Genomic DNA, 243,793 nt, shown 5'->3' with positions numbered 1-243,793 from the left:
CCCTGTATATATTAGGGTTTTGTATTGATCAGTCAGTGGTCGGAAGTAGCACGCTACTTGTAGCGACGCTACTGTAGCTAGCTCCAAAATTTATAGCTGTAACTGTAGGGGCGCTACATTTTAAAAATTGTAGTTGTGCCTGTAGTGAAGATACAAAATTCCTGTAGTTGTAGCGAAAATTTCGCTACAGCTACATTTCTTCTGGGAGTTTTGAGGTAAATTCTCTATGCGGCAACAGTGTCAAAAAAAAATCGACAATAACACTCACTTGTGTCTGAGGTTTAACAAGATCACGTCTATTACAAGATAATGTCAATACGGATAATCTAGGTGATAAATGTCCTGATATTGCAGATTATAGATATCCACGTAATTTATTTCATAGGTATATGAATAATTTTGATATCCAGAGAACCAAAATGACATATATCAATATAATCTGGCCAAATGCTATTTATCTTCAAGATAAATATGTTGATATAATAACATAAATGAATATATGTTTATTGAAAAATATGTCAAATTATGAGTAACACCCTAATTGCAATACTTGGATAGCAAATTTGTACTAATTTGCCACTTATATACGTGCACATCATACTCAAACTCTGTAGTAAAAATAGTTACTGCAGTAACACTGCTATCAAAATGATAGAATGATGGGTATCATGATAATAAATAGTGGAATCTATTTTCTAGTAAGTACAACTGCTAGGGGCTTATTTTGAATAGCCTTATTCTTTTTTTAAATGAAAAAGTAGCGAGTAGCAAATATAAGTAGCGTAGCAAACTATTTTCCGAAAAATGTAATTGTAGCTGTAGCGAAGCTACTTTTAGAATGTAGTGTTCTGATCATTGATTATTGTTATAAATAAATTTTATGTTACTGTTTCATGGATACGCCAAGGTTCCAGGTTCAAATCCTAGCCTTGATATGGGTGTACTTTGTGAATGTCCTTCATCAATTTTGATCATACCATCACTTTTCCTCATGTTCACGATTAGCGAAAAGTGCCAGAAAAGTGATGCTAAATAAGAATCAAATCAAATATTCCATAGGTCAGGTTGTCAAGATAAGAATATAGGACACATGACACATATGGGACATATCATAGCATATTGAGAAGAGTTCTTTCTTGCCAGAAAACTTCTAAAGAATGCGAGATTCATTCCTTGATTGATTGACTGATTAATTTGCTTTAATTTACTTCCCTGTGTCCCTTCATCAATTTCACTATATCTTCATTCATCCTCATCATGAAAATTAGCCAAAGTAGCAGAAAAGTGATGCTGAAGAACAAAAATCAAAGTGGTATTTGCTCAGTTGTAGGCTAAATCCAAGCTATCAGAGAAAAACATTATATGCATTCGTACATTCCCATATCATTTTGAAAATAGCAATCAAAATTTAAAATCTCTATTACAAGTTCCAGCAGGTAGATTCAAGCAAGATTTTTGAAAGAAAGTAAACAAATGTAAAGTCAAAACTTTTTTTTTATCCCTGGTTAGTACATGTACAAAGTAATCAAATTTTTTACATTGATTTTTCACTTGACCATTTCTTTGTACCTTGTAAATATTTTTATAATTATTTTAGTCTGATGATTTGTGCTAGTTTCAGATCATTCTGTTTCAGTGCTTACATCAATAAACATAAAAACAAATAATTAGAAAAAATACATGTAGTAATATATATAAGCACAGTACAAATTTATTTTACACTTGAGTCTTCCTTCCTCATTTTTTGCTCAATCTCTTTGTCACTAATATATATAGTGCAGCAGTAAAAATAAGGATTTGAGAATAATAGTGTTGCATTTTGATCTTTAAGGCTCATTCTTGATTTTTATTGCCAACTTTTTTCTTCTTCCTAAAACACAATGTTCTAGGCTTTCTGTAATAGGAAAATAATATAATTTAGGTGAAAATGAAGTTTACTTTAGAATGTTGGTCTGTACAAAAGTGCTTGGAAGAATGTAATGAAAGTATCCTGTGACCCACACTTTACATTAATAGTGTAAAGGTAGTAGAAGACGCTTTACCCTTTTTTTAACTTTATGTAATAATACTGATTTCATTAGAATTGTTCATTATGAACTCTTCTCAGTGAGATTGTTATTGTAAATGGTTGAAGCAATTGAGTCATGCAAATCCCAATACTAGCGGTTAAAAAAGTCTTGCATAGAGCCACATATTTGTGGTAAATAAAAGATCGAGTTTTCGGTACAAAAAACTGGACACATTTCAGGATCAAAAGTGGTATATAAAATGGTGAATGTAACCTTAATTTTGATTTAAAAACTACACTTATTGCACAAAATCAAGATTTCCCCTTTTAATAACTTATTTACATTCTTATCAGAGTAGTATATTTAGTCCTGTGAAAAGAAGTCAATTTTAGCTTCTCAAATATTTACCGTAGAATTAATCAATTGTCCGTGAATTGCATAACTGGCAGGATAAGTGCCACATCGATAAATAAAATCTAACTTTCGTATTTAAGAATTTATTTTGCATCATTTCGTGACAAAATGGTAGGAAAATGCACCTCATACCTTTCAGAAACATGGAAAATTAACATTACAGCATGTTGTTTGACATTTCATGTTTCTGCCCCTAGTCTCGCATAATTAACCTAGAATAACAACAAATGTTCACAGTAAACCTTAAGATCAAAATACAACAGTGTCTTGCACAAAACTGCTCTTACTTTCTCCAACTTTCTTTACCATAATAGAAAATGCAAGTCACTTCTGTATGCAGTCACAGCACATGTGGAATTACATGTAATATAACAACATATATTAATACATACACTGGGCATTCTGAAACCAAAGCTGAAACACTTAATACAGTAATATACAATCATATCAGCAGGACCAGCCTGGCTGAAATAAACTACTATAAACACAATTTGACAACATTAAATACAACAGTATAAACGATATAGCAGTACAACATTAATACCATTTTGAAACAACAGTCTTCATGAAAGATTAGATTAAATGGTATTACAAGAAAAAAAAATATAGTTAATTCTTACGATGACTAGGTAAAAAAAAATACAAGGAATTTACTATTCTGTTTTCAATCCACATGAAAATATGTAAAACAATTACATATTGCTGGAGAGTTCTTGACATATTCATGTACACATAATTATCACTATCTCTCGTGCTTATGAATGCTGACAATGATTCTAGAAATATATCTGAGTAGCACTACACATCTGCAGCGAATCATCTAAGTTTATGTTTCCATCATGTAAAGATCAAGAATTCCTAGTATGTTGCACAGTTTAACCATCGGATCTGCAGCACAAGTTTCTGTTTACATTTTGCCTTAACTATTTATAGGGTTTCTCGAGTTTTTACGACATGCCATAACACATGGTTGCTTGCTGGATGTTAACGATTGTGATTCAATTATCAGTTATCCCTTCATACCTATTTGAAAAGCATTTGAGTATGATCTTGCAATAATTTGATCATTTCCGAGTATATTATAAATATAACTAATTTACACAGTCTCAAAAATTACCCATATTTTGGTTTGAGGCAAATGCTTACATCCTGACATAACTTCCTCCCATATATTTTGGACACATGTTCATAGAAAATATACCAATACTCAGTGTTTTAGTGCTTTGTTGTAATGAAAAAAATATGTTCATGTTGACAGTACTTCACATATTATTTGCCACATGGATATAAGACTTTTTATTATCTTTTAGCACATGCACATATTTAAAAAATAATTTGTCAGAATAGTCATAACTTATTTCAAAGTATTTTTAACAACTGTTTGAATCAACATAATTTGGAAATGTGTATGAAATATACATTCTATTTTACAAATCGTGCTCTTATCTTATAATGTATTACTGTTGTGTTATTGAATCCTCAATGGTCTTAAATCATTTTTCAATCATAGCGCAAAAAATCGTGAACAAAGCAAAGCAAATCAATTTTTTGCAGGTGGAGGGTGGCACATTTTCTCTTAAATAGAAATTTGTCCCCTCGAAAAACTCAATGAAGTTACCATGTTTCCTCTGAGTCATTGCATGTCAATTCGCCCAATAAATAATTCACCCCCCCAATTCAATTTGAGTTTTTGGCAATAAGAAACATGCTTTGCTTATGTAAAATAATTTTTTGCAACAGTGGGAGAAACACATAATATTTGGGGCATTTTTTATTTGAATCTGCACACTTTGATTGCCTTACAGAAAAAAAAATCATTGAGTTACGAAGGTTGCATGCTGAAATATAAATATTTTATTGGTGTATTACACTCCTGCAACGAAGAGTCAGGAGTGACATATGTAAGCAAATCCTGAAAACTTTGACCCCCTGTAACTGTAAAAGTACAAGGCCAGAGAAGAAAAAAATTGATATTACCTAGGTCAAAGCCACAAGTACATAAAATTTTATCGAAATCTGTTTCATTGGTTGACTGATCAATGAGACATGGAATGACCCTTCTAATAACATAAATTACTGTGACTTACATGAAATTATATGTATGAAATATATATATATATATATATATATATATTACCTCCTCCCCTTTTTGGATGTCCTTGCAAATAAACAAATGTATTATTTTACTGACACCTTCTTTTTTCATAAATATAGATTCAATAATTACATCTTTACAATTTGGATTGAAATATGATGGTCTGAATCAATTTAGATGTTAAAATGTGTATCCACGAATGGATCTCGCATAATAAAAGCTGTTTGAAAAAAATGTATTATTTACTCTTTAATTTATAAACAATGAATTGATTGTTTCTGTAACAGGTAATGTTTCACAAATGTAATTGGATTGTTTTAAAAACAATTAATGTTCATATATTTAATTGTAAATAAGATATTTTTTTCAAACAGCATGAGACAGTTTCTTGTACATTAGAAAAGCAACATATATTTACTCCTAATGTAATAAACGGTACTCACTTTGGCATGTGCGAGTACCTTTTATTATATTATGATATTGGCATTTGGCATGAACCAAGCTTTAAATAAAATAGTTTTACTCCATTAACAATTTTTAGATAATTTCAAAATATGTCGCTAGAGTATCACAGTCCAGTTAACATGTGTTTACGTACTGTAGAAAGGTAAAGAATATTGGCTTGTGTGCGTTTATAAGTTTTTACCCAAAGGTAACAACTTCTAGATTATTACAAACTATGAAACAACTATGCTGTGTCCACCAATACTCTTTTGGTTTAATTATACTGTAATTGTAGATTTTCAGTTGATATCAATGAAAAATATTTTAGTACAGGAATTCACAAAGAATTACCAGGAACATCTGTGCTCTGTATTTAACTTCACTCTTCATCCCAAAGAAACCTGTCACTTCCCCTTCATATATGTGAAATTCTCAGCCTTTCCTGTCATTTTTACCTCTGAAACTAACATCACTACCCCAAGGTCTTGAGTTCCACAGCTCAAAGCCAAGATTTTACTGATAGCCATAACAGACTAACTTCTAAATATGGATCATCCGTTGCATCAATCCACAGATGCCTCATCAGAGAACACCGGGAGAAGGATACATGACTGTCATCAATGCAACATTTCAACACACTCAAGGGCATAGAAACTAATATAGTTAAGCTTGAGAAACTAATATAGTTAAGCTTGAGTCAGCTCAACGTTGACTGCATACTTAATTTAAAAGAGGTTTCCACTGCATTTTTGTCACACAACTTTTTCATAAATTTTACTCACCTGATAATTTTTTTTCATGTATGCAAATCCATAGAAAATTTTCAAATTCAGTGATTCAAAAATCGTTTCAAAGTGTTGACAGTTGGTATTTTACATTTCTTTTTAGCAAGATTCGTATTACAACTTCAAGCATAGATGCTGAAAGAAAATACACTGCCAGAACCAATTGTAAGACCAAGCAAGGGATAGGTATACCACCCCTAGAACTCTCTCAGGAGATTTCAAACCCAAGTGACAAATGACACATGCCACATGTCACTTGACACAATCGAATGCAGACTTGTGCTGCATGTCATGCCACTACAGTGTGAAATGTTGCTGTTGATTGGTTCATTCCAAAGTCAGGTTTCCCACACAACTCGAAAACCTGGAAATCTCAGGGAAAATTATCTAATTGATTAACGAGTTCCAATGAACATGTGAAAAATTACAATATGCTCCTGCCTGCTGATTATAACTAATCAGTACTAAAAATTATAACTTCAGCAACGTTCTTTATGCAAGCTACTTTGAAAAAATAAGCTTTAGATATATGTTCATTTTGCATTACAGATTAACTTGTGTGTGCCAAAAGTGTTTGTTCTATATTTGCATGTATTTGAAATTTTATTTTGTTTTGAAATGTTTTAAATTCCACAAAAACTTGTAACTTTAGACCTTACATATATGCACAGACATGTTATTTTATTCTGGAATTAGTTTTGTTGTTGTTATGAGAAAGTTAACCGATATGGAATTGTTGCCAATGCCAATAAACTACTGATGTAAAATTTACTGATACCGGTTACAGTGGAACCCCAAATATATGTTCCCGGGTTTTAGATTTTCCCACATTATACATTCAATTCTGATGGTCCCAACATAGCAAAATGTTATAAAATTTTCCTTGATTTTACATTTTCCTGCATTTTAAGTTTTTTCACCTTGGTCCCCTGAAAAACGTAAAATCGAAGTTCCACTGTACCAATATTATACTCATCCAATAAAAAATTGCAAATGTTCCTTGAGAACATGGGTAGATCATTCACCTCCATAATTTATGCATGTTATCAGGTATCTACAGTGCATTTTGGCTTTGAAAAAAGAAATGTGTATTTTATGTGTTTACTTCATAAAATCAGGATATATGAATTATATGCATTTATTCACAAAAATAATGAAATGGCAGATTACAGTTTTTTTTTTTTAAATTCATTTTTCAGATCGGTAAACTTATAGGTAATATTTCTGGTAAAACAAATTCACCATTATGCTTGTATTAGCCAATACTAGAACTTAGGATGTTATGGGTATGAGGGGAAATGAAGGACACCAGTGTAAAATAACTTTAAAATAGTACTGTACTATGTACTGGATACTCTGGAAAAAAAAATGAGGATGCTGGAAATGTCAGGGAAAGTACTTTTGGAGTTTATGTGGGAGTTCCGCAAATGGCATGTGTCGTATGTTGCTTGTCACTTTGGTGTGAAATCTCCATTAAATTAAAGACATAATCAATCATATAGAATTGAAAATTCATCAATATTTAATCTGCTCTTAACTGAATTGCACCCTCCTCCACAAAGTGGACTTTCTCTCCATATACTTCAGAAGCTGCTGCTAAACACACATGCGCAAGGAAAAAAGCATTTTGAAACACAAAGACTAGGCATTTTCTCTTTTCACTTACCACAAGACACAGATGGCAATATTTTGAGACATTACACATTTCTGAATAATTCCTTTTTTTTGTAACTATTTTAAAATGTTTATTTCATCGATAAACAAATATATATATTTATATTTCATGTTGGCTACAGTAGTAATGTTCAAATACCGGAATCACTATGGGAGGTTGGACATCCACAATTTTCTTGTGCTGGAGAAGTTCCATTCCATATTCAGGGACACAGGACAAAGGAGTTAAGGAAAGAAAAACTACAGATCTTCCTACATGAGACTGCATAAGGAGACTCCATCAGTTAATATACCTTGCATGAACGTTTGTGTTTCTAGTGTAAACAGCATTTCATTTCCACTGTTGTCATCATAATATCCATAACGTGCCTGTAAGACATGAAAAAATTACAAACATTTACAAAAGTTAACACAGGATACAAAACTCTTTCGTAAAATCCACTTTGCCAAGCACTAAATTTAAACACATTTGTTCTAAGGATGGTAAAATATAATTAATTTCAAGTATCAATACAGTAACCCTCGACTTACGTAAATTCGCAGTTATGTAATAACTGTACGTAGCTGTCACAAGACATTTTTTTATTTGAAAAGGATATTTTTAATACTTTTATAGTTTATATCTGAGTAAATACTGCTGCATGATGTTTCATTTATAAAATAATACTGTGTAAATAATATACATACAGGGTTTGTCCGGAAAGTAACGAGCCTCATTTTTTTAACACAATTTATTGATCGTACACATACAAAAACTTAATATTCCTCAAAGTACATTCCTTGTGCATCAATACACTTTTGCCAGTGCGATGTCCATGCTCTATAGGCCTTTTGAAACTCCTCGGGGGGGATGTCCTTGAGATGAGCCGTCGTGGTTGCTTGGACGTTCTCCACAGTGCCCAGATGATGTCCTTTAAGCACCCGTTTCAATCGAGGGAACAAAAAGAAGTCAGCCGGGGCTAGGCCGGGACTGTAGGGTCAGTGGGGAACCGTTGGTATGCCGATCCAGGTCAGGTAGGACGTCACAACAAAGGCGGTGTGAGAGGGCGCATTGTCATGATGCAGTTTCCATGACCCTTGAAACTCCTTTCGGACTCGGGAGACCCTAGCGTTCAGTCTTTGAAGCACTCCCTTGTAATACTGAGCATTGACAGTCTGGCCAGCGGGGACGAACTCGTGGTGCATCAAAGAAAACAATGACCATGGATTTGACTCGGGATTTGCACATGCGAACTTTCTTCTGGCGCTGCGATGATGTTGTGTGCCACTCGGAACTCTGCCTCTTGGATTCCGGATCGTATTAAAAAAATCCATGATTCATCACCAGTGATAATGTTGTCCAGGAAACTGGGATCATCCTCACAAAGTTGTTTCAGTTCCTGACATGTTTCCCCGCGATTCACTTTTTGCGCGTCGGTCAACACTTTTAGCACAAATTTTACACATGCCCAATTTTTCCGATACAATCTCATGGAGAATGGTTTTCGGCAGGTTTAACTGTTCAGCCATCATACAAACACTCATTTGACGATCTGTGTTGAGCAATTCGCGCACACGGCTGACATGTTCCTCCGTTAGCGATGTTGATGGGCGTCCGGAACGGGTCTCGTCGTTGACGTCTTCCCGAACTTCTCGGAATGCTTTGTGCCACTTCTTTGCCTGCGAATAGGACATGCAGTCATCCCCAAAGGCTTCCTTCAGCATGTCATACGATTCCTTTGGCGTCTTGTTCAGCCTGACACAAAATTTCAACGCGTAACGTTGCTCTAACGTTTTCTCCATCATAAGTATGACGAGGTCACTGCACAGAGGTTCACACCGCAGCACGTCCTGACTCGCCGAGAAACCTGAGGTGACTAACCCCGGTACCGCTTGAAAGCCTCAGGTCCCTCCCACTCGTTTTCACCGGTACACTGCTTGGTGCTGTACAGTCGCTTCACGGACAAATGGGGCTAGTTTCTTTCCAGACAAACCCTGTATATACATACATAAAGGGTGTTTTTTAAGAGTGATAGAACTTTCAATAGGGAAAGCTGTCATTTGTTTTGTTTTGATGACATGTTGTTTTGTCATTTCATATCAGTGAGCATTGGCAAATGATCATGGAAAGACTGACGCCGCAACAACGTTTACAAGTGGAAATATATTTCCAAAATCAATGTACTGTTCGCCAAACGTATAGAGCACTTCAGAAATATTGGTGCTGTCAGTGAATTGGCCTCACAAGATCATGGGACCTAACGCCACTGGATTATTTTCTTTGGGATATCTAAAGTCTCTGGTTTATGCTGATAAACCAGCAACATTTGACGCTTTGGAAGCCAACATAACTCGTGTCATTAATGACATACGTCCCCAATTACTTGAAAAAGTGGTTCAAAATTGGACTCCCATATATACATACATACATACATACATACATACATATATAAAAATCAAAGAAGGTAAAAGGAAACACTCACCGGACAGTAGAAAAATTCAAAATTTTTGCTAACTTTGTAGCATCATCCGTCTCTTTCTCCTCACACCGATGATGCTACGGAGTTAGCATCATCCGTCTCTTTCTCCTCACACCGATGATGCTACGGAGTTAGCGAAAATTTTGAATTTTTCTATTGTCCGGTGAGTGTCTCCTTTTACCTTCTTTGATTTTTACTTAGCCCTTTTGGCCCTCCTTGCTTTTATCCATTATATATATATATCAATGGATAAAAGCATCTTTCGTCTCACACCGATGATACTACTAAGTTAGCGAAAATTTTGAATTTTTCCACTGTCCGGTGAGTGTTTCCTTTGTCCTTCTTTGATTTTTATATACACATACATACATACATATAATAATAATAAATATTGCAGTTTCTTACACTTAAGCAATTTACAAATTTGACTTGCGTAAAATTCAAGTTACGTAAAGGTTTACCGGATGCATTACTTACGTAACTCTGAGGGTTACTGTATACCAGAAGTTTAGATTAATGAAAATTTCACGTTTTACATAATTTTCATGGGTGCAACTGTGCGACCCTTTTCAAAGACACCCAAATAACAACATTCCTTCCATGTAGGACTGAATTTTAATTATTAGCAAGGCTCTGTCAGTATAACCCTCTGTGCAGCTCTTGAATGCTGCCCTTGTGTGTTTGTGATTGTATTTTCATTGAAGTCATCATATCACTATTCATTGCGATTAGCCACACCACAAGTGACAGAAAAGCAAAGCAAAATCAATCAATAAAAGAAACACAATTTTCAGAAGTTTTGGTTTGTGAAACTGTGGATTGGTATTTTTTGTAGTTAACAGGAGACCTTGACTCCAAAAACGTATTAGCAATTAATTATCAGCAATTTTTTTTAAATCAGCACTTTTAAGTATTGCATATGATCTTGACAGTTCAATGAAAAGTGTTTAGAAAGCATAAAAATCAAATTGGAAGACCAGTATTATGTTGGCATGTTTATACTATATGTTTTAAGTAAATAATCTCTGCTACTGCTAATCACTCTCTTGTTAATTGTTGACTGGGTTGTAGTTTTTACAGAATGAAATACAATTCAAGGCTCCAGACAAGCCCTTAGAATAAATTATTCATGAAACTCTTAAGTAATATGTTCTGAGGAGATTTCTGCCCATTCATTAGGTTGCTGATGGAAACAAATGACAGATTTGTTACTGTCCAACACTAGCATTGGATTCAGGAAACCATGGTGTGCAAATGCAGACAACTCGTATGCAATTCGTTTAGATACATATCCTTGTAATATATATATATATTAATTTCTGGGGTATAGGAACAATATAAAACTTTCCTTACTTGTAAAAATTAGAAAGTAATTTTCCTGATCCTTGAAATTTTCTATGCATCCCACTTTTCAAAGTGAGCTAGTCAGTAGGGCATCTGACTGCCACGTGGGAGACCCGTGTTCAATTCCCAGGGTGGGTGATCTAAAGTCGGAAATTTTCCATCCTTGTTCCCCGATAAAGCAGCTCTGGTGTTAACCCATCCTCAAATCCCTGGGGGATAAAGGAGGCCAGAGCGTAGTCCTGATCACATCATCTCCAAAATGCCTGAGATAGCAAATTTGTGGGACCCCCACTCCTACATCCCCCACGATTCTATTTGCATGGGGAGCTTTACCTTTTACCTACCACTTTACAGAGAGTCGGGAAAATGTAATGTACACTTCTCCAAATGTTACTTGACCGCCCTGAAATCGTTAATTTGACAACATAGCTCTTGAGAACCAGCAGAGAGTAGCCAACGTTACTTCAGGACCCTCTACTAGGTGAGAAACCCTGTGGTGAAAGATTTACATTCTTTTTAATAATATGAGGTCAGAAACTATAATTGCTCAACATATTAATAAGGAATAAAAAGGAAAACTTCATCAACTTCCAAGCCCTAGTCAGCACATTCCTTGTTTGGCCAAATACTACCTGTTGGAATACGACAACAATTTAGGTATTTTTCGATGCAAATTTATTAATGTTAGTGCCAGAAAGAATAAACAAATACATTGAGCTGCTGCAAATATTCGTCGATTTCAATACCGAATTATTTTTTGCGAACATTCTGAAAGAAAATCGTTCAACTTAATGCTCAATGTATCTGATGTCTTACTAAAATTGAAACGTATTGATGATTGTTCAAGCTACCACTTTTCTATGCGATGAACAGATTTTTGCTGCAAATTGCGATATTCTTTAATTTTCGCTCATTGCACAGCACTTTGCAAGGTGTTGTTATATTTTATTTGCATAAACTATTCGTAATTGTCCTTTTGTGTTCAAATTTGACAGCGATTTCCTCCAGGTCTACCACGAGTGAATGCAGTGTTTATCTGATTCCAATTTTAACATGCCAAATCGCAAGTATTCTCTTAAATTATTCCTCATACTTGAGTTTTTCATTTTGTTCTCTATTAATATGTTGAGCAATTATAGTTCCTGACTTCATATTATTAAAAATAATGTAAATCTTTCACCACAGGGTTTCTCACCTAGTAGAGGGACCTGCAGTAAAGTTTGCTACTCTGCTCGTTCTCAACAGCTATATTGCCAAATTAACGATTTCTGGACTTAGAAAACTTTCAGGGCGGTCAAGTAACTTTTGGAGAAGTGTACAAGATAGGGGGAAAATTTTAGGAAGTTGAGAACTGGTCAACAGCTAACAAGAATAACATAGCTATGGAACAGCTGTGCCTTTGTAAAGCTTCTCATCTTAAGAAATGTAAAAGAAACTTCATTGCTGAAATTATTCAGTTCTGATAGGGTTCTTGGTCCATTTTTTTTCTATTCATATTTTTGAGAGCTTATTTGATATTGGATAAATTATGCCATTATGATAGTAATAATGTGCGTTCATTTTGATCTTCAGCCGAGAAATCGGGAGAAACGTGCCGGGCGGCGCTGACGGAGATGCCGACATTTGCTGCCTGTAATGCCCGCTTATTTTTATGGACATATGCAGACATTTATATAAATATTGCAAAACGAGCACTAACCTGTGTTATAAGAGTACAGTTTTAATTTAGTAGCTAAGTGGCTGTATGTGCTGATGATTTTGACATGCCCATCTCCAGTGAAACACGGCGTAGAGGTTTTTTTTGGAGAACGTTCTAACGCTGCACCAATTTCATCGAGTTTTGCTTCGGTTAGAATCCATCGTTTTTGCTTAGGTGTTTTAAAATTTAACGATCCAGTTTCTCGTAATTTAAGGACAAGATGTCTAACCGTATCTCTATGTGGAGGTGAACGCTTGGGAATTTCTGAGCAAATTGCCTACACACGTCTTGACAAGAGTCTGTTTTCATTTAAGTGTCATACATAAAAATTCTTTGTTCTAACGTGAACCTTGCGGCTGGCATTCCAATCATCTCACTGACACAACACACATACACACTGCAATAACACAAACAAGTAACGGCAAGTAACCAAGAATAACTTGTGCACAGTACGAAATTAACACGCTCTTGGTTTACATCTGCTCACCACTATATTCACAGCTCTGTCTTCATCTAGTCGCGAAGGAACAAAAAACTCGAGCTCGGAGATTTCGGATTGCAAGGAAGCTCACGAAAACCATTGACTTTTTAACGGTTTCGTCTGCAGCGTAATCTTGATACCGTGTTGCACATTCGAAACCTCCAAACGATCCCCATCGACACAAAACTCTTTCAAGGATATAAACTTAAGCAGGACGTTACTGGTCAAAACTATGATTAAAATGTTTTATTATCTGTGGCTCTTAACATAGTTTCTAAAGCGTATTTATTTGTGTATAGAAGGGCAGAACTTGGATGAATTACAGAAGAAGTTTTGCATGTTATAACACAGGTTAGTGCTCGTTTTGCAATATTTATATAAATGTCTGCATATGTCCATAAAAATAAGCGGGCATTACAGGCTGCAAATGTCTGCATCTCCGTCAGCGCCGCCCGCCACGCTTCTCCCGATCTCTCGGCTGAAGATCGAAATGAACGTATATGATCGTAAACTATACCTGCAGGGTATCAAGTAAGCTGTATTTCTATCAGCTTTTCCAAATGAATTTCTCTCTTGATTTAAGATAAAGATCAAGGTGGAAACTTGAATAGTGTTTTCTGCAGAAATTCAAGTGCTCGTAACATGTTATCCTTGCCAAAAATGGCCATTCACAAACAAAATAAGTAACTTGAATAAATTGTGGCTGTTTGCATCGGAATATTTACTTGTAGTTCTGAAGCTTCTTTCACAATCACATGTATTATACTTTATCTTGAGCGGAGTATGTAACTGGTGTCACCGCAGGTAACAGCAAAATGTGAAGAATTATAAAGTTGTTTCAGTAAAATAACAACATTGTTAAATACATTGACCAACAACATTGTCGCCAAGTATATATTGCAGAGGACATTCTTTCTGCAGCTGACAGAAGCAAAGAGGGAGGCTGTTTCCGCTACCCTGAAGAGGTAACAAGAGGAGGGGAAGAGCGGGGGAAGATTTTAGGACAGTACGCTAAGGGGTTATTCATGTGCCTATTAAGAGCTCTGTTATCGTTCAGGCCTGCTGGAAACAAGCTAGTGTTGTCAAGTTGGATTGGCAGAAAAGAGCCAAATCCGACTAAAACTATTTCTCTGAAGCAACTAGAGCTAGACTGCAAAGCCAAGGCTGGATTTTAATAGAACAGAGACTGGTTTCCTTGGTACGTTTCGTGATTTGGACAAACCTTGTTCCAAAAAAGTAAGTTGCCAACAGTAGTTCCACAATTTGACTTGCTGGACAAACGGAATTCTGTCGTCTGCTCACTGCACAAACGTCAAACTGACCCGAGAAATGTGTGTTGGTTCTCTCCCTTTCCACCTCAATTGCAAGGAAACAGAGATGACTAACCAACAAGGCTCGACAACTATTCATTGGATTTTCTCGGTAACTTTCTCATGAGTGATAGTGTAGTTCTTTCTGAGAGTGTTTGTGGCTAAATCACTGAACAGATTTTTAAAAAAGAACGAAATGGAACAAAAATGTAGATGAAGGCTTTTTTTTTTTTGGGAGGGGGCTGGTGGTGGAGATGATAAAGTCTAGCAGGCATAATTGTCATACTGATGGCCGATAACACTTTTGAAAAAGTCAAGCCACACCACTGGTCTTGAGCTAACTGACATTGCTTACTTGGCCTTCATCATAAATACAAATCCATTTCGATTTACAAATAAACAATACACAGAGTTCAGATCTTGTGATTTCTTAGAAAGTGTGTCATCCAGTGGTTTTACATTTGAATAACTCACAGTACTGACCTATTTCTTTATTTTCCAGATACTGGTTATGGTTCCTGGTTCCCATGGTTATGGACAGCACTGAACAATGAGGGAAAATCACCCAATATTATTTCAGATATTACCAAATATTATTAGTCTCGCCAATTCATTGTGCTAATGTGACGTGCCTATTACATACATTTCCATGGTAGAAATGTCCACCCTGTATGTGACGTGAAAGATCGATGACTCTCATTCATTGTACAGTGGAATCTGTAATAGGGGTGTGCAGGACAGACATTTATTTTTTGTTTGGATGTGATCAAGGTTTGATTTTTTTTTTTTAATCCCAATGTTCGGAATGTGAAAAAAACCCCAATTAAGTGGAAATTTTTGGAAATTTGAAATGTTCTAAATTTTGAATTTCCTGACTGTTCAGCATTCCAAAAAGTTGGGAAGTCATTTCCTAAAGTTAGGATTGAGACAGGAATTTTTTTTTCCGATCCTGGTACCGACTTCTCGGGATCCCGCACACCCCTAGTCCTTAACCACGGTGAATTTCCCTACTCTGCTATCTGGAAAATGAAGTAAAAATTAGTTAATTAATAGAAGTTATTCATATATGAAACAACTGGGTGACTTTATCTTACTCATCAACCTATGATAATATTTTTCCATGTGTATATACATGATTTTTCTGTTAATTATGTTACATTGTAATTATGAGATATACATATTTTGTGTGCCTTGTTGTAAAGTTAACTCTACTGTGTTTACATGGAATCAAAGTTATAAAAGTAAGAAAAACACCAAAAAATTACAAAACAGCAAAAAGAACAGTGATTTTGAAGAGTTGAAATCGCATCCATGTACCTACTTACTTTCACTTCAACCATCTAGGTTACAATGCTACAGGTACAACGCTAAATAATTTTAAAGGTAAATTATTTTCTCACAAGCCATGCCCCTTCTTCCTGTGTTAAAACTACTACAAGCCTTCCCTACCCTAAAAGCAAAACGTCGAGTGAGAAGAATACACAACGGAAACTACCCATGCAGAAACGTGAGATTTTTTTTGTTACAAACAAAACTAAATGTATTTATTGTAAAATGTACACCGTATACAGTTATGGTTTTTCATGCGGTTTTCTTTCTGTTATCGGGGATTAGAGCAATCAATGCAGGTCAGGATATTTTGAAGGTATTTCAAAACTACACACCAACATGCCCTAATATCCTACCTTGCATTTGGAACAGGTGCAAAGCTTAGAAAAGCTCGGCCTCATTCGAACTGACATGGGAGATGATGGTGAAGAAAAAGAAGTGGTTGGGGGACCTGGTATTTCTGGAGGAAGTGCTACTCTGAGATTCCGGAGGTGATTGTCTATTCCTTGTGTTGTTTCTGCAGGTGGTAACTGTACCCTTAGTCCCTTCGGAACATGCCTGTCTTCTGCCTGAAAACCACATAGGTTATTCCTTCTTCAGTAGCCACAGAAGGGGAGGGCTTTAGAGATTGTACAGTGTCTTTGCAATATTAATTTTTAATGCCAAGACGGATAGAATTGGAATGCTGCTCATATTCCATTTTCTGACAAATGTAATCTGATAGTGCAAGGCATATCTTCATGCTGCAATTTGATGTCGGTGCTTCAAATCTTCTTTCACGTCATTTATTATTATTATTCTTTTTTGTAATTACATAACCTAACCACCGATATAGCAACATCAAGTAATTATAATTGTAATTACAAGAAGAATGTAGTAATTTGGGTTTATTGTGTTCGTTATTAAAGACACCTGTATCCGTTTTCATATATATATATATATATATTTTATAATGGTATTAAAATGTTAAATAATCATGTTTCAAGAAGAGGTGAATAACATTTTGTGTAAGATTAAAACTGTATGGTGAAAACCTTCCCTTTTTAATTTTGGCATTTACACATCACTATACCCATTTGTTTTGTGTCATGTGTTTTTACTGCATAACATTATATCTACCTCTTCCAATGAATTGCCATTCGGGTTCATTTCGTGGCAGAGTGGCCAATGTTATGCACTATGAAGTGAGAGTTCCCCGATTCAAACCCTGGGTGAGGCCTGGACATATCTTTGTGTTTGTCCCATCACATATTTTTTCAGTGCATCATTCATCCTCATCATCACAATTGATTGATTGATTTGCTTTATTTTACTTTGCCTTTTGTGCCACTTTTGACTAATTTGCAAAGATGGGGATGAGTGATGACATGATGAAATTGATTAAAGAACACTCACAAACAGGTTGGGATTCGAACCCAGGACCTCTGGTGTCGTAGCACATCATCACAATTTGATCATCAAATAACCGAAATAGAAAAGCATTGACAATGGAATTCAATTGTTTTAGTAATATAGGTAAACATGTAATTTGTTATCATATTCACCCCCATAAATCGTTTAAATTTATTCAGTAATACACTCAGCTATAAAAGAATGCATTTCTAGTCAGATCTTTTGGTCTAGGATGCTCGATAACAACTGTCATGACTTGATGTACTGATCATCCAATGAGAAGCCATTTTGAGGGCCTCACAAGCCTATTGGCTCCACAAAGATTACTTTAGTTACTGTGAAACCAATCATGCAACCATCATAGATTCTGGATACAAGTCCTGATATGAGTGTACATTTGCTTCTGTGTTTCATCTCAGGATAATTAATTTGCATTTCTTATGTACTTCTGATTGTCTATAAAATTTAATAACTAGCTTTGGATGCAAGGTTTATACCATTAATACATTTTTAGTCTTTTCCTGTATATCAAATGCACAGTTGATTGAATGATAACTATGGAAAGTGAACTATTATTTAATTAGCGATGGATGACATTCAACAATGAAAGGTAAGGATAATATACATTAGTTTCAGTTTCTTTAATTGTATACAGGGACGGCAACAGGGGTGGGCACGAGTGGGCAATTGCCCACCCAAAAATTGCTGTGCCCACCCGATTGCCCACCCAATCAAATTTAATAAATATATACCCTTGAGAAAATGCGAATGGTTCAATAAATAAGTTTATTATGGTGTTCACTCCATGTATGTTTTACTTGTAGATATTATCTATATTACAGACAAGTTCACATATCTTCATTAAATGAAAAGCTTTGTTGTCCTTTACTGAAACACTGATTTAGTGAATAGGTTTACGAAAGTCAGCGTAAATAATAAGTTGAATGGAATTAATTTAAGCTCTTCTTCAATTTCCTTAACTTTATCATTGGAAAGCGAAAGGAATTTCCAAAGCGTTTGAAACAAAAACTGTGATCCAATGCCCACTTGTATGCTTAAGCAGTTAGTAGGCTTAGGAGGATTTATGTATGAGAGGCGCAAATTGTGCAGAATATGATCAAGATTAGAACAGGATTATTGGCCTGAGGGCTGCAGCTCCTGGCCTTCACAGGTACGATGCATCAAATTGTTTTGAAAATGTGCCACATAATGAAAAGAAATAGATAATTGAAATGTGGCAAAAATAGAAATATAATTAATTATCTGTCTGCCATAACTTGGCCAAAACGTTATAACTGAAAATGAGTGCAGTTGGGGTGGAGTGGAGTTGCTTGATGTCAACTCTGGGCTTCCAGCCTGGGTATGATTAAGGTAATCTGTTAAACAAATAAAAACCTCTTCTTCGCGTTGTTTCCTCCAGCAACACACAAAGTTGTTTAGTTAGGTCTATATTGAAATATTAAGGAGAGGTAATTTGATATGTCCCTTTCATCATCACGATTTTATATACCTGTCATCTAATTTCGATATAGTATCCAAAATGTTTTAAAAAAATATATATTCGTTCTACTAATAAGAAGCAATCACAAAAATAGATTTTGATAAAACAGCTCTGCAGGTTTGAAAAATAGCTGCAGAATTATTGACTTGATAATGAGTTAGCAACCGTGTTTAGAAACCTTCTTACATGAGTTGTTGTTTTAAGTCAACTTTATGCACAGATAGGCTAATCGGGACTGGACCTACAGTTTAAACTGGGATCCGAACCACTATGTGCCTCCACCGGTTATTGAACCTGGGACCCCTTGATCACAAGGCGACGACTCTACCACTATGTCATCAGGGTGGCAAAAAATCTTCTTACAGATACATTTTCCCTATCAGTTATGTAATCATGTGATTTTTCTTGTGATTAACTAACATAGAATAGGGACGAGATTTTAGAACTTTGTACTTCATAACATAATACATACAATGTTATTTATTTATTTATTTCTTTTTGGTGATATTTTGCCAAAATGCCCTTCATTAGCCTAAGTAAATATTATGCGGAATGAACTAAGAATTTGATTTATACCCGGGATCTTACTTTTTTTTAAATTTTGCTAATAAGACATTATCCATATTTATGTCAAACCCTGAGCTGTATTGGGCGCTCGGAATGCACACGTGATGTAGTGACACCTTTATCCAGGTTGGATTGATTTCAGTTATTGTGTATTAGTTTTAATGTGCGAATTAATTAATGTTTAAATGATGTTTTTTATTTTATTGCAAGAGCTTTTACTATTCATCCTTTTCAGTAAGGGGTTTACCCTTGTATTATTTTAGGGACTCGATTAGCCATTTAGAAGTAAATAAATAACAGTCTGCGTGTGAAACAACCTGGCAAACACACTATGATTGCATTCCTCAGTTCGTCGATTTCATCAACATGTCGTACGTGAAACTCGCGATTCACGATTATTGGTACTGCGCGACCCTCGAAACACGATGGGGACATTTTAGAATGAAGAATCTTGAATTTGAGTCCGCATTTGTTGGAAATTCTTTGTCTTGGCAAGTTTGTAAATGCTGTAAATACTTCTTACAGCCATAGGTGTGCGCACGGGGTTGCCAAAGATACCTGGCTACCTCAAACGTCTTCTCAGAAAATAAATAAATATGTTGAACTACCACTAAAATAATGAAAATTATATGAGTGGTGAAAAAGTAAGGAATTTCGTTTCATTTGAGATGATCAGCTCGCTCTCTCCCTCTCCACAAAACAATGTGATATTCCTTTACTATAGTAATCAGTAAACACGTAGTAAAGAAATATTTTTTTTTCCCTTTATAAGTCGCAGAGCCCCTTCACATATCGGCCGGTAGTTTTTTTCCCCCGAGGACCGACATGTTTGTTAATGCAACCTTCCAACATTTCCAATAAGACTTTCATGTTCAAAGACTTTCATGAAGGCTCTCTTTCAATGACAAGCGCATCAATTTTCAGATTTTTCTTGCATCTGAATTCTACGGTTTAAAATAATTATATATAACACATGGCATTCTATCGAGTGACCAGGCACAGCAATAAAACAGCATTATAAAACATGGTGAAACTGAACCTACAGATGTATTTCGTGATAGTGATTCAGCTGATAGTAGCTTTGTATTTATCATTTTCAATTGTTTACTTTCATTATTTAAAATATCGACACAGTGATAGTAAAACCTGAGCTAAAGTGATAACAAATGTTCATTCTATAATGTTAAAATTTCATGTTCAGATATCTAATAGTTTCTGTGAAAAGGAACATGAAGTTACGACTATTAGGCTAGCCTTGCCCAGATAGGTAACTGAAACTTCCCTTAAGGCACCCCAAAATAAATTAGTCTGCGCACACCTCTGCTTACAACATCGCAAGTGTGTAATTATTCTTTTGTATTTTGCCAGATAAGACTCCCAAGTTGTTGTTTTAAATTCAAGTGGCAACCTTGCTCCCTGGAAGTTACGTCAGATCGATCGTTTGGTGAGTTGGGTTGCATATACATACAGGTCAGATTTTCAGCGCTCATAGATCAGAAACTAAGCACTTTCGAGGTTATGTGTATGAGGAAAAGTTCCTTGGGTTTTTTATATCTACCAGCATCCAAACGTTGTTGAAGTTGTTTTAGGACACCCTGTATATGTTGGATGAGGGGGGCATGAGTGCATGTAAAAGTCATATAAGGTCTTACATTTATACTGCCCACCCTAATTTATGAATATACATCTTCTGCCCACCCGGTCGAAAATTTCTGGCGCCGTCCCTGATTGTATATGAGTGAAATGTACCACCAAAGACTTTATACATGAAATGAGGATGTGACGTGTCCCCTCCTTATACATGTACTTTGCTTGCAAAGCATTGAGGAAAGTGGAATTACAATGCAATGATTGGCAACCCTGTCTTGTAGGGTGTTTTTTACCAATGAGAGTCATCTGCTGGTAGTGTCCGTGAACTAAAAGTTCAAGCACTTGAATTTGCAGTAAGCTCGTTTCCTTTTATCTATGTTTCATACTTATAAAGAAATTACTCATGCACAATATTGTCACCATGTAGTATACTGGTTTTTGAAAATATTGTTTTTATCTAGAACTATTGTTGCTCATATCACACATAAGCATCACACACACACACTCCTTCTTGTACACAAATATATGCATGGCACATCCTTCTTAAAATGCATGTTGCAATTCATTCAACATTCTCCTAAAAACCTGTCTCAACATATAATATTGTGCAAATTAAACATTCATGAAGGAACATAATACAAGAACATATAAAGTTTCATTGAATAACTGACAAAAATATTTCACTGGGTTATATCCTTCAAACGTGGAAAATCTGTGTGAATGATACAGTTAAATTACTATATAAACAAGTGTTTTCACAAGGTAAAATATTAGAAAATATTTCACATTGTCTTTAATATGTTTCCATTTATACACATGCTACTATTGCCTTCAGTGGCAGCTGGGTAATATGGTTTAATATGCTATAGCATGCAAATAATATTTGAAACAAAAATTATTTAAACAAGGTAAATTGAAATTTAATGTCCAGTCGATTTTCTGTCCATAGTTAGATTCTTCACTTTTTAAGCAAATATGGGATTTTCCTAGTGCTTTTGCAGTTACCCCCCTAACAATATGCTACCGACAGAATAGCATGGTCCTGTCCATGGACATCCACAGGATTTTTTTCCAGGGAGGGGCAAGGAAGGTATTTTTCCAGGGGGGAGGCAAACAAGGCACATTTTCCCAAATGATAGTGTTGTTCCCTCAAAAAACATTGCTTAAATTTGAATTTATCATGTTAGTGCAATAATGAACACATATTGTTGTGGCTGAAATGAAATTATATGTGTGAAATATATAATTTTTGGTTGACTTTCATTTTCCAGGGGGCACCCCCCTCCCACCTTTCTGAACGCCCATGGTCCTGTCACCCTACAGAGGGATATTTGATGCTTGCTGGGAAAGCAGCTCAGTAGCATAGGACATTTATCTTGCACCATACTACCCAAACCTCTTGCACGTTTAGTTGCCAACCCATGGTTAGAAAAAGGTTTCAAAAATTATAGCATGTTTCCTTGAAAATTCACATGCCATTGCCTACTATTATTTGTCTTTTTCTTTTTCTGTTCTTCAAAATATTAACGTGTTTCATAAATGTGTAACTGGAAAGCAAGGTACTGCATTTGCATGTAATTTGAACCTAGATCTCTTCAAGAGAAGTATGTTCATAATTTTTTTCACCTCTTTTAGTCATGTGTAAAAGGGGAGATTTGCCCCTCCAGTACCCACCCTGGATGCATCACTGATTGAATACAAGATGAATAGCCACCAGGCCCGTACCCAAGATTATTTTGAGGGAGGGGCCAGATCCGAAAATGTGTTCTATCCCCCCCCCCTCTCCCTCTCTCATATATATACACAGGGTGGATCAAAAGTTGCAATACATAGAAGAATAAAATTTTGTTTTCAAGTTTCCTTATTTATTTATTAACGTGTTCTTTTCTAATGCGTGTTCATCAAGAGTGGGAGAAATGTATTGCAAACCAATGGTAACCACGTAGAGCATATTATATGAATACATTGTTTCTTATCACAACATATTTATTTTTCCTGTGTATTGCAACTTTTGGTCCACCCTATATATATTCAACTCAGTTGCGGCGATTAGGTACCAAAACTGGAGGGGGGGTGCAAGGAAAATTGACTCTCTTTTAGTGGACAAGACCGCACAGTGCAGGGGCAAATGTGGAAAGAAAGTGACAAGGACAACTGAACCCCAACACCCCCCTAATCACCGGCACTGCTGGCAGCCTTGCATCAATGATTGTAGAACTAAAACTACACAATATTGCAGACTGCAGACTTCTGGATCCTGCCTCTGTACACAACAAAAACATTCATTTATGCAAGAACAAAATTGGAATTTTTACAAATTTGAAAAATCGTCGATGTTATTTTGGTAGCTTTTAATAAGTTCACATTTAAATATTTCATAGTTCAAGGGGGGCCGTGGCCCCCGTGGCCCCTCCCCTGGGTACAGGCCTGATAGACACTGTGTTTCTCAAATTCGTTACACATATCTTACATACACCTTGCATATACATACTGACTTCATTTTATGATCTCGCTATTGAAGGTTCTATGTTCAATTCCAAGCCTTGGCATGTGTGTTCCCTTTTTGTCAATTTCATCATGTCATCATTCATCCTCAACGTTGTGATAAACTGAAAGTGGCTGAAAGGCTTTGTATAATAAGAATACCGCACTGTGACTTGATTTTTTTTGTAATGTCATTTGATACTTTTCCTCCAAAAAATATTTAAAATTTATGGTTTATGAAGATGAAAAATTTCAAATATTTGTCATTTTTAAATATGAAGAATAGACAAACCCCATTTTCAACATGCATTTTTGAATCACATTAAATGAAATAAAAAATGATGGGTACATCTATATGTACTACTTAATATCATAACTGTTCTTGAAAAAAAATTAATGCCTAACTCACCTTGCACTTGGAGCAAGAACAGCATTGGGTTTGACTTGGGGAGAAGGAACTTCCATTCCTGTAGTACTGCCTTGTGTTCAGAGGTGGAGACTCTGCAGAACTCTGGGACCATGGTGGTGGTGGTGAACCTCTTGAGAGTGGTGCCATTATTCTCATAGCTTGCATTTTTTGAGCTAATGATTGCTCGTAAGTTGGTGGCAAATCATTCTATAAAATAATATATATTGATTAAAATATAACCCTTTCTCAGCATGTACTTCCAGAAACACGCTTCTTATTTTGCTACTTATACTGGTTAATAACACACTTGTGGTAGTATATACGAGGGTCTGTCAATGCTTTCTTCATCACATTAAAGAATTTAGTTGCAAAATGGGATCTTTCATGGTATCTTGTGTTCTTGTGTGTCAATTTTTGTTCAAGTTTGAAGTGTTCATGAATTAGACTTGGCAGGATGACAGAAAGTGGCGGTTTATTATAACGTGAATGGTAGTAAGAAAGAAACCCCCATTTTGAAGTTAAATGGGTCGCAGAGCTCCATTAGGAAATTAAAAGTGTTGACGGTTTATTTTTAAACAATATAAAAACCCAGAAAAAAACTGTGGATGCACAGATCTGGAAAATGAATCCAGAATGGAGACCTTGGTCTGTAGTTGATGCTGACATGACGTAGAAATTCGAATGTCTAACACCCATTCCATTGTAGAGGGTCTCCCCAATGGCATAGTGGTAAGTAACATCGTCACCTTGTAATCAACGAGACCCGAGGTCATACCTGGTGGAGGCACATGGTTGTGTAGATCCCACTTTAAACTGTACGTCCAATCCTGATTAGCCTATCTGTGCATAAAGTGGACTTCAAAAACAAACTCCAACCAACTCGTAGACAAAGTGTCATCATATGATATACATGTACAATATATTAGACAGTGCCGGATCTACAAGCCGCAAAACCCCGCAGTGCAGGTGGCCCGGAGACAAGTAAGCCTTTAGGGGTCCCTCAGCCATTGGTATAGTAGAGGGTATGTGAAAAATAAACGTAGTTACTTAGGGGTACAGAAAAAGTTAAAGTTTCCTAAAACCATGCCATGAAGTCATATCTAGGATATGTGGGGTAGGCCCCACATATTTTCTATGTTGGTCGTCTTTGAGATGATGTGATCAGCACCACGCTGTGGCCGCCATTTGATTTGAGGCTTGGTAGGCCCTAGAGCCGCTTTATGTGAGAACAAAGCTGGAAAAATTCCGACCTTAGATCGCCCACCCGGGTTTTCCACGTGGCAGTCAGACTAAAAATTCACGAGAAATGCAGTGGTGAAGGTTTCTTCAACCTATCTTTAATCAGGAAAAAGTTATGACTTCATGATTGTAACAAATGTATCTTTTCCAGGTGTGAGAAAACATTGTCATATACGTATATATGAATATCACATCACTCCCTTCCCATTAAAAAAATTGAGTTGAATTCAATATGGCAGACGTCCGCTTGGAACACACCAATGTGGTTTCCCCTAAGCCTGACCTGTTTCTATATATATATATATATATATATATATATATATATATACAAGGGCTGTCGCAGAGAAGGTGAGACTAATTCCTGTATAGGAAAACAGCGACCTCCATTGGCTTGCAAATGTACTAGGGTGAAAATTTGGTTCATTAGCTGCTGATTGAGACCAAAATGACCGCAATAGGTCAAAACGTCGTGACTGCGTAGCAGTTAAAAGACAAGCATATACATGGACCCCTCGAAGAATCATTAAAATGAAATAAAAAAAATTACAAACAACAAAATTTTTATTCAGAATCAGCCATATCGAGTACACGTTCATCTTTTTCAAAATAGGCACCATTGACAGCTAAGCAAGCGTCCATACGCTCCTGCCACTTTGTGAATGTCTTTGAAAATTCGTCGTCAGGTAGCGAACTGAAGAAAACTTTCGCTGCGGTGATCACTTCTTTGTTCGTCATTCGTAAAGCGGCCTTTAAAAGTGGAAATAGCCAAAAGTCGCAGTGTGCAAGGTCTGGGCTGTATGCTGTATGCAGGAAAATTTCTATTTTTCTCTTAGTCACGTAATCCTGAAAAGCCAGCGCGGTATGCGGGCGTGCGTTATCGTGGTGCAATATGAAGGAGTTCTTCAAATGCGGCCTCTCTTTTGCTACGTGCTAGCGCCGAGTCTGAATGACTCCTTGGTAATAATGTGGCTCTACTCAGTCTGTCTTGATCGGCATATGCCTGTTGAAACATTGCATATGTTTCCGCAGCACTTTTCCCTAAACGCCAACAAAATGTTATGGCATGTCGCTGTTCATCTTGAATACTCATTGCGAAAAGCAATGTTATACACAAAAACCTAAGGGGGGGGGGGGGTAAACGAAACACGTTTCACGTAAATCAACACAGCTGCTCACTAACGTGGTTTCCCAACATGTGACAACTTGCTACGGAAACAGAATGAGTCATCCTACAATACGCGACTAGTGCCGAAACGATAGGCAGTGTTGCCAAGCCAGGAAAAAATCTGTCTCACCTTGACTGCGACAGCCTTTGTGTGTGTGTGTGTGTGTGTGTGTGTGTGTGTGTGTGTGTGTGTGTGTGTGTGTGTGTGTGTGTGTGTGTGTGTATATATATATATATATATATATATATATATATAGGGTGTGTGTGTGTGTAAGTAATATTTTGTGGTGGGAGGGGCAAGATTCGTAGATTTGGCACTGATATTAGATTACCACTTTCAACTATTTGTTTAAGGCCTCAAATTTATGGGTATCCCCATTGCTCACATCTTTTCAGAATCAACAATGGATCGATTTTGCTTCCACTATGTTGCCATGTGTCAGTCTAATAAACAAGGCCGTCCACAGGATATTTTCTCATGGGGGAAGGGGGCCAGTGTGGGGTGATGCTTTCCCCTCCCCAGTTTAGAAAATTCTCATCTCATGAAGTATCATATATCAGAGACCACTTAATCTGCTGTCTTTCATGGCACCCCTCATCCTCATCCATGTTTACATGCTACAATTTCACCATTATATGAACTCTTTACAGATATATGTCATGGAGGCACTCCCCCCTCCTGGCCCCCTCTACGGGTGCTTGTTAATAAATATGAATTCTTTGATTGTCTGGTGTGTATGTTGGGTGCATATAACACTTGGGTCAAGAGTACAAAACTATGAGTAAAGAATAGTGGATGCACATCATCTCACCCCCCTTAATGACTCATAGTCTCTCTTAGGGAGTTTTACTGCTGCTATCATCACCAGTGGATGTTGACCTGCAGTCATAGCTTGGGCATATTACAGGAGCCTGGACAGCCTTATTCACTCACTTAGCCTTCTGAGTTCCCACAAATGAGTCATTGCATGGCTTGACATTTCCGTTCTGTTGAGGAAGAAACCACATCAGCTGGGGAATAATGGTTTGCAAGTCATTAAACAGATAGGCTACAAAAGCTACTTGGTGAAAAGGACCAACATACTCAATACGATTCGTAATATCGACCTGAATACCTTCAAGTGAAAGCAAAAACTTATTGACACGCCCTCGTATAATCGCACCAAATCGTCACAAAAGTTTCGGATTTGAGCCCCGGCCTACCATGTAGATATTTTCGTTGTGAGTGAACATCAATTTCATAATTCATCCCGATAATCACAGTTAGCCTGAAGTGTCAGAGAAGTAACACTAAATAACTAAACAATCTTACTTCCACTTACTTCTCGTTATTTTTTTTACACGCAAATATTTCATTTTAATAGTCGAGTGTATGTATTTATTTTAAATAAGGATAGTAGGAATAACTTTATTTGATTGCGGGTAAATTTATTAGAAAAAAAACATATTTTCTGAAATTTGCTGAATAAGGTAGGCGAGTGGTTAAGATTTTTCAGTGTTTTTGGTTCTGACCAAGATTGTACAGTAGGATGCATAAGTATTACCAGCAAATTGTCCATCACCGTGTTTATTCTTTGTTTTATGCAATGCAATGAGAGCTTAACAAATTGAAACAAAGCGCCAAACAAGCACCTGCATCTGCATATATATATTTATATATATATAATATGATGTACAGAAAACAAAACTGTATTTTCAGATGTTGACCGACAAGGTTACATAAAATCCACAAGGTTTCAGAGTGGATTTTATGTAACCTTGAAGTAAATATATAGATAAGTAAATTAACACTTAATTGCTTTTACCCTTTGCTTTGACAGTTTAAACCACTAAACAACAGATTTTATCAAATTATTCAGCTAGTGAAAAATCAAGACTTCATTTTAACGGTGAAAATTAATTTTGTCATTTTTTAAAATTTTTAGGGCACGTAGGATGAGAGAGAATAATTAATGAAAATAATCATCGACAATTTGCCGAGCAATATATTTGCATGGCACTGTACTATGAGAAAGGCCGCCGTCATTTTTCTGTTCCGTTCCTAATATACCCTTTATTTTCGTTTTTCGCCCTTTCATCGTCATCGCCACGTCTAAACTAATGGTGCAATTGGGTGAAATTCAATTTTTATTATTTTACGTCGCCTTTGTACCTTTTACAGCACATTAAAGCTTATCCAAGATGCTCCAGCAAACTCGCGAACTAAATGCACAGTCATTTGTTTTCTCCTCTATCTTCCCCTCCTCTCTTGTCTGTGCTGTGAGCCCTGAGGGTCTCACTTATCGCACAACACTTGAGCAACCTTGCGTTCCGACGTCACGGGAGAGAGCTTTTTAATTTCAGTCTGGATGCCTACGTTGTCAGGTTAGGCTAGCTAGGTATAGGTCTCTTAGCCTAAATAATAATTTTCCATTGCATTTATGCTAATGGAACCTAACCTAACTTCGTAGGCAACGCTCGTCTGACGTCAGAACACAAGGTAACAAGACTGTTGTGCGGAGAGGAAGATCCGTGATCACTGCGACTACAGCGCCACAGGCACATTCTTATCTTGGTCAAGCTGTAAGTAATCGACTCGCCCATCTCAAAGTTCCGAGTTCGAGTCCTTGTCTGAGCAGTGGTGCCCACCCCCTCTAAGGCCCATGACGCACTCCCCCCAAAAGGTAAAACATCCCCCCTCCGTTTATGCCGAATTAATTACTCAAATTATTTTTGTCAGACAAAATTTGCGGAAAAATATAATACCAGAGGTGCAACCACGAACTTTTTTTGTCTGGGGGTGAGGCAAGTACCAGGATAAACGTACCAATAATAATAATAAAATTAATAATATTATTATAATTATTACTACTACTACTAGTATCAAAGACGTTATTATCCTCATAAATTAAGCAGAAAATGGGTAGAAGTCTGTGCTAAAGCAGTTGTTTGGAACAAACGATTTGAAATATTTTTATAACTGTCAATTTTACATTAGCTAATAATGGAAATCAAGCACAGGAACTGTATTTTTGAATGGCAGAAAATGAATGTTGAATGCATTCCGAAGATACATGTGTAACTTTCATGTACAACATATGTTTTACACATATGCAACATGGAGTGACATAAAATAAGAAAATACATAGGGCTATGCAACAAGCTAACACTAAATTGTGTACGTATTCAAAGCTTATTCAATACAAATATACAACCCACATTATTTAAATACGTCACATTAAAGAAAACAAAGAGAATGCGAGCGAAGCGATCAAGAAAATTTTTAGATCCAATTTTTCCAATTGAAAACAATATTGATTTAATCTGGCGCAAATAATTTCACTGGACGCCATGGCATTCTCTCTTTTACAACTTTTTTAGATCATTCGACACCCATGGCCGACTCCCGCCGCCCCTAGCTACAGCTCTGAAGTAGACGAAAACGAGGAAAGCAGATAATGTAAGCGAAGCAAGCAAGAACGTTTTACAAAATGTATTTTTATTTGCATAAAATTTGAAATCGAAGGGGGTGGCCTAGGCCGTCAAAGTTTGCTCCCCCCTATTTTCTCCTAATAAGGCGCAAATAATATTATGGGGAGCCAAGGCATTCTCTCTTTCACAAGTTTTTTTTTCATTTAGATCATGGTCGACTCCCGCCACCCCTAGCTACAGCTCTGAACATGACGAAAACGAGAAAAGCAGATATTGCGAGCGAAGCAAGCAAGAAAATTTTACAAAATGTATTTTTATTTGCATAAAATTTGAAATCGAAGGGGGTAATTGCTCCTCTGTAACCCCCATGCAGGGGTCCTTGGCCGTCAATGTTTGTCGTTTGTCCCCCCTTGCTACCCTAGAATTGACTTCCGTCGAAGGTTGGTGGGGCAATGACCCTCTGCCCCTTGTGGTTGTGTCACTGTATAATACAGACATATTTAAGCAATATATGTTTACTTTAGATACTTCAGGCTCACTGCCATTGTTAGTCAACCTTATTCTGCACAGTTTGTCTGCTCGACTAACCTTGTTTTAATGCGAATACCACAACCCCCCCTTCTATCCAAACCGATTCTAAATGTTTTATTTCAACCCTATCGCCGCGATCACCCACAAATAGGTAGAAAAACTACACATAATAACCAAAACTAGAAATCAATAACAAGTCAACTAACGATACGACCCCCCCCCCATTTTTGTGTGAAGATATATAGAATTGGTATAAAATTTTGTCCCCCCACCGAAAATTTCCATGACGCAAGCGCGTCATGAAACCCACTGTGGGCACCCCTGTATCTTTTGTGTCCCTTCATTAATTACCAGGCAGAAAAGCTGTAAGGTAAGAAAGATACATTGCATACAAATCGCGATGAACGAACTGATGAAATAAGTAAGGGAACAGCTACAACGAAACGTCTATCTGTTACTCTGATTCGAACTTGGGGTCTTTGGCTTCATAGTTTCACCATGCTAACAAGTGCTCTGCGAGAGTGACGTCAAATAAGCCCGGAACACCAATAGTTGAGATAAGATAAGAAAAATAACATTGAATCAAATTTCCTTGTGTATAAAAGTGTTTAACACTTTAAGTGTTCGATTTCGCTTCCTATTGTCCTGAATACGCCAAGAGTATTTCATTATGTTTGTACTATCTATATTTAATCGAACACATCATCATTTACCCTCATCGTGGACGTTAAAGATCCTGCCCTTTTTTATTTTTAAATACTGTGCGGTGAATGAACTGGCAACACTGTGCTGGCGCTGTGCTGCTTGAAGTTGAATATCGGTCAGTATAAATAATACCTTTGTTTGTGACATGCGTTATCTTTGTTCTGAGTGAGTTTCAACGTTTTGTGCTGCTTACAGTACCAGCAGCGGATATCAAATACACTGCCCTTGTGTAAACATTGTTCTAGAATGGATTAAATGAACTTGACAGTGCAAAAATCTTGAATTTACATGTAGGTGGGGACTGTTATCAATCAATGTGCATCAAAGAACAGTTGGACTCCGTCCAGGATTGGGAGAAACCTGTTGATAAGAGCAGGTATGTAAATTGAAGCGAAATGTACAAATGTAACTAGACAATTGGTCCTTAACTATTTTCGGTACAGAATTATCATCTGTTCCATTGGCGTTTGCTTCCAATCAGGAACCGACTATAGGACGGTAGAGTTTCATTAGTTGGGCGAGTTGTAGCATTCGATTGGCGAATTCCTTTTTATTAGGAGTGCTAGTGGATTTTTGCTTATTTGTCCTTTTTAGTTCTTTGTAGTAAAACATAGCTTTATGTTTTATATCCAATTCATAACGTTTCGAGCGGAATAAGTCATTTTTATAATGCCTGTAAATGCCCAGTGCGTTTTTTCATAATTCTGCCTAAAAATGCCATAAAGCTTAAAGGCTAACTTTGCGTATATTTCTAATTTACATACCTTGCCAATTGCTGCCTCATATGGAGGGGGCGGTGATGTTGCACCCGGTATCAAGTGTTCATAGTTCAAAGGTACATCTGCAGTTGCACTGGTGTGCATCAACTCCCCAGGTGACGGAGATGATATTCGTGACTGGTAATCTGAAGATCTTTGTGCTGTAAGAATAAAATATTAATTCGTTACTATTTCATTGGATATGAGTCAATTTAGTTCTGTCTGATTATTTCCTCTTAAACGTCCTGCGGTAACATTCAGGGATATTGCTTTGTGTTCCTTTATGAAATCCATAATTATTTCTCATCCTCGCTAATAGTCAACGTGACAGAAAAGCGGAGCATAAGAAGAAACAGAAACATTGAAATATAGTTCCGTAGAATTATCATTGTATGCTGTAACAATTTTAATCAATATACCGCATTGTTAATGTAAAATGAATATGATATTTACTGTGGATGTCTTACAGGACCTGGGAGTAATTGCGTACGAATATTAAAAATGCCAGTTAAGATAACATACTCGTAATTTGTTCCAAGCAGGAAGGAGGAGAGAGTTTATTGCTCAGGGGTGTCCAAAGTAAGGGTTCTCAGCTAGTGATTAATGCCTTCGCCTCTGGTGCGAGTGGTTCCAGGTTCGATTTTAGATGGGATCTTCCAGATGGAACTCGATGCGCTAGTCACACGTGACCCATGAAAAAAAAGGGCTTGGCAGGCCCTGGCCCTTATAGGGCTGTTGCGACATGGAGTTTAGATTAGTTTAACTCGAGGTATCATTCATCCTCTTCATCTGAGCACTCTCTCTTCATGGTAAGCCTAATGGTAATGAGCAAAAGGTACAAATATCTACACACTTGAATGGCAAACACAACACTTGAGTTTCAACCCCTACAGACTGGATCAGCATGGCTAAGAATAATGGTATACCTGTCTCTACGCTGAAGTCGAAGTTCTGTGAAGTTTGATTCTGATGGCCACTGTACAAGAGTCTGACTTGCGACTCGCTACTTAATACGTCCTTCCTTGAACCGTACTTCTCCCCTGCTTTATTTCAGGCTCGTTACTAACTGCCTGACGCTCCGTACTCAAATCGACTGCCTCACCGTTTAGAATTGCTCGTTTGGAACTTACCACTGACCTCTCTCCTCCCAGACATTTATTCCAACTGAATTTACTCAATATCGCCGACTCAGTTATCTGACGACTCTTCCTTGATCGCGGTTGTTTGCACCTCTTTGCAAGAATCGCGATCTAGGAAGCTCGGCAATGTCTGACAAGACATTCCTTAAATGTTTCGAGCTATTTCCTGACTAGAAAGGTGACGGCTAAATGTCTGCGGTTCGGAGGTCTTTGTGCTTTACATATCAACAATTCTACAGACTGTTACGATACTCGAGTTTGGACGCCAATTAAAAATTTACTAGTAAAGCTACATAAGAACGAGTTACATCAGAATTTAGCTTGTTCAATTCTGCGTTAATCTATGTTAACCATGTTTTTCGGTTTTTTTTCGAGTAAGCCTTATATTTTTTTACCATCGTGAGGTGAAATTTTAGTAACTCCCGGAGTTTCTTGTGCTTACACAATTTTTAATTTTCAGACTTTTAAAATTTTTCAAAAATCCATGTTCTCAATTTTGCGGAACAACTTTTTTTTAGTATTGGGTAGTCCTACAAATACAATATTGGTCTTGTTTTGAAGCTCTTTGCAGCTGTTTTTGTGTCTATGACGTTGCACAGCTGCGGCTGTGTTCATCTTCGATTGAAAAGGAAGGTGATTGGTAAATGAATGTAAGATGAAAGTATATATGAGGGATCTACATTGGGAAATTAGTATTTATGTAAAACCGAGACTTGTAAGAGACGACAAGATGGCTGAGAATATGAAAATACCGTGCGTTCATTTCGATCTGCAGCCGAGAGATCGGGAGAAGCGTGGCAGGCGGCGCTGACGGAGATGCCGACATTTGCGGCCTGTAATGCCCGCTTATTTTTATATACATATTATATAAATATTGCAAAACGAGCACTAACCTGTGTTATAACACGCAAAAGTTCTTCTGTAATTCATCCAAGTTCTGCTCTTATATACACAAAAAAATACGCTTTAGAAACGATGTTAAGAGCCACAGATAATAAAACATTTTAATCATAGTTTTGACCAGTAACGTCCTGCTTAAGTTTATATCCTTGAAAGAGTTTTGTGCCGATGGGGATCGCTTGGAGGTTTTGAATGTGCAACACTGTATCAAGATTACGCTGTAGAAGAAACCGTTAGAAGTCAATAGTGTTCGTGAGCTTCCTTGCAATCCGAAATCTCCGAGCTCGAGTTTTTTGTTCCTTCGCGACTAGATGAAGACAGAGTTGTAAATATAGTGGCGAGCAATGTAAACCAAGAGCGTGTTAATTTCGTACTGTGCGCAAGAGTGTTATTCTTGGTTACTTGCAGTTACTTGTTTGTGTTATTGTAGTGTGTATGTGTGACGTGTCAGTGAGACGATTGGAATGCCAGCCGCAAGATTCACGTTAGAACAAAGATTTTTTTTATGTATGACACGTACCTACGTGAAAACAAACTCGTGTCGAGACGTGTGTAGGTAATTTGTACAGAAATTCCCATGCGTTTCAACTCCACACAGAGATACGGTTAGACATCTTGTCCTTAAATTACGAGAAACTGTATCGTTAAATTTTAAAACACCTAAGCAAAAACGACGGATTCTAACCGAAGCAAAACTCGATGATATTGGTGCAGCGTTAGAACGTTCTCCAAACAAACCTCTACGCCGTGTTTCACAAGAGGTGGGCGTGTCAAAATCATCGGCACATACAGTCACTAAGCTACTAAAATTAAAACCATACTCTTATAACACAGGTTAGTGCTCGTTTTGCAATATTTATATAAATGTCTGCATATGTCCATAAAAATAAGCGGGCATTTCAGGCCGCAAATGTCGGCATCTCCGTCAGTGCCGCCCGCCACGCTTCTCCCGATCTCTCGGCTGCAGATCGAAATGGACGCACGGTATCAATACATCGAAATGGACAAATGTGTTGAGTGTGTTCTTTCGAAATACAGAAGCTCAGTCGATCTTCGAGGATGCCTTCGAGCATTTGCATACCTACAAGAATTCAAATAACTTTTGTACTGTTCTTGTGCAAGTGTATCGAAATATTGTGTTTATATATACGTAGCTATTACTTATATAATGTTTGCCAAAAATAACATAACAAGTGTACATTTACGTAGAACTTTTAGAATGCTTGCAATATTTTAACAATACTGTATTTACAATGTATTTTTCACGATTAACGATAAATGATTAATATGCTGATTTATGTATTTTGTGTTGTGGAATAAAATTGATACAAGTAATCATGCGTAACGTTTTTTGAAACAAGTAAAGAAAAGTCATATTTGACTCTGGATAGGTTTAACATTTCAGCGTAAACACAACTGTGCAACGTCATAAACACACGTTTGATTTTATGTTTTAAGTCCACTTTATGCACAATGCACCATGTGCCCATAAACACACGTGCGTGCGGCAGTGATGACACTCTGGATTGTGGGAAAACCAGCCTCGGTGCAAATGACTCGGCGCAAGCGACACGAAGGTTTAGCATTGTCATCAAAACCCGGAATAAAAGACGAGTTGTCATCTACTTCCTAGCCCTAATCCTCAGTATTGTACCATAAATGGCATTTTTTGGCAGAAGTTACATGATTTCATTCATATAGTTAATGGAAACATGGCCTCCACTCCAGTGGCGTAGTGGGATTGATACAAAAAATGTATTAAATAGAAGTGAGGGGGAGAAAGATGGAAAAGGCTAATTTTTGTAGGCAGTAATATTAAAACATTCTGTTTTTATCTGGCTTTAAATTCTAGTTAAACGTTATAATACGTCAAATCAGAGGCGTAATATACAGGCGGGCGTAAGTCTAAGGGGGTCCGGAAAAAGTAAAAATTATTGTCATATTTCTCATGTGAAACATTTACGCAAATATTCACAATAACTTGCGTGGGCATTTTTACCCATTTAGTCTTTTATCGAATAAAAAGCAATTTGTCTTGTTTTTTCTTCTTTCTCTCGACCTTGCACTCCCGATATTAATATGTTAACAATGAAGCACCTCCAACTGCCACGAAGCAAGTGCGAGGCATTTAAATGCTTGGATTGTTTAACTCAAGAAGGCAATGCGTATATAAGCAGTTCTTACTTTCTTCGTACAGCTTCATATTTCAGGGGGATCTAAAGCCATGTCAAAGCCTGATCGACCAACCTGTATGTACTTATCTTGATTATGCGCTTAGATCTGGCAGCATGGCACTCGGTTGCCATGCCAACGTTGCTGCCATCTGTTATCAAAAAATACCGTAAAATCAGCTTTAGTACGGCCTTAAATAAGTAGTTTGAATACAGTTGGCAACATGGAATCTCTAGAGCGAGGAGAACGAAGGCAAGTCTGCGCAAGTGGTGACTCGAAAGTATTTGCGGATTTAGCAGGAGGGGCACGGAGGCACGTGCCCCTCCGAAAATATATGGCTAAGTATTACCAAAAAATATTGATAGCATATGCAATTAAAAAGAACAAGAAATGCTTGAACAATCCTTTTCCTGATAGTAAATGAAAGCAACTTTAGCGCAACTACATAAATAGGGAGTAGATTTAACAGACACAAATCGACACCGGTAATCGAATTAGGAACTTATTGGTTACAAGACAATAAAGTTAACTGATAGACGCACAACGAGAGCATTCTACATCAAATATTGCCCAGGTTCAGAGCCGGACTGGGATCTTCGAGAGGGCGGTGGCAATTATCCTCAACAGGGCACCGATTGTGAGAGGTTGGGGGGAGGGGGGGAGGCGCCGAATGTGTATTTTCGGAAAGCCACTGAGAGGGCGGTCCGAGATTTTGCCCGGTGTTCCGGTCAGAAGTGGTCACCCTCCGGAGGGCGACCCTCATGAGGGCAGACCTCACCCTGCGAAGACGTGTGAGGGCGAAAGACGAGTTGTGAGGGTGAGGGAGAAGACTATCCGTCAGGGTGAGGGTGTGTGAGGGCGAAAATCGAGACGTGAGGATGAGGATGTGTGAGGGCGAGGGCGAAAGTAGAGTCGTGAGGATGAGGGTGTGTGAGGGTGAGGGTGAGGGCGAATGTAGAGTAGTGAGGGTGAGGGTGTGCGAAGGTGAGAGCGACGTCGAGTCGTAAGGGTGAGGGTGAAAGTAGAGTCGTGAGGGTGAGGGCGAAAGTAGAGTCGTGAGGATGAGGGTGTGTGAGGGTGAGGGCGAATGTAGAGTCATGAGGGTGAGGGCGAATGTAGAGTCGTGAGGGTGAGGGCGAATATAGAGTTGTGAGGGTGAGGGTGTGTGAGGGTGATGGTGTGGGAGGGTGAGGGCGAAAGTATAGTCGTGAGGGTGAGGGTGTGTGATGGTGAGGGCGAGGTCGAGTCGTGAGGGTGAGGGCGAAAGTAGAGTCGTGAAGGTGAGGGTGAGGGTGAGGGAGGTTGAATGAAAATTACCACCTCTGGCTCCCGGTGGGCCAGTTCGGCACTGCCCAGGTTTGTCGCAATTTCGACGGAGGAAATGTTCTGACATGCTAATCGCATTCTGTACTCATTATTAACACAAGGAACTTAGAACCGCTTCTGTTTCACAAGAAATACTAATGCTTTCACCTTATAATCAGACGGTTCTGGGTTCGTTTCCCGGTTAAGGTGCAGTGGTCCGGATTCCGCTTTGAATATCCAATCTCGATTAGTTTATCTGACCACAAATTACACCAACACGAATCATTGAGCCTTGTGCATATATAAAGGCTCTTTTTAGTTTGTCGAAAAATGTGTGCATTATATTTTGAGTGTTACGTCTTATCATAAGCTTACAGCTTATTCTGTGCCCTTCTCAAAAATAAGTTCTATATCCGTCTATGCTCAAGAGGACTTGGCCAATAAACGTGCGAGAGAACGGGATTGCGTGCAGGGGGAAAAGCGACTGCACCGACTCGTACTGTTTCGCTGTGCCCACTCGCTTTCTCCCCTTCTCTACTGTTATGCGCAGTCTTGCTCCACAGATTCCCAGGATAGAATATAAGTTGCAATTACAGTAAAACCTCGTTAATCCGAACTAATGGGGGGATAAGTTGACCGGTTTAACGAAAGTCCGGATTAACTGAAATAACCTAAAAGAACAGTAGAAAGTGCATTAAAACTCCGTTTACAGCAACAAAACACGTTCATTATGAAGTATTTAAAGCACATAGGCCTAAATACACTATACAGTACAATAAAATTTAAATAAAATAGACAATGCAGTGCTTCTAGCCACATTTAAAACCTTGAATTCTGCTTTTATTTTTGGCATTTTGCCTGTCCGGATTAACGAGGATTTACTGTATTGAGTTTCAAATTTTTGTCGTCAGGCGTGCTTCAGTCAAAACTCTTTGAGTATATAGTGAAGCCTGTCGTTTACTTAGTGCATTTCGATTAACGCTACTTGCAAGCAGAGGTTTCCGATTTTGATTATAGATGGGGACACAGTGCAGTTGTTCGGACTGCAGGTTCATTCAATCTCTGTAAGCCTATCGTATTCATACATAAAGTGGATTTAAAACAAGCCTTGCCAAATTCTTGTCGCTAACTTGAAAATTTATTTAGCTATTTTCTGTTACAAGTAGTAGGGACGTAGCTAGGTTGATCAGTTCGGGGGGGGGGGGCCCAAAACTTAAGATTTTTTTCTATCAAACCATTAAAAACTAACAAACTATTAATATACCATATAGTCCTACATAAGTATATGTAGTACAGTATGTGTATATATATATATATATATAAATATAAATAAATTTACAGATATAGACTCGCGAAATCCACGGCCATTATTCGGGAATCTAAATGCAGAATGAACTTATTAACTTAATGGCATCTAGACAGTCTTTAAAAATCCATGTATTTTCTCTTATGTCAGATTTTTGAGAAACCAAGAACAATGTCATTAGTTCTTACTCCTTAGATTTGTAAATTTGCTCGAAGAAAATTCAGAAGTAGAGAAAACCCTCTTCCGTCAGTTTAGGTATAAAAAGTGCTGGAATCAGGTGCACAAGTATGACAACGGTGCGAAAATGAAATGTTTGTGTAATGAGTTCAAGATAGGCATCCCATGTATATTGTTTATACCAGAATCGAATCCGGCGGCCTTTAGTGCAAGGCGACATCCTTAACCACAATTCTATGGGACATGCACGAGTCTTTTGTGGCGTCGTACTGTACACATTGGAGAATGATGTCTATATATATATGAAACTTTATGCACACATCTAATTTCTTAAAAGTAATCCTCTTTGCGCGTGTAAAACTGAATATATGATGGGAATAGAAACAACAAAATTCCCGCGCGCTCAAATTATTGCGCTCTAGTCTTTCAAGGTTCGATCTCTGGTAGGAACTCCAAACTTTCTGTGATGGCCAAACATCGTGAGGACAATTGGGAAGCTACTTGAAATCAATATGTGAGCGAATTCCACTCTCAAAGCTAGATGGGGCTCGATGTGATGACCAAGCGTCACCGAATGGAAAAACACTTCGGAGGCTCTGTCCTTCAAAATTAATTTTACTGAATAACTGTAGTTTCCTTTAGAGGACCTAAACATGGCTTTTTTGCACAGTACAATGTTGTTTTCTTTCACCCTACTTTTATAGTTTTTCATTCAAAGGATTCCACTCCCGAAGCATGATCATGACGCACTACTAAACCAGAGGTCCAAGGTTCGGACCTTGGACAGGTGTGGTTGCATCATGTCTCGCATCGCTATTCCTTCAGATCATCATTCAATCTCATCGTCGCATTTAACCCAAGAGGTTGAAAAGCGGCGTAAAATAACGAAATAGAAATTATTGATTGACTTGGTTCATTTTATGTCACTTTTCTGACACGTTTTGGCTTATCGTGAAGATGAAAATGAGTTAACTTTCTTAATTAAGATTAACTTGGTGAAAGGACCATCACAAAGAAGACACGTTCTCAGGCCGGAATTCGAACACGGGACATTCTGCTTCGTAGCGTAACCTGCTAACCACTCCACCACGGAGTTGTCGGCCCAAATAGAAATGAAAATTAGAAAATGCCGTCTTGAATTTGCAGGAACCGAGTTCACCAGCAAGGGCAAAAGATTTTCGCTTCCACTAGGATAGGCAAATAACAGAAAATGCTTGGAAAGTAATTTGGCTCTCCATATTTCATGATATTATTATGGAAGTAACTATTATTCGCTATATAACTTTGGATTATTTTTATTTGTATGTGTAGTGAACTTTCCCGCCTAAGCAGCAGCCACACCGTCTGCATTTGCAGGTGGAGGCCAGAGTTGTTACAGGTCCAGGAATTTTAAATAAATTCAATTCCCATCCAGGAAAGAAAATCAGCAAGCATAAATGGGTTCTGGACCGTAAGGAACCTCTTCATTTGTAACGTTTTCAATTCGGTCCATGATTTTTTTTCCAGATGAATTTAATTTCGGTCCAGGAATCTTATTTCCTGAAGAATTTAAATACGGTGAACGAACATTTTTTTTTCCGAATCAGCTTAAATAGGGTCAAAGTTCCGCATTGAAATGAAACAATTCGCAACTTGGTACGAATTTAGATTGTGCGAGAGAATAGGTTCCGGTCCTATAACGTAATCCTATAGAAAAAATTAGGATGTATGCGTTCCCTAATCTTTAACAATCCCAGAGTTGTTAATGGTCCAGGTATTGTAAATAAATTGGTGTTTGGTGTTTCTGAGTGTCCATTGATCAATTTAATCATATCATCACTCATCCCCATCTTCGCAATTAGCCAAATATGGCAGAAGAGCAAAGTAAAATGAACCAAATCAATCGAAATTTCACTCGCAATGCATGAAAATGAGATCTCAAGCAACCGGAATCTCACGTTTACAGAAGCTAACTATAAAACCACTTCTCGGATCAAACTCTTCTTCGAACTAGCTGACAGTCATCAATTGTCGACCAATCAACACAGTAGGGAAAAAAGAAGCAGAAGGATATAAAGTTGGTACATTACAAAGGCTTATTATGGCCTTTCCCTTCATTGCAGGTTATGAGCACAAGGGTTGAGTGTGGGAACCTGAAGGAACCGCGACATCTTTGTCATTCATCTCTCGCCAGAAAAGGGACAAACAGTAGAATTTTGTCTCTTGCAATTTGAAAAGCCTATGTCCATGCTGAACCATAAAGTAATTAACCCAGAAAGTCCTAGCTACCTGCAGTGCGTTTCGGCGCGGCCGATAACCAGAGCCAGATGAAGAGAAGATTTTGGGGAAAGCGGGTGACCTGGCTTAGGCCCCCTGGTGTGCATGAAGAGAAAGTGTGTTTTCAAAAGGTCCCCGAGTTCCCAGAAAGGGACGGCCCATAAAATCTCTGCATTTCCTACCAATGCATCCGTTTGTGTTCAGCCAAAGTGTATGTCACCGTAGGATCCGAGCGCTTCGAGTTCTGTCGGTTGCGGGACTTCTTGAGTCTTTTGTCAACATGGTGCCAATCAGAGTTTATTTCTGTCAAGGTCGTTGCACCTATGAATCGGCTCTTCAGCTTGAGTGGCAAAAGACATGTTGTACGGAGGAAAGTTGCACCGGAAAAATTACCTTCATAAATACGATGAAACCTGTAAAACATCCACAGATATTTATTCGGGGGTGGTCCCTTTGACAAAACATCAATATTCTAAAAATTCTTCGAACGAACTGTGTAAAACATTGCAATACTCCAAAAACTGAACCTACTCTGCAACACAAGGAAAATGCATCATTTAGCAATCAATGTGCCTTTGTTAAGTTGGTAAGTTCAGTATGGCACTACATTTTAAATAATGCTGATGGAATAAATCAATAAAGTTTGTTAAATGACAACGACCCCTTACCACAAGAATATAATTATTCTTTACGGATATCCCCTATAACGGTTGGGGGTTCGACGTGCTGACCCCACGTCACCCCATTACTGGTTACAGATCTCCACACCTCTAGGTAGGATTGTGGGAGGGACTGGCAGTCGGGAGATAGACCAAGGCTCTTCCGGGGCTGTCGAACCGCGGGTTATTATTTATTTATAGATGCTTAAATATATGTGCAACCTCACATGTCTTTCCAGTGACTTATTGCAAGGGTTTGTTAATGTACTTGATTCAACAAAATAACCTTACTGTGTGAGGCTGATTCATACGAACCAAAAATACCCAAAATAATAACAATAATAATAATAAGTTACTTCAAAATTACAAAAATGTATTTATTTGTTCTTGTTTAAATTTTCGATTCTTCGAAAAGTTTGTTAACGAGTTGAGTTGGTGATTTTAAGTCCACTTTATGCACATTAAGGCAAATCGGGACTGGACCTACAGTTTAAAGTAAGATCCGGACCACTGTGTACCTCCACTCATGTATCGAACCCGGGACCCCTCGATTACAAGGCAACAACGCTATCACTGCGCAATCGGGGAGGCATCGTTTGTTAAGGAGGATTCTCAAAATCGGTCTTCACGATATCGAGAAAAATATGCGACTCGAGAAATCGTACAGTTTGTGAAGATAATTACTTTTAACACGTTGCGTGTTTTAGACTGTTTCAATAGTAGAATAGATATTTGGTGCGAATAATACTACTTACCTGGAGATATGAGACATCCTGCCACCATTGTACTTATTTAGCGTGTATTGTGCTCTGATTCGGGACCAGTTGTAACTGTTTGCATATATGTCGTTTACCGCTGCACAAGCGGTCGTTCTTTAATCTACTCAAGCTCAAAACATTGTTTGGACGCAACGGCAACACTCAACGCCCAACCCTGTCTGTTGTTGGCCTGCGACTGCTAGGGGTGGAAAGACAGCTCCCTCAAAATTCCGAGAAACAACGAAGTTCTAGGTTCCTACACTGACATCCACTATAGCTAGAACCACGAAAACGAGAAAGAAATGTGGTTTTGGGTTCGTGCCACTCAAGTTAAGAACAGTGTTTCTAACTGAAAGAAAAAAATACTGAAAAACTATTTTGCAATATTTGTCATGAAAATAAAATTTTCAGCAAATGTAGAACAGTTTACCGGGGCCACGTGAACGTTTCGGGGGGCCAGTTCCCCCCCGCCCCCCCGCCCCCCCTAACGACGTCCCTGACAAGTAGTGTATTTAAGTCTCTGTAGATGAAAAATCAGACATATTGATCTGTGTCAAGTAGATTTTTATCTTGCCACACGGAAATATTCATTTGTCGTTTCACACATAGCTTTTCCATAAAATCTTTTCCGCTTCATGTCCAAACCCACTCCACTTTTTTCTTTAATTTTCACTCCCAATCTCATCAAGGAGACAGGGTGACAAGAATTAAATTTCTCAGTTTCTTACTTTGCCTCCTCCATTCCACGTCTCGTAATTTCATACTTTCCCCCCTTCAGGCTAATCTCGCTCTTGTATCCAATGCTACCGCCCCCTCTAGATAAGTAGGCACAAGAGCGGTAAGAGAGGGGAAGAGGGGAGGTGAGGAATGGCTGCCTGGTTTCACGCCGCGAACTAATTTTCTGTTTCTCATGCGGCTTGGAAATTCTAATGACAACTCCGCATTTAGTGGGGACTGCGATTGTTATGCAGAAGGAAACGAAATGGGAATTCGCGACGGGAGACCAAAGATAAAGTTGCAGGGCGAAAACAAATATAAAAATGATTTAGGAACTCGTTAATTTCTTTCTCTGGTTTGTTATTACAAATGCATGTGAACGTAGCATGGACGTGCTTAAGTTATTTAAGCATGAGATGGAAATGACAGAGAAAGGACGCAAAATAGGATAAATACGAGAAAAGTTATTTTTCGACCACGAGCAATAGCGACGATTGAGAACCGAAACTCCGGGTGGCGGCAAGGACAGTTTACTTTTCCTTGGTAGACAAGTCTTAGCATTAAGAGGCCATAGTTCGGCGGCAAGAAGTGGCAAGAACTTCCAACCCTAATGTTTGCCAATGGTCATGAGTAGGGGCCGGATTTTTGCATATTTGCATAAGGAAAATTCATATGCTCTCAACGAATTTATCCATTTCACTTGATGCGGATTAAGCCCCTATCACACGGAACTGGATTTCTAGTTGGAATGCCCTAGTTGGCGATGAACTGACTTTCTAGGTAGAAATTATGGCCGCCTGGCTGACTACTTGACTGGTTTTGAGGAATAGGACATGTTCTAATTGCTACTAACTTCTTCGACTAGATTCTGTGGAACAGCCAATCAGAGCAAAGTTTGGTCATGTGAAGATAATCTGTGAGTTTGCAAAATAGCCTTTTTTGTCTGTGGTTTCCGAGTGCATACAGCACGAAAGGCATGTTTACAATTGAAAAAGCTAAAATATTCTTCCATACTTGTATAGTAAAAGTTGTAAAGTATGTATTTTATCAGCGCCATTCTTCTCTACCTAAAACCATTTAATACGAAGCGATATTCCTCTCGGTTGAATAGTTATCGTATTTTAAAAGTGTGAAGTGGTACGTTGTTTATATCTCGCGCGGCCGCCATTATGGGAACGAAAGACTATCGAGAAGTACCGTGTAACAAGTACCGTGTGAGGCGAAAACTAGCAAATGGGTAGCCAGTCCAGCGTCAACTAGAGCGTTCCTACTAGAAATCCAGTTCCGTGTGATAGGGGCTTTACTCTGGTAAAGTTTTATAGTGCATATAAATGCATATTTGGGACGTTAGTGAATATTTTAGCTTAAAGTGCATACAATTTGCATATATTGGGTGTAATTTTCATGTAATTGTTCGTTTCAAGTTTATCTGCTTCATTTTTCTCCTTCTTTGTGTCAGCATTAAAATTCTACTTCTGTCTGGTCATGGGCGAGAGGCGTCTCCTGAACGCATGCTGTGCATGCTGCGCATGCGTCAATTGTGGGAAAAAGGACAGCGTGCTCTGCGACGACATTCATGAGTATTTCTACATTCTAATTTCTTCATATAGGAGAAGTATTTATTTTACACGAGAGCGCTCAACTAAAATTATATTACATTTCTTGGATCTGAAGTGACGCATGCGTCAATTGTGGGAAAATAATTATTACTTTCTTTCACTTCAGATCCAAAAAATGTAATATAAGCTTAGTTGAGCGCTCTCGTGTAAAATAAATACTTCTCCTATATGAAGAAATTAGAATGTAGAAATGCTCATGAATGTCGTCGCAGAGCAAGCTGTCCTTTTCCCCACAATTGACGCATGCGCAGCATGCACCGCATGCTTTCAGGAGACGCCTCTGTAGACGGGACTAGAGAGAACCCACCCTTTCCTCAACCAATGACCTTTTAGAGATGTGAGACACATTTCCAAATTCCAACGAAAACACTGGGGTCGCGTTGTTTGTGGATTATCTGTTATCTTGTTTAATCTGTGAGTGTGTGTGTGTGTGCTGCAGAAGTGACAATAAATGCCGAAGGGGAGAAGAAGTAACAACATATTGCTCCAACAGTGGGTAGAAGGCAACGATGCGTTTACCACTACCGGCAGAGTTATTTATTGTCAACATGTAATACATTTCGGGTATTTAGAGTAGTTTTCGGCAGCTTAAATGGAAAGTTGCCTAAATGCAAATTTATCATGCACAAACAGAATTTTAATATTTGATAACATAAATCATTTGATGCCTGCGTAGGCCTGGACACTGTGATTTTTATAAACTTATGTTAATTTTTGCTGACAATACTGTATAACCTAGTGAAGGATCATTCTGTTATTTGAGCGCAAATAAAGAAAAGACAGTAGAAACTAAGGAATGATGGTCAGATGATGAAGATATGCCCTATGAGCGTATTTTATTCTTAAATTATACATGATAAAAATACAATAACTTTTTGCGATTATGTCTGTCGATGGATTGCAGCTAAATATTTAAACAACATACTGCTGAGGATTAAACATAATTTTTGGGCGATTTTCTTCATGAAAGTAGCAGTGATTTGAAGTGCTTTTTACTATTAAAGTAATTGGAAGGCGCAAGATGCCAGTCCTATAGAAACTGAGATAGATTTAATGCCGTTTTATGGGCGTATAACACGGTTTCTGGTTTTGATAAGGAATTTTGTCACAATTATATCTCGTATATAACCGGGAGAACAATTTATGTTTAAAAAATTATGAGTTTCTTATTCTTTGGTCTAAAGCTGTTGTTATGCGGACAAAGACGGAATATTGTTGTACATTATTTTCCATTAAATCTCAGCCGACAAATAGAGTTTGTTCGATTCCCATGTGCGAACCACAGATTCATAGTGCAGACGGTTTGCTGCCTGAGTTCAATATCTGTTTGTAATACATTTGTCTGTGTGCGAATTCTATCGCCACCAGAACAGCACGTTAAATGTAGCAATCCAGCATTGCTTCCTTTGAATTGACGGTTAAGGTGATGGATTCACATTCGTAGTGTTTGCAGGTTGAATCCCCGCACTAGGCCATCCAGACGTTTGCGGTATCTCTGTTGTTGTACCATGCGCAATTTATGATTGTGTCGTTAATTTGAATCAAAATGCAGTTAATCTGAATCTCAAATGAAATATTAAAAATATTGTAAAATTTCGCTGATAGTTTTGAATGGACAAAAATTAGATATTTTTCATCCTTTGTCCATTCAATCTCTTTTGGATATTGCTCAAAAGAAAATAGTAGCTACCAGGAGAAGTTGAGAAAGCTGAATTGGAGAAGCAGTTAGCAATAGCTTTCAGAAACCCAGGTTTGCAGTTCCTGCGACGGGTGAATTCGGTGTTGCAGGGGGAATCTCTCCAGCATTTGCTTGTGAATTCCACAACTGAAATTTATTTATTTATATATTTGAAAATTCTGAATACAGAAAACTCCATTTTACATCAGGATATCAACATAAGAAATGAAACTAGCAAATACTGTCCAATGGGATCTTGTGAAATGGAAAGATCATTTTCAAAATACTAAGACTTAGATACTTTCTGACAATCGCAAGAGTCTGCTACTTGAAAACATCAATAAATATCGTCTAGTGTATTGAAATGCTAATGTAAAAGAATAAGATATTGATTAATGCAACGAAAGGAGCATAGTATTTCCAACAAGATGCCTATATTATTATAACTGCAATATTGCAGGTTTTGGAGCGAGCCTCCAGACAAAGGAATGCGTGTAATATAATCATTTTGTTACATGAAACTAAAAAAAAATTGTAAATTAGTTTTTTTTGGTGATCCTAAATAGCACAAACTATCACACTTTCATTTCTATAATTGTTTTCAGTGAGTTACTGATACATACTTTGCATGTAAGGCCTACAGAACTGTAAAATAGGTTATTTTGAAAGAAAAGAAATAGTGCATGTTTTGGCCTTTTTTAGTGCATATTTTGGTTTTTCTTTAGTGCATATAAATCCGCCCCCTAGTCATGAATGTTTCCTCAAGAAATATTTTTATGGTCAAAAATGCTTTTTATTCTTTTACTTGTTTTCCAAATTAATTTCTATAATCATTTCTGGCAGCATTTGATTACATATTTCTGTTTGAACTCGAAAGTAAGAAGAAAAGAAAACAGCCATTGAGATAGCTGAGAGTGTCACACATTTTATGATTCATGATTGGACTACACTGACAGGCAACACACAAGCACGGGTAATAAAAGTCACTTTCCCTGAAGTTCGTTTTGTTTTTATTATAACTTCATCAAACGAACGAGTTCCCATGATGTTGGCAACTTGGGAACTTCCATCGTTGTTATTTGTGTTGCGATGTCGGATTGTCATTGATGATTTTGTTTTGTTTTGTTATCAGTAACTACACGCGCTCCTTGCAATCACTTTGTAAAATGACTTAACATGCAACATCACACCATGTCCATTAGTGCTCACAAACCACGTGATCTGAATCACTTGCAACAGTATAGGAACGTTGGATATAAATCGTTTCTTATGTGCTGCCACCTATGTAACGGCGTCCGAACTATGTTACGTATCGAAAATATAAGAAGACTCGCGTACCTTCGACGTGGCCTTTGGCCACGTCTTGTACGCTCGCATGCGTGACCTTCGGCCACGTTGTGGGCGCAATCATGTTATAGATGGGGTTCTTCATAGATCTTAATGACTTTGAGAATGTCTGCATGTTGTATTGGATGATGGGGAACATATGTTTAAGTTTGAAAAGTTTAGAAAGTAACTTTATATGTGTATGGGCTCTAATAAGGTATAAATATTCAAACTATTATTGTCTATTTTCTTAATAACGAACTGAGTAAGTAATAACCGTTTCAAGATAAGTAGTTGGATGTTTTGCTTAAACGAATTGAAAAGCGACTAAATTGAAAATGCAATATTTACGTATTTTGTTGTTTTCACATTTTTGAACGTAATTGGATAATAACTGTTTTCCGTCATTCCCCTCAAATTCTTACCTTGCCTCTGTAATAAATTCTGATGCTCGTATTTTGAAATTCAAAAAGTCTAGCATAATTCCCTTACACTAGTTTTCGGTATGAAAATAAACTTTCTTTAAGTTCCCTAGCAACGTCCGTTTCCATGGACAACAACAGGTACGACAAACTCTCTAAGGAATTGCATGTCATTATACCCCCTAAACATTTAGTTAAAACAAGCACGATGTAGATATTTTCGTATTGAGTTTACCAATATATACGTAAGTAATTGTGTCTGGGCTGAAACTCCTTATGTAGATGTCACCCTTGTTTGAGGCACCTTTTTGAACCAGGAGTTGATTCATCTGTGTGATCTGTGAGAAATATAATGTATTTAGCTACACAATTCAGAATTGAAGGAAACAATGTGTGCTGCAAAAAATACCCCTGGCAACGGTTGCTAAGGACGTGAAAAAAGGGCATTTTCACCCTTAAGGAAAGGCGGATTGAGCGATTTTTTAATTTTCTCGGACTTTTGGGACGATTTCATGGGGGCTCGTAATCGGGCATTTTTCGCCTCAGGGGCTTCCTTCATGGAGAACATTTATGTCAGTGAGTCAGTGAGTCAGTGGTGGGATTGGGGCTATATACAGGGTGTCATTTTAATGGCGCCCACGGACCACAGATTCGTATAGAGGACATCAAAACAAACAACTTTTCTCAGTAACATTTTTCTCGTTGGTGCATCATTTCGGCGCTACAGCCGTTCAAAAAGGACCGTTTTGCCGCCTGGATGCTGGCAACCCAACACAACATTTGATCGTATCTGTAACGTCATATCCTGCGGCGAAACAGCGCACGGCAGGGTTGCAAAGAACACACAAATTTTGTGAAAATTTACAAACTAGCAATGACGTGATTAACTGTAAAACGAAGTGAGAAACGCGTTCAGTAGACCGAACATCATAGCCTACCAGCCAGAAGGTCAGCGTCACTCAGGGAAGTGAATCAACGATATGAGAAATGGTAAAAACGTATTCAAAATGAAGTGTCAATTTCGGATTTTGTCTCAGCCTACATGTCAAATATCAACAACAATGCATTTTATTGGACTTACAGCTTACATGTGGCTGTTTGCGCCCAGTAACATGTCAAATATTTGCAAATCTCGTTGCAAGGTTGGTATCTACAGGTTTGTGTCCAGATGCCTTGTGGTACTTTTGTGCCGATAACGGAAGTATCCGAGGTTCACGTTGTTACATTACGGCTAAAACACGTACAACCACAGTAACAATCTAATTATGAATCAGTAGCGAATATACTGTCCTGTTCATATTTGCAAACTATTAAATTACATGTATATCCGGTGCATAGATAAACACAGTCGTCGGAGAGCTTGGAGCTTGTATTACTACTACTTATATCCCTGTTTTTTCAACCATTTTTGTCACTTGCCTCATAATGCACTAAATATACATTATATTATGTGTTGCTTACCTTTGGAATTTTGAGTTCTTTCATTTCTAGTATTTTGTCATCTGTTCAGTGTGTCATAGAAAACTAGTATCAGAAGGACGAAGTGGATAGACTAAATTGTAGATGCCAACTTGGTAACTAGATTTGTAAATATTTGACATGAAAGCTGAGACAAAATTCGATATGACCACTTCCACTTGAATTCTGTTTTCTTTCTACCAGTTTTCGTGTCGTTTTTTACTTCCTGTTAGGTTAAAGAACATGTTTTCTCGTTTTCTTTTACGGTACATATTGTGGCTGATTGTAGCTATGTGATTTTTCACAGAATATGAGTGTTCCTGGCAACCCTGGAACGCATCGCTTCAGGACGGGATATGACGTCACAAATGCAATCAAATGTTGTGTGTGGTTGCCAGCATTCAGGCGGTAAAACGCGCTTTTTTGAACGACTGTAGCGCCTAAATGATGCACCAACGAGAAAAATGTTACTGAGAAATATTGTTTGTTTTGATGTCCTCTATACGTTTCCGTGGTCCGTGGGCGCCATTAAAATGACACCCTGTATATATATTGGACTCGCATACTTTCGACGTGGCCTTTGGCCACGTCTTGTACGCTCACATGCGTGACTTTCGGCCACGTTGTGGGCGTAATCATATTATAGATGTGGTAAAATGTCTGCATGTTGTATTGGATGAAGGGGAACAAGTGTATAACTTCGCTGATTTGAAAAGTTTCGAAAGTTCCTTTATGTGTGTATGGGCTCTAATAAGGTACAAATATTCAAAAGAATATTGTCTCATTCCTTAAGAATAAACTGAGTAAGTAATAACCGTCTCAATATAATTACTTGTAGTTGGATGTTTTTGCATAAACGAATCCTATAGCGACACTAAATTGAAAATGCAATATTTACGTCTTTTGTCATTTTCACATTTTTAAACGTAATTGGAAAATTATTGTTTTCCTTTATTTCCCTCAAATTTCTACCTTGCCTCTGTAATAAATTCTGACGCTTGAATTTTGAAATACGAAAAGGCTAGCATAATTCACTTACAGTAGTTTTCAGGGTGAAAATAAACTTTCTTTAAGTTCCCTAGCAACATCCGTTTCCATGGGGAACAACAAGCACGGCAAACTTTAAATAATTGTTTGTTATTATACCTCTAAACATTTAGTTAAAACAAGAACGATGTATATATTTACGCATTGAGTATAAAAATATATACGTAATTTTATCTGGGCTGAAACTCCTTATTATGTAGATGTCGCCCTTGTTTGGGTCACCTTTTCAAAACCAGGAGTTGATTCATCTGTGTGTTGTAGATCTGTGAGAAATGTAATGTATCTCGACAATTAAGAATTGAAGGAAACAATGTGTGCTGCAAAAAATTTCCGTGGCAACGGTTGCTAAGGACGTGAGAAAAGGGCATTTTTACCCTTAAGGAAGGGCCAATTGAATAATTTTTGAATTTTCTCGGTCTTTTGGGACGATTTCATGAGAGGTCGTAATCGGGCATTTTTCGCCTCAGGGGCTTCCTTCATGGAGAACATTTATGTCAGTGAGTCAGTGAGTCAGTGGTGGGATTGGGGCTTTATATATATTGGACTCGCGCACTTTCGACGTGGCCTTTGGCCACGTCTCATGCGCTCGTCGACGTGGTTCTCTGATTTGGAAAGTTTGAACGTAAATTTATGTGTGTTTGCGCTGTAATATGTACAAATAATCAAAATATTATTGTTTTTTCTTAATAATAAGCTGGGGAAGTAATAACAGTTTCAAGATAGTTAGTTAGATGTTTTATGTAAACGAATTCAATAGGACACTCAATTCGAAAAGTAACATTTTACTTCTGTAGTCAGTTTTACATTTTTAAACATAATTGAAATAAAGAAATGTTTTCCTTCATTCTTCGCAAATTTCTATCTCTCCTCTGCAATGAATTCTGATGCTCACATTTTAAAATTCGAAAACTCTAATACTGTGCACAAAGTGGACTTAAAACACCAAATCAATCAATCAATCGAAAACTCTAGCATAATTCCCTTACAGTAGCATTCGGGGGTGATAATAAACTTTCTTTAAGTTCCCTAGCAACGTCCGTTTCCATGGTGAACAACAAGCACGGCAAGCTCTAAGGAATTGCATGTCATTATACCCCCTAAACATTTAGTTGAAACAAGCTCGATGCAGATATTTACGCATTGAGTATAACAATATATACGTAATTGTATCTGGGCTGAAACTCCTTATTATGTAGATGTCACCCTTGTTTCAGGCACCTTTTCAAAGTCATGAGTTGATTCATCTGTGTGTTACTTATCTGTGAGAAATATAATGTAGCTGGACAATTATGAATTGAAGGAAACAATGTGTGCAAAAGAAATGCCCGTGGCAACGGTTGCTAAGGACGTGAGAAAAGGGCATTTTCATCCTTAAGGAAGGGCCGATTGAGAGAGTTTTGTATTTTCTCGGCCTTTTGGGACGATTTCATGGAAGGTCGTAATCGGGCGTTTTTCGCCTCCGGGGCTTCCTTCACGGAGAACATTTATGTCAGTGAGTCAGTGAGTCAGTGGGATTGGGGCTATATATATATTGGATAAGGAAACTATTGTTCTTTGTTAACATTTTTGAGGAAAGCGGTTTTTGTTTCCATGAGGAGAGTCATAACCTTTTTGCAACTAGACAGTTTAACGGAGAGAGAGGTTCACTAATTTCTTATCCATGTATTTGTGCTTTTTCCGCAATCATAAATAGGTTCCAGACTATCCTTTTTTGTAACTTTAACTTCCCTTAATATGTACAGTACTTAAATAAGTGGCAAGATGATTCAATATGAGACTTCCAGAAAGTTTTTTGTAAATTCTCACTCGCGTTCGATTTATTTCTCCAAAACAAATTGCACTTACCATACGCTGAGTGAATACAATTAAATAGCGATTAAAATATTTTATATTTAAGAAATATTCACGACTTTTTTGACAACGAAATGACATTGCAATGCTTTTTATATTCTTGTATGAACATCAGGAATTTAGAGACAGCTTTTGTGACTAATTGCTAAGGGTTTGTAATAAACTATATATAACCTAATATGAGGATCAGGCAACACACGAAAAGGCCGCTAGTTGGCGCTGGCAGCACTCTGTTAGTAAAACCAGTCGTAGAACTTTCTAGACACATCTCGACTTACCGTGGATCCTGAGTCCCTCGTACCGCTCCGCGCTGCGTGCTCTCCGACGCGTAGGGGGTGCGTAACAACTTGCGTCTGACGCCCCCGAGCACTCTATATCCAGGGAACGTTGGCTCATCAGAAATTTAGGCTTTGTGCGGCAGATTTTGCATTTGCTCTTCCTGGATGAACTTTCTGAGCTGACGGTCCCGCAGAGGCAGGTTTTGATTTCCGGCGTCGAAGACATCTTTGGTTTCAAAACACGGGAGTATCTGCAATAATAATACAACAATTATTACTATTATTTTACTGGTGAAACATGGCATCGAAACAAGTATCTGTCTCAACTTGAAATTTGAGACGAGAAAGTGTAGGACTGTTTAAAAATTCCCGTAAAAATCATAATATTGTACCCTTTAAAATTCAACAGTCTGTCTGTTAATTTACAAAAACCCAACGCAACCGTTTTTTTTAAATTTATATTTGAATATTTTATCATACAGAAATAAAGATAATGATTATAATTTAAAGTTGCATGCACCATAAATATGTTTTGAAAAACTGAATCTGTAAAATAACTTGAAATAGGGTAGCAATGTAATGGTTGTTAATATTTAAAAACGGTCACGGTCATATTTTTTACGGAAGTTGGATGGCAGCGGAAATTGACGGTCATAATCCGTCATTTTTACCGTTAACTTTATTTTTTTGTAGGCACAAAACACCAAACCTGCGCATGGACTCGCATTATACACAAGAAAACTTGAATTTCTATCTCAGAATTAGCATTTTCAAAACTCTTGCGGTAAAAAAAATTGTAGTAATTACGAAACGTAAATACTGTTATATCAGGATATAGGTTTCTGTGCCCGATTTTCGAGTTTTCGCTTTGTGCTCTTCCTAATATGTGGATGTGAATTTTCGAGGCACAATCCCACTTTACGTCATCAGATCGTATGCATTTTCGGCAAACGCGCAGACAACGCAACGTTACATAATTCTAATATCCTTGATCCAAACAACAATCTCTTATAAGTGGACGGAACGAAATTTGATCGGTGAAGGTTACGCCACCTATGTACAGTGTTGCCAATAAGAAACAACTTCTACTTTTCCGAAAAAAAATGGTAGAGAATAGTGTCTAACGTAAATAACATGGCAATGCATTTTAAAATTTGAAATACTTGCCTATTGCGAATGTATAAAATCATGTTTAGCTGTGTCAATTGATGCATTAAAAGTGAAATTTTGTTATATTTGAAATGATCTTGTTTGATCTTCCCAATTAATGCATTTTTAATACATCACACGGAACACTAGCTGACAAAAGTGCCCTTTTATGCATTTCTGTGTGTATTTTGACACTCCAAAAAGTACATAATTTGCAGTTTATGCATATTAATGTACAGGGTGGCCCCCAAAAAGTTAACCGAACACATAACGGTATACATTTCTATTACCTTGTTTTGGGCCACCCTGTATTATTGGAGTCAACATAGTGTCAATTGACACGTTTTGGGTTCTATGTGTATTTGTGAAAAACCTAACAAGTTATGTCTGTCACAGTAATTTATGAATATATACTCACTCGCTCTAAATGTCATCCTAGTTGAGTTGTTAACACACGAGCTACAGTGTTAGGAACGCATGGTGCATATCCAATCAATACAAAGCACTTTTTTAAAAAAAGAGAGGAAAAAAAATCCCGACCACAGCTAGAGATGGGATCGTTCCGCATCAGAGCATCTCTCTCGTGCGATTGCGAGGCGATTCATCCGTGCCGTCACTCACCCGCAGATCTCTCTGGGGATTTTTTTTTCGCACGACAATGCCTCGCCTCATCACTTTACCCGCGCAGGTAGCTTCGGTCCTCCGGGAGGCTGGTTCCATCTCGAGTCTTTCCTCCCCTCAGGGGGCGTGTTAGCATCTTCTCCCCCCCTTCTCTCTATCCGGTGGCTTTATTGCGACAGTGGTCGGGTGACCAGAAAATCAGGTGAGGCGAGTTCTCTGGAACTTGTCTCTATTCGGGAGTAAAGCACAGCTGCAAATTGATTTTGTGTTGGGTTGCTTCTTTTTTCATCTCCCATCGTTCTCATTGTCCTGACATCTAGGTGTAAATCCACCGTGGCGCTATGTTTCAGGACAGTTTACGATCACTTTATGCAGATAGGCTAATCGATAGTGGGCCCATACAATGCTCAACGTTGGGGGAGAGGGAACGCTATCCCTTCTGATAGGAAAATATTTATGAAGCATTCCCCAGATAGGATAATTTGCATAAGCATCCCCACCTACCATATTGCCACCATGTTGATCCACACAATCATCCTGCTAGCTAGGAATTTCCACTTCGAGTACTGCCCCTATGTGATGGTCGTGTATGATAAATGTCAAAGTTAATTTATTACTTTATTTAAGTTTGAATTATATTCACATTGCATTATATAGTAAATTTCAAATTTCAGTCCAGATTCTTTTTTCTAAAGGTGGCGAACGTAGTATGTTGGCCAAATATCCAACGTTGACAGGTATGAGAAAGCGAAGGAGTCACTAAGGGTTGGAATGTGGAGATGTGGTAGGAGGGATTCAATATTGGGAGAGAGAACTACGAGAGGGAGAAATGGAAAGTGTATTGTTTTACCCTTTGGTTCCGACGGTTGACGCCCCGAGGCTATGTATCTCTCCCTACACTTAGCGCCATTTGTGGTTGTGTTAATGAAAGGTGTCAACGAGAATTACATGTTGATGTCAATTCCAGAAATGAATTTCTTCCCTTAAAGCCACAGAAGGCTACGAATTATAGTCATGTTAACGCGAGTTATAAGAATTTCGCGAAGAACGTGACACGCACCTTCTGCCTTTAGGGCTTTATGTTAGTCGGTTACAGCCCTTTATCGGACTTCTAAGGGTTAGTAGGACCAAGCCCTTGCGAGGTCTGTGGTATAGGATTTATTTTAATTATCACCTATGTAGGTTTGAAATGAAAGATCATTAAGATCTTTTACTCGAAGAATGATTTATACTTCCGATGATATACAAAACACTTTTCAAACAGACAATTCACCCGATACAACTTGTAGGCCTAAACCTATTAGTTGTACCGAAGGTTTGTGGAATATCTGCCAAATGGAACACAAGTACACCAGCCAATCCGAAGATTGAAGCAAGATATTACCCATCGTCCCCTGAACCATCAGCCTTTCGGCAACCAGGAGAATGTCCCGTACGCTTACAAAAGTCTAGCTCTTTTATATCATAATTTTGTTTACAATTTACCATGGTTACTACATAGTTGTTTTATATTTCCATAGTTTCAGCAATTTTTTCCTGATCTAAGTTAAACAATTAATTACCTATTGTAACATTAACAATAACACATTTTTAAAGAAAAGATTCCAACATAGATTAATACAATACAGATTGACCAGTTTTGTGCCTGAAAAAGCATTTGTTGACAGGGGCGACACAACGAAAATTTAAACACACTGGTTTCTTTCTCGTCTCGGTCTCGGCACCATCCTTACGGTTACCCGAATGTACTCGCAACAAACGAGTTAGGTTCAGCTGTGAAGTCGGTGATAGCCTATACCTTTTGTAGAAGTGATACCCGTTTACACCAAAGTTGCACAAACTCGCGAGTTCGAAAATCAACGGGTAAGAGTAACTCTCGAGTTAGGATCACCTTCCATTGCACCAATCCGAAAGGTATGGCAGGCCTGCAAATCAAGAAACCCGGATCTTACTCGAGGATAGTAACTGGCCTCGATGCGAGCACCTAAACGTCATACAAAAAGATGTACGCGATAGCTTAGCTTTTCGTGAAAGCGTGGTTCTACTCGTGGTGTGGCTAAATTATAGAAAAAAGAGAAACTATGACTGTGTCCGAAATGTCCATAAAGCAGACCTGAAATACGGTCTTGTAGGAAATGACGTCACCTAGTGCAGTTCGAAAGCGCCAATTAAACGAGCATTCGATTACGCAGCACGCAGGACCCGACAATGCAGACTTGTTCATTTCACTCGTACTCTTGTTTGAAATAATGGAAGTCCAAAGTCGGCCAGTTGTTGATTGTGGGTTTCCTATTCTGTGGAAATGTAAATATAATAACTTTTTAAAATGCTACGTGATTTCTATGGTGAAAAATAAGTGTTTATAACGCGGGAAGAATAATGTTTTCTTAGTTTTATGTACTGACCGTATCACGCACTGCAGCCGAAATTTAATTCGAAAGATTTTCGCTTTCAGTGCAAGGCTTCAAGACTCAACTCCGAGGCCATTGTCGAAGGATGTTCGCACCTTTCGGATACGGCCTATGTTCTTTGGAAGATTAAATGGAAAGTACAAGTGTTTTACAGAAAAGAGAAGGGACATTGCTATCCGTGAGTGCTGACAATCAACTGGCATGAAACGTTTTATGTACGCAGTAAAGATGCAAAGAAAACAAACAACGATATTTAAATTTTTATATATTCTTGCAGATTGCAATCATTATACAGCCACCTCCACGTACACTGGCGTACGCAGAGGGGGGCGGGGCTGATGGGGTTACAACCCTTTCCAAAATCTTGAGATTATCAACATTCTCAAATAAAATTAGTGAAGAATTCGGGAAAATAAGAGTGGTCAATGCAACCCCACTTAAAATGATCGTCAATTGCTATTTTATGGCAATGAATGTGTAAAGTCAGTACTGTATGATGTTAGGCTGTTCATTCTCACAATTAAAACCCCTGCCGAGGAGCTCTCACCGTGTGTGACATAGAAAATCTTGAGAATTGAGAGTTCCTCGGCAGGGGTTTTCATTGTGAGAATGAACAGCCCAACATCATACAGTACTGACTTTACACATTCATTGCCATAAAAAGCCTTCATCCTCTGATGAATGTCAATTGGGGGACACATTTTCTGCAGTTAGAAACTCTGTCACCACACTCAGTTTCAGGTGCACTGACATAGAATGGTTACATGCTTCCATTTTCCTCGCTCTAGTTCAGCAATTCCTGGTGATAGAAGTTTGAAACTTGTAATGGAGAAAGAAAAGGAAAAATCTGAAGAGTACAATGCATAGTTACTCAAAATCAAAAATGTCTTCACACCGTCACACAAAAATAGCAGGCATTACTTTTCAGCCCACCCTCATACTATTCCACCTTCTCTCAAAACAAATCCTGCGTACGCCAGTCTCCACATAGCATTCACGATTATTGTATAGTATAACTAATATCTACATCGATAAATATTTTGATATTATTTTCATTTTTATTAATTTGTTCTACTGAAAAATTGATGTTATTCGCCGATCCTGGAGGGGAAAGTTGATCCTTGTTTTAATCCGAGGTATCTGTTTGTGCAGCAGATATTCGATCGATTCGTGGGTTAATTGCGAGTTTCCTGTTACTCGCGAGTTAGCGCAACTCGATTCTGCTCATCAAGGGTTGCATTGCCAGGCAACTGTTGTTAATAACATAGCTGTTAATTGCAATGCAGCATTTCGAAAAGGCAACGCATTGGTACTCGCGCACCCCCATATTAACCAATTACAACACGGGGCACTCTTACTCGTATCGAGAAAACAGGATTTCACAGTACACCGCCACTCAAAGAGACCACAATGCAAGATACCTGTCAAAATGAGGCCCGAGAAGCTCTTTGGGCTTAATTTACCGTGAATTTGCAATTCAAATTTTGATTCCCCTCCCGCTTCTTGCGTGACAAAACGGATCTCCATGTATAACGAGAACCAAACAAAATGTCAGGAGATCTGCCCCCGCGGAGAGCCCAGATGAAATTCAATTCGTTCCTATTGATGTGTGGAAGATAACCGAGTTATGGTTCCTCGGAAGGGTTCGAAAATGGGATTGGAACAACCGTTTATAACATTCAGTGACTCCCAGTCTGTAATAGGAAATCTGTAAATTAAGTACTTCCTGTAGGGATTGCGAAACCACAGTTCTAAAATCGCAAGGAGATCGAGACGGCTGTGAAATCGAGACGAGACCAGTCAGCAAGTGTTCAGTCTCGTTCGAAACTTTGGAACATAGAAAATAAAAGTTTGGTTGGAGGGACCAAAAAAATTGTTTCTGATAACCAAATATTTGTTTAAATAGGCGCGCAAGAAATGACTGTTCACCAGTGTCTATTATTTTAGAAATCGTGAACATTTGCTTATAGTTACCAAATTCCTTTATTAATCGTGACCATTTGTTTAGAGTTACCAAATTCCTTTATTGTCCTCCTCCGTAGTCGAGCGGGTTAAGGCGTTCACTCGTCTTTAGATCGTTCGCTGCGGGACGGCGTAGGTTCGAATCCGGCTCTGGTCGGAATTTATTCGGCCTACGTATAGGGCCGGTGGCAACCCACCATCGTGAGGTCATTGGGGAGCTCCGAGTGAGTGAGCGTAATCCGGTCGAGAAGACCTACTATAACGGCTGGGGATACGTCGGGCTGACCCCCCGACTATTCCAATACTGGTTGAAGATCTCCACGCTTAGAGGTGACGAGAGAAAGTGTGGGAGGGAGACCGGCAGTCGGTAGGTATGCCCAGGCCCTTCATGGGCTGTTGCGCAAAGGATATTTATTAAATTCCTTTATTAATCGTCACCATTTGTTTAGAGTTACCAAGTTCCTTTATTAATAGTGACCATTTGTTTAGAGTTACCAAATTCTAATAATCATTCGCATTTGTTCAGTTACCAAATTCTTGTAATAATCGTGCACATTTGCACATGCCCCTACCGGGTATCGAACCCGGAATCCCTTGATTACAAGGCAACGACGTAACCACCACGCCATCGGGGAGGTCTAAGTATGTGCGCGCGCGGGTGTGTGTGTGTGTGTGTGTCATAAACAAGTCAATAGAGCGTCTTACTGACACTTAAGAGACCAGTTACCAAATTCCTTTATTAATCTGCACATTTGTTTACAGTTACAAAATTATTTTAGTAATCGTGCGCATTTCTTGATTCTTAACAAATTAATTTAGTAATCATCGTGCACGTTTGTTTAGACTTACAAAATATTAGATTATCCAGAAAGTTCTCAGCGTTTTCACCCTAGAAAAGAAAACAAAGATTATGATATTGCGAAACAAATCCGCAAAATATTGTTTGCCTTTCACGATGACTTTAGTCTATTGTTCTGCCAACTTCAAAATACCCTCTGTATAGCTGGCTTAGGGGCGAAAGTGAAGAAGTTATCGATGTGCTGTTTGACTGCGTTGTAGTCACAGAATGAATGTGTTCTGAAAACACCGGAACAAGTGAAAGTCGGATGGCGCAAGGCGCATGCGGTCTCGCGTTTTCTTGATGGAACACAACGCCCTTCCTATTCACCAGCTCTGGTCTCTTCTGCTAGATGTTAGGATGCAATTTCTCCAACTGGCTATAGAACACGTTTGAAATGATTGTTTGAGAAGCTCATAGTACAGAATGTCCTTGAAATCTCACCAGTCACAGGGCATGATCTTCTGTGAATTAATGTTGCGGTTTGGCGTTTGTTTTAGAGGATCGTCGGCTTGGTCCCATGACTCGGTTTTCGCAAAACATTGTCATACACGATCCACTTTTCGTTACTAATCACTATTTGTTTAATAAAAGGTCAATTTGTTCAGTTTCAGAAGCATATCACAGATGGAATAAAGATCAATGTAGATTTCTGAGATTTCGTGTGCGACACCAATGTCGTATCGAGAGCTGTATTCAATTATCACCAAATGTTCGTAAACAGTGCTTTTAAGTTTGTTTAGCACCTCTGCTAATAGTCTGACGATCTTGTGTTAGACTCAATTTGTGTCTTAATTTGGTAGTCAGCCACCACCCCAACTTTTAAGCACTATGGACGTTTAGGTATTAGATTATTTCGCACCAATTCTACATCGAACTTTGAACAATTTCTGAAGTTACCCAAAACGATTCTCAGTAAATTTTATAAACACTTCAAACATTTTCTGGTCACCAGAATCAATATTTAATAGCGTGCACAAGGGATTCCACGTGATATACACACATTGCACATTTAATATATACAGCAAATCTACTAATAGCATTATTCAGTATAGTGTATCAGTATTAAATGAGTACATTTTGTTATTTCTTCACGTGAAAACTTAATCTCCGACCGTGGATGGCGAGAGTCAGTGTAAAATACAGAAACCATTTTATATTTTTTATTTTTTTACCATTTAAGCAAATCATAAATTATTCTACAGATTTCAAAATTGAAAAAAAAATAGTTACACAACATAAACACTATATGACTAAAATTTCACATTAACTTTTAAAATATTTTTCTTGAAAGGGATTTGTGTAAAAATTAATAACAAAATATAATAACTATGCATTTCAGCACACTAACTGTATTTGGAAAAAACATTAAAAAAAACAGTAGTGCTGGATATTCACTCATCTGGAGAATCAGTTGAAAAGTTTCCGTTAAGAATAAAACAACATTAATAATGATAATAAAAACATTATTATAGAATAAAGTTGGTTTACTATTACTATTTTTACTATTCAAGTCTTATCAATGGGCTTAGCCCCTACAAAAATTTCTGGCGACGCTCAAGAATACAGTATATTCTGGCTTATCTGAAATGACAGCTGTACTTTTACCGTACAAATGCTGTCATTTTATGGGGAGAAATAACGAACCTTATGGCACCCTTGCCGCCCCTTTTACGATTGTCACATTTTCTCCAACATAACCAACGTTCTTTTTTTTTTTTTAAAAAAAAAAAAGAGAAGATTCAACAGTGGGGCATATGGCTCCCGCCACTCCCCCACGGGTATCTTTCCCAGCGGATGCTGAGCGACTGAGCGAATCACATGTCCCGTGAAGGAAGAAGAGATGCGAGTGAACAATGGCCCTGAAACAGTCGGACAGACCTCTCGAATTATCTGAAGCGGAAGCTGAGTATTAAACCCGATCGGCAATTTCAGGGGAACGGCTCGATATCCTTCGGGAGTAGCCGGAAGGTTCTCCTAATCAATGACGTAATCGCGACCGAAACGCCGAGTTGATCTGGTCAGCTGTCCCGTGGCATTTCGGAAGTCGGCAAGAGTCCCGGAACCGGAACTGTGACTGGAGAACTGGAACGGTGATAATGGAACGGGTGGTTCTGCATTTTTCTGTTACCACATGGAAATTATTGATTTTTCTCAGTGCACATCGATTAAAACGCGCAGAAATGTGTTGATGTTGGCATTAAGCTGCTTAACGTTGGTTTTCCACCTTCTTCCGTGATGACTATATGTGATACTGGTGTAATACGGACAGGATTCAAACCGAGAGCCTTCGTAGGTGGAATACTGACCAAACTCTCACTACTCTCAGTCATCTAGGCCAGGTGCATGGCGTTCCTCGTCCCGTCCCTTCCGTTGAGAAGTTCTTCTCACTCGCCTGCGCATTGGACACAGCCGTCTCACTCTTGGTCACTTGCTCCAAGGGATGGATCCTCCAGTAATGTCGTTTTAAGCGCTCGGCATATTCTTCTTGAATGTGCCTATTTTGCCTTCCTCAGGCAGACTTTTCTTCTTGCCAACTGTTAATCATCCCTGTTGGCAGATGGCGACAGTGTTTGAATAAATTCCTTTAGCTTTTTACGAAGCTTCCACTGTCTGTGAGGAAGTGTTTAGTTTATTTTACTTAATGTGTTGTGTTTGTCTTGTGCAGGTCCCTTTACAACCTAGCACTTTAACCTCTCTCAAGGGACTTCTTACACCCCTTGTTTTAACATTTTTAGTAAGAAGTTTAGATTAGGGGATATTTAGAAGGGTGCAAAGTACAAGGCCCGCCCATAGAAAACAGAACTGTGAAAAAAGAGAACTAAACCAAATAAAAAGGTACCGTATTCTGGCAACACTGCAAAGAGCTACAGTATGTAACATTGTTATTCGTACACATAGAATTTCCGAGGAAAAAAATGTCATCTACTAGTAAATATAATCATTTTCATATGTACCTGGAAATTAATGTTAATGAAGGTTTCACCAACAAATGTCAATAAAAATGTATGTTCAAAGTGTATAAACAGAGCATATAATTTGTGTGAAAAGAGAAAAACACGCTGTTTCATACAACATTGTTATTCGTACAGGCAAGAGTTTCAATCTTCCTCTCATACAGCGCCACCGCTGTTCGGGCGATTTCGTGCAGTTTGCAGCTTCGTAACAGGTTTGAACATGCAGGCGCGCTCCCCGTCAAGCGGAATGCTGGCGTAGGTATCGTTGTAGGCCTATCGTCTATCTATCAGCGTGTTCGAAATGGGAAAAGGTGAAGGAACTTAGTTCCGATCTGAAGGATGTTATTATAAATGTGGCCCTTAGAGGTTATTCGTTAAGAAAAATTGGGCAAACAGTCAATAAATCACACTCCACAGTTCAATACATAGTAAACAAATTTAGAGAGGAAGGTTCAACACAGAATGTGCCGAGAAAACCAAAAGAGAGACGGTTGAATAAACGTGATGAACGCTTTATTTTAAAAAGAGTGCGAGAAATACCCCGACTAAGTGTTCCTCAGTTACGACCGTTAGTAGAAAATGTTGCTGGCAAGATGATGTCCGATCAAACTGTCCGACGTGCCTTGTGGAAGCATGGATATCATGGCAGAATACCACGAAAGAGGCCGTATGTAAATAAGGTGAATCGCAGGAATAGACTTTTATTCGCGAAAGAGCACATCCACAAGGACCAGGAATTTTGGGATAGTGTCATATGGTGAGACGAGTCCAACATTAATATTATACGGGTCAGATGGGATAAATAGGGTCTGGAGAAAATCAAATAAAGACAATGATCACATTAACACAATTCCAACAGTTAAACACGGTGGTGGGTCATTAATGATTTGGGGCTATATGTCGTCCAAAGGTATTGGTACCATCCAGTTTATTGATGGTATCATGGATGCATATGTCTATTTGGACATATTGAAGAACAATGTAAAGCAGAATGCCCAAAAAATGGACATGCCGCCTATATACAGATTCCAACAAGACAATGACAGTAAGCATAATGCGCGAGTTAACATGAATTGGCTAATATGGAATGTGCCCAAACTACTACAAACACCAGCTCAAAGTCCAGACTTCAATCCCATTGAGCATTTATGGGCAATTTTGAAGAGGCTAGTCCATAAAGCAGGCGTCAAGTCCAAACAAGAGTTGAAGACTGTTGTGCAAGCCGAGTGGAATAAAATAAGCTCTGAAACATGTCAGAAACGGGTTAATTCTATGAAGAACAGGTGTGAAGCAGTAATTAAAGCCAAAGGATACGCATCAAAGTATTAGAACTGTCACGTCAATTTGCTCTGAATATACTTTTTTCTTTTATATTATTAAGTGTACGAATAGAAAAGTTGCACAAAAAATGGCATGTTTCTCTTTCAGTTCCATGTAATTTATTATTGTCATTGGTTATACAGAATTTGGGTAAGATTTTATGTTCCTAATGATATTAGTTATTGAATTGTAAAGAAGCAATTTCAAAAAGAGTGTATTTCCTTTCAGATATTAAAGCATTTGCTTTGAAAATCCGTGTGTACGAATAAGAATGTTACATACTGTATATCTAAACTTCCCGTCAGTGCATGTTTCAACCTGTTAACAGGCAGTCGGTATCGGGAAAAGTGCGCGTCAGATGCAGGTCGTGTGCAGGCGGCGTACAAAATACGCGCACAAAGATGGAACAACGCTACAGCATAAAGTTTTGTTACAAATTGGGTAAATCGTTTACCGAAACGTTACAGATGATACGGGCAGTGTATGGTGAGATGAAACCTGGTGTTTACAATATGACTCCGAAACAAAGAGACAGAGTGCGCAGTGGAAAGGACAGTTCTCGCCCGTAAAGAAAAAAACACGGATGACAAAATTGAAGACAAAGGTTCTGCTCATCGCATTTTTTGATTCCCAAGGACTGATCCATCATGAATTTGTCCCTGAAAACCAAACAATCAATCAGTGGTATTACAAGGAAGTGCTTGGTCGACTCAGAAACAGGATGAAGCGGGTTAGGAAGGACCTCTGTGATTCTGGCCAATGGTTTCTGTTACACGATAATTGTCGGCCTCATATCACATTGTCTGTACAACAATACCTTGCTAAGCATTCAGTGACAGTGATCAATCACCCTCCATATTCTCCGGACTTATCGCCTATTGATTTTTTCTTTTTCCCAAGCTTAAGATGGCTATGAAAGGGCGAAGATTTGACGACGTGGCGGACATTAAATTAAATATTACGCGTATTTTGCGAACACTTACTGTCAATGACTATCAACAGTGTTTCCAAGACCTGTACAAATGCTGGTCAAAGTGTATTGCCTCCTCTGGTGATTATTTTGAAGGTGATGACATTTGAAGGCAATTACTTGCTTTCTTTCCTAAAAAAAAACGTTCGGTTTTTTTATGGTCGAACCTTGTAGCCATTTGTGTCGATTTATCCAACAACCTGTATGACACGGCGGCTCAGTAAAGGCTTCTTTTTAAACTCGATGTCCCCATTCCAACAACTTTACTCAAAAAAATCTTTATAATTTTTTTAACTTTATAAGTATATTAATTAATTGGCACCCTTAAAATTACATAGTACATATAAATTATGACATAATTGTAAAGAGAAATACGTAGTTCCATTTTGTCTAAGCTTAGGTTTAAATTAGTTAATAAGCACTGGATTTAATGACATCGTGTAGTTTCATCAGGCCAATATCATTAATTAAATTTGGTTAAGTGCTGAATTTCATTAACGTGTTGCATATTGAACATGGAAATATTCCAATTACATGCGAAATCCATGACTATATTAACATGCTCGGAAAACATAACTATGAGGTTAATTTAATTTTAATGAAGTTGGTTGGAAGAAAACTGTTGCTGGGGAACCGGTATTGGGCCGCGGCCAGGCTATTGATAAACGCTGATGTAGGCTCTGTAAATCAGACACGGTATACTATAAGTATTGCAGAGTGTTTGCATTTTCCCATGAAATAGTATTGTCGTTGATTTTTACAAGTAGCAGAACATGCCATGGCCTCCCATGTGCCGTATCGGTAATCAATTTGTTCTAGGTTCGAATCTTGTTGGAGATATGTTGCGCATGGTTTTGATCCTATGTTAAGCGTGAGGTGTAAGGGGTGACTTTCCCGCAAGCATCCAAGTATCAACCTGGTCGATTGATTTGCTTTATTTTACTTCGCTTCTTGTGCCACTTTTGGCTAATTTGCGAAGATGGAGATGAGTGATGATATGATGAAAATGATGAATGGACACTCGCAAACAGCAATGCCCAGGCCGGGATTCGAACCCGGGACCACTGGCATTATTAACCTGGTAAATAACACAATCTGGACTGCATTCTTGCAGACCAACGAGGATCTGGCGTTTGAACTTCTCCGTATGTCTTGTGTTATGTCCTGTCCATGTGTGTTTATGATTATCTTTTCGTTATTTTCTTTCTTTTTTTTGTTATTTAGCGTCGCTACTTTTGGCTAATCACGACGGTGAAGATGATGGGCGTCTACGCGTAAACAACGATTGTCTACATTCTACGTGTAGACAATGTAGACTATGTAATCTACGTAATAAACGTAGACAACATGGCGCTCTGCGTTCTCCGTGCAAGGCACGCGCATCGTTCTAGAAGCAGCAACCAGCATCAGCAGATGATCATAGAGAGCGTTGAGTATTCCACTGTCCAGAAATAAGGGTTTTAAGTATTTACTGCAAAATAAACTTGTCGCGTTATACCCATTAAAATATGACGCCCTTAGAATGACAAGATTTGTTTAACTTCTTTCTATTTCCACCATTTCACACGTGGAGAAATCTGTTTTAAAGACACATGCACTTTCCTATGCAGTAATAAGACACAAAAATAATTGTATCCTTCCCTTTTGTCAGTGTAAAAAAATAATGTCAGTTTTCACTATGGCTGTCATTTGTTTCTCTTCCAGTAATCCCTTTTCCCCTCGTTAGTGAATATTCGATAACTTTGATTACGTCGGATGGTCTTAAGTTGGTTATAGGTCCAGATTATCGACATGGTTAAAGAAAAAAATACTTTCTCTTTCAAAGACCACTCGGATTTTTTTCTTCCCTGTTGTTTGTATTGTCTACGGTAGACTATGTAAACTATAAGCCAATGTAATCTTCGTGTAGATTACGCGTAGACAACGCATGTAGACGTAAACTTATAGTCTACGGCACATCACTGAGTGATGATATGATGAAATTTATGAAGGACAGACAGTTATAAAGAACTCAGGAACCCTGACGTCACTGTGCTAATTACTCCGCCACAGAACCGACATCTTCCACATCTTCGTGATTAGCCAAAGAGTGGCAGAAAGCGAAGGAATATTAAACAATCCAATCAAACAAACTGTGTTAAACCCAGGAAATGTTCTTGAAAATACAGAACTTCCCTTACAAATGGAATAAAAGTTAAGATGGGGCCTCCTCGATGGCGCAGTGGTAGCGTCGTCGCCTCATAACCAAAGGGTCCCGGGTTCGATACCCGGTAGAGGCACATAGTGGTTCGGATCCCACTTAAAACTGTAGGTCCAGTCCCGATTAGTCTTTCTGTGCATAAAGTGGACTTAACACACCAAGTCAATCCATAAAAGTGGAGATGGTTTATTGCGTTGGTGAAACTCTCCTGCATTAAAGTAAGCAATCAGAAAGTGCTAGAGTTTGTTGCTAGTGTTAATTTGCATTGTTGTTAACAAAATTAGAAATATGAATAAATTGCACTTGTCTAGTCTTACTGCGGGCGGCTTTCATGCTGGTAAGAGAAGTGTGGAGCGGGGAAGACAACAGCGGTGGCGCCGAGAGTTACGACGTCGCGGGAGGAGGTGCTTCCCGCACCTCGTACTACAGGCTGCTGTGTTCCTTATCACCCTGGATTGTAGCCCAGTCAATAAAGGTTTCATGTCGGGAATAATTCCGTAAAAACTGAATTTTGGTCAGTTGTTAGAACACTACTAGTAGTGGAAAATCCCAAAAGTCCCCGCCCCTCCTCGCTGTGCTTTCCCCCCAGCGCCCCCCAAACATCAATTTCGCAGACTCTCCGTTATTGACCTTCTATATCCGTAACCAATGGTCGTACGCAGTTGATCTTTTATAGTCTTAATCGTCATTAGATGGGCTACAAAAAAGATTCTCTTTAAGATTGCGATATTGTTGGTGATTTTGTCATAATTAAAAAAAATAATTAAAAAGTGAATTTTTTCTAGTACTTTTTGAAGTTTTTCCATTGTAACTTTTGAACAAATTAAATGAAAAGAAATTGTTTCCGACAAAAGTTGTAGCCTATTATATAAGCTTTAAAACGATATAAGTTTTTATGTATTTTCATTAAAGATACACCATAAAAAGTGTCTCCAAATGGAGGATACTACCAAAAAGGCGTGTCTTTATCACAGATCGGCGGGTAAGTTCGGAATCATTGACTTTTTGATAAAAGCAAGACCCTTGGTAGAATTAATTGTTATACTACTTAAGATGTGCTCAGTCGTGTAGCCAACCGCCATCTTGAAAAGAGTCCGCCATATTGAATATTTTTGACTTGATGTATCTCGGGAATGGTGGCACCTATCAACTTCCGTTTTTTCAGAAATCTTTAAAATACTGTAAACTTTCATAATATATCAATAAATCAATTTTTGAAAAATAAAAATAGCAGTTTTGTAGAAAAATCACTATTTATATTTTACGTGAATAACTGCGAGTTTAAAAGTCTTAATAATTCTCGAACCAAATAATAGTATTATATTTTGTAAGGTTACGAAATGTTTGTTAGAAGACGTGAGACGAAATAAACTCTTAAAATATTATTTTTATATATATTTATAAATTTACCTTAAAAGCATTTCAAGAAAAGTGCTGATAAAATGCCTTCATTCAATGCTCTCTTTTCCTGCGACTTCTGTATATAATGCGCGCGGACCGCATAGAGAACTGTGGTTCGTACAATTTATATACAACTAAATTAGATTTCTGAATATAGGATTGAAGGAATAACACATATTCATTGTAATTGGTGATACGAAAATAGTGAAAATTATTTAGAAAATATTTTGTTATGAGTTTTTCATGAGATCGTCTCTCTTCTTTGATCACATCTCAAAATCGTATCCTTCACATTCGCATAATGTTGTGGAGGCAAGATTTTCCATTCGTTCAGTGAACTGTTTACTTTCGGCGTATTTTATGATTTCTCTATAGTTATCACCAGAAAGTACATAATATTTTCAGCCATTGACGTATCCAAGGACCACTGTCGCCCTGTACTTCTCCAGTAGAAATCACCAGAGCTTGGTTGACAGCAAGGACACTTACAACAAAGATAACAACCCTCTATTGCTATAAGGTTGGAAGTTCTATCATGATGAAAAAATGTATTATTGTAACATCCTCATATTGACCAAAGTGGATCAAAATAGCCCATTCTAACCATATCAAAACAACAAGTAGAAACTATTGGAGTGTTTCTCAATAACTATACATTTCCGGAAGACCTTAAGCTCACAACACATTTCTCTTTATAAACTTGTATCCTCTCGTTCAATATCTAAGACACTAAAAGTTAAAATACACAAAACAGTAATTTTGCATGTAGTATTGTATGGATGTGGAACTTGGTCCATTAAATTAAAAACAGGAACATAAATTAATAGCATTTGAAAATAAAATCTTCAGAAAAATATTTGAATCTAAAAGGGAAGAGGAGACAGGTGAGTGGAGAAGGTTACATAATTTAGAACTTCATAATATGCATTCATGTCCATTAGAATAATTAAATCAAGGGGACTTAGATGGACAGCGCATGTGGTACGAATGGGAGAGGAAAGAAGAGTTTACAGGATTCTTGTTGGGAAACCTGATGGTCATAGACCTGTAGGAAGGCCAAGACGAAGATGGAGGGGTAACGTTGAGATGGAGCTAAAGGAAATCGTCAAGGATGAAAAACATTGGAATGATCTTGCCCAGGATAGGGACAGATGGAAGGCTTGTGTTGCTGTAGCCATAAACTTTCGGGTTTTAGAATGCTAGAGAGTGAGTGAGTGACTTAAGCTCAGAACCTTTCAGCCTTTAAGATCGGATGAGTTAAGAACTTGCAAGCAAAGATACAGACTGGTGTTGCCATCTTATTAACTGTATTAGCTCAGATGAGTTGATACAATCACGCTGTGCAACATAGTTTGGATACCACTTCAAACTTCAACTCATCCACGTGATGTAACAGCACTTCAGCTTCTATTTATAGATGACTAAATAAGTCGCAATGATGTGACATGGGTTTGACTTCACTTAAAAAAAAAAACATTAATCTTTTGAAACCATGCCAGTTCCATGCATGCGACCAACCAATATTACCAAATTTGGTAATTTTGACTAAATTTCTTTGTAGCTCTAAGCAAAAGTGCAAGATTACTAAAATAATTTGGTTCCGGTGAATAATCATTTTCTTGTCACCTGTTTAAACAACTATTTGGCTACGAGAATACTTTTTTGCTTATTCGTTTTTCTACTTTGGGCTTCTGGCGTCTTCATCGCTGCGATTAACCCAAAAAGTAAAAAACCTATAAAGAATAATTGAAAAGGAAAAAAAACAGGACTGAGCCGATACCGATCCTTGAAAATTGTAACAATTAAGTTGTTCAAAATATTGCTTAATAATAGTGGGTAGGTTTTCCACTCCAATCATAAGCATCAATTTACCACAGTTTTGTTTCAATATATTCAAGAATTATATTAAAATAAAATAATAAATAAAATATGATACTTCTTCCCAATACCCATACTTCTTTCCAATACCCATACTTCTTCCCAATACCCATACTTCTTCCCAATACCGATACTTCTTTCCAATACCGATACTTCTTTCCAATACCGATACTACTTCCCAATACCGATAATTCTTCCCAATACCGATACTTCTTTCCAATACCGATACTACTTCCCAATATCGATACTACTTCCCAATACCGATACTTCTTTCCAATACCGATACTTCTTCCCAATATCGATACTACTTCACAATACCGATACTTCTTCCCAATACCGATACTTCTTTCCAATACCGATACTTCTTCCCAATACCGATACTTCTTTCCAATACCGATACTTCTTTCCAATACCGATACTACTTCCCAATACCGATAATTCTTTCCAATACCGATACTTCTTCCCAATATCGATACTACTTCCCAATACCGATAATTCTTACCAATACCGATACTTCTTTCCAATACCGATACTACTTCCCAATATCGATACTACTTCCCAATACCGATACTACTTCCCAATATCGATACTACTTCCCAATACCGATACTTCTTCCCAATACCGATACTTCTTCCCAATACCGATACTTCTTCCCAATACCGATACTTATTCCCAATACCGATACCTCTTCCCAATACCGATACTTCTTCCCAATACCAATACCTCTTCCCAATACCGATACTTCTTCCCAATACCAATACCTCTTCCCAATACCAATACCTCTTCCCAATACCGATACTTCTTCCCAATACCGATACCTCTTCCCAATACCGATACTTCTTCCCAATGCCGATACTTCTTTCCAATACCGATACCTCTTCCCAATACCGATACCTCTTCCCAATACCGATACCTCTTCCCAATACCGATAATTCTTTCCAATACCAATACCTCTTCCCAATACCGATACCTCTTCCCAATACCGATACTTCTTCCCAATACCGATACCTCTTCCCAATACCGATACTTCTTTCCAATACCAATACCTCTTCCCAATACCAATACCTCTTCCCAATACCGATACTTCTTTCCAATACCGATACTTCTTCCCAATACCGATACTTCTTCCCAATGCCGATACTTCTTTCCAATACCGATACCTCTTCCCAATACCGATACCTCTTCCCAATACCGATACTTCTTCCCAATACCGATACCTCTTCCCAATACCAATACCTCTTCCCAATACCGATACCTCTTCCCAATACCGATACCTCTTCCCAATACCGATACTTCTTTCCAATACCGATACCTCTTCCCAATACCAATACCTCTTCCCAATACCGATACTTCTTCCCAATACCAATACCTCTTCCCAATACCAATACCTCTTCCCAATACCGATACTTCTTCCCAATACCGATACTTCTTCCCAATACCGATACTTCTTCCCAATGCCGATACTTCTTTCCAAAACCGATACCTCTTCCCAATACCAATACCTCTTCCCAATACCTATACCTCTTCCCAATACCTATACTTCTTCCCAATACCGATACTTCTTCCCAAAACCGATACTTCTTCCCAATGCCGATACTTCTTTCCAATACCGATACCTCTTCCCAATACCGATACCTCTTCCCAATACCGATACCTCTTCCCAATACCGATACCTCTTCCCAATACCGATACTTCTTTCCAATACCAATACCTCTTCCCAATACCGATAACAATACATCGGCATCGGTATCAGCTCAGCCCTAAAAAAAATAGTAGTTACTAAAAGAACGCTATAAGTAACTATTAGTTATAGCGTTGCTATTTATAGAACTTTTAGGATGAACGTAAGAAGCTCAGACCGTTCTGTCCAGCAACCTCGAGGCCGATGGATGAAAGATCATCCATCTGAAGTGTTGATCATCCAATGGATATAACTGATAGCCGAAGAACCACTCGCTTATCAGGGGGGTCTCTCTAATAGATTCCTACAAGAGTCGCTCTAAGGACCAGACAAATGGATGACAACGAGAGAAGATCGGGGCCGGCTTGCTATATCGATCTGCAGTGTCCTTGGCCAAATGCCAAAATCACGTGGGAGGGAAAGGGCTGGGTGAAGAGGGGGGGAAGCTTTGTGTGGGTGTGGAAATCTTCGGGCGATATCGTTGAGATGAGCGACAAAGAAATCCCGTCTACTCCTTCACGTTCGCGCTGCCTTTCTTTATCCCTCTGTTGTGATGTGATGTGCGTGCTATCTTTTCTAAAGGTTTAAGGATTTAATCATTTAACTGAAAGTACTCGGAGCTAATATAAAGAAAAGCATCTCTCAAGAGGACTCGAACACATTTAGTCAGCCTTCGGGAAGTCACTATTTTTAAAGTAGCTTTGTTATTTCGTTGAAGGAGTTGGGTTATCACAGTTATATCGTTGAAGATGTTGGGTTAGTACAGTTATGTCGTTGAAGAAGTTGGGTTAGCGCAGTTATATCGTTGAAGAAGTTGGGTTAGCACAATTATATCGTTGAAGAAGTTGGGTTACCGCAGTTTTATCATTGAAGAAGTTCGGTTACAACAGTTACATCGTTGAAGAAGTAGGGTTAGCACAGATATATCATTGAAGATGTTCGGTTAGCATAGATATATCGTTGAAGAAGTAGTTAGTTTACAGTTACTTGTAGAAAAAGTAATATATTTGCAGTTACTCATTTACAAAAGTAACCCAGCTGTTGTTATTCCGTTGCAAAATTAATCTAATCTCTGTTATTCCTTTGCAAAATTAACTTACTTGCTGTTACTCCGTTGCAAAATTATCCTACTTGCTGTTACTCCGTTGCAAAGTTAACCTAGACACTGTTATTCCGTTGCAAAATTAACCTACTTGCTGTTACTCCGTTGCAAAAATTAACCTAGATGCTGTTATTCCGTTGCAACATTATCCTAGATGCTGTTACTCCGTTGCAAAGTTAACCTAGATACTGTTATTCCGCTGCAAAAATTAACCTAGATGCTGTTATTCCGTTGCAACATTAACCTAGATGCTGTTACTCCGTTGCAAAATTATCCTACTTGCTGTTACTCCGTTGCAAAGTTAACCTAGATACTGTTATTCCGTTGCAAAATTATCCTACTTGCTGTTACTCCGTTGCAAAGTTAACCTAGATACTGTTATTCCGTTGCAAAATTAACCTACTTGCTGTTACTCCGTTGCAAAGTTAACCTAGATACTGTTATTCCGCTGCAAAATTAACCTACTTGCTGTTACTCCGTTGCAAAGTTAACCTAGATACTGTTACTCCGCTGCAAAAATTAACCTAGATGCTGTTATTCCGTTGCAAAATTAACCTAGATGCTGTTATTCCGTTGCAAAAGGAACCTGGTTGAGTTACTTAAGCTACTTGCAGTTACTTAGTTACAAAAGTAAGCTATTTGCAGTTACTTTGATGTTCTGTAACGCAGTTACAGTTACTTCGCTGTTAAAGTAACATGAGTGCAGCTACAGTCCAGCAGAATTAACTTGAGATAAATGGCCGCTCTGTGAGTGACGGAACTGAGCTCGAATTGGCTAGAGCGGGGGATTTCCCGCTGCAACGGACCAACGGAGTAGAGTTTGTAGAGTTTCCGTTGGTCCGTTGCAGCGGGAAATCCCCCGCTCTAGCCAATTCGAGCTCAGTTCCGTCACTCACAGAGCGGCCATTTATCTCAAGTTAATTCTGCTGGACTGTAGTATTCTGTTTCCTTATTAAAATTAATACGGGTGCGCCAACATCGCAGGCTATTTTCTCCCTCCTCAAGAGGGGAAAGTCTCCTTAACTAAATGGGTGCAGTGTCTTGTTTATAAATGTAACATTGCTCCAATTACTTCACTGTAAAAAGTAGTACTGTTGGAGTCATTGCCATGTAAAAATTACAGTATTGTAATTACTTCACTATAAAAGTAAAAAGTATTCAGTTCAGGGGTGCGGGTACTTTCTTATAAAGAAAACATGCTGAAGTTACTTTATTGAAAAAGTAAGGCAATCCTACTTCACTGTAAAAAAGCAACTGGCAGTGAGTCAAAGCTATTTATTTTAAAACATTTTGAAAATCAACTCTGGCACACAACCATAACTTAAACGGCGATGGTTCTTTAATCACATAAAATAATTCACAGGGAACTGTATTGAACCATGTCCAAATCGAGGACAGGAAATTACCATTTCTTCCTAATGTTTCGGTACCTCCAATACGTTACACAAGAACACACAGACTAACCTGTATGCACCTGCCCTGGATATCGCAGTATGTCGCGTTAACACTATTTGAAAGAGATCTGCAGAGAAATACGTCCAGTGGGGAACGGGAAGAAAATAGCCTTCAAAATACTTCACTTTGTTTAAAACGCATGTAGTCTTGAACAGTCGCCAGAATACTAGATTGACGTCATTGATTGGCTAAAAGATGTTTGAGGAACATCCTGTCTTGGAGCTTGCCAAGAAAAACTAAATGAGTAATGCCAGAGAACAAGAATCAGATTTTACACATGGTGAATATGTCCAAAAAGCATTCATTATTTGTTCTTCTTATCTTCTTCTTTTCGCTTCTTTCTACTTCTCTCTAGATGAAACAACCTACGTAAGAATGGATGATGAACTCGGTAAATGATGGAATAAACACAATAAAGCAAAAGTGCCTTACTCAGTACATGAAACGATTGATTGATTGATTTAGTTTATTTTACTTCGCGTTTTGTGCCTCTTGGCTAATTTGCGAAGATGGGGATGAGTGATGAAATGATGAAATTGATGAATGGACATTCACAAACAACCAGCCCGATCGGGATTCGAACCCGGGACCCTTGGCGTCGCAGCGCGATGTGCTAACCACTCGGCCACAGGGTCGGGCAGTACATGAAACAAGGACTCCGGGTTACATATCGCACCTATCAGCCATGGAGACAACATCCTCACTTGAATAGATTTTAAAACATGTATGTACGAGGTGAGTTCAAAAAGTTGTTTCTTCACGACGTCCTAGTAACTTCTTGCTCGGAATTTAAGACAAATCTTACTACATGGAATAATAATAAGAGTTTTTTAAAAGCACCAACTATTGTCATTTTGTCGTAAATGGAGTAATTTTGAGGGCATTAAAAGATTATATTTTACGCGTCGTAACTAGAATCTAGATGGCACGTTTCCAGTATTCTAAAACGCTCTACTACTTACGTAAAACTTGCGAAATCATTCAACATTCGGAACCGTGACTTTCAGACGAACCTCGTATATCCTTTTTTTTTTCAAAAGTTTGAGGTGCTTTCAGTGCAAACAATCTCCGCATTTAAGAAAATACCTCTTTTTCCACAAGCTAAACCGTCGACTTTTCCGATTTTCTTGACAACAGAGGGGTCTGTTTGCTCAAGCACGAAATTTACTCTTTTTCCTTCATGCTCTTTTCATAAAGAGAAAATGTCCTTTGAGATCAATCTCCTAAAGAACAAACAATCGGCATTTTCAAAGCAATTCTTGGTAGCGGTAGAAGGTTATCATCGATTGAATAAAGATATATTTCAATTCTCAAGGAAGAAAAAGAAAGAACTTGCGAGATATAAATTGGGAAATAGTTTCTTTTTTAAAGATTTGGGTATGTCATTAGCAAATCCCTCTGTTACCTTTCTCTACGTAGTACTTTCATCTCGGTACTGTAATAACACGGAAATACGCAGTTTCTTTTGGAGAGTTAGATTTAAATTTGGAGATGGGACCTACAGTTTTAAAATGAAAACCCAATGTAGCATACCTTGAAAGCACGCACTGAAATACAGAGGATTCTCTATACAATTCTTCTTAATTGCAGTAATCTTCCTTATTTTTGATGTAGAAATTGTATTACTTCTGTACTAATGTTTCAAATCTTTCACTTCGAGATATCAAAACGTTATTGAAGACAAGTAGAAATAAATAACAGCGTGTCCCAAAATGATTATCTAGGTTTCAAGTAGTTGGTATATATTGTAACAGACGAAGGTGAATGTTTATATCGTACATGCCCGATAAGAACGGCTGTGGAAATTTGCTACCCTCAGCGCATATAATTTGTTTCCCTTCAACTACAGCGGCGTAGGTGCTTTAAAAGACGGCGACTCCCTTGCAGAAGAACAATATTTTGACGCGCAAAATTGGTGGATTTTAACTGAAATTTTGATAACAACTGGGCGCCTCAGAGTACGAAATCAGTCAGAAGTCTCATGTACTAACCCTGGATATAAAGCATTGGTATATTACTGTGTTTGTCCCATCATAGAAGTTTAAGTCTATTTTATGCTCAGTTGAGCTAATCGGGACTGGGCCTACAGTTTAGAGTTGGATCCGAACAACTGGACAAAGTTGGATGGAACCGGAGACCCTTTGATTACAAGCCCTATAGGCTTCAGCCCCCCCCCCCCAGCCCATCCCTCGTTACGGGCCTGCTTGAGAAGTTTCAATGTTGCGTACTAATAGCCTACCGTAACATAACTGACGGTAAATACACGTGGTACAGTTGATGTGCGGAGAGATATTTTCTCTTGTATTTAACCACTACATTTAAAAATTCTGTTCAACATTTTGCCTTTCACAGTCTATAAAAAAAAAAAAAACATCGTGGGCTTGATGCCGTACGCTTTCAGAGGCAGAAAATATTCCCACGTTAACAAATAACCTCTGCTGTTAAAAGCAAAGTTGTTTATCTGAGATTATTCAGTTGCTCAGCACCTAAAGGACTGTCATGGCGTCCGCGTTTACTGTTTCCGCAACCTGACACCGGAGCGCCTGAAAATGGCGGTCTCTGCCAGGGATAGGAATGCAGATAAATTGCTTTCGGTGAACATAAAAGCGGGCATAAAAGTGCAACCGGGTGCGCGAGGAAGTCTATAAAGTTCAAAGGTGATCGTTCTTTAGAAGCAACGACTCTCCTAATCTGATTTTGCGTGGTTTTTATTTTTCCGAATGAAATGATTCCATTTTATCTTTTGGCGTACAGATGGCGCTGGCAACGGTTATTCAATTCCTATTGCGAAAAAATGTGTTATTATGTCTTAGTTTAGGTACATAAACAGGAGAAGAACTGGAAACTCTGTTATTACGTCATTGCAAAGTCATATTTTCTTGCATTGCGGTTTCAATTTTAAAAAAAGAACCTGATAAACAACATATTTCGATTATAAAGTTTTAAAAGAAATAATGAAAATACACTGTAGTCAAAGAACAAGCTGAAGTGTAACGTGTTTCAGTTTATAATAAAATGATAGAAATGAGGAGAGAACCTCAGGAAAGAGGACATTTGAAAGTGGCGTACTAATATTAAACTGAAATGAAATTAGTTTTGTTTAGTTCACTTACTTTCATTGCGTTTTCGAACGAGAACTTTTGTTCTCACATATTGTTTTCGTTCACGAATCAAAATTGTTTTGCTCACTTAATTTCAATTCGAGATCAAGAATGACATTTCTTCTATTTGCTTTTTTTTTTGTTTCGTTTCTTACTGAAACTTATTTTCCTTGTTTGTCTGTGATCGAAAATAACATTGGATTGTATTGTAATTTCGTTTATACTTCGTCCAGTTATTTTTGTTTGTTTTTCAACTGCCTGCAAAATAATCATGTAAAAAGCAGTGGCGGAGAAGCAGAGGGAAGTGTAGGAATATTATCGATGGAGGAGGGGGGAGCAGCATACATTTTTTTATGAAAACTCCGACGACTTGGAGGATGTAACTGGCTAAGAATACTCGCCATTAAACGCCAGACATTTCCTTTTATGGTGATCATTATATTACCATAACCTTGCCTACCCCTGGAAGAAGACCCCCTCACTTACCTTCATTTCAAGTTCCTCTTCTCTATTGTCACTAACGTCATCAGTAGTAACGGATTTTAAGGTGAAAAATTCTGCGACTTCTATATATAATGCGCGCGGACCGCAGAGAGAACTATGGTTGCGCGCGGACCGCAGAGAGAGCTGTGGTTCTGCCGAATACGTTTTGTTGAAGTTTGTATTTTCTCTCGCGGGTTCTGCTACATTATCTTGGGAACTATTGGAGCTGCAATTATTATATTATACCATTTTATAGCTCTCGTCCTGCTCTACAAAGTGAAACTATAGGATTTTATGTAGCTGCTCAGGAAGAGTGAAAATAATTTATTTATTTTTCTGTCCAATTTTTTTAACAAAAAGGAAGAAAAAAAGTGCTGAAGCATCAAAGAAGGGGTAAAAAGAGGATTAATGTGCTAATCTCACGAAAAGATGCAACAAATTGTGTTCATTTTACTTGATTTCATGTCCTAAAATACATATCTCAAACGATCAGTATGACAACAGCTATATTTTTGGAAGGGTGCTGCACCTTAAAATCCCTTCCCTAGTCATCAGTCTCCTCGCACCACCTTCACACTTCACTTCTCTAAACCTTCTCCCCCGTCAGCCAGGACTTCCTCCCGCCCTTTCCACCCATGACTTAGCGCTGGCATTGTCCGATTGGAAGCAACACTTGAATTCCTATTCCTTCAAGATATCCTTCTCTATCCACAACAATCAGAACTGAAACTGTGTCAGTTGACAAGAAAATGCATACATGTTCTAGCTGCAATGACACATTTAAAGTACTGGTGATGCACTTAGATGCATCAAATAATTCACCACAATGCGTCATACTGAAATATACGCCTACATGCATCATATGTTGTATGCATCTAAATGTGTTGCTGAAATACAAAAAAATGTATTCGCTTTAAGTGAGTGAAATAACACATTTAAAAGTATGTATGTTTTTTGCTGCTTATGGCGGTTGCATAAGGGAAATTAGTCAAAGTTTTGAGCAAAGAACAGAAAACACAGTTTCATAGTTCGCATGCAACCATTGATCTGCAAACATGTGCTTCACACAGTAACTTTTCAATTTTCTTACCAGTCTTTTTGAGCCACGTAATCCCTAAGTAGCATGCAAAAATGTTATATTTAGGCCACAAGAAGATTTTTTATCCAGTTTTTCATATTTGCTGCGGTTGATAATGGGGAAGGTGGTATCGAAAACATTGAGTGGCATCCACCTGCCACTTCCCCACCCTCCGCGGGGCCGTCACTGTACTGGAGAGAAGTGAGAATATTGCATTTCTCTGAAAGGAATGGCGTTCTACTATCCTCTTTAACTGTCTTGAACAACGGCGACTGAAGTCTGAAGCCTAAGGAGAACATTTTCAAATTCCTGCTTGTTTAATTACCTCTAACCAAATTAACATTAATGAAACAGTCAAATCACCTTGGATGTACGAATAGGATGTAGCAACTGATTCTGAGAATGAACTCTGTTCTGCTAATTTGGTTAATTCAGAATTATACCCTGTTTTCTTAAAATCCGCGATCCGATGTTATTTTTCTGCATTTCGGATGCATTTTCATAAATTATATATTCAAAGTCCATTCAGCTTGTTTCTTCACGCTATTTGGTCAAGTGTGACGTCAGACATCTGGCAAGATCATGACGTCATGGAGATAACTTTGAGTGTCATTTCTAGCACAGGCACGACGAAAAATAAACACTTGTAGCACCCAAACTGATCTGATTTAATCAGGCCTTCGTGAGTAGGTTAGGTTTGGTGTGACGTCCAGCACTTGAATTGGAGTTTGCAAGCTGGGGGGACGGTTTATCGAGTCTTGGTGCTAGGGGGACGCTCCTATGGTTTAACATGGCAACGTTGAGGCAGCTGGGAGGATGCTACTTGCTAGCTTGGGGATACCATCCCCCCGAATCTTCCTTCATTTAGAGCACTGGTGACGTGACATCAGAATTGTGTGCAGCCAATGAGAGAGCGAATTGCCTCCCCATGATTTTGTGGAAATGTAATGTTGTTAATGGCATGGCAGGAATTGCCACCACGGAGTATTATAGTATCAGTAAAATCTCTGAATCGAAAGGAATACTGTGTTTTAACAGCTATAGTGGCACGTGATATTTGATTTTTCCTACACCTTTTCACAGTTTCAATGCACACCATGCCAGTATTTCAAAGAACAGGCAATAAGACATATAGATACAAATTTTGTAGTCAAACAGTGGATGATTTGACACATATCATACTTATTCCGTAAGGGTTTTTCGGATCTATAGATAAATTATAGACCAAGATGCTATCTATGTCATGTTATGATGTCAAGAATTCCCTCGTTCACCTGTCGCTCCGTGACACTACTTCCCAAAGATACTCAGACGAATCAATATCAAGACACGCGAGCGTCTGAAAAATGAATCTTGTATCCTTTGAAATACGTCGCCCCTTCTTTAATGCATGTTTTGCGGTTGGTTCTATCGACAGGATACTTGTAAACGTAAACGTGAGAGGAAAATCTCTAGCGAAGGAAGCCAATATGAAACGTGAGAAAAGTGCTTGTAAATTGGCAGTCGTAACGAGATTAGACTTACCAATAGTCAAATGAGAGTTAACGTTCGTTGTTTCTCTTCTGAATATCGTGGTAAATGTTAGAAGAATAAGGACACATCACAAACGCATAGGGGCGACTTAAGCCTCACAGAGGATTATACTCGCCGTGGGACCAGGCGACAGAGCCTTATTGGCATGCAAAACCAGGGTCTAGCTACCACGTGGAAGTAAGGTTGACTTTTCGGTACCTTACGAAAAGGTCACCCTTTACCACAGATCATATGTCCCCCTAGCCCTTTGCACTCTAATCTCTTTACGGACTTAGCTTACTCATGCACTCGTTCTTATTGATATTTTAGTGAGCTTTTGAACCGAGAGGCTTCGCTTTCTTAAATGCCTTACTTTTTAAATTTAAAAATAAAATCTTAATCGGGCTCTTTGACGATGTAATATACTCTTATATCAAATATGACTATGGCGTTTGTAAATCTCCCAGCAAAACCCGTGGACTCTTGATTTAAATATGAATATAGATAAAGCGAGACATCTGTGCGAGCTCTTTGGGTACGAACGTGTGCTTCAAAGTTGCATGCTACATGTCCCAGTGGAAATACAATTCCAATTTTACAATGTTTAAAGTAAACTGTCGTTTGATGAACTGTCATATAAAATTGAGATGAGTAGAAGATAATAATAGCCTATTTATATTTTTTGAGAGCTTGTTACATTAAGATTTACCTGAAGATAATGTTTTCAAATTGTTCAAAAGATGTCGCCAAAACCCTTTTAAACTGTATCAATTTTGTATGGTTAGCATGATTGATAAGGGGGAAAGAGCTTCATACATTTACTTTGTAAATAAATTATATTTTTCAAGCTGATGACATCAAAAATGAAGCCTCTAAGATGCAATGACAAAAAATAATCATACAAGGAGAAAACATTACATTAAAGCAAGTGGATTATTAAAATTAAGGAAAGTGAGGATGATCTCATAGAAAGAATGAGATTGATAAGTAAGTAGCGGTTTCGATAGAGAGTAACTAGTGGCGTATGCTGAGTTTAAGATGTCTGCTATCTCACTATACTGTAGTGTGCACGAAGTTGTTTTGGGATTAAATATTGAAAACATCAATTATTATCCCATACTCATAAAGATGAAAAGGTCAATCAAAGGACTAAAATATACAGTATGTTTAATAGTTTAATAGAATGAGTTAATAAGCAGGCAATATAAAAGTGGATTAATGATATGAAATTGTCCACCTAGCAAAAATAATACGCAATACGAACATTTCCATGGTAATATTTAAAGTTATGTTTTAACTATCTGTGTTTTTACAATAATTATAATAGTTCCAACTTGTCAAGGGAAATTGACATTTTAACTTACGGTTAATTTTGTGCGCATATTCGAAGAAAGATCAGTGCTGATAATTTTTAAAAATTGAATCTAAAATATGAGCTCATACATTTGTTGTTCCACCTCCACTTAAAAATCTCTGGGCTTTGCAGAGAGTCTAGCTAGCCTAGAATATACGCCCCTGACCCTTGTGAACATATCTCATTCTCACTGTAAGTAAAAATATCATCTCATCCTCTTTAAGACTTACTTATAGAGTGGTGATAATTTCAGAGAAAACACCCAAATGTCAACATCTCTTCCAGGTCGTACACCCTGTACTGCATTTTTCAGACTAACGAGGCTCTGGCTCCTGAACATGCTGCTGTGTAGGAATTATGTCGTGTCGTCAAAATGTGTTTGTAATTGTCCATTCTTCCATCTCATCATATCACAATATCGTCGCGATTAGGCAAAAGTAGAAGAAAAGAAAAGTAAAATATCCTAATTCAGTCAATAGACTCACTTACCGCTGGCCTCCATGGCGTATTGGCTGACGTAACGCACTGCGAAACCATAGTTCGCAAGTTCGAACCCTGGATGGACTGGATATAACATTGTGTTTGTCCTATGATGCATGCTTTCAGTTCATGTTCATCGTCGCGACTAACCCAAAAGATAGATAAGCGACGCAAAATAATACAAATAGGATATAAAATTTACCTATTTCCCTAGGATTTTTTAAAAAAGTGTTTAAATCATTTTTTTAATGCAGCATTATTACATATACATATTTCAATCAGTGCGGCGTACATACATCCTCTATGTAATTGATATTTCTGTCACTGTTTACAGGATTCTTGTTGGGAAACCTGATGCTAAGAGATCTATCGGAAGGCCAAGATGAAGATGGAAGGATAACGTTGAGATGGACCGAAAGGAAATCGAATTGAATTGATCTTGCCCAAGGATAAGGACAGATAGAAGGCTTGTGCTGTTGCAGTCATAAACCTTCGGGTTTAAGAATGTTAGAGAGTTAGAGTCACTATTTATCATATGTACTGATAACATTTTCCTGGTGCCGTATCCTCATATACACCTTGTATTTCGGTTAAAAAAACGCATCTAAACCACTTTTCTGTTTAGTTTTCGATAATCGAGCACTAAACGAAAAGCTCGACGAGGTTACATAAATTTCCTCCGTCACTTAACCAATCCTTGTACGGAAGCCGATTTTTTTTGGCAGGTTATTGGAGGCAAGAGAAAACGAGGATCGATCAAAGTCCCACACCTAATAGAGTCCCCGGGGGGTCGAGGGGAAGGTCGTAATTGGGGGTCTGCGAAGCTCTTGGGCCCATTTCCTTCTAGGTCGTATTAATTACGTAAAGAGTAGTGGAGGAGCCTTGAACGTTCCTAAGACGTGGAAGTTCTGGAAGTTTTCCCATCCCAGCGGGATCCGTTTTTTCTATCCTTGGCAAGTATGCAAGTTGTGTGTCTTACACGTGAAGCAGGTCACGGAATTTCAGGATAGAAGACGCAGTTTCTTTCCACTGGTACTGTTACTCTCTTGGCACGTATCGTGAACTGAAGTGGGTTTAACAGATTTTTTACAGGTTTATCTTGAGATACGACGCTCTTTTAAGTAACTCACTGGCGTACGCGGGGGGAGCTAATGGGGCTACAGCTCTTTCAGAAATTTTGAGAAAATCACAATTTTTAAATTAAGCAGTAAATAGTGTGGTGCCTCTTTGATGGATTAGTGTTAATATCGTTGGCTTATAATCAAGGGGTTCCGCGTTAGATTCCAGGTCGAGGCGCATTGTGGTTCAGATCCCACTTTATACTGTGAGTCCAGTCTAAATTAGCCTTTATGTTGATAATGTTACTAACTCTCTAGCATTCTTAAACCGGAAAGTTTATGGCTCCAGTGAAACAAGCCTTCCATCTGTCCCTATCCTGGGCAAGATCAATCCAATCTTAACCAATTTTCTTTAGGCTAATCTCAACGTTATCCCTCGATCTTCGTCTTGGCCTTCCTAAGTGTCTCTTACCATCATAATGTGGGTTTAAAATTAACTAAAACAAACAAATAGCCACGCTTATGCAATCAGAAGTAAGGTGTTGACACTAATTAAGGGGGATGCCCTGTCTTGGCATAAACAATATTTATATATGCTAAATATATAAATATTTTCCCCTTTACGTGAATTTTGTGGTGCAGAAAGTGCCCTCCCCCCCCCCCCCCCGAAGTCGGCGCCTGCCAATACATTCTCACGGTACATTTTTGGGCATTTTGATTGTGATTATATTGTACTCAAAACATCATCTATTGTTAACGACATAACCTGTACAAGGCAGTCTGCTATGAGGAGTGTTTTGTCTCTGCCTGTATTTAATGCCGCTGTGTGGCGCTACTCGTTGTTTTCTCCCGCCATCCGTCCTTGCCAGCTGACTCCAACAAGCGAAATAGCTTTGTCTTCCTAGTTCCAGAAAAAAGTGGATCCATAATTTAAAGAGGAGCCCTTTTGGAGGCTCCATGCCAGCAAGTGGACTGGGTCAAGAACAAGAGGGACTATTAGAAAAATGAAGAACAAAGGCCAGACCTCGATTCTTGCAAAATTTCCATCAATTTAACGCGAAACTCGATCTGCTGTAAAGCACACTAGATGCCGTTATATTCTATGCCTAGCAGAACTGGCACCAGTAAATTTATTGCATACAGTCACAATACAGTAATACATACATTCGATGCACAAAATGAGGTGTCTTATACATTCAAGGCAGAAGTCAATCTACATTCTATAATGTAGAACAAAATTGAAACCAGTGATTCTTATTCATAGTCGAAGATCGAGGAAATTTATTTTATATGTAGTCAATGCACAATAAAGTTAAAACCAGTTATTTCATTGATATTCGGTCTGTTTAACCATCGTTCTTAACGCATTACTAATATCTTAGCAGCCTGTTAAACATTTAATGTTCGTTCAAGCGATTTTATACGCCCGTTAACTAATGACATGTTAGAGGCGTTTTGCTTTGATTCCTTGCTATTCTCATACTTTGATACGAGAAATGCAACGTTTTGATTGGTTGCACCGTGGACAGTAGACACTGCGTAAGCGCGTTCTTCCGAAACATTTGTTTTGTGCTTTTTTGTATGAAATCCCCAGGAACAACAATAAATAAAGTAATGTGTAACACACAAATATATGTTTAAGAAATGAATGTTAGGTATTTACGTCCGCACACCGAAAATGTTATGAATTAGTATTAACAGTTACATTGTAGTAATTTCGTAAGTTAGATTTAAATGAGTGCCTACGGACTGCCAATACAAGATCATAAATATATAAATAAAAACTACTGTTCTAGGTTAGGGTAATCTGTTTAAAGTTTGATAAATTTAATTATATTAAAATGGCATTGAAAAAGAGGCCTAAAGGTGGAAATGAACGTGTGTTTGCTATAACAATTTTCCTCAAAAAAAGAGAACATTACACGAAATGTACACTATGCATAACTTAACTTGCTGTGCCTTGGCAATTAAATAATATGTAAACATTTTGCAAGTAACTTATTTTGGTATTGATGTGAATGTGACACTGCAAACAAGAAATCTACTGTTTGTAAATAATCACTGACAAAAAAAAGGCACGTACTATAATGTTTACCAGTATGCTTACCGTTCATGCATATGTACAAACAACGGCAAAGGTAACATTAGACCTCATGGCGAAGTGGGTTAGAAACCCTGCGTGCTTCAGGGCAGCTTTGATAAGGCACCTGAATTGTCTTGAGCTGAACCAGGAAGTGGCGATCTTTAATCCTCAAGGCTATTCTGCAAAACGAATGCCAGAAGAGGTTTGTGTGTGGATTTGCTGGGTGATGATAAGTGTATATGTTCTTTTCTGTTTTCGTTATTTTACGTTGCTTTGCTACCTCTGGAATTTGAATGACGAATGGAGCGATTTGATGAACTGAATACAAACCCTGTGGCAAATTGGTTAGCGTAATGCGCTTCAAAGTCGAATAGCTGGGTTTAGAACCTGGTGTTCATCACACCTCCACTTAGCACATCTTTAATCTTTATCATCGCAATTAACGGAGACTGGTAGAACAATGGCGTGAAATAACAAAACTCTAACCTTCGGTGTCGGCTTCTGAGCTTGTAGCATTGTTGTGTCATCAATCAATAGCAACGATAGACCGTGAGAGTGAAATGAAATAATTCTTATTTTCTAATGAATAGTAACAAGATAAGAGCGATAGGCATTCCTCGTATTTTCGCAAAAACTAATTTCCAGTCTATGGTGATAATAAACTCTATTTAGTGTCCGAAATATGTTTAAAATGAATTTATGTTAATCGATGCAGATGTAACCCATTACGGAGGGCCTTCACGATGACGTAGCGATAACGTCAAGCCTTGCTATCAAGGGGCCCTGGGTTCTATATCCGGTGGAGACATATGAAGGCTTGTATCCCACTTTATACTGTAGGCCCAGTTCCGATTAACCTATCTGTGCATAAAATGGACTTGAAAGAAAAACCCAAACTAATTAAGAACTTACTGTAAAATACTGCCTTTATCAAGAATGGTAACAACGAAAATGATTTCGAAAAGCAACAATATGCAAAGCACCTCAAATCCCCACTAGCTTACAACATGATACTATTCGTCACATAAGAATTGTTATTCTAGAGTTTAAACTCTGACATTTGAAGAAATTTGCAGCCTTGAAATTCATTGTTTCTCTCAATGATTAAGTGCTTTCTTTGCTTTGCATTGCTCTGGCTCGCTCAGTCGCTATCTTTGTGTGAGCTTAGATTAAATGCGTATCGTCAATCCTTCACACAACTTCGCTATATGCTACAGGTTTGACATCTTAACAGATCTGCTATCGAACATCGCTCATGAAATATATCTTACTATCAGCTCTTAATTCACCTTTTAATTTTCACATATATTTTTATTTTTGTTATTTAGCGTCGCTTTTCTGCCACTTTTAGGCAATCGCGACGATGAAGATGAGTGAACATATGATAAATAGAACATTCAAAAATAACACCAATGACCAGGCCGGTATTCGAACCTGGGACCCCTGACGTAAAAGCGTCTAGTGCTACCACTCAGTCAATTTTCACATAGAAACTTACACTTACACACCTCTTCCTTACATATGTATTGGGTTGGTGCGAATGAAATGTCCGGCCCAGGTGTGTCATTGCCAAAGGCCAAAAAAATCAAAACTACAATACCTGGTTAATCAAAATAGTCGCCGTCTGCAGCCACACACTTTTGTCATCGCTCAGCCAACAATTGGATTCCATGGCGAAAGAAGTCTGGAGTCTGCGACGCAAAGATCTCCTCAACGGCATGTTGTACCGACCGATCATCAGCGAAGGTCTTCCATGTCAGGAAGTGATCGAGATGCTGGAAGTGATGGTAGTCAATGGAAGAGAGGTCGGGAGAATATGCTGGATGAGGAAGTTGTTTCAAATTGCAACTCATAGAGAGCCTGCACCGTCCTTTGTGCGACATGTGGGCGAGCATTGTCGTGCAACACGAGGAATCCATGTCTGTGGACCATTGCTGGATGCTTGTGGAGAAGTTTGTGGTGCATCTCATGGAGTTCAGCACTGTAACAATTTGCATTGATGGTTTCACCTCGCCTGAGAAAGACATGATGGATCACACCCACCATAGACCACCATACCTGCAACAACACCTTCCGTGGGTGGAGAGGTGGTTCCGGAAACCGCCCTGGACGTTAATCACGATCCAATCATTGTCCTGATCGTTTATGATTGTCATAGCAGATCCATTTTTCATCTGAAGTGACAATCCAATGCAGGAAACCATCCTGGCTGTTCCTTACGCTCAGAGAACTGCACATCTCCAGACGGCGAGTCTTGTTGGCCGGTGTCAAATCATGTGGTATCCATGAGTCCAACTTTTTCACTTTACCGATCGCACGAAGCCACCGAACGACAGTAGTATGGTGTATGCCTAACTCGTCTGCAATGGCACGAACACTTTTCTGAGGGTCCGCTTCCACGGGGTTCCTGAGGAGCTCATCCGAACATGATGTTGGTCGATGGCCACTGGGTTCATTTTGCAATGCTGTGTCACCGGAACGAAATTTGACAAACCAGCGGCGAATGGTGCGTTCATTTACCATTCCTGGCCCAAATGCATTGTTAGTGTTTTTGGCGGCTTGCTGAGCAGAATGTCCCAGTTTGAATTCGTAAAGACAAATCACTTGCAATTGGGTGTTCTCCATGGTGCACTTTCAGACGACCCTGTCCAGCAACACACAGCCTCCTGACTGTCTGGGTGCTCCAGCCTGTTTGCTGGACGTATACAGAGTTTATGACATTAGACCTGTGACCTCAGTCAATCCCTGTGCTGTGCTGTTGAGATGAGTTTCCCACCAGACGTCAAAGCGGACATTTCATTCGCACCAACCCAATATTTCGTTTTACCTACTGCACTTCTCTTATGCTGAATCCTAATCCCTCATTTCAGGTTTATCTCATTTTTGTAGCTATTGCTTTGTAGTGAATGATACTTAATCCTATTAAGCCCTCGTGAATCTTATTCCGAAGAAAACCCTGTTAGAGGATTACGTGTGTAGTGTTATTTATAATACTCCCTCTGTCCCATAATTATAGTCCGGTATGCCAAAATGGTAGTACAGGAATGACAGACGAAGAGGCAGATGGAAAGAACAATTTGTACTGATCCTTGAGTAGTAAAGTTGTATGACTCATTCCCTTGTTTCATGTTCTTCTTCTGTATACACCAATGTCACATTTTGAATATCGGACAATTATTATGACACAACAAACAAAAATGTACCGGACAATAATTATGCGACAGAGGGAGTATATAATAAAGTCTGCTTTGGTCAGCATTTTTAGTGTATTTAATGAAAATTGCATTTTCATTTCGTGTTGAGGCACATTTTCGTCGCCCAGATTTTGCATTTAAAAAATGTAGGTCAAGTATATATTAGTCATTGTGAATTCGAGTCAATTGAAACATTTTGCGTTGTTGCGAGATTATCTATTAGGATAAAATTTGGACCTAATGAATGTAAGTAGAGAAAATGCAACTTGTATATCAAAATTGCCACGTCCAAATGATCTCCGAAAGTAGTGTTTAGCACGTGCCGGCCGAGTGGTTAGCACATCGCACTACTACGCCAGGGGTCCCGGGTTCGAATCCTGGCCTGGGCATGAATGTTTGTGAGTGTCCATTCATCAATTTCATCATATCATCACTCATTCATCCTCATCTTATCAAATTAGCCAAAAGTGGCACAAGGAGCGAAGTAAAATAAAGCAAATCAATCAATCAATTCAAGTATAGGCCATGATTGAATCTGGTATATGAACGAGATGTGCCCCTCCTCTCAAACAATACGTGGCTTGTCCCCACCGAACGAAGTGTGGATTAATGTCACTTATAAATTAATTGTCCGAAAGCAGGTATTAGGCATGAACCGAACAAAAAATACTCCTGAGGAATTACAAATGCTATAAGCCAGTTCATGGCCGGGAGTTATTGACTGTCTTCCCCAACCTATCCGCTCTAGATTCCGGGTTCGAGTCCTGGTCTGGCAATTTCTTTTTTAAGTGTCCCTTCATCAATTTAATCCGATTATCATCAATCTTCATAGTTGCGATTAATTATAAAAGTAACATAAAAGCAAAGCAAAATAAGATCAAATAAAAATAATTGCAAAATGACTACAATATCAGAACTACATTTGAAAAATAAAATGCTAGCAGAAGATTCATCTTCAAACAGGCGTTTGGGGAGAACTGTGTAGACAGACAGCACGCTCCCGAAAGTTGCCAATCCACGTGTAGCATTACCTTCGATACTGGAGTTGTGCTTTTCAGGAAAATTGCTCAACGCTCCTCAAGCGTCTTATCAAGAATGGCTCGGTGTTCGCAGCATTGCCAACTTATTTTCCGTCTGCAAAATCTTTTTTCTCCTATTTAATTTGCCGTTGGCAAGGGACATTTCTGAATGGTTGTGTGTTTTGTTTTGTACAAATACTTTCTAAAGAAAAAATGTATATGCAATACGATATTTTATATTTGATTTATCATAAATGTTAAAAAGAAGGACAAGTACACTGATAGACAGTATCCTTACCACTTGTACGAAGGTACCGTACAAGGAATAATTTCCGAATGGGTGGTAGTGTGTTTTACAAACAAATATGCATACTTTTGCAATGTCCATGCACGAAACTACAATACCTGAAACTGCTTAGGATTAAGCTTTTCTCTTAACGAAACATACATGTGTAGTACGGTACTTTACATTATGTTTGTTTATTCATTATGTGATGAAATGGTAGTTATTCAGAAAATGTACCTTGTGCATGGAACGGTTGATTAATATGATATTTTACATTTGATTTATCATAACTGGTAAAAAAGAAACAAGTGCACTGTTAGACAGTACCATTACCACTTGTACGTATGTACAAGGAATAATTTCCGAATGGATGGTAGTGTGTTTTACAAACAAATATGTACACTTTTACAATGTCCATGCACGAAACGACAACACCTGAAACTGCTTAGGACCTGAAGCTTTTTTCCTTAATGAAACATACATCTGTAGTACGGTTCCTTACAATATGTTTGGTTATTCATTATGTGAGAAATGGTAGTCATGTACATTGTACGTGGAATAGTTGATTAAATGATTTATCATAACTGGTGAAAAAAAACAAGTGCACTCTTAGACAATATCATTACCACTTGTACGTATGTACAAGGAATAATTTCCGAATGGATGGATGGTAGTGTGTTTTATGTCACTGCACAATGTCAAAATGTTACAATGTCCATGCACGAAACTTTATACCTGAAACTGCTTAGGACCTCAAGCTTTTTTTCTTAATGAAACAACATATGTAATCTATATTACGTGATGAGATGGTAGTCGTTCGTAAATGTACCTTGTACATGTAACGGTTGATTATTTTTTCAATTTTTAAGTTCTCTTTCAGTTTGTTACGAATACGATTTAATTTCCATTTGCACGGTTATAAGTCAGCCCACTTTCAGTATGCTGCATAATAGCCTAATTGTTTTGATTTTGTGATTGTATTAAGACTCACGTTATAATATTGCACAGTACTTACGTACAGCTACGAGATAAATAAGTAAATTTGTTAGGCAGGTTTTCTTTATTTCTGTACTTGGTTAGGTTAGGCAGGTCAGGTTTGGTGCTTTTAGCATTTATCTCCAGGTTGCTACAGCTGTCGCTAGACGCTTGTGGTTGCACACACTGTGATTCAGAATATAAATGATGAACATTTGTGTCGAGCATTCCCTTCACTGCAAAATCCAATTTTTCCATTATGTTAATTGGAGTAGGTGGATAATAATTTGAAAAGTTCGAAAGAACAATTCCCTACTATTTTGAAAGATTGCAAGCTACATTGTGTAATGTGACAGATCTATTTTACATTAAATTAGAGTACAGAACGTATATTGCCTATTTCTAGGACAGTTGCTTCATTTTAATTTTATCTCTTACGTTTTCTGACATTTTTCAGTTTAAAAAACAACATAAAATTGGAATGGTAATTATAAGCAGACATAAGCAAAAACATAAGAAACCACGACTTTCTCCAGTTTCTATGTGATCCACTGGAAAACGGCGTGGACGACGACACCGAATATTTTGGTGAATAACTTTACCTTATACAAATTGAAATATGTAAAAGGAGGTTACAATATTTTAAAAAGTCATGCGATATTTTGTGTTTATGGTTACAGTGCATTGAAGATGGAAGCCCAATATGCATTTTAAAAAAATCGAGTTCGTATAATTAACTATAAGCATATATTTTTGGCTCGACAGGCAAAATTAATAAAATTTGAATAATGTGTGATGATGACGATGCCATTATTGACAAAACTTTAAAAAGTACATTGATACAATATTTCTCATTTAACTTACATGTGATTTCTGATTTGCAGTACGAATTTATAATATGAAATACGAAATGGGAAAATTATTTTTACTGTAGAAAGAAATCGAACTAGTGTACGTTTTGCGATGGTATGCAAATAATGTGTTCAAATCGGTTAGGTATAACCTTTCAACACAACAGCTGGCATACGCAATTTTGCCATCTTATTTCCGACACAACACAACGCGCTGTTAAGCATTTTAATGAAGCAAAAGAGTGCCTTTAGATTTAACGACGACATTAGAGGTCTGTTAGCCTTAACGAAGGTTGGAGAAATGCTTCGATGTGCTAATGAGCGTTAACTTGATTTAACGCTTCTTTAAAATTTAACACGCGTTGAGCGAACCGGGCATGACAGTAATGCAAGCAAAATAATGCATAAAGCAGTGGTGGTACGCGATCGATCAGCGAGTTGGTGTTTTAAGTCCACTTTATGCACGTAAGGCTAACCGGGACTAGACCCACAGTTTGAAGTAGGATCCGAACCACTATGTGGCTCCACCGGGTATCGACTCGGGACCACTTGATTACAAGGCGACGACGCAACCACTGCGCCATTGGGGAGGCCCTGGCACGCGATCAGCTCGGAAGAGAAATGTCGAGAATGCCCAGATGCCAAAATTTTTGCTGCAGGTGTGTAGAGCAGACTTCATTGTTTCAGACATCATAGCTTTCACTCAAGGGAAAAAGGCTGATATTGTCACTAACACTCTTATCTTTGTTTCATATGTTTCGAAATAAAATACTCGTTCATAAGCTCTACCTATTTCATCCTCCAACTCAAAAACACACGAACATTTGTTAACATGAGCGTCCGGAAGGGGGGGGGGGCGTTCCCCCCTGGAAAATGAAAGTCAACCAAATATTATGTATTTCACATATATAATTTCATTTTAGCCACAATAATATGTGTTTATTATTGCATGAACACCATAAATTCAAATTTAAGCAATGTTTTTTTTTAGGGGACAACACTATTTTTGGGAAAATGTGCCTTGTTTGCCCCCCTGGAAAAGAATGCTTTCCTTGCCCCTCCCTGGAAAAAATCCTGCCGACGTCCATGTTTGTTAAAGTGTAAAAACGTCACGAGTAGGACTGGGTATATTGTTAGTGAAGTTTAGTATCAAAATAAACTAAATTTAAAGCTTTATGTTTTTTTATAATATACTTTACTTTTTTTCAAAAACTCGGGAAAAATGTATGAAAATTATAGTTTTTTATATACTTCTTAGCACACATGTGTTTCACATTTTTATTTTTGTTACTAATCATAAAGATTGTAAACGTATAATAGTAAACGTAGGATTCTTTTTATTTGTTTACCATCATTCTACATACAGCCCGGATGCCATTTTGCTACATTGCTGATACACACCTCCAACATGTCAAAAACGCCCACCAATCAAGCAGCCAAAAAAACAACTCCAAAAGCCACTATTCCGAGAAAACATATGGTGGGGCTACATTAGACGTTTAGTTACGACGAAAGGGTACAGTGAGAAAAGAATTGAGAACCGCTGGCATAAAGTATTTAGCTAAGACCAAATGTTTAAATGCATCATCGAGAAAGAAGGAAGTAAGTGCATAAGAAACGCATGCATTAAAGTACAGATCGACAAAGGTAAAAAAATTCATTCGCATAATACGATGCACTTTGGCGTTACCTTTACAAATCATATATAATAATGCATCCGATGTGTTTCTGCTGCTTTAAATCTATCTTCTATATATATAAAAATGGATGTATGTGTGTGCGTGTGTGTGTGTATATTTGTTTGTTCCGGCATAACTCTCGAACGCCTGGAACAATTTCAACCACACTTGGTACACGTATCACTTGCAATCTGGAAATAATGTTTTGGGGTAAGACACCCCTGGCATCCATAGGGGTGGGGTGGGAAGGAGTGAAGTAAAAATAATCGAGAACCACCGATATTAAATTCCGCACAAACAGACATCCGTGACCATGCAATCCGCACAACGATAGTGTTTCTCGGGTTGTCTAACATTCAGGCTGTGTTGCGAATGGAATCCATAGTTTACGTGACACTCCCATTGTGGTTCAACTCCAAGTTTATCACCTATCGGCATGGTGGTCAGAGGGTGTGAAAAATAAAATGCCACAAATGACCTAGATTAGTGTCGAATCCATAGTTTTCGGTGTCGCTAAGCTAATTGGTGACATTCACGATCACATTTAAAATTAGTTACATTTTACGATATAGTTAGAATTCATTATTTTCCTGTCAAATACAAGATTGGGATAAATATATACCCGGGTAACGTCGGGTAATCAGATAGTAGATATACCGGGTGTCCAAGAAGTCATTCCCTGATTACAAACTTTATTCATATCCGCTATATGCAATGTAGAGATGTGAAAGTGGTGCCAAAATGTTGGAAAACGAACCAAGTTTATTTGTTGCAGGTTTGAGTAACGTGGCTGTAGTGTAGCAGTGTCAGTGTCCAGAAAACCGGAAATGTTCACAAATCAGGAAAAATCTCAGTGTGTCACGAGACCTGGTCACAAAATAATAGTGCAGAGGAACTTTCAAACAACGTATGGAAAGATGCCGCCCGATGTCGAGAGCATTAAGTCGTGGTATGACAAGTTCAAGACCACAGAATCTGTTGCTGACTTACCGAGAAGTGGCCGAACATCAACCTCAGCGATTTCAAACAACGTAAAATATCAGCAAAAAAGTTATCTTTATGATATCTTACAAAAATGTTTATTTTTTCCTGCATACAAAGTGCAAATTGTACAGGCTTTGTTGCCTAATGATACCAGGGGACACACTGAGCTTTTTCCTGATTTGTTAACATTTCCGGTTTCCTGGGCACTGACGCTGCTACACTACAGCAACGTTGCTAAAACCTGGAACAAAGAAACTTGGTTAGATTTCCAACATTTTGGCACCACTCTCACATCTCTACCTTACATATAGCGGATATGAATAAAGTTTGTAATCAGGGAAATACTTCTGGGACACCCGGGATAATGTGTGTATACACATATTCAAAGTGTTACTAAATTTACAGGTAGCCAATGCACAATAAAATTAGCACCAATGATTCTACAGACAGTAAATATATATTTGCTTGTTCATTTGATTTAGCTAGTTGTTAAGTCTTCTTTAATCACAGAAAAGCTAACAGGGACTGGGCCTACATTTTTGAAGTGGGATCCGAACCGTAATGTGCTTGCACCGGGTATTGAACCCGGGACGCCTGGACTACAATGCAACGATGTTACCGCTACACTACCGGGGAGTAAATTTGAACTCACTCATCTCGGAATAAAATTGGAACAGTGATTGTACGCGTGTGTATCCCATGAAGGAATGAATTCAATTCACCTTAAACCATGGAAAACCACAATTATTGTACCTATCACGAACAGGAAAGTTATGTTATGAATATCGTCTTTCATTAACCCGTGACCATTAAAATTAGAAATAGCAGTCAAGGTGGCAACAGACTTGAAAAACCGGGAAACGTCAGGGAATTTCAGAGACCAGAAAAAATCAGGGAAATGTCATTTGCCTTGATTAACAAATATTTATTTGTGAAACTGTATAGATGCGATGCAATGGATTTAACCTGCCAGACATTTGACTCTAAGAAGGTTATAATTAAGTACTTCACTTTCGCGGAAAATTTTCCAGCCAGCCCTTGGAGTCAACCTCTATGATGATGACACAACCACGGTGCCAGAAACATGTGGTGGTGGTGGTTGGGGAGGAGGAACTTTCCAGAAGGGCATACACATGGTACCTCTAAGTATCACAAGTAAAATGTATTGACTTATATTTTCTTGCCTGTATGGAAGCTACCTGTATAAGGGGCAGAGCTGTTGACCAGATGGAGGGGAGGGGGTGCACCCACTCTGGCACCATCCGACAGAAATGTGCGACACCGTAGTATGGTATTGCGCCGGAGATTTCTGAAGGAAGATGGAAGCGAAGCACAAGTGGTCCAGATCACACTTTAAACTGTAGGTCCAGTTCCGATTCGCCTTCCTGTGCATAAAGTGGACTTAAAACAATCAATCAATCAATAAGTCAATAAAAAAGTCATGAAAACGTCAAGAATGTTTTTTTTGGTAGACACCCTGTTGTAAGATAATATACAGGTAGATGCTTAAACCAATCCATACTTGGAATCTGCATGAGTTCATTATTTCCATGTATAAATACGTGGATTTAGTTTAAAATTGTGAGGGAAGAAATGCAAAATTTGTCCTGGAAAAGTCAGGAAATTTCATTTCTGCTTGTCTGTAGCCACTCTGAGCATTGCGCTATGTGCTGTAAAATGTTCGTCAAATTTGATCTAGTGGTAAATACAACTTCGTGCCGTAATAGTAGCTCTAACTTGTTGATCACGGTTCATGTGGACGGAGAAGAGATGTAAAAAGCTTACTTTTTTTAGTCTAGAGAGTCTGCGAATGCTCAACTAGCCAATGTCTATCCACGGCATTTACAGGATTTACAGGTGTGATTTAAAGTGGGATTACAGGCTATGCAACTGATCTGCGTGTATCTACTCCGGTTCCTGCAAACCCTACAGGGAAACCGATTGATCGCATTTTCCGCTTAATAGAAACTCCCAGTGGTGAAGCGCGACAACGGAAGCACCGTGAAATTGAACAACAGCAGGAGCTACAAGAGGAACAAACCTGAAGCGATAACAGCGAAGGGAATAAAGGTGAAATAGCACAGGAACAAACGCGAATATAATAACAATAAATTGGAATATTTTAATCAAATACCGGGTTATTCACGACAGTTTGAGATAAACTAAAATGAAATGGTAAGTGTAAAAATAACCTAATTATCAAAATTCCCAAAAATATCCCAAAATCTACGGGTGACATTCATTGTTCCAGTCACGACTTTGCAACTAATGTCTACATATCTCAGCCTCTACTGTCGTTCAAACTGCACTACTCCTAAAGTTCTACTACAACTAAATATATTTTACTGCATAAACTAACCTACAACAGAATCTCTACCACTGCGCAACAGGTTCTACTGCAAAGCATCTACTACCTCGCTGTAAGGACTACTGCAAAGTGTAGGCCTACGAGGGGAAGCTGATAAGTATTGAGCCTTACCCAGAAAGAAATGAGCTAGAAGGCTGAAATTTGCAGAGTGTACTGGTCAATTCTTCGATATGTTATGGTGCAAAAATCGACTCTGTATGATTTTAACTTCCATTTGTTTTTCAGGTCCAAAGTGAAAATGGCAGCACCTCCATAAAAGTTGGGGAAACTCTCCAAAGGCATCATCCTGTTGCATGACAATGCCTCGCCACACACTGAAGGTGAAACAATGGCGACACTGACCTCCTTAGGCTTTTAAGTGCTGCCCCATCCACCCTATCCGCCTGACCTGGCTCCATCTGAATATCATCTGTTCCCTCATCTGAAAAACACATAAAGGGACAACGATTTTGAATGTTCAGGAGGCAACTAATGCTGCAAATGAGTGATTACATTTCTGCCTGAAAAACAAAGGGCGGTTAAAATCATACAAAGTCGATTTTTGCACCATTACATATAGAAACCCTGCAAATTTCAGCGTCCTAGCTAATTTTTTTCTGGGTAAAGCTCAATACTTATCAGCCTCCCCTCGAATACTGCCGTTCAAACTCTGGTGACTCAAACTCTACTGCCGCAATAAAACCTACTCACCTCTGAACCCTACTGCTGCTTAAAGCCAGTATTTTCTGACTACTAACGTACAATTTCAACAACCTCTCAAACTGCAATTAAGTAGCCTACTACGTACTATCCAATGTTGCCATATGAAGAGAATTTTCCCTTTTATAGGGAAATTCGGGCCGAATTTTAAGACAAAAGGGAAATTGCATGAAAAAAACAAAAATTTGGGGAAATTTGAAGACATCAGACCCAGTATTTGCACAGATTATATTTCATTTCTTGCTTCATATTTCCATTATTTTGAGGACAGGCCTATTCATCTATTTTGTTTATTTTACGTCGCTTTTCTGCACCTTCGCTTAATCACGACGATGAGGACGACCAGGATTCGAACCTTGGATATCTGGTCTAATAGCGAGGAAGCTATAAATATGTATCTGATTAATTTTTTTTAAATATGTTTTCATACATACGATAATAGACCAACAAAACCACAACTATCACGTAATACTGGTATAATTACTTAATTTCTTTAGATTAAGGAAAAAAATTGTCGAAAAAGGGAAATTTTGCCCCTTGCAATGTAAATTGTACTCTGACATTGTGGAAACACTGCAAGTACTACTCAGAAAACGCTACCACCACTCAGAAAGCTCTACTACAACACAAAAGACTTTACTAGCACTCAGGAGACGCTACTATAACTCAGAAGACTCTACTACCACTCAGAAGACCCTACTATACCTCAGAAGACTCTACTACACCTCAGAAGACTCTACCACCACTCAGAAGATCCTACTATCACTCAGAAGACTCTAATGCCACTCAGAAGACTCTACTACACCTCAGAAGACTCTACTACCACTCAGAAGACTACTTTCTACAATTCAGAAGACTACTTTCTACAATTCAGAAGACTATTACCACTCAGAAGACCCTACTGCACCTCAGAAGACTACTTTCTACAATTCAGAAGACTATTACCACTCAGAAGACTCTACTACCACTCAGAAGACTCTACTACACCTCAGAAGACTGTACTACAACTCAGAAGACTACTTTATACAATTCAGAAGACTATTACCACTCAGAAGACTATTACCACTCAGAAGACTCAACTACACCTCAGAAGACTCTACTACCACTCAGAAGACTACTACCACTCAGAAGATTCAACTACACCTCAGAAGACTCTACTACCACTCAGAAGACTACTTTCTACAACTCAGAAGATTACTTTCTACAACTCAGAAGACTATTACTACTCAGAAGACTACTACCACTCAGAAGACTCAACTACACCTCAGAAGACTCTACTACCACTCAGAAGACTACTTTCTACAACTCAGAAGACTACTATCACTCAGAAGGCTCTACTACGCATCAGAAGAGTCTACTACCACTCAGAAGACTACTTTCTACAATTCAGAAGACAACTACCACTCAGAAGACTCTACTACATCTCAGAAGACTCTACTACCACTCAGAAGACTACTTTCTACAATTCAGAAGACTCAACTACACCTCAGAAGACTCTACTACCACTCAGAAGACTACTTTCTACAACTCAGAAGACTACTTTCTACAACTCAGATGGCTCTACTACGCCTCAGAAGACTCTACTACCACTCAGAAGACTCAACTACACCTCAGAAGACTCTACTATCACTCAGAAGACTACTTTCTACAACTCAGAAGACTACTACCACTCAGAAGACTCAACTACACCTCAGAAGACTAATACCACTCAGAAGACTCAACTACAACTCAGAAAAGACTACTACAACTCAGAAGACTCTACTACCACTATAAAGACTTTGCTACCGGCCAGAAGCATCCACTGCCGCTCAGAATACTCTGCAACGACTCATAAGACTCTAGCACTTATTAAATTCCACTGTTACTGTTCATACTATTTTATTGCTCAAACATCAGCGGTAAAGGGCCACTCAAATTATACTATCGATTAAACTCCAATAGCTTTGAAACTATTACTACCAAACAATATTCCTTGTACCTATTTGTTTGAGGTGCAACGTATCCATACACCTGTCCGCTCTCAAAATATCGATTCGCCATATTTGCATGCTCTAGACACTTATCACCCTCAATGAGGAATCAGGTACGACGTTTGTCAATTTTCATTAGTCCTACTTCCACAGCCTCCCGGTAGATGTCATTGACTAATTTCCACCCTTCGCACATCTTCGGATAAACACGAAACGCAAATAGAAGGAGATTAGCTCGAGAGTTGAAGACTTCCCCCCCCCTGCGCTCCCCTGGTACGCCCCTGAACAAAACGCAATATTTACCTTGCTTAAAGCGGATAAACGCTAATTAAGATCCGGATTGGAATAGTGATAAATCTCCAAAGGCCTTGCGGAGAACAAGATGAGGGGTTATCACTGGAGAGAATCTTTTACTGGAGATGGAGAAACAGCTTTCGTTTCATCTGGAGACTGGAGAAAAGGGGGGGAGTGATTGATGAAGAACACCATCCATTCCTTCTTTTTGCTTCCAGTGGCGCGGGGGTGGGGCTAGTCCTGGCCAGTGTTGCCACACATGAAGGGAAATTTCCCTTTTTGCAGGAACCAAAAGGAAAAAGGGATTTTCTATTAAAAATGCCACAATTTCAGGGTAATTTTAAGACATCTGACTCTACAATATTACTACGGAAAGGGTTTTAAGGTGCAAAAGGAAAGGAAAGGAAGAATAAGGTTCTGAAAATATTTTCAAAAAGGTTCTGATAGAATGCCTTTATTCAATGCTCTCTTTTTCTGCGCCTTCTGTATATAATGCGCGGACCGCAGAGAGAACTGTGTATATAATGAGCGCGGACCGCGTAGAGAACTGTGGTTGTGCCGAATAGCTTTTGTTGAAGATTGTGTTTTCTCTCGCGGGTTTTGCTACAATATCTTGGGAACTATTGGGGCTGCAATGCTTATATTATACTATTTCATAGCTCTTGTTCTGCTCTTCAAAATGAGAGTATAGGATTGTATGTAGCTGCTCAAGAAGAGTGAAAATTGAAAAATCATTTATTTTTCTGTCCAATTTTTAAACACATGAATCAAAAAAATTAAGGGAAAAGATGCTGAAGCATCAAAGAGGGGATAAAAAGAGGATTACCACGAAAAGGCGCAACAAAGTGTGTTTATGTGAGTTAGTTTCATGTTCTAAAATACGTATCTGAAATTATCGATATGAAAACAGGCAAATGTTTGGAAAAGTGCTACACTTTAAAATCCATTCCCTAATTATTACGGTTTGTGTTAAGTTTCAGTTTCATATCCATATTTTTTTCTGTTCCTTCTTATTTCTGCTCCTTTGAATATAACCCTTTATCAATTTATATTTGTGTTAAGTTTATATTGTACACATCTCCGGATAATAGTAACAATGAGGATTAACTATGAAATTGATTCCTCACGAGGATTCAAACCTGGGATATCTGGCCAGGAAGCGTTGAAGCTGACATATATGTGAAAAATTTGTTTAACATTAGTTATTCATACATGAACCAATGAAGATACTCTGCTACTACTATACCAGCACCAACACTAACAAGGACGCCGGTAGGAATTTTTCTCAGGGGGGCTGTGATAGAAACTTTTATTATTATTATTGCTGTTATTACAGCTATTATTATTATTATTATTACTACTACTACTACTACTAGTACTTTTATTATTATGTATTTTTTAAAATTAAATGGTGTGACTCAGTTGTTAGCATATGCAGATGATGTAGACTTACTGGGGGATGATGTGAATACAATTAAGAATAATGCTAAAATATTTTTGAAAACTGCTAAAGAGATAGGTTTGGAAGTTAACAAAGAGAAAACTAAATATATGCTTACAGGCCGAAACCAAGTGTTAGGTAATAATCAAAATCTAATTATTGATAACAACTCGTTTGAACCAGTTTCCAAATTCAAATACTTAGGAGTAATATTAACAAATGAAAATGATATTAAAGAGGAAATAAAAAGTAGGCTTAATTCAGGAAATGCATGTTACTTCTCTCTTCATAAACTTTTGTCTTCTCGTTTAATATCTAAGAAACTAAAAGTTAAAATATACAAAACAGTAATTTTGCCTGTAGTATTATATGGATGCGAAACTTGGTCCCTTACATTGAAAGGGGAACATAAATTGAGAGTATTTGAAAATAAGATCCTTAGGAAAATATTTGGACCTAAAAGGGATGAGGAGACAGGTGAGTGGGGAAGGTTACATAATTTAGAACTACATAATTTGTACTCATGTCCAGATATTATTAGAATAATTAAATCAAGAAGACTTAGGTGGGCAGGCCATGTAGCACGAATGGGAGAGGAAAGAGGAGTTTACAGGATTCTTGTTGGGAAACCTGATGGTAAGAGACCTGTAGGAAGGCCAAGACGAAGATTGAGGGACAACGTTGAGATGGACCTAAGGGATATCGGTAGGGATGGAAAAGAGTATATAGATATTGCTCAAGATAGGGAAAGATGGAAGGCCTGTGTTGCTGCAGCCATGAACCATCGGGTTTAAGAAGGCTAGAGAATTAGTTAGTTAGTTTTTTTTTTAAAATTACATACATTTGTAATTTCCGTATTCTGTATATCTATATACAATTTGCATAATTTTGTACTTTACATACTAATTCATGTAGGACAATCAGTGTAAAATAGACTGTAAGCTTAAATGTAACCCTACTTCAAACAATAATAATAATAATAATAATAATAATAATAATAATAATAATAATAAATTCAATTTAATTGTTGTTTTAAGTCCATTTTATGTGCATAAAGGCTAATCGGGACTTGGACCTACAGTTTAAAGTGGAATCCGAACCACTGTGATATGTACCTCCACCGGGTATCGAACCCGGGACCCCAATAATATTAATAGTTGGTGTAACTTACGGTCTGTAAGTCACAGAAAACAATATGTTTTGTTAAAACATATCGCTACAATTTCACTATTCAAATTACATTAGCTCTTTCCAGAAATCTCAGGGGGGCAAGTGCAATCCCTGCCCCCCTGCGGGCGCCCTTGATCGCAAATAATAATAATAATAATAACTGCTGCTGCTACTACTACTACTAATTATTTATTTTTATTTATTTTTATTTGATTTGAATTATTTTACTTCGCTTCTTGTGCCACTTTTGACTAATGTGCGAACATGGGGATGAGTGATGAAATTGATGAATAGACATCACAAACGTCGATGCCGTAGGCAGCATTCGAACCCAGGACCCCTGGCGTCGCAGCGCGATTGTGCTATTCACTCCGCCACGAGGGCCGGCTTATTATTATCATTAGTATTATATGATTTGTTTAGGTGCATGCAGGGAAAAATTGGTCCAAGAAGGGAAATTTTGCTCATATTGTGGCAACACTGATCCTGGGTTGAGAGAGTGTGGAGAAGGAAAATTGGACAGAGGTACTCGAACGCGTCTCCAGCCAAGAGAGAGAGTCCTAAGAGATGAGTTTCTCAAGGAGAGAATGCGAGATATAAAGAAAAAGAAAGACAAAAGCTGGAATAAATGGAGCAAGGAAAAAGAGATGAAGACTGGTAGGCAGGTGAGAATTGGTTGTGCGAAATGACAAGAGAGAACACCAAAGCAATACGAAGAAGCCATACAAGAGAAAGGGAAAAAATATCGAGACAGATTGTGTGAAGCCGGAAGTTAATCAAACCTGTAGGATGTCTTGATCAGTTACCGGGAGAGGAAACCGAGAGAGGAAATTGAACGAAACAAAACGCTACGTGGAATTGAAATCGAGAAGTGGTGAAACGTTTCCCAATAGCCCAAAGTAGTACGGTATATTCGACATCATGCACACTACCTAACACTACTATTTTCCATGTTCTGTTAACGAATAAGATATAGCTGTTTAAACAAGGAAAGCAATGTCTACACTCTTGACTGAGTGGTTAGCACAGCGTGGGTTCAAGGTTCAAATCCCGGCCTGGACACGGTTGATTTGGTTTTTTAAGTCCACTTTATGTACAGTAAGGCTAATCGGGACTGGACCTACAGTTTAAAGTGATATCCGAACCACTTTGTGCCTCCACTGGGTATCGAACCCGTGACTCCTTGATTACAAGGCAACGACACTACCACTGCGTCATCGGGGAGGCCGGCCTTGACATGGGTGTTCGTTGTGTGCCTCGCATCATTAAATTCTCCAATCCGTCATGTATGTAATATTATTTTAAGTGTTCGCATATTCTTACCGAATGTACCGGTTTTACTTTCCTCAGACTAATTTTAAACCTTCCCATCTGCTTATCATCCATGTTCGGAGATTTTAACAATGTTTTAGCTTTGTGAGAAAAGTGGGCCTTCAGACGAGCCCAATCCTATCAAATAATTTAATATGTTTAGTTTATATGTATCTTGTTATTCTTGAAAGACTGTGTTGTAATATGAAACGCAATTATGGGCTGAAACTGCCAATTGAGCATTATGTACATTTTCTTCTTCTTTTATTTCTTTATAATTCTTCTTGACTTAACAAATGAAGTTTAATATGTGTAACATTGTATAAAAGTGTAACCATGAAGCTTAAAAAAGTGTTTTAAGTTTCTAGAAGAATCATTGGAGCGAATTTACAATACCGGAAGGATCTCCAATTTTTTCATATTCGTTATACTAAGTAATGTTGGTCTCGTAATCACGAATCTGAAGTTAAATTGTGGGGGTCACGTCTGGAAATTGGAAAATAGGCCGAATGAAGTGGTTTTCAGTTATTTTTGTTTTAGCTATATGTGCATTGTTTTACGAACTAAATTTTAACTCTGCTTACCACCTAACCTTACCGAAAATGTTTACTAGGGATATCAAAGAATGGTTTGCGGGCAAATTGCGAGCACATACATTAATGAAATGTTAGTTTTGTAGCACTAGAGCGGCAAGCAATGTTTTCTCCCTCACGAAGGACGCAATTTTCCTCAAATGAACGCTCGTGACTGTCACTTGTTCATATCATCGAACATGGTTCCCATGTTTGCGTATGGAGAATGATCGCGGTAATTAAGAACGTTATTTTACAACTTGTACACGTGCATGTACAATTTCTACACGTCACCCCAAATCTTAACTGCAGATATGTCATCAGGACTCGATATTTAGTAAGTATAAGAAGTAGGAAAGAAATTGGAGATCCTTCCGGTATTGTAAATTCTTACTGAATTATTTTATTTAACTAGAAGATTATAATACTGGGCTAAGTGTTGATTATAGGGCTGAATCTTCTGATCAGTTAAATATTTGAATATTAATCCTAGTATTCTGCGTTAAGAGTGGAAACGTTTGTGTTACTGGGATAGACATTGCTACCATAATTTGTTCATTTTTATATTGCTTAGTTCAGTGACTTTAGAAATCCTAATTATAAATCTCTTGATGATATTTTAATATTAGTTATGTCTCATCTTTTTGGCGACCCATAAACAAGATAAAATATCTTATGAAATGACTGATAGAAAATCTGGAAGAAGTGGAAAGAAGATCATGTCATTTTCTACTTTCTATAGATCTAATTATTAACAAGGTAACATAGAGTTATCATCCGTTGAAGAAATGGATAGTTGTAAACATCCAAATAAAGATTCAAGGTGTGTTGCATGTGATCGCTGTGATAAATGGTATCACATTGGACAATATTTAAAACTACAAACCAAGACTATGTTTGTAGACAGTGTGATCCATCCTTTGATCCATTTAAGATTAAAGGATACACAGATGTGGTAAGATCAAACTTTGATACTTTAGCAAAGGTCGTCTTAGAGAGGATGGGTGAATTAAATATTTACATTGAAAACAAGATCGAATAAAGTCATGAAAACATTGAAAACAAGATTGAACAAAGTCATGAAGTCATGGAAAAGAAGATTGAACACAAGATTGAACAAAGTCCTAAGCATATAAAGAAGGAATTAAGGGAAAATCTGAAACCCAAAAAGATTCTCTAAATCAATCTTTGAGTAAATTGCAGGAGCATCTTCAAAGGAAAATAAGTCAAGTTTCTTAAGCATGCAAAACAGCAAGAAATAACCTTCGGCAGGAGTGTCAGGCTGAACTAACAAATATTAGAACGGAAGTTGTAAACTTGAATGATTCACAACGAAGAAAGATTATTAACTTAACTTCAAAAGTGGAGATGCAGGAAACTGTTGTTTCAGAACTTAATTCTTGTGTTGAGCAACAACATAATTCCATTAAGCAAATTGAAGCTGAACTAATATATTGTAGTATTAGTAACACAGCTAATTACAGAAGAATTTCAGCTACTGAAGCCACTGCAAAGAAGTTAAGGGGAGAATTTAACCACTTAAAGCTGTAGGTGAAAGATACATGTAGTAAAAGAACATCCACTGTGTCTAGTTGACATGTCCTTCCCGGACGTATGAACAGTCTGCTGAAGTACATCATCCCGCCTGATAGATATGAATCTTGGATGGAAGTTACGAGATTAATGGAAGTGCATGACAGAAAGATTGTACTGTTACTGTGATTTTTATTTGTGAGTTCGTTATGATGTACAACTTTGGTTCTTTTTAAATTGCATAATCAAGATAAATAGATTCTGAATTCATATGTTAAAACGTAAGTTCTGTGTTTTTCTGTCTATTTGCTGCAAATCTTAATGTTTTCCCGTGCCCTGGGAGGTATCACGCGTATACCGATATACAGTCTCATGTTACTCATTCTCAATTTGTATTGAGATAAATCTATTCTTATGGTTATTAATATCCTATAGTTGAACCTGGCACGACCGTGTCAATAATTTGGCGCACAGAACGTGGGGCTACGTTAATCTTTGGTAAAGTGTTTCAGATTTGCAGTTGACTCCGAAATTTTGATGCGCAACAATGGAAAAGAAAATATTAAGAAGTGGAAGCAAAGCTTCATATGTTGATGAAAGCACGGTTCATGTGTTTTGCTGTGAGACTAGATCAAGGCTTGATGATACGTTTGTTTGCACTGAGTGTCACAATACTTTTCATTTGAATTGTGCAAAGCTAAATTCACCAAAGAAAAGTTATTCTCCTGGTGAATTAACATGTCTCGCATGCAAAGAAAAACTTGCAGTTCCTGTTCTTCCTGTTACTGCTGATTTGCTCGCGTCATTGCAGCGAATGTTGGAGGTAAATTCCAGCAACCTAGAAACTAGAATCCAGGAAAGGATTACCGAAAATTCTAGTAATCTAGAACTTAGAATCCAGGAAAGGATTACGGAAAATGCTAATAATCTAGAATCTAGAATGCGGGAACATTCTGATAGCTTGGAGGCTAAGTTACACGAGAACTCTAGAAGGTTAGAGGATAAACTCCAGGAAAATATGAATATATTGGAGCACAGTTAACAACTAAAACTAGAAGAAAGTAGTAGAACTCTTGAGTGCCGGCTAGAAGCAAGGATGGAGGAAAAACTGTCCCATAGTTGTTCACAACTCGCTGCGTCCAATTCAGAGATGGGACGGAGGATCGAACAACTGACTCTGCAAATGTCTGAGGGACAGCAGAAATTGAACGAAAGCCTTGAAATTGAGATGATGAGCTTACGTCAAGCGTGTCAGTCAAATTCTCAGCAGCTGGAATCTAAACTCCATGAAACAGTTGTTCTGTTGAGGGAAGAAGCTGAGCAGACCAAGGAGGACTTCCGAAAGGAAATCACTGAAACGCAGAGCGGCTTCAGGGAAGAAATGTCCACAGAGTTGGACAACCAGGTGACCAGTATGGCATATCAGCTGAAAGAAAACCTAAATTTGCGAGTTGTAGAGACGGTGGCAGAAAACCTTAAAAGCAGCACGGAGGGTCCTAGAGAGAATGCTGAAGAGTGGAAAATGATATGGAATCCAAACAAGGGAAGCTTTCTTCAGACATGCGTCACCTTTGTAACGAAGTGGCTCAGATTTCAACCACTTTAAGAAAGTTGCCACTCTCCGGTGAACCAGAGTTACCGCGGATGGACCAGCTGGGCGCGCCTTTTCTTTTCGAAGGTTGCGGTCTCCTAGTCGTTCTGAGGTCTCTTTGGGGCAACGAAACCGTACACATGTAAAGAAAAGACGCCACAGAGAGATCGTTTCCAGTTCTTCAAGCAGCGAGTCGACTTTATCGGAAAAGAGAAAAGAAAGAAAATCTCGAACCAATGCTACGCGTGGTGGGATGACTCCCCGGATGGCTGACCTGAATTCCATGCGGAAATTCGACGGAAATATTATAGCCACTTCGGCTGAGATTTATCTCAAAGAATTAGATACCAACCTTGAGATCCTTCAGATCGCGCATAGATACAGGCTGGAGATTATTCCTCGTTTGCTAACAGGCATGGCTTATCATTGGTTCTACTCTCATAAGAATGATTTCCACACATATTCAGATTTCCGTAGGGCGTTTAAGAGGCGTTTTGCGTCTTCAGAGGCAAAAGAAAGGGAGTTGACATCTGTTAGAGCCAAACGGTACAACAAAAACAATGACAATAGTTTGGAAGAATATGTTTGGTCTGCATACTCTGCTTACAGAAACCTGAGTAGCCACTACACAGAGCATGAGGTGGTAAACCTCATAATCGGCCAATTGCCTTATAGAGTGAAGCAATTGTGTATGGCCCACGCACCCGTAACTGTTGATTTGCTTGCAGATTTTGTTAAGAGATACGAGCAAGCGGAAGAACAGGATGCTTGGCGAACTGCGTGGAGGAAGGAGAATCCTACTCACCAGAACAACCGAGATATTCCAGGCAAGTCGGCAAACAGAAACCCGAGGGTTCGTATGGTCCAGAGGCAGAATAATTACCGTGAAAATCGCTCTGCAGGTCCATATAGAAACGGCAATCGTTATCGTCAACAAAGCCAAAATAGGCAGAGACGTGAATATGCTGCTCCCAGATACGAACCTTGTGAGAGACCACGAAGTGAGAACCGTTTATCTTCACCGGAGCACAGTGAACCTTTGAGGGAAGGTCGCAGCTCTCCACGATTGCAAGCGGCGAGCAGTGGTTTACAAACAGATGCTGCAGTGTCGTACCCTAGTAACGAGCAGCAACAGAGCGTCGAGCTGACCAGAAATTTTTGCTGGGAGAATGGAGCAAATCTCGACCAGGTGCGGGATTTTACCCCACGCCTGGCATAGAAACGTCCCCTTCTGATGTCGGGCGGTCTCGGATAGAACTGGGGCCTGCAGAAAATATTTCCCAGTCTGTAAATAATGAACTGAAGCTTGTGTTTGTTATCAATCATGAAGAGAGTGAGTTTCTTTACAATTTGTGTCAGGCTAGTCAGTCTAAAAACTTTGGAAGAGCGCCTGAGTTCAAAGCACGTGTAGCAAATGTTGATATAACTTGTATAGTGGACACTGCAGCTGAAATATCTGTTCTGAGTCTAGAGATTTGGAAGAAAATAAAGCAAAATTTTCCAGGGGCGATGTTACAAGCTACTCCAGAGGTGCGACTTATTGATTTCGCTGGAAAAAGTCGAACTTGAGTTGTGGGAAAGCGCAGAATCATGCTGGAAATTGCTGAGAGCACCATACCTTTAGAAATTTTTGTTGTGAAGGATTTGCCTTCAGACTTATTATTGGGTTATTCGTTCCTGCAGAAATATGAAGCAGAGATCAGTCTCAAGCATAAAAAGTTGTATCTAATGGTGGATGGAGTGCCAATTGAGCACAAGCTAGATGATGATGATTCCGTTGATAAGCTGATGAGCGTCCGGAGGATTGAAGCTAGCTACGATAAATGGGCTACACCGCTAGAGGATATAAGGGAGAAGATTGACTCCAGTGAATTATTGGATAAGGAACAAAGAGCCGAATTGTTCGAGATATTTATTGCACATAGTAAGGTGTTTTCAGAAAGGCCTGGCACGGAAAATGGCTTAGTTTGTGACATTCAACTGTCCAGTGACGTTCCAGTGAGTCAAAGATTTTATCCAGTTGAGTTGCAGAAATTCTTACGTTTTCTTCACGTGTATTGCCAGTGTGTCTCCCAGATATTGTTCAAAATGCTCTTCAATATTGCCTCATTGGTTGATAACAATTGCAAATTATTTTTATACGTGCAGTTCTATCCAAGATTGTACTAAATTTCCAGCCCGAATCCGAAGATGGTGAAAAAGACTGGCAGAGTAAGGTTGTTCAAGTGCAGTTAAGGGAACGATATGGTGTGCAGAGGCGGAAACTGAAGCAGAAGTGCCATGCTTTGCAGTTGAAGGAGGATGACCTGATGCTGCTAAGAAGTCATCGTCCAAGTTCAGCTGTTAACCGAACCATTTCCAAGTTGTTTTATTTGTGGACAGGACCGTTCATAGCTACCCAAGTGAAATTCAACACGGCCGTGTTATTGGACACAAAAACTCGTAAGGAAGTTTGCAAGGTGAATTTCGACAATCTGAAGATTTTTAATTGTTCTCCAGACATGAGGAAGGTTCTTTTAGAAGGTTGAATCCAAAATCTCCTAGACTGTGAGTGCTTCCACGAGTCGTCGTCGATTTTGTTTCTCAATGGAGTGGACGATTGACGTGTCCTTCCCGGACGTATGAACAGTCTGCTGAAGTACATCATCCCGCCTGATAGATATGAATCTTGGATGGAAGTTACGAGATTAATGGAAGTGCATGACAGAAAGATTGTACTGTTACTGTGATTTTTATTTGTGAGTTCGTTATGATGTACAACTTTGGTTCTTTTTAAATTGCATAATCAAGATAAATAGATTCTGAATTCATATGTTAAAATATAAGTTCTGTGTTTTTCTGTCTATTTGCTGCAAATCTTAATGTTTTCCCGTGCCCTGGGAGGTCTCACGCGTATACCGATATACAGTCTCATGTTACTCATTCTCAATTTGTATTGAGATAAATCTATTCTTATGGTTATTAATATCCTATAGTTGAACCTAGCACGACCGTGTCATAGTATAGCATCTTCTTCACCTAGTGTTTCACCTTGTAATGTTACTCATCCAATGCTACTGAATTCAGTGCATAATCATAAAAGTATGAATGGTATCAAACATAAGCAGAGAAAGATTGGTTTTGAGAATTCAAATAACAGTAACTCAAGTGTTGGTGACACCGATGAAGATACTACAACTGATAGCTCTAACACTACAAAGCCTAAGAAATTCTTTAGAAGCAAAAGAGCCAAATTTAATCCAAAAGACATAAAAAATCCCAGGAGTCTTCAGGATTGACACCAACTTATTCACTTAAAACTGTTAGTTGTTCTACCAAGTGTGAGAATGATGGTCAAGCTAAGGAATGCAGCAGGAACTAGTGAAAATTGCGGAACTATGTATTTTGGAAATCAATTAAATCAGAATGTAATACCTACTACCAATGAGACTATTCAGGTTCAGTTTCCAACCTCAAATGAAGGTTTCAGTGAACATCCTGTGAAAAATATTTCTCCTGACTACATAAGTGGAAGAACAGTACGTACCGTGGAATGTTCCATCCAATAAATGAAACTTACACAATGATCGTGAGATCACATCGCTATCGACGATTCCCTTGAATCCTATGTCGTCCCGAATACAACCATCCAATGGTGGGATTAACTTTCCTGGACGCATATTGAAGGCCAATGAGATAAATCAGTTACCTAAATTTGGAGGGAATTTGGAGAAGCAAAGTGCAAGGGATTTTATTCGGCAATTATTATCCACTTTTGACTTGATGGGAATCCCTGGGGAATTTCGATTGATTTGGATGTAGGATAAATGCTTTCATGGTAATGCTTTATTCTATTACAATTCTCATAAAAGGCAATTTGTTTCATTTCAAGATTTTTATTAATAGGTTCTTGAATAACTACGCTTCTACTCAAGTTGTTTAAGCGCAATTGGCTGCTTTGAGATCAAGGAAATATGATCCCTCTGTAGATGAGAATCTAGAGACTTTAGCTCTCAAACATTATTCATCATATTGTAATTTAAAAGAAGATACTTCAGATATGATACAGCTAATTCTAAGACAAATACCCAATCATGTGTCACAGTACCTAGGTAGCTTATGTGCCATGTTATGACATACAAGGTATGGATTACTTAATTGCTATTCTAGGCAGAGTAGATTTAGTGAATTCAGGTAAAAGTAAGAATATTCGTTTGCCTGAGGATAAAGAAGTGAATGGAAAGACCAACAGAAATTTTAGGAAGCCAGATGGCAATGTTAAACAATCACTTAATGTTAGACAGGTTAACATTAAAAAAGCAGAGTCTATGCAAGTTGCGGAACCTATCAACCATAGAAGTAACTTTAATTTGAGTACAGGCATTAATAGACAGCAGGATACTTCTCATGAATCTAGCTTAAACAATTTTCAGCAGAGAAGTAACTCAGGTGGTACAAACAACAATTAACGTACCTTTTATAACCAAAGTTCACATAGAGTTAGAAGGAATTATCAGTCTAAGTACTCAACTAAAGATAACAGGCATGCTCAAACTGAAGCAATGCAAAGTAATTCTAATATTACCAGTGTGCCAAACCCTGCTTGGAATATTTATGGTTCATTATTACCAACAAGTTCAAGTGCTTTAATACCCCAATTTATTCCCAGTAATTCTACTTATGTGCCTGTTAATCAGCCTCAATCAATGATGTGGCCTAATTGGTCAACACAACTATTCAATTACATGGTTGGTAATCCCATGTATTATCAATATGGCACTCAGTTTCATCCGGTGGTGACCTCGAATAGTGTTACATCTAATACTTTACCATGTGATATGTCTAATGTGCAGAGGTTTCCTACAGCTGCAAATATCCTTACATCTTTGACGACAGCACCAGTTCAGCAGTCAAACATCTGAGACAGACAAACGGGCTCCAGTTTATCTGTCCCATAAAATGTAGGGAGCACAGTGATTGGTATTATCCAACAAAACATGAAGAAACGTTTAATCCATAAACAATTTAGTGTATGCCAGCTGCTAATGTGTCAAATGCAAATAGTGGTATGATGCAGAACCTGAATGGATCGTGAATGAAGAAGGTGATTGTGGAAGCCAGGTGAATTTAATGCGTTATAATACTTGACTTAAAATTAAGTCATTGATACCTAGTGCTAGATATAGTTGATGTTAAACTACTTCCATTTGCAGGAGATCAAAAGTTCGGCATAACTGGTAGTAAACACATTAATATAATAATTTGTTCTCAATTTTTTAATGTTGAGATATTTGTTATTACTACATGCTGATGTTCTTTTGGGACTGCCTTTCTTATGGAAGTTTGGCACAACGTTAAGATTTTAAAATAAAGAGTATTACATTCTCTGATTTGAATGGAAATATCATGGAATGGTCATTGAAAGGTACCAAACCATTAATTCAAGACAACGGTTCAGTTTCAATGCATTGTGATAGAATTGCTGTTACTAACACGGACAATAGTAGCATTAAGGAAAACTATTTAGCGAAAGAAGATGATTTGAAAGCTGCATTGCTGAATAATAAGTTACTAATGAATTCTGATTTAGCACATAGTTTTCTTAAGTTACTAATAATATACCGTGAACTTTTCTTTCGGATAAACCAAGACCTTCAAGAGTCAAACCGTATGATATTCAACTAGATACAATGGAATCTATTGTAGTCCCTGTTTATACCTTACCTATAGCAAGAAGATTCTATTATTGGAAAATAATGAGAAAAACTATTAGAGAGTATCTAAGGGATTGCATTGTATGTGCACAAATGAAACAAAATACTTGTAAATTAAGAAAAGAGGAATTGCATGTTTATTCTACTAAAACACACCAGTTACTTTCTATAGACTTAATTGGTCCTCTGCCTTAATCCCAAGGATATAATTATATTCTTGTTGTAGTGGATACCATGAGTAAATTTACAATGGCTTATTGTCTACGATGTGCAACAGCTAGGCAAATTATAAATATACTTTGTCTGGAATATTTTCTACATTATCCGAAAGCACAAGTGATATTGTCTGAGATTATGGTTCTCAATTTAAGTAAAGTGAATGGAAAAGGTTTTTTGAAGATATGAAGATCAAACATGTCCTTACATCGCCTTATGCACCTTTTGCAAACCCAGTGGAACGTTGTAATGAGGAAGTGGTTAGACTTCTACGATTTTTTTGCAACGAAAATAATAAATTATTATTTTATTATATGATTATATTACTGAATAATTCTCGTTCGGATGTTACCGGATTTACACCAGCAGAATTATTTTTGCACAGTGATTATTATGATGAAATCCTTGATAAAATAGATTGGCCACATTCAAGAACTTACAAGTCTACGATGGAGGAAGAAGTGTTTGTTAGCAGAAGCTAATATAAGGAAAAGATATAACGTTAAAGGAAAAACAATTAATAAAGAATACAGCATAAAAGTTAAAGACTTGGTGCTGGTGAAAACTCATAATAAAAGTAGTACATTAAGCAGTCAAGTCCGTAAGTTCTTCAATTTGTATGTTGGACCTTACAGTATTATGGAAGTTAAGAATAACCAGGTGCTACTCTCAACTGTTAGTTCTCCAATAGAAATGCAGAAACAAAACATGCACACTTTAATATTGTTCAAGTGCACCGAAGAAGAAAGGAATGAACTATTTAAAACCTGTCCTTGAATGTGTACAAAATGTACCTAAATTTTATTTTATGAATTGGTACTTAATGTTAACGTTCTTGATCTATGTAATTTTTTTTCTATTTGTCTAAACTCAAGAAGAGTTGTAAGACTAATTCGAAACTTTCTCTGAAAAGGGGGAACGTTGAGACGAGCCCAATCCTATCAAATAATTTTATGTTTAGTTTATATGTATCTTGTTATTCTATTGAAAGACTGTGTTGTAATATGAAAGGCAATTATGGGCTGAAACTGCCAATTGAGCAGTAGTATGTACATTTTCTTCTTCTTTTATTTCTTTATAATTATTCTTGACTTAACAAATGAAGTTTAATATGTGTAACCAGCCCTGGCCCATATCCATGGTAACGGTTGAAGTTTTTGCGTGCGATGACGTATAACCGACCAAGTGAACGTATCACTTCAATGTGAAGTCACGTGAAGTGACTGAACGACAGTGTTGCAGTATGCAAATATTAAACACCAGAACAAGAACAATGTCTAGATGAGGATGTGTACTATAGGCTATGGAAAAGGAGATGCGATAACCACTAACGCCGTCAAACGGTTGGGCGGGAACTTTAAGTCACATACCATGACACAAATTTCTCTCAAAATATAACATATCAGAAATCACAACAAGCATATATAGGGTGTTTTTTTAGAGTGATAGAACTTTGAATTGAAATAAAACACATAAAAAAATAAGTTTGAAGCCAATTGGGTTTCTATTTGAAAGATAACTTTCTGACATTTACTTTTTGAAAATAATTTCCGGCATATGTCCACCACAACTAGCTGTGATGAACCGGATTCGATCAGTCCAATTTTGAACCACTTTTTCAAGTAATTGGGGACGTATGTCGTTAATAACACGAGTTATGTTGGCTTCCAAAGCGTCATTTTTTGCTGGTTTATCAGCATAAACCAGAGACTTTAGATATCCCAAAGAAAATAATCCAGTGGCGTTAGGTCCCATGATCTTGTGAGGCCAATTTACTGACAGCACCGATATTTCCGAAGTGCTCTATACGTTTGGCGAACAGAACATTGATTTTGGAAATATATTTCCACAATTTGTAAACGTTGTTGCGGCGTCAGTCTTTCCATGATCATTTGCCAATGCTCACTGATATGAAATGACAAAACAACATGTCATCAAAACAAAACAAATGACAGCTATCCCTATCGAAAGTTCTATCACTCTTAAAAAAACACCCTTTATTATGGTCTTATATACCCGTACATTGAGTATGGTTATATAACACTGGGAATTGTGGAGGAGTACCATAGAATCGAATTTGTAGTAGTAGTTGTGGTCGTATAGATATCGCAATACTATACTGCACTTCACTGAACTGTAACACTGATCACAAACTTGCATATACAAACAAATTTCAAAATTGAATACCACTCTGGCGGGCAAAACTATATAATATCCACATTGTACGAGGCGAGGGATAGGATGAAAGGGAATGGTATCTTGGCTCTGTGTAGTCTGTTAAAAAGGGCGTGTCTATGTTAGTTCCTTAACGGGCAATGGAAGAATAGATAATTTGGGGTTTGTTTGATTACTCTGCAATCACAGGCAGGAGATTCATAACGTGATGTTCTTTTGATTATATGAAAAAAATACTGGTGATATTTTTAAGGATTCTATAGAGCAGAATTTTAAAATTTATTATACAAATTAGTAATAGTATTTTAAATATTTGTGGCAACGTATTCAATTCACTGAACTATTCTTAAAAATATATACTACTATGTAAGACCATTACAGACACAGTAATATTTATTTCATAGAACGTATAAGCGATATTAAAAAATACGATACTTCTGCAACTGAATTCTACCTTATGGCCAAGTTAAAAAGCAAAAATTAAACCATTAAGCTAAACTACTACAGCTGATCAAAATCTAATTACGGCTTTGAACAAAACTTCGTGTATATTTTGTGCTTATAAAATACCGACACGAAAGTTGTCGTATTAATCATTTTACACATCGGTAAGAAGCCACACTTGGTTTCTACTGCAGAAATTAAAGACTACACATCGAAAGGTGTTAAGAATGTGCCCTTGCATGTTAACTGTGACTGCAGTGGCGTGCCCAGAATTTTCGAAAGGGAGGGGTTACGTACACTATTTTGGGTAGTCATCCCTCATTTTGCCATCTTTTCCTACATTTGACATTTTTTTTAGGAATACTGGACAAAAGGGGGGGGTTTATAACCCCCACCAACCCCCTCCTCCTTGGGCACGCCACTGCCTGAGAGAATGAAATATTACTTCATGCCAAGTTTACGTGAAAGCAAAGTTGACAGTATTACATTTCATGTTAGGCAGACTTAAATTCGCGGAAGCATGTTGTGCACTGAAGAAAAAAATACAAGTGCATAGCCTAGTGTAAATATAGCGGACATAAATACTCATTTGAACTTTTATTTTCTGGTAAGTACAGTATATTATGTTCAACGTACTTAGAAGATGTATCTTGTGCTGAACTAAAATAAATAATAATAACAAGTGGTGTGCGGTATCTCGAAAAGTCGGGACCGGGATCGGAAAGAAAAATCCCGTACCGATCCCGACTTCAGCAAATGACTTCCCTACTTTTCTGGTTTTGATTGATTTAGTTTATTTTACTTCGCGTTTTGTGCCTCTTGGCTAATTTGCGAAGATGAGGATGAGTGATGAAAGGATGAAATTGATGAATGGACATTCACAAACAACCAAGCCCGACCGGGATTCGAACCCGGGACCCTTGGCGTCGCAGCGCGATGTGCTAACCGCTCGGCCACAGGGTCGGGCCCTACTTTTCTGGATCCCGAGCAGTCGAGAAATGGTCATTTTAAAACGGTATTAATTCTTGACGTTTTCTACATTGCAAGTGTCTGGAACTTGTTAGTTTTCATTCCAGAAATGCACTTAAGGTGAAAATAACGTGTAGAATTCGAGATTTCCAGAGCCTCAGGAAATTTCGGAAATTTCCCGTCCCGCAAATTTCCCGGCTAGTCGAGAAATTGCGAATATTTCCCGTCCCAAATGTTGGGATTTAAAAAAATTCCCGTTCCGATCAATAATATTCTGTCCCGCATAACAATAAGTACCTATCGACATTTTCAATTTGTCTGAAGCCACAAAGTGTAAATGGGTGGAAATGCTCATTTGTGTACTCGATTTCGTGTGTTCAGTTTTCTGGCATGGTTTCCTATCTGCATAGTGCAACACTAGCGCATAGATTTGGAATTCATTTCATGGATAAATTCACCTCTTACCGTTGTTTACTCGTGATGACGAAACGACGGTAAGAAGTGAATTTATCAATGAAATGAATTCCAAATCTATGCGCTAGTGTTGCACTATGCAGATAGGAAACCATGCCAGAAACTGAACACACGAAATCGAGTACACAAATGAGCATTTCCACCCATTTACATTTTGTGGCTTCAGACAAATTGAAAATAAATATCGATAGGTACTTATTATTATGCGGGACAGAATATTATTGATCGGAACGGGATTTTTTTTAAAATCCCGTCATTCGGGACGGGAAATATTCGCAATTTCTCGACTAGTCGGAAATTTTCGGGACGGGAAATTTCCGAAATTTTCCGACGCTCTGGAAATTTCAAATTCTACACGTCATTTTCACCTTAAGTGATTGATTGTCTTTGTATTTCTGGAATGAAAACTAACAATTTCCGATAAGTTCCAGGCACTTGCAATGTAGAAAAGAAAAGAATTAATACAGTTTTGAAATGACCATTCGGTATTTCCCGACTGCTCGGGATCCAGAAAAGTAGGGAAGTCATTTGCTGAAGTCGGGATCGGGTCAGAATTTTTCTTTCCGATCCCGGTCCCGACTTTTCTAGATACCGCACACCACTTGTTAGTATTATTTATTACAAGATACATCTTCCAAGTACGTTGAACATAATGTACTGTGTGTACCAGAAAAGAAAAGTTCAAATGAGCATTTATGTACGCTATATTTACACTAGGCTATGCACTTGTATTTTTCTCTTCAGTGCACAACATATTTCCGCGAATATATCAAAGTCTGCCTAACATGAAATGTAATATTGTACAACTTTGCTTTCACGCAAACTTGGCATAAAGTAATATTTCATTCTCACAGGCAGTGGCGTGCCCAAGGGTAAGTTGTTGGGGATATAACCCTTCCCGTTGGCCCAGTATCCCTAAAAAGAAAGAACGTCAAATGTAGGAAAAGATGGCAAAATGAGGGATGACTACCAAAATAGTGTACGTAACCCCTCCCTTTCGAAAATCCTGGGCATCCACTGCAGTCTCAGGTCAACATGCAAGGGCAGATTTTTTCCACCTTTCGATGTGTAGTCTTTCATTTCTGCAGTGGAAACCAAGTGTGGCTTCTTACCGATGTGTAAAATGATTAATACAACTTTCGTGTCGGTATTTTATAAGCACAACATATACACGAAGTTTTGTTCAAAGCTAAGTTGCGTTACTGCGAAGCCGTAATTAGATTTTGATCAGCTGTAGGAGTTTAGCTTAATGGTTTAATTTTTGCTTTGTAACTTGGCCATAAAGCAGAATTGACTTGCAGAAGTATTGTATTTTTTAATATCGCTTACACGTTCTATGAAATAAATGTTAATGTGTCTGTAAGGGTCTTACATAGTAGTATACATTTTTAAGAATACTTCAGTGAATTGAACACGTTGCCACAAATATTTAAAATACTATTACTAATTTGTATAATACATTTGAAACTTGTGCTCTATAGAATCCTTCAAAATGTCACCAGTATTTTTTTCATACAATCAAAAGAACATCACGTTATGAATCTCCTGCATGTGATTGCAGAGTAATCAAACGAACGCCAAATTATCTATTCTTCCATTGCACGTTAAGGAATAAACACAGACACGCCCTTTTTTAACAGACTACACAGAGCCAAGATACCATTTCCTGTATCATACACTCCCTGTTATCGTCTCCCCACCCCCTCGTACAATGTGGATACTATATAGTTTTGCCCGCCAGATTGGTATTTAATTTTAAAATGTGTGTGTATATGCAAGTTTGTGATCAGTGTTACAGGTCAGTGAAGTGAAGTATAGTATTGCGATATCTATATGACCACAGCTACTAATACGAATTCAATTCTATGGTACTCCTCCACAATTCACCTTCTTGACCAAGACTGCCACATATCCGGCGGTGAGGGTCACGAAGGAGAAGAATTACAAACGCTGTCTTGACTTTTTTATATTTTTTAATCAGCACTATATGCCTTAACTTTGTTGAGATGTCAAATGGGAGAGGTCTATGATGCGCTCCTTCAAATAATTGGCGACAATAAAACTGTCCAAATGGTCGCACATGAGGCTCGGTGTATTGCAAACTAGTTGTGTGGCTTTACATTTTTTTGCTCACTAGTTATATGGTACGTATGACTTCTTATTCCACGTAATGTAATGAGCAAATGCCTTCAAAATATTAATGTAAATTGATGAGATTTAGTAAATCATTTAATGAAGTGACTAATCGCAAAGGACATAATCAGCTCAGATCCTATTACTTCTTCATGGTATGTGACGTAAAGTTCCCGCCCAACCGTTTGACGGCGTTAGTGGTTATCGCATCTCCTTTTCCACAGCCTGTAGTACACATCCTCATCTAGACATTGTTCTTGTTCTGGTGTTTAATATCTGCATACTGCAACACTGTCGTTTTTCATTTCACGTGACTTCACATTGAAGTGATGCATTCACTTGGCCGGTCACACGTCATCGCAAGCAAAAACTTCAACCGTTGCCATGGTTTTGGGCCAGGGCTGCTTCTAATATCCTTGATGTGTAACATTGTTTAAAAGTGTAACCATGAAGCTTAAAAAGGTGTTTTACAGTTTCTAGAATAATTATTTTATTTAACTAGAAGATTATAATACTGAGCTAAGTGTTGATTATAGGGCTGAATCTTCTGATCAGTTAGATATTTGAATATTAATCCTAGTATTCTGCGTTAGGAGTGGAAAAGTTTGTGTTACTGGGATAGACATTGATACCATATTTTGTTCATTCTTATATGGCTTAGTTCAGTGACTAGAAATCTTAACTGTAAATCACTTGATGAGATTTTAATATTAGTTGTGTGTCTTCTTGTGGACATCCTTGTACAACGTTGAACTTTTTACCTTCATAATGGAGCTTTTTATCCGTTTTTAACTTCCGGCCAAGAATATTAGATAGGATTTTTCTTCTTATAGGTTGAAGGGTGCAAAATGCCCATAATGTGCCAACGTACCCAAGAATTTTAACTCATTCATTATTTTATCAATTACATCATGTTATCACTAATCCTCATCGACGCGATTAGCCAAAAGCGGCAGAAAAATAGCAACAAAACGAATACAAACAGGAAGTAATGTCCTATAAACTGTATAGATTATGATTAAGTTACAGTTAGGACTCAATGGAAGATAGCTTGTGAAGAAAGCTTAGCGTAAGATACCAGATAAGTTTACAAGATAATAAATCTATAGCAAAAGATGAACAAAGAGAACTGTGAGAAAACAGGTGCAGAGAAAATTATCGAAACATACAGAGACGAGAGAAACATCTGGAAAATAAATTGAAGATGAGACCACGGTAGTCTAGTCGGCAGGATTCGATTCCGACTGTTCCCGCACAAAAGTGGCCATGGCGATCACCCAGCCTCTAAAAAATTGGCACCTGGGGGCAACCTTGTGAGGTAAAGGCGGTGCTGACCACATCATCTTCAAAATTTGCCGAGATCGTGAATGTGTGGCTTGGTGAATTACAGGAAAGCTTAAAAAAGGAAATTTGAAGGTCAGGGAGGTAAGAAATTAAATTAGCTATAACGAGAATGAAGGAAATCAATGATGGACTTGTATTTCGCATTACTATCGTATTTTTCATAGCTTGCTAATCGCGACGATGAAAAGGAATGATGAGATTTTAAGTCCACTCTATGTAGTACAGTCGTGTAAGACTACTGGTATTAACGCTTCATGGGGAAAGTTCTTTTTCCCATGACTGTACATATAGGCTAATCGGGACTGGACCTTCAGTATAAAGTGAGATCTTAACCACTATGTGGCTATAGCGGTAATTGAACCAGGGACTTTTTAATTAGAAGCCGGTGATATTACCACTAGGCCATCGGTGAGGCAACTTGGTAGAATGATGATTGGGAAGAAGTTGATGAAGGGCACTTACAAACGTGCACACAGACGCAGATCGGAACCCAAACCCGAATCCTTCAGTGACCAGACCAAAGTGATCTTCCACCAACGCGGTAAAATTAATTTAACGATCAAGAAAAGGTGCATGTGATGGACAATATAGAAAATTAACGAAAAATACATAATATAGTAGCAGCCAGCGTTTCTGTGCTATTCTTTGAATTCCATCCCCAAGTACGGATTAATTCGATTCAAAATACGGATATTCCCGATGGCGTAGTGGTAACGTCTTCGCCTTGTAATCAAGAGGCCTCAGGTTCGATACCCGTTGGAGGCACACAGTGCTTCGGATATCACTTTAAACAGTAAACATAATGTGCGCCTTACGTCCACTATGGCTGCGCATAAAGTGGACTTAAGACCGAAACTCACAACTCGATCAAAAATACAGCGTGTCGGGGAAAGAAGTACAGTTAAATCTCGTTAATCCGGACCCCGATAAGACGGACTTCGCTTAATCCGGACAGGCAAAAAAAAAGCAGAATGCAAGGTTTTAAATGTGGCTTGAAGTCAACAAGAGAACTTCCCAAAGAAAAGGCAGTCAACCACTGATGAAATTCTGTTTCCTTCAGACTTTGTACTATAGTGTATTTAGGCCTATGCCCTTTACGTACACAATAATAAACGAGTCATTCCATGCGAAATCAACACAGCCTTTGACCTGACCATCTCCGATTTTCATGAAATTTGGGGAGTTGAAACTATGCATGGAACTAAGTAACTATGAACATTTTTAGTTTCGTGCGTCTTGTAATTGTTAAATTATTCAAGGTCAAAGTTAGCATAAATTGCCCTTTTTGAGCCCGCTTAGCTATACTAAATGTGCTGTAACTCCGTCACTATTTTGCCTAGGAAGCTCAAATAAAGCTTATTGTACAGGGAATTGAATAAGCTTTCCAGTGATATATAACAAGCCTACCTTTGGATAAAAATATAATTTTGTCACGTGACCTTGACTTTTGACCTTGAATATCTCAAAACATGTCATCACCAAAAATCGTGAAAAAAATATATTTGGTCCCTCATATCATACTCTAAAACATACAAAAATCATTCTGGGACTGCAATGGGATCAGAAGATACAAAATAATATGTGTAACTATGTGACTGATAAAAGCCCCATTACGTGAACTATGAAGAGTCAAATGTCCCTTAACACCCCCCTACAAAATGTGAAGGAGTTATCCTGGTCATGAAAGAAATAGGTTAGGCACAGGGAGATCCCTAGCTGTGTGTGTCAAGCGCAAGTCTGGCACATTGTTGACCGCCATATTGAATTCAACGCAAAAATTTCAAAGGAAAGGGGGTGATGTGTGATATCAAATGAGGCTAGAATTTCACGAGAAATGAAGTGACGAAGGATTTTCCAACGTATCTTACGCCAGCAAAAAGTTATACACATATCTTTCACTTACGATATATGCACATTATAATGTTGTCAATGTTCCTGTGAGCACACTCGTTGACGTCTCTCACACTCGCATAGAACATTTAGTAATGTAGCATGTGCAAAAACATCGCAAGCAGCAACCATGCCTTCTCTCAGATGGTCAATATCAGGGACTTTTAGTGCATGCACCATTCTCTTCAAATGTTTCTGAAGGTAAAAGACCTCCTAAGATGTTAGATCTGGGGAATGTGCAGGCCTTTTAATAGATCCCCGTGTGCCCATCAATCTACCTAGAAAATTACCATGAAGAAATTGCGAAAATGTCCACATAGTGTGGTCACACTGTCCTGTTTCAAAACTCTCGAAAAGTGCCATATCCCGTAAGCAAGGGTGAAAAAACCTGTTCACTTAACAAATCCAAGAAGCCCTCACCATTTAAGGTTCCGTTGTTGAATATGGACCAACCATTTCCGTTCGCCATACATTATACCACATAATTAGCTTACCAGCAACAACCATTCGACTGAGCAAATCACAGGTATTGCATATTATTTTTATTAACTTCACCGTGAACATAAAAATTTGCCTCGTCACTGAAGAATTTTTCATTCCAAAGGAAGTCTCACGTAATTGTTTGAGATACTTTTCCCAATATTCTTCACTATTCAACTATTTGGTGAATGTAGCTGATTAAAATCATATGCAATGGTGCGTATACTTCTTTCTCTCCCAAGATGTCAGCGTGATCTCGATGAGTTCCTAACACGTTAGGAGCATTCCAATGCTTTGTTTTTAACACCTCGAAAAGGAGAAAATGGTTACAAGCATGCAGTAATAAATTTTTGCTGGGTTAAATATATGTAGGATAAACCTTCCTCAGTTCATTTCTCGTGAAATTCTAGCCTCATTTGATATATCACATCACCCCCTTTCCTTTGAATTTTTTGCGTTGAATTCAATATGGCGGTCAACAATGTGCCAGACTTGCGCTTGACACACACAGCTAGGGATCTCCCTGTGCCTAACCTATTTCTTTCATGACCAGGATAACTCCTTCACATTTTGTAGGGGGGTGTTAAGGGACATTTGACTCTTCATAGTTCACGTAATGGGGCTTTTATCAGTCACATAGTTACACATATTATTTTGTATCTTCTGATCCCATTGCAGTCCCAGAATGATTTTTGTATGTTTTAGAGTATGATATGAGGGACCAAATATATTTTTTTCACGATTTTTGGTGATGACATGTTTTGAGATATTCAAGGTCAAAAGTCAAGGTCACGTGACAAAATTATATTTTTATCCAAAGGTAGGCTTGTTATATATCACTGGAAAGCTTATTCAATTCCCTGTACAATAAGCTTTATTTGAGCTTCCTAGGCAAAATAGTGACGGAGTTACAGCACATTTAGTATAGCTAAGCGGGCTCAAAAAAGTCAATTTCTGCAATCTTTGACCTTGAATAATTTAACAATTACAAGACGCACGAGACTAAAAATGTTCATAGTTACTAAGTTCTATGTATAGTTTCAACTCCCCAAATTTCATGAAAATCGGAGATGGTCAGGTTAAAAATTGCACATATCTGTGTTGATTTGGCATGGAATGACTCAAACATGTGTTTTTACTATAAACGGAGTTTTAATGCACTTTCTACTGTTCTTTTAGGTTATTTCAGTTAATCCTGACTTTCGTAAAACCGGTCAACTTATCCCCCCCATTAGTCCGGATTAACCAAGTTTTACTGTAATAAAAGAGAAAATATCATACATCAGATACTACTGCAGTTATAATCTCGAACTTTACACGGAAAGAAAACATCAAGACGGTCTTATTACCAGTTCCTGCAAAGGAAGTCTCAATCCAATCGGTATTTTACAGGGGAAGGTTGTTTACGCCTTTCCTCTTTGTGATTCAACACTGCCTGTTCTTCCGTCCCCCGTTCGATCCACAATGGAAGCACATTACACAGTGATTCACCTAAATTGTAGGTCCAGTCCAGAATCCAGATTAACTTTGTAACGACCCTGCGAGGTCGCCACATTTAACAGCCCTGCGAAGTCGCAGTATTGTGTTTGTTGGGAAGGTATGGATGAATAATGCATGCTAAATGTTTAAAATGTGTTAACGGATCCACCTCTACGGTTATTACTTTCGCTTATTTTTATTTGACCCTACGTGGTCGCTGTATTCTGTGAATGTTAACGGGTCCACCTCTACGTGGAGGAACTTGGCTCATGGTTAGACCTTGCGTGGTCGTGGTTTTTGGTAAATGTTATCAAATATTGTGACAGGAGAATTAAAGGTTAAAAACCTGAAAAGTGGAATGTGAAATGAAAAAAAAATTGTAAATTAGCTCAGCGAGAAGCACTCTTTGAAATCAGTAAGTACTAGGCAGAAAGGCCTGGAGTTCAAATTCTGAGTACAGTGTGAAGGTTTATGACATGAGATTGTTAGCCATTTTTATTGTCATTTATACTGTTCAATTTGTTGATGCAAGTGAGTGGTAAGGGTAAAGTTAAAGACACTTGAGTAAGTGTGCTAAAGGATATCTTTGTGATACGATTATAATAAACTGTTGCATATATATGTATAAACCTGGTTTAGTCTTTCTTTGCACCTAGCAAGCCCTGCGATATTTCTGAGTCCTTGTACTACGACTGAATCAGTTAGCACATATGGGTAACTTTTGCCGACCCTCCAACTGCAGTGTTTAGCGTGTTGAACGCAGCCAGTACCAGTACTCCTGCGCCTTGGTGCTGAGCACTGCGTGGGTGGACGTTGCATAAAGTTTTGGCGTCTTAACGTGGGGCCCGAGAGATTGTAAAGACTGAAACCAGCAAGCCAGTGGGAGCCTTTTAGCTACAAGGACTAGAAAGGGCTCATAAGTGTCAGTGTTGGTGTTCTTCCAAAGAATTCACGAAGGTGAAGATATAGTGTCGGTAGTGGAAGAAACCATAGACGGTGTGCCAAAATGGAAAGGGATGCGTCAAGTATGAGCTTAAGAAGCAGAGGGAGGAAAACCGTAGATGAAGAAACTGGGTTCGGATGCTGTGAGGATACCGGAGGAGAGAGGGAGTCTTTCCAGTGTTGCCAATGTCTACAGAAGTTTCATTGGAAATGTGAGGGGCAAGAAGAGACCTCAGTCTCCACTGCAGAGTCCAGATGCAAGACTTGCTCATCGGTACCCTTGATGGTTTTAGGACAAGAACCAAGTGCTCCTAGTACGACCCCATCAGACCATTGGTTATTAGAATGGCTGATGAGAGATAAAGAAGAGAGAAAGAAAGAAAAAGCGGAGGAGGAGAAGCAGAGAAAGAAAGATATGGCTCAATTAGAGAAAGCTAGAAAGAAAGAGAAAGCAGAAGAAGAAGCTAAAAGAAAACTAGAGACACAAGAATTTAGGTCGCTAATAGAGTCTCTAGAAGAGAAGAGAGAAATGGAAAAACGAGAAGCAGAAGAGAAGAGAGAAAGAGAATTAGAGACTCTCCATGCCTTAGTTCAAGGTCAAGAAGAGAGGAGACAGCAAGAAGCTGAAAGAAGCAGAACAGAGATGCGAACACTGTTCTCCCAACATAAGACAGACCAGTTAGAAAGTCTTAGGGAGGAATTAGATAAAATTAGGATTTCTTGTCAGCTGGAAGTAGTGAAAGTAGTGGAAGAACAATTAGAACCTTTAGCTGTCTGGCGTGGTGAAATGGAGCAAGAGCAGGAACAAATGAAGAAAAATTTAGAGGTCTGTCTGCAATTGGTAGCTCAGTCTACGACGGAAAATGGAAGTGAAGAACCAGAGAGAGTTAAGCAGATAGAAGCATCTATAGAAACCATAAGTTCAGCAGTAAAGACTCTGAGTGAGCAGACTGTAGTTATGGAGAAGGCTGTCCAAGAACAGAAAGTAGCTGCAGAAACGATGGCTAAAGCAACCGGCGAAAAGGTGAACTCTCTTCGCGGAGAGACACAGAAATTGGAGGTATCTCTTCGGCAAGAAATACAGGAGCAGACTGGGTCTATGGTCAGAAGAGTAGGCGAACTGCAAGATAAAATTGAACGGTTGCAGCTACAACCGGGAGTGCCTTCTGATGTTCTCCCAGATTCCATTGAACGAAATAGAAGTCTAAATCCTGAAGCAGCCTCTTATGAACCTCCTAGAGTGGTGCAGAATCCTTTCTATATGGGAACCATTCAATCGGATAAGCGTAAGCGGCCTAGAGAAGCAGATAGTTCCGACGGGACATCTCCTCGGCGAAGAACCGAATTTAAGATGCCTAGAATGTCTGACATCGCACACATCCCCAAGTTCAAGGGTGATATCGAAGCTCAGTCAGCTGAGAAATATCTTCGTGAGCTCAATGTAAGCTTCGAGCTCATGCAAGTGCCTGACAATTACAGACTCGAATTGCTACCTAGAGTATTCACAGGTAAAGCTGAACATTGGCTGGCAGGTAACATAGACAGTTTTGTTAGCTATGCTGATTTCTGCATAAAGTTTAAAGAAGAGTTTGCCTCCGAGAAGGCTAAGCAGAGACAATTAACAGCAGTAAGAAATAGAAGATATTCCCGTCCAGTACATGAAAATATGGAGAGCTTCGCTTGGAGCATTTACGCCGCCTATAGGAATCTAAGTGACAACTTCAGCGAGAGCGAGGTGCTGAATTTAATCATAGGTCAGTTACCTTATAGAACTCGAAATCTCTGCCTTGCGCACTCTCCCAGAACAGTTGACGAATTGACCAGTTTCCTCAAGGACTTTGAAATATATGATGATCCCGACTACTGGAGAAATAAAGGGGACTTCAAAGGTAAAGAACTTCCCCATAAGAATTTCAAAGTGCGAAGCATTGAGACCAAGGGTGACACTAAACCTGAAAACTCTTGGAGCACTCGGAATTTTAATAGATTTGGAGGTAACAGAGGACTGAACCGTAACCAGAATGGTCGATGGGAACCTTTTCGACCAAATCGAGGGCCAGATCGCAGATTTCCCGATTGGAGGAGGAACAATCAGGGACGCAGTAGTCCCAATTCTCCTAGGCGATCCTCACCTAGAGAATCGGGACCAAGGGGAAGACAGTCACCCTCCAGAGAAGTTATGACCTCTGAGCAGGAGGGAGCCCTAGAAACAACCCGGGACTTCTTGCATAATCAAAGGTCTCAATCCTGCCAAACAAACTAGATCCTTGTCTAGGTGCTTCGTTCCCATTTAGGCAAGGGGCCTCGGAGGAGCGACCTGATACAACTATCCAAGAACTAAAGGTTAACTTTCAACTAACTGAAACAGAAGAAGTAAAATTACAGAGTGAACTGAAATCCGCAAGGGAATCGAGGATTAGATATAAATCACCAGCAGTGGCTGCAAAGTTAATAGATATACCAGTGACTTGTGTAATAGATACTGGGAGCGAATGCTCTATTTTAAGTTATGAAGTTTGGACTAAGTTAAAGGAACAAATTCCAGGTATTCAAGTGCAGAAGGTTCCAGAGATAAGATTGGTGGATTTTTCTGGGAGCCATAGGAAGCGTGTCTTTGGCAGCAGACGTGTGGAACTGGAGATTGAAGGTATGGTTTTCAGTACTGAAGTTTTTATATTGAGAGGTTTTGGTACAGATCTTCTTTTGGGCATGCCATTCTTGAAGCAGGAGGAGGCCGAGATAAATTTCAGAAGAAACTCGGTAAAATTGTATTTTGGAAAAACTCCGGATCAAGATGTAGGGAATCCACTGGATGTTGAAATTGTGCGGTACATCAAAAAGGTCCAAGAAAGAGACGAAGAGTGGATGTATAAACCGACAGACCTCAAGGAGAAGGTCGAAACTATAGACATTCTGAATGATTCCCAGAAACAGGAGTTGCTGCAAGTGCTGAATCAATATATAGCAGTGTTCTCAGAGAAGCCCGGTACCATGGAAAGTGCAGAATGTGAGATCCTTTTAAAAAGTAACGAACCAGTTCATCGCCCGCCATATCCAGTGCCGCTCTCGAAAAGGGACGCTCTAGAAAAAGAACTCAGCTTGTGGAAAAGCTGGAACATTATTCAACCATCGGTATCACCATATCTAAATCCATTACTAGTGGTGGATAAGCCCGATGGTAGTGTAAGACCGTGCCTGGATTTTCGACTATTAAATGCTATTATGATTGTTCCTAAAAGCTCAGTGCCACCTATTGATGAGTCATTGCAGAGATTTAAACAAGCCCAGTATTTTTCGAGTTTAGATCTAGCTTCAGGCTATTTACAGATTCCTTTGAAACCAGAATGCCGAAAATACACTGCTTTTTCGTACAAAGGTCGCCAGTACGAATTCTTGAAGATGCCTTACGGCTTATCTAATGCTGTGTCTACCTTTGTGTCAGTTATGCATACAGTTTTTGGACCTGAAACTGAAAGTTATCTGACAGTGTACATAGACGATATTCTGATTTTTGATGTGGATTTCGATAGCCATATCCAACATATAGAAGAGGTGCTCCATACCGACGACCAAGAACCCAGTCGACAGAGTCAACTTCGACAACCTTCGCCTTTACAGATGTTCTCAGGAGCGAAGAAGAGAAGTAGTAGGGGAAGAAGAGGACCAAGTGACTTTAGTGTAGAAGAGACAGAGACTCTTACCTGGTTGATCTTTAATATTTCCAGTAAAAAATTTTTCAGAAATTGTAAGTTTTAAATTTCTACCAAAATTTTTGCCCGAGGAAGGGGCGTATGTAACGACCCTGCGAGGTCGCCACATTTAACAGCCCTGCGAAGTCGCAGTATTGTGTTTGTTGGGAAGGTATGGATGAATAATGCATGCTAAATGTTTAAAATGTGTTAACGGATCCACCTCTACGGTTATTACTTTCGCTTATTTTTATTTGACCCTACGTGGTCGCTGTATTCTGTGAATGTTAACGGGTCCACCTCTACGTGGAGGAACTTGGCTCATGGTTAGACCTTGCGTGGTCGTGGTTTTTGGTAAATGTTATCAAATATTGTGACAGGAGAATTAAAGGTTAAAAACCTGAAAAGTGGAATGTGAAATGAAAAAAAAATTGTAAATTAGCTCAGCGAGAAGCACTCTTTGAAATCAGTAAGTACTAGGTAGAAAGGCCTGGAGTTCAAATTCTGAGTACAGTGTGAAGGTTTATGACATGAGATTGTTAGCCATTTTTATTGTCATTTATACTGTTCAATTTGTTGATGCAAGTGAGTGGTAAGGGTAAAGTTAAAGACACTTGAGTAAGTGTGCTAAAGGATATCTTTGTGATACGATTATAATAAACTGTTGCATATATATGTATAAACCTGGTTTAGTCTTTCTTTGCACCTAGCAAGCCCTGCGATATTTCTGAGTCCTTGTACTACGACTGAATCAGTTAGCACATATGGGTAACTTTTGCCGACCCTCCAACTGCAGTGTTTAGCGTGTTGAACGCAGCCAGTACCAGTACTCCTGCGCCTTGGTGCTGAGCACTGCGTGGGTGGACGTTGCAACTTGTCTGATCACAAATTGGACTTGCAATGAACTTTTTTACCGAACTTCGATTGATTTGGTTAATTTTACTTCGCTTTTCTGCCACTTTTGGCTAATCGCGAAGATGAGGATGAGTGATGAAATGATCAAAGTGATGAAAGGACAGTCACAAGCAACAGCCATGCTCAGGCTGGGATTCGAACCCGGGACCCCTGCCACGGAGGTCCGATTTTTACCTAACTGTCAGTTTCCTGAAAGTGTAATATGTTCTCACGGATGGTGATAATGCACTCGCTTTACCGACTTTTTTCAGCCACAAAACGTACCATGTCTCCTCCTGTGAGATACACACTCTCTCTCTCTCTCTTGAGGTAGGAATTCACATTTTTGTTCCTACCTCTTGCCACGAGCATGTGCGTTCTCCAGGTTTGCATCAAACGTAATCGTTCTGAATTTAACTAACTAACTAACTCTCTAGCCTTCTTAAACACGAAGGTTCATGGCTGCAGCAACACAGGCCTTCCATCTGTCCCTATATTGAGCAAGATCTATATAATCTTTTCCATCCCTACCAATTTCCTTTAGATCCATCTCAACGTTGTCCCTCCATCTTCGTATTGGCTTTACTACAGGTCTGTTACCATCAGGTTTCCCAACAAGAATCCTGTAAACTCTTTTTTCCTCTCCCATTCGTACTACATGGCCTGCCCACCTAAGTCTTCTTGATTTAATCATTCTAATAATATCTGGACATGAATACAAGTTATGTAGTTCTAAATGATGTAACCTTCTCCACTCACCTGTCTCCTCATCCCCTTTTAGGTCCAAATATTTTTCCGAGGATTCTATTTTTAAATACTCTTAATTTATGTTCCTCTTTCAATGTAAGAGACCAAGTTTCACATTCATATAATACTAAAGGCAAAATTACTGTTTTGTATATTTTAACCTTTAGTTTCTTAGATATTAAACGAGAAGACAAAAGTTTATGAAGAGAGAAGTAACATGCATTTCCTGAATTAAGCCTACATTTTATTTCCTCTTTAAAATAATTTTCATTTGTTAAAATTACTCCTAAGTATTTGAATTTGGAAACTGGTTCAAACGAGTTGTTATCAATAATTAGATTTTGATTATTACCTAACACTTGGTTTCGGCCTGTAAGCATATATTTAGTTTTCTCTTTGTTAACTTCCAAACCTATCTCTTTAGCAGTTTTGAAAAATATTTTAGCATTATTCTTAATTGTATTCACATCATCCCCCAGTAAGTCTACATCATCTGCATATGCTAACAACTGAGTCACACCATTTAATTTTAGTCCTTCTTTAGTTTCTTTTACCTTCCTAACAGCATATTCTAAGGCAAAATTAAAGAGCAATGGAAATAATGCATCTCCTTGTTTTAACCCATCATGAATTGTACATTTGTCAGACATATTAATACCCACACGAATTTTACTTTCTGTTTCACTGGTGCATACTTTTATCATACTAACAAGCTTCATAGGTATTCCAAACTCTACTAATATATTATACAATTTATCTCTTTTGACTGAATCATATGCTTTTCTGAAATCAATGAATAGCTGATGGTCATTTTGATTATATTCCCACTTTTTTCAAGTGTCTGTCTGATGTGAAAAATTTGATCTGTAGTTGATCTGTTACGTTTAAATCCACATTGATAATCACCTATAATTTCATTATCATATGGGGTTAGTCTTGTTAAAAGAATGTTAGACAATATTTTGTATGTTGTTGAGAGTAGAGAAATTCCACGGTAATTATTGCAGTTCATTTTATCACCTTTTTTAAACACAGGAACAATTATGGATTCTTTCCACTGTTGAGGGATTTCTTCTTTATTCCATATTAAACAAATTAATTTATGAATTTGACATATTAATTAATTTCCATCATATTTAATTAACTCAGCTGGTATTAAATCAATGCCAGGTGCTTTGCTATTCTTTAGCCTTTTAATAGCATCTTTAACTTCAGTCAAGTTAGGTTCTGGAACTAAAGGTTCTGCTGTGTGTACTTCATTTACTTCTGATTTATCTCCTACATGGACATTTAAAAGGTCATTAAAGTAGTTCTTCCATCTATTTAGAATATCGCTTGGGTCAGCTAGAATTTATGAATTTATCTTCCCATAATGTAAACGTTGATACTTTATTTTTCACTAACTCTTTCCCGGACACTCTGTATAAAACAACATTTTTTTTAATTCCATTAAGTTCCTTGCCGCGTTTGCTCCAGGAATCTTACGCTAAATATGGCATTGGGTCGTTATATAAGGATCTCAGTTTTCAGCCTAGTAGTATGGTAACTACAGATGGGGTTAGTTTGTAATCTCTGTTTTGTAGTGAAGCATGGCCTCGCTGCACACAGAAATGGCCGTTCAATAAATCACTCAATTACCCAGGGACAAGGATGCATCAGTGTGCACAATGCACAATTGATTATGGATGACAGTCATCCAATTGTAACCGCGCTATTTTGCCTGATGGAAGAGGAGGAGGCAATATATCCAAGGAGGCCATCACATCATTATTACTGGTCACTTTGTAGCTATTTGGATCTGCCAAACATCCAATTGTAGTCATTGTTGCAGTGGTGTGCACAGGAAAGTAACTAACTCTGTAGCCTTCTTAAACCCGAAGGTTTATGGCTGCAGCAACACAAGCCAAGCCATTGATCTGTCCCTATCCTGGGCAAGATCAATCCAATCTTTTCCAGCCTTACTGATTTCCTTTAGGTCCATCGACGTTATCCCTCCATCTTCGTCTTGGCCTTCCTACAGGTCTCTTACCATCAGATTTCCCAACAAGAATCCTGTGAACTCTTCTTTCCTCTCCCATTCGTGCCCCATGGCCTGCCCACCTGAGAACTCTTGATTTAATTCTAATAATATCTGGGCATGAATACATAGTATGCAGTTCTAAATTATGCAACCTTCTCTACTCACGTGTCTCCTCATCCCTTTTAGGTCCAGATAAGAGACATATGTATGTTAAAGGGTTGGTCTTGTGATTTATTTTTGGTAGCATTATACAGTCCTCCACGAATCTGATGTTTATTTCTAGAAAAGTGTTGAACCAATGGGTATTATACCTCCCTAAAAAACGTTTCAATATGACACTGTAGTTTCTGATTAGATTAATGTGCTTTCAAAAGATGTTGTGGAAAGTGATTGAAGATCACGAATATGTGCGCTGTTCAAAATGTCTTCTGTTGCAAGATTGTGGAGGATTCAATTTTACTTATCTCGGAGAGTTTCAAATTCTAATAGTATTCGTCTAGACTGCATTTCGTAGATTAACAAAAGAAAATTTCAGACATTTTACAAAATACTCATAGCCATAACTTCTTAATATGAATTTTGTAATGTAGTGCTTGGTGCAGTGAATTTTATGGTCAGTAAAGTTTGTAAGGGGAGCTGATGTGGTCTAGTTGGTACGTAGGGCGTCTGACTGTCACACGGGAGACCCGGGTTCGATTTTCGGGGTGGGCGATGTAAGACTGGAATTTTCTGGTTATGTGGGGTTATGTCTGGGGTTAACCTAGACTCAAATATATCGATGTCTCCAAATCTCCCTGTATGTACCTTCATGACACGGTGTATCCTGCATGATGAACTTTACTTTACCTTGCCTTAAAGTTTGTAAACTGAAATTCATATATAAACAAAGCAACTTGGCATATCGGTTCCCGGATGCATTTGAGTGAAATACGTACGACGATATTACAGTTGAACGAAATCAGTCTGCATTGTATTTGAACTAAAACAGTCGGTATTGCATTTGAATGAAATCAGTCGGTATTACATTTGAACGAAATCAGTCGGCATTGCATTTAAACTAAATCAGTCGGTATTACATTTGAACGAAATCTGTCGGCATTTCATTTTAACTAAATCAGTTGGCATTGCATTTGAACGGAATCAGTCGGCATTGCATTTAAGCTAAATCAGTCGGTATTACAGTTGAACGAAATCAGTCTGCATTGTATTTGAACTAAAACAGTCGGTATTGCATTTGAATGAAATCAGTCGGTATTACATTTGAACTAAAACAGTCGGTATTGCATTTGAATGAAATCTGTCGGTATTACATTTGAACGGAATCAGTCGGCATTGCATTTGAACGAAATCAGTCGGCATTTCATTTTAACTAAATCAGTTGGCATTGCATTTGAACTAAAACAGTCGGTATTGCATTTGAATGAAATCTGTCGGTATTACATTTGAACGGAATCAGTCGGCATTGCATTTGAACGAAATCAGTCGGCATTTCATTTTAACTAAATCAGTTGGCATTGCATTTGAACTAAAACAGTCGGTATTGCATTTGAAAGAAATCTGTCGGTATTACATTTGAACGGAATCAGTCGGCATTGCATTTGAACGAAATCAGTCGGCATTTCATTTTAACTAAATCAGTTGGCATTGCATTTGAAATAAATCAGTCGGTATTGCATTTGAACGAAATCAGTCTGTATTACATTTGAACGGAATCAGTCGGTATTGCATTTGAACTAAATCAGTCGGTATTGCATTTGAACGAAATCAGTCTGTATTACATTTGAACGGAATCAGTCGGCATTGCATTTAAACTAAATCAGTCGGTATTACAGTTGAACGAAATCAGTCTGCATTGTATTTGAACTAAAACAGTCGGTATTGCATTTGAACGAAATCAGTCGGCATTTCATTTTAACTAAATCAGTTGGCATTGCATTTGAAATAAATCAGTCGGTATTGCATTTGAACGAAATCAGTCTGTATTACATTTGAACGGAATCAGTCGGTATTGCATTTGAACTAAATCAGTCGGTATTGCATTTGAACGAAATCAGTCTGTATTACATTTGAACGGAATCAGTCGGCATTGCATTTAAACTAAATCAGTCGGTATTACAGTTGAACGAAATCAGTCTGCATTGTATTTGAACTAAAACAGTCGGTATTGCATTTGAATGAAATCAGTCGGTATTACATTTGAACTAAAACAGTCGGTATTGCATTTGAATGCAATCTGTCGGTATTACATTTGAACGGAATCAGTCGGCATTGCATTTGAACGAAATCAGTCGGCATTTCATTTTAACTAAATCAGTTGGCATTGCATTTGAACTAAATCAGTCGGCATTGCATTTGAACGAAATCAGTTGGTGTTACATTTGAACTAAATCAATCGGCATTTCATTTGAACGAAATCAGTCTGTATTACATTTGAACGGAATCAGTCGGCATTGCATTTAAACTAAATCAGTCGGTATTACATTTGAACTAAATCAGTCGGCATTGCATTTGAACGAAATCAGTTGGTATTACATTTGAACGGAATCTGTCGGTATTACATTTGAACGGAATCAGTCGGCATTGCATTTGAACGAAATCAGTCGGCATTTCATTTTAACTAAATCAGTTGGCATTGCATTTGAACTAAGTCAGTCGTCATTGCATTAGAGCAAAATCAGTCAAAGCGTTTCAAGATGGTGGATGTAAAAATCCATGTTGTATGCGCTCCAATTCCGTGATATTTTCAAATCTAAGTGGTCTGCATTTTCACGAATCTCACAACAATGTTAGAATTATGCCGATTCAAAGTGATAGCATTGGTACACAAACAATTGTTGGAATTGATAAATTTTAGGTCAATACTCTCATTATCATCAGTGAAATGTTTGCTCTGGTAACAGCCCTAATTTGTATTCGTCTGCAGGGAACAGTTTTGCTTATTCCTATGTTGCAGAAAGCACGGTTTCAAATTTCAACAGGGAATTCGCAGAGAGCAAGAACGTTCGAACGGCATTTCGCCGCTTTCGAGAAACTGAAAAGGGCTTCCTCTATTGTCATCCGCCTGGTGACATCTCCTGTGATACAATACTGCATCGAGACCTAAATATTAGCGCCACTTCATTCCTCGCCCTCCAGGGATGCCTCCTTTCATATGAAATGATCCCTCTTCTCTTCCTCGACCCACGCTTTGAACCGAAAGGGGGGAGGGAGGGAGACCCTACAATGGTGGCGCATTTGAGAGTTGAATGCCTAGGCTGGGATGCTGCGAGTGGCGTTACCATGGTGACCAGAAGGTGCTGGGTTACCGAGCGGCTGGGCAAATCGACAATAGTGAGTGCTCTGGAGGTATTACAAGCACCTTGTAGACGATGGATGGGTCAGTTCGGATTATTTTCTTCATTCCTAAATATCCCTGAGCCGACCCCGTGGCGGAGTGGTTAGCACATCGTGCTAAGACGCCAGGGGTCCTGGGTTCGAATCAGTGATGTGCCGTAGACTATAAGTTTACGTCTACATGCGTTGTCTATACGTAATCTACGCGTAGATTACATTGGGTTGTAGTTTACATAGACTACGTAGACAATCTAAAGTGCATTAAAATCAATTTTCAAGGGTTTCATGAAAGGAAAGTGACATTTCTAACTATATTGGTTCCGAACGAAATGAAAAGAATCCTACTTACAACAAAATTCCTCTTCTCTTCTATCATCAACTATGGAAGAAGATAAATAGTATGCAAAAAAGACAACAGATGGCAGTCGTGAGGCAAGAGTGGTCTTTTTCCCATAAAACACTAGAATATTTCTTACATTAGGTTTCTTCCTAGGTGAGAAATTGTTGTTGGGAAAAAGAGTATAAAAGGCTCTCTTCACACATCAGCAACTGATACGTAGTATAATTTTATTTTAATTCCACGGCGCCCTTTGCTAAGTTATCACCTTTTGCCATGTTGTTAAAATAGATTACGTAATCTACGTGTATAAAATAGTCTACGTGTAGAATGTAGACTATCGTTATTTACGCGTAGACGCACATCACTGGTTCGAATCCTGGCTTTGGCATGGATGTTTGTGAGTGTTCATTCATCAATTTCATCATATCATCATCATTCATCCCCATCTTCGCAAATTAGCCAAAAGTGGCACAAAAAGCGAAGTAAAATAAAGCAAATCAGCAACTAAATATCCTTGAGATGCTCAACTGTCAGTAAGGCAGGTCAATATTAACTTTGGCGAAATCTTGGTGATGCTAAGGTGGGGACTGGTGGGCTGCGGACCTCAAGGAAACATTGGCTGCACCCCCCTGTTAGAAGGAAAATCAATACATAAGAATGCTGTTGCACAAAGAGGACGGTTTTAAATAGAAGAATTCAGCTTATTCAGTAAATGAATCTATGGAGTGGCTGTATGGCCAGTACTTGGGCGGATGTTTCTTGCATCTGCTGACAAACTTCTGGACTGCCAGTGTTGCCAACCAAGATTATACGCCACTAAATGTCACTTTTTCAGTTCTCTCATAAAAGCGACATTCTTAAATCCATTAAGTGCTACCTTTTTGGCCACAAATCACAGACTATCAAAAGGGCAGCGACGAAACTTAAAATATGATCCTGCGATTGTTTTTTATCCTTTATATGTGTCATTGTGGAACAAAACCCGTTCTGACTTGAGTCAATAATTTATTTTATAAATTTATAACTGGAATGTACTGCGCGCAGAGAACTGGCAATCAAAAATATTTAAAAGCATCTCAATGAAGATACCGTATCATTCTACAGTGAATTAACTTAGGTGGAATGAAGTTTAGATATAGTTAAAATTAAAATAAAGATAATCCTATGGATTGATACGATACATAAACTGAGTATATATTGGTTGTGAATGTTTTTAAAATAATATTACTAATAACGTAAGTTATTTCTTGACATGGGGTTAGTTTTTCCCAAAGACACTCAAATGACAACCTCCCTTTCAAGTAATAGACCCTTGACCACGTTATGCAGACTAGCGAGGCTATGGCGTCTGGATTCACGGACAGTATAATCCTACTTTTGTTTATTTGAATTTGTTTGAATTGTTGTTTTAAGTTCACTTTATGCACAGATAGGCTAATCGGGACTGGAACTACAGTTTAAAGTAGGATATGAACCACAGTGCAATGTGCGCCAACCGGGTATCGAACCCAGCACCCCTTGATTGCAAGGCGTATAGGCTGATCCTCCGTGGGGTTCGTGTTGAGTCGTACATATATTTTTATGATTCTTCTCTCATCCATCTCATCTTCGCTATTAGCCAAAAGTGGCAGAAAAGCAAAGCAAAATAAACTAAATCAATCAATCAATTATTTCTTGATATAATTGCTTCCAACAACACTTGTCAGGGTTTGTTTTTCCTCTTGAATTACAAGGTAGTAACTTAACCTTTTGTTTACCAGCTATCTATAAATAGATACCTCGACAACGTCGTAGTTTTTACGTCATAATGTCGCTATTTTTCGCTAGAAATTCTTTTATATTATTGTTTATACATATACTGCACCGTAAAGACTCTTTCCCCCATAAAAAGGGGGTGGGGGGATGCCGGGAAAATGGCGGCATCCTTTGAAACTGAGTCAGTGGCGCATAGACATGTCTTTTGGGTGGTACAAATTGTGTTCTATTACTCGTATGATAATAATGCAATTATTTTTTTGTTCCAAATATGCCTGCGATCATTTCCATGTGTATTTTGACAATGTCCTGTACTTTGTTGTCCAGGGGCGGAGGGGGGAAGGGGCATTTTTCTTCAGAAATTTTGGAATTTTCCGGTTCCTCCCCTCCCCCCGCATCCATGTATACACTCAATGTGCATAAATTGTATGTAGTCCGAATCTATGGTTCATTCCGCGTATAACGATATATCATTCGTATGTCTAGGGCAATTAGCCTCCGATCTACAGTCATCTAAATGAAACTCTGCATTTTGCTTAAAATTGGCCCGGTAGCAAGGAGCTTACCTGGCAAAATGGGCTTTGTAAACCTAGTAAGTCATGTTACTTGTCATCTATGTTAATATCCATGTAGCTACCAATTATTTTCTTCATCTACTCTGAATATATATTTCTGCGAGATTCTATCTATATCTTATACAATGTGTATTCCTTGAGTAATGATAAATTTATTTTAAAATTAAAACATATTTTGTCTTCTAATTTCCTGTACGCACATAAGCGTTATATATGTCTTAAATTGTCTCTTAACTTCTCAGCAATTCCCTCACAAACAAGTATTTAAAGCTCACGTTCACTTTTCATAATCCAGCTCGACTGACTTTCAAATCAAAACCCTGTTGTCTCTCTCTCTCTCTCTCTCTCTCTCTCTCTCTCTCTCTCTCTCTCTCTCTCTCTCTCTCTCTCTACAACTTCAAGCGCCACTCCTCTCTCAAGGGGTCCCGGGTTCGATACCCAGTGGAGGCACAAGTGGTTCGGATCCCACTTTAAACTGTAGGTCCAGTTCCGATTAGCCTTACTATGCTTAAAGTGGACTTAAAACACTAAAATCAATCAATCAAAGCCACTCCTCTCTCCTTCTTCAGCATCCCCAAAACGACTCTCTCGATCAAGATGCAACTTGCTTTCCGCTCAGGCTAAGCTCCTCCCACTTTTCTTCTCTCGCCCTACTTTTCTCTGCCATAACTGGCAAATGCTTTGTGCTGAGGTTAACACATTCCCTACTATTTCCTGCCAGGTTACCTAGCTCAGTGTAACTCGAAAAATGACACAAAATAAGAGATATGTAACGTAATATAATGCAAAAGAGGGTATAAAAGCTTCACATGTTAATGGTACTAGTACTTTAATTCAAGATCCCGGCTACTCACCTGATGTTTACATTTTCGTGCGTCTTTGGCGAGGGAGGCGCTTTACTTACGAAACTCAGAAGTGACTAAAGGTACAAATATGTAATTTGATGTACCTATATATAGAAACTTAATTCTGCAATAATGTTCTGCATTTGTCCGTTCAACAATCGAAGCACTCGGAAAACCCTATAGATAAAAGGATAAAATTTAACGAACTGAAATCAGGTTCTAATACAGGGTGGCCAAAAAAGAAGGTAACGGTTTTACATTTCGGTTACCTTTTTTGGGTCACCCTGTATAATGGAATATTAAATACCCGAATCCCGTGGGATTCGAAACACGAGAACAACCAACACTATTGCGATCTAAATGAAGGTAAGGTAATAATTGTAAGAAAAATCAGTTACCTATTCAAGAAATTACGAAAACTACACATATATGCAAACGATATAACGTCTTGTGCAAGGAAATTGTATTCAAATGACCATATATTAGTGTATAAATTATCATCATTAAGAGTTCGTTAATGATTGATTTGATTGATTTGGTGTTTAAGTCCACTTTATGCACGTAAGGCTAATCGGGACTGGACCTACAGTTTAAAGTGGGATCCGAACCCCTTGTGCCTCCACCGGGTATCGAACCCGGGACCCCTTGATTACATGACGACGACGCTACCACTGCGCCATCGGGGAGGCCTAACAGTCCGTTAAGATCTATAACTTATAAAGAGGAGATATGCTATATAGTACGAAGGCGTAACGTGTAGGGCCTCCTCGATGGCGCAATGGTAGCTCGTCGCATTGTAATCAAGGGGTCCCGGGTTTGATACCCGGTGGAGGCACATGGCACAGTGGTTCGGATCCCACTTTAAACTGTAGGTCCAGTCCCGATTAGTCTTTCTGTGCATAAAGTTGGCTTAAAACAACAATTCAATCAAACAATCTCTGTTTCATTGTTTCAATTGATTTTACTGAAATTGCAAAGACAAAAGCTGGATTGACATTACAATCTAATATGATTACAGAATCTGTTAATTCAGATATCAATATCAAGTGAATTATATATGCCAAGCTCTCTTTCACGTAGTACATTGTGCACTGAATTTTGCAAACTAACAAGGTTCTGGCGCCTGCACTTGCAGCCAAGATAACCTTCTGTATGCATTTTTTTGCGTTTGTGATCAACTCTTCCTCCATTACATCTTATCACCATCGTCACGATTAACCGAAAGTTGAAGAAATGCGACCTAAAACAACCTAATTCATTCATTCATTCATATCGAATTGAATTGAATTGAATTGTTGTTTTAAGTCCACTTTATGCACAGTAAGGCTAATCGGGACTGGACCTACAGTTTAAAGTGGGATCCGAACCACTTGTGCCTCCACCGGGTATCGAACCCGGGACCCCTTGATTACAAGGCGAGGACGCTACCACTGCGCCATCGGGGAGGCCCCATTCATTCATATCAATGGATTTAAAAAAAGGTTATTTACCTAAAATACTACTATAAATCGATTAGAGATACAATTACAGTAAATTAGATTTGATGATAACGGTTCCTTGAATAGCTGATGGACACATGATTTCAAAAAAGCATATGATTCAGTCAAAATATATAAATTATATAATATATTAGTCGAGTTTCGAATACCTAAGAAGTTTCTTAATATAATAAAAGTATGCACCAGTGAAACAGAAAGTAAAATTCGTGTGGGTTTGAATGTGTCTGACAAATTTACAATTCATGATGGGTTAAAACAAGGAGATGCATTATCTCCATTGCTCTTTTATTTTGCCTTAGAATATGCTGTTAGGAAGGTAAAAGAAACTAAGGAAGGACTAAAATTAAATGGTGTGACTCAGTTGTTAGCATATGCAGATAATGTAGACTTATTAGGGGATGATATAAATACAATTAAGAATAATGCTAAAATATTTTTCAAAGCAACTAAAGAGATAGGTTTGGAAGTTAGCAAAGAGAAAACTAAATATATGCTTACAGGCCGAAACCAAGTGTTCATATTAATAAAAATCCAATTATTGATAACAACTCGTTTGAACCAGTTTCTAAATTCAAGTACTTAGGAGTAATACTAACAAATATATATTATATTAAAGAGGAAAGAAAAAGCAAGCTTAATTCAGGAATGCGTGTTACTTTTCTCTTCATAAACTTTTATCTTCTCGTATAATATCTAATAAAGTAAAAGTTAAAAAATACAAGACAGTAATTTTGCCTTTAGTATTATATGAATGTGAAACTTGGTCCCTTACATTGTAAGAGGAACATAAATTGAGAGTATTTGAAAATAAGATCCTTTGGAAAATATTTGGACCTAAAAGGGATGAGGAGACAGGTGAGTGGAGAAGCTTACATAATTTGTATTCATGTCCAGATATTATTAGAATAATTAAATCAAGAAGATTTAGGTGGGCAGGCCATGTGGCACGAATGAGAGAGGAAAGAGGAGTTTACAGGATTCTTGTTGGGAAACCTGATGGTAAGAGACCTGTAGTAAGGCCATGACGAAGATGGAGGGATAACGTTGAGATGGACCTGACGGAAATTGGTAGGGATGGAAAAGAGTAGGCTATATAGATCTTGCTCAAGATAGGGAAAGATGGAAGGCCTGTGTTGCTGCAGCCATGAAACTTCGGGTTTAAGAAGGCTAGAGAGTTAGTTAGTTATAACTGTTCTTTATCTATTTATTTGGGCAAAGGTATAGAAAGCAAGATAATGCCAATAAGGAGGCCTGCAAAGCAGAATGAGTCATGAAAAATTTGTAAATAGAACAAAGAGGAAACTTCAAGAAAAATCTGAAAAACACATACATCGGAAAGGAGCATTTAAAAGGGACAAAGAAAAACAGAGAAAGTGTTGAGAAAAATAGTGGAAATGAATACGAAATAAAACAGTTTTTACAGACAGAAAATTTAATGGTAAATTAAGTAAAAATTTTAGTTGAAACAATCCATAATAACATGAAAGATTTGGCTTGCAGGCGAGAGCGTTTAGTGGTCGACTTTTGAACTTGGCTTCGAAGTTCCCTGGTTTCATCGCTCATCCTCATCGTTGCGATAAGCCAGAAGTGTCAGAAAAGCGACGCTAAATCACAAAAAAACTACATAAAATGTAATATTAGTTTGTACAAAGTCGTAGTACATTATACATATATTTAGTTGCATGTATTTATGTTCCCTTCCTGTTCGAGATCATGTAATTTGAGATACAGTTAATACTTGCAGTTCAGTGTGATCTGACTGTCATTACAATAAAAATAAAAAAAACGTTTCACCAACTATGGTTTATACACCATTTTAACTTTCAGACCCTTATATAACATTAATAAAAATAAAGATTTGACATAGAGAAAACGAACTTACAAAAGAATATGACAAAGATATGTTTTGGCCTCTGCCCTTTTAGAACAGTGAGCGTAATACATAAGAAATGAGATTCACAAGAACTCAATTAATATATAATGAGGAACGCAATAACAGGAAACATACCACTACATGACACCATGTACCTAGTACATGTGCAATCCTAGATGATTAATCAATTGAATGGGAAATTACACGCAAATCGAGAACCTAGATCTTGTTGACGTGGGCTTCGTTAATAACACTACCTGTTAAATGAGTACACTGGTGGGAGTTAGTAGAAAATACCAAGTGATTATTGTCGAATATGCATTTACATGCTTGCTTAATACATAGGTTTGGTGATTTGATTTGCTTTATTTTACTTCGCTTCTGGTGCCACTTTTGGCGAAGATGGGGATGAGTGATGATATTATGAATGGACACTTACAAATATCCATGCTCAGACCAGGATTCAAACCCGGGACCCCTGGCGTCGTAGCGCGATGTGCTAACCACTCCGCCACAGGGACCGGCGCTTAATACATAGGGTTTTATTTAAGTCCTCGTTATGATCAACTAGCTTTGTCGGGACTGGATCTACAGTTTAAAGTGGGATCCTCCCGTTATCGAACCTGAGATTCCTTTATTTCAGCATATTGATATTCATTAAGAAAACATTGCATAGCATATGCTTGCTTTATTGCTCGTTGACTATAAATAACTTCTTGCATTGCTTTGTAATTTTCTGCACTGACCGGAGTAATATTGCGCAGCATAACGTGTTTACGGGTCATCGCAAAAATGTTGGAATAAATAAAGAACAATGGAGAGAGAGAGAGAAATATAGACAATGAGCTGGATAGATTTGATTGATATGTTGTTTTAAGTCCACTTTATGCACAGTAAGGCTAATCGGGACTGGACCTACAGTTTAAAGTGGGATCCGAACCACTTGTGCCTCCACCGGGTATCGAACCCGGGACCCCTTGATTACAAGACGACGACGCTACCACTGCGCCATCGGGGAGGCCCATGAGCTAGATAGAGAAAGATCACTTGAGAGAAACAGGATAGAACGAAAGAAAGAAAATAAAAGGAAATAGAAAAGAAAAGAAGCTAGATAGTATACCTGCCGCGAAATTAGTTTGGTATTGAGGCTTGTGAAGCACGTGGAGAAAGCGGGTCTACGTCACTGCGGGAGGGTGGGTTGCTGGCATGCGAGCCAATCAAAATTTTTCCAGTGCTTCACCCAAGCCCTGGTTACCTAGCAACAGAAAACGTTTATCTCGGTGTTGCCGCTTATCGGGCGATTCTTCCTGCGATCAGTTTTCATGCTGTTGGGAGAGGACGTGTTGTTTGTTTGTTGCGTTGTGTTGCTGTGATATTTTAAGCGGTTCGTTTGTGTAGTGTTTACTGAATTTAGCTTATTCTTTTTTGTATATAGTGTGTTACTTGCTTGTAGATAATTTTCTGTGTTCTGCTTGTGTGTGTCGTGGGTTTGTGTGAAGAATGTCAAACACAGGAGACAATACTCAAGATGACAATGTACCAAAGAGGCCATGCACTAAAAGAAAGAAAGCTTTCGGTAAAGGAATTCCTCTCAAAGGCCAAACGCAGGAGATGGTTTGTTCTGTGCGCAAATATTTTGAGCAAGAGAAAAACAATGGGGTACAATCATTTCTGTAAATAAAGTTCTGGACAGGACTGCTGCTGCTGTCGGCGTGTCTAAGAACACTGTTGTTACCATAGGGAAAGAAAATATAATGTGGTGGAAATAAATCAATGTGAGGCTTCAAAATTGGAAACCCAAGGAAAGAAGAGGAATATCAATAAACGCTTGACAAATTTAGATACCTTTCAGCAAGACGCTATTCGTTGCCATTTTACTCTTACTATAGAAGGAAAGTTCATCCCACTGTAGGGAAACTGCGCGTTTCGTTGAAAGATTCTGGACTTTTTCAAGGTGGGGAAATATCTTTAAGGACAGTCATAAAATCTCTGCGATTCTCATACAAAAAAAAAATAATGTACGCAAAATAAAGTAAAGTGTGGAGGCATATGGGGATGTGGAGGTAGGGATCCACACGTTCTCGACCTCGACCTAGGCCATATTATGGAGGTGATGTGGTTCACCAACTGCCTTTACCCCAGGTTTGCCCCAGGTACTCACTTGGGCTGAATCGACCCCGGATCCGCTCGGGATATTTGAAAAAGGTACACAAACCACCGCGGTTCTCCCGCATGAAAGTCAGACTGGACTCTCGTGCACTTCAGTTGCGGTATAATTGAAAGATGGGCAGACTTTAACGGCGACTTCGGAAAGAATTGGTTATTGCAAGTTATATTTTCAGAATGGATTGAAAAGGTAACCTGTAAACAATGCTTCTTTCGTTAATTTCGTTAATGTTGTAAGGGAAATGGAAATGAAGAGAGAAAACAATAACACATTTCATCATTGTTGTTCCTTTTCATAACACGTTTTCCTCGACACAGCGTCCGACGGCTGCACTGCGTACCGTACAGTACCGCATGATATGACAACATGGTAACGCGTGTTCCTTCAGCTCTCAATACCAAACTAATTTTGCGGCAGGTATAATAAATACAATGGGCTCGGGAGAAAGAGAAAAGAAACAAAACAGAGAGAGGGAGAGATAAGGATTGAAATGAAATGAGAGAAAAGAAGGAATGGAAGTCAATGAACAGAGAACGAGAAACGATACTAGAAAGAAAGAGAGAGAGAGGGGAAGAGGCATAAGAGGATAAAGTATAGAAAGAGGAAGAGATACAAAATGAAATGAGAGAAGCTCGACAGGGAGGAGAAGAAGAGAGAAAATGGGGAAAGAGAGTTGGAATAAAGGAAAATGAACTCTGGAGAAAAAGAAAGAGAAAAGGAACTGGCGAGATGGAGGGAGAGAGATATAAAATAAACAAAAAGAGATTAAAGGAGATTAAGAACAGAAAAATGGAAGGCAGTAATACAAGAAAATCAACAAGACAGAATACGCAATATGTAATAGGTTCCAACACAAAATAAGGAAGGCGAAAAATAAATTTAAAGAGAAAGGAAGAAAGGAATACATAAACAAAAGAAAGAATAACAGAGTTGGAATATTTCTGTAATCCAGAGGCGGGGGGGGGGGGGTGTTTCAAGTGACTCAACCGCGAGGCGACAATGAGGATCCTGTAAACACTTCTATCATCTAGCTCGATTGCCCCGTGTTCTACTCTCAATGAAGTATCCTTGAATTTAATAATAATGAACCCTGCTCCGCACTTGAACATACAGTTCAAAGTGTCCTATTCAATATTCATTTAGCATTTCAAACGTGAAAGTACAAAGAAAGAATACCATTAATGACTTTAGAGTGACTTTGGACCAAATATTAAACTTCCGATCACACATCGGTCACATCCTCTTGATTTTTCCAAACGCGATAACTCCAAAGAATATTAGTTGTTGCATGGAAGTGTTTATGTATGTGCGCTGACATTTTTTATGTATTCGAAATGGCGGCATAAGGGAATTTGGCTTAAAATACGGTTTGTGTCCTTTCTCGAGAATTTCAACATATTTTGTGTGCGTTTTAGCTCTGAAATATTTAGGAGTGAAGTGAATACACTGTAATCATTGGAGCTCTTTATGCAAAGATACTACGTTTGTACACGTTAGCTTGAAATTTTATATTTCCTCCTTCAATTTAGCTTATCTTGTATCATATTCTTGTTCTTATAATTCATGATTTATTATGTAATATGCATTTACATTTAACTTAAGCTTGACACATTTTGCCCTTATTTATGACAAAACATGTATAAATCTTGTAATAACATTATTGTCAATTTAAAATTATATCAATGTAGAACGGTGTTATTGGGCATTTGCGTGTTGCGTTAGAATATATAAATAAACTTTAATTTTAGTGAGGCATGTTATGGACAGGCAAGGATTTATATACAGCATGTGAGGGGATTGAGGTTAACAGTATTGCCAACAATTCTATCAAAAAACTTCATAATTTAAATAATGCATCTTGTAACAGATCAAGTTTTAGTTTTGGTTTAAGTCCACATTAGGCATACGAATGCTAATCGGGACTGGACTTACACTTTAAAGTGGAATCCGAATCACTTGTACCTCCAACGCATATCGAACCCAGGACCCCTTGATTACAAGGCGACGACGTTTCCACTGCGCCATCGGGGACGCCCTGAGTTATGTCATATATTTCTAATACTTTTACCGCATTTCAAACGCCTTATCTTGTATCTATTTCAAAACAGTGGGGGCTGTAATCCCCCCCAAACCCCCTAAATCATAACCTTGTTGTGGACGCTAAAGAAATGATAACCACAAAATTTCGTCGTAAATACGCCCCTGATATGTTATTTCCTTAAAACAGCTGTTAGGCTGACATAATCAATGATGAGATATCCAGGGATAAGGGATATCTCGTCCCTTCATGACATTTTCTGAGAGAGTTCTGAAATATCTCCCTTTTAGAACCTCATCTCAGAGCTCCTGAGCACGCGATGAACACAAAATGAAATAGCCATTGGCAGATTAACCACTCGCTTCTATTCTACCGAGTGAGACCGACAGAGGTAGTAAATTTGTTTAGCGAAACTCGGGATTTGTTTGATAAACGCATCCAGCGACCAACAAACTTCCTCAGTTTAAACACTGCGAGGGTGGAAAGCGATACATTAGAGATGGTGGCGTCAGCTAGCGGTGGAATTCGTAATAGTCTCAAGTAATGGTTTGGAAAACTTTCTGTTAAGAGGATTAAACCTGAAAGTTCAGAAATGGATTAAACTTAGCCCAATGCTCGCCAGCAATGGGAGAACAATGGTCGGATTTCAGATTGTTCTGAACTTGAGAATGGATTCTACTGCCTGGCAGATCTGAAAGAGATCCCCCGCTAAGAAATGTAATGATTCGGATATTATACCAAATAACTAGGTTACCGTTCGGTGTTGCATGGGTTCCTTTGCTCTTTAAGAATCAACATTTTTTGTGCTTCTGGTGATTGGTAGATGGCGTCCATATTAAACTTTTATTTTCTCCTGCATACACCAGATTTTATCACTTTATAAAAGTACTTGGTAAGGAAATTTTTTGTTAGGTTTTTCACTTGTTTAGAATACTTTATTTGTGTTGTCTTGGAATTTGGTTTATTTTATATTTCTTTAAGTTGTCATGAATATTTATTTTACATTTTTTAAATAGTACATAATATGAGGTGTGACAGAAAAGAAACAGGATTGTACATATAGGTTCAGTCTACTTGCAGAATTAGTTCTCCGCGATGTTATCACCTTCAAAGTAGTCCCCTTCGGCATTCACACACGTCTGCATTCGATGCTGCCATTGTTGGTAACATTTTTGAAAGTCTGTTTCAGTAAGGTCCTTCAGGAGCATTTACGTTTTTGCATTAACGTCTTCAACTGAAAAAAATGGGTTCCCTTAATGCCAGAAATAAAAAAGTCACACGGGGCTAAGTCTGGGGAATAAGGAGGATGCTCCATCACAGTAATGTTTTTGCTGGTCAGAAGCTGCTTGACAGAATGTGAGCAGGTGCGTTGTCTTGATGCAAAATCTGGGGCCTTTCTTTCCTAATTTTTCACGAAGTTTCCTCTGTTAAAATGCGTCGAACAGCTTCCCTACCAAAGTTAACTAACTCAGCCACTGCACGAACACTCAATCTTCGATCACTGGCGAGACCAAGTACGTCCAAACTTGCAGCACAGCTAGACTAGAGGTGTCGCATGACGTCACCAAAACTGTTGTTGCCAACTCCTTTTTGTTTTTCACTTATGCAACCAATCCCGTTTTGTTTTGTGTCACACCTCGTATATCCTCAGAATTGACGGTTGCAACACAGCTTGGATGTAGCTACTTTATCACCTCTTCTCAACATACTATATATTTACAATAATTCAGCATGTTTGTCCTATTACTATCCCATATCCATGCTGTAAATACATATGTATTTCCTGTTCAATCAAGATACCATCAAAGAAAGCACCTGGTGGAGGTATTGCACACTTTTTTGTATCCCACTTTTAACTGTATATTTAGTCCCGTTAGCCTACAGACATTTATTCAAAGGAAGACAGTTCAAACTCTTTAACTGATGTAGTTTACGCAATGGAAATACATTGAAGTGTTTTTAAATGAAGATGAAAATTTCAATTATAACGAAGAGAGTAATTCATTCTGAAAACTTGTTTCTCGTGTGGCGTTTCCTTCCGCTGTTTTTAAAGCAACCTTGTTCAGTTTGCATATTTTGTCATTTTGAAGACTTTTTGTAGGTTCTTGTTTGTTCTTACCCAATTCTTAATGGTATCATCTAGGTACGTAGATCATTATCATTGGTTTCTATCAGACATTGTTATATTTTTGGAATTCTCATTAAGTTATTAGATCGATGTAAAGTTTGGTGATTGGAGGATCAGAACATTCTGCGCTTGGATGCTGGTAGGAAGGACGTTAATTTGGTTTCATAGCTTTATGGTACAAGAAAAGAGTATTTGCATTCTGAAGTTCTTAGCAAGATAATTTGAGTGTTCATATAAACATACCTTAAAAAGAGAATGAATTGTTCATAAAGGAACAAAAAGCGACAAGCGTGAATTTACAAAAACACTACTTTAAGTACAATTGAAAATTGAAGAATATTGAAGTAGAATTGAAATTGAAGTAAAATTGAAGAATAAGTAGAATTTAAACAAAAAATATTAAGTTATTAGTAATAACTTATTACTGAGTACAAAAGGGTAAAAGATAAAAATACAAACGAACGTGTATTTCGAATCAGGCAATTAGAAGTCTGTTTTTGTCAAGGCGGTAAGATATATATTTGTATAAGGTTAATTTGGTCTCATGCTAGCAAAGACCTATTTAAGCGATATCAAGTCAAGTACACAATGGATTGTTAAATCTCCTTGAATGAGTCTAAAGCCAAATATATGTATTCTACATAAAGTGAAATTTTCCTTCCAAGTCGAAAAATTTGTAAACATACAACAAGAGAGCTTCCATTCAGATGTTCTTGATAACTGACCTATTTTATTGTTACGAAAGGCAACCGTTTTATTGGAGCATCTTCACGGTTGATGTTACATGATGCCCCCTACCCACTCCAACTCTTTTCAGCTTAACCGTTCAATAAGCTCTTCTTCTTATTATTATTGATACGATAGCTATCGGGAGTCATGCTCTTGGAAAAATATGCTTCCGATTTGGTGATTCCATGCCCATCATTTTGAGATGCTGTGATATATGGCTCGAAAATATTTATCTCCTTACCGAGAATATAAAAAAAAAATTATGCGTTGGTATCATTTTAAAGCTCCTTAAATGTAACGTACGCGTACATCAGATGTATTGCAGTATGCACTTGAAAAGATGATGTTTATGATCAATTAAACTGTTAAAAATTGTTAAAATATGGCAATTTACTATCTTTTGACATGCTTAAACCTGTGGTCAAGTAGCCGAGATACGAACGAAACATATCAAAGTGAATTTCACGGTCGAGTTGGCCGTGGAGCGGCGGCTTGTGCGCTGAGCAGAGACAGCGCTTCTGCCGGGAAACGGTACGCAACATCCCCGTAACGGAATCGCTAGCTATGTAATGAAATAAGCGCGTACAATTACATAAACGTCTGCTGAGATATATAATTCTTTCTATATTACAGTTCTTGGATCTGAAGTGATAGAAAGTAATCATTCATTTCCCACAATTGACACATGCTCAGCAGACGCCTCTGATGGACATTTACAATTAAAATGAGCACGTACCTTGTTACAAGAGGTGTTGGAAATGTTGTCCTTCTGCTTGCACACATTTACGGCATTTTTAAGGAAATTTTCACTAACACGTACAAGTTTCTCATCTGAAATCGCTTCAATTTCTCTCCTGATACTTTCTTTCAATTCTTCTAATGTATGGCTTCAGTTTTAAAAGCTTAGTAGCTCACCACGCAGACGTCATGCAAATATCTGTTTCTTGTGCGAGGCGCTGGAGGGATTTTTGAGGAGTATGTTCCAATCCAATCATGCTCCAACGTCTAGTTTATCTTCAGTAAGCACATACCGTTCCACCCTTCGTTTCTTATAAAGAACAGACTCTTTTATCCTAAATTTGTTCACACGTTTTCGAGAACCTACCTCATATCTCCTTCTAACTTCTCTACAAGAATTCGTAATGATGAAGAGTCGTACATAAAAAATCGTTAACACTTGTTAACAACTTAACACTTCACAAACAAGTGCAAACTGTACACCAGCTATCTGGATACTGAAGCACTGACGCGTCCAGTGCCAAGGTCAGCGTACCTCTGAGAGTCTAAATGCCGGCAAATGCGCTCTCAACTTGACCTTGAAAGGCGTATTTGTCTCAGAGCAAATATAAGGAAACTCTGGTCCCAAATCTCCGAAAACCTACCTTCTTACAGAAGCTACTGAGATTAGATCAAATTTGGTGTTTAATAAGAACCAACTCATCGATTTTGCATCTATCTGTAATGGTAACGTCAGCGTACATTTAGAAATAAATAACTTGCATTATATTCCCTTTTAAACCAAACCGCAGGACAATTTTCTTCTCTGAATTTGAAATAAGCCGAGAGATTAGCATGTTGCCTGGAATCGTAAGCAACCCAATTTGCTGTAGAGTGCTTTGGGTTGCATACGTTACAGGGGAGAGCTCTCTGAAGGTTCAGCTGTGACGTAGTAATTAGGCCTAATGCTGCATGCTGGGAGCCTTGAATGCAAAGTCTTGTTTCGGGCAGAGGACAACAGATGGCGCTTAGATTGCATAGAAAGTTTATTGTTGAAGTACATTTAAGTTAAAATGCGCTATAACAAATACTCACAGGAAAAAACAATATTTTATGAAATGTAATGGAAAATACTTTCTAGTACAAAGGTTCTTACAAAGCAGGCGTACTTATGAATTATTTTAAGTGCACTGCAATAACTTTGGTAAGTATACTTTACTTATTGAAGGAGCACGGTTACACGCCAATATTTTATCACAGTTGGTAATTGAGGAGCTTGATACTCTAGTATAATCTGTCAAATAATCTTTGTTCATTGGTACATAATGAAATTTGTGATTTTTAAAATACGTATTTCTGTTAAGTTACCCATTAAATTGAATCAAACTGAGCGTTTCTTGATCTTTCAGTCAATTAGTCCCTTCATATGAACTCTTAAGAGATTATCGAATCTTTTGTCGATTGAACCGTTCATTTGAATCAATCTCTAAGCGATTCCTGATTCTTCCTTCAAATTTATCCGTCTATTTTAAACAAAGGGCAATTCTGGATTCTTGCGTCAAATCAAATCGTTCATTTTAATCCAACTGAGGGATTTGTGATTCTTCCGTCAAATTAGTTTGTTCATTTGAATAAAACTGAGAGATTTCTGATTCTTCCTTCAAATCGATGCGTTCATTTGAATCGAACTCGGAGTAATTCCTCATGTATCCTTTAATTGATCCGTTCATGTGATATTGGCTTGCAGGAAAAGATCAGGAATAAATCTTTAGTGTGCTAACAAGAATAAGCAAACATATACTTTTCCATCTCTTTTTTGTTCATTTCGCCTTTATGCTATGGTTCGCTAGCTCATTAATATAAGTTACAAAGCTTTTGGTAGAATAGAACCTGGTATTGTTTCCCCGGTACAAAAGTTCGAAACCATGCAAAGATTGTAATTCAGCTTTGTAGGGTTGGTTCCGCAGAATATCCACAAAGCCTTTTCAACCTACAAGAGAACGTTCATTGTCTAGACAAGTTTGTCATCAATACCCTCCTTTGTAACATACATGACTTCCGTTCCAATGTTCGCATCCTTAGTTAAAAATGTAAATTTTTAATTACAAAAAGTTTGTCGGGTGGGTTACAGAAGAGTTCTATGCATCAGAACTTCGCTTGCAATTTTTGGGAGAAACTGGACTTATTGTTATTATCAAATCGTTAACGACACTTTACTATGTTTTTATATCTTCTGGGATTAAATTACTCAGTAAACAAAAGTACAAAATAATCATAGAATTTGTAGATTTACTTCACATTTACAACCAACAACACTTATCATTTGGTGCTGCCATCTATGAATGAAAAATGCAAGCGTAATATTTATGGTACTTTCGTGATCAGTCAAGAGTGAATTGGATATAATAGTTATAGGCTATGTTATAATATACTGTTCTTGTGGCGAGAGCAGTGATGTGCGTCTACGTGTAAACAACAATAGTCTACATTCTACACGTAGACTTTTTTATATACGTAGATTACGTAATCTGTGTAAACAACATGGCGAAAGGTGATAACTTAGCAAAGGACGCTGTGGAATTAAAATAAAATTATACTGTGTATCAGTTGCTGTGCGAGTAGAAATTTTCATGCTCTTTCTTCCAAATTCGAACAATTTCTCACCTAGGGAAGAAACCTAACATAGGAAATATTCTAGTGTTTTATGGGGAAAAGATCACTTTTGCCTCACGACTGCCATCTGTTGTTTTCTGCATACAATTTATCTTCTTCCATAGTTGATAATAGAAGAGAAGATAAATTTTGTTGTAAATAGGGTTCTTTTCATTTCGTTAGGAACCAATATAGTTGAAAATGTCACTTTCCTTTCATGAAACCCTTGAAAATTAATTTTAATGCACTTTAGATTGTCTACATAGTCTATGTAAACTACAACCCAATGTAATCTACGCGTAGATTACGTGTAGACAACGCATGTAGACGTAAACTTATAGTCTACGGCACATCACTGGGCGAGAGTGCTGTACGTAACGTGTACGTGCTGTAACGAAAGGAATACCGGAACGTTGTCCGGCCGTATGCGAGATTCCGGCTGAAACTCACTGGGATTGCTAAAGTTGGAGATGCACGTAACGATACAAAGGGATTTTAAACTCGATAAGATAATTATTTTGAAATCAAACTTCCAGACGTGTTTATTTGACCCAATACTTAGCATGAAATTATGGTTTTAGGTTAAATGGTTATATTGCATGGACTCTCTGTAGATGTGCAATTTTGCTTATTGCAGTTCTGTGCTATTGGCAGATTGAATTCTCTAATCAAGTTGTAGCACTATGCTTCATTACAAAAGTTTCGAATGAAACGAAACGTGTCTCTCTATAATCATAGTGTCTGAGATCGACAGACTTATCCGTTTAGACAGGAGACTTATTTGTTCTTTCTGAGTACACTTTATACATTTATTTCTCCACCGAGTAGTGTTCATGGTTCACTAGTAAGCCAAGGGTTCTAGTTTCGAATCTTAAGCAAAGTGTGACGTTTCATTATGCGTGTTCATTAATTTGTTGAATTCATCATTCAATCATCCTGTATATGTAGAATAGCAAATGTAAGAATCAAAATACAAAATTAAAATTTTTGGAGATATCGACGTAGCATTTGACTCGCGCAGAGTTTCTGAGTTTGGTTTTTAAATCCACGTTATGCGCAGAAAGGCTAATCGGGACTAGACGTACAGTTCAAAGTGGGATCCGAACCACTATGTCACTCTACCTTGTATCGAACCCGGGACCCCTTGATTACAAGGCAAATACGTTATCACTACATCATCGGAGAGGGCCCGATTAAGTGAGAGTGTGGGATCTGAAACAGTATGTATTTCCACCGCCATCGGTGCCCGACCCTGTGGTCGAGTGGTTAGCACATCGCGCTGCGACGCCAAGGGTCCCATGTTGGAATCCCGGTCGGGCTTGGTTGTTTGTGAATGTCCATTCATCAATTTCATCATTTCATCACTCATCCCCATCTTCGCAAATTAGCCAAGAGGCACAAAACGCGAAGTAAAATAAACTAAATCAAATCAAAATCAAACCACCGCCATCGGGAGTTAGGCTACTCGGGACTGGGACTACAGTTTAAAGTGGGATTCGAACCACTATGTGGCTCCAACTGGGATCGAACACGGGACCCATTGATTTCGAGGTGACAGCGTTACCACTTCACCATCGAGCTATGGACGGATTAATTAGTACTTGCAGGAATGATTCGAAATACCAATTCATTCTCAATCTGAAGAACAGGCATTAATTTCATCTTTAAAAATTTAGAACGCTGAAGTTTTGATATGAAAGAGCTGTAACGATCGTGTAATGCCTGCTGTAATAGAAAACGTTTTATAACACAAAGAGAATCCAGCCGTCATTTCAGAAACGACTCCATTCGGTCGTCGACGTTTTCGATTCCCAGCGTACAGTTAGGCCGTAAACTTTCCGGAATGGCTCTGTCGTCGTTTCGAAGGCGGGCTTTTATTCGACGCCAGGTTTGGTTTATGTTCCAGGATGATCTCTGTGCGTTCCTGGCTCTGAAACAACTGCGCATGCGTAGCGTCGTTAACATTCTGTCCACGACTGTAACAACATTTGTACATCGAAACAGCACACTAAAAAACCGGGGGGAAAAATTGCTTCAATATTCAACATCCCAGTGAGGATGCCTATGAGATGTAAATTCAATGTTCAGGCATCTCCTCAGAATGAGTGAGACGGGTATCGGGGTAAATGTCCCTCAAAGTGCATGAAAAGAGAAGGGAGTTAAGTGTGACGACCAAAAGATAAGTACAAAATATACGAAGGCTGGTTAGCTCGGTTAAAGTAAGTGCAGGGTAAATGAAGTCAAATATTGCTGTTAAAGTACCTAGGTAAGTGCCAGAAATAATTGTAAGAGGTTTTCGGTTCTTGATATCATGTATAAAATGCTGTAAGGAAGCTTTTTCGACTCCAGCATAATAAATAATTTAGTACAAGGGCAAGAGGTCTTCCATTCATGCAATAAATAAGTCCAATGAAAGCAGGTCTTCCATTCCTGTTAGCAAGAAGTGCATGGAAAAGAAGGCTTCTCTGTTTCAACCATAAATAAGTGCAAGGGAAAGGAGGCCTTCCATTCCCGCAAGAAATAAGTGCATGGAAAGGAAGGTCTTTCATTCCTACTAGTAATAACTGAATGTGAAAAGAGGTCTTCCATTCCTAACGGAAATAAGTGCAAGGGGAACGAGGTCTTCAATTCCTGAAAGAACTAAATGCATAGAAAAGGAGGTCTTCCATTCATGCAAGAAGTAAGTGCATGGAAATCTAGGCCTTCCATTCCGCTACAACTAAGCGCATGGAAAAGGAGGCCTTTCATTCCTAACACAAATAAGTGCAACGGAAAGGAAGTTTCCTAGTCCTGCAAGAACTAAGTGCATGGGAAAGCGGGTTTTTTATTTCTGCTAGAAATAAGTGCAAGGGAAAGATAATCCTACATTCAAGGTAGAAAATAAGCGCATGGAAAGGACAGGAAGTATACTTGTTGAAACGTATCTCATGGCATGTGAAATGAAAGTTTTATACATGTGCAGGGTGTCTACAAAAGGTCTGACACATTTTAGCTGTGAACAAAACAGAACATAATCTAAATAGAAAGAAACATGTAGAATGGATGGATAGATGAACTCAGAAAGTTGTATTTCTGCCTCTCTAGGTAGGGAACGTGTTAGTGGCTGGCTTGCAGTTCCGTAGTTGAAAAAAATGGCGACTTCGCAGTAGAGAGCAAACTGTGTGCTGGTTTATTAAAACGCTTTCGGTGCCTCAAGCTCAGGGAAACTTGAACACATTACCAGAAAGATTACCATAAAAGAGACAGTACCATAGCATGGAAAAGGAAGTTCTGAGAAAGAAGAGTTCTATTGTGAAGAGTCCCGAACGTCAATCACAAGCAACGATGATGTTGAGCGTCATTTTTCTTTTCTCTGGGGAGATGTGAAGGACACTGTTTATACGAAACGAGGGAGTGACATAGATAAACTGAAGGCCAGTATAAAAAAGCTATAGCCACTGCGGATATTGGAATGCTGACTGGAACCTGACAATAAATCGCCTTTCGTCTTGATATTCTCCATGCGACAAACTATGTACATACGTATGTACTAGTGTACCAACAAAGGATACAAACTTTTTGAGTTTATCTGTACACACATTCAATTAGATTCGTTGTATCTGCACTCTGGTGTGCTTTACCACGATACAAAATTGTCAGACCTTTTGTAGACACCCTGTATATAAGGAATTGGAGGTTATATAGCCTCTAGAAATAAGTGAAGAAGGAGGAATTGTTGCTGCTGAAAATACAGACCAGGGAAAATAAATGCAAACAATAGGAATGCAAGCGTCTTCCCTGAATTCAAAGAATAGGGTAGTAAGTGCACCTAGTAGAAATAAATGCAAAGACAATTTATAGGTACAATAAACCAAGTGCTATCCGGGCTGAATGTAAACTTGAGGCAAGGTTGTGTATTCGGATAATCTCGTAGAGAACTATACATTGTGAAAAGAGGGTACCAGTTTCATACATCGGAGACACATTTCTTCAATTTTACACAGAAACTACTTACAGAAATGAGTTTCTCCAAGGTTTACAATGTTCGTCGAGGTATTTTCTTTCATCGTGGAATATATTTGACCGGGAAATCATGTATTTTTCAAGAGAAATATCTCACCGACGCACAATTGCCATTGCTTTCATTTGCTTGCCCTACGACAACCGGATGCTGCGTACGTTTGATGACGTAAGCCCCTGTCAGTGTTTCAACACCCCCTTTTTTTACTGTGCTTGCCTAACGTAACCAAACCTAACCTAACCTTATCGGAAATGGTTCGTGGGGCTATCCGTGTATGGTTCGTGGGGCTGTCGGTCCGCTACTGTGCATAATGGTTCGTGGGGCTATCTGTGAATGGTTTGTGGGGCTATCCGTGAATGGTTTGTGGGGCTATCCGTGAATGGTTCGTGGGGCTATCCGTCAGCTACCCGGACTATCCGTCAGCTACCCGTGCATAATGTATAATTTCCACCTGTGACGAACACGATAGTAGGTATTTTTTGGTGAATAAGGTTGAAACACTGCATACCCACAACGTGAGTCAAGATGTGCCCGCCATATTGTGTGTTCCGGAAGCGAAGAAAGGAATAACGAAAAAGCACTCAGAATGTGAGAAATTGCTTTTGTTTTCGTGTAAAAAGCATAATGGCACCTTGAACTATGTTCCGCAATACACAATTTATTTGTACGAACCATGCAAAACACAAAATATGCTATTTTAATGTGTCTCCGATCTATGAAACTGGTACCAAAAAGAGTTCTTCTATTCTAATTAGAAGTCAGTGCATGGAAAGGTCTTTCGTTCACCCTAGAAATAAGTGAAAAAGAAAGGAGACCCTGAATCTTGCTAGAATCTATCCATGACAAGTTGAGAGCTTTGGGATATCCCTAGAACATCATCAAGTTGCAAGTGGCAAGACAACAATTAATATTCTTCTTACTCATATCTCGTGACTTGTAACTGATTTAGGAATTAATGTACAAGGACTTAACGGAATTTATTCATAATCAGTGTCATATAAACATATCACACAACTGACAGGGCATCTTATTTTGATAACACTCTTATTTGGTTACTTCGATTGTATATGTGTCCCGGTACATAAATTGAAATTTTATGATGAGCCGGGTTTACACACTTTTGCATATGTGCTGCCACCTGGAATGCTTGATGCGAAATAATTCACACACTTTTTACACAGTGTTGATGAAAATTTCCCTCGATTTGAGAAACTTTCCAGAATCAATTCGAAAATTATACCAAACTATTATTTACTGATTTTCTGATGGATTTTGGATTAATTCTTTCCGGCGACGCAAGGAATGTCGATTTTTTTCCCGGTGTAAAAGTGTGTATTGTATCAAAGTTCCCTGAAACGACCAATCTACAGCACGCGTACACACAAGCACACAGAAGCTGAGGTGTTCTATTCTGATCCAAGCTGCAGTCTTTAGAATGCCTGTAATATACCCACGTGTTTTCAGTACATTATTCCAATGAATCTTTCTCTCTTCCTCTCTCTTACACCAGAACTTTGCACTTTAAAATACAAGAACTGATTGATTGAATTAAATGTTTTGGTTACGTCGGCAGTTTAGGCCATTTTGCATCCTTCAAGGTATGTGGGGAAATATCCCCTTATCTAAAATTCTGACTTTAAAAAGTTAAAACAAGGGGTACAAAAAGCGCCTTGGGAAAAATTAAAATGTAAGATTGTAGAGGGACCTGCATTCGCAAAAATCTAAAAAAAAATGATAAAACACTGTTGTCAACGCCCAACAGGGATGACAAACAGCTGGGATGATCAAGAGCCTGTCTAAGGAAAGCAAAATCATTTTCTAACCTATGCTTGCTTCAGAATATGCTTACCTAAATCCCGAACTATTGCGAGAATATTTGAGTAAATATAGTTTACTCATTCCCGCATTATATTCAAAACATGTTATTATTTTAATTTCCTGAATGGGTTTCCAATCAAAACGTTTGGCGGATTGTTCACGGAGATTCTGTTGCACTTATCGTAATGGTGAAAACATTGACCACGATTCGAACCCGGAAGCTTTGAAGTCGTGAAGCAATAATTCAACGCGTTTGGTAAAAGGAAGGAAGAATTGGCGGGCGACCTAGACTATAAAGGATTTGGGTTTGAAACCTGGACATGCCATGAATATTTGTTATTGTTAATAATTGTAACAGGTGAAAAATAACATTTCGTCCATGCACTCAAAATAATAAATCAAAATTTGAATGAAAAATGAATTTGACAAAAATCCAACTATCACAATTGAAGAGAAAAAGTTGCAAGAAATCTCCCACCCCTTTCAGTACACACACAAAGTTTTCCGTGGAGAACAAGTAATGGAATAGTGAATAGTGTAATTGCCTCTGTGGTCGAGCGCTTTTGATGTAGGTTAGACTCCTGACGTCGGCATGGCGGTTTCTTTACGAGTGTCCTGTAATCATTATCCATGTAATCTTCACTCATTCTTATCGTTGCGATTATCTTAAATAAACAGAAACGCGACGTAAAATGAGATAAATACAGTGTCAATACCGCCCACGGTACGGATCGACATATTTCCTTAATTAAACAGCACTATATCCAATGTAGTATTCCTTTACCTATCCTACTACAATGTAGTAGTAACAATTTACAATTTCCACATTCTTACCACCACGCAGACCAAATGTGCTTTACATGGACTCAAAATCTATTGGCGAATGGAACCCGAAGCTGCATAATTTCGCGTCAAGTGCCTCCGAATTTTCCCACAGCCAGGCATACTGTATTTTATGTAGCTTTCCTCAGTTACTCCAGGTTATTGCTGGGATGGTACCATTGAGGAAGAAGACGACTTCCTTCTCCCATACTTTATGCGTACTTTAAGTGTCCCTGTAATGCGATGGAGAAAGTAACGGTAGTTAAAGAAATCAACCAATCAGATCACTGGGACATCTCTTCGGTTAAAGTTAATTTCAGCGTATTTGCTTGGAGTCGAACCCGGAGCGTAATGATTACGGCGTTGAAGTCTTACGAATCAAGTACGCACGTAAATAGATTCCAACTTAGTACAACAGTTTTTTCTTTGAAGAGATAATGGTAAAACACACAAGTAAAACCGAGAAATAACAAGTTGTAGAAAATAAACATATCACAAATTGCAATACCACTTACCTTCCTCGTTGGGGATCCACAGTTGTTCTGTTTGCGTCCTAGAATCGATTTAGGGAGAGCTTCGCCAGACTTGGCATCCCTCCGACAAGCGGGTTTCGGATCGTCCAATCGGTGCTGCCATCTCGCGGCGCTCGGGCGAACTGCTAGCTGGGCAATAATTCCCCGTTTCTGTAACTAGACCCGCAGTAAATTACTTGAATTGAGACGCATAGCGTTTTCCGGAGCGGACGCCTTTGCCCCAGATATTCAAAGCTCTAAAGCTATCTTCCCGAGTAGAGGATGCACATAAAAAAGAGAATTATCCTGGAATGAGGACGGTGGGGCTGAAATTATCCAAGGTAGGTTTCAGAAGTTACTTGGGTTGCGCCACAAGGAAAGCTTATAATCACATCTCGAATTTTATGGAAAATTTAGGAAATTAGGTTTACCCTAAAGTTACAAAATAAGGCCCTAAATAGTCCTAAATCCAATACAAGAGACTAAACTAACAAAACTCATTATATAGAGGATGGTTCAAAATTATTCATCCTTTGTGACACATAGCTTAACAGCTGTCCATTCCCCTTCACAATGAATTTCTACGCAAAATCCTTCGCGGTGTCCACTGCCCGTCCGTGGAACAAACTGCCTCTCGAAACTCGGAATGAGTCATCAATATCTGTTTTTAAGAGCCAAGGAAAGTATTTCTAGCAAACAATAACCCGTCAATTCAAATGGGTATGTATATCAATACATACCAACTGCAGAAATAGACACTGAAACCCGCCATCTATTTGTCATTTATGAAACTAAGCTGCAATATTTTACCGGAATGAGCCCAGCGTGTATGTATGTATGTGTTTGTGTAGTTTTAGAATTTATTGTGTTTAACTTTTCTTTTCCCATTTATGAAATTACTTTGCACTTTCTTGTGTGGCATGTTCTTGTCGTTATAGTTTTTATTCCTTGCAAGTGCTTGTATCAACGAAAAAATGTAGATGTAACCAAGGGTGGCCCAAGATAAAATTTTCACGCTGGTGAGTTGGATTTTTGGCGCCACCTACTACCCACCTGCCACTCCCCCCAATATATCTACCCTGGTCCTCTTATTATCCACCTTCCTTCTATAAAAGAAACAACATGTTATATATTTATGAAAAATAATAAGCTTTTTTTTTTAAAACGATTTAAGTGTTACTGTTAAAGGAACCTTTAATACCTGCAGGATATCATAATAACAGGAATGTCTTAGTTCAAATTGCTACATGTTTTTTCAATATATTTATTACGTCATGCAAGAGTAACTTCAATTAATTTTTGTCTACACAAAACCAACTGGCCTCCTCGATGGCGCAGTGGTAGCGTCGTCGCCTTGTAATCAAGGGGTCCCGGATTCGATATCCGGTAGAGGCACATAGTGGTTTGGATTCCACTTTAAACTGTAGGTCCAGTCGCGATTAGCCTTATTGTGCATAAAGTGGACTTAAAACTCTACATCAACCAACAAAACCAACTCTTTTAAAAGCAAATAGCCACCACGCTTATGTAATCAGAAATAAAGTTTTGGCGCTACTCAAGGGAAGCGCCTCGGTTAGTCGCACACAAGGGCGGCGCCTGGATGTAACCATGGTTAAGTGGTCGAGACAGACTCCTCCCCCAACACACGCTTTGTCATGGAAAATAAGGCGAAAACACAAAGGATTTGAGTTTATTTTTTCACTCCACTTTTTGTACAGGAAGACACTACAGTTTAAAGTGGAATCCGAACCATTATGTGCTACTCCTGGCATCGATCGCGGGGCCCCTTGATTACAAAGTAACGACGTTACCACTACGCCACTTTTTTTTTAAAGGAATCAATGTCCGAACTGGGATTCAAACCCGGGACCCCTGGCATTACTGTGGTAACCACTCCGCCAAGCCACATTTTCATCGGAGAGGCCCAATAAGGCGAAAAAATTAATATATTTGGTGTTTCAATGTCAGAGTTGTAAATTACACGCCAATCTGATGGAAAATTCATCACAATTTGTATCATGCTTTAAAAGTGCTTTGTGTGACCTCCTTTAGTTATACGAAAAACATGAAAATGAGAGAAGAGGAGTTCGCGTCATAATCGATCCAACATGTCCGTTCTCACTGAGTCCACAACAGTTTTCATGCGATCTTTCAGCTCATTCAAAGTTGGTGACCTACCGTTGGCCTCCTGAGTCACCGGATCTTATTCTGGGGATGCATCAAGCATCCTGTGTACCAGCTGTTATCCACAAATCTGGAGAAGCAGAAAAATCAAATCGCATCTTAACTGCTCTGGGTTGGTTGATTTGATGTTTTAAGTCCACTTTATGCACAGTAAGGCTAATCGGGACTGGACGTACAGTCTAAAGGCCCTTATATATAAGTAGTGGCGGCCAGTTAAGAAAGCAAGTACTGGCTACCAGCAACTTACCGCCTACTTACCTCGTGTATAGGGGCACTTGCCACTCAAGCGGTCAGAAAACTCAAACATGTTTGTTTTTACTGGCGCGTGAGCAGCAAGTAGCGGGCCACGTGGCCGGTCACGTGACTACTGGCGGCCAGGACTTACCTGTCAAAACATGCACTTGCCGCCAGTACAGCAGTAGTTGCCAGTCGGGATCAGTCACTAAAAGTTGTCCGGTGTTGTTTAAAGATGTCTGTGAAAGGCTCTGAGAAGAAGAAAACAATAAAGTGGAGTTGTGACGAGATTATTACTTTTTTGGAGATTTTTGACAACTACGAACTCTTATGGAACGTACGGCATTTGGACTACATGGACAGACCAACACGGGAAACTGCAATGAACAAGTTGAGGGAAGAACTTTTAAAGCAGAATGTTGTGGTACCAGATGTTACTTTCTTGAGATATAAAATTAAAACAATCAAAACAACGTACAGGCAACAATTTCTTAAAGTTTTTGAATCTAAATCAAGCTGAAAGGGTACTGATGACTTGCACGAACACAAATTATCATGGTTTAATGTGGCTGATTCGTTTTAAAGAGAGGTGGCAATAACAAGAACTTCAACTTCAAATCTTAAGGTAAGGTTTATTAAGCTCTATACAATTGTCAATTAATAATATGTTGTTAAAAATTAAATAAACTTAAATTTAATAAACATTGAACAGTTACATAGAAGTAAAACTGTTTACTAGGAAATGCCACAGAAAACAAACATGTATTGTTCTTGGCAGAAACTAATCAGCACCAATAGATTTCATTTGCCAAGGTACACGCCCAGGTCCCATGAAATAGGCGGCAAGGTTGTTCCTCTTACCAGATGCTTTCTTTGAACAAGTGTTTGTTGAGCGACCCGTGTTCAAGGATGGTAACATTGTGCTGGTAGACCGCCAGGCGCCAGGCTGAATAACTCCCGTTTCTGTATCGTCAATATCGACACTCCCTCTTTCAAAGTAAGTTGCGTGGATGTGGTACGGGGCCAATTGTGAAGTGTGCACGCACACTGAACAATCAAATCCACAGTCATCAGGTCTAGGTTGAACCTTTCCAAATACTCGGAATCGTTCAGTCAAAATGCCAAAGGCATTTTCCACGACCCTACGTGCGGGTGATAAGCGATAATTGTAAATGCGCTCTGCCATTGTAAGTTTTCTCCGAGAAAAGGGTTTCAAGAAATCTGAACGGAGTGGAAAGGCATCGTCTCCGATGATTACATAGTCGTTAGGCCAATTAAGCTCATTTTTATCCATTGCTGCTTTCAAGGAAGATAACCGAAATATGCTGGCATCATTTGCTCTGCCGTTGGTTCCAACATCTATATACAAATCCAGCGTTCTGCCTATGCTGTATACCCCTTTGTAGTTAAACAAACTCAGAACAACTTCCAGGTGGCCGTTTGATAGAAATGTGTTTTCCGTCAATTGCACCACAACACGAAGGAAAATTGCATTTCACTTCAAAACTTCTTTGAACATTTATCCAATCAGCAGCAGTACTTGGAACCTAAAACGACAAAATCCACTGTAATACAAGATGAGTATTTCTCTCTCTTTCACACACACACACACACACTACTATAAAAACTAAAATAATCGTAATTATTGCAGGCAAATAGACGTGCTGGACCAAACTGTTGGTTGGTTGGTTGATTTGGTGTTTCAAGTCCACTTTATGCACAGTAAGGCTAATCGGGACTGGACCTACAGTTTAAAGTGGGATCCGAACCACTGTGCCAAGTGCCTCCACCGGGTATCGAACCCGGGACCCCTTGATAACAAGGCGACGACGCTACCACTGCGCCATCGGGGAGGCCCCAAAACTGTTGGTGATGAAGACACTGTAGCAGAGGAGGAACAGTTAATGTCCCCGGAAAATGCAATTAATGTGACACAGACCAACGAATCTGCTGGAGATATTAGTAAAAACGCCACTTTTGTCCCACCACAGTCTGTGCAAAGGAAACGTCGAGTTGGCAAGTTAGCAAAAGTGGAGCAAGCAATTACGAAATTGCAAAAAATTGCAGAGAATCGTCCAAATAGCTCCTTTTCTTCCTCAAGTAAGTCTTTGGATGAGTATGATCTGTTTGCACAGCATTTGGCTGGTCAAATGAGGCAACAGCCGGTCCGCAGTTTCATTCTTCTTCAGGAGAAATTTCAAAGACTCATAACGCAAGAACGGCTCAAAAGCATTTCGCCACAGTCGCCTATGTCTACATAGACAAATCCCCCATGCTTTCAGGAGCTAGTTCATCTTATGGTGATTTAACAGATGAGGACATGACAGAGGTTTCTGAGAGTCTCCTCGAGGAAGGAAGCAAAGTTTATACTCAATTGTTTCAAATAACGTTTTGCCTTTTTTTGTAATACTACATTACTATTACGATGTTTCGATAATATTAGTTACAATACATATTGTAGTTACATTAAAAATGTGTGTTTTCTTCCTTCCTTAAAATATCAACATAAGTTAGGGGCCGGGCCGTTCATATATTACGTCACACGTCAATGGGGAGGTAGGTATTCGCTACTGCGTGACAGAGTGTGACAAGGGAGGGAGGGATTCTACAAATTCGTGACATCACTCAATAAAGAAAATAATGTTCTATTTTTGCACTTTATATAGTACAAATACGCTTTTTTCCAGAAAAATACTTTTTCTTGAGCGCAACCGTTACAAAAGATGAGGGGGATAAAAAATAGCGTGATTTAATTTATGGACGGTCCTTTAGAATAAGTTTTATATATAAAAATTATTTATCATAAAAATTAATTCCTAATTAATTTGTAAATTTTTAATGGCTTACCTGCATGAAGCTTTTCAAAGATGTCACAATAGCTTTAAGAAATTCAGGTGGATATCTTGAAATTGTAGTAGCAGGTATACGAAACAATAAAGATAATGATTGCAAACTGTCACCACTTGCTAGATATCGCAGAGTAACTTTAAGCTTTTGTCGGGGAGGTATAGATTGGCGCATGGCTGTATTTAGTTTTGAAATGATAGGTCCAATCATTTGCAGAAGCTCTTCAAATTTTTCTGCACTCATCCGTAAATGCCTACTATATTCAAGGGGATCTTCAGTTGCTAGTTCGCGAAAAAGGGTTTCAGATGCCCCAAGCTGATCTCTCCTACCGACCCAGTTTTTTACCCACACTCTACTTCTGTGCAAAATTTCTTGAAGTTCTTCACTTAGAACCACTACACATTCTTCAACAACTTCGTTGAAAGCTTCACTGAACTCTTCATCGAAATCTGACATGATACACAGTCCGTCCAGTAGGAAAGGTGACTGATTTTTTTGCCACGGAACCACCAGTGCCATCTATGGAGAAGTATATATACTACGTAGCGACACATTTCGACTTTCTTCCGGCAAATTTGCAAAGCACTAGCGTCGACTGTCGACGCATACGGATCTTGTGACTGACAGTACCTGCTGAACGTCGGTCGGAAACGGAGCAATGTGCCAACATTAAATTCTGTTTCAAGTTGGGTAAAAGTGCAACAGAGACGTTTCAAATGATTCAAAATGTTTACGGTATTGAGCCGTAAGAACGTGTTTAAGTGGTATGCAAGATTTCGTGATGGTCCAGGGTCCAGGCTCTCCAAAACCGAAGAAAGTGCGCATGCAGAAGAGCCGAATCAAATCCCTGCTCACGGTTTTCTTCGATTCCAAAGGCATCATCCACAAGGAATTCACTCCAGACGGTCACACTGTGAACGCTGAGTCTTACGTGGGTATTTTGCATCGTCTATTGGCCAGGATTCGTAGAGTTCGACCTGAATATCGGGAACAGGGCTCATGGTCTCTGTTGCACGACAATGCACCCGTGCACAAGAGCAGGTTGGCACGCCAGTTTTTGGCCAAAAAAGGGATAGTGGAGCTCAATCATCCCCCATATTCTTCAGATTTAGCTTCATGCGACTTCTGGCTATTTCCAAAACTGAAATTGGCGTTGAAAGGAAGACGTTTCGACACCATTCCAGACATCCCAAAGGCTTCGACCGCGATTTTGGAGGCAATTCCGAAACAGGAGTCCCAAGACTGCTTCACAAAGTTCTACAACCGCTTCAGTGTATGTATTGACTCACAAGGTGTCTATTTTGAATAAACGTTATCGTAAACTACCATTCCACAACGTCTTGTCTTTCATGTCTCATTAGTCACCTTTCCCACTGGACGGACTGTGTATAACTACGTTCTGTCCAACAGTTACAGATCCACTGATGTTGTTCTACAAACTCTTCAAGGTGATTGGCTGCCAGTACGGACTCTTTTACTTGCAGCAGGTACTTACCCCGTGTATAAGCAAATTTTCCAAGTGAGGGAGTGGCCAGTACTTGCAGCCAGTTCTGGCCGCCACTACTTGCCCCGTCTATAAGGGCCTTTAAGTGGGATTCGAACCACTATGTGTCTCCACCGGGTATCGAACCCGGTACCCCTTGATTACAAGGCGACGACTATACCACCGCGCCATCGGGGAGGCCATTAACTGCTCTGGAGCCAGTGAGAACGAGTATGGTACGAATTCTTTTGTCAACTTCAAGGTGTTAGTTTAACTAAAGAAGGTCACATAGAACACTTAAAAGGTATGATGTGAACTGTGATGGGTTTTTCCTTCATATTGAGACGTCGCTTACCACTCTGACGCTGTAAAAGCTAGTGTTTTTAGGTGTCATAAAGATTCTAGATTATACTATAGTCAGCACTGCCTACGCTAGACTGCTTCTTACTCCCACCTTATGGGAATGGTACAAAGCTAACACAAACAGCAGAGTACTGCTCTGGCACTGTCGCCGAAGTTTCAAACCTAAAAAAGCAGCGTGGGTGATGGAATCAGCTGCTTGCCATGTAATTTTGCCCCTGCGTTGCCAAAATATGTTGCGTTGTTCAACACATGTCGTCACCTTTATTCAGCGCCAAGGGTAAAACCAATTCACAGCAAAAGCATATTTTATGTTGTTGAACGAAGCTAGCGAAAGAAGATATCCATATGCCAACACGGAGCATTCCGGCACAAGTGGAGGTATCATTTTCATCTGCGGTAACTGCGACAGGAGTAAACAAATTACTGGCTACTTTACTTCGCAAGTTGGCCACGGTTTTTCTTTTCTTGGTGCGACTGTAGCTTAAAGATTTTCTTTGCTATGTTACGGAGGGATTGTTTTCAAAATAGAGTTCAAATTTTTAATTTTGCTACAACATTCGTAAAAATATTCTGTACGAGACATGGAAACTTGCACATAAGAAAAGCCTGATAATATGAGTAATCGAATCAAAGATATTCCGAGGTTCTGGGATACATAGCTTTATAAAAACGTAAGTAATTTGGCGCCATTTTCTTCTTCAGGGGAGCGAGTGGAAAGGTGGGAGCGTTGTAATTTCCCCCCCAATAAACCCTTTGTTTACTGGCTATGACCCTAATGCGACTTGTTTTCTTAATACACATTATTAAGAAAATTTGAAAGAATATTAGACCCAAAAAATGGTGCCATAAAAGTAATATACATGAGAAAAATATGCATTTTTTTAAGTAAGCAATTTTATAAAGTGCATGTACAAGGGTCGTTCAAGGTTGACCGGGACTTTTATTTCTGCAGAGGAAATAGGTAGCAGAAGAAACACCAAACTATGTCAGTTTTTCAAAGTATTCTCCGTGCGCGCCGAGGCACCATTGCCATCGTTCTGGCAGCTCCCGAATTCCTTTGGCGTAGAAAGAACTTGGTTGTTGTCGTAGCCACTGGAGGACATCGCTCCGCAGTGCTTCGTCTGTCGTGAATTTCTTCCCTCCCAGATGGTCTTTAAGGGGTGCAAACAAATGATAATCACTGGGGGCTAAATCCGGACTGTAGGGGGGATGGGCAGAACTTCCCAGCGCATGTCGGCCAGAGTTGTTGTTGTCACATTGGCCGTGTGAGGGCGGGCATTGTCATGGAGAAGAATGACATTGCCAGACAACATCCCAGGTCTTTTCTTGCGAATGGACTTTCGTACAGCACCACTCAACGATGTGGAGTAATACTGGGCATTAATCGTGCTCCCTTTGTCCAGAAAATCCACATGGATAACGCCCTTCATGTCCCAGAAGTCACTGGTGTGACTGCAGTCTGGCGAATGTGTCCATGCGCTTCATTTGTCACCAGCTCCCGTCCTTCGCGAAACTGCTCACACCATTCGTACACTCTTGTCCGCGACATCGTTTGTTCACCATACTGTGCTTGCAATCGTCCGAAAATCTCAGCTCGTTTCACTTTCTCCTTCACGAGAAATTTGATTACACACCGCTGCTCCACAGCCACAGACACACTGCTTGCCGCCATGTTCGCTGCAACTGCTGCGCATGCGCGAAATACGTAATGCCGGGCGCTAGTTACTCGCGAAGGAATACATTACGTCACCCGCACGTTTCATCATGATCCGGCTATTCATCAATTTTTTACGTACGAAAATCCCGGTCAACCTTGAACGATCCTTGTACAAAGACAGTGCAAGGTGAACACAGCTCGTCGGCACTTTTCTGTGTAAGGGAATTATCGTGCGATTTAAGTTGTTTTTCTCTCACGTATGTGTGCACATAAGTGACCGTTCTGGGCACCATGGTTTCCAATTAAAGTTTTCCCACCTGAAAGTGCTAAATGAATAACTTAAAACTGTTAAAATGTTAATACTGTTATTCTTAAGTGAACCTAATGCTTCCACGCGATGACGTCATATAATCGTGTTCGTTGAATATCGCTAATTGATCTACCTTACATATTGCACCCTGGACATGAATTGATAATCGAGTTAAATTCTATAGTTCCTAACTTTATAAAACTTAGGATAACATCGTTGACATATAAATGGAACGTGTAACATTAAACGTATGCACCAGCACGGATAACTTCCTTTTCTAATGACTGCTTGTAAATATAAGTATGAATATCTCTTCCATTCATTTTAATCAAAATAAGATCTTAATTTCCTTATTGTGCAATTAGTTATCTGGGAAGAAGATGACAATCTCTTTTATGTAATTTGGCGTGGTTATTATTACATGACGATATATTATGCGTAAAGGTTGTTTTTTATTATTTATGTGCCTCTGTGATAACGAGTAGGAAGGAAAAAATAAATTATAGTTTGCTTTCTCGCAAAAATTCCACGAGAGTTGGGAACGAAGTTTGGTTCTGTAGGTTGGTTTCATGTGACGTCAGGATGAGTATGCTTATAAGAACTGTGCTCAATCATGGCTGCTCGAAGCCACAATGCAACGGTCTGTGGCGTAGGTGAAACACACACATTGTTGAGGGGGCACAGCAAGTGCACCTTAATATTTCTGTAGAACCATTCTGTGGTTTTGGTCTGACGTAACGTGTAACCTAACTTTCGGGTGGAAGAGGTCATAATTGAACTTGGGGCAAACTTCGTGGTAAAAGTTCGGTATATAGGAGACACATAAAAATCGGATATTTTGTGTTTCGCATGGTTCGTACTTACCAATTGTGTATTGCGGAACATAGTTCAAGGTGCCATTATGCTTTTTACATGAAAACAAAGACAATTGTTCATATACAGAGTGATTTTTTTTCCTTTCTTCGCTTCCGTAACACACGTTATGGCGGGCACATTTTGACTCACGTTGTGGCTATGCAGTGTTTCCAACCTTCTTCACCGAAAAATACCTACTATTGTGTTCGTCACATGTGAAAATTTTACAATATGCACGGGTAGCTGACGGATAGCCCGGGTAGCTGACGGATAAAATTTACGGGTAGCCCCACGAACCATTTCCGATAAGGTTAGGTTTGGTTAGGCAAGCATAGTGAAAAAAAGGGGTTGGAAACACTCACAGGGGCTTACGTCGTCAAACGTACGCAGCACTCAGTTCACGTAGCGAAAGCAATGGCAATTGTGCGTCGGTGAGTTATTTCTCTTGATTTCCCGGTCAGATATATCCCACGATGAAAGAAAATACTTCGACGAATGTTGGAAAGCTTGCAGAAATTCATTTCCGTAAAAACATTCTTGTGTAAAAATCAAGAAATGTGTCTCCGATATACCGAACTTTTACCAATTTCGTTTCCCTTCCCCCAAAAAACTGTTACATTTAAGAAATTACAAAAAAAAGTCATTATTTTGCTCCTCAGGCCCCAGAAGGTTAACAAAAGTACCATTAATTTGTAAATTGTAATAAATATGATTTTGTGGAGGTGGGTAATTTACGAAATTTGTCCCTGCCACTAGCCATCTCCTATTGAAGTCTTTATAGAGTAATCTGTGTGTTAGTCTATTTGCTACTATACCACAAGCTGCTTCACTACACTTCCACTTTCCTTTCTGCCCAATACTCGGTTCTTATTTCCTACCTGAGACGCATAGGAGATGCTCAAATTGCAAATTAGATACACGGCAATGATTTCCTATAACATTGTCACTGATGTTAGCTCATATAAATTTCCATTGCGCTTCTTATAAAGTGCATTATTCCATTTTCGTAAGGGAGCATTGTCATACGCGAACAAGTAAGCTATTTCTACATGTATTTGACTGGAAGTATCTTATTAAACACTACGCCCCTAAATCCATAACCACACAATCGCTGATTTTACTTGTCCTACTTTCACACGTGACACTACAAAGTCAACTGTCCTCTATGAGTATGTATTAATTGAGTAATAAGTCTGAGAGCGATATGAGCCCCATTATACCACAACTGTAATTGTCTACTTCCCGCGCGACCGCTTTATGTTACACCCAAGGCCACTAGATGAACACACGGGAATACTTATTGGTTCTTTAACAATTTTACTTTATCTCGACATTTTCTCACTCTTAACTCACGAAAGAAATAAAGAGAAATGAGTTCTGTAATAAGAATTAAGTATTAACCTGTTATTTGCCACGTGTAATGGTTTTTGTGCTCTATATATACTCCCACAGCCCCATTAGGACGTGTAATAATCATGCAAGGCCCTCCTGTTTACGGTAATATCCGCCAGGCGTCAGCACTGTCCAGTCCAAGATGGCTGAAAGGATGAGCACGAAGTCCGTAGCGTAGTGTTTTCAAACGTTTTACTTGTTGTGTGCTTCAGTGTGTCGTTTTCGTCTGCGGGAGGCGATTCGCTGATGACTCCACGTTCCAACGGTGAGTGCTTTACATAGTGTAACGTCCAAGCGTGACGGCATTCGTAAAAAAGTCTTGTTATATGTTACCCTGTTCCCCCCTTTTTTCGCCGAGGGAGAATTGCGGCGGCTGTGTATGGATACATCCCTTTAAGGGTGTGGTGAGTGAAGTTCGTGTCTGATGGATCAATAAGCAGGGGAAATAAAGAAAAAATGAAAGTGAAACAAGCTTTATGTCGTTTTGGTAACAATATTACTCCACACAGGACTATCTTTGCTCTCCTGCAACTTTATGCATGTGAGGGGTTGAGTGTGATTGTGTGCGGGTAAACATACGGAAATAAAATTAACAACATTGCAGCTAAAATATTCCCCACGTGATTCAGTACTGAGTTCGAAACAGCCAGATTGTATCCTTAACAATTCCAGCCAAATGCAGTAGAACCTAATGTCAAATCTACTATTTAAGTCATTTTTGCCACCGTTCAGTCAAAAAATCTCAATCTTCGTTGGCTGAAAGAGTTAACAACGTATATCGCATAGATTTTTGTCAAATCATTTCGAAATTGTCGTATGTAAGAATACAAACGTTTGATTTTGAAGGCCATGTCGGTTATAGTACTATTTATCAATCTTTGTTTCACAACAGTGTACATTTATACTTTCTATTACCGTACAATATGGTTACAAAAACATCAGTCTAGATGTATAAATGAAACTATTTAAGAATTAGTTGTGTATTCATTCCCAACACAATGCGCTGAAACGAAAAAAGCATAATGGCAACAGTCACTTGTTTTAAAAATTAATTTGAAAATTACTATCCAATTATTACTTATGTTGTAATGAACAGTTGCAATGCAATCGTTCAGTTTACGGATTACAAGTTACATAACGATTTGCATCACTAAGAAATTCCTACAGAATGAAGTATAAATATGCCACTGTTGAATTAATGCACTAGACATTATTATACAAAGAATTTAGTGCATTTCTGATGGATGCAAGTGTTTCCTTGTCGCTTAACAGACAAAATTAAAGTGCATCTAAAAGAAGTAACACATTTTAATGACAACTAGACGCGTTGTTCGTAATCGCATAGACCGTTGCAATATTAATAAGCTATTAGAAGCAAGTGAAGGCTTTAAAATGCTAGAGACATTCTTAAATTAAGACACTCATTTGACTCGAAAGTGGCGGAAGTTAACTCGGTAAATACGTTAAACGTTTCCACTCTTGACGACACAATTTTTAATCTTGACGACAAGTTATTGGGGGTACGAATGTTTGCAGAGCGGTATAAATTCTGTTACGTCATCTCCTTCGCGCCTTGAGGGGCGTTTTTTTTACCAACGTGCGATGAATTGACTTTTTTTTACACCGAGTGTTGACACAGTCGAACTACTTCCTCGACCTCAGCGGTGCGATCAATATTACAACAAGTTGTTCGCTGGAGGACTTCGAGTCTGGTTTTGGGAGACTGGCGCTCTGCATGTTGCTCGGTGTGCAATAAAGATGTTTAATACATGTCATGGATTCGTTTAGATTAGACAACATATATGCCAGGTACACAGGAAACCTCTCATTATGTTTTGTTTACTTCTTGAAACTGTTTACAGATAGCAAGTTATCTATGTTAATCACGCGATTGAAGGAAAACGATGCTGTTGTCTTCGCTTTCAATGTTACTTAGGTTGAATATAATTTCTACCAGTGGCGGCGATTGAGTTCCAAAATTGGAGGGGGGGTAATGTGCCAAAACTTGGGGGGGGGGTCATGGACAGTACTTTCCCTTGGAAGATAAGGTTTATGATAGTGCGGGAGAAAAAGTGGCAAGAAGTGGAGTGGTTAGAGTGGGGGGTGGGGGGAACTTGCCCCCACGTTTGTGCCACTTTTGCCCTCGCAATAAGCCTTACCTACCAAGGAAAAGTAAATTGTCCTTGCCCACTTCGGTTTTGGCACCCCATCGCCGCTACTGATTCCTTCGGTAAATGCGACAACATACAAAGATCCTTTAAAAATGCGAAGGAAAGAAGCAACAAACAAAATCCAATCATCAGAATCTCAACACACAGGCACAGAGCACACTAGAAGAATAGATTGAGTTGGTGTTATAAGTCCGCGTTATGCACTGTAAGGCTAATCGGGACTGGACCTACAGTTTAAAGTGGGATCCGGACCACTATGTACCTCCACCTGGTATCGAACCCTGGATCCCTTGATTACAAGGCGGCGACGATACCACTGCGCCATCTGGGAGGCACTAGAAGAAGAAAAGAAGAACGCGCTTTAAGAGTGACATATATTGAAGAAGGGGTTTGGATAGAAATCAAGAAAGGAGAAAGTATAAAAAATCAATGAACAAGAAATTGAGTCAGTGACAGAGACAGTAATAAATAATGGAGGCAGGGAATATTTTCTAGGAGAGCAGTTGCATTTAGTGAACACCTAAATACAATAAAAAATACATATTTGGTCTAAAAGAGCAATATCTATATATCTATAGTTATCTATGTGGACTAGTGAAACTAGGAGTGAACTAGTGGACACATACTGGTTCGGATCCCACTTTAAACTGTAGGTCCAGTCCGATGTGTATAAAGATGGTAATTAATTAAAAAAATTCTCGAAAGAGGTGATATCGCCTCTACCCCCTGTACTGGCTCCGCCACAGAGCCAGTAAGGAAGAAGAAAAAGAAATTAAAAAGCAGAGGAAGATGCAGAAAAATAGAATTAGAGAGCAATAAAATAGTAAAATATAACACAAATAAAAATAAATGGGGATGTTATGTAAGCTGGGTAAAATTTAAGTAGAAAGGATGAAATTGTAATTTTTCTATTGTTCATAGTGCACAAGTGACCCTCCTTGTTATCTATGTGGTATCTAGGGGGTATGATATGATATTTATTGATATTGACACAATCCCTTGGGCTGTGTGTATCCTACAATATTGTTACATAAACATCCCGCCTTAAACATACACCCCAGTGATCATATATTTAGAAACATTTAGAAAAAAAATATATATGTGTACATGTATTAATGTGTCTGACAAATTTACAACATGATGGGTTAAAACAAGGAGATGCATTATCTCCATTGCTCTTTAATTTTGCCTTAGAATATGCTGTTAGGAAGGTAAAAGAAACTAACGAAGGACTAAAATTAAACGGTGTGACTCAGTTGTTAGCATATGCAGATGATGTAGACTTATTAGAGGATGGTATAAATACAATTAAGAATAATGCTAAATTTTCCAAAGCAGCTACAGAGATAGGTTTGGAAGTTAACAAAGAGAAAACTAAATATATGCTTACAGGTCGAAACCAAGTGTTAGGTAATAATCAAAATCTAATTATTGATAACAACTCGTTTGAACCAGTTTCAAGTACTTAGGAATAATATTAACAAATGAACATGATATTAAAGAGGAAATAAAAAGCAGGCTTAATTCAGGAATTGCATGTTACTTTTCTCTTCATAAACTTTTGTCTTCTCGTTTAATATCTAAGAAACTAAAAGTTAAATTATACAAGACAGTAATTTTGCCTGTGTTATTATATAGATGCGAAACTTGGTCCCTTACATTGAAAGAGGAACATAAATTGAGAGTATTTGAAAATAAGATCCTTAGGAAAATCTTTGGACCTAAAAGGGATGAGAAGACAGGTGAGTGGAGAAGGTTACATAATTTAGAACTACATAATTTGTATTCATGTCCAGATATTATTAGAATAATTAAATCAAGAAGACTTAGGTGGGCAGGCCATGTGGCACGAATGGGAGAGGAAAGAGGAGTTTACAGGATTCTTGTTGGGAAACCAGATGGTAAGAGACCTGTAGGATGGCCAAGACGAAGATGGAGGAACAACGTTGAGATGGACCTAAAGGAAATCGATAGGGATGGAAAAGAGTATATAGATCTTGCTCAGGGTAGGGACAGATGGAAGGCCTGTGTTGCTGCAGCCATGAACCTTCGGGTTTAAGAAGGCTGGAGAGTTAGTTAGTTAGTTGCATGTATAAAAGGCAATGAGGCCCTCTTCTAACATTTGAGATTGTTCATTATCACTACCTTCACAACACTGCACTACACGCCCGGCCTATGCCTGACCCACTGTTCCGTATCCTTCACTTTCACTGACCCCTTGTAGCATTTTCCTGCGCTCCCTCCAAACTGCATGTAAATATGAGCCCAGGGCTTTGATGCTTGCATTCGTTACATTACCCCTCTTCTCCCTCGATACAGCCTGAATTGTCTGCTCAATGCTGTCCCTTGCACTGTCCCCCCATTTGCGTTGTCTGAGGGGCGCCGACCAAACACGCTCATGCAGGATGTGAACCCTCGCCGCCTCTTCGCCGCATAACGTGCAGATGGCACGACCGTCCGGCCCCTTGAGTTTGTATTGCCTCCACTCCCCTAGCAGGAACCAGGCGAATCCACTTCTTTGCTGGTATGTACACGTATCAATGTATCGTTTTCTCCCCCATTCCACCCACACCCCTGGCGGTTGTGCGGCGGCGAGCGTTACCTTCTCCCCACATTCTGCTAAGATGTCTTGCCTGCTACCGTCCACCAACCTCTCCTTTATAATTTGCAACATCCCAGTATCCTCTCCTCATCCCCATCCAGGAATGGGGATGAGGAGAGGATAGAAAGGAATCTGGAGAGAAAGAAATGAGGAGAAAAGGGAATGAGCATATGAAGAAAGAGATTTTGAGAGAGAAAATAGGAAAGAGAGAAAGAAATCGTTAGAAGATGGAGAGAAAGAAACGAGAAGAGTATAGAAAGATATGAGGGGAAAGAAATAAGAAGATATTAGCAGAGCTGTAACTACTGGATGTTCCATTTACAACGCAACACAGAGTTTGGGATAGTACAACTTTTGAACCGGAAGTGGTACACATATAATCCTTATACCAAAGTGAAGCCTTGTTCATGCATATGTTTTTAAACCGGGGAATAATGATTGGATTTCATTCGAGTCCACGCAGTGTTGCCAGATGCAACGGAAAGTGTAAATGATATTTTTTACAAAGCATGAAAAATGGCACATAACACACACGTACGGAAATGCCGTCGGTAAATTTCAGTTTGGTTAGGTGGATTAGTTCGGCATCTATGGCAGTGAAAAAAAAATGTTCATTTCTACCGATAGTCAATCGGATGAGGCGTCTTTAAAGGGGAACTAGGAAAATCGTTGTTTTTAGAAATTAAGACTGTGCATTGGCAACACTGCTGGTGTTTCAGTGCCACAAACTGTGTGTTTGGAAACTGTATACATAATGCAATTACTGAAAACAACAAAAAAGAAACTTGGAAATTTCATGAAAATAGTGTTACATGCACCTGACAACCATGTGGTACATCAGGAATGAAACACGACTGGCCTTTCCTCCGTTTCTTTCCAAGAGGGGGGATTGTAATCGCATGGTTGCCAGGTGCATGTAGAATAGAGTAGAATAGAATAGAATAGAATGGTCTTTATTTAAGCAGGCGTGTTTCGGCCTCATGGGTCGTTCTTACAACCAACCCTTGTCAAAGATACAATAAATGAATAAAATCTAAAAGAAAAAAAACACATAATGATCATGATAATACAATAAAGATAATACAAATATTATACAATGATAAAATAATACATTGAATAGATTAGTATATATACTATGGAGTAAAGATAAGTAATAAGTCTTCGGTAGTTCAATGTGTTTGCGGGGGGGGGTTAGGTTAGGTATGCATTATATGATGTATAAGTGCAGGTGCAATTGTTAACATGTGAAGGTTAATGAAATTGTTGGGACAATAGTAAGTTCTTCAGATTTTTCTTAAAACTTTGATGGAAAATAATGTTAGTCAATGGTGCAGGCAGTTTGTTCCATTCCCTGATCCCTGTAACAATGAAGGACTTGTTATATGTGGCGGTTTTATGTTTGGGGATTTTTAGATTGTACTTCTTGCGGATATTATGTTCGGCCAAAGTTCTACGAGAACAGATCTTATCGGATAAGTATTTTGGGGAGCCACTCTTAAGTATTTTGTGCATCAAGGTGAGTGTTAAGTATTTTCTTCTATTGTTAATGTTTAGCCAAGAAAGTTTCTTTAAATAGGGGGATACATGTTCCTTTCTGTTTAGGTTAAATATGAAACGTATACAACAATTGTGAATTTTTTTAAGTTTATAATTTAGGCCCTGGGAGATAGTCTAATGTGGATAAAACGAGTGCTTGCATAAGACGATCTTTAACATTAGCGTCTAGAGTATGTTTTAAATGATACAAATATTTAAGTTTCCCCATACAGTTTTTCACAATAAATTCGACGTGTGCCTCCCAATTTAAGTGTCTATCGAACACAATCCCCAAGTGTTTGCTTGTATCCACTTCGCTTAGCGGTATACTGCCAAGAGTTGGAGGAGAAGGTGCGTTTTTGTGAAGTTTCTTAAGGGTACCATGAGTTCCTATGGTCATGAAGCAAGATTTTGATGGATTTAATTGAAGAGAGTTTCTCCGTGACCAATTTGTTATAGCATCAAGATCGAATTGAAGTTTGGTCATCGCATTATCGTAGTTTTCTGTATTACACTGAATACAGATTTGCGAATCGTCAGCATACTGATGGTAGTGGCAATATTGGACAGCGCGGTCGAAATCAGCTACGTAAATCATGTATACTTCCTTGAGGGACGCCTTGTTGAACAACTAACCATTTAGAGTACGTGACTTCCGGTTTCCGATATTTCACACGTTGTTTCCTGTTGCCGAGATATGATCGAAACCAATTTAACGCGTTTCCGGTAACGCCATAGTGATACAGTTTGGCCAATAACAATTCATGATTGATCGAGTCGAACGCTCTTGAATAGTCTAACAAGACTAAAAGTGTAACTTCATTTTCATCTATTCCTTTACTTACATTGTCTACGATATCTACCAGCGCAGTGCAAGTACTATGCATTTTTCTGAAACCAGATTGAAAGTGTGGTAGGAAACCTTGAAAATGTGGAAGTATTTGTTTATAAATTACTTTTTCAAGTATTTAGGACATTGTGGATAGAATGATAATAGGTCGTAGATCTTTTATTTCTTTGGGGTTTGATTCTTTAGGTATAGGTGTCACTTCGCATTTTTCCCACTCTTGAGGGAACCAACCTTTCTAAAGGGAAAGATTAATAATGTGCGTAAGAGCTTCTAAGCAAAACGGGATGCAATATTGTAAAACAGTTAGGTTTATGCCATCATAACCGCACGCTTTTGATTTCATTTTTTTAAAAAATTTACGTACTTGTTCGCTACTTACTGGGGAAAAAGGAACGTGTCATTGTTGGGTTGCTCAAGATACGTGTTGGTTTTATCAATCACCGCTGCATTGTTATCTGAGGGTGCACTCGGCTTAACAAAGAACTCGTTTACCGCATTCGGCCGAAATGTATCTGAGGAGAGCGCATTACTCTTTTTATTTATTACTCCCTGGCTTCTGAGGTTAGACCATAAATTTTTAGCATTTTTTACATTCATATTTACCGTTTCGTTATAGTGCTTAAATTTTGCGTTTCTGACTGCTTTTTTTTGGCTCTGTTTCTAAAGTATTTGTACGATAGGAGAGCGTCTGGGTCTCCTGTATTTACGTATCTCAGATGAAAGAAGTCGCTTCCAGAAAGAAGTCGATATCCAACTTCCAGAATTCCCTTACATGATTTGAAATCCAGGGGGCAGGAGGTTTGGTTACACGAATTTTTCGCTGGGGGGCGTGCTTATCTATTAATCTGATAATGATATCATTCAAGTCCTCCACCGCTGCATCTACGGAGTCGTCTCTTTCGATTTTACACCATTCCACATTTTCCGCGTCTTTACAAAACTTGTCCATGTCCATGGTCTTTGAAATTTCTAATTTTGATATTTTTTTTAAAATTGTTTTGGTGCGTACAGGTCAAATATGGAGTATGTTATATGGTGATCTGTAATTCCAGGTAACTCGCTTGACGTCGCTGTCACTCTGGTTGGTTTGGTAATTAATTGTTCCCCGTGAACTTCCTTCATTATACTCTGAAGGAGTCGAGTGCTGCTTTCGTTATTTCTTAACATGTTGATATTCCAGTCGCCTAACGCAATGAAGTAATCGTAATTTAAGAGTAGGTGTTGGAGGATATCAGCTACATAGCTGATGTGAGTATAGCTGACATTAGGGGGTTTATATGCTACCAAAATTCCAATCTTTTTCCTATCGATAGTTAATTCGATTACAAGGTACTCTACGCCGATATCATTATTAACGAACCCGTCTAAAAGTTTCTATTTAAGCGATTTAGATATGTATAAGCACACACCACCTCTAGATTTGTTTAATCTATCTTGTCGAACTAATGTGTAATTTTCGATCTCTACTATATTATTACTAATATTCGGTTTTAACCAGTTTTCTGTAATGGCTATCAGGTCAAAGTTTAAGTTCGATATCATTTCTTTAAATTCGTCTACGGAGTTGAGTAAACCTTGAATATTTAGATGACATAATTTAAAGCCATTTTCAGAACTATTTATTTCAGCTTCGAGCTGTTCCTTTATATTGTAATTGCTGTGGCAGATATTAATGGGCAACTCATCAAAGTAACTGGAGTGAATTCTGATTGGGAGTGGCGTTTCTTCACCATTGACTAACACTATTTTCATGAAAATTTCCAAGTGTCTTTTTGTTGTCTTCAGTAATTGCATGATGTATACAGTTTCGAAACACACCTTTTGTGGCACTGAAACACCAGCAGTGTTGCCAATGCACAGTCTTAATTTCTAAAAACAACGATATTCCTAGTTCCCCTTTAAAGACGCCTCATCCGATTGACTATCGGTAGAAATGAACATTTCTTTTTTCACTGCCATAGATGCCGAGCTAATCCACCTAACCAAACTGAAATTTATCGACGGCATGTCCGTACGTGTGTGTTATGTGCCATTTTTCATGCTTTGTAAAAAAAATCATTTACACTTTCCGTTACATCTGGCAACACTCCGTGGACTCTAATGAAATCCAATCATTGTTACCCGGTTTAAAAATATGTGCATGAACAAGGCTTCAATTTGGTATAAGGATTACATGTGTTCCACTTCTGGTTCAAAAGTTGTTACGTTGTAAATGGAACATCCTGTATTAGGGTCTCTCCAGGCGCCAAGTAAAAAAGGATTCGGAACGAGCCAAGAAGAAAGGTTTGGATGACAGTACACGTCGTGAGCACGCGAGGGGCGCCCCGTGAAAGTTTTTGCCGCCCTATTAAATTATTATTAAGGAATGAAAGAATCTAAGAATGACTTACTTGCTTCAGTCGCAATGCAAGCACTTCCTTAGATTTATTGATTTTGATTATTTTTTCCGCTTTCCTGCCACTTTTGACTAATCGCGAAGATAGGATGAGTGATGATATGATGAAATAGATGAAGGGACGCTCTCAAAGAACTCCCATGCCTTTGCCAGGATTCGAACCCGGGACCCCGGAGGTCGGTACCCATTTCCTTAGAAGCCACACCAAGAAGTGCTTAGAAAGAAATATTGTATACAATTTGTTCAGATTTTGTGTACGATTTATTCAGATATTTCTTACGATTTGTTTATTACTATACCGCGTTCGTTACAACCTGTCCCGGTTCCCGCGCTAGCTGGTCGCTGGCTTTTCTCCGTGCTGGAGAAAGTCAAAGCCAGGCAACCAATTAAAATACGCAACGTATCAACAGTGTCTACGTAAGCGCCTCTCTTCTGGCTTCCATTCGCTCTTCGCTGCCCAGCAGACGATTTTTTCCTCGTTTCTCATTGGCACCGAAACTGTCGAGCGTTGCTAACGCGGGAAACAGGACAGGTTCTAACAAACGCGGTATATATGATACAAGGTACAAAGTGATGAGTGAAAAGCATGTCCAGGGGGGTTTTGATGAAGTGAATATGAGGCTGATTACTGTCAAGCCATAAGTATTGTGTTCTGTTTAAAGCAGATTTGCATTATTTTAATTGTTTTTTCTATGCTGATGATATTAACAATTAAGCTAATCAGCACGGGACTGATTAAGGTAATAATATCCTGTATGTCCCAAACACAGGGGAAGGGGGAATTCGGTGGTCGCTTCGTGCGCAGTTATCTTTAGCTACGGCTGTGGATGGATGAATGAAAAAGAGATGAGGATGATGAGGTAAGGTGATGAAGGGTGGAGAAACATACACGGAGATATAGAGAAACAGACAGACTAAGAGAGAGGGGAATGAGAGGAGAGACGATGACAGCAAGACAGAGAAAGATACAACTAGCCGCACACCCATGCTCGTGCAGAGAATATGTGGTCTATACACCCTCTAGTATTAACCATATAGTTCGAGCTTAATATTGAGAGTTTACGAGAAATCCTAATGAAACAACTTTTGATATACAACATATACTTTCCGATATTTAACCGAATACCAAGATAATAGTTTAACCACTAGTTTCGCCTATTTTACCTTGAAAATACCCTACGAAGGCAATAACCAAGAATACATTGTTTTAACCAATTGCGTCAGTACTTCTATACATTTTACGACCTACATTCCTGCTTAGATTTGATGAAAATATACTTTTTTTGTTTACTTGTGTGTGTGTGTCTTATTTACGTATTTTAGTGGCATGCTTATTTCGACATTTTAGTTTAGGTGAATCTTTTTTGTACTAACCAATCTGGTTTTGAAAGTTCCAATTGAAAAACTTTAATTCAAGACCTTTGCTTCTGTGCATGGCTCGTTGGATGTAATGGGCTGTAGAAGCATGTGGCATTTATTCGCTCCACGTGCCGGAAAAATGTCACGGAGGGTCGCATAAAGACAATTCATTGTCGTCAAGGGAAATCATAATGTATGGGGGGAGGGGAGGGTCTGGTTGATACAAATGGATATTTGCATGCTGATGTCATTTTTTACGAGGTATGCCCGGCGGTGAAGTATTTTACTCAATAAAATATGTGATTTGTGATGTTTTGTTTTGCAAGAGGATTTTAAGCAGTGTTTTGCTTGTAGGATCTTAAATAACCAACACGCTCCTCTGTACATAAAGCGGATAAGGGTTGTATTGTCACATAGTTTTGTTATAAGCTGAACTGGACCATTATTTACCCGAAACAAAACTTCGAGTGGATAGTGTTTCCTTTTTCAATTTTCAAATACAAGGGTTGGATAAAAAGTAATGGCAACACTGGTATAATTGCTACTTGACTGTATTGGCAGAGGAGCACGTGTTACATTCCTTCAATGTAATCGCCTCCCCCCATCTCTACGACCTTCTGCCACACGTATGGAAGGCGTCGTACACCGTCAGCGCGTCCATCTCTGTCGACGTCCCGCAGTGACCGCCCTATAGCACGTATAATGGCTTCGCGCGTGTCGTAGTGCTTCCCGCCCAGTGGTTCCTTCATTTTGGCAAAAAGGTCGTAATCACACGGTCTCATACTGGTGAATACGGCGGATGTTCCAGTACCTCCCACTACCAGTTATGCAGGAGCGCCGTCACAGTGTTCGCAGTGTGACACTTTGCATTGTCAAGCAGGATGATGGGACACCGTGCCAGAACGTGCCTTCGCTTCCTTCTTAATGCGAGACGAAGGTGGTGTTGCAAGAAGGTGCAGTAGTAGGCTGCGTTGACCGTCTGCCTAAGAGACGTTGTTCTTCTTGCCTAAACATATTGTTAGGGCGCTTGCACTCTCGACCTCTGCTTCAGAGCACTGCTGTTTTTGACTGAATAACATACAATCGCACCCCACTCACTATACTTCCTCGTCTGACATTCCTTTATCAACCACGAAACGGTTGTGGCGCTGTGACTCGCCCCTTTCACGGGACAGCAGTGTTGCCATTACTTTTTATCCAACCCTTGTAATAAGAAACTTGTAGCACAAAGGAAGGCATTATTTAGCCTTTTGTGGAATTGAATCAATTAGACGAATTTTTTAAACTCTGCCTCCATTAAATGAATCATTGAGACTCCCATTAGCTTGTAAGAATCATGTACTGTAATTTCTATCCGCTTGAACGAATCATTGTGCCTCCAATCTCTTGGACGAATCATTCATTGAGACTTCGGATCATTTCGACTCATATTCATTTGAAGGGGTCATGGAGGTTTCTATTCTCTTCAAGGAATCATGCTGACTTCTATTCTCTCAAACGAATCATTGTGGCTTCTGTTTGCTTGAACGAATCACTCAGACCTCGCACAAAATGTAACATTTTCAGGTAGGTTTTAATGCATCAAACAATTTCAAGATTTCAATAATTCGTTACTTTGCGTCGGAGTTTCATGGGAACAATTCATTTCGTTTTCAATCAACATTGAAGGATAAAAGATAAATTCCGATGATTGATTGATTGAATTAAAAGTTATGGGTGGGTCGGCACTTTACATCATTTTGCACCCTTCAATGTAGATGGAAAAATATTCCCTTATCTAACACTTGTAACGTCCAATTTTGCAAGGTGTTTTTATTTTATTTTTTTAGTTAAACTGGGGCGTAATTGTTATAACGTTACCTCAAAGGCAGGGATCTGAAATTTTAAGCACCTTGGGACCAGTCACAAAATCACGTGGGTAGAGGTTTATGTTACGTTGTTCGTAACACCTCAAAGTTACTCTGAACTTCACAATCCTTGTCAGCAATTCAAATAAAGGTTGGGAGAGACAAGGCAAACACGACGACGTTTGCAAAAAAACTCAGTCCTGAAAAAGAAAGTAAGTAGTAACACTACGAATTTTTCCAAAAATGCGTAACGCACCAGAGCAAATAACTTACTACTTAGTATCAATTATTCCTTTACCATAAATTACAAAAAAAAACACTAACTACCAACACTTCCATTTATAGTGCATAAATGTCGTCGAAGATCATGGGTGAATCAGGAAGGTAACGAACGCAAATTACGTCAAATAGGCAAAAGTCAAAGTTTAACAATTAATAACGTAATTTATTCATGCATTCCAAAAGATCAACAACAACAATTTAGAACGTAACCCCCTTTTTACAGTTGCAGCAACAAGATTATATATATAGCGTCATTAACAAGCTCCTAATTTGATTAGGGCAATATTCCCAACTTTACGTAAAACTTGTGCGATTGTTAACTCATATTAATTACAATACATTTGAACAATAATTTTTCATCACGTGTATCAAAAACGCTTGCATTTTAGAAATAACAGTCTTATTCAATTGTTCAACAACAATGATATCAAAAGGACACTGCGTTAAGTTTATGCCAATAATCTACAATTTATATTTAACTCACGTTTCTGCACAAGTTTTAATCACCTTTCAATTATATTGGCTTAACCAAAAATGGTTCTTACACCTTTACAATAAACCTTCTATTATTGTGACAATAGATTCACATTAAAGAAATGTGCAATGACTTTACAAGAACCTTTTTGAACGTAGAAGAGAGGCTCTCTCTAGATGCTCATTCTCAAATTAAATAATTTGTTATGCCTCGTACAATTTTTGCCAGCAAATTAACCCAATCCCAGAATGATGAAAAAGGAGGTGGGGGAGGAAATAACGATGGCGAAGTCTTCGTCGCGATTACTCCAAGTATGACTTGCGACGTATTTAGCAAAAATGTCAACGAATACTTTCTTCCAAAAAGGCAAACGCGTTGCAGAACATTAAACAAGAAGTAGTTTTACGCAGGCACATTTTAAATTTGTCATTTTAAACTCTTTTAGTGTCCACACATTTAAATTGAACGTCGCACATCACAACCACGTGGTGAACCAATGTTTTACGACGATGGGTTTTTTAAGATTTGCAATTTTGCGAACATTTACCAATTGTTTAACAAGCCTTATTTCTGCAACTTGACGCACTCAGTACGAAACTTGCATAGTTCGTCGTCGCGTAAGGAAAAATATCTGGTTCGTATTTTTTTTGTCTCACTGCTATTCACCACAAAATACTACAAAGAATTCACTTCTGCCTACCTTGTTTTGTGCGTGATCGCTTTCTTAGTCCTGGGAAAGGATACGACTTCCTTCACTGATTGGCAGACAAATCCCCGTGAATGCGTGCACGTCTTGGTTGGAATCACATGTAGTCCATTTTGTCGATTCCCAATATTACTCCCCAATGCTGACTGTCAAATGGCCTTTTCCAATCCACGCGTCCATTTATCAACTGGTACCAAATTTAAGAAATAGTAGTAGCCTATTTTACAACAAAGGCTCTCGGTCTATATTCCACGAACAAACTCGCCAATTCATCGCGCGTTACAAATTGTAAGTCAAAGCGTCAAAAGTTCAAACTTCATTTTTGCAGAAGCATTCTGCAACGTGGAGCGCGAGAGAAAAAAAAAGTTGTTGCTGGTAACGAACGCAATACACGACTGGCCGCTCTACACACACAGGTCTGCTCACTTTCACTTCCGTTGTTCCTTCGGGTGATCCAGGTGGCGTGATTTTACGACTCGATAACTCGCAAATAATTAGTGGAGCCATCTGTCATAAATCTTGGGAATTAAATAATGAGCGATTATGTATAGCGTATTTTGAGCAGAGCATTTTTTTCAACGTAAAGTTGGAAGTTGTAGGATGTTGCGAATTCACTTGCAATAAATCGCTACAAATTCTCCCCCAACTGGCAATGAAAGAACAAAATCCCCACGTGAGCATCTTTACAATTTTCGAACCTCTAACAGTTAGTATCAAGTAACCCATATGATCTGTAATTTACTTCTGTGTAAAATAGCACATTTCAAATTTCTTTTCAAATTCGTATAATACAGCCATATCATGTACTCTACAACATTTTTTTCAAATTCGTATTATATAGCCATACTCATATACTCCACACATAGTTTTAACAAGGGAAGAATTCCAAGACATTGGTGTCATGAAATGATATAGTTCTAGTTTAGATGAAACCCTGGATTTGGTAATATGTATGAAGAAGGTATAGACACTGCCATCTGTTAGACATTTTTGCAATTCCATGACACACTAAATGGAACTGCCCTAAAAATAGAGGGAACTCGGAAGTTGAAGATAGTGTAGTAGTAGGGTGGAATTAGGCTATGACCCGGAAGTAATTATTAAATAAATGATCTTTCGAGGTGCTGTTTATCTACACTAGTGTCTAAAATTAAAGCAACAAACAGAAATCCTTTCCTCGTGTGATTCTTTTTGTTGATAAATTTGCCAAATTTAACCTGTTGCTATCGTGATTGTTTTTGTTGATACATCCTGGCAGGGTTGCCCACAGGGAGGTTTTATGGCGCGGGTTGCGCCATCGAGATTTTTTGGGGGGATTTTTCCCCTTCAAATAATATAAAATTCAACATTTATATCTTTTTCAAAATATATGTAAAAATTTTACACCTTAAATGCACCATATTTAATCCATTAGATGAAGAAATGAAAGTGTTTAGGGCATTATCGAAGGGAGGGGGTATCGAACTCCTATATATTAGGCCTTATTTGACACGTGGGTTCTGAGGGGGATTCTGAATTAAACTTTGGGGGAGACAGTATCCAACTCTAGGTCTTAGATTATGGCGAGTACTTTAGTTAGAGGGGGGGGTTGAGCATTAAATTGAGGGGATATCCAATTCTTGTGTACAGTGGCGTACGCAAGGGGGGGTTACCGGGTTTAAACCCCCCCTTGAGCTTTTAAAATATTATGGAAAATGCTGTAGAAAAAAATTAAAATGGCTAATTTATCACAGACAAAGATCTGCGACAGTAATAATAATAATAATAATAATAATTTGAATTATTATTCCCATGCAGCATGATGAAAAACACAACATTCCAAACACAATCTAAGCGGCCGCAAAGTTCAATTTTGCATTATTTTTTTTTGCAAAAAGTCGCGCATTGACTCTCGCGAGAATTGTGAAAATTCCTTGCTTCGTCGCAGTGTGCCGACCTTATTGCAAACGTTCTTCCTTTACTGATTTCACATTCCCTTGTGAACTCTCAAGTGATGCTGAGTCTACATCCACATCATTAAATAATGTTGAAGAAGTGCTTTGTGAATCACCTAGAAGTGATAAATGTGTTGGAATGTCTATAAACTTACTTTTCAACGAAAACATAGACTCAGTGGAATTTAACAACATGTATTCTCGCGCTTCATCATCATCCTGGGCGAGTTCCATAGGTAAAGGTAATGTAAATTCCCCCGTGCATGTAGCACCGTGCCATGAAGGCACAAGTAGTGGTGTGGTGGGCCCCAAAGATTCTCGATCTCGAACTATTTTGCAGGTGATGTGATCAGCACCATGCTCCGGCAGCCTTCATCCCACAGGGTTGCTCTCATGTACCCACCCATTTCTATGAGGCTGGGTGCGGATACAAGGCTGGATAAATTCCAACCAATTCCGGGAATCGAACCCGGATATTCCACGAAGTTGTCAGACTAGACCAGCGCGGCTCCTTGAATAAGTTTCATATTTCGATTATTTCAATAAATTTAATATATTTGCTTTTTTTATGGATTTTCTTCACACTTAAAATGTGTCACTTATCATATACAAATAACCGTTGACTAGACCATTATTTCGTAACAAAGAAACACAAGAAATGTAATTTTGTTCTATTTCTTTCATAAATAGCAACTGCATTAGTAGTAATTATTAGTAGTAATTAAACTAATTAATTATAATAATTATTAATTATTTTATTATTATTAATTAACTAAAGTATAATAAAACAATGGTAATGTGAATTTGTAGAAAGTTTTCGAAATAACACCCCCCTTGATGAAATCCTGCGTACGCTACTGCTTGTGTATTACTATTGTCTTAGACTGTTGCGGAAATTCTGGTGTGGAGACTGAGAATTAATTTTTTGGAGGAGGCAATATCTACTCTTCGATATTAACAGTAAGTTAGACTTGGCATGGAAATTTTGGTGGTAGGATTGAGTATGAAATTTAAAGGGGGAGATAGATAGCTCTTGATAAGGTATTAAATCTTAGATTGTCAAGGGATTTCTGTAGTGGAGCTAGAGTTCGAACATTATATTTTGGAGATAGTATTTAGCGATGAGGCATCCACACGTTTTCGACCCCGAATGTGCCAAAGGAAAAGCTGGAAAAGGAAAAGACTAAATATCTCGGGATCTTAAGAAAGTATTGACACCCCATTAAATTAATATTCTTCAAAGCCTGAAAAAAATGGATGTAAATATTTCTTGCTCGCTTCGCTTGCAATAATTTGTTGCTACGATGTGTGTTTGGCGCTTTAATGATATGAATATGAAGTTTTTATACTAAATCTGCATTACAAGACAAGCGATATTCTCGATTGATTGATTTGGTTTTTTAAGTCCACTTTATTTACTCTAAGGCTAATTGGGACTGAACCTACAGTTTAAAGTGGGATCCACGCGATTTTCTCGACTATGATGAACTATTTTAGGGGTGGTCTTGAGTGATGGCACCCCTGTTTATGGAGGAGGGGTAGATCAATTATAATGTTCAGTAAAGCTAAGGAAAAAGTTATTTTCGGTAGACACGCTGTCGTAATTAAATATTTTGTGGGGATTACGGTATGGTTTAAGGGCGCGAATGATATGATTTGGGGGAAACGAATGACATTATTTTTGGGGGGATGCACCATTGGCCTTGGAGGGGTGAATCCTGAATCCTGGCACATTAAAGTTAGTTTATTTTCTATCTTAAACCAGTTGTCTATGACATTATAAATATTACTTGATCGTATTATGTGGTCAAATGGACACACGGGAAAGAATTTCCGTTTGTTGATTTAATTTTGGACATTAGTATACTTCAGGGCAACGTATAGCTAGAATGCTAAAACCGTACACCTTGGGCAAATCTAGATATCTAAGGAACAATAATATAGACTAAATAGGCTTTGCCATGAATATTATGAAGAACACAAAGCTTTATCAAAAGGTTTTTTCTCATTCGTGAATTTTAACAGTAGCTGGAATGTGTTACATTTCAATGTATGAAGGTATAATATAGTGTAATGTCCGAATTGTGGAAGTACAGGGTGGCGCATAAGTCAGTTGACCCATGGAACTAATGACGGAATGAAGAAATAATGATCGAAATAGTTCACAGATAGTGATATTTCGTGATCACTGATAGGTTGGGGCTGCCTTGCAATTTCACTTTGGGGGGGGGGGGAATGGTTTAGCAGATGGTGTACAGATGACTGATTTGGGGAACTGAATTGTACGCCACCTTGTATTAAAGTGAAAACATGTAGTGGAAACTTAGGTGCTGGCACGTTGTAACACAAATGCTTTGATATGTTTTAAATCTATTTGGAAATATAAATAACTATGAGCATAGGCGTAACGTGGCGGGCAAAAGGGAGACACTATCCCCCCCAAAAATGTTTAGGTTTATGAAAATTAACATGTAATGATACTTTTGTTAACCCACTGAAACCTGAGAGAGTAGAGGAACAGAATTGTTATGATTTTGCAAATGTAACTGTTATTTATCAACATTAGTCCTGGATGATATTTTTATGGACTTGGAAACTTTTTAATTCTGCTCCCCCCTCCCCCAAGTTAAGATCAAAGTTAAATTCTGCTCCCCAAAGCTCAAAGTTAGGTCCCAAACTACACCTATGTCGAGACGAGCACAGGTATCAAACTAAAGAACGTATTGTATTTTAACAGCACTTAAAACCTTATTTCGCTTTGTCAGTTACCGAAGACTCAAAATTGTACATCTGAATATCCAAATGATATCGAGGTATCTCCAGTAGATGCACATTAGATATCCCTCTGGATATGCATATGTCCGTCCAGGGGACATCCATAGGATATACAGGAAGGACATGTTTTGGACTTCTGTTGATCAATTTTGGATATATTTTGTACATTCTGTGGATCATTTTTAGACATTGTATGGATTACCTTTAGACATGTTTCGGACATCAGTGCGACTTGGTACACGTGATCCGGACGTTATCTGGATGTTTTTATTTCCTTCTGTGCAAGTGTATATATTCTGGACTAGAATTGGACTTATTTATTTATTTGCCTTCTACAGAGAAAGGATATCTCCCATTACAGAAGCATATATACAAATATGTATATAACATAAATAATGTGAACATGAATACAAGTGAGATTAAATAGCATGCATACATATTACATAGACATAACTATAATATAATTATACTTATATAACGTAGGGTAATGACGTGCTCTCACAAATATATATATACATACCACATATAAATTATCCATATATCCACAGCCAATATTATCACGTTTCTCATGAATACATATGTAGATTAGATTTGTTCAGAATAAATATGACCATAATAGGATAGAAACAATAACGGAATAAGTACATACACAAATTAATGGACACATATCCATAAGCTTATCCAGATACATATATTTACATTATACATACACACACACACACACACACATATTTATGTGGATACATATAGAACATATTCTACAATAAATAATAAATACAATAAACAATCAACCATTTGTGATAGTATCTCTGTTAAGTGTGGCGTTTATAGCATTTTTATATTTCAAAATGTTAAGATTAAAATCAAAATTTCGATGTGTGGATTTTATTCTATTATACATACTACTCATTGCAATTAATGGTGATTGTACTTTTCAGTTTTAGGGATATTATATAGCAATAAATTTCTTATTCTTGAATTACATGTGCGAGCATTGAAACACATTTGGTGAAGAAACTCTCTATTATCCAACAACCCAGTTATAATTATATAAAGAAATATCTGTTTTCCTAATTCTCTTCTGTTGCCGAGTGCCATACATGAGAATTACTTCAATAAAGAGACATAGGAAACTCTGTTTGCGTATGCAGACATGTTGTACCTCATGTAATATAGATATCTCAGAAACTTTTTTGCACTTGTTCTATTTGTTTTATGGGGTTTTGTAAAGTGGCGACCAAACAATAGATGCATATTCTAGTTTGCTTCTAACTAAGGCACTATAAAGAAGCTTGATAGAAGTAGTACTGCAAAAATTGAGACAGTTTCTTATTAGTAAACCCAAAGATCTATACACACTATTTATTACATGAGCTATATGTTCATGAAACGCTAGTTTGCAATCAATTATTACTCCCAGATCTTTAATACTTTTTACTTGTTTAAGTTTTTCCTGATTAATGTACGAGACTCATAATATGTGGTATGTTCTCTGTTTGATATTGAGTCCAAGGTTACTTTTAACACTCCACTCAAATAAACTGTTTAAATCTGTTTGTAGTTTCATAACATTCTGGGGCTCATTAATTTGTTTATATAACTTTACATCATCAGCATACATTAAACAATATGAATGTTTAACATGTAACGGTAAATCATTTATGAAAATAATGAAAAATAATGGTCCTAAGTTGGATCCTTGACGTACCCCTGACTGTGCAGTATACATATACGTATGTCTTAGTATTTTTATATTTTACATACTGTTTCCTATTATTCAAGTACGAGTCAATAAGAGACAATTTTTTTGTGTCAACCCAAAGCTTGAAAGTTTATTTAACAAGACATCATGATTAATTTTATCAAATGCTTTGGAGAAATCAGTGTAAATTACATGCATACTTGAACGATCATGCAATATATTGTGTGCATATTGGACAAAAATTAATTAGATTCGTTGATGTCGACCTACCAGTAAAAAATCCATGTTGACTTTCACTTATAAAACTCTTTACATGATTAAATATTCGCATATATATAATATTTCCAAACACTTTTGCTGGGGCACAAAAAATTGCAATACGTCTATAGTTCTCTATTTTTCTAGAATCTCCTGTATTAAAAATGGGGCAGACTTGCGTTAATTTCCATAGATTAGGGAAGTATTGCTTTCTGATAATAAAACTAAATATTGAACACAAAGGCTTTTCTGATATTTCAGCACATGCTTTCAATACATAAGGAGGGATTCCATCCGGCCCAGTTGACTTTTTTGGTTTTAATTTTTTTATTGCTTCATAATATTCTTTAGATGTTATTGTACAGTGGGATCCGTGAGTATTACCGTGCAAATTGTCCATGACTATTTTCATTAATTTTTCTCTTACAACCTATGTGTTTTAAGCGATGGATTCGTATGTAGTACGCTGCTGCAGAAGATGTCAACAGCTTGTTTTGAGTTTTTTTTAATTCTTGAAGCTCTTATGGGGTCAAATAAAGTTTACGAATATGGTGATGGACAAATTGCGTGGTAATACTCATGGATCCCACTGTACTAATTGATAGTTCATAAAGGATTTCCGTTTTAGCATATTCTGATGGATTATAAACACCAGTATTATCTACATACACTGATTTAAAATAGGACGCAAAGCCATTAACAATATTTTGACTCGTGTCTAACTAATTTATTTCCAAAGAACATTGTAGAATTATAATTGGTTCTTTTGCCCTTTTTACTTTGCACAAATTCCCAGAATCCTTTGGTATCCTTTTTGTATATTTTGTTCTATTTCTTTGATGTAGATTTTATATGCTTTTTCTATCAATATTTTAGCTTTTTATATTCTACCTCGCTATTTACACTATCTTTCATTCGTTTTCTATGGTATTCTTTTAGTTTTAATTTATTAATAATTTCTACTGTAAACCATCGTGGATATTTGCTGTGTATACTAGTTTTCTTATATGGGACAGTTTCATCAACAAATACCTTATTAATTACATTATAAAAATAAGTTATGGCCTCTTCTACATTAGAGGAGAAGGTCTGAATATGGGCGAAGGTTTAAATATGGGTCTTGGTGTTATCAGCGCTTCCGGGTGCTGCAGCCTGGCAGAGGCTATTGGAACTGGTTATCTGTCAAGTGTTACGCAACAAAGGTTGCGGCGCCAATTCGCAAGAGAACGTGGTGGTTAGTTTCGGCCCTGGACGCTGTTAAAGAATTGCGACCTCCGAAAACATTTTGCAGGTATGTTTTAACTCAGCGTTTTCTGAATTCTCATCTGCTTTGTATAGGTTATGATATTAGCGGTACATAAAACAAATGTGGGCTTTTATAATGCCATCATTTGTTTGTGAAATATGTACCACAGAGAGCGAAAATAAATTGAATAAGAAAAATAGCGTGATGGTCTAAATATGGGTTATCACATGAGGTGTAATGTTGAGATCACATTTTCAACAAATATTTGGATGTTTTTCTACATTTCGATTTTTCCCATTCCGCGTGATTTTGAAAACAACAGATTATTCATAAATATGAATTTTATAATGTTTTAACGATAAATGACTGTTTTTTAAATTTTAATTGCTTTTTGTGATATTGCCACTAGAAACCCATATTTAGACCACAATTTTGAAATACATCATGTTACCATTTTTTGAAAATTGCTTTTTTTAAAAAAAAAAAATATGGACACCTTCTATACTTTAGCATGCTATTACATTTAAGTATATATTTCATAGATATGCATTTTAAAGGCAGGTGCTTGATATATTAATTTTTTCCTCCGAAAATGACAACATAAAAAGGGGGGCCCATATTTAGACCTTTTCCTCTATCTATTTTGTATAAACATGTTCAGTCTATATCACGTAATAATTCGTACACGCGCATAAAGTTTGCTTTACAAAAGTTCCTTTTGAGCGTGATATTATTTTTAATATTCCTGAAATTTATTTCCATAGACATATTTATAATTAATGCAGGATGATGTATATCCTCCTTAACAAGAGGATTTATCTCTAGATACTGTGAAGTTACTGTACACATTAGTAAGTATAAGATCTAAGGTTCTGTTATTCATATTCTTAACATTGTTTATTGAATGTAAGTCATAGAAACTTAAAAAAAGTTTTGCAACGATTTGTAACAGTTTATATCTTGTAGATTGCATGAAGAGTCAGATATCAACGGTAAATTAAAGTCTCCAACTATAAATAGATTATTTTGTATCTCTTCTTTGCATTCAAAAAAATTGTAAATGATTTGTAGATATCAATCTTGGAAGCAGGAGAAATATAGATCCCGATTATATAATAAAATTGGTTAAATATAGAGACTTTAATACATAACATATCAAGATTACTTTCTAGTGCAACAATATCTGATGGTATTATATTTTTAACTGCAATAAGAACGCCACCTCCTTTATGATTACCAGTTTTATCATGACGAAACACCCTATAATTATCATGAAATAATTCACTGCTTAGGACCCCATCATGTAACCATGTTTCTGTTAAGACAATGATATCATATCTACTTTTTATACTATTTACATAAAATTCGTACATTTTTGTATTGAAACCCCTTACATTTTGATAGTCAAGTTATGTAAGTCATCAGTTGTCCTTACTACATATACATCCTTGTCACCTTCTCTCTTCCTCAACCTTATATTTGTAGAATTATCAAACCATACATAGGCATAATTTCTTTCCCGTTTAATTGCCCTGGCTTCACTATATAATTTCCTTCTAAGGGAGGTGAGACTTTGGTTAATATACATATCATTGTTAGTGTAACCCAAATGAAGACAATTTAGATTTATTTTTACCTTTCTTCTTTCCATAAATTTATCCTTATCTACTCGCCTAACAAATTTAACAATGATGGCTGCAGATTTTTGTTGAGCAGGTTTCTTTAGTCTATGACAGTTGTCTATCATTTCATCATCTACTTCAATATCTAAAACTCGCCCTACATTTTTTACAACTTCAAATAAATTTTCATTCTGGTTATCAGGACACCACATATTTCCAGTGTGTTTCTTCTCCCATATTGCTCTAATTCGTCTAATTGCAATTGTGAACCAATTAAATTCTTTTTTAGAAAAATATTATCTTCTTTTAACTCTTCTATTTGAAGCAGACACTTTGCGATGCTTTCAGATTTTTTTTTCACCAACTCTACATTTTCGTCAAGTTTTTCGTGTGCGAGATCAAGCGACTTTCCTAATTCGCGTTCGGTGGTTTCTTGTTCTTTCCTCAGATTTTCCACTTCCATTTTCAAACCCTGTAATAGCTCGTACACATCCGTAATAGACGGTTTTACTTCTCCTGATGGTTCATTTGCCCTTTCTTCTAGCATGCTACCACACCTGGATTTCGCACATTTTATACACCACCATACTTCATTTGTTGATTTAATTAAATCTACGTCATTCTCCTCTAGTTGAACACATTTGGTGTGATGCCAGTTAAAACAGTCCTTACACTGTATTGTTGAAAGTATGTCCTGCCTTGACACAGGCTTTGAACATGCAGAACATGTACTCATTTTCAAGCAGTTTCTACGTTTCCTCCTATCGCGATGTATAAAGTAGTTGCACACGTTACCTCGCTGTTCACTTGTAATTCACTTATTCTGGACATATCACACACACTTTGGATACGAAAATAATATTCCTGGACTAGATTTACGCATATCGAATACCTCGTGTACGCATACGCTAAGTACTCATCTCTCTCTCTCTCTCTCTCCCTCACACACACACACACACACACACGCGCGGCCATGGATGCACACGAATTCACCTACACACATACACCCACGTCTTCACATCCGAAAAATGCTTTGTATTCACAAGCGTATCCATGATAAACAAAGTTTGCACCGATTTTGAGCTTATTCTTCACTACCAGGCGCAAGCTCACCGCAACTATCTCCTCAATGCAACCTCGAGTGGTGAGTGCGTCAAAGACTTGTAACTCCAGGAACTTTCACCTGGTCTTGAGCGCATGCGCGACTCGCTTGGTCAGATATGGTAAACACGATTCCTTCGTGCGGACTGGATATCCATAGGACGTCCATGGGATATCCACAATATCCATGGATCTGATCTGGACATTGTGGCTATCCTATGGAAATTTGTGCTGTGTGGGATAGAGGATCCAATTATATAGTGCGTCTGAGTTGCAATTGTCCTTACCTGAATACTAAATTGGACTGATGAATCGAGGACATTGAAGGTTTTTTTACTCCAATCTGAAATGAAATATTAGTTACTTTACCCTGATAGTCGAGGATTCGTTTGAAATTGACAGTTCAGGATGAATGATTACTTTTCATTGGTAAAGGAGTACTCGCAACCTGCTAGTACTCGAACTGGAACAGTCAGTCGTTCGAATTCGAGTCCAGCACTCAACGCTCTCGACAACCGAAATGGTCCAAATCTCATATCAACAACAAAATACAGGACAACGCCATCTAGAGAATAAAATAAAATAATCTCATTAATAAATCTCCATATCCATGATAACACAACGCTAAATTGTTAACAATAACTATGGACTTTCATTAAATAATGTTATTATCCCTGCTGTGTCCGTCCAGGAGACGGAACGTTGTTAATGTGAAAGAATGCAGGATATACTGTGTGAAAGAGAGGTTTATATTCGAATGCCCTCTACACCGCAGTGTAAAATTTAAAATAATGTACACAAAATAGTCCGCATGTTTCTATTTTAATATAGTAGCTTGCAGTGTTTTTGAAAGTGTTTCTTGTCCAGGCTATAGTTTGCTGTTATATTCAACTACTGTGCTGCCATCTCGTGGTATCCGATGGCGGCAGGCGGGTGAAGGTCCCAACAGTAGCGGATCCAGAAATTACAGAATCAATTCTAACATACAGTTTTATTTAACATGTTTTATATACAGTCCGGCTGCCTTAGCCGAAACCATGGACAGAAGTACGCATGCGCCAACTGGACTTCTTCAGTGTCAAAATAGGGATGACGGCAGTACAGACTGAAAACGATGAGCTTTTGTTTGAGTCGTGCATAATCCTGGGGCCATGGACAGAAGTACGCATGCGCCAACTGGACTTCTTCAGTGTCAAAATAGGGATGACGGCAGTACAGACTGAAAACGATGAGCTTTTGTTTGAGCCGTGCATAATCCTGGGGCTGGACATATGGCGGAGATACAAATTAGAGCTTGTTAAGTTTTCATTTTTGTGAAGAAATTATTTGTACTCACTCGTGGAGAATAATATGTAGAGTTATATATTTCTTAGTTAATTTTAAAATTGCAATTTTGTGTGGTGCAATGACTCGCAATCTTCAAAATAATTGTTACTATTAGAAATGTAATGGTATGTTCGCCGCCATGATACTATCTCCCTCTCTACGAAGTTTTTGGCTTAAAGTTGACCCATACAAAAAGGCTCACGTTTCCGGTCTGGTACCTGGAGGTCAGTGACAGCAATGACATTTTGGGAAGGTAAGAGTTCAGTGAAAATAGTTTTCTGTAGAAACATCAATGAAGTAAGTATATGTTTCAAATTATGGAAGGGTTCAGAATGAAAATGAATACAAGAAAATCTACAGGGTGACTCAAAAAGTCACTTAATACCCTCGGTACAAGGCCACTGCAGCGCGCAACGTGGAAATGGTGATGACCAATCGTTATCAGGCCAAGGGGGAAACCACATTGACGCCACCCGCACGATAGGCGACCATCTTGATGTCCGTCATCTTGAATTCAACTTCAGAATTTTAAATACGAAGGGGGTTTCAAATCAGGCTAGAATTTCACGAGAAATGCAATGGTGAAGGTTTTTCGACGTATCTTTAACCAGTAAAAAGTTATGACTGAATTCTTGTACCAAATTGCTCCTTTTCGAAGTGTTAGAAATATGCCTTAAAATTTGTTTAGCGCATCGGTAATGCATCGATATCAAAGTGATGTCTAGGGAGAGAAGTTCGCATGCCATTGCACAAGATTTTAATCGGATACACCCACAAGAGCTGCGCATTATGAATGGTTTTCCCGAACAATTTACAGTGTGACGCTTCCATTAAATGAAAAGTCCTTCACAGTGACGAGGCTAATGTTTATGTTCATAAGGACTTTTTAAGCCACCCTGTATATAAACGAAATATCACTGCGTAGTTTGGCTGGTGCTTCTACCTGCTTACCCTCTCGCGTTTGGAATATACCTTTCCAGGTAGTTTTGTCTTTCTTGGCTGGACTGTAAGAATATATCGTAATGTAAAGCTGCCTTTTATGTTCTAGAAACCAGAGTATTGTTTTGCAAATATAGTGGTTCAGGACTGGAAAAGCTTTATATTATTGTGTCTTTGTCATAATTTCCCTCATTGCCATTGCCGCGGTAAACGATCAGATATGAGGAGTATAGTGATTAAGCTCAGGGAAATAAAACTCTGGTTCTATCCCCTTTTGAGGCACATTACAAGTGGTTCGGATTCAAATTTAAACTGTAGGTCCAGTTCCGATTAGCCTATCGTGAGCATAAATTGAACTTCAATTCTAAAAAACATTATCGAGCCTGTTATACTTGGTGATAATAGACAGAATATTTGAGTCCTCAAAAATATTAGGCATATATCCAAAAACTTTGCAGTTGGGAGGGGCGATCGCCCCTATTGTCCTCCTCCTGGATCCGGGCCTGTGCCCCCTCAACCTCTAAGGATAAACAACTTGTAACCGTTCTTATCTTCTTTCCTCTCGTCTCGACACACTGCTGCTCAGTGTTGCCAAGTGTTTTGTGTAACGAAGTAGTTGTTGAGAGGAATTTTAATGTTCTTAGAAACAGGAAAAAAATATACTTTACTGTGTGTGTATTCATAAAACTATTACCAGCTATGTGTAAGTTTGATAGTTTTTTGGCTCCAAAATGACGCAACCAGAATCATGCTCATGAGATTTTATACGTTTCTACAGCAACAAATTATATACAACGTTCCAGTGTAATATAAAATTGGTAATTTGATTTTTAACATACAAATTAGGCAATACGCACTGATGTTTCTTTGAGAATCGCTACTATGCTGCTGGCAACACTGCAGCCAGGCCACTGTATTCGGAGGAGGAGTAGAGAGAAAGGCTAGAATTTGTAACATGTAAGCGGTTTGAAGGTTGACCTTGAACAGTTCCGCAGTACACGGTACTTAACGCTCTCGTTTTCTGCCACTTGTGTAGAATCGCGACGTGAAGGATGAATGAAGATTATATGGAACTGCTGAAAGAGCTCTCCCTAAGGAACACATATACGCCAGTAGATTCGAACCTCAAGGATCATTGGTAGTGTAGTGGTAACGTTGTCGCATTGTATTAAGGGTCTTGGGTTCGATACCCGAGTGGAGGTACATAGTGGTTCGGATCTCACTTTAAACTGTAGATCCAGTCCCAATGAGCCTATCTATACAGGGTGTATCTAAATTCCCATTACAAACTTTGAGGGCTTGTAGTGAGGACCAAAACGGTGAAGTTTTGCATAGGAACTCATGTCCGGAAACGTACCGTTTGCCCGCTACAAGCAAAACAACACCACAACACACATTGAACTCTCCCGCGTTTTCGGCGCGGTGGCCCAAATCCTTGGCCTGCACGTTTGCCGGACTTGACTCCGCTCGATTATTTCCTATGGGGCCACATAAAGAGCCTAATTTACGAGACCCCGGTGGAATCAGAGGAAGACCTGCTGGCGTGGGTTATGTCAGCGGCGGATGTTGGACTAGCAGGTGTTGATTGTAACGACCCTGCGTGGTCGCCATATTATATTTTGTTAACAAGGTTTGGTTAAAGAATGCATGCTAAATGTCCCTGCGAGTCATACGCTTTGTTCAAATCCAACTTATTCTTTAAAATGTTAATATTTGTCTTTTACACAGTTAAACACATTGTTAGTAATGCAGAGTTCTGCGCGACTCGTTATTAATTCTATTGTCTAGAAGCACACACTTTTAGTTCATGACCACAGGTGCATCTAGTGATTTTTCCACTCGTGTTTTCTCAAGGTCAAACAATGATAATTTTCAGTACGGAGTTTGCTATATGTAAAAAATGAGTTGGCAACGCGTACTTGTAGTTAAAATTTTCACCACCCATGCGCCACCGCGAGTATAAAGCCAGCGCAGCGAGGCCCGGAGCTCAGTTGGCTCCCTGATGTCAACAGGCAAACATCCAGGGTTAACTGGCCTCCCAGCCTGAAGACTAGAAGCCATTCCTGAAGGGAGAAGAAAGAAGAAGAAGAGCCTAGCAGCAACCTACCTACCTGGTCCCATCGCTTAGGCTGATATGTACTCAGGTTCTACCTGCCGTCTCTGCATAGGAGACACCGGTTGGCTTGCCAATTTCCCGCTAACGCTGAGGGATGTCGCGGTATCCTTTGATCCTAGCACCCAAGCGTCCCGCTCTTCGGGGGTACCGATTGGCTACGGCCAGTTCCCGAGACCAAAAGTGGTGCACGTAAATACAGGTGCGTGGTACAGGTAAAGACACGTGTGTAAGTGTGCTAACGGACATCCTTGTGTTGTTATAATAAACATTATAGATATATATAAACCTGGTATAACCTTTCTTTACTCCCAGCAAGCCCTGAGATAATTCTGAGTTCATGTTCTACGACTGATAAGAAGTTAGCACGTATGGGTAGACTTTTGCCGTCCTCCTAATTTGAAGTGCTTAGAGTGTGATAATCCTGCATAGGAGGCGCCCGTACGGACGTTGTATGATCATCGTGTGTACCAGAACATGATACGTATGTATGGTGTTTGTGTTTAAGTCATTGGTCAGCACATCGAGTCCTTCTTATAAGTGGACGCTGAAGCTATGCCAAAACAACGTACAGTAAGCAGCAGAAGTGGGAGTGTTCATCGTGTGTTGTGGTGGTGTTTTACTTGTAGCGGGAACGTTTCCGGACATGAGTTCCTATGCAAAACGTAACCGTTTTGGTCCCCACTACAAACCCTCAAAGTCTGTAATGGGAATTTAGATACACCCTGTATATAAGGTGGACTCGAACTCGATCGTGAGTCTACCATCCAACGCACCGCTCGTAAATTTCTCCCCACCCTCGACGTCTTAAGTATTGTTGTTGTCCAACACAGATTACATTATTCGCTCCATTTTTCACACGCATTTTTAATGCAGCCTCTCACAAACCTTGGACCAGATATTTTTTGCACAGCCTGTAGTCGAGTGTACCCAGCGTTAATTGTTGTCCTGGGAATCAAGAACTGCCCCGGTAGATTCCATTACACAGACCTACTTCTCCATGCCCCATTTCTACCTCGCAATGGCCAACATTGATGCTCCTTTGTCATCTCAAAGGGCGTCCACGGGAAACAACCATTAGTTGCCATGGCAACGAGAAGCCCGATTTTCCCAGCCTTCTAATGGATCCCCCCAAGAACAAAGGCGAAAGACAAAGGGGGGAGCAAGGCGAATAGTGAGAGGAACGTGACGAAAAGGGATATTCCGAGGAAATGGTAGGTAGTTTCCTTGAGTGTTGGTTTACTGTTTTTATCTAGTTCCAATTGGGTTGTACCCTCTTCTTTTTTTTTACCTCAAGGGGCTCCAACTTTGAACGAGGTAAGTTTGTGCATTTACGCCCAAGCTTGTACGCACAGGATGGTCGAGCATGGATTGTGGACAGTGTTGCCAACTGTATAGAGATTTATATCGCAGCTTGGAGATTGTTGGTTGTAGATGTGTGATCGTCCGTGATGTCGTACTGGTATAGCTGTAGCCTGATTTTCGTAGGGGTCTCGGATTCGATCCCCTGGTGCAGACATTGTAGTTCTTGTTCCGCTTTAAACTACTGGTCAAGTCCGGATTATCCTATGTGAGCATTACGTGGAATTGAAACTAACAAATATTGTTTGTTGGATGCACTCTGGCGGAATATGAGCGAATTTCTCTTAGGGAGCACAACTTCAGGGACTATTAAAAAATAAATAATAAATTGCCAGTAGATGGAAGATTTTTTACGGTTTACGTTTTTTGTTCCTTTGACTTTGAGGTTTTCAAAAATCCCGCTTCCGATATCCATATCAACACTTATTTTTTTAACCTAAAACTACGATTGTGTGGATATTGGATAGTTTTGTCCGGAAACATAACTCCACAATATAAATAAATTAATAACCTCCATAATAAACGATAAATCTCATATTATATCATAGAAACAGAATGGTCTATAATTCTAAAAAAAAGTGACAGTGGAGAATATATTTTCTTGACAAATGTGAATAGCAAGATCAAAGACAACAAAATCAGTATTCGGCAATTTTGGCTAGAAATCGCTTAAAGGCGGTGTGAGCCAATAAAATAAGAAGAAGAAGAAGAAGAAGGATATTTTCAATTTGCGTCGTTTTGTTTTGAGCCTGAATTACTACCGCGGAAGACGAGACATGCGGTATGGGAAGTAGGTAGAAACATACACGGAACAACGCTGTTTCGTTAGTAAGTTCGGCTGTTTTGTTCATTATCGCTCGCTTTGTTGCGTTTATGTTTTGCGATGGCTGTTTAAAGCTAGTAACATTCCCTCTCAACGTATTTCAACAGCGTTATTACATGTGTGAAACTTTGTGTTCGTTCCACTTGCAGCCATCTCCCCTATTTTTGCCAGTGGACTCGTCCAGTAAGCGCATGCGCACTAGCAGCAATGATTGTGACTAGCGCATACGGATTCTAAATGTGTACGATGGGGAACAGCTCCTATTTGCATAGTCTTAACAAAAACGCCTTTCTTGATTCTTTAAAACTTCTTTTTTTCGCTTCTTTAGCTCACGGATATTTTGGAAGTGGAGAACAATTCATTCCTTTCCATTGAACTTATATTGCCTACCAATTTCCTAGAGTATAGTTGAAAGATCTTTTCACAATATCAAAAACATTTTAACAGTACTGAAACAACTTTCGTACGTACAGGGTGGCTCAGAAAAGGTAGCCGAACACATAAAAAACGATTCTACATTTCGGGTACCTTTCTTGGGCCACCCGGTAAGAAAAAAATAAGTGTGTAACTGAAATAGACTCTTAGGCTTTTATATTTTATAGTAGTGTGCGAATTAACGGAGAGGATGCCGGCGAATTTTGATTTGCTTTGTTTATTGTAAGTGACAGAAAGAAAGTGGGTATGGAATTACTGACATATGTTAAACATGCCCTAAATACCGATTAAAACATACCCTAAAATTATTATAATTTATAATATTCATTTTTGGCAGCAAGCCAGGTAATGGTAAAAAATTCAGGAGCAAATTCTGTTTTGCAGGATGGGATGTAACGGTAGGAATTTTAACGAATTTTCAATAAAAGTAACAAGAGCAACTTACCATTCATCCTACAGTCATGGACATTTCTGGGTTTAATGTTCGCATTGAATTTAAATAGAACCATTGCAACCCAGAAGTGTAAGTGACTGTACATGAGCATCAATTTGTGACCAAATCCTGACCAACTCTGGCAAATTTGTGTCGTTACCGCATTGTTTAGTGAAACTTAATAATTTTACTATTGTTATTTTTACCAACGCAATCTACTGAAGGTACTTATAGTGTCATTTCCGTTCTCTTTCTCAGGTAATACCAAGACACACCATCCATCTTTAACAGGATGTAAGGCAGTGGGGAGCTCCTGGAAAGAACATAACACCAAGAACAAATGAAGCCGAACTGTAGTTACTTGGGATTTTCTACCTCCGTTTAGTCCCTCAGTACTTCCATACTACTCCCAAACCGACTCATTTCTGCTGAGAAGTGTTTAGTTTCAAACTCCCGCCACCGTGAGGAACAAAGGAGGGTTCCAAGTTCCCCGTCCGCTCTCGACAGAGGACGTGGAGTTCGCTGACCAAGCGCCAAGCGCCACTTGGGATTTTCTACCTCCGTTTAGTCCCTCAGTACTTCCATACTACTCCCAAACCGACTCATTTCTGCTGAGAAGTGTTTAGTTTCAAACTCCCGCCACCGTGAGGAACAAAGGAGGGTTCCAAGTTCCCCGTCCGCTCTCGACAGAGGACGTGGAGTTCGCTGACCAAGCGCCACTGATGCAAGAGCCTCCACCGGCAGAATCGGAAACTACAATGGACGAGGTCAATGACTCGGCGCACGCCACCACACCAATGCCACCGCCTCCGAGATATCAGGATGCGTCTCCTCCACGCTTAGATCACCCCCCGGAATCACCCCCTCCGTCGTACCAAGACGTGTTAGCCGAAGTAAGTCTAGGTTTACTTCAAAATGTATACATTTCACCCCTCATTCTTCATTGTCTTATTACCAGTGTTTGGAAGTAACTTCCTAGTTACTTAATTTGAGGAATTCTAAATGTAACCAGCATTACTTTTTCCGACAGAAGTAATGTTATCAAAAGTTAGTTTTAAAGTTACTTCACGACACTTAAATTGTTAATTGTAATGTGGGGAAAGAGTTAATTTGGCAGACGCCTTTCCAACTGTCTTCTCTGGATGTTAAGGTGAAAGGTTTTTCGTGGAATCGCCTAAGGAAAGAACGCTTTGCTTGGTTGTATGTTCAATTTACATCTACGCTTTATTGCGATTCGTAATTTGTATTTTCGCGTGAAAATCACTATTTTAGTCTGCATTCATTTGGAACGCGGATAGATGTCATTGTCGAAAGAATGGATCTTGTTGAACTTGGAATGGAAGAGAGAGAAACAAGTGCAAGGTGAATTGATGCCGCCACATGCAGAGCACCGTAGCATTCAAATTCTCTTTCGAATTAAATTTATTGAAGCAAATGTTCTATGTTTATTTGCTGTAATAATACAAATATATGAAGGCATATATTCTCAGAAAAGTAAATAAGGAACATGTAACTTCTCATATATTTATTTTGTAACAATTGATGATTGTTTGTAAGCTGTTTACAAGATAAAAATCAGCAGCAACTTTAAAACTAACTTATAGTTACTTTTGAAGCACCAGTGACTGTTGTTACTGAGTTACTTTTTAAAATGAGTAACTCTCGCTTATTTTTTGAACTAAGTAACTGTAACTTAGTTACTTTTAAAAAGTAATTTTTCAAACACTGCTAATTGGATATCTTAACTTTCTACAGTAATACACATGGCTGATAACAATAACAATGCTACGACCCTGAGGGTACGTACAAAAATGTTATTTACCACGGCTACAGATATCTTAATCTCAGGGGATAGGTTCTTTATTCGAGAATTCCAAATAAGAAAGCGTTTTTTAGCCAAGAGGATATAGTCAAATGCGGATCTACAGGTCTGAAAACTATACACAATACAGAGAAAATATATAGCGAAGCTTGTATATACATTGAAATATATATATATATATATATATATATATATATATATATGCTGATTCCAAATTTACGTCGGTTATATTCTTCTTATACATATATGAAAGGAAATCTTCTTCTTCTTTCTTTTCGTAATTTCTGGGAAAAGGCTTCTTCTTCTTTTCTATTTTTGGAAAAGACTTCTTCTTCTTTCTATTTTTGGAAAAGACTTCTTCTTCTTTCTATTTAGGAAAAGGCTTCTTCTTCTTTTCTTCTTCTTTCTAATTTTTGAGAAGGCTTATTCTTCTTTTCTTTCTTTTTGGATAATACTTCTTCTTTTTATTTAGGAAAAGGCTTCTTCTTCTTTTTTCTTTCTAATTTTTGAGAAGGCTTATTCTTCTTTTCTTTCTTCTAATTTATTGTTTTTCCTTTTAAAGCGTAATCTTATTTATTACATATATGCGCTCGCTTTCCCCGTTTCTTTGGCAAACGATACAAGCTATACTTATAGAAAGAGTAGGGTCGACTAAACTGACAGTAGCGCCACCTCCTATGTAACGACCAAAAGGGGAATAGTCCAGGATCGCTAACAGCAAGCGCTGCCTATGGCCCAGTGCGTCTAATAAGAAGCGCAACCGTAAGTGCTTCGGGGCGTCTAATTGAACACAGCGCCACCGAGGGACTGACAAATACAAAAGCTGACGATGTTCTCCTCGCCAGAGGTATTGAATCAAATTTTGATCACTAGGATCAAAAAGGAGATACATTTCTGAATTCATTTGCTCACTTATTTACTTTCCTGATTGTTTCATTCTATAATTTTATACTCTTCCTGTATGTATTTTGCATTTACTATAATATATATAATCACTCTTCTCCGCTCCTAGTTTCTACAATGAACTCTGATCTTCTTTATATAGCGTGCTGCCATCTATCGTCGCTCTCGGGAAACATTTGGTCCTTGCATTTTTCTTTGTGTCGTTGGAAATGGCACGTGACAACAATGTTAAATGAATTGAAGACTAAAATTGGTAAACGCTGTAAGTGGCACAATAATTCAAACACCGTTTTCCACTTTGTATCAAAACGCAACACACATACGCACACACACACACACACACACACACACACACACACACGCACTTGTCCTGTCTCTTTCTTTATCTCTCTTGGCCTCCCCGATGGCAGTGGTAGTGTCGTCGCCTTGTAATCACGGGGTCCTGGGTTCGATACCCGGTGGAGGCACATAGTGGTTCGGATCCAACTTTAAACTGTAGGCCCAGTCCTGATTAACCTTTCTGTGCATAAAGTGGACTTAAAGCAACAATTCAATTAATTTTCTCAAATGTATGCGATCTTTCAAACTACATCACAAGAAAATTCCCAAAAACTTGTATATATTCCTTACTAATACTCCAAGCCAATGTAGATACGTGTAATTTTGTTGTAGATTCTATTTCATTCGCCTTGAAAACACATACTTTTTTTGTTTTACTTATCGCTTACACGTAATTGAATAGACATTACATTGAATTTAATTCTGTTGTCCATTATAGAACTCCTGCATTGTTTTTATATGCTAAACATCACACAAGTCCCTTCATTAAGAACAGTTTAAAATGTGTATTTATGACGATTGCATCGTTCTGAAGGACTGTATCTAACGATAAAACTGTCTTTAAAATTTTAAATATAGGACTTAGTTCGTTTTTACATAACTTATCTTTCAGCCTAATAATTTGCTTTTACTCAAAAACCTGAAACTAGTGACATCTATTATCGAGGAAGAGAACAATTCTCCAGGTTTCACATGGAACACATTAAACAGCTATGATCGATTGGATGTCGAAATTGATGATTGATCACTTTAGCGTCGGGACATTAGGATAATGACGCTCTACATCATTGATGATCAATGCTCAAATGGAAGGAAGGGGAAGGTAATTATCCCCAGCTAGTACATTCCCTTCCTTCACATAGCTTTATATTTATAAATACCGTTTCCAAAGGAGAAACAACGTAAAAGTCAACCTACTGTAAACGGTTTACAGGATAAATTATGGTCTAAGATAGTCAATTCTCGCTGCCATCCAGCCACTGTAAAAAAAAATACCATACCAAGGACGTATTTAGGGGGGGGTCCAGGGGGTCAAAACGCTCCCGAAAGATTTATCAAGTACAGTAGAGCGTCGATTATCCGAACGTCGGTCAACCGAACGACCGCTTAACCGAACTGTGTACTCGCTCACTTTCAGATATCTGTAATGAAAAAAGTACGTGACTTAGCTGCTCGTAAGCGTGTAGGCTTGCTTAGACAGACCAAAATAAAGGATTTTTTTAAACGTTAATTTTGTGTACTGTGTGTATTGTTCATGCAAAATGCGTATGTAATATGTACATATTTTTGTTTAATAAACTGTACCGCATACTATATATTCCTACTAAAGTTGCCTTTGTACGTTACTTTGTAATACATACTTAAAGAGATGCCTGTTTTTATGAATAAATTTACTGTACAGTACTTCTTTTTGGCAAATAAACATGTACAGTTCGATTATCCGAACAAACCAGTTTTCCGAACACCCATGTCCCCCAATTACTTCGGATAATCGACGCTCTACTGTACTAAAATTAAATAATGAAAAATATATTCGTTTAGCATTTGTTGTATAATTTACTCTGAACTTATTGGAAGACAAGGATTATATTGGAATTATAGGGCTTTGAAGGACACGAAGGACGCATTTAGGGGGTCCGGACCCCCCCTTACCGAAAGACTTATTAAGTACGAAAATTAAATAATGAAAATATACTCGTTTAACATTTGTTGTATAATTTCCTCTGAACTTATTGGAAGACAAGGATTATATTGGAATCATAGGGCTTTGAAGGACACGAAGGACGTATTTAGGGGATCCGGCCCACCCCCCTTCCACACACACACACACGCGAGAGACTTATTAAGTACAAAAATTAATTATGAAAATATACTCGTTTAACATTTGTTGTAATTTCCTCTGAACTTATTGGAAGACAAGGATTATATTGAAATCATACGGCTTTGAAGGACATTTCAAAGAAGATTTATGTACGCTACTACTCAAATTATATGCATAAAATTTTAATGAGAAACTTTCTTTTCTCCAAATACATGTAACATCATTTTTGTTATTCGATAAATATTCAAATATTCATCTATTTGACATTAATTTCATTGCCAGGCACTTTTTAATGTAATTATTCCGATCTTAACTACAGGTAAGCTACGTAATGAATATTCACTCTTATATCTTTATTCTTATACAGTCTATTTACCTATTCGTGTAATAATAATATAATTTTAATTTATGTATTGTAATTAGTATTAATTTGATTTATAATTATTTTAATATAAACATTATTATTAGTAGTAGTGTTAATAATATTATTATTCCTGAGACACTTGGCTCGGACCCCCCCCCCCCGAAACATATTTCTAGATACGTGCCTGTACCATACCAATTTAATTTGATATGTTAGTGAAGCTTTTCCCTTTTTGGTCCAAATACCTATGCTTTTAGTTGAAATAATAAATATAATTTATTTCATCGTCGTCCTATTATAACTTGATTTGTATGTAGTCCCTGATATGTCCCTTAGCAACCACCCTATTATTAACTTGAATTGGGGCCCGGCCAGTAGAAGACCCATATATTATAACAGGACAAGTATTATACAATTATATACTAAAGTATTAACGGTCATTGATTACATAGTTAACCTAATTAATGTAATTTTAATTATTCATTTTTTTAAAAAAAATATTTTTCGCGCACTCAACTGGAAAGAAAGGGGTTTTGGAAAGAAACATAGATGGAAGCACAAGGTGAAATAATATAAATAAATTGTTAGAGGATAAGTATCGATTTATTGAAAATAAAAATATAACAGAAAATGTAGAAAAGATTAAAAGAATGTACGAAAAGTAGATAATACATGGAAAGGAAATCAGAAGTGGTTTTTATCATTCAACAAGTTCTAGCTTATAGTCCATTAGGCACGCAAGAATATTAAATAAAGTGAATATTTAGGGACTCCTGAAGCACAGCTTAATATAGCTTTTGCTCTCTTGCTGTCATTGCTATAACGTCCTTCCAAAAAGGTTTTTTTTAAAAAATTTACTTCCGCATAACGTAATACGTACATTGAATATCACGTAGCAATTTAAGCTAAGAGATTAATGTTATTTTGAAATCATTATGTAGGTATTAAGTACAGCGCCTAGAATAACGTAGTGTGGAAAACGGCATGGTTTTGCTCTCTCTCGCTGGTTCCACTCGAAAATGAAATCCGCTAGAGGCGCTGGTGTTGACACCGGGGTACAGCGCTCGACTGCTTATAATGGAAGTAAATGGGGTTTTTGCTGCAACGCCTGATTCTTTTCTTTGTAACATTTCTTTGCATCAGAAAATTGTTATGATATTTGGTACAGTAGTCGCGAAAATATTAAAGAATATTATGAACCGTCTATCATGACCTGTCCTTGAGTTTTTTATTAACAATACGGAAGAAAACATAGGTATGGATTGTAACACGTTACATGACAATTGCTGCGAGAATTAGTATTGTGTATGCATTATCCTGAAAGGTTCATTAATATTGTCATTGTCACAAATATTATTTTTATGGAAATTCACACAGACAATACTCGTTTACTTTAATTAATTAATTTAATTAATTTGCGGTTTATTTTCATCAAGTACAAGGTAGACATTTGTACTCCACAAGTACAAGGTAGACATTTTACAGCCAAGTCACGAGTAAAAATGCACAGTCCTTAACACCAAAGTTCTACTTACCAATCGACACGAATGTAAAGCAATTTGTTGATAGAGATGACAAGGTACATCGTAATCGGCTATTTGAACTCCATGGAATATGAAATTAAATTCTTTCGAATATCTGCATTTCGGGAAAATGACTTCATAATATGTACGCCACGAAACATTTTTTCCCCTTCATGACACTATTTCAATTTCATTAGTATACAAAAATAAACTTGTGTACACAATCCAACGTTTGACGTCCAGCCTCACATGCGATATGTTGATGCTCGTGTTGCGTTGCACATAAAACGTATTTATGTTACTTTTCTGTGTAAATTAATACCATTTCGTGACTGCAAATCACTCCACAAATATAACTGTTACCATCAATTCACTTACCGCCTTTCTAGAAAAACAAATCTACACAATATATTCCAAAAACTAACTAAGCCGCATTACTTTAATAACAAAATTAGCCGCTGTGTCGATCGCACTGCCATCTACTTGTCATCGTCTCGGGGAACCAGTTTCTTGGGTCGTTTTCCACACTACGTTATTCAAGGCGCTGTAGTATTAAGTAATACAATAAACGTATGCTTTAACAGTAATACATGAATTATTTAAAAATAAGACCTTTACTTTTCTTATTTAAAACCGTAAATATGTAACATGGTGAAGGTTTTATTAGAAGCAGTGATGTGCGTCTACACGTAAACAAAGATAGTCTACATTCTACACGTAGACTATTTTATACACATATAATACGTAATCTATGTAAACAACATGGCGAAATGTGATAACTTGGCAAAGGTTGCCGTGGAATTAAAAGAAAATTATACTGCGTATCAGTTGCCGATGTGTGAGGAGAACTTTTCTTACTCTTTCTTCCAAATTTGAACAATTTCTCACTTAGGAAGAAACCTAATATAGGAATATTCTAGTGTTTTATGGGGAAAATACCACTTTTGCCTCACGACTGCCATCTGTTGTTGTTTTTTGAATACTATTGATCTTCTTCCATAGTTGATAATAGAAGAGAAGAGAAATTTTGTTGTAAATGGGATTCTTTTCATTTCGTTAGGAACCAATATAGTTGAAAATGTCACTTTCCTTTCATGAAACCCTTGAAAATTAATTTTAATGCACTTTAAATTGTCTACGTAATCTATGTAAACTACAACCCAATGTAATGTACGCGTAGATTACGTGTAGACAACGCATGTAGACGTAAACTTATAGTCTACGGGACATCACTGATTAGAAGTGAAAAGTAGGGGGTGGTAACCGCCCCTGTCTTCGTCTACTCACAGTTATAATCGAGCTTTATACCAGTTTTGGCTAATTGCGATGATAAGAATGAATGATGACGAGATGAAGTTCATGAGCGGAAACTCGTAAAGAAAACCAATGCTCAGGACTGGGAACCTCAGTGGCGGTATCAGAAGTCGACCAGTTAACCCTTTTGGCCACCGAGTCTGCTGTTTCGCAACAATGCTTCAAGTACTTGTCATTAAGTTCCCCTAATAACTATTACTTTCTCTTTGTGCCAAAAGTAGTACTTATTATGAATCAGGAGGCGGAGGAGTTGCCCGAAATTCCCCTCACAGTATCCCCGGCAAGTATCCTGTCGGGGATAATTTTACCCCCCCCCCTTCCACCATAACAACACGACACTTATGCTGAGGCACAAATATTTCAATTCGAGGTTAAAAAGCAAATTTCTTCAGGATACGCCGGCCACCCGTGGCGGAGTGGTTAGCACATCGCGCTACTACGCCAGGGGTCCCGGGTTCCAATCCCGGCCTGGGCATGGATGTTTGTGAGTGTCCATTCATCAATTTCATCACTCATTCCAATCTTCGCAAATTTGCCAGAAGTACACAAAAGGCGAAGTAAAATAAAGAAAATGAAACAAACAAACTTGTTCAGGTTACAAGTATCGCTTGCAACGTCCTCTACTTGCATACCTAACTGGACACAAGTCATCACAAGGTAAGTCTCCTACTCCCTGTGTCGGAACATGGCACAGGAATGTGGAATGAGAAAATGGCATGTATATATGTAATATCTTGCAAAATGGTAACAAAATGTGGATATTCGGGATTTTTGTGTGAGGAAGTGAATGTGTAGTTTATCTTTATTTTAAAGTTTTCTTTTTGTTGTTGTATAAATTAAGTGTGCGAGCATTGAGTCAACATTGGACGACATGTCCTAGCACCTCCCACCCAACAGAAATACAAGTTTTATTCCCACACTGCTATGAATGTCTGTTAATGTCTTGCAGAAAGGTCTAGAAGCACAAGCGGAGCCCCTGGCGTCGAAGTCCGCCCCTGTAGAACGGAGAGACAAGAAGAAACAGAAGCCAATGTCCACGAAGATGTTGTACAGAGTGCTAGCGTCGCAGAGAGGGATAACGTGTAAGATGAGCGATAATTGCAGATGTCTAGAATGTCAGGTAAGATAAGACATTTTCTCCATATGCGGAAGAACAGCATAAGGATTCTTGCAGTTGTATCTAATTGAAGTAAATGAAAAGAATAATCACATCTAAGGCATTTTCAGTTTAACGTTTTGAATGGAAATATTTACATAGTATTAGCATTTATCATTAATTATTGGAAATACCTTAAGTAACAAAATTGTCTTCACTATCTAAGTAGACTATTTAAGCACTACATAAGTGTAATTTGATCCAAAGTTTTGTGTATGGCGTGATGGTAAGTGTTTAAAAGACTCCAATTTGTTATTTTTGAAACTTGTTCTGCGTATATGATGATTTTTTTTTTTTTATCATACGTACTTCAAATATTTTATGCATACATTCAGATTATGCATTTTTTGGTGAACCGAATTTTATTTTTAAAGTATCAGTCTATCCACTACGATGAATATGCATTTTTACAAGTGCAGTCATCATCATCATTAACTAACATTTATTTCCTTACAGAATTATTACTTTGAATGTAACCTTGAATTTTCATTATCCATATATGGATTTGTTGAATATGTACTTTTCTAAAGTCAGTACATCAATTCTGAGAACTATGTATATTTTGCAAAGTCAGTATTCTGATTTGATTTGATTTTTTGTTATTTAGCTTCGTCTTCTTCCACTTTTTGCTAATCGCGACGATGAGAATGGGTGATAATATGATGAAATTGATGAAGGTGCCCTTATAAAGAACACCCATGCCAAGACCGGGATTCGAAACCGGGACCGCTGGCGCTGTAGTATTAGTATTCTGACTGTGACGAATTTGAACATCTACACAAAACAAGTCATTTGATTGTAATGTATATGTACTCACAATTTCAGTGCCTTCATTGTGATATAAATTCACAGAGTCAGTACTTTGACTGTGATGAATGTGTACTTTACAAATTCCGGAATTTGAATGTGATATCTATGAACTTTTTTACAAAGTCAGTCCGTTGTGATGATATGTACTTCACAAACACGGTTTTCTTGGCTTGTAAAGTCACTTCTTTCACTGTTATGAATACATATTTTTTCAATCATGAAGTTAGCATTGAGATTGTTCTGAATACAATAAGTGATATAAAATCAGTACTTTGACTGATCAATATGTATTTTCTTTTACAGAGTCAGTACTTCGACTGCGAATACGAGCAGAACGAGCAGGAGAAGACAGATGGTGGCCTTGGAGCAGGAACACCAGTGTTCATTTCCGAAGTTATGGGAGGATCTGCTTGCAATGTGCTGTGAGAATGATGAGCAGAAGATCCGAATGGTTATAGCCTGAAATGTGGAAGTGCCAAGGACTAATGTGGAGAAATGAGACTTCAGAAATTTAGTCCAGAGAGCTTATTTTTCATTACTGTGCATTTGTCGCTTTTGATGAACAGTCTATGTGTGTGTGTGTGTGTGTGGGCGTAAAAATTCGTTAATTGTGAGTTGTACAGTGGCCAATGCCTTCATACGTTAGAGTGAACTTCAACATTTATTTTATGGTGTGTCAATGTTAGTGAATAACATACAGACTTTCCGTAACCTTTGGTGATGATTGATTTTTTTAAGTTGTACATTATTGTACTAGGCAGTATCAGTATAATTTGTTATTGTAGAGAATCTATAATTATTGGTCTCCTGGAGAGAATTTCTAATTCCTACTTCGAACCATGACAATCTCGATTTAATTGTATACAAGAATTCGATTAATTCTTTCCACAATACATCAGTTTTGCCTTCAGATAAAGATACATGAATTAAAGTCACATTATTTTGTACTAAAGCTAATAAACAGAAGCCATCATTTTGTTACACAGGATTCTATGTGAGATTCTTATGTTAGTTTTGAATCTATGTAATTATTCTTTGTCACATCAAAGTTACCAAACGCCATGTACAGCGTGATTTCGACGTGTGGGAATGCAGTTGTATGATAAGGAATTTTACCTTTACAGAAAAACAGTTAAAAAAATATTCATAAGTCAATCAATATTTAGATTTTCAAACCATTCATCGTTGTATTTAGACTATATATATATTACATAATTTTAAAATACAAGGTATATCCTGCACTTTCATACTGGAAAAGTATATCTAAACTCACAAAATTAATTTTCTCCCAGTTACCGTTTGGCAACTCCTGACCTAACTTAAATTAGGTAACACCAAATCTAACCTGCTGATAAGAGTAAAGATTCCTGTTATCATTATTATAATAATATTGACAATTACCCTACAATTTTAAAGATTCCTCAATTTAATTATATAATCTGGATAAATCAGAATCGTTTAAACAATGAATGCATCATTCAATGACAAAATGTGACAAGGGCTAAATCTTGAAGCCATACTAACCTTAATGTTTTTTACATTCAACGTATGAGAAAGATGAATGTGTAAAAAATAAATACCAAACTGCTCCACAGTGTCAAATAAATTGTGTCCCATAAATATTTGCTAGCGAAAAGTTTTCTTGTCTGCTTTGTTTTACATAGTGTTAAATACTTTTGTTGTGATCTGGTTTGAAAATTCAATACTACTACTTACGTATGTGTTAAGCATAGTTTTGAACATACAATCCTCAGAACTTATTTCACATAAATATTTTTCCCCCACAAGAAATTGTTAAAAATTGTGAAACCCACTCATTAAGTAATTGTATCAAATCTTTGTGCGTGCATACAGTATGATACAATATCAAATTACATTATCATAGTAAATTGGACAACAATTAAAGCATTCCACCGAATAACGCTGTATGGCACTTTTGGGAATGTGCTGAGTTACCAGTGAAATCATGCTGCGGCCTTGCGGCTGCGGGCTACAAGCTGGCCAGTATAAGGTAGGATGTTGCTCAAAGATTGATACTGTGCTTGCATAAGGTTTTATGTTTTTTCTATTGTAGTACAGTAAATTCTACTACAGGTTTTATCGTTGTTCTCTCAATCAGTGAAATGTGCCATACAGCGTTATTCGGTGGAATGCTTCAATTCATGTATTGGCAAATTGAATTTTTTAAACAATGTACAGTTTGAAGATAGAGAACAATTCAGTAAACATGAACAATAGTAACAATTATGTAACTTCTATGTGATTCATACCTATAAATGCACAAACATATTATTAAATAGCTACCACACATCTGCAACTGTTCTGTGCATTCTGTATGTGTTTAGTTGTTTACAAATTTACTTTCTTTCGAAATTCAATTTATTAAGTTGATTTTACAAATATATCAACACTTACAATAACCATTTCTTAAATATTTCTGAAGTTCTATTAATTTTAACATGAAATTAAGTTAAAAAATATTCTGTCTGGTTAGTATAGATGTGTGTTATTGTATGAAATACATGCTGCAAAATGTTGAACTAAGATACATTCAAACTTGAATTAAAAGAGAATTATCTAATTTATATTTAACATATTGTGAAGTAGGATAATCGATTCCCTAAACCTGAATAGTTTTTTTATATCTAGAGTAAGTTTATCCATAGTTTCATAGGATATATAAACAACTTGTCTATTATTAGACAAGCATTTACACAAAGCTACCTAATATAATATTTGGAACAGTATGTTTTTATGTGTGAAGTGGATTGAAATAACCGGGTATCCTACATATATAAAAATGTATTTAATCTTCCCTAGTAAAAATATATAAATATTAGTTATATTGTCTTATGGATCTTCGCACGCACACTGCAAAACCGTTCCTTTCTATGTGATATCAAGGTGTCATAAACAATAAGATTTATCCTTTTTATATGCTTTATGAACTATGAAACTTTGATACACAACTACAATGAAACAACGTAATTTGTTATTTAACACTGTGCAATATTTAGAGAAAGAATTTTTAGTTTATTGATTTGAGATGATTAAATGTGTTATGTTTTTAAGACATTCATATTATGATGTTTAGTTATTCGTTGTTATGTACAACGTGTTCGTGTTTAATTAACCATATTATTAATTGTTATGTGATGACACTGGAAAGATAATCTGAAAACATCAACGAATTTCAATCTAAGTCATGACATTATTGAATTTCAGTGGTTTGAATGCCAAAGAATTCATTATATGAATAAATTCATTCAGGACAAATCAAGGAAGTGTGAAACAGAAGTATCACATGCAAGGCATAATGTTAATAGTGAACAATGATTGCAATGAAAGAACCTAATTTGATTCATATAATGAGAACTTTTATTTGAATTTTCACTTGTGTTTGTTTCAAATAACTAGGTGTTAGTTCCTATTACCAAAATTAATATGTTTTAGAAAACCAACCAATATGATTGATATTTGGTATATTTAAGAAATCAATAGATATTCATTAAATTTATTGATTTGCAAGGCTCTTTTCAACTTACAAAGTAAATAAGACTAATTTGATCAGATTAGACATTGTCACAAAAAATTGCTTTCAGCGGAGAACTTAATAGAGATGAAATAAATTCAAAATTTAATTCTAAAGTGGCTGAGAAGTAAATATTAAAATAAAATCATGAGTGATTATGTCAGGGGACCAAGGATGCCTCATAATCGTCAATTGCATTGCCGCAGAATACTAATAACAAATATACGTCGACTTGAATCATTTTTAAAATTAATTTTAAAATTTTAAAATTGTGGCTTACTTTGGCGCTAAAATTTTGTATCAATTTATAATATGGTTAATAACTTAGGGACATATTTACATAACACACCAAACAATTATGAGGAATTAGAACTAGATATTTATCCACAATAAGTGGAGAAAATATGCCAAACATAACTATTAAGTCTTAACTACTTTGACTCATCCAGACTGAAAACTCGAGTACTGTCAAAATGATTTGAAGTATTTAATCATAATTTAGCATTTTAGCATTTATATAATGGGAATTTGTTTATCTGCGGTATGTATGTGTGTCTGTAGCAAGCGCAAATTTAAGGTAATGTGATGTATAGCATTATTAAAACAGTAACTGTAACATGTTCAATGAAGTTAAAATCTTAAAATTTGTTTTATAGAATATTAGTGTGTTGTGCGAGAAATGTGGTGATTTAATCGACGTATAAATGTTACAAGTGAATATTTTTATCTACATAAAAGAAAGTGTATATAGGTATAAGTATGTATTGATACATCTTTATATATATATAAATTTATGCAGTTAAATCCAAAGCTTGTTTGTGTTCAGTGTTGTGAGTTGCAGTTGAAGTAATTGGTAATTGTTTACCGTCTAATACTCATGCTGGATTTTGTCCTTTTTGGTGCCAATTAATACTGGGTGCATTATTTTTAAACAATATACAACAAACTTACCTGTGCGGTTTATTTGTTACAAGGAATGAAGCAAATTGCAATGAATTCAATTTATTTGAAATGTACAAGATTATTGCATAACGATTAACTTGCATAACATATTTGATATATACCATAAATAATGGAAAAAATGGGTAAGAATTTTTGGCATATGAACGAATCGTATTAAAGATAAATATATTTCTGAAAATATAAATTAAGTATGATTGATTTTTTTAAAAAATATAATGTATTTCAACTTGAAAGAAGTTACTGACAGCGATAGACTAATTATTTTCATAAATGTCCATATGTGAAAAACCATTTTATGTTTTAAGCAATGTAATTGTCTATCATTTGCTACACTGTATCACGTATTACTGTACAAGTTAGTTGAACATTATGGTACCCTTGATGGGACACGTATCATTCATGTTTGGATATTTGAATATACGTATTTAATGCGATAGGTGTTACATAAACGTTCATATGCCAAGAAATCTTTCCTTATATTTTCTAAGTTGTCAAATAAGTATAACATAATGTAATGTATCTTTAGTGGTATTCCTTGCATAAAAAAATCACATTCTCATGACGTTAATGATTAAATAAAAGTGAAGTGAACTGAAACTCTTCTAACAATGGCCTAAACTAAAAACTTTCCTAACAGATGAAAACTTTTCTGACATGTGAAATTTTGAAGGAAACATAGAAAACGTCATATTTTATTCATACAACAAACATTCAAACTGATTAGAAAAGTATTAACTTGTACATTTTAAGAAGGACGAATACATTTAGTATATGTGATTCTTGTGCATACGTGTTAAGTGCTACGTAGAGGGAACATGACAATTTATCCCCATCCCCAGTAATCAATGTGTACTTTTTTTCTGGTGGAAAACGTGTCATATTTAAGAAAAATGTACCAATGTATATGTCTGCTTTTGAGGCAGAGGGAATTTACTAATCAAACATTTAATTGTTAGAGTAGTTTGAAAAAATGTTATGAAAAGACTGTTTTTGTAGATAAACCAGATACAAACATTGTAGTTAAAGGTTGTAATGTTAGTAAAACAAAACAACTGTTACCTTACTAGTTGAAGTGGATTTCATAAGTATTTAGTTCAAAGTTCACTCAATTTTACTTGTTTGTGAGTGTGTGAATTCTAAACTTCATATGACGCTATGAAAAATTTAAAATAACAGTCGCATTCGACAGTGATATTGCGTACTAAAGCAACACTGACTTTAAAATTTGGAACTTTTTCTAAAACAAATTCAATAATAGTGTCATAATATTTTTGAATCTTGAAGACTATGTGAATATACCAAAAGCCACTTCGACTAATAAATATACAACTTATACATGATTTGCTTTATATTTTGGGTAGTGAGAAGTAACTGAATTGTTCTTTAAGGATTGTCACAAACGTCTTCGTAATATATTTTGCTTTATTTCTAAAGCATGTATTTTAATCTGTTTACAAATTTTTTTCATCAAAACTTTTCTCGCTCTATAGCAAAGATTTATTTTATAAGCTAGTGGGGTTAGTACTAAGTGTTGAGTTACATACAACCAAAAAATGATTTGTTGAATTATATCAGTTTGTTGTTGTAAATTTGGTGTCCTGTTCTGAATATGAAAAATTTCGACACAAATATGTTCGCTAAACCATGGTTGCTATTTATCAGTTTCATTGGTAAATTTCATGTTAACAGCAATGATTATTTTCCATGTAGAAGTGGCTGAAATGAATTATCAGGTTAGGTTATAGTCATTCGTTTGGGTGTTCTGTGCCCATTATTACGTAGGGGAGGGAGGTTGCTGACCTCTACCGGACTAGGAAAACTTGGTAATTCAAGGGTGTTCCTACGAAATAATCTCACTTCAACCCTCACCCACTTACCTTAATCCTCCCGATGTTACAGTCCATGCTTTTAAAAAATCCACACTGAGCGATTTGAAGATAAACATCCATTCAAAAATACTCAATAACGAAAATCATAACGATTTAATTCTCTAATCTTGAGATAATATAACTTTTTTTCTTACTTTTCTCAGTAAAAAGAATGTGCAATACAGCACTTGTCTATGCGTACACGATTTCGTAACGGGAGGTACAATATAAAAATAAAAGAGGTCCCTCAATTTTGTGATCTCTCAACATGAGGAAAAGTATACTGAAAAATTAAATGCATTATGAAATATCTCTTAGGAGATTTATGAGAATTTTGGTAAGAAATGCATTCGAAATATTTTTAGAACACACTTTTTCTCAATTCCATGTGAAACACAATTTTCACCACCTATTTACCACAACACGTCCATAAATGGAATTTCAGGCAGGTTTCTGAATAAAATATGTATTTGTGTATTCGTAGAAATGATATATTTTACTTTTGGCAGTTAAGTTGTCGAATTGAAATTTAAAGTGGAAATGTGGGGGAAGATAAATATACATTATTATTATTATTATTAAGTAGAGGACCCCACAAGAACTACACACCAATATCTTCCACGATCATTCACATTTTCAATGCTGGTTCTAATGAATTTCCATCTTCACTCATTTTTATTGTATTTTCTTGACTTGGTTTATCAGGAATCCTATTTCACCAGACGTATTCTCTAATATTTCCAGTCCATCCTTCAATTCCAGTAGCCCTGAGTCATCATAGCAATGTCATCTGCAAATGCCAGGTTTTGACTCAATCGGTTGAGCAAGGTTCCTCATGGATTTCTCTCTCCTTCCATTCTCCTCATGGCTTTCTCTAAAGTCATATTAAACAATATAATAGATTATGTATATCCTTGTATTAAACCTTCATTCACTCTCAGTTCTCTTTCAGTCTTAGCCTTGAATTTTGTCCTTCAACCTTATTCTAACAAGTTTTATGAATTATTCAGTAGTAATTCATCATATCAATCTTCTTGTGAAAGGATTTAATGTGAGAATGATGAAACGAGTAGATTTGCAATGATATTAATATACCAGTCCAATAAACTATCTAAGCAACAATAACAAATACATAAAATAATGTTAATTATTTCTTGCTAAGCTGTTACCTTATTTGCTTTCGTGCAATAATTGCACAGTACAGTATCAAATTTGACGACACTTTTGGCCTCTGAAACGACATACTGTTTGGGAATGGCTGGTCTACATGTTTATAATTATTCTGTTGGGTGAGAATGAGAAAACTTAATCCTTTGAGCAGGATCCATTCTCCGTGAGGCCATTAATACTACGTGACAGTGTAGATCTATTTGTCGTGAATATTCTAAGATATAAGATGCCACCACTACACTATCAACGTGTGTCTTCCAAATTATTTTGATTTCTGAATTTATTGTTATTGATTTATTATTTTGTTCTACACTTTGCATAAACAGCACATATCTTTTTTCGTATTCTTGAACAGTTAGATTACTTATACATCCGACTACCAAATAATAAAGTCATATAAATCAATGTTTAAAATTTTCTTGTTAAATCCAACCCAAAGTTGAAACACACACACAACTGAAATCAACATAACTTTCAGTTATTATCCTGTTACATGAATTATTTCAATATTAAAAAGACCTTTGAGACGATTCTTAAAAAAGAGTGATATTAAAATATATTGGATTTTAATCATATATTTATTAATGATATATATACATATATATTAGGAGAAAAATCATGTTAAAGGTCCTATATGGTGCTTTTGTAAGTGTGAATTTATTGACATGTAATTATGTTTGTTTAATCTAAATAAAGGATTACAGAAGAATTCCTAAATATAACGTATGAAACAGAAAGAATATTTTATTTAAAATAATAAAGTTGTACAATGCAATTAAGAGATGTCTCTCACGTTAATTATTATTATAAAATTTATTTTTAATCATACTCTAAAAGGAAGGTTCTAATTTCTTCTTACTACTCTAAATATTTAATATAATATTTCGTTTCCAAATTCAATAACGATAATGTTCTTTTAATAGATATTTCATGAAAGAAAGGTATTTGAAGCTAGACTCGTAACCTGAACTTCCCTTGCAATGAATATAAACTAGTTACTGGCATTCCATAATTCATATCAGTAAAATCAGTAGTATGTAATTTAATTCAGACAAGACGTTTATGTTGATCAACAGTTGATCCTTGGACCATAGGAACATGGCCGTATTTAGAGGGGGGGGTTTCTAGGGTTCAACCCCCCCCGAAACTTCTGACATGTTGGATTAATGGATGTTCAGAAACCAAAATCTGTAACAAATTTTCAATTTTTTTTCGAAGCATCACAAAAGTACAAGGAGACAATGTTGAAACGATCGAGCTAGAATTTTCATACATTTGGAATTCTGAAAGTTGAGTGAAACAGGATTTATTCTCGGAATCGCAGCCCACCCGCGGCCCCTCCATTATCACTTCTGCTGTCATCTTTCCAGTGTTGCTCCTGCGTTACAAGGAATATAGACTGAAGATCCCCTTATGATTGTCCCAAAATTCCCTTTCCAGCTTCTAAATTCCCCGTCCGATAAAGTCGAAAATAAATTCCCCTTGATAGGAATTCAAACCTAGTACTCCCAGTTTCGTAGCGCATTACGTTCGCGATTGAGGTTACAATCCATGCACCAGGCTAAGCTTTTAAAGAGAATAACTGATTCCACACTTTTCAAAATTCCAAAAATTTAATTTTAAAGTCAAACAACAAAATCTTTATGACTAAGATTTCCATCTAACTTTTAAAGTTTTTTCTTGAAGGTATCTAAAGTTTAATGACGAAATAAAATAATTGTGCATTTCAGTACACACTGTATGAAACGTAAAAAAAAACAAAAAGAAACTTATGCTGGATATTCACTCATCTGCTGGATTGAGTAAGCCCTCTCAAGGATATAACAATATAATAATAATAATTATTATTAGTATTATTATTATGGAATAAAATTGTTTTATTATTATGAAATTTGAATTATTATTATTATTTCTATTATTCAAATTTCTGGCGATGCCAGAACCCCCCCCCCCCCAGAAATGTTTTCCTGCCTACGGCCATGCATAGGAATAACACAACTTTTCTCCAAAATGTGTAAATTTTGGAGGGATATGTTCGCCCTGTCGATTCGTAACATCTACAATTTAAACGCTTTAAGGTTTTCTGTGTTCCAAGACAACTTTGTGGCAGTTTTACGTATTAGTTCACTTGTGTACAGGGCAATGTCGTGACAATCTCACATGAACATAAAAGCTGAGAAAATATTTCACCAAAAGAAACTTGATGGTACTGCGCACGTGCCCTCGACGACCGTGTTAAAAATTTTCTCGAGGAGGAATTTCAAGCAGCTACATTCTCTGTTCCTGGAATATATGCAGCAAGGGAACGAAAGCAAGTCTTCGGAGCAAGTACATTGCGAGAGGGCTCGACCAATGAACGCGTTAGATAGTCGAAGATGATTGATTGATCTGCTTTTCTTTTACTTCGCCTTTTGCGCCACTTTTGGCTAATTTGCGATGAATGATGATATGATGAAATCGATGGACACTCACAAACATCCATGTCCAGGCCGGGATTCGAATCCGGGACCTCTGGCGTCGTAGCGCGATGTGCTAACCACTGCGCCACGGGGAATCATGAGGATGAATGATAAATAGATGATTGATAAAACAAAACCCATGACTCAAAACCGAGATTCATGATTTCATTTCATCCAAGGCTCTTGTACGCCGTTCATAAGATACTGCCATTAATATATATATATATATATATATATACACCGTATATATATATAACCAGTCCAGTGCCGGATCTACAAGCCTTGGGCCCCCCGCAAAATATTACCAAAGCCCCCCCCTTCTACCTACACCCACACACACTCAGCCAACTCAAAATTTTTAAATGGGAAAGAGGGTTGGTTATGTGATAGTACACTGTTTTCTCACACCTGGAAAATGATAGGTACATTTGTTACAATCATGCATATAACTTTTTCCTGATTAAAGATTGGTTGAAGGAACCTTTACTCCAGCATTTCTCGTGAAATTCTAGCCTGATTTGATTCTAGTCTGACTGCCACGCGGGAAATCTGGGGTGGGGGATCTAAGATCGGAATTTTTCCGGCTTTGTCCCCGCATAAAGCGGCTCTATGGCCCATTCAGTCTCAAATCAAATGGTATCGAGGGGTAAAGGCGGCCGCAGCGTGATGCTGATCACATCACCTCCAAGATGGCTGACATCGACAATATATGGGGCCCTACCCCCACGTTCCCTAAATGTGCTTTCATGCACGGTGCTATATGGATAGGGAACTTTAACTTTACCTGTAGCCTATGTATTGTATTCGTTTCTGTATCCCTGAGTAACTACGTTTATTTTTTACATACGCGATCCCTCTACTATGTCAATGGCTGAGGACTCCCTAAAGGCTTACTTGTCTCCGGCACTGCGGGATTTTGCGGCTTGTAGATCCGGCACTGAACCAGTGACGTAACAGCACGTGACGGCCAATGCCTACTTACCGACTCCTGGTCTCACTCCCACCACAGATGGGAATCATCCAACCAGTTGCAGGGTGACGTGTGGTCAGCTCGACGAACCCCCAGTCGTTGCTGTAGGTTTCCGTGACCAGATTACGCGACTCATTCTTCGTAGCTCCCCAGTTTCCTCACGATGGTAGGACGGGACGCGGGCCGCAGCATACTGCTATTGCTTTCAAGAAGTCGCATCGGTGGACGAGCTGCCATGGTTAGCACCGCGTTATGCAAAGCAAGGCGTCCTGTGTTCTAATCCCGGGTAAGACATGGTTGATTGTTCTTGTTCTCAAAGGGACGATGGATAACTGAGTTAAATGATATAAGACAACAGAGAAAGAGAATGGCAGGTAATATTACAGCTTAGGGGTTTTCGTTAATAATAATAATAATAATAAAAATCCTCGTCGAGTGGTTCACTCACCATCTTGCTACCGAATGTTTCAGGTTCGAATCCTGGCTAGGCATAGGTGTTACTTTGTAAGTGTCCCTGCATGAATTTCATTCACTTTATGCACAGGTAGGCTAATCGGGATTCGACCTACAGTTTGAATTGATTGATTGATTGAATTGCTTCATTTTACTTCGCTTCTTGTGCCACTTTTGGCTAATTTGCGAAGATGAGGATGAGTGATGATACTAGTATGATGAAATTGATGAATGGACACTTACAAACATCCATGCCTAGGCCAGGATTCGAACTCTGGACCCCTTGATTACGAAGCGACGACGTTACCACTACATCCGGGAGGCTCTATTTTATCAACTTATCATTCATCTACATCGTTACGATTAGCCAACAGTTGCGAGAAAAAGTCATGAAACTACTTATTATTACTTTGTAATTAAGAATTCCTGGTTCGATTCCCGGAAGTAGGTAGAGGTCAGTGGTTCTGATGCTACTGGAACTAGAACAGTAAATCCAATTACTTACTTCAACGTACGTTAGTGGATATGTGGGGAAACAAACTGCATCAAACTGTCAAAATTATATATTATTCTTCAGAAAATTTGAACCTTAAACAGGTGTAGGTACGTGACGTTAGTTTTAGTTTAGTAAACAGCAAACGGTATCTTTAAACAGCAATATTCCGCCCGATTTTTAATCCCTTAAAATCTATTTCCTTACTCTTACGCTAAGATAGAACTCCCTCTATACATTATGTGTTTGCCAAGTCCGTAGTTTGTGGTAACGTCGCCGCTTTGTAATCAAGGGGTCCCGGGTTCGAAACCCGGTGGAGGCACATAGTGGTTCAAATTCCACTAAAACCGTAGGTCCAGTCCCGATTAGCCTATCTGTGCATTAAAAACTCAAGTTCGTAGTTTGAAGTGAAGTACATGTGCCCCGAATTTTGTGTGTGTGTGAGGAGAGAAAAGCATTTTCTGCCCCTTCGCAAAATCCCCAAGAGGAACAGATACTATTTACATATGTTCCATGTTTATGTCAATCTTGCCCACTTCCCAAAGCAAAATACCTGAAATTTGTGCTACTGGTGAAGTGTCATTCGTTACGGCACTTACTGCATTACACACTCCTTTTTGGTATTAAACGGAAATAATTTGTAGGCAGGCAGGCAGGTAGGAGCTGTCTGGCTGTTGATTATCGTTTCCTTGGCTTCTGGCATGTTGCTGGTAGCATGAGTTATTCAGCTCCTGCTTCTATCGCTGGGAATCGGTTTTCTGTGTGGCTCAAACGTTATAGTTGTGAACTCACTGCTTCATTTTGTTTTACGAGTATCATTCAGGTGAGTAATATATATTCACAACAACTAATAACATAATTAGTGACATATTTTCAATAGTGATTCAATTCGAAAGCAACTTCCCAATGTAACCCATTCCTAAATTGCATTTTAAAACTCTTTTTAACAACAGACGTTGTTCATTGCACTCCCGAGTGAAGTTGTAACACTTTCTGCCCTCTACCGGTGTTTTTGCGAAGGTCCCTTGCACTTGTGCAGTGTAGGGACAAACGTACTGTGAGCTGTGCAACTGGATTAACTTGCAATGTTTGTTCTAGAAATTGTGCTCATTGTAGTGGATTACCGACTAGTGTGATTAATACGTTTGTGTTTATCGTGAAACCGTGTTTGTTAAGTTCGTAGTGTGAAACTGTGAAGTGCGTCGTTCATTTACTGTAACGTTAGTCACCTTGTTCAGTGGAAATGAAATGCATTTGTACAATCGTGGAAATGTGTCACCTACCAGACCTCAATGAAACAACTTGTGCAACTTGGAGCTTATTTGTGCAGACTCCAGGAATTATTTAAAGAGGTAATATTAAACTTTACATATTTTTTTATATTACTGTATGTAAATAATGGACACGATATTCACGAAAACTGATTTTTGCATTTACTTAATGCTTACGTAAAAATACTTAACAAGTGCAGCTTCGAACTATTAGTTGTATGTACGTAGGTTATTACATAACGAATTGGCAATTCAACCTTGTGCTCTCATTACTATTATTTTTGGGCGATCTATATTGCAGCAAGTGAATAATACTTTTTTCATAATAAGCATTGTTTTCGCTGATGCAACTTGTGAGTGCAGAATTGTTATTCTTTGTGCTGTTTGGTAGAGAACACTACATAATTGTCGCTGTGTGTAAATCGAATATGTAATAACAGTTTGCTGTTTTTCTTGCCTGACAATGCATATTTCTTTGCGAGTGTCCCTTCTTCAGTTTCATCCAATCACCAAATCATTTTGAACGTCATAATTAGCCAGTAGTGAGAGAAAGAGACGCAAAATAAAGGTGAAAACATGACTTTTCGTGTCTTGTCATGCCTTGGCCTAGCTTACAGTTCACTCACTCCACTTACCGGCAAGAACAAATTTCCACGACAGTCAAATAGTTAATGTTGGAAACATATGACTGAATTGACGGTGTGAATTATTACGCATTTGTGTTTTATCATATGAGTTAGCACCTATTCGTTCATCATACTTTGACGTGAGGGGTGGGGGGCATGGAGTGAGGAAAACGTATAAGGCTGGGAAACGTATAGTAATTTTGCTGTAAGATGATATAGGCTCCGTGGTCACATCACCCACCCTCGATTTCGAGCACATTTCAAAATATTTTCGTCCAAAATGAAGTTTCTTCTAAGAAAGGGAGTTCCAAACAAGCGCGAAAGGCAATTTTTAGAGTTCTACGTGCTTCGAAACTTACATTTTTATAACATTAAAATTCCTTACCTACGTAACGTCAATATGGTTTTTCAGGGCTTCCATCATGGATTCATATCACAGGATCACAGGCGCACGACCCGCTATTCGTTCAGTACCTGGCAATGGGATAAAGGGGATTCCGAGATTTAATTTTTTGATACGTTCCCAATGTTTCAGTGCGGAGAATGTGTTGGGCAGGTGGCTCCGGGCAGTTTCTAACATGCCTTCCAAAGGGAGACTATAGAGAAAGGCGGGGCCGCGGTAGTGGGCGGTAGGTTAATTACCCCAGGGACGGAGCCCGGAATCGGCGGGAAATTTAGACAGCAATTTTCATGACATTTCTTTGGGAAGAAACTACTTACGGAAATTAGTTCCTGTAGCATTGTATAACATCTGGAAGGTGTTTTCTGGTTGTTTTGCAAGAAAGCTGTATCGCATTCTGTATATTCTGTATTCGCTCCGGAATCCCTGCTGTATACACCCAAGCATGCATGGTACCAAAAACACATTGTCATCATGATCATATCGACCCCATTTAACAAAAGTCACATTAGTAACGCAGATCTTGTCATTAGATTTCCAGATATTAACTTGTGCATGAAGCAAGTAGAAAGTTCTGGCCAAACGTAAAGAAACTCCAACCTTATCTTCATCACAATCTCTACGAGGCTTATGGCTGCCACAAGTCTCCTCGATGTTGTCAATTCTTCTAAGGACCTCCACGTGTAAATGCAGCGTCTACATAAACAACGCTTCTCAATATTGTGAGGAAGAGAAGATCCTAGTTTCTTTAAGTTTGTCCGGAACCATAGTTGCGGTTTCAAATGCTGTCATCACAATCCTTGATAGCATGTCTGGCAATTTTGATACTGTCAGTATGCTCCCGGCTTATTATCAAAAGTGTCTAACTACTGTATTTGTTATTGTTGGCTAACTATATTGTTAAATGTTACCTGCAATTGAAAAACTTAACAGTTTGCCTGTCAATATAGCAAAAAACATATTTAATTAAATTTGAATATTTTTTTCATACGTAAGTGATTATAACTTTGATTGATTAGGTTCATTTCGCTTTTCTGCCACTTCTGGCCAATTGCGAAGATAATGGTTGATGATATGATGAAATGGACAAAGGAACACGGCTCCGTGGTCACATCCTACACCCTTGATTTAGGCCACATTTCGAATATTTTCGTCAAAATATAAGTTTCTTCTAAGAAAAGGGTGTTTCATAATAGCGCGGAAGGTAATTTTTTCACATCTACGTGCTACGAAATTTACGTTCTTGTAATATTAAAATTCCTTGCGTACTTAACGTCAACACGGTTTTTGAGGGCTTCCATCATGGATTCATGTCACAGGCGCACCTCTACACATTTTATTTTTCTTCTTATGATTGACTTCTGGAATGGGATAGGAACGGAAGGGGAGGGTAGTATTCTGTGGAAATGTACAACAAAGACATTTAACATACGACTTAACTTCGACCCACAATTCAGTGCCTGGCCTTGGGATAAAGAGGTAAGTTACCTTCTGAGGTTTAATTTTTTGGTAAAAATAGTGTTCGGCAGGTGGCTCCGGCCAGTTTCTAACATGTCTTTCAAAAGGACTCTATAGAGAAAGGCGGGGCCGCAGTAGCGGTAGAAGGTGGTACGTTAATTACCCCAGGGGCGGAACCTGGCATGGGCGTGAAATTTGGAGCCAGCAATTTTTATGAAATTTCTTTGGGTACAGCCCTGAAAAACCGACTTTTACATATATCCATCGGTACGGGTGCAACAAAACTAACATGGCCGCAAGTACAGTTCCACCTCGCAATTTCAAACGGCTATATCTCAACTTTAAACGAATGTACAATAGTAAATACTTGTTTACGCGCTCCAAAATTTTGTTCTTCAGAATTTGCAACACACAATCTTCATAAAAAAAAAATCCTTGCGAAATCGATGGTGTAGGATGTGACCACGGACCCAGAGGCACTCACAACAAAGAACATGTCAAGACCGGGATTCTAACCCGGGAACCCTGGTGTCGTAACGCGCTGTGCTAATCACTCCAACATTTAAAAAAATTCTGAATCATTAATTATGTTCATTATGTCGTGGTTGTTCATTGTCATGGCCATTGTTACGGCAGTTGGACATTGACGGTTTTAGACTCTAATTTCTATAGACAATCGTTGACAGTGAACTTGTTGCAAAACATAATAAGGAAGAGTAGGAAAATTACAATTCAGGAGAGCAAGAAATAAAGCACTGCATGATCACATAAAGTGTATCTTTTTATATTTTAAGATTTTTGTAATTAATAATGACAAAAACAATGGTGATGGCTGTGCTAATAATAATAACAAATCGTGTTTCCTATCAGCGGCTTACGATGACTTTTATTATTGGGGAAGCAGTTCCAGAAAACTTAAGAATGTCAAGAAACAATTTTTAATTAGTGGCCATTTGGAGGTGAAATGTAGTCTTTCTCTGCGTAAACAGACTCGTTAGTAATTTCTTGATAAAAGTTTCCTTTGCTTTCAATGTTTGCAAGAGTTATTTTCCAATCGATCATCTTCGTGCATAATATGTTATTCATCTGTCAAAAATCATAGTTTTGTGCTCCAAAGCTTTTAATGAAAAAAAATAAGAATGCTTCACCGCTTTGCCTTAACGCTGGTAATGGCATTATACGGTACAAGAAATCTTGTACGTAGATATTTAATCGTACAGTTGGCAACATTACGGTAGATACAGCAAGAGACGTTGCTGATATTCTGCGACTGCCGATTAGGGAGTAAAGCTACCGTGCATAGAAGGTGCCTTCCTGCTCCCACTTGGCCCAGGACATTGGGCGAAATACACAGATGTTTTGTCAAATCGCCACCTGATGGTAATGAGGGTTTTCATGTAGAAAAAACGAACAGACTACCACTGAAAACGCTAAAAGTTCATTCTTTTAAGATGGTAGAAAATAATTACCGAAAAATTCCAAGTAAAAAAAAAAAGAATTTTGCAGTTGAAATGCGGTGGGCCAGCATTGTTTCCTTGCTGTACTGGATAATTTATTTATTTCTGGAGGGCAGCTACGTAGGTAGATATTTTGGCGACCTAGGCAAGATTATGGTTTGAGCCCCCCCCCCCCCCCCGCCGCTACCATTCGGACATTTCCTTTCCTCTTTTGACATGGTTTTGTGATATTTACATTCTACAAATTAAGTAAAGATTCTTAGTTTGCGTTTCTGATTTTAAAAAGTGTAGCATATTTAAGAACATTTCAGTCATGTCTTAGTGCTTGAAGAATATCTTGAAAAACATACACTTACTACTACAGCATAACCTCGTTAATCCGGACCCCTATGAGCCCGACTTCGCTTAATCCGGACAGGCAAAAGGCAAAGAAAGCAGAATGCAAGGTTTTAAATGTGGCTGAAAGTCAACAAGAGAACTTCGCAAAGAAAAGGCAGTCACCCACTGATGAAATTCTGTTTCCCGCAGGCTATGTACTGTACTGTATAGTGTATTTAGGCCTATGCCCTTTAAATACACCATAATAAACGTGTTTCGTTGCTATAAACGGAGTTTCAATGAACTTTCTACTGTTCTTTTAGGTTATTTCAGTTAATCCGGACTTTCGTTAAACCTGTCAACTTATCCCCCTCATTAGTCCGGATTAACGAGGTTTTACTGTACTTTGCGAAACAGGAAAATACAGCAATGGCTAACAGTAGAGGATAATAGTTGTTTCAAAGTCAGAAAAAGGATGAATCCTCTTTTTTTATACGATTTAACCTCAGTGGTAGCCTTTTATGACGATTTTTTTTTGTGGATTTTATAGCGTTCAACGACATTTTAGTGCAATTTTCATGGCAACTAAATTTCAGACCTAGCCAGAAAAAGGATGAGTCCTCTATTTTTTACGATTTAACCTCAGTGATAGCCTTTCATGACGATTTTTTTGTGCGTTCAACGGTGCAATTTTCATGGCGCACCTGATGCCACGATCTTACGTAATATAACTTAACCTATTCACTGATCATTTTTTTTTTTTTGTTTCTCGGTCTAAATTAACCTAAGTGTCGTCTACGGGACTTTACGAGTTACCGAATCCCTGAGCCATATCTCGAAAATGGTGATTTTTTTGCAAAAGAGAGGTATACGATATTTTTCTACCCCCTAAACCTTTTGGCCCACCACCTGTTGACAGAGAGAGATGTTGCAGGCACACGTTCATGCTGGACTTGGAAAATTTTCGATTGATGAAAAAAAAATGGTTCTATGATGACCTATACTAATTTTGGTATGGAAGGACAGAGGACACCGAGACTCGACCAACACACTAAACCCGACCTCTCTACGACTACATGTTCGGAAGTTACGAGTGATCAAAGTTTTGGGGGTGTGTGCAAACACCCCTTGCCCTTGAACTCAGGACCACCAAACTTGGCATACATACTCTACATCCCCAAAATCGACAAGAGTTGATGTTTGGGGAGATTTTTCGATTTATTTTTTCTCTATCTCTCACCATTTTCGAGATATTTGTAATTAAATGCTGGACTTCGAAAATTTTCGACAGAGGGGTCAAATATGGAACATGATAACCTATGTTCATTTTGTTAGGAGATCAAAGAGAACACCGATCCGATGCTAACGCAGAAAACCTCATGTCTCTACGATGATCCTATCGAAAGTTACGAGATTCTACACCTTTTATCATATATTTTCTATCAGCAATATCGAATGACGGATTTTCTATGTTTGATTTTGAGATCACCTTTATTTTAAATATTTGATTAATTAGCTGATTTTTTTTCTTCTGTTTTTCAAGTTTTCGTTTTTAATATTGAAATCTGAGAGATTATGGATTTGTTCCCCACCATCCTCACCCTGAATATATAAGTGCAGTGTTATCAAAATCTAAACCATTACACTAAAAATTATCGATATTCATCCATTTATATGATAATTTAAAAGGAGAACATGGCAAATATCTATAACAACCCACATAAGTGTAAAAACATTGTATCGCAGATACACGTGATCCTTCACGTAGTATTCTTGAAATTCGAATTGGAATTTCTTTCATTGCATGTGTGATAGTTTTTCTTAAATCTTACTTCTTGAAATCAGGAAAACACTTTAAGGACATGTTGTACAATCTGCCTACTATTGTATTTATCGTTGGCTGTACAGCCAGCGAATTTTCCATCACCATTTTCACAGGCGTCTACACTTTGTTGGGAGAATCAGGGCACTTTCTGCCAAGCCACAGAACCTTAAGTGTGGCAGAGTGTCTATTTACCCCTGGTTAAGAATTTTCATTTTAAAATAGATAGTGAGAATATATATACCGTAATGGTAAGCTTTACTATAAACCTTTTACGAGCAGGCCTCATCTCCAGGAAGGTATCAACTCGGGGGAAGAACCGGCACCTACCGACCTGTTGGGTGAGAGGAGTCAAGGCAAAGATAATCTCAAAATTATCAGATGAAAGGTTCATAGTGTACAAAGTTAGAGGCAGGAAATACAGAAACGAGTAAACAAAACGAATGTCCCTGCGTTTATACTGTTAACATGAGAATATTTTTTTAATCCATAGTGATGTTCTTCAATAACATGTTACTTATCATAGAGTAAAAGGTCTAAATATGGGCCCCCCTTTTTATGTTGTCATTTTCGGAGGAAAAAAATAATATATCAAGCACCTGCCTTTAAAATGCATATCTATGAAATATATACTTAAATGTAATAGCATGCTAAAGTATAGAAGGTCTCCCTATTTTTCTAAAATAAAAATCCAAAAAATGGTAAAATGATGTATTTCAAAATTGTGGTCTAAATATGGGCTACTAGTGGCAATATCACAAAAAGCAATTAAAATTTAAAAAAACAGTCATTTATAGTTAAAACATTATAAAATTGATATTTATGAATAATCTGTTGTTTTGAAAATCGCACGGAATGGGAAAAATCGAAATTAAGAAAAATATCCAAATATTTGTTGAAAACGTGATCTCAACATTAGACCTCATAATATAGCCCATATTTAGACCATCACGCTAATATTCTTCTTCAATTTTTTTTCGCTCTCTATGGTACATATTTCACAAACAAATCATGGCATTATAAAAGCCCACATTTGTTTTATGTGCCGCTAATATCATAACCTATACAGAGCAGATGAGAATTCAGAAACCGCTGAGTTGAAACATACTTGCAAAAAGTTTTCGGAGGTCGGAATTCTATAAGAGCGTCCAAGGCCGAAACTAACCACCACTTTCTCTTTCGAATTGGCGCCGCAACCTTTATCCTTGACAGATAACCAGTTCCAATAGCCTCTGCCCGGCTGTAGCACCCGGCAGCGCTGATAACTCCAAAACCCATATTTGAAACTTCGCCCATATTTAGACCTTCTCCTCTACATATATTAGTCTATGTATAGAACTATATCTGCTAATGTCAGCAAATACTGCCAGAGGCACACTCTAGCGCCTAGTTTGAGAAATAACTAACTATTCCATACCAGCAGCTAGGGACAGCCTTACCAGCTTTGAATTACATGCTAACAGCACCAAACCTGACCTGCCTAACCTATCAACGTATGCATATAATATCAGAAATAAGCATGTAAATATGTTAGGCAGGTTCAGTTTAGTTTATTTAAGCTATTATATGCATACGTGGATAGGTTTGGGAGGTCAGGTTTGGTGCTGTTAGCATGTATCTTCCAAGTTGCTAAGAGTGTCGCTCGTCTGTTCCATCTCGCATAGTTACTACATGTGTGTGTGTGTGTGTTTTTGTGTTCTCTGTTAAAGTATTGCAGTTAATATAACTCTTTTATATGACTTAGACGAGTCCTTTTTTAAAACATTTTGTGGTAAGATAATAATAATAATTCCTTTATTTAGTGGGCGAGGTTGAGCCCTAAGCTACTCTACAACCTGATAATAGTTTTGAGCCTGCGTATATTAGTTAACTAGTTATTGTAGTGTGTCGTAGATTCAACGGAAGCATCATTTCATCCTGATCCATCTCTCCCTAGCATTTTTGTGAATCGAACAAGGTTCATTCCCATAAGATTGGCCAGTTTTATACATTCACATGAAACCAGCTTTTTCGTCAAATCATTAATAGATTTATATTTATGTAAATAAGTGCGTATCGTGATTTTCTTATGGGTACTTACAAACGGTAAAAATAAATTTCAAGAGAACGGCTTCTCTTCATTACGGAAATGTACCCGATCTATGGTTTTTCAGTTTGTTTAACAATTGAACTTTAATTTTGAGCGTCAACAAGCAACGCCAACACTTCCTTGACGGTTTTTGTAAGTATTAGGAGATTTGGGCTCTTGACTTACTATCGTGTTCTTACAGAGTAACGCCTGACCCTGTGGCCGAGTGGTTAGCACATCGCGCTGCGACGCCAAGGGTCCCGGGTTCGAATCCTGGTCGGGCTTGGTTGTTTGTGAATGTCCATTCATCTATTTCATCATTTCATCACTACTCATCCCCATCTTCGCAAATTAGCCAAGAGGCACAAAACGCGAAGTAAAATAAACTAAATCAATCAATCAATCAATTACAGAGTAACGTGTGTGCAGCATCGCTCTTGCTATGCTATAACCTGGGTTTCGATCGATAGTTCGTTTCTATTCAATTGTAAATGGAAACGATTTAATTGAAGAAGAAATTAAAGAATGGATTCCAGCTGGAAACAGAGCATACTATTCAAATAAGAAGATATTCCCATCTAAACTAGTTTCCAGGAAAACAAATTTAAACTGTACCAATCCATAATAAGACCTGTTGTTGTTACATACGGCTGTGAAACCTGACTGCTTAAAAAGGATATAATTCGGAAACTGATGATATTTGAAAGAAAATATTAAGGAAAACACAGGGTTTCTATAAATTAGTTATACAAAAGTAACCGTTAATTGTGAAGAAAGTGTATGTGTAACAGAAATGGTTTATACATGAATGAATACAGCATATCTTCAAGTTTATTTTCGCACGTTGTTAGTTTCAGATGCCACCACTGAAGGGGTGAGCGTTTGTTCATCTTCCACAAGTACCGACTTGGATTGGTCGTGGTGGAACGATTCCGTGGCCACCTCGTCGACGTTGCTGGGAAGAGGGGGAACAAACACACGTTCTTTAATGTAACCCCAGATAGTGAAATTCATGGGGACCGTTTCGGTCATGCTGGTTCTACCGCGTGAAATTTGGAAGAGGTCATTTCTGGGTCTTAATTTTGAGTATAGAACATAAAAGTTTATTTTTGCGAGAAGTGCGGAGGAGTCTGTTTTTCCATTGACAAGTTTGGAAAGGAAGGTTAACTGGTGTATCTGTCTTCTTTTTTTCAAGGGACGGGACACTCAGCATGTTGCGTAAGATGTCACCCGAAGTGAATTTTGGATAAATGCCATCTAATTTATATACTAAATACCTTAAGAATTTATATTGGAGTTTAAATAACGGGTCCCAAACGGCTGAGGCATATTCAAGTTTTGATCTGAACGTATAGTAAAGTATCAAAAAGGTTTCTTTTTTCTTAAACTGGCTACCCATTCTCATCACAAATCCTAGGTTCCTATGTGCTTCACTGAAAATGTGCGCAGTGTGTGTCTGGAAATTTAAAGCTTTGTCAAATGTGACTCCAAGGTCAGTTATAGTATTCTCTCTTAGGATTTCTACGTCGGAAAAGTTTTACGAGTATTGGATGGGATGTTTGTTACGTGTGAATGATACTACTTTGCATTTCTTGAGATTAACCTTGTTGTTCTTGCACCAATCAAGTACTTCGTTAAGTTCGTCTTGTAATTTCGTGCAGTCGTGATCGCTTTTAGTGTGTGTGAAAATTTTGACATCGTCAGCAAAGATTAACTTTTCAGAGTTTTTTTTTAGTGCGTCAGATAAATCATTAATGAAAATCAAGTACAGCAGGGGACCTAGGTTCGAACCTTGTGGGACACCGGGGCTGGCTATGTAATAGGAGGACCTTAGTCCTTGCTGCATGACATATTGTCGTCTATTCTGTAAATATGAAGCGAGTAGTTTTATATAATAAGTTGCGGGGAAAGGCAAATGTAGGCTAATTTCTGAATTAAAGTATTGTGGTGTACCGTGTCGAAGGCCTTTGAGAAGTCCGTGTATATTACATCGACTTGTCCTTTATCGTGAATAGTTGAATCAATGAAATTTGTTAATTCGACGAGATTAGTCACAGCCGAACGGTTTTGTACAAATCCATGCTGGTGTGGAGAAAGGATAGGTTTGAGATGCGAGTAAATGTGATTATAAATTATTTGCTCAAAGGGTTTAGTTGGAGCTGACAGTTTCGCGATTGATCTGTAGTTACTTATGTCTGCCTTATCAGCTGCTTTGGAGATTGGACAAATCTCTGTCCATGTTGATTAATATATTTTGGACTAAAGTGCCTCCATATGCTGGCTCTTTCAAATAAAAGCAGTCAGGTAAATGGTCAAAACACGTCCTCTTTACACAACGTTGAAGGCAAATTACAGCCGATAACTGCATCAAAAAACTTGATATAGTGACAAGAACGTTGTGTTTAAATATTAAAACATTGTGCATATGGATACTTTATTATATCAGCAAATTAGAGGTTTAAATATGATCCCGGCTGGGCTATCTCCAGAGTCTAAATATAGCTCGTTGCAATGAAGCATTCACTCCACATACGCGAACAACAAACTGAAGCGACATGCTGCATGGTATTGAAAAAACGGCACAGTCCGAGAGACACGTAAGCGACACGCGACACGTGCATCTTGCCGTGTCTCTTCGGTTCGAAAGGTTGCATTAATTACTGAGTGTTGGCTTCCAAGCGAAACGTGTCTCGTGTCACATGTCGCGTGTCTCTTCGGTGTGAATTCTCCCTAAGTGTAATTTCAGTGAAAATATGCGAACGTTTAGCGACGCCTCACACTGAAAATAACGTAGCACTTTGTTCACCACGTGAATATAGCAAATCTTACTTATTATATTTGCCGTCGGAAATACGATACTCTACGTCGTACATACAATACACCTATGTTAGTACCTACCATGATTACTTACCATAAACGCAGCTCGAACTCGGCTAAGTGAAGACATCTAAAATTTCAGAAATTGGAACAGAGGAAAACAGAAAAATACACACTATAATATTTGGAAAACACTACACCATTTATTACAATATAACGTATTGTTATATAGGAATAACATTCCTTACAGATTTATCTCAGAGAACTAATAATGAGTATTCATGACCTACAAGTTATTTAACTGTATGAAGGATGTGACGAAAATGATCCAGCTACATTTTTTTTAATATTTGCAACATCGCTGCGTACTTTCATTGAGACTTTTTCATTTATTCATTTTTAAAATATCTTTTTATAGTACACGGAGAGTATAGAAAGAGTACTTTTGATTGTTTGAGATGGGGACAATGGAGGCAGTTCTTTTATAGTAACAACCAACCATTTCTATTTTTGCATTTTGCTATAGTGGTGTAACGTAAAATGTACCGATGTTTAGCTTTGTGAAGATTACAGATCATATATTTTTAAATATACGTAATTAAAATATAAAGAAGAAAGACAAATGTTCATAAAAGCATTAATGTAATAAAGAATTCTATTTCCAACACCATTTTCTGCAGATCCCAAAAATCTAAATTATATTCATAGTGAATTCATTCATTAGGAAAATAAAACAAATTATTGAAAAGTTATAAATAAATATGCATAAGATATATGTTTATAAAGAAAGAAAAAATGGTGTGTCTACAAGCTGACATGAACTAAAGACAGTAAGAAGAATGAAGAATGTCATATATATTTAATATATCCAGGAAATTTAGAATTATAATTCTGGGATTAAGTTCAAAACATGTGAAATTAAATTAGTTAATTCACCAACGTACCAAATGCAAATAGTTTAAGAGAATGCTCATCAACTATTGTTTTAGTGTCCAATTCATTGAAACCACGATATAACTTTTACAAAGGTATCGTAGAGAAATGACTGTTTGCTTTTTTACCCTCTATAATTTCAATATCAGATGTTGAAATTATATTCATTATATATAGTATTCGAGAAAGTATAATTTGATGTCAACGATAACATGTTCGAGTTACAAATGTGGTGTACTTAACATAATGCAAAAATACACAGACTTAATGTAGAAAAAAAGGTAAAGTAAAAGGTAAAGTGTTCCCCTGTGCTTAGCACCACGCCATGAAGGCGTATAGGGGGCGTGGGGGTAACGCCCCACACTTTCTTGATCCGGTCGTGAGTGGGGGTGATGTGATCAGCATCACGCCCCTGACCGCCTTTACCCCCCAGGGTTTCCCCCAGTAATGTATAGACTTAATGTATAGCTTTTGTAACTGATAAAACCAAGACTCAGTAATATAAATTATATAGTTCAATTATAAAGAGAGACTACGATTAGAACAGAAAGTCAAAATTAGAGTATAAAAGAATAAAGTTTGCTGTAAGAACTTAAATATTCATAGAACACAAATAATAACATCATGAGAATAAGATATACTAAATTATGAACAGTTTTCGTTTACATAATATCAAAATAAGTCAAAATATAGAATGTTCATGTGAAGCAGCACAAGATCATGCATTTTTCAGTGTACAAAATATAAAGAACGAAAACTTAATGAAGTTGTCAGTTCCATTCCCAACTTTAATTTAGAAAATTATGGTAGAACCGAATCTAATCATATTTATATTAATTAAACTCATTCATACGAGAAACAAATTTGGATCTTTAGAATTTTTAAAATGAAATTTATATGACTGGCTTCTTGCTTTTGTTTTTGAACCTATTTCAAATATACGGTTCCATATGTCATGCTGCATCCTGAATATTCTAGCTGAATGTGAGATAAGATAAATAAAAATAAAGAGATACATACACCATACATGTGTTGCCTGAGTAAAAGATTGACAGATTAAATAATAAAATTATGGCTTTTACAGGGGTCTCACAATCTATTCCACTATTTTCTACGTTACCTAATTCTTGTGGAAGACTATAAAATTATTTATTAAATTAATATTCCTAAAATTGTATGAGTCGTTTTATCAATTCACTCCATTGAATAGTTTGAGCAAGTATTTGAACTGTACACAGCCTATTTCGAAGTACAAATTATTTGGTAATAACACGACATGAGACGTGAGGTCACAATACTCATAAGTAAAATATATTTCGATAAAGAGTTCTGCTAATCTCTTGTAGTAGTGAGCAGTTCGCGCACTAGGTGACAGTGACTGTATTGTTACATGTAAGTAATGTAAGAAAGATAGTGTGATAGTTAATATCATTCACCTAATTTATCTTAGAGTACATGTAGTGTGCTTGCTTAATGTTCAGAACCGATTGAAATGGTAGATGAATTGGACAATCGTAGAAGCCGATTATTTTCTCCTACACTCTTAAAAAACATTAAAATGTTACTACTGAGTTTTTACTTCGACTGGTGCAACATTGCACCTAACCGGGCCAAAGGCCTCTATACTTCATGTTGTTTGGCATGAATGGATGGAGCTAAAAACGCCAAGTCTGCTTTATCACAAAAAACGTTTTCTGCTACACATTTGGCGTTACTTCTCATCATAACTTTGTGTTATTAATATAATATAATACGTGTCTTCCAATAGCTGCAATAAAATCTAAATCAAACACAAACCCATACCTTCAAGTTTCATTTGTCAAGATATTTACTTACATTAAACCTTTATAAGTCAAAGACAAATTAGAGAGTGGACTGATTGTAATCTATCATCACAGATCGTGGGTTCAATTTCTACACCGGGAACATTTGATAAATCTCGAAACTATTTTTATATATGTAGTATATCAAGTAATAGATAATCCTTGCGTATATCTTCTTCTTGATCATTTAATGAGAGTACAGATTTGTTTGACCAGTTAATTATTAACATTTGATGGTGATTCAGTATAATGTTTGTAACATTTTCACCTGAAAATGAGTTTTTTTCTGAGAATTATGTATAGATGAATGAAAAGTACCGACACATCTTGATATAAAGTTGTATATACGTAGAATATTTAAACGTAAGAAATATGGGATGTGAATTACTTTACGTGGTTTTCTTCACAATAAGTATTCGATCAATTTGGAATATACTGTTAGCATTATAAACAAAGAACAAGAAGACGAGTTGTGAAGAATTATCAAGAAGATTCAGAGGTTTCAAAAGAGCTAACTTCAGACCACAGATAAACGTCTTATAATACGTTTATCTGAGGCCAGACACACTCATCTTCACGGATTGAGGCAGTGAATTTGAATTGAACTTTGAACACTGTACGTCGGTTCGTGAATTTAAGAGTGACGGTTTAGGACACAAATATAACCAACAAAGTCTGAAGAAAATGTACAATTATGCGACGTTTGTGTGCATCCGTGTCAACTATCTGGCAACGTTTGTTTACAGACCACGTTTTGCTCATATAGGCTAAGCAGGGTAGGACCTGTAGTTTAAAGTAGCAACCCAAGCACTGCACAATATGGCTCAGCCGAGAATCGAACCCGAAACCCGTTGATTGCAAGGCGATAGCGTTACCACTATGACATCAGGGAAGCACTATGGTTACCTCTGAAATATCCAAAGCCATAAAAATTAAACTTGGTGGATTGATGGACATACTAAATTATATCTCAGTGCAATATTTCTGGGTCCGTCAGTCGCCGTGAGAGGTAACTGATCTAAATCGACTTGTCGAATATCTCAGAACTAACAAATGTGAACGTCTACAAATGTTCTGAAAGTTGAAGGCCTAGAACATACTAGTTTAACGCGATATAAATTGTTTAGCTGGTCCCTCCTCCGTCCATCTATGATTAATGTTGTGATAACTTGGAAACTTCGAAGCTACAAGTGTGAAGTTGAAAGAATTCCGAATTATCAGCTTGATGTGATCTATTTATTATCGACTGGGCCATGTAATTGTTTGTTCTAATCAACAATCGAGTCTAATCAATACATAACCAGTATTGAGAAACTACTAGATAGGCAAAGATAAAATTTAGTACTACTGTGTACATTCTACTGCTACCTACAGAATCTCCATCAACACGTTCATCTGCCAAACAATAAAGAGTCAACAATAAATATCTACTTAAACGTATACCCTGTACCAGCTAACTATAGAGCAGGCGAACGAGAACAAGTCTCTGCGCAAGTAGCGACGCGAGACGGCTTCACCAATGAACAGTGAAAGAAACAGATTTGCGTAATGGGTGACTGGAGCTACCCGATTTCCCTGCTTCGCTCTGGCAGCGTTGCGAACTTTTGAAAGCGACAATACCGTACACACATGGCAAAAGGACCGTGTTTTTGTCTCGAGGTCCTTACGCTTGGTTTAATAATTTCTTAGGGAAATATTAGGGATAAAACAGCAAGTGCCAATTTTGATAAGCCGTACATTTAGCGTCCGGACTAATGTCTGGATCGTACATACCATAACATTTCCGTACATGTACAGTCGGTTGGCAACGCTGCGCTTTCACCACTCGATTTCCCCCCTCCTCTACTGCCGCTATCCGCGGCCCTGCTCCACAGTTATCTGGGACAGGGTATAGATATCTCTGAAACAGTTACGTCAAGGATTATCTATTATCCTT

General features: G+C 37.9%; 2 protein-coding genes across 2 annotated transcripts; one reads left to right on the top strand and one right to left on the bottom strand.

Moving 5' to 3' along the window:
• Window positions 1-6,473: 6,473 nt before the first annotated feature.
• On the bottom strand, window positions 6,474-161,319 carry LOC146004021 (uncharacterized). The gene is made up of 5 exons (XM_083142590.1): window positions 161,290-161,319; window positions 52,864-53,114; window positions 31,802-31,956; window positions 23,987-24,193; window positions 6,474-7,790 (listed from the first exon to the last, which is right to left on the bottom strand). Exons 2-5 carry the CDS (start codon window positions 53,087-53,089, stop codon window positions 7,674-7,676), a joined length of 705 nt encoding a protein of 234 aa, XP_082998716.1. The 5' UTR covers window positions 53,090-53,114; window positions 161,290-161,319; the 3' UTR covers window positions 6,474-7,673.
• A 44,129-nt stretch (window positions 161,320-205,448) lies between these two features.
• LOC146003930 (uncharacterized) lies at window positions 205,449-216,106 on the top strand. The gene is made up of 3 exons (XM_083142435.1): window positions 205,449-205,796; window positions 213,940-214,110; window positions 215,260-216,106. Exons 1-3 carry the CDS (start codon window positions 205,626-205,628, stop codon window positions 215,380-215,382), a joined length of 465 nt encoding a protein of 154 aa, XP_082998561.1. The 5' UTR covers window positions 205,449-205,625; the 3' UTR covers window positions 215,383-216,106.
• The last annotated feature ends 27,687 nt before the right edge of the window (window positions 216,107-243,793 follow it).

The sequence above is a fragment of the Lepisma saccharinum genome, chromosome 21 (assembly GCF_977018435.1).
Source record: "Lepisma saccharinum chromosome 21, izLepSacc3.1, whole genome shotgun sequence".
Classification (NCBI taxonomy): Eukaryota; Metazoa; Arthropoda; class Insecta; order Zygentoma; family Lepismatidae; genus Lepisma; species Lepisma saccharinum.
This window is presented reverse-complemented; position numbering and strand designations above follow the sequence as displayed.

Excerpts from the sequence above, each read along its gene's own strand:
- LOC146004021 (XM_083142590.1), bottom strand. The coding sequence starts at position 53,089 with ATGTCTTCGACGCCGGAAATCAAAACCTGCCTCTGCGGGACCGTCAGC. Across the intron at positions 24,194-31,801 it reads ATGAGGCAGCAATTGGCAAG|AATGATTTGCCACCAACTTA; the intron begins GTATGTAAATTA and ends ATTATTTTATAG. Across the intron at positions 7,791-23,986 it reads GTTCTTGCTCCAAGTGCAAG|GCACGTTATGGATATTATGA; the intron begins GTGAGTTAGGCA and ends CATGTCTTACAG.
- LOC146003930 (XM_083142435.1), top strand. The coding sequence starts at position 205,626 with ATGCAAGAGCCTCCACCGGCAGAATCGGAAACTACAATGGACGAGGTC. Across the intron at positions 205,797-213,939 it reads ACCAAGACGTGTTAGCCGAA|AAAGGTCTAGAAGCACAAGC; the intron begins GTAAGTCTAGGT and ends AATGTCTTGCAG. Across the intron at positions 214,111-215,259 it reads GCAGATGTCTAGAATGTCAG|AGTCAGTACTTCGACTGCGA; the intron begins GTAAGATAAGAC and ends TTTCTTTTACAG.